Source organism: Dendropsophus ebraccatus, chromosome 7 (assembly GCF_027789765.1).
Source record: "Dendropsophus ebraccatus isolate aDenEbr1 chromosome 7, aDenEbr1.pat, whole genome shotgun sequence".
NCBI classification, from domain to species: Eukaryota; Metazoa; Chordata; class Amphibia; order Anura; family Hylidae; genus Dendropsophus; species Dendropsophus ebraccatus.
The window spans coordinates 147957244-148199807 of NC_091460.1; the positions used below are offsets into that span (position 1 = coordinate 147957244).

Here is a 242564-nt window from a genome sequence, read left to right on the forward strand (position 1 = left end):
AAGGGTTCATTTGCACTAAATTTCAGAGCTACAAAACCATTTCGCCAGTATTACTGAATTGTAAGGGTGGTTTCGTAATTGTTGAATCACACAATCTTCTTGCTGTGAAGCTGATTTACCCCTTGTCAAAACCATGCGGGTGGGGCCATTCCCATACTGCGGTGGGTGCGACGTGCGGCCGATCAGTCCCGGCAGCATGGCAGAACTATTGGTGTCCGCATGCAGTGACCCCAATGTAGGAACGTAGCCTTATATTGTGGATTGCTGCGGCTTTGCTGTGTGTTATTCGGCACTGCTCCTACATGTGAAACAAATGGAAAGGCTTTTGCTGGATGTGACAAAACCTCAATATCTTTGCATTAAATTATATATATATTATGCATTTAAGACACTTTTTTTTCCCCCTCCCATCAGTTCCCTAAAATGAGGCGTGGCTTAAGCTTGTCACTATGCACCAAAATCTGGCTCAGAATTACGGTGCACTTTAAAGGGTTTATGCAGCATTAGAAAAACGTGGCCGCTTTCTTCCATTGAAGTGAATGCCTCCGTTGCACGGCTCCCTGGTTATGTTCACCGCTGCCGGCTGTCATCTTCATCTGGAAACTGGTTACGTCACGGGTACCCAGGTCTTCCAGCTGTAATGTGACAGCCCAACTGGGCGATTATCTGCTCAGTCAGTCACTAGAGCTAGAAGAGGTGCAGGTCACCGGCGGCTGTGAACAGGACCCTGGAGTGGTGACCTTGTTAATATTGTTTATTAGTTTCCTGCACCCCCAGCCTGCTTGTATTTTTTAGTTTTCGTGGGTCTTCCTTTTTAACAGTCCTTTACATGTCACAGTTAATCATTAGACAGGGCAGCATGAACAATCCCTTTATCGTTTGTGTGGCCATGGAAACTGATAGCACAGATATTCTCCTATCCGTGCTGTCAGTTCACAGATCACACAAGCACCCCACACTCCGACTCTCCCGTCCTGGTCTCCGACCACTGCTAAATCTTCAGCGGTTCAGTGCAGAAAGCCGAGCAGGGAGGGGTGGGGGAGGGAGGAGGCATGCCTGTTTCCCTTTAAAATAAAATTTGACCTGGCTCTTATCTAATAAGTATTCAATAGGCTACAAAATAACATCAATGGCACATAGATACTGTAAACAGTGGAATGGGTGTTTTTTTTTTCTTTCTTAAACCTCTGACCCCATGATGAACACACATTCACTGCCAAGCAGCAGCTCTGGAGAATGAAATGTGGTTGTGGTACTAATTTCTAACAATATGACAAGGGAACTAATTAAAGTGAACCTCCGTAGTGTTACATCATCCCCAGCTCTCATCCAGTGTGTTCCCAGGTCTCTTCTCTATTCACTCATCGGCCATTGCTATAGCAGCCAGGGAAATATTCCCTCTTCACACAGTAGGAATGAGGCGATGCCACGGCTTTTTCAATTGATCAAAGTTCTGACTCCTGAAGTTTCCACTCGCTCTAAACTGTTTAAATTACTAATAATGGTGGAAGTTCTCTGTGAATTCCCGATATTACTGCTGATCATGTTCTCTTTCTGTGTATAATCCACCAGGGACCCCTCTCCGGGGCCGTCATTAAGCAGAGCCTGTATAGATTAGGCCAAACAGATTGTTTCCACTGGCGGAACTACCGCCGTAGCAGCCATAGCGGCTGCTACGGGGCCCCGCCGCATCAGGGGGCCCGTGACGCGGGTCCCGTGCTCCTCCTGACCCGGCGACTCCTTTCCCCAACCACAGGGAAAAGGAGTCACTGGGCCAGGAGGAGCACGGGACCGACCGACAGCGCTCCTGTCAGTCCCCCGTCTGATGCGCGGCTGCCGGGGGTGTCACGTCCTATCCCCGGCAGCGCGTATCATAGAGCTCTCTGTGTGCCGGAAGTCGCGGCTGCAGCACAAGCCCACAGAGAGCTCTATGATACGCGCGCTGCCGGGGATAGGACGCGACACCCCCGGCAGCCGCGCATCAGACGGGGGACTGACAGGAAAAAGGCTCGACGGGGGAGCGCGTTGTAAGGTGAGTTTTTTTGTTTTTTTTTAAACCTGCTTTCCGGGGGGGGGAGAAGGGGGCATCTATAAGGGGGATGGGGAGAGGGGGACATCTGTAAGGGGGATGGGGAGAGGGGGACATCTGTAAGGGGGATGGGGAGAGGGGGACATCTGTAAGGGGGATGGGGAGAGGGGGACATCTGTAAGGGAGGGGGAGAGGGGGACATCTATAAGGGAGGGGGAGAGGGGGACATCTATAAGGGAGGGGGAGAGGGGGACATCTATAAGGGAGGGGGAGAGGGGGACATCTATAAGGGAGGGGGGAGAGGGGGACATCTATAAGGGAGGGGGGGGGGAGAGGGGGGTCATCTATAAGGAAGGGGGGGAGAGGGGGACATCTATAAGGGGGATGGGGAGAGGGGGGCATCTATAAGGGAGGGAGAAGGGGGACATCTATAAGGGAGGGGGAGAGGGGGACATCTATAAGGAAGGGGGGGGGGAGAGGGGGTCATCTATAAGGAAGGGGGGGAGAAGAGGGCATCTATAAGGGAGGGGGGAGAGAGGGCCATCTATAAGGGAGGGGGGGAGAGGGGGACATCTATAAGGGAGGGGGGAGAGAGGGCCATCTATAAGAGAGGGGGGGAAAGGGGGACATCTATAAGGAAGGGGGGAGAGGGGGACATCTATAAGGAAGGGGGGGGAGAGGGGGACATCTATAAGGGAGGGGGGGAGAGGAGGGCATCTATAAGGAAGGGGGGAGAGGGGGACATCTATAAGGAAGGGGGGGAGAGGAGGGCATCTATAAGGAAGGGGGGGAGAGGAGGGCATCTATAAGGAAGGGGGGGAGAGGAGGGCATCTATAAGGAAGGGGGGGAGAGGAGGGCATCTATAAGGGGGATGGGGAGAAGAGGGCATCTATAAGGAAGGGGGGAGAGGGAGACATCTATAAGGAAGGGGGGAGAAGAGGGCATCTATAAGGGAGGGGGGAGAGGGGGACATCTATAAGGGAGGGGGGGAGAGGAGGGCATCTATAAGGAAGGGGGGGATAGGAGGGCATCTATAAGGAAGGGGGGGAGAGGGGGACATCTATAAGGGAGGGAGAAGGGGGCATCTATAAGGGAGGGGGGAGAGGAGGGCATCTATAAGGAAGGGGGGGGAGAGGTGGGCATCTATAAGGGAGGGAGAAGGGGGCATCTATAAGGTAGGGGGGAGAGGAGGGCATCTATAAGGGAGGGGGACATCTATAAGGAAGGGGGGGAGAGGGGGACATCTATAAGGAAGGGGGGGAGAGGGACATCTATAAGGGGGGGCAACATAGGGGGAGAGGGGGCCATCTATAAGGGGACAACATAGGGGAGAGGAGCACAACATAGGGGAGAGGGATATTATAAAGGGACAACATTGGGGGAGAGGGGAACATCTATAAAGGGACAATATAGGGGGAGAAGGGGCCATCTATAGGGGGGCAACATAGGGGACCATCTATTAGGGGACAACATGGGGGGCATCTATAAGGGGGACAGCATGGGGGGCTTCTATAAGGGGGACAGCATAAGGGGGCTATTTATAAGGAGGGGCGACAGAGAGGAGGGCCATATAATAAAATGGGATCACATAGAGTCAGCCTTCCCACTAAATGAGGGTGTAAAGGGGCCAATGCAGATGTGCAGTATAGAGAGATGAGGATGGGGCCAGTGTGAGGAGACTAATATGTTTTTCTGGCAGATTCTGTGGATTTGTGGCTCGGAGAAGGAGATGGAGAAGAAAATGAAAAGGGAAGAACTCCGATCAGAGAAGACGTCCCCTGTAAGTCACCTGATGTACTGTAATTTATATGGTGTACAGGACCTGTGTAGAGCTGAGTGTGTTGATGGCGTAGTGGTCGATCGAGAGGGGGCGGGCGGGGGGGGGGGGGCCCCAATCAAAAGTTTGCTATGGGGCCCAGCCATTTCTAGTTACGCCCCTGATTGTTTCCCTATGTCACCACCAGTTTTGGTGAAGGTGTGGCTGTAAAGACTCAAGTATAATCCCCATATATCGCTATGCGACCATAACGCACAATGTAAGATTAGGGAAAATTGGCTTCTTCGTTTTTTCAGAAAAAGTATGGTTTGCACACGATACAGAGCTCCAGAAGACATGCATAGCCAGGGTTAAGGCTGGGCTCCTCCACTGAGGAAAGGGGGGTGGGGCATGGACACTTTTTGCTTTTTTTTTTTTTTCCTTATTGTTGATTTGCTTGTATGTCACGGACTTTTTGCTCTCTGTGCTAAAAAAATATCAGCAGGGACGAGGAAAGGGTGACACACTAGCTGGATGGGGGGATCTGCCATGAGGAAATATACTGGCAGATTCTGGGAGCCTTGAGGGGGCAGGAACTTTTAGTCTGGACAGGGCCGACTGACTCAGTCACTGGGTGTGTAGTGCAATTGGGGGCGGGGGGTCACCACCATATCAACGTGCCCTTTCCTCTCCCCATCACACCCCCCTGCCAGAGCCACCTCGCTGCTGTCATTGAGAGTATCACAAGCAAAGTGCTGTAGTGCTGAATGTGATTGGTCTAGTTGTGGTGGTTGTAGGTGTTCAGAGGACCGCTCACAGAGCTGGAGAAAGGGAGCAGAACACACACAAGTCAGTGTCTACACTGGAGAACCTTCTAGACAATGTACAAGTGTAGAGAGAAAATAGAACTCGCACAGTGCGCTTCAAAGGCCGTAGAAACAAAACTAAGCAAAATTATTAATAAAGACCCAAGGAGAAAATGTTTACTTTGTTTTGCACCACAAAGCAAGAATTAAAAAAAAAAAAAAAAAAACTAAAACACTTTGATAAATTGACTTTTGCCTCATTCACACGTCCAGTGATTTTTAAGCACGGTGATTCAGATCCGCTAGCTAGCTCTGTGATCTGTGAAAAACATCCATAATTTGCAATAAATGTCGGTTTTCCCCACAGATCCGTTAAAATTGTACACAGCTTGTTATGATAGTTAACATCACATCAGGGTTTTTCATGGATTCCCGGATCTGTGGAATCTGTGAACAAGAAACGGATTCCACGGAATTTGCTGGGGGATCCGCGCTGTGATCAGGGTCCGCACTAGGACACCAGGATGCAAAAAGAAGCTTTTACTTTCACGAAGAGAAAGTTCTTTACTCTCTGCAGCTTCAGGTGACTGGGACACAATGCGGAGTGCCGACAGCTGAACTATAGTCAATAAAACTGACAATATAAAAGCTTGTTCAAACACGACTGTGAGGGTGTGCTCCGAAATGGAAGACGGCGAGAGATCTACCCCTCCCAGCGTATTCCGGATATCTGGATGGAGCTGAGAACATGATGAGTCCCCCTCCTCAGGAAACCGAATCCAATCCAAAGTCTATAAATAGGAGCCTGACCTGAAGGAGAAGCTGAAATACACAGAAGTCTGTACAAGTGTCTGATGGAAGGGCTGTGCCTAAGGGTCCATTTACACAGAAAGATTATCTGCCAAAGGTTTGAAGCCAAAGCCAGAAGCAGACTACAAACTGAGATCAGGTCATAAAGGAAAGCCTGAGATTTCTCCTCTTTTCAAAAACATTCCTGACTTTGGCGTCAGATCTTTGGCAGATAATCTTTCTGTGTAAATTAACCCTTAGATGTATAGGAAACAGGTAGAGGAGACTCTCTCTCTCTCTCTAGATATATATATGTATTTATTAATTTTTTTGGATTCCGCCACAGGTCTCTCTATCAGTCAGTAATAGACGGGTGGTGTTACGCTGCCGTCTCTTCATCAACCATAGGTCTTTGACTTGAAAATCTGGTTCCAACCTCCTAATCCAGAGGAAGCTGCTAATGTCCCTTAATCGCTGCCCCTAAGTCCTCGGTCGGATGCGTCCCCGTCCTGGCTGCCATTACTATCCTGCCCCTCAGTCTCCACTGACCTGGAATTACTATAGAGTGACCTGAAGTGTAGATATATACTGTATACCCTACAGATACCATAGATGTAGATGGCACCCACACCTCTATACTTCCATCTTACCATTTCTGTTGTTTTCCTACTGGCGGCCGATATTGCTGCATTTCCTATCATTATTTGCACGTGTCCTCTGTGAGGTTTGTGATTTATACGCTCGCTCTGGTAATTTTTCACCATTTTATGATTCACTAAATAGATTTGTTTAAGAATAACAAAGCTTCTCGCTGAGCGTCTGGGTGCAGAGCTGCGGACAGGTTTTCCTTTGTCCAACAAGAAGTAATTGTTTAAATTGAATAAACAAAGCAGCTTTCTGCTGCCACCTGTTGGAGGAAGCTTTCTCTACAAGTCGGGGTTTGACTCTGATAAGAAGCCTTTCTGGGGATTTATGCCAAGCCAGCCAGATCCCCAGCCATGCTCTCAGGCTTCTTATCATCCTGAAAGGAAAGATACATCCAAAAGGTGACATCCGAGAGCTGCTATACCTGTTCTTCTTCCCGGTCTGTATGTCTATTAGGTGATGTTGGGGGCACAGCATAAGAGATTTGAGATCAGTTTACTACTATATAATGCTTCAGAATACTGAGTACACTAAAGCAACATAGAAGCATTAGGAAGATCACATTTAAATAAATGGAGGTTAATACAGTTTATTGGAAAAAAATGGACAATAAAAAATGTTTCCATAAAGAGCAGTGTAAAAAAAACAACACATTCTGTAATTGTACATAGTTGCACACTGTTATATCTTACATACCTACATTAACATACACTGATATATCTTACATACATACACTAACATACACTGTTAAATCTTACATACATACACTAACATACACCGTTATATCTAACATACACATCTTACATACTTACACTAACATACACTGTTATATCTTACATACACTAACATACACATATCTTACATACCTACACTAACATACACTGTTATATCTTACATACATACACTTACATACACTTATATTTTAAATACGTACACTGGTATATCTTACATACTTACACTAACATACACTGTTATATCTTACATACATACATTTATATCTTACATAATACACTAACATACACTGTTATATGTTACATACACTAACATACACATATCTTACATACATACACTAACATACACATATCTTACATACATACACATATCTTGCATGCATACACTAAAATACTCTGTTATATCTTACATACATACATTAATATACACTGTTATATCTTACATACATACACTAATATACACTTATATCTTACATACATACACTGTTATATCTTACCAGGGGCGTAGCTAATGTCTCCTGGGCCCTGGTGCGAGAGGTCAACTTGGGCCCCCCCCCCCTTTCACGACCAACTGATGCTACTGGTAGGTGTATGTATGTGTGTATATATATAAATATATATATATATATATATATATATACCGCAAGCCAGATATTACCGATAACACCAGAATATAGGAAGAGAAAATATTATCACCATATATATATTACCGCCATATTCTTACTGAACAAATCCAGTATACTAAGACCAATAAAACACAGTACCAGATAACAATCAACAAATATTACCACCACATACTGACTAATACCAGCACATACTGACTAACCCCACCGCTGCTACTGACTAATACCACCACATACTAAAGCCCCTATTCCACGGGTCGTTTAAAGGAGCAATATCGTTCGTATTCGGCCGATATCGGCCGCTACGAACGATATTCGTCCTGTGGAATAGAGTGCAACGATCAGCCGACATCGTTCATGTCGGCTGATCGTTGCAGTCGCTTGTTTTTCAACATGTTGAAAAACAAGCGACTGATATAGCAACGATCTGCTGCTGGCGCTCCGTTGAATAGGAGCGTCGGCAGCAGATGCTGCTATATCCTATGGGCTGCCCGGACGATCAGAGATCCTCCGAGCAGCCCCTCCCGCACTCACCCGCTCGCTGCAGCCGCATTGAATAGCGGCGGCAGCGAGCGGGGAACGAGGAGCAAACGAGCGCTAATAGTGCTCGTTTGCTCCTCCAAACGACTCGTGGAATAGGGGCATAACACTAACACTGCTACTGACTAACACTACCACATACTGACTAACCCCACCGCAGCTACTGAATAAGGGCCCTATTCCACCGGACGATTATCGTTCAGATTATCGTTAAATCGTTCGAATCTAAACGATAATCGTTCGATTGAAATTCAGTTAACGACCGAACGAGAAATCGTTGATCGCTTTATAAGAACTGGACCAATTTTCATCGTTGCTCGTTCGCAAAAGGTTCGCAAATCGTTCGCATTGAATAAGGGCCCTATTCCACGGGACGATTATCGTTTGGATAATCGTTAACGATTAACGATCTCAAACGACCGCTATTGCGAAAGACCTGAAAACGTTCACTCATTTCCATGGAACGATAATCGTTACTTATGATCGTAATTGCGATCGTTTCTCTTCGCTATTTATTCGCTATTGCGTTCGTATCTATTGAGAACGACCGAACGATGTCTTATTCAATGCGAACGATTTGCGAACGAGCAACGATAAAAATAGGTCCAGGTCTTATTAAACGATCAACGATTTCTCGTTCGGTCGTTAATCGTTAACTGCATTTCAACCGAACGATTATCGTTCAGATTCGAACGATTTAACGATAATCTGAACGATAATCGTCCCGTGGAATAGGGCCCTAAGACATCGTTCAGTCGTTCGCAATAGATACGAACGCAATAGCGAATAAATAGCGAAGAAAAAACGATCGCAATTACGATCATAAGTAACGATTATCGTTCCATGGAAATGAGTGAACGTTTTCAGGTCTTTCGCAATAGCGGTCGTTTGAGATCGTTAATCGTTAACGATTATGCAAACGATAATCGTCCGGTGGAATAGGGCCCTTAGATCCATTGTACAAAGATCACTTTCACCTCATCCAGTCATATAGGGGTGGACGCAGCTCTACACAGGTTCTATACACCATATACATTACAGTGCAGTTATATCAGGTAACTCACAGGGGACGTCTTTTCAGAGTTCTTCCCTTTTCATTTTCTCCTTCTCCATCTGTCCTGGGCCATTATGAGAACTTCTCCGAGCCACGAATCCACAGAATCTGCTAGACAGACATATTAGTCTCCTCACACTGGCACCATCCTCATCTCTATACACACTGCACATCTGTATTGGCCCCTTTACACCCTCATTTAGTGGGTAGGCTGACACTATGTGACCCCCCTTATAGTTTATACATGGCCCTCACTGCATGTTGCCCCCCCTTATAGATGGCCCCCTCTCCCTCCACCCCTTATAGATGGCCCCCCTCCCTTATAGATGGCCCCCTCTCCTTTCACCCCTTATAGATTGCCCCCTCTCCCCACCCCTTATAGATGGTCCCCTCTCTTCCCGCATTATAGATGGCCCCCTCTTCCCCCATCCCTTATAGATGGTCCCCTTTCTCCCCCCATTATAGATGACCCCCTCTTCCGCCATCCCTTATAGATTGACCCCTCTCTCCCCCATCCCTTATAGATGGCCCCCTCTTCTCACCCCCCTTACAGATGGCCCCCTTTCTCCCCAATCCCTTACAGATTGCCCCCTCTCCCCCATCCCTTATAGATGGTCCCCTCTCTCCCCCATCCCTTATAGATGGCCCCCTCTTCCCCCCCTATAGATGCCTCCCTCTCCCCTGCCCCCTTATAGATGCCCCCCTCTCCCCCATTATAGATGGCCCCCTCTTCTCCCCCCCTTATAGATGCCCCCTCTCCCCCCATTATAGATGGCCCCCTCTTCTCCCTCCCCCCTTATAGATGCCCCCCTCTTCTCCCTCCCCCCTTATAGATGCTCCCCTCTCCCCCCCCCCTTATAGATGCCCCCCTCTTCTCCCTCCCCCCTTATAGATGCTCCCCTCTCCCCCCCCCCTTATAGATGCCCCCCTCTTCTCCCTCCCCCCTTATAGATGCCCCCCTCTCCCCCCCCTTATAGATGCCCCCCGCTCCTCTTTGCTAAGCAGAATTTTAAAAAAACAAACAAACACAAACTCACCTAGCAACCCGCTCCCCCGGCGATCTTCTTCAGGCTTGTCTGGGCCCCCGGCTGATGCGTGGCTGCCGGGGGTGTCCTGTCCTATCCCCGGCAGCGCCGCACATCAGTGAACTCCCTGCACGCCGGGGCTGGGACTTCCGGCACAGGAAGCATCTCTGACGTCTCAGCCGCGCATCAGCCGGGGCCCCGGACGAGCCGCTCTTGTGACCGCAAGCAAAACAATGCTTGCCGCAAGCGGTGACTTCTGCGACCGTGGTAGCTACGCCACTGTATCTTACATACAAACACTTACATACACTGTTATATCTTACATACATACACTTACATACACTGTTATATCTTACATACATACACTTACATACACTTATATTTTAAATACGTACACTGTTATATCTTACATACATATACTGTTATATCTTACATACATACATTTACATACACTATTATATCTTACATACATACACTAACACACACTGTTAGTGTATGTATGTAAGATATAACAGTGTATGTTAGTGTATGTATGTAAAATATAACAGTGTGTGTTAGTGTATCTTACATACATACACTAACATACACTGTTATGAGTGTATGTAAGTATATGTATGTAAGATATTACAGTGTATGTTAGTGTATGTATGTAAGATATAACAGTGTATGCATGTATGATATAAGTGTATGTAAGTATATGTATGTAAGATATATCTTACATGCATACACTGTTATATCTAACATACATACACTTACATACACTGTTATATCTTACATACATACACTAACATACACTGTTATGAGTGTATGTAAGTATATGTATGTAAGATATTACAGTGTATGTTAGTGTATGTATGTAAGATATAACAGTGTATGCATGTATGATATAAGTGTATGTAAGTATATGTATGTAAGATATATCTTACATGCATACACTGTTATATCTAACATACATACACTTACATACACTGTTATATCTTACATACATACACTAACATACACTGTTATATCTTACACTTATATACACTGTTATATCTTACATACATACACTTACACAGGGCCGCTTCTGCCATGAGGCGAGATGAGTTTATTGCTCAGGGCGGCAGCTTTGTGGTTGTTTGTAAGGGTGGCAGATTTTATGGAGTGGTCATAGATTATATTGTCTGCTATACACCTCTGACTTCATTGACCCCATGACCTACAGATGATAGCTGGACACAGACATAGAATGCAAGGAAGTCAGGACGGCAGACACTGTGCAGATATTGGTATATACTTCACATGTCACTACTCTACAAGTGATCACTGCCCCTGATGTACTGGAAACTTTGATACTTTTTCTGTCTTGTCCTCCCCAAAGATGGAAGGTAGAGCTGGGATAGAGTGACTTATGGTGGAGCAGGATTGTGTGTACAGTATTCACTTATTATTATAAGCTGCAGGTTTTGTGCACACACCTTACTTATGATTTTCAACAGGCGGGGGGGGGGGGGGGGGGGGGCTAATGAGTCAGTGTGGGCACAAGGGGGGGAGCCATTTCAGGTTTTGCTTCAGGAAGCAGAATACCAAGAATCAGCCCTTCATACATCTTACATGCATCTTACATACATACACTTACGTACACTTATATCTTACATACACTTATATCTTTCATACATACACTAACATACACTGTTATATCTTGCACACATACACTTACATACACTGTTTTATCTTACATACACTAACATACACTGTTATATCTTACATACATACACTTACATACACTTATATCTTACATACATACATTGTTATCTCATACATACACTGTTATATCTCACATACATACACTGTAATATGTTACATACATACACTGTTATATCATACATACACTGTTATATCTCACATACATACACTGCAATATGTTACATACATACACTGTTATATCATATATATATATGTATGTGAGATATAACAGTGTATGTATGTGAGATATAACAGTGTATGTATGATATAACAATGTATGTATGTATGTAAGATATAAGTGTATGTAAGTATATGTAAGATATAAGTGTAAGTGTATTTATGTAAGATATAACAGTGTATGTAAATGAGATATAACAGTGTATGTATGTGAGATATAACAGTGTATGTATGATATAACAGTGTATGTATGTAACATATTACAGTGTATGTATGTGAGATATAACAGTGTATGTATGATATAACAATGTATGTATGTAAGATATAACAGTGTATGTAAGTGTATGTATGTAACATATAACAGTGTATGTTAGTGTATGCATGTAAGATATAAGTGTATGTGTGTAAGATATAACTGTATGTAAGTGTATGTAGGTAAGATATAAGTGTAAGTGTATTTATGTAAGATATATCTTACATACATACACTGTTTGTAACGCCTGGAGTAGTGGATCCACTGGACCGTCACTAGCGATGGCACTAACCTCCCCAGGGAGCGGAGTCTAAGGGGCCGCTGGTTTTCACCAGAGCCCGCCGCAAGGCGGGATGGACTTGCTGCGGCAGGCGACCCCCAGGTCGCTACCCCTGGCTTGGTTGCTGGTGACGGCAGGCGAGGCGTGGCAGGAGCAGTAGGCAGGAGCAGTAGGCAGGAGATGGTGCTGCAGAGGTCAGTGGACGTAACCGCAGGTGACAGGCAATACACAGGAGCAAAGGTGATGCAGGGGAACAGGAACCAGGAACAAGGACTAGGGACAAGGTGGCGGATAGGAATCAGGAACAGGGACTAGGAACCAGGTAGCAGACGGGAATCAGGAACAACAGGGAGCTGGGCCAAACGCTATGGGAAGCAAGTAGAGGCTCCAACACCTGTAGTGGGGCAGGGCTGGAATAAATAGGGAGTGATTGGTGCAACTGGCCAATTAGGGCCGGACTGGCCCTTTAAACCTGAGACAGCCGGCGCGCGCGCGCCCTAGGAGGCGGGGACGTGCGCGCCGGCCGGCACAGACGGAGGCAGGAGCGGGACCAGGTAAGGCGCCCCCCGGGGCCGAACATGTAGCAGCGCCGGGTCCCTGCACAGGGACCCCGGCAGCTGCATGAGATGGAGGGAGGTCGCGGCGGCGGCCCGGAGCACGGGACGCCGCCGCGGCCGTGACACTGTTATATCCTACATACAGTACATGCACTTACATACACTGTTATATCTTACATACACTTGCATAGTTATATCTTACATACATACACTTACATGCACTGTTATATCTTACATACATACATTGTTATATCATACATACACTGTTATATCTTACATACATACACTTATATCTTACACTTACATAGTTATATCTTACATACATACACTTACATGCACTATTATATCTTACATACATACACTTACATGCACTATTATATCTTACATACATACACTGTGATATCTTACATGAACTTGTAACTGTCTTATTATATTGATGCCTACAACCTACTGTTGCTCTGTGGAAATTATCGTTTGGTTTATTATATGGATTGTTATAAATGATTTGAGTAGAGGATTATCCCTCCTGTGATTTATTCTATTTTTGCTCATTTATTGTAGTAGATCACACGGGACCTGTGTCCTACATGTTCTGCAGCTCATTGTGCTCATATACAGGACAGCGCTTTTAACTTTCTAGGTGAGCATTGTGTATATACGAGGACAGAGATCTATACTTGTATCAATATTGTTATTGGAACACAGTGCTTTCATTACGATCATTCTATATATTTGTTTTGTATTATAAAATATGCTAATTGTCTGACCTGTATGAGGAGTCCTGAGAGACGGTTATATAATGGTGCAGTGTTTGTTTCTGATTGCTGTATATATACATTCTATACATTACACACACTATACATTATACATATACACGCGCACACACACACACTATACATTATACATATATACACACTCTATACATTATACATATACACACACACTATACATTATACATATATACATAATATATATATATATACACACACACATTATACATATATATACACTACATTATACATATACACACACATTATACATATATACATATATACACACACTATACATTATACATATATACATTTTATATATATGTATATACACACACACATTATACATATATATACACTATACATTATACATATATACATATACACTATACATTATACATATATACATATACACTATACATTATACATATATAAACACTCTATACATTACACATATATACATTTATACATGAATATATACATCAGAGGTCCAGACCCCCGCTGCGCTCTGCACAGTAACTATGAGTGCTCGTACTGGGGGAGCAAAAAGCAGGGGGCTATATACTACTGGGGAGCACAGAGGGGGTCTATATACTACTGGGGGAGTGCACAGGGGGACTATATGGGAGGAGGAGCACACAGGGGGCTATATACTACTGGGGAGCACAAAGTGGGGGTCTATATACTACTGGGGTAGCGCACAAAGGGCTATATACTGCTGGAGGAGCGCTCAGGGGACTATATTCTACTGGGGGAGCGCATAGGGGGTTATATACTACTGGGGAGCACACAGTGGACTACGTACTACTGGAGGAGCGCATAGGGGGCTATATACTTTTGGGGGAGCGCACAGGTGGGCTATATACTACTAGGGGAGCACTCAGGGGACTATGTACTACTGGGGGAGTGCATAGGGGTCTATCTATTACTGGGGGAGCAACAAGGGGGCTATATACTACTGGGGGAGTGCACAGGGGGGCTATATACTACTGGGGGAGTGCACAGGAGTCTAAATACTACTAAGGGAGAAACAAGGGGGCTATATACTACTGGGGGAGCAACAAGGGGGCTATTATCTACTGGGGGCAGCACACGGGGGGCTATATACTACTGGGGGAGCGCACAGGGGGCTATATACTACTTGGGGAGCACATAGAGGGGCTATATACTACTGGGGACAGTCACCCCCTTTGTACCTAATTTCACAGGGCTGGTGAGTTTATATAATACTGGGGAGCAAAAAGTGGGGGTCTATATACTACTGGGGGAGCGCATAGGGGGGGTTATATACTACAGGGGGAGCACAGAGGGGACTAGGTACTACTGGGGGAGAGCATATGGGGCTATATACTACTGGGGGAGCACACAGGTGGGCTATATACTACTGGGGGAGCGCTCAGGGGACTATATACTACTGGGGGAGTGCCCAGGCGTCTATATACGACTGGAGGACAAACAAGGGGGCTATATACTACTGGGGGCAGCACACAGGGGGGCTATATACTACTGGGGGCAGCAGCACACAGGGGGGCTATATACTACTGGGGACAGCACACAGGGGGGCTATATACTACTGGGGGCAGCAGCACACAGGGGGGCTATATACTACTGGGGGAGCACAAAGAGGGGCTATATACTACTGGAGGCAGTCACCCCCTTTGTACCTAATTTCACAGGGCTGGTGAGAGAGAAAAAATGCCAGTTTTCCCGCTAATAAGCATCAATTCTGTATGTAAATAGTTCAACAACGTTTGTGAAAAGTTCAACAAAACACGTTTACAACTAATATTCAGCTGGGACCTTCGCCTGACAATAAACCCCGGAAAGTGGCCCCTCACTAAAAGTTGTTGAGTACCCCTGATATACATTACACATGTATACACTATAAATTATGCAGTGGTGCCTCGGATTACAAGTATAATACGTCCTGGGACTGCGCTTGTAATCCAAATCCACTCTTAAACCAAAGCAAATTTTCCCATAAGAAATCACTGATCTGCAGACAATTGGTTCCACCCCCCAAATATACTGATTATTATTCTGAATAACATGTAGGAGAGATGAAAAAATGAGAAGCAGCTGGATATGTAATATATAAGTTACTGTACAGTATAACAGCATGTGGTATATAATGTACAGTAACTGTATAACCCTGATAACACAGCAGCTGGATATGTGATATATAAGTTACTGTACAGTATAGCAGCATGTGGTATATAATGTATAGTAACTGTATAACCCTGATAACACTGCAGCTGGATATGTGATATATAAGTTACTGTACAGTATAGCAGCATGTGGTATATAATGTATAGTAACTGTATAACCCTGATAACACTGCAGCTGGATATGTGATATATAAGTTACTGTACAGAATAGCAGCATGTGGTATATAATGTATAGTAACTGTATAACCCTGATAACACAGCAGCTGCATATGTGATATATAAGTTACTGTACAGTATAGCAGCATGTGGTGTATAATGTATAGTAACTGTATAACCCTGATAACACTGCAGCAGCTGGATATGTGATATATAAGTTACTGTACAGTATAGCAGCATGTGGTGTATAATGTATAGTAACTGTATAACCCTGATAACACTGCAGCTGGATATGTGATATATGTTACTGTACAGTATAGCAGCATGTGGTGTATAATGTATAGTAACTGTATAACCCTGATAACACAGCAGCAGCTGGATATGTGATATATAAGTTACTGTACAGTATAGCAGCATGTGGTATATAATGTATAGTAACTGTATAACCCTGATAACACAGCAGCTGGATATGTGATATATAAGTTACTGTACAGTATAGCAGCATGTGGTATATAATGTATAGTAACTGTATAACCCTGATAACACAGCAGCAGCTGGATATGTGATATATAAGTTACTGTACAGTAAAGCAATCAGCATGTGGTATATACTGTATAGTAACTGTATAACCCTGATAACACAGCAGCTGGATATGTGATATATAAGTTACTGTACAGTATAGCAGCATGTGGTGTATAATGTACAGTAACTGTATAACCCTGATAACACAGCAGCTGGATATGTGATATATAAGTTACTGTACAGTATATCAGCATGTGGTGTATAATGTATAGTAACTGTATAACCCTGATAACACAGCAGCAGCTTGTAGATACAGGATGAAGCCGCAGATCCCCATAATGCAGTAGTGTAGTACAACAGGCTAGAATAGAGAAGCAGGGCTTCTTCCCTCCCCAAACCACTTGTACCTTCGGATAGCTGCTTTTAATCTAAGATCTGTCCTGGGGTCTGTTCCGTAGGTGATGCAGTTATTGTCTTTAAAAACAACTTTTAAACTTGCAGCCCTGTGTCAGTTTGGTGTGGCCTAGCATGTCTATGCCTTAATCGTGCACCAGCACTCCGTCCCTCCTCCCCGCCCTCTTCATTATTAGGAATGCTCCCAGGCAGGTTTTCTCCTATTCATCAGCTGTGTAAGCACGGCACATGGGCTGGATCGTTAAGGCACCTGTACAGTGTTCAGACAAGTGAGGAGTAGCCTGGGGGCATTCCTTATGGTGAAGAGGGCGGGGAGGAGGGACGGAGGGCTGGTGCAGACCTAGGGCATGGGTACTCTAGGCCACACCAATTTGTCACAGGGCTGCAAGTTTATCAGATTGTGGGTACAGAGTCACTTTAAATATAGGTGGGTGTCGGCCGGTGTAAGAGGTTTTAGAAGGTCTTGGGTCCCGAGGAGTTCTTCTATCTATGAAAATGCCACCTGAGGAGCAAGTGAACCAAACTGAGCCTGAAAGGCGGGGCGTAATCCCGAATAAGAGAGATGGGAGGATTGTGGAAGAGAGAACTTAGTGCGAAACTGTGGAGGCGATGTGAGGCCAGGGTTACACCACAGAAGACTTCGGGGAGATGGAAACAGCTGGGAGTACGATATGGGGAACCAAACATGTGCAACAGTACGAAGAGGGGTGAGAACTCTGGTAGAGGGTGGGGACCTGGGAAGCGGGTGTGTAACACTTTCATCACCTCTGCGTCACCTCTATCAATATCCAACCACAAGGAGCACAAACCAGTACAGAGGCTACATAGTAATGATAGAGATTGGGGGCAGCCGGAGCTCCTCAGTCAGTCCATCCCCTGAGATGAATGTGAGACATTACTGAGCACGCTCTGTGACCTGTGAAGTGGTCATTCCACAGGGAGCTGCTATTGTCTCCTCTATCTACTGGTGTCACATGGTGCTGCAATGCTGTACAGATCACTTTACTGCAGCCTCCTCTTATCACCACAGACACAACAGGAAGTCTCAGCTTAGTTTGAGCCCCAGTGGTGAGAATGAGAATTGCAAGATATCAGGATTATTTTATCATAATATAGATAAAAAAAGTGAAAACTAAAAAATTCTTTAAAAATATGTTTAACATATCATCATTTTCTGATGAGACATTCCCTTTAAATGTGGGTCACTGTTTACCGGTGTTCCCAGTAGTCAGACCCCCCACGACCTGCAAGTTATTCCCTATCCTAATGTAATTAATAAATAATCTACATGTTCCCCCAAATTGTAGCACTAAACATAGTCCAAATGTCAGTGATTGGCTGAGTGGGCTGTCACTCTTGTGTCTCATCCAATAACTGGCCGCGGTGCTGTCCCTTTTCTGTCAGTCAGTGATTGGCTGAGAGTGACAGCCACTAAGTCACTGACTCCCTGGGAAGGGACAGCACCGCGGCCGGTGATTGGCTGAGTGGGCTGTCATTATTGTCTCATCCAATCACTGGCCACGGTGCTTTCCCTCAGTAAGAAATTGTCTGAATGGGCTTGAGGCAGCTGAAGACATGGAAGAGGACACTGGGGGAGTGCGGACAGGTAAGTATGTTAGTTCTGTGAAGTTAGCAAATTTTTGCTGCAAAAAATTGCAAACATTGTAAACCAAATATTTAAAAGATTCGCTAATCCCTAATCAAGACCAACATGATTTATGCAGAAACCAAAACCGCTTTCCGTCAGGTCCCAGAAGGCATAAAGAATCAGGACGGGAGCGGGAGCCTCTCCCAGGTGGCAGCTCATTGATACGGATCCCGATGATCCGCTGAGGTGATACAATAACTTCTGTAAGTAACTAAACAGCTGCACAGCGGAAGGATATATGACCGATAATAATATGGACAGAACGGCCGGTCAGTACATTGCTGCTCATGATGTGCATTTATGGGGCGGTAAAAGAAGAGGCTAACAGGACGGCATGTACTGACGGGGTACAGACAGCAGGGGTACAGAGTGCAGCCAGGGTACAGAGTGCAGCCAGGGTACAGAGTGCAGGGGTACAGAGTGCAGGGGTACAGAGTGCAGGGGTACAGAGTGCAGCCAGGGTACAGAGTGCAGGGGTACAGAGTGCAGGGGTACAGAGTGCAGGGGTACAGAGTGCAGGGGTACAGAGTGCAGCCAGGGTACAGAGTGCAGCCAGGGTACAGAGTGCTGGAGTACAGACTCCCGGGGTACAGAGTGCAGGGGTACAGAGTGCAGCCAGGGTACAGAGTGCAGGGGTACAGAGTGCAGGGGTACAGAGTGCAGGGGCACAGACAATGGAGTACAGACAGCTGGAGTACAGACAATGGGGTACAGAGTGCAGGGGCACAGACAATGGAGTACAGACAGCTGGAGTACAGACAATGGGGTACAGAGTGCAGGGGCACAGACAATGGGGTACAGAGTGCAGGGGCACAGACAATGGGGTACAGAGTGCAGGGGCACAGACAATGGGGTACAGACAGCTGGAGTACAGACAATGGGGTACAGAGTGCAGGGGCACAGACAATGGGGTACAGAGTGCAGGGGCACAGACAATGGGGTACAGAGTGCAGGGGCACAGACAATGGGGTACAGACAGCTGGAGTACAGACAATGGGGTACCGACATCTCTCCACCAGGGGATCAGTGTAAAGGCCCTATTCCACCAACAGATCTGACGACAGATTATCTGCCAAAGATTTGAAGCCAAACCCAGGAGTGGATTTGAAAAGAGGAAAAATCTCAGTCTTTCCTTTATGACCTGTTCTCTGTTTATAGTCTGTTCCTGGGTTTGGCTTAAAATCTTTGGCAGATAATCTGTCGTCAGATCTGTTGGTGGAATAGGGCCTTAAGTTACAGCCTTACTGATCCCCGTCCATAATAATCGGTGAATACATCATCAGGTGATAAGAGAGATGACGTCTTTACCCTCCTGCAGAAGGTGATTATATCAGAGTCTCAGGTTTCCATGACTCATTATATGATGTAACTCAGACACCGACCTCATACACGTCCCTCCTCATCTGCCGACCTCATACACGTCCCTCCTCATCTGCCGACCTCATACACGTCCCTCCCCATCTGCCGACCTCATACACGTCCCTCCTCATCTGCCGACCTCATACACGTCCCTCCTCATCTGCCGACCTCATACACGTCCCTCCTCATCTGCCGACCTCATACACGTCCCTCCTCATCTGCCGACCTCATACACGTCCCTCCTCATCTGCCGACCTCATACACGTCCCTCCCCATCTGCCGACCTCATACACGTCCCTCCTCATCTGCCGACCTCATACACGTCCCTCCCCATCTGCCGACCTCATACACGTCCCTCCTCATCTGCCGACCTCATACACATCCCTCCTCATCTGCCGACCTCATACACATCCCTCCTCATCTGCCGACCTCATACACGTCCCTCCCCATCTGCCGACCTCATACACGTCCCTCCTCATCTGCCGACCTCATACACGTCCCTCCCCATCTGCCGACCTCATACACGTCCCTCCTCATCTGCCGACCTCATACACGTCCCTCCTCATCTGCCGACCTCATACACGTCCCTCCTCATCTGCCGGGACAGGGTGACGTCCTATTATTCTGATACAGATCTGTTACTCTGTAATTACTGTGACTTCTACATACCAGGACGTTATATATATATATATACTGCATACCGGGACGTGATATATATACTATATACCTGGACGTTATATACTACATACCGGAACGTTATATACTACATACCGGGACGTTATATATATATATATATATATATATACTACATACCAGAACGTTATATACTACATACCGGGACGTTATATACTACATAACAGGTTGTTATATATATACTACATAGCAGGATGTTATATCTATACCACATAACAGGACGTTATATATATACTACATAACAGGATGTTATATATACTACATACCGGGACGTTATATATATATATATATACAACATAGCAGGATGTTATATACCACATAACAGGACGTTATATATACTATATACCTGGACGTTATATACTACATACTGGGACATTATATACTACATACAGGCGCCCTCCTGATCATCAAATTATCAGAATTAGAAGGGAATCCTGTGGATTAGTCATAAATGTTAAATGCCTGGAAAACGGCTTTAAAGAGAGAGTTCAACCAAAAAAAAAAAATTCTTTCAAATGAACTGGTGGCAGAAAATTATATAGATTTGTAATTTACTTCTATTAAAAAATCTCCAGTCTTCCAGTACTTATCAGCTGCTGTACATCCTGCAGGAAGTGGTGTATTCTTCCCAGTCTGACACAGTGCTCTCTGCTGCCACCTCTGTCCATGTCAGGAACTGTCCAGAGCAGGAGAGGTTTTCTATGGGGATTTGCTGCTGCTCTGGACAGTTCCTGACATGGACAGAGGTGGCAGCAGAGAGCAGTGTGTCAGACTGGAGAGAATACACCACTTCCTGCAGGACATACAGCAGCTGAGAAGTACTGGAAGACTGGAGAGAATACACCACTTCCTGCAGGACATACAGCAGCTGATCAGTACTGGAAGACTGTAGATTTTTTGGCAATAGAAGTAAATTACAAATCTGTGGCACCAGTTGATTTGAAAGATTTTTTGGGGGGAACGACCTCTTTAAATTCTGATCTGTAGAGCTGTACCTACCTGTTTGGGGACACATTCTACTAACAAGGGGAATGGTAAATTTATTCCTACATTTCCAGGAGAAATAACTAAGGAGAGACACAACACAGAACTGTCAACAAAACTTGGCTATTGCTTTTTTTGTATAGAAAACCTATTTATTATAAGAGACGTCAGTGAAGTGCGGAGGCCCCCTTTAGTGTTTATGGCGTTTGGGTTGGATGAACATCCTAGGACCAAGTTACATAAACCAATACAATTATTTATGGGAATCCTCCTCACCTCCATTCATCTACAGAATCCTTTTTCCGTCCTGCAGCTTTGTCCCTTTTTCTGTTTGTACTGATAGTTGTTATTACTATCGGTGACTCATGTGGTGTGCGCTATCCTCATAGAGTCACTGACATCATGGCTCCCAGGTCGTTGGACTCTTTTATAACCCTCTAAATGAGGTAATTATGTTGAATGTAGAAATGATCTCAAAATGTCATATAAGCCATGGCTGTGCTCAAAGATCTTACTTAAAGGGGTACTCCGGCAAATTGAAAAAAATGGTGTCAGAAAGTTATACATATTTATAAATTACTTTTATTTAAAAATCTCAAGTCATCCAGTACTTATCAGCTGCAGTATGTCCTGCAGGAAGTGGTGTATTCTCTCCAGTCTGACACAGTGCTCTCTGCCGTCACCTCTGTCCATGTCAGGAACTGTCCAGAGCAGCAGCAAATCCCCATAGAAAACCTCTGCTGCTCTGGACAGTTCCTGACATGGACAGAGGTGGCCGCTGATATCTCCCTTTAGCCCACGGGGTGCTGAGGATGAGGGTTTGTCTCTTACCATCATCCTTGGAGCTGTTTTCATGTAATAATATCCATACGTTACTGATGCGTTTTGGTGCCTTGGGGACCACTGACCGGTTGGCCTGCCCCTCCTAATGAATATTCATCTGGCGCTCTGCAGTGACGTCACTCCGGCAGACTGGATGTATATGCATTAGAAGGGGCAGGCCAACCGGTCAGTGGTCCCCACGGCACCAAAACGCATCAGTAGCGTACGGATATTATTACACTATAATCTACATTAAAAAAGCTCCAAGGCTGAACGTAAGAGACATACCCTCATACCCTGCCTCCTGTGCCCCCATAAAAGGATGCTGCCTCCTGTGCCCCCATATAATAATGCTGCCTCCTGTGCCCCCATAAAATGATGCTGCCTCCTGTGCCCCCATATAATGATGCCGCCTCCTATTCCCCCATATAATGATGCCCCCTCCTATTCCCCCATATAATAATGCCGCCTCCTGTGCCCCCATATAATGCTGCCTCCTGTGCCCCCATATAATGCTGCCTCCTGTGCCCCCAAATAATAATGCTGCCTCCTGTGCCTCCATATAATAATGCTGCCTCCTGTGCCTCCATATAATAATGCTGCCTCCTGTGTCCCCAAATAATATTGCTGCTGCCTCCTGTGCCCCCATATAATGCTGCTGCCTCCTGTGCCCCCATATAATGCTGCTGCCTCCTGTGCCCCCATATAATGCTGCTGCCTCCTGTGCCCCCATATAATGCTGCTGCATCCTGTGCCCCCAAATAATAATGCTGCTGCCTCCTGTGCCCCCATATAATAATGCTGCCTCCTGTGCCCCCATATAAGGATGCTGCCTCCTGTGCCCCCATATAATGATGCCGCCTCCTATTCCCCCATATAATGATGCCCCCTCCTATTCCCCCATATAATAATGCCGCCTCCTGTGCCCCCATATAATGCTGCCTCCTGTGCCCCCATATAATGCTGCCTCCTGTGCCCCCAAATAATAATGCTGCCTCCTGTGCCCCCATATAATAATGCTGCCACCTGTGTCCCCAAATAATATTGCTGCTGCCTCCTGTGCCCCCATATAATGATGCTGCCTCCTGTGCCCCCAAATAATATTGCTGCTGCCTCCTGTGCCCCCATATAATATTGCTGCTGCCTCCTGTGCCCCCATATAATGATGCTGCCTCCTGTGCCCCCATATAATGATGCTGCCTCCTGTGCCCTCATATAATGATGCTGCCTCCTGTGCCCCCATATAATGATGCCGCCTCCTGTGCCCCCATATAATAATGCTGCCTCCTGTGCCCCCATGATGCTTCTGCCTCCTGTGCCCCCATATAATGATGCTGCCTCCTGTGCCCCCATATAATGATGCTGCCTCCTGTGCCCCCATATAATGATGCTGCCTCCTGTGCCCACATATAATGATGCCACCTCCTGTGCCCCCATATAATAATGCTGCCTCCTGTACCTCCATATATTGATGCTGCCTCCTGTGCCCCCATATAATGCTGCTGCCTCCTGTGCCCCCATATAATGATGCTGCCTACTGTGCCCCCATATAATGATTCTGCCTCCTGTGCCCCCATATAATGATGCCGCCTCCTGTGCCCCCATATAATAATGCTGCCTCCTGTGCCCCCATATGATGCTGCTGCCTCCTGTGCCCCCATATAATGATGCTGCCTCCTGTGCCCCCATATAATGCTGCTGCCTCCTGTGCCCCTATATAATGATGCTGCCTCCTGTGCCCCCATATAATGATGCCGCCTCCTATTTCCCCATATAATAATGACGCCTCCTGTGCCCCCATATAATGCTGCCTCCTGTGCCCCCAAATAATAATGCTGCCTCCTGTGCCCCCATATAATAATGCTGCCTCCTGTGTCCCCAAATAATATTGCTGCTGCCTCCTGTGCCCCCATATAATGATGCTGCCTCCTGTGCCCCCAAATAATATTGCTGCTGCCTCCTGTGGCCCCATATAATGATGCTGCCTCCTGTGCCCCCATATAAGGATGCTGCCTCCTGTGCCCCCAAATAATAATGCTGCCTCCTGTGCCCCCATATAATGATGCTGCCTCCTGTGCCCCCATATAATGCTGCTGCCTCCTGTGCCCCCATATAATGATGCCGCCTCCTGAGCCCCCAAATAATAATGCTGCTGCCTCCTGTGCCTCCATATAAGGATGCTGCCTCCTGTGCCCCCAAATAATAATGCTGCCTCCTGTGCCCCCATATAATGATGCTGCCTCCTGTGCCCCCATATAAGGATGCTGCCTCCTGTGCCCCCAAATAATAATGCTGCCTCCTGTGCCCCCATATAATAATGCTGCCTCCTGTGCCCCCATATAATAATGCTGCCTCCTGTGCCCCCAAATAATATTGCTGCTGCCTCCTGTGCCCCCATATAAGGATGCTGCCTCCTGTGCCCCCAAATAATAATGCTGCCTCCTGTGCCCCCATATAATAATGCTGCCTCCTGTGCCCCCAAATAATATTGCTGCTGCCTCCTGTACCCCCATATAATGATGCTGCCTCCTGTGCCCCTATATAAGGATGCTGCCTCCTGTGCCCCTATATAAGGATGCTGCCTCCTGTGCCCCCATATAATGATGCTGCCTCCTGTGCCCCCATATAATGATGCTGCCTCCTGTGCCCCAAAATAATAATGCTGCCTCCTGTGCCCCCATATAATATTGCTGCTGCCTCCTGTGCCCCCATATAATGATACTGCCTCCTGTGCCCCCATATAATGATGCTGCCTCCTGTTCCCCCATATAATGATGCTGCCTCCTGTGCCCCCAAATAATAATGCTGCCTCCTGTGCCCCCCAATAATATTGCTGCTGCCTCCTGTGCCCCCATATAATGATGCTGCCTCCTGTGCCCCCCAATAATATTGCTGCTGCCTCCTGTGCCCCCATATAATGATGCTGCCTCCTGTGCCCCTATATAAAGATGCTGCCTCCTGTGCCCCCATATAATGATGCTGCCTCCTGTGCCCCAAAATAATAATGCTGCCTCCTGTGCCCCCATAAAATAATGCTGCCTCCTGTGCCCCCAAATAATATTGCTGCTGCCTCCTGTGCCCCCATATAATGATACTGCCTCCTGTGCCCCCATATAATGATGCTGCCTCCTGTGCCCCCATATAATGATGCTGCCTCCTGTGCCCCCATATAATGATGCCGCCTCCTGTGCCCCCATATAATAATGCTGCCTCCTGTGCCTCCATATAATGATGCTGCCTCCTGTGCCTCCATATAATGATGCTGCCTCCTGTGCCCCCATATAATAATGCTGCTGCCTCCTGTGCCCCCATATAATAATGCTGCTGCCTCCTGTGCCCCCATATAATAATGCTGCCTCCTGTGCCTCCATATAATGCTGCTGACTCCTGTGCCCCCATATAATGCTGCTGCCTCCTGTGCCCCCATATAATGAAGCCGTCTCCTGTGCCCCCATATAATAATGTATTTCTTGTATTGAGCTTTTCCACTTCTGAGCTTTCGTGACTCTGGATGAGGCGAATTATTAATAAACCAATTATCAGAGAAATGACCCCGTTAGTTTCATCACTGCTGATAGAAGAGATGCCATGTGCACAGACGTCCATCCTCGGCCTTCACACCTGATCATTTCTTTTCTATTAATCTGAAGGCCGCAGCGCTGAGATTATATGATGTCGGGATTAGTCTGCGCACCCTCTGCTATCTACACTCTGCACAGATTAGCCTCAAATCCTATCAAGTGCCTGAAGTCTTTCACTCTAGTTGGCAGAAGCGTATCCTGCGGCATTGGGAGAATCTCTGAACTGCTCCATCTTCTGCGTTGTGCCACCAGGAGGGCAGCCTGCCCCCATGTGTCCTGCCCTCTCCTGCCCCCATGTGTCCTGCCCTCTCCTGCCCCCGGGTGTCCTGCCCTCTCCTGCCCCTTTGTGTCCTGCCCTCTCCTGCCCCCTTGTGTCCTGCCCTCTCCTGCCCCCATGTGTCCTGCCCTCTCCTGCCCCCTTGTGTCCTGCCCTCTCCTGCCCCCATGTGTCCTGCCCTCTCCTGCCCCCTTGTGTCCTGCCCTCTCCTGCCCCCATGTGTCCTGCCCTCTCCTGCCCCCTTGTGTCCTGCCCTCTCCTGCCCCCATGTGTCCTGCCCTCTCCTGCCCCCTTGTGTCCTGCCCTCTCCTGCCCCCTTGTGTCCTGCCCTCTCCTGCCCCCATGTGTCCTGCCCTCTCCTGCCCCCTTCTGTCCTGCCCTCTCCTGCCCCCATGTGTCCTGCCCCCATGTGTCCTGCCCTCTCCTGCCCTCGGGTGTCCTGCCCTCTCCTGCCCCCATGTGTCCTGCCCTATCCTGCCCCCATGTGTCCTGCCCTCTCCTGCCCCCTTGTGTCCTGCCCTCTCCTGCCCCCTTGTGTCCTGCCCTCTCCTGCCCCCTTGTGTCCTGCCCTCTCCTGCCCCCATGTGTCCTGCCCTCTCCTGCCCCCTTGTGTCCTGCCCTCTCCTGCCCCCATGTGTCCTGCCCTCTCCTGCCCCCTTGTGTCCTGCCCTCTCCTGCCCCCGGGTGTCCTGCCCTCTCCTGCCCCCGGGTGTCCTGCCCTCTCCTGCCCCCATGTGTCCTGCCCTCTCCTGCCCCCATGTGTCCTGCCCTCTCCTGCCCCTTTGTGTCCTGCCCTCTCCTGCCCCCATGTGTCCTGCCCTCTCCTGCCCCCTTGTGTCCTGCCCTCTCCTGCCCCCGGGTGTCCTGCCCTCTCCTGCCCCCATGTGTCCTGCCCTCTCCTGCCCCCATGTGTCCTGCACTCTCCTGCCCCCTTGTGTCCTGCCCTCTCCTGCCCCCGGGTGTCCTGCCCTCTCCTGCCCCCGGGTGTCCTGCCCTCTCCTGCCCCCATGTGTCCTGCCCTCTCCTGCCCCCATGTGTCCTACCCTCTCCTGCCCCTTTGTGTCCTGCCCTCTCCTGCCCCCATGTGTCCTGCCCTCTCCTGCCCCCTTGTGTCCTGCCCTCTCCTGCCCCCGGGTGTCCTGCCCTCTCCTGCCCCCGGGTGTCCTGCCCTCTCCTGCCCCCATGTGTCCTGCCCTCTCCTGCCCCCTTGTGTCCTGCCCTCTCCTGCCCCCGGGTGTCCTGCCCTCTCCTGCCCCTTGTGTCCTGCCCTCTCCTGCCCCCGGGTGTCCTGCCCTCTCCTGCCCCCGGGTGTCCTGCCCTCTCCTGCCCCCGGGTATCCTGCCCTCTCCTGCCCCCTTGTGTCCTGCCCTCTCCTGCCCCCGGGTTTCCTGCCCTCTCCTGCCCCCTTGTGTCCTGCCCTCTCCTGCGTCCTGCCCTCTCCTGCCCCCGGGTGTCCTGCCCTCTCCTGCCCCCTTGTGTCCTGCCCTCTCCTGCCCCCATGTGTCCTGCCCTCTCCTGCCCCCTTGTGTCCTGCCCTCTCCTGCCCCCATGTGTCCTGCCCTCTCCTGCCCCCTTGTGTCCTGCCCTCTCCTGCCCCCTTGTGTCCTGCCCTCTCCTGCCCCCTTGTGTCCTGCCCTCTCCTGCCCCCTTGTGTCCTGCCCTCTCCTGCCCTCTTGTGTCCTGCCCTCTCCTGCCCCCATGTGTCCCGCCCTCTCCTGCCCCCTTGTGTCCCGCCCTCTCCTGCCCTCTTGTGTCCTGCCCTCTCCTGCCCCCATGTGTCCTGCCCTCTCCTGCCCCCTTCTGTCCTGCCCTCTCCTGCCCCCGGGTGTCCTGCCCTCTCCTGCCCCCTTGTGTCCTGCCCTCTCCTGCCCCCTTGTGTCCTGCCCTCTCCTGCCCCCTTGTGTCCTGCCCTCTCCTGCCCCCTTGTGTCCTGCCCTCTCCTGCCCCCTTGTGTCCTGCCCTCTCCTGCCCCCTTGTGTCCTGCCCTCTCCTGCCCCCTTGTGTCCTGCCCTCTCCTGCCCCCGGGTGTCCTGCCCTCTCCTGCCCCCTTGTGTCCTGCCCTCTCCTGCCCCCGGGTGTCCTGCCCTCTCCTGCCCCCTTGTGTCCTGCCCTCTCCTGCCCCCATGTGTCCTGCCCTCTCCTGCGCCCGGGTGTCCTGCCCTCTCCGGCCCCCTTGTGTCCTGCCCTCTCCTGCCCCCGGGTGTCCTGCCCTCTCCTGCCCCCGGGTGCCCTGCCCTCTCCTGCCCCCGGGTGCCCTGCCCCCTTGTGTCCTGCCCTCTCCTGCCCCCTTGTGTCCTGCCCTCTCCTGCCCCCGGGTGTCCTGCCCTCTCCTGCCCCCTTGTGTCCTGCCCTCTCCTGCCCCCGGGTGTCCTGCCCTCTCCTGCCCCCTTGTGTCCTGCCCTCTCCTGCCCCCTTGTGTCCTGCCCTCTCCTGCCCCCTTGTGTCCTGCCCTCTCCTGCCCCCTTGTGTCCTGCCCTCTCCTGCCCCCTTGTGTCCTGCCCTCTCCTGCCCCCGGGTGTCCTGCCCTCTCCTGCCCCCTTGTGTCCTGCCCTCTCCTGCCCTCTCCTGCCCCCTTGTGTCCTGCCCTCTCCTGCCCCCATGTGTCCTGCCCTCTCCTGCCCCCTTCTGTCCTGCCCTCTCCTGCCCCCGGGTGTCCTGCCCTCTCCTGCCCCCTTGTGTCCTGCCCTCTCCTGCCCCCTTGTGTCCTGCCCTCTCCTGCCCCCTTGTGTCCTGCCCTCTCCTGCCCCCTTGTGTCCTGCCCTCTCCTGCCCCCTTGTGTCCTGCCCTCTCCTGCCCCCTTGTGTCCTGCCCCCCTTGTGTCCTGCCCTCTCCTGCCCCCCTTGTGTCCTGCCCTCTCCTGCCCCCTTGTGTCCTGCCCTCTCCTGCCCCCATGTGTCCTGCCCTCTCCTGCCCCCTTGTGTCCTGCCCTCTCCTGCCCCCTTGTGTCCTGCCCTCTCCTGCCCCCATGTGTCCTGCCCTCTCCTGCCCCCATGTGTCCTGCCCTCTCCTGCCCCCGGGTGTCCTGCCCTCTCCTGCCCCCATGTGTCCTGCCCTCTCCTGCCCCCGGGTGTCCTGCCCTCTCCTGCCCCCTTGTGTCCTGCCCTCTCCTGCCCCCTTGTGTCCTGCCCTCTCCTGCCCCCGGGTGTCCTGCCCTCTCCTGCCCCCTTGTGTCCTGCCCCCTTTTGTCCTGCCCTCTCCTGCCCCATGTGTCCTGCCCTCTCCTGCCCCCTTGTGTCCTGCCCTCTCCTGCCCCCTTGTGTCCTGCCCTTTCCTGCCCCCTTGTGTCCTGCCCTCTCCTGCCCCCGGGTGTCCTGCCTCCTTGTGTCCTGCCCTCTCCTGCCCCCTTGTGTCCTGCCCTCTCCTGCCCCCGGGTGTCCTGCCCTCTCCTGCCCCGGGTGTCCTGCCCTCTCCTGCCCCCGGGTGTCCTGCCCTCTCCTGCCCCCTTGTGTCCTGCCCTCTCCTGCCCCCGGGTGTCCTGCCCTCTCCTGCCCCCTTGTGTCCTGCCCTCTCCTGCCCCCTTGTGTCCTGCCCTCTCCTGCCCCCTTGTGTCCTGCCCTCTCCTGCCCCCTTGTGTCCTGCCCTCTCCTGCCCCCATGTGTCCTGCCCTCTCCTGCCCCCTTGTGTCCTGCCCTCTCCTGCCCCTGGGTGTCCTGCCCTCTCCTGCCCCCTTGTGTCCTGCCCTCTCCTGCCCCCTTGTGTCCTGCCCTCTCCTGCCCCCGGGTGTCCTGCCCTCTCCTGCCCCCTTGTGTCCTGCCCTCTCCTGCCCCCATGTGTCCTGCCCTCTCCTGCCCCCATGTGTCCTGCCCTCTCCTGCCCCCGGGTGTCCTGCCCTCTCCTGCCCCCGGGTGTCCTGCCCTCTCCTGCCCCCTTGTGTCCTGCCCTCTCCTGCCCCCTTGTGTCCTGCCCTCTCCTGCCCCCTTGTGTCCTGCCCTCTCCTGCCCCCTTGTGTCCTGCCCTCTCCTGCCCCCGGGTGTCCTGCCCTCTCCTGCCCCCTTGTGTCCTGCCCTCTCCTGCCCTCTCCTGCCCCCTTGTGTCCTGCCCTCTCCTGCCCCCATGTGTCCTGCCCTCTCCTGCCCCCTTCGTGTCCTGCCCTCTCCTGCCCCCGGGTGTCCTGCCCTCTCCTGCCCCCTTGTGTCCTGCCCTCTCCTGCCCCCTTGTGTCCTGCCCTCTCCTGCCCCCTTGTGTCCTGCCCTCTCCTGCCCCCTTGTGTCCTGCCCTCTCCTGCCCCCTTGTGTCCTGCCCTCTCCTGCCCCCTTGTGTCCTGCCCCCTTGTGTCCTGCCCTCTCCTGCCCCCTTGTGTCCTGCCCTCTCCTGCCCCCTTGTGTCCTGCCCTCTCCTGCCCCCATGTGTCCTGCCCTCTCCTGCCCTCTCCTGCCCCCTTGTGTCCTGCCCTCTCCTGCCCCCTTGTGTCCTGCCCTCTCCTGCCCCCATGTGTCCTGCCCTCTCCTGCCCCCATGTGTCCTGCCCTCTCCTGCCCCCGGGTGTCCTGCCCTCTCCTGCCCCCATGTGTCCTGCCCTCTCCTGCCCCCGGGTGTCCTGCCCTCTCCTGCCCCCTTGTGTCCTGCCCTCTCCTGCCCCCTTGTGTCCTGCCCTCTCCTGCCCCCGGGTGTCCTGCCCTCTCCTGCCCCCTTGTGTCCTGCCCCCTTGTGTCCTGCCCCCTTGTGTCCTGCCCCCTTGTGTCCTGCCCTCTCCTGCCCCCATGTGTCCTGCCCTCTCCTGCCCCCTTGTGTCCTGCCCTCTCCTGCCCCCTTGTGTCCTGCCCTTTCCTGCCCCCTTGTGTCCTGCCCTCTCCTGCCCCCGGGTGTCCTGCCCCCTTGTGTCCTGCCCTCTCCTGCCCCCTTGTGTCCTGCCCTCTCCTGCCCCCGGGTGTCCTGCCCTCTCCTGCCCCCGGGTGTCCTGCCCTCTCCTGCCCCCGGGTGTCCTGCCCTCTCCTGCCCCCTTGTGTCCTGCCCTCTCCTGCCCCCGGGTGTCCTGCCCTCTCCTGCCCCCCTTGTGTCCTGCCCTCTCCTGCCCCCTTGTGTCCTGCCCTCTCCTGCCCCCTTGTGTCCTGCCCTCTCCGGCCCCCTTGTGTCCTGCCCTCTCCTGCCCCCATGTGTCCTGCCCTCTCCTGCCCCCTTGTGTCCTGCCCTCTCCTGCCCCTGGGTGTCCTGCCCTCTCCTGCCCCCTTGTGTCCTGCCCTCTCCTGCCCCCTTGTGTCCTGCCCTCTCCTGCCCCCGGGTGTCCTGCCCTCTCCTGCCCCCTTGTGTCCTGCCCTCTCCTGCCCCCATGTGTCCTGCCCTCTCCTGCCCCCATGTGTCCTGCCCTCTCCTGCCCCCTTGTGTCCTGCCCTCTCCTGCCCCCGGGTGTCCTGCCCTCTCCTGCCCCCTTGTGTCCTGCCCTCTCCTGCCCCCTTGTGTCCTGCCCTCTCCTGCCCCCTTGTGTCCTGCCCTCTCCTGCCCCCTTGTGTCCTGCCCTCTCCTGCCTCCTTGTGTCCTGCCCTCTCCTGCCCCCGGGTGTCCTGCCCTCTCCTGCCCCCTTGTGTCCTGCCCTCTCCTGCCCCCATGTGTCCTGCCCTCTCCTGCCCCCTTGTGTCCTGCCCTCTCCTGCCCCCGGGTGTCCTGCCCTCTCCTGCCCCCTTGTGTCCTGCCCTCTCCTGCCCCCATGTGTCCTGCCCTCTCCTGCCCCCATGTGTCCTGCCCTCTCCTGCCCCCATGTGTCCTGCCCTCTCCTGCCCCCTTGTGTCCTGCCCTCTCCTGCCCCCGGGTGTCCTGCCCTCTCCTGCCCCCTTGTGTCCTGCCCTCTCCTGCCCCCGGGTGTCCTGCCCTCTCCTGCCCCCTTGTGTCCTGCCCTCTCCTGCCCCCGGGTGTCCTGCCCTCTCCTGCCCCCATGTGTCCTGCCCTCTCCTGCCCCCTTGTGTCCTGCCCTCTCCTGCCCCCATGTGTCCTGCCCTCTCCTGCCCCCCTTGTGTCCTGCCCTCTCCTGCCCCCTTGTGTCCTGCCCTCTCCTGCCCCCTTGTGTCCTGCCCTCTCCTGCCCCCATGTGTTCTGCCTTCTCCTGCCCCCTTGTGTCCTGCCCTCTCCTGCCCCCATGTGTCCTGCCTTCTCCTGCCCCCTTGTGTCCTGCCCTCTCCTGCCCCCTTGTGTCCTGCCCTCTCCTGCCCCCATGTGTCCTGCCCTCTCCTGCCCCCATGTGTTCTGCCTTCTCCTGCCCCCTTGTGTCCTGCCCTCTCCTGCCCCCATGTGTCCTGCCCTCTCCTGCCCCCTTGTGTCCTGCCCTCTCCTGCCCCCTTGTGTCCTGCCCTCTCCTGGCTCCTCTTGTCCTGATGCGGCCGGCTTCCCTGCAGGATAGCCGTGCATTAGACAGATGGCGGCCCCAGTGCTGCATATCATTTAGTTATAATGTTAGTGTTTGCTGCTCAGTGGACTGAAAATAGAGACGCACTTACTGAAGAAGAAGCTGTGAGAACGACGGCAGAAAGAGCTGGATTCTGGGTAAGGAGCTCTAATTGACAATGTAAAATATTAATTTGCTTACTAATGCTTGGCTTGTTCGCTGTCATGCTTGATGGGGCAGAGCACGTCCGTCGTAGTGCCGCAGCTGTGTGTGAGTGATCTGCAGCACTACATGACAGTCTGCTTTGTAGATACCTGATTTACTTGTACTCGCAGGGTTAATTCTAGGTTTTCTGCTGCCTGAAGTGAGAAAAAAATACCCCCCCCCCAAAGTAAGGAGGTCTTACATGCAGAAAATCACCATACATATTACCATGTTACATATTACCATGTTACATATTACCATCATACATATTACCATCATACATATTACCATCATACATATTACCATCATACATGTTACCGTCATACATATTACCATGTTACATATTACCATCATACATGTTACCATCATACATATTACCATCATACATATTACCATCATACATGTTACCATCATACATATTACCATGTTACATATTACCATCATACATATTACATCATACATATTACATCATACATGTTACCATCATACATATTACCATCATACATATTACCATCATACATATTACCATCATACATATTACCATCATACATATTACATCATACATGTTACCGTCATACATATTACCATGTTACATATTACCATCATACATATTACCATCATACATATTACCATATTACATATTACCATCATACATGTTACGTCATACATGTTACCGTCATACATATTACCATGTTACATATTACCATCATACATGTTACCATCATACATATTACCATCATACATATTACCATCATACATGTTACCATCATACATGTTACCATCATACATATTACCATCATACATATTACCATCATACATATTACCATCATACATGTTACCATCATACATATTACCATGTTACATATTACCATCATACATATTACCATCATACATATTACCATCATACATATTACCATGTTACATATTACCATCATACATGTTACGTCATACATGTTACCGTCATACATATTACCATGTTACATATTACCATCATACATGTTACCATCATACATATTACCATCATACATATTACCATCATACATGTTACCATCATACATGTTACCATCATACATATTACCATCATACATATTACCATCATACATGTTACCATCATAAATGTTACAATCATACATATTACCATCATACATATTACTATCATACTGCTCCATAACAAAGCCCACTATACTGAGATCAACATAATATAAACTCCAAATATTACCGCCACACAAGCACCGCATATCACCACCCTATAGTCTCTAAATATTACCACTACACAAGGGAAAAAAACCGCCACATCTTGAACATGCTACCCCTGCTAATAGAGACTCTGTATCCACCAAACCACTAGCACCGTCCGTTTGATGAGAGTAAATCCGGTTATACTGTGCCCACGGCCTTGGTCAGAGCAAACAATGATCTTTTAGGCTGGGTTCACACTACGTATATTTCAGTCAGTATTGTGGTCCTCATATTGCAACCAAAACCAAGAGTGGATTGAAAGCACAGAAAGGCTCTGTTCACACAATGGTGTAATTGAGTGGACGGCCGCCATATAATGGCAAATATTTGCTGTTATTTTAAAACAACGGCTGTTCTATTGAAATAATGGCCGTTATTTACTGTTATATGGCGGCCATCCACTCAGTTACAACATTGTGTGAACAGATCCTTTCTGTGTTTTTAATTCACTCCTGGTTTTGGTTGCAATATGAGGACCACAATACTGACTGAAATATACTGACTGAAATATACATAGTGTGAACCCAGCCTTAATCTGCAGTGCTGTGTCATACTGATGTGGCCTAGAGTGTCTGTGCCCCAGGTCTGCTACGCCTCTCCTATCTTCCTCCCCACCCTTCTCATCATTGGGAATGCCCCCGGACATAGCGACATAGCGACACAGGTGCAGTATAGACGAGCAATGAGCAGTGATCCTCCTTGGGTGCAATCCTAATGATGAGGATGATGCAGACCTGGGGCACAGACACTCTAGGCCACGCCAGTATGACACAGCACTGCAGATTATAGGATCTTTAGCTGTATTCCCTCCTTATAACACTGTTATCCTTTGGTCTATGGGGCTGTGTGAGGGGTCATTTTTTTGCCATGATCTGTACTTTCTATTGGTATCTTTCTTGCATAGATATGACTTTTTGATCACATATACATTAATTTAAAGTCCCACTGGTGGATTTCTAATAAAACTGCATCTAGAGATTGTCGGATTGGGATCAGCACCATTGCGACACTGAGGCCCATCCGGGTAAGATGAACAGATCACCTTTTAGCGATCGCATCACAGGGGGGCGACCTGTCTACTAGACCACTATGGAAGGCATTTCAATGCAGCTGTCAGTTTTGACAGCTGCATTTAATTGTATTAATTAGCAGCTGGGAGCGGCGGGATACAGAGCGGGGTAATGGCGTGACCCCTCTCTAAATCCCCCTAGCAGGCACATGCTGCACCGATACGGACATAACCAGTAAGGATTTACTCTTATCAAACGGATGGTACTAGCGGTTTAGTGGGGTGGGTGGATACAGAGTCATTTTAATGACTGAACAGTACCAGTACTGCTACTCAATAAACACCACTGTGGGGAGTCCAGCATTACCCCCACATAGTGATCAGGGTGCAGTTATATCGAGTGACTCACAGGTGACATCTTCTCAGAGTCATTCACTTTCGCTTATCTTCTTTGTTCGCTCCAGGCCATCATGAAGACTTCTTTCAGCCATGATTTGCCCCTGCAGCTTCTATTGGAACAAACATTTTAGGCTCCACACTTTTCCATCACCCTCCTCACCCTTATACAATATCCCATCCATAGTTTCCTTTCTCCATGCTGTAAACACCTCCCTTATGCCATGTCACTTAATGAGATCCCTTCTGCACCCCCAAACTATTATAATTCTCCTGCTGTCTCCTTATGTCCTCATAAACTCCCCTCCTGTGTCCTTATAAGCCCCCCTCCTATCTCCTCAAGTAGTCATAACCCACCATTTTGAGGGTCCCCATGTAGTCATAATCCCCCCTTCTGTCCTCATAATCCCCCTTCCTGTCCCACTGTTGTGTCCACATAACCCCCCTCCCGTGTGCCCCTGTAGTCCCCCTCCTGTATGCCCCTGTAGTCCCCCTCCTGTGTGCCCCTGTAGTCCCCCTCCTGTGTGCCCCTGTAGTCCCCCTCCTGTGTGCCCCTGTAGTCCTCCTCCTGTTTCTCCTGTAGTCCCCCTCCTGTGTGCCCCTGTAGTCCTCCTCCTGTGTGCCCCTGTAGTCCTCCTCCTGTGTGCCCCTGTAGTCCCCCTCCTGTGTGCCCCTGTAGTCCCCCTCCTGTGTGCCCCTGTAGTCCTCCTCCTGTGTGCCCCTGTAGTCCTCCTCCTGTTTCTCCTGTAGTCCCCCTCCTGTGTGCCCCTGTAGTCCCCCTCCTGTGTGCCCCTGTAGCCCCCCTCCTATGTGCCCCTGTAGTCCTCCTCCTGTTTCTCCTGTAGTCCCCCTCCTGTGTGCCCCTGTAGTCCCCCTCCTGTGTGCCCCTGTAGTCCCCCTCCTGTGTGCCCCTGTAGCCCCCCTCCTATGTGCCCCTGTAGCCCCCCTCCTATGTGCCCCTGTAGTCCCCCTCCTGTGTGCCCCTGTAGTCCCCCTCCTGTGTGCCCCTGTAGTCCTCCTCCTGTGTGCCCCTGTAGTCCTCCTCCTGTTTCTCCTGTAGTCCCCCTCCTGTGTGCCCCTGTAGTCCCCCTCCTGTGTGCCCCTGTAGTCCTCCTCCTGTGTGCCCCTGTAGTCCTCCTCCTGTGTGCCCCTGTAGTCCTCCTCCTGTGTGCCCCTGTAGTCCTCCTCCTGTGTGCCCCTGTAGTCCCCCTCCTGTGTGCCCCTGTAGTCCTCCTCCTGTGTGCCCCTGTAGTCCTCCTCCTGTTTCTCCTGTAGTCCCCCTCCTGTGTGCCCCTGTAGTCCCCCTCCTGTGTGCCCCTGTAGTCCCCCTCCTGTGTGCCCCTGTAGTCCCCCTCCTGTGTGCCCCTGTAGTCCTCCTCCTGTGTGCCCCTGTAGTCCCCCTCCTGTGTGCCCCTGTAGTCCTCCTCCTGTTTCTCCTGTAGTCCCCCTCCTGTGTGCCCCTGTAGTCCTCCTCCTGTGTGCCCCTGTAGTCCCCCTCCTGTGTGCCCCTGTAGTCCCCCTCCTGTGTGCCCCTGTAGTCCTCCTCCTGTGTGCCCCTGTAGTCCCCCTCCTGTGTGCCCCTGTAGTCCTCCTCCTGTGTGCCCCTGTAGTCCCCCTCCTGTGTGCCCCTGTAGTCCTCCTCCTGTGTGCCCCTGTAGTCCTCCTCCTGTGTGCCCCTGTAGTCCCCCTCCTGTGTGCCCCTGTAGTCCTCCTCCTGTGTGCCCCTGTAGTCCTCCTCCTGTGTGCCCCTGTAGTCCCCCTCCTGTGTGCCCCTGTAGTCCTCCTCCTGTGTGCCCCTGTAGTCCCCCTCCTGTGTGCCCCTGTAGTCCTACTCCTGTGTGCCCCTGTAGTCCCCCTCCTGTGTGCCCCTGTAGTCCCCCTCCTGTGTGCCCCTGTAGTCCTCCTCCTGTGTGCCCCTGTAGTCCCCCTCCTGTGTGCCCCTGTAGTCCCCCTCCTGTGTGCCCCTGTAGTCTCCCTCTACATTCCAAAGTCCTACACCTGCTACATGTTGTACAATGAGATTGCTTATTGTAAGATAGTTGATTCTGTAAGTGCATCATTCATTATTAGGATATTGCATTTTGCTATAAAGCTAATATTTATGGAGCAGCTCCAGAGTAAAATTGCATTAAGGTGATATATATATATATATATATATATATATATACAGGTATATATGCATTGGATATGGCAGCGTAGATCACATGTATTAGACTCTGTTTCCATGGCAATAGTTTCCGAGAGGAAGAAATCTCCATCTGCAGTTTCCGTGGAAACAATTCCCCACTGTGACAGGTGCCATAGAGGGAAATGAGGTGAATGGCAATGAGAATGGCGGCACGTCTGACGAGAAGCCGGAGCGGGATTGGATGTCACTAAGGCGGCCCTGCCATTCAGTGAGGTGGATTCTCAGGGAGGCCGAACAGTCAGCGACTAAGCACTGAATATGGAATGTTCCAATGTTCAATCACAGGAAAGTTTATGTCTCCTGATTTGTAGATGATCCAGACGGCAGAACATCCCACATGAGCGCTCCAGATCAGTCCCCTGTACTCTGGATCAGTCCCCTGTACTCTGGATCAGTCCCCTGTACTCTAGATCAGTCCCCTGTACTCCAGAAGAGACCCCTGTACTCCGGATCAGTCCCCTGTACTCCGGATCAGTCCCCTGTACTCCAGAAGAGACCCCTGTACTCCGGATCAGTCCCCTGTACTCCGGATCAGTCCCCTGTACTCTGGATCAGTCCCCTGTACTCTGGATCAGTCCCCTGTACTCTGGATCAGTCCCCTGTACTCCGGATCAGTCCCCTGTACTCCGGATCAGTCCCCTGTATTCGTTTCTGCATGTTATGATGGGGTGCTGGGACTGCTGGGGGGCTCCCATTATGCTGTATTATCTGTACTGTGCATGGGGTATATGGGCAGATATGGATGGAGGTCAGTGCAGGTTAGTGCTGGGGGGGTCGCACACCACTTATCTATCTATGATTGGGATTGATTGAAGTTATTTCCATCTATACTCGGCATTGATCTATTTCCAAGTAATTTGAGGATAAGATAATATTTTTCTTCTTCTTTGATATTTTATTTCTTTTCTTGAGACGATATTAATGTTACATGTAACCAACATGGGAGACCATTCCTCTGGTCACATATTAGGGTATTTTATGTCCGCCAGTCTCTGTACTTACTGTCACTTATAGCTCAGTATATGTGAAGCAGAAAGTTTGTGTTCTTGTATAGGAAATGAGGAAAAGTGCAGATCCAGTGAGATCTCCTAAATGCTGCGCTGGTGCATGTGGTGCATGTGGTGCTCTCCAGGCTGATGCTATCTTCCATATTGGTTTTATAGAATAATAAAGATACAGAATATAAAGTCACTTTGTGATAGGTCGGTGCTGTCATGTGACATTATCTACACCAGTGCTTCTCAAACTGTGAGGCGCCCCCTAGTGGTTGGTGAGGCCCAGCTGGGGAGCCAGTTTTCACAAAAGTGACTATGATCTGCACAATCCTTTTGCTGTTTGCAAAAATATTAATTTTAGCAACAATATTAACTTTTTTGTACTTGCTTTATTATTATATAGAGCTTGGGAGATGGGGGAGAGGTAGCTCTAGCATTATTTTCAGCTTTTAAATGGACTTTCGCACAGATGGTGAGGCCCCGACACCCTCTTGGTCAGTCTGGTGAGGCCCCGGCACCCTCTTGGTCAGTCTGGTGAGGCCCGGGCATCCTCTTGGTCAGTCTGGTGAGGCCCAGGCGCCCTCTTGGTCAGTCTGGTGAGGCCCCGGCACCCTCTTGGTCAGTCTGGTGAGGCCCGGGCATCCTCTTGGTCAGTCTGGTGAGGCCCCGACACCCTCTTGGTCAGTCTGGTGAGGCCCCGACACCCTCTTGGTCAGTCTGGTGAGGCCCCGGCACCCTCTTGGTCAGTCTGGTGAGGCCCGGGCATCCTCTTGGTCAGTCTGGTGAGGCCCCGGCACCCTCTTGGTCAGTCTGGTGAGGCCCCGGCTCCCTCTTGGTCAGTCTGGTGAGGCCCCGGTATCCTCTTGGTCAGTCTGGTGAGGCCCGGGCATCCTCTTGGTCAGTCTGGTGAGGCCCCGGCACCCTCTTGGTCAGTCTGGTGAGGCCCAGGCGCCCTCTTGGTCAGTCTGGTGAGGCCCCGGCGCCCTCTTGGTCAGTCTGGTGAGGCCCGGGCATCCTCTTGGTCAGTCTGGTGAGGCCCGGCACCCTCTTGGTCAGTCTGGTGAGGCCCCGGCACCCTCTTGGTCAGTCTGGTGAGGCCCCGGCCTCCTCTTGGTCAGTCTGGTGAGGCCCCGGCTCCCTCTTGGTCAGTCTGGTGAGGCCCCGGTATCCTCTTGGTCAGTCTGGTGAGGCCCGGGCATCCTCTTGGTCAGTCTGGTGAGGCCCAGGCACCCTCTTGGTCAGTCTGGTGAGGCCTGGGCATCCTCTTGGTCAGTCTGGTGAGGCCCGGGCATCCTCTTGGTCAGTCTGGTGAGGCCCAGGCATCCTCTTGGTCAGTCTGGTGAGGCCCAGGCATCCTCTTGGTCAGTCTGGTGAGGCCCGGGCACCCTCTTGGTCAGTCTGGTGAGGCCCCGGCACCCTCTTGGTCAGTCTGGTGAGGCCCGGCACCCTCTTGGTCAGTCTGGTGAGGCCCTGGCACCCTCTTGGTCAGTCTGGTGAGGCTCCGGCACCCTCTTGGTCAGTCTGGTGAGGCCCCGGCAACCTCTTGGTGAGTCTGGTGAGGCCCCGGCATCCTCTTGGTCAGTCTGGTGAGGCCCCGGCAACCTCTTGGTCAGTCTGGTGAGGCCCCGGCAACCTCTTGGTCAGTCTGGTGAGGCCCCGGCATCCTCTTGGTCAGTCTGGTGAGGCCCCGGCAACCTCTTGGTCAGTCTGGTGAGGCCCCGGCAACCTCTTGGTCAGTCTGGTGAGGCCCCGGCATCCTCTTGGTCAGTCTGGTGAGGCCCCGGCATCCTCTTGGTCAGTCTGGTGAGGCCCCGGCATCCTCTTGGTCAGTCTGGTGAGGCCCCGGCATCCTCTTGGTCAGTCTGGTGAGGCCCGGGCAACCTCTTGGTCAGTCTGGTGAGGCCCGGGCATTGCCTTGGTCAGTCTGGTGAGGCCCGGGCAACCTCTTGGTCAGTCTGGTGAGGCCTGGGCAACCTCTTGGTCAGTCTGGTGAGGCCCGGGCATTGCCTTGGTCTGTTGGGTGAGGCTCCAGTAGAAAAAGTTTGAGAAGCACTGATCTACACCAATAAACCCATTTAATAACATGTAGGTCCCAGACGGCGGCTCTGATATTAGGATCTCGGCACAGATCATCCGCAGAGCCGACGTTATATCGTTATTAGTGTATTATTATATATAACACTCAGACTCCTAAGTGTCCATACAATAAGTCACCCGCAGAGCTCAGCGTCCCAGGAGTCCGACACTGAGGCTGTGGCACTTAGTTATACATATATATACAGCATATATTCTTACCTGGGGCTGTAGATGTTTTTGGTTGGTTATTAGGTGTTAGTAAATATAAGTGTATACTAATATAATACATACACAATCATTATAGATAGTAAATATAAGTGTATACTAATATGATACATACACAATCATTATAGATAGTAAATATAAGTGTATACTAATATAATACATACACAATCATTATAGATAGTAAATATAAGTGTATACTAATATGATACATACACAATCATTATAGATAGTAAATATAAGTGTATACTAATATAATACATACACAATCATTATAGATAGTAAATATAAGTGTATACTAATATAATACATACACAATCATTATAGATAGTAAATATAAGTGTATACTAATATAATACATACACAATCATTATAGATAGTAAATATAAGTGTATACTAATATGATACATACACAATCATTATAGATAGTAAATATAAGTGTATACTAATATGATACATACACAATCATTATAGATAGTAAATATAAGTGTATACTAATATGATACATACACAATCATTATAGATAGTAAATATAAGTGTATACTAATATGATACATACACAATCATTATAGATAGTAAATATAAGTGTATACTAATATGATACATACGCAATCATTATCAGGATGCAATACCTTATTATTAGTGTCACAGTTTGTAGTTGTGTAAATCCTTTGCACACCTCTCCCACACATGGATTGATAATAGTGCAGATTCACCCGTACACATTGTTCAGGTCATTCGTCTAGAGACATACTGAATCATTAAAGGGGTTATCCGGGTAACAAAAACAATCTTCTGAACAATCCCCCTTCCCAATCCCACCCTAATATACCTGTATACCTATCCTGCACCTTTTCTTGTTTTTTTTTTCATTCTTATCCGCTCTGGATTTCTTAAATCCTCTACTCTGTGTCCACTCTGACCACATGCTGTTCTCTCTTCCCTCCTCCCTTTGTAGTCACAGGACATGTAATCTCCTCTCTGAGGGACGGATTAGCTGTCGATTGACTTGGAGATATCATCTGCATCATCTCTATGCACCTGTGCTGCTTTCATAGACTTACATGTGTCCCTGAGCCTAGGTTTCTGTAATATGAAACAGTATAGTTCTATCTCTGCTTTCTGTCAGTGAATGCAGCCGTATACTGCTATCTCTGCTTGCTGTCAGTGAATGCAGGCATATGTACCTGTCTCTGTGTCACAGCTCTATATATTGTACGTGTTATAGAAGTTCTTAGAGTCTGGATGGAACTTGAATGTTTTCATTCACAGTCGGCAAGCAGAGATCTAAACTTACACTACACCCCCCACCTCCGGTAAACAGATGCCCATTATGCAGCACATAGCTCCACCATGCGCGCGTCAGCTCTGCTACATCATCAGCTAGTATAGAATACATATTGAGGTGATGTGATGCAAAATCAGTGAAAAAAAACCAGTCCTGTGTTACTGTACAATAGTAATGACATCAGTGGGGAGGAAAGCTAAAGGGGAGTACACAAACCGCCCAATCAGGGAGATGCATGATGGGAAATGTGGTTACCTGGCTGGCGCCATCTTGGATATAGATCGGCTTTTAGGAAAACTTGTAACTCAGGAACGGCAGCAGCTAGAAAGACAAGAGACGGCTCGAAACACTCAGGGGGACTAGATGAATGAGAGTAATAACTCCTTTAAGAACTCCTACATACAGCACAGACTATATAGACCTACATGCCAGAGAAAGAGAACCTGTTTTCCTGCATTATACCAACAACCTGAAAAAATCAACATATACAAAGTAGTATTAGTTATACTTACAAGGTTTCCCTCTTCATTATTTAGAGGTTTTAGCTCCATACATTGGGTAATGGTTGTACAATGGCTGTACCTGGTTTAGCAGCTTGTCCTGTTAGCGTCTGTAATACCAACTACAACCACTAGTAAACATATAGGGGGAGATTTATCAAAGGGTGTAAAATTTAGACTGGTGCAAACTGCCCACAGCAACCAATCACAGCTTCTCTTTCCTTTCAGCACTGCCTAAAGCTGAGCTGTGATTGGTTGCTGTGGGCGCTGAGCTGTGATTGGCTGCTTTGGGCAGTTTGCACCAGTCTAAATTTTACACCCTTTGATAAATCTCCCCCATAGTCACTACTGAAGGGGCTGCGGCACTTGCATGAGGAGTGCCCGGAGGTGGATGGCACAGATCATCCTAAGGGCCAATGTTTAAGAGCAAGCGAGCTCTGACCTGTCACCGGTGAGGATCAGGGGGTCCGTGGGGAGCGGCTACAGACCATCTGGGTAGCCCACAGAAGATAGACGATAAAGACGGTGTGCTGGCCACCGCTCTGCACAATAGGAGCAGCAGACCGTCGTTATCGTGATTTTGGTTCATACAGAAAGGTAATGATCAGCCATGAATGTCGGCTGATCGTTGTCTTCTGCATGAGCTATTACAAGAGAATTATCGTCCGGAAGGTCGGTAATCGGCCAAGTACGGCCGATAATCGCTCATTGCTTTTTTGCAGCCAAATTGATAGATAAAATAACTAAGAATTAGAAACAACAACACAAACTGAAACTAGTTGTATAAACTACAGAAAGTATTCATAGGCGTAGTCCAAAAGAAACATCTTACATGCTGAATACCTACAGTATAAAAGTGGAATGGGTGATGAGACAAACAACCCCTACATCAGCACTCAGAGGCGAAGCAGCGCCCCCACCCCCCCTCACCTAGAGGAGCTGTGCAGATATATGGGCTATAAAGAGAGGATATATACACCTCCTCCACCGCAGCTCCAAGCTGGAGGGAACAACATGGACAGATGATTCCAACCAGAACCCACTGGGATCCCCAGATTTCCCCTCCAAATTTATATCTAACTACTTAAAGGGAAAGTACCGGCAGGTTAGCAGTATCTAACCTGCTGTTATATCGCTATAGAGCAGGGGTACTCAACAACTTTTAGTGAAGGTCCACTTACCGGGGTCTATTGTCAGGTGAAGGTCCGAGCTGAACATCAGTAGGAAACGGGTTTTGTTACTTTGTCACAAACGTTCAACTATTTATATACAGAATTGCTGCTTATTAGCGGGAAAATTGGCATTTTTTTCTCTCTCACCAAGCGTTTGATATAAGGTACAAAGGGAGTGACTGCCCTGGTAGTATATAGCCCCCCTGTTGCTCCCCCAGTAGTGTATAGCCCCCCCTGTGCGCTCTCCTTCAGTAGTATATAGCCCCCTGTTGCTCCCCCAGTAGTATATAGCCCTCCTGTGCGCTCTCCCCCTGTAGTATATAGCCCCCTGTGAGCTCCCCCCAGTAGTATATAGCCTCCCCGTGCGCTCTCCCCCCAGTAGTATATAGCCTCCTGTGAGCTCCCCCCAGTAGTATATAGCCCCCCTGTGCGCTCTCCCCCTGTAGTATATAGTCCCCTGTGCGCTGTCCCTCAGTAGTATATAGCCCCCTGTGAGCTCCCCCCAGTAGTATATAGCCCCCCTGTGCTCTCCCCCTGTAGTATATAGCCCCCTGTGAGCTCCCCCCAGTAGTATATAGCCCCGTGAGCTCCCCCCCAAGTAGTATATAGCCCCCCTGTGAGCTCCCCCCTGTAGTATATAGCCCCCTGTGAGCTCCCCCTGTAGGATATAGCCCCCCCATGCGCTGTCCCCCTGTAGTATATAGCCCCCTGTGAGCTCCCCCCAGTAGTATATAGCGCCCCTGTGCTCTCCCCCCAGTAGTATATATCCCCCCTTGTGCTTTCCCCCTGTAGTATATAGCCCCTGTGAGGTCCCCCCTGTAGTATATAACCCCCTGTGCGCTCCCCCCAGTAGTATATAGCCCCCTCAGTAGTATATAGCCCCCTGTGAGGTCCCCCCTGTAGTATATAACCCCCTGTGAGGTCCCCCCTGTAGTATATAGCCCCCTGTGCACTCCCCCCAGTAGTATATAGCCCCCTCAGTAGTATATAGCCCCCTGTGAGGTCCCCCCTGTAGTATATAGCCCCCTGTGCGCTCCCCCCAGTAGTATATAGCCCCCTCAGTAGTATATAGCCCCCTGTGAGGTCCCCCCTGTAGTATATAGTCCACCTGTGCACTCTCCCCTTGTAGATGCCCCCCAGACAGAAAAAAAAAATAACAAAAACAACTCACCTAGCACCTCGTTCCCCGCTGCGGCTGTCTTCTTCTCTTCCCGTCGGTCCGGCCCCCGGCTGATACGCGCTCTGTAGGGATGTCCTGGGGATTCCCCAGCAGAGCGCGCATCAGTGACCTCAGCGTACGCCGCCGGCCTGCACTTCCGGGAAGGACAGGCCGGCAGCGTACACTGAGGTCTGTGGTGCGCGCTCTGCTGGGGAATCCCCGGGACATCCCTACAGAGCGCGTATCAGCCGGGGGCCGGACCGACACTGCCCCCAGCCCCACAGGCGTACTGACATCTAAGGACAGTACACTATGGGGCGGGAGAAGTGCGGTGGGGAGCGGGACGGACCGGATCTGGGGCGGTTAGGAGGTCTGACCAGGGGTCCGGACAGCTGGCCTCCGCGGTCCGGGTTCGGACTGGGGTCCGCCAGTTGAGGACCCCTGCTATAGAGCATGAGGTGCTGAGGATGAAGGTCATTTTCGTACATTGACGCTCAGCGTTGTTTTGGGATATTTGTGGGTTATTTCATTTGCTAATAAGGCATTGGAGTGCACAGGGGACAGGACTAGAACCAACAGGACTTCAACCATCACGCATCACCATGGTTCCTATTGTGGAAGAAAAACATTACGGATCGGGAAACTAACGTTTTACATAAAAAATAATAAATAGTAACATTTTCCTGATACCCGTCCAATCAGTCGGTGGATCCTGGGGTCACCCGCAGCTCTTATTGACGCCATTCGTTACCTATCACTGGTGAAGAACACGGCAAATCCTCAGTGAAGTAAATGAAAACGCCGAAATCAGGGAAATCATGAAAAATCTGTGACAAAAAACAGAAGCTGAAAATACACAAATATAACTTATATGGGATTTCCTGTAATAATAATAACAATATGGATATAGTCATTGGCTGTATCCATGTTTTCCAGACATTAGGAGTAAGAAAGGAGGATGGTACCTGGCTGAATAATTCTATATGTGGCTCCCATGAGTCTGTAGTACAAACAAGAAATAGTGAAGGAGGAAGGACTATTGTGGTGAGCCCGGCATATTATACAATAAGCAGCTTTATTAGATGATCATAAAGTGCAGAGTACATAGAAAGTGCAATAGAGGTGTGATGGAGTTATTATAAAAGCTCAGGTGCTGGCGGGTGAGGTGACCCTGTTATACCCTACCTATACTAGCTGAGGGAGCGCTGGGTAAGGCGTCCCTCCGCCAGACGGCTTCTGGCCCTGCACTGATTCGTCATATACAGGTATGTAGGCTGTCAGGGAGTATATATGTCAGATCGATGGCTTTGGTGAAATAGGCAGCGACCGGTGTGCAGTAAGGGGAGTTAGGAGACTAGGATGGTGTCTCAGGTCAGTACACGGCAATAATGAGGAATATAACATTGGTATATGCTATGGTGTGAGCTCTCTACAATTCCTATGATATTAGGAGTGCGTAGCAAGTTTCCACTTCTTCCAGTTACTCCGACGTGTTTCCCCTCGGTGGTGTACAGAGGTTCATCAGGGGGGTATCCTGGAAGTGTTATGGTTTCGGTGGTCTGGAGGACCATCTATGTTGAATAGAGAAGAGGAAAGGAGGGGGGAGCTATAGTGTGCTCAGTAATGGGGCACCCCTTACATGTTTCCCAGACAACCTTAGAGCCACCACTAATCAGATACCGAAAGCTCCGGTTCGGATCGCTCATGTCTAATAATAATATAAAACATCCAGATGCTGCAAACAACAAAATCAGAGCAAGGAAACCCCCCGAGAGGAGAGGATGATTAATTTATGGTAATGATGATAGAAAGAATTTATTATTCATCACATTCTGCTCTATATAACAGAAGAGGACGGAGCCCGGATCATAGGAGCTTGCCATCTATTTGACAAGGAGATATACTAGACAAGACATGGGTGCCGATACTGATATACTAGACAAGGCATGGGTGCTGATACTGATATACTAGACAAGACATGGGTGCCGATACTGATATACTAGACAAGACATGGGTGCCGATACTGATATACTAGACAAGACATGGGTACTGATACTGATATACTAGACAAGACATGGGTGCCGATACTGATATACTAGACAAGACATGGGTGCTGATACTGATATACTAGACAAGACATGGGTACTGATACTGATATACTAGACAAGACATGGGTGCCGATACTGATATACTAGACAAGACATGGGTGCTGATACTGATATACTAGACAAGACATGGGTGCTGATACTGATATACTAGACAAGACATGGGTGCCGATACTGATATACTAGACAAGACATGGGTACTGATACTGATATACTAGACAAGACATGGGTGCCGATACTGATATACTAGACAAGGCATGGGTGCTGATACTGATATACTAGACAAGACATGGGTACTGATACTGATATACTAGACAAGACATGGGTGCTGATACTGATATATTATACATAGCGTGGGGGCTGATACTGATATATTATACATAGTATGGGTGCTGATACTGATATATTATACAAGACATGGGTGCTGATACTGATATATTATACATAGCATGGGGGCTGATACTGATATATTATACATAGCATGGGTGCTGATACTGATATATTATACATAGCATGGGTGCTGATACTGATATATTATACATAGAATGGGGGGCTGATACTGATATATTATACATATCATGGGTGCTGATACTGATATATTATACATAGCATGGGTGCTGATACTGATATATTATACTTAGCATGGGGGGCTGATACTGATATATTATACATAGCATGGGTGCTGATACTGATATATTATACATAGTATGGAGGCTGATACTGATATATTATACATAACATGGGGGCTGATACTGATATATTATAGATAGCATGGGGGTTGATACTGATATATTATACATAGCATGGAGGCTGATACTGATATATTATACATAGTATGGGGGCTGATACTGATATATTATACATAACATGGGGGCTGACACTGATATATTATAGATAGCATGGAGGCTGATACTGATATATTATACTTAGCATGGGGGGCTGATACTGATATATTATACATAGCATGGGTGCTGATACTGATATATTATACATAGAATGGGGGCTGATACTGATATATTATACATAGAATGGGGGCTGATACTGATATATTATACATAACATGGGGGCTGATACTGATATATTATACATAACATGGGGGCTGATACTGATATATTATACATAGCATGGAGGCTGATACTGATATATTATACATAACATGGAGGCTGATACTGATATATTATACATAACATGGGGGCTGATACTGATATATTATAGATAGCATGGGGGCTGATACTGATATATTATACATAACATGGGGGCTGATACTGATATATTATAGATAGCATGGGGGTTGATACTGATATATTATACAAGACATGGGTGCTGATACTGATATATTATACATAGCATGGGTGCTGATACTGATATATTATACATAGCATGGGGGCTGATACTGATATATTATACATAGCATGGGGGGCTGATACTGATATATTATACAAGACATGGGGGCTGATACTGATATATTATACAAGGCATGGGGGGCTGATACTGATATACCAGACACTCAAAGCAGCCTGATGATACTTATGTTATTCTGTGATGTAGCCTGCAGCTGGGAAGCTCTGATCAGGATTCTTCTCCCTGATGTCACCCTATGCAGCAGGAGGTGGTGAAGCACATTGCATCACATTATATGAGTGTGAGAGCCTGAGGCAGCAGCAGGGAGGTCACATCTGACAGATGCAGCAGAGCAAGGAAGAGGGAAAGTGAGCAGGAACCAGACTGCAGCCTCCACAGCACACAGGCAGAATATATAGATAGACAGCACATCCACAGACTATATATATATATACAGCACATCTATAATATATATATACAGCAATATATACACAGACACAGCTCATATAGAGCACATCCACAGACTATATATATATATATATATACAGCACATCTATACTATATATATACAGCAATATATACACAGACTACAGCTCATATAGAGCACATCCACAGACTATATATATATATATACAGCACATCTATACTATATATATACAGCAATATATACACAGACTACAGCTCATATAGAGCACATCCACAGACTATATATATATATATATATATATATATATACAGCACATCTATACTATATATATACAGCAATATATACACAGACACAGCTCATATAGAGCACATCCACAGACTATATATATATATATATATATATATATATATACAGCACATCTATACTATATATATACAGCAATATATACACAGACTACAGCTCATATAGAGCACATCCACAGACTATATATATATATATATATATATATATATATATATATATATACAGCACATCTATACTATATATATATACAGCAATATATACACAGACTACAGCTCATATAGAGCACATCCACAGACTATATACTGTATATAGAGCACATCCACAGACTATATATATACATCAATATATACACAGACTCCAGCTTATATATATACTGCAATATATTCTATACAGAGACTCCAGCTCACTGTGTCTTTTTCCCCTGGAGCAGCCATTGGGTCCTTGTGTCTCCTAAATGTGAGTAATGACTGTTCTCTTCTCCTTTTCTATATGACTTTCTGATGGACAATAGGTCCTTGTGATATGTGTCTGTAGTAGTAGTGGAGACAGGTTCTGATCCCCTGGATATATCTGTTACATCTTGGTGCTGTGTCTTGTGCATTGTCCTTGGTCAGTAGGTTTATTTCTCAAGGTGACTTGACCCTGTGTGTTTGACCTTGGGGTCTGATTGTTTCATCGCTTACTGATCCTTTTTCGGCAGTTTCTATGGGTTCTTTGGCTTTGCAGTCTAGACATCCATGGGCGACTTGCCTGGCGTAACCTTCAGCGTTTGCTGTACTGCAGATGACTTTTATCCACCGGTAACATCCAGACAGCGCTGAGGAGTGTCGCAGAGTTTCAGTGTAGTAAAATAGTATATAGCATTGTATATACACCAGTCAGCCATAACAATAAAACCATGTGAAGTGAATAACATAGTTTATCCCATGACAATGGCGCCTGTCTGAGGGTAGGAATAAAAGAACCTCTAGAAGCTGATGGGAGTGACTGTGCGAGGGGTCAGATTGTGATGGCTGGATAACTGGGTCACAACAATTATACAATGGCAGGTGACGTGGAGTGTTCCTGGTATCCAGTGGGTAGTGTCTGCCAAATGGTGACAGTACCATGGGCACCATCATTAATGCGGATAAGGAGTATAGACTAACCTGTCCAATCTGATCCCACTGACTAACTATAGAAATTCTGGCTATGATACAAAGTGTCCATGCGGACCCCCTGTCCAAAGCCAAAACCTCTACAATTGGGACAGGAGGAAGGTGGGCGAGTCTGAGGAATCACATCCTCTTTTATAACCTGCGGATGGCTGACCTATCTGGGGAGAGATGACACCGGGATGCACTGTCCTGTGGGATGCTGTGTTGTTAGGAAGCCATGGGTTACTTTCATGTGCAGCACCTACCTAAACATTGATGTGGTCCGGGGAGCTGGTACTGGTGTTGGGCCTGCTGGTGGGTTCTGGTGTTTCGGAGGCTACTTGTCATGGTTGCCCTGGTAACGTCTATCCTGGTTGCCCTGGTAACGTCTATCATTTTAATAAACTTCTGATGTGTCGCTATATCAGGAGTTTGTTAGAAGGATAGGTGCACTTTAGAAGGGTTCTCCAGCACTACAAAAACATGGCCGCTTTCTTCCAGAGACAGCACTGCCCTTGTCTCCAGGTCAGGTGCGGTTTGCAATTAAGCTCCATTCACTTCAATAGAACTGAGTTACAAAACCTGCACCCAACCTGGAGACAAGAGTGGTGCTGTCTCTGGAAGAAAGTGGACATGTTTTTGTAGTGCTGGATCCCTTTAAAGTGACTGTACCACCAGGCCAGGCTGAAGCACTGGAGGTGGCCGACCCACCCCCAGTGGGAAGAAACCCCAGCCCCTTCATGACGTGACTCCATTAGAATCAATGGAACCCTATCATAGAGGGGCGGAGTTTCCTCCCACTAAGGGGGGGTCGGCCGTCTCCAGTGCTTGGTCTTACAGGGGTCAGCTCCTCTTGTTTCAGGATACTGTCCTGCACTTTTTCGAGAGGTTCCAGGCATGGCCTACTGTTATCCTAGGTGGCTTCTCTCCGCTATGTTGAAGCTATAGCTGCATAACTGTAATGGTTGCTTGTTTACAGAAAGTCTTTTTAAAAGTTATCTTCTCACCTCCCACCAGGTTAACTCCTCTACAGGGGCTATCTATAAACCCTCCTGTAAGTGGTGGGGCTGAGTGTGGGTAAGAGAGAAGCTACATAGGGTAGGAAAGAAGGAAAGAGCAGCTGTGACTGGTCAGCACACAACACACCACACAAAACGGTTAACCCATCACACATATAGGAGTGTAGGAGACATAAAAAAACAGTAGTGACATCTAGTGGGGAACATACAACGCTACATCTCCCACTTTGTTTAAACTGATTGAAAGACTTATTGGGGTGCATATACAACACCTGTGGTGGGACCCAACATCGGCAATTACTGCGACTTTTTATTTCCTTCCTTTTCTCTGTTTCCAGATAAGCTGCAGTGTCTCGATGTAACAGGCCATAGTATACACCAGACTATACCCGGGGTTCAAATGGCCTAGGCTAGATTATACATGGTGTGAAGTAAAACTGGCTCAGTTGCCTCTAGCAACCAATCAGATTCCACCTTTCATTTTCCAAAGAGTCTGTGAGGGATGAAAGGTGGAATCTGATTGGTTGCCGGGGGCGACTGAGCCAGTTTCACTTTACACCATGTTTGATAAATCTTCCCCATAGGAGACATTTATCATTGTGTTTGCACATTTTTTTTCCAGCTAATAAGGAGATTTTGTGACTTCATCAATATCTGTGCAAGATTTATTAAGGGTCTTGCGCTATTTTATGTCAGTTTCCACCATTTGCACCTTTTTCAGTGTTTTCAGTGCAAATTCTAGTTTTTTTGCACACAAACCTCCCTTAGCGTAGCTTTGTAGCCAAGCTGTTTTAGGCTTGGTTCATACTGTGTTTTTGCAGTCTTTTTTTTCCCATCTGTTTTTTTGCAAAATAGATGAAAAAAACGGAAGCGTTTGTGTGCCTCCATTTTGATCAGTTTTTCCATTAACTTCCATAACAAAAAACGAATAAAAAAACGGATAAAAATACATCCGTTTTTTTAGTATACACAAAAAAATGTGGTTGACCACGTTTTTGTGTACACTAAAAAAGGATGTGTTTTGATCCATTTTTTAAGCCTTTTTTTGTTTGCAAAAAAAGGATGAAAAAAACAAACTGCAAAAAATACAATATGACCCCAGCTTTAGGCATAACTAAAATCTTACACTCATCCATTTAATCTGCCCACACCCGGCCCCTCTGCCCACATCCGGCCCCTCTGCCCATATCCGGCCCCTCTGCCCATATCCGGCCCCTCTGCCCATATCCGGCCCCTCTGCCCACATCCGGCCTCTCGGCTCACATCCCACCCCTCTGCCCACACCCGGCCTCTCTGTTCCCATCCGGCCCCTCTGCCCACATCCGGCCTCTGGGCTCACATCCAGACCCTCTACCCACACCCGGCCCCTCTGCTCACACATGGCCCCTCTGCTCACACCCGGCCCTCTATGCCCACATCCGGACCCTCTGCTCACACCCGGCCTCTTGGCTCACATCCGGCGCCTCTGCCCACATCCAGCTTCCCTTGTCACATCCAGCCCCTCTGCCCACATCCGGCCCCTCTGGCTCCTCTTCCCAAATCTGGCCCCTCTGGTTCCTCTTCCCACATCCGGCCCCTCTTCCTACATCCGGCCCCTCTGCCCACATCCGGCCCCTCTTCCCACATCCGGCCCCTCTGCCCACATCTGGCCCATCTTCCCACATCCGGCCCCTCTGCTCACACCTAGCCCCTCTGCCCACATCCGGCCCCTCTGCCCACATCCGGCCTCTCGGCTCACACCCGGCCCCTCTGCCCAAATCCAGCCCCTCTGGTTCCTCTTCCCACATCCGGCCCCTCTTCCCACATCTGGCCCATCTTCCCACATCCGGCCCCTCTGCTCACACCCGGCCCCTCTGCTCACACCCGGCCCCTCTGCCCACACCCGGCCCCTCTGCTCACACCAGGCCCCTCTGCCCACACCCTGCCCTCCTGGTCCTCCCGCCAGCTTCATTGAATTCTCTGCAGAGAACATGTGCCTAGATATCGGCCGCAGGGATCTCATGCCCTTAATGTGAGTATACAGCCTGTATACTGTGATGTACAGCCATGGCCAAAAGTTTTGAGAATGATACAAATAGTAATTTTTACAAAGTCTACAGCTTCAGTCTTTAAAATGGCAATTTGCATCATATACTCCAGAATGTTATACAGAGGGATCAGCTTATCAGCAATTACTTGCAAAGTCAATATTTGCCTAGAAAATGAACTTTATCTCCCAAAACACATTTCACCATCATTGCAGCCCGGTCTTACAAGGAGCAGCTAACATTGTTTCAGTGATCGCTCCAGTAACACAGGTGTGGGTGTTGGTGAGGACAGGGCTGGAGATCAATCTGTCATGTGTGAGACACTGAAGGGGTTAATCCTGGATGGTCGCTATGTTTCGCCTGGGTTCAGCTATTACACCTACTAGGACTGAGGGAAGTTCATGTCTCACTATCTGAGACATGGAAAAACCAGGGATGTGATGGGATCTCCAGCAGAGGTAGTTGCTGGGGATGTATTGATAAAGTGTGTTTGGGCCTGGTTTTTAGGGATGGGTGGCAGGCTTGGTAGTGGGGCAGGAATGGATGGCAGGCTTGGTAGTGGGGCTATCCATTCCACTTCCTCCACTCCAGATATTGTTTGGCGTCGGGCAGCACAGGTGCTCGGGCTGGATCATCAGCAGCTCCATATAGTGTTGCAGAGCCATGGACAGAGTGAGGCCGGGGGCAGCTGAGAGTGCTGGAAGGCAGCAGCCTCAGGAGAAGCCGTATACCTGACCAAGGTAAATACTGGACTGTATACAATGTGTTATGTTCGTGCGACTGCAGCTAGTGGTCGCGTATAGACAGGGCCGTCTTCTGTTTAGTTAGTGCTGGACAAGCAGAGTTTATTTTGTGTTCTGCCTAAAGCCGAGGCTGGTTATTTGTTTTCTTGTATTGGAGAATAAACGCAGGCAAAGCCGGGACTTGGACTTCATTCGTTTGAGCCTGTTGACTGCTGTTCACACTGCAATCCTGCACTCTACTGAGTAAATCCTCCCACATATGGTGTCGGAGCGGGCAGTGAAAAAAAAACGCAGTCTTAAAGAGAGACACACTATAAAGACTCATTTTGTGACCTGTGTATGTCCTGGGTGAAAGCTGCAGGTGAACTGCATAAAAAGACTACTGCAATGGAGGACCTGGTCAAATGATCCAAGCCAATCTGCAGCAAAAAGAAACTAATCTCCAACAGCGAGAGGAGACTAAAGCAATCATTCAGGCCCTGCAGCAGCAGCAGCAAATACAGGCCCAGGCTAATGTACAACAGCAGGAGACGAATCGCCTACTGATGGAACAAGTGGCTGCACTGAGAGATGCAATAACTGCACAGCGGACTGCAACTGCTGAGGGGCAAAACACAAATCTGCAAGGGGCCCGAGGAGTGCAACCGTCCGTAAGGGCCACAGTGCAAGCTGCGCTGCAAAAGATGACTCCTACAGATGACGTAGAAGCATATCTCACCATCTATGAGAGAGTTGCTGAGCGTGAAAGGCTACCCATGAACCAGTGGGCAGATGTCGTGGCACCTTTCCCCACAGGCGAATCACAAAAGGCCTACTATGACCTGAATGAGCTGGACTCTCGGGACTACACAAAGCTAAAGGCCGAGATCCTTGCTCGGCTGGGGGTAACCATGCAGGTGCGTGCAGGCCGAGTGCACGCCTGGACTTTCTCAGAAAGCCTACCCCCACGGTCCCAGATGCATGACCTGATCCACCTAGTGACAAAGTGTACTCTAGCCCAGGTGGTCGAGAGGGTTGTCCTGGATAAGTTCAACCGTTCCTTGCCGCCTAGGATACAGCGATGGGTTGGACAAGCCGGCCCTACTGATGCAGACCAGCTGGTGAACTTAGTGGAGAGGTATCGTGCCACAGAGGAGCTGCTACAGACCTCTGCTACGCCCGAGCCCCTAGGGGCCACTCCGCTATACAGATGTTCTGAGGGTGCAGGAATCGGGGCAGCTGTAGGATATAGTGGTCACGGTGTAGGCACGAGGGTGATACAGCTGGAAGCCGGGCTCCTGACAATGCGGGAATACTGGGCGTGCGATTCCTCGTTGTCCTTAGTCAGGGCACCAATTATCACACCAATGCCAAGGGTTAGAAACAACGGTAGTTGTATATTTATTGTAACGATGGTAACTAGTAGTAACAGTCTCTCCGGATGCAACTGGGAATAAGGCAGAGTAATGGGTGATGCTGCAATAGGCTGTGAGAGTAGCGTGCTGAATGATGGGAGTAGTAGTGATACTGAAGCGGAGATGCTGGGTGGAATGAGACTTGAATGAAATACTTGCTGTTGATGATTAGAGAAGATGATGATGAGAGGAACTGAAGAATGACTGAAGAATCGACACCCAGATGAGAATCTTGAGACTTGAGACAGGAACACAGCCAGTGGACTGGAGCAGCAGAGCACACGCAGGCCTCTCTCTTTTGCAGGGAGAGAGAGGACTAACAGACAACCTATTCCCTTGATGGTAGGGAATAGACTGAGGTAGCACAGGAAGTCACATGGTAACCCCAGCCAAAAGCTCGATGACCATTGGTGTTACCATGGAAGCAGGGCAAAGTCACGTGACATCCAGCCATTGCATCATCACACCATTAGGCATATACAGAGGAATATACATGAGGAGTACCATTCTTGAACACTAGGAGGCGACATAATACCTTTTGACACTGATACCTGAATACACATGCAATAAATGACTGAAATGGCAGACCTGAATACTGAGAAGAGGGACACAATACACGCAGTTTGCAGTGGACCATAGCTTTCCAGAACAGAACTGTCTATAATGAAAGTGTGAGCATAAGAAGGGCTGTTCTGGGACACTGCACCTCTACCAGCCGGAGCAGTGCCAAGGAGACCAAGTCGGCCAAAGGAACTGGTAAGACTGCTCCATTTACTGCTGGTGGGAGTCGAGTTGTAAAGGGAGGTGGCTCAGAGGGTGAGTCTGCGGTTGGGCCACAACATGGGTCTCGAGACCAAGGCCGCATACAATGTTGGCGGTGCCATGACTGGGGTCACATAGCCGCTCACTGTCCCCTTACCACCGAGCCCATGGACTGCACCGCCTCCAGACGTGTCTCCCTATATGCGCACCCCGTTCTGGCCGCAGAGACTCTAACAGAGACTGAGCCACAGATGTGCACAGTGTGCATTGGGGGATATCCCGTCCCGGCTCTGCTGGACTCTGGAAGTCTTGTGACACTAGTGCATGGAACTTTGGTCAATTTGGGGGCCTACAGTGGAAGGAACTTTCCGTTATTTTGGGACCTGTGGAGGGGAAGGGACACATGGTCTGCTGAAAATATTAATGTTGATGGTAATAATGTGTGTCAGCGAGTAACCCCCGAACCATATGACCCAGATAATGAGGTACCAGCTGTAGGGGTGACCCCAAGTGGAGATGACAGTCTTCCCCTAGCTGTACTGGCTGGTGACACTCAGAATGAGGAGGAAGTTCTGGACATGCCAGAACTAGAGGTATAACGTGACAATTTTGGGACCGCTCAACTTAGTGATCCCACATTGCTAAGGGCCCGGGAAAATGTAAAAATGATAAATGGTGTATCTCAAGTCCCAGGGGCAAATAAGGAATACCCTTACATGGCTACTAACAATGACCTACTGTACAGAGTAGATAAGGTAAGAGGGGAGGAGATGGAACAGCTAGTTGTACCCCAACCATATCGCCGTGTAGTCTTAGAGCTGGCTCATAAACATGTGCTAGGTGGTCACCTGGGGTGTGAAAAGACCAGAGAACGGGTCTTGCAAAGGTTCTATTGGCCCGGTGTACATGAGGATGTTAAAAGATACTGTGGCTCATGTCCTGTGTGTGAGCTAACTGCCCCCATGTCTCATTTTAGGAGCCCTTTGGTACCCCTACCGATTATAGAAGTACCTTTTGACAGGATCGCTATGGATCTAGTGGGCCCAGTAGTGAAGTCTGCTAGGGGGCATCAGTATATATTGGTTGTGTTAGACTATGCCACACGGTATCCTGAGGCTGTACCCTTGCGAAACACCTCCTCGAAACGTATTGCCAGGGAGCTCTTCCATATGTTTTCCCGTACAGGCATACCCAAGGAGATCCTCACGGACCAGGGGACGCCATTTATGTCAAAGATCATGAAGGAGATGTGTAAGCTACTAAAAATTAAGCATCTGCGTACATCAGTGTATCATCCCCAGACTGATGGCCTGGTGGAAAGATTTAACAAAACCTTGAAGGGCATGTTAAAAAGGGTGGTCAGCAAGGATGGGAAGGACTGGGATTGTTTGTTACCATATTTGATGTTTGCAATCCGTGAGGTACCACAGTCTTCCACAGGGTTTTCTCCATTCGAACTAGTGTATGGCAGGCACCCACGCGGCCTTCTTGACATCGCCAAAGAAACCTGGGAAAATGAACACACCCCCTACAAAAGTGTCATAGAGCACATTACCCTGATGCAGGACAGAATAGCAGCGGTCATGCCCATAGTGAAGGAACACTTAGAGAAGGCACAAGAGGCACAGAGTCGGGTCTATAACAGGGCAGCTAAAGTCAGGACCTTTAACCCGGGTGACAGAGTGTTGGTATTGGTACCCACTGTAGAAAGTAAGTTTCTGGCTAAGTGGCAAGGGCCCTATGAGGTAATTGAGAGAGTGGGGGAGGTTAATTACAAAGTGTACCAGCCTGGCAGGAGAAAGCCTGAGCAGATATACCATGTGAACTTGCTCAAACCCTGGAAAGATAGAGAATCTCTTTCAGCTGTGGGTGTGCTAAATAGTGGTGTTTCAGTAAAGTCTGGGGTGAACACCCCTAGTGAGAAGGAACCCGAGGTGCGTATCTCAGAGACCCTGTCTAAGGTGCAAATGCAGGAAACAAAAGAGTTTGTGCTTAGAAACAGTGATGTGTTTTCGGAAGTCCCTGGGCGTACGTCAGTAATCAAACACGACATTGTCACTGAGCCACAGGTACGGGTCCATTTGAAACCGTACAGGGTACCCGAGGCTCGTAGACAAGCCATATCAGAGGAGGTCCGAAAGATGTTGGACCTTGGGGTTATTGAAGAGTCAAAGAGTGATTGGTCAAGTCCCATTGTCCTGATTCCTAAACCAGATGGGACACTGAGGTTCTGCAATGACTTCAGAAAGCTGAATGAGGTCTCAAAGTTTGACTCTTACCCGATGCCACAGGTTGATGAACTGATAGAGAGACTGGGACATGCTAGGTTTTTCTCTACATTAGACTTGACTAAATGGTATTGGCAGGTACCACTCACTGACAGTGCCAAAGAGAAGACTGCTTTTGTTACCCCTGATGGTCTTTTTCAGTATGTCTGTCTTCCCTTTGGGCTACATGGGGCTCCTGCCACTTTCCAAAGATTGATGGATGTCTTGAAACCTCACCGTAGATATGCGTCCGCATATCTAGACGACATCATTATTTTTAGTGATGATTGGGAAAGTCACTTGGCAAAGGTACAGGCTGTAATTGATTCTCTCAGGGCTGCAGGGTTGACGGCCAACCCTAAAAAGTGTGCGTTGGGTTTGGAGGAGGCACGTTACCTAGGGTACATTATAGGAAGAGGTGTCATAAAGCCCCAAGTTAATAAAGTAGAGGCCATCCAAACCTGGCCCCAGCCAGTCACTAAGAAGCAGGTGAGAGCTTTTTTAGGTATTGTGGGCTACTACCGCAGATTCATCCCTAACTTTGCCACCATTGCAGCTCCCCTAACAGATCTAACCAAGGGAAGTAGATCCATTATGGTAAAGTGGAGTGAAGAGGCTGAGCGGGCGTTCCAAAAGTTGAAGTCCGTCCTCTGCAGAGAACCAGTCCTAATTACTCCCGACTTCACCAAAATGTTTGTGGTACAGACAGATGCTTCCGATGTGGGTTTAGGGGCTGTCCTGTCCCAAGAGGTTGGGGGTGAGGAGCACCCAGTCACCTATCTTGGTAGGAAGCTTACACCCGCAGAGAGAAATTACAGCATCGTTGAACGTGAGTGTCTGGCGATAAAATGGGCGCTAGAGTCCTTGAGATATTACCTGCTGGGTCGACACTTCAGGTTGGTAACAGACCATTCCCCTCTCACCTGGATGAGCCAGACTAAAGAGAGAAATGCACGGGTAACAAGGTGGTTTCTCACACTGCAGAACTTTAAGTTTACCGTAGAGCACAGGGCTGGTAAACTACAAGGGAATGCTGATGCCTTGTCTAGAACCCACTGTTTGTTGGCTAAAGGTGTTCGCCCCAAACAGGTTCGAACAGAGGGGGAGGGTATGTGAGACACTGAAGGGGTTAATCCTGGATGGTCGCTATGTTTCGCCTGTGTTCAGCTATTACACCTACTAGGACTGAGGGAAGTTCATGTCTCACTATCTGAGACATGAAAAAACCAGGATGTAAGGGGATCTCCAGCAGAGGTAGTTGCTGGGGATGTATTGATAAAGTGTGTTTGGGCCGGGTTTTTAGGGATGGGTGGCAGGCTTGGTAGTGGGGCAGGAATGGCTGGCAGGCTTGGTAGTGGGGCAGGAATGGATGGCAGGCTTGGTAGTGGGGCAGGAATGGATGGCAGGCTTGGTAGTGGGACTGTCCATTCCACTTCCTCCACTCCAGATATTGTTTGGCGTCGGGCAGCACAGGTGCTCGGGCTGGATCATCAGCAGCTCCATATAGTGTTGCAGAGCCATGGACAGAGTGAGGCCGGGGGCAGCTGAGAGTGCGGGAGGCTGCAGCCTCAGGAGAAGCCGTATACCTGACCAAGGTAAATACTGGACTGTATACAATGTGTTATGTTCGTGCGACTGCAGCGAGTCGTAGCGTATAGACAGGGACGTCTTCTGTTTAGTTAGTGCTGGACAAGCAGAGGTTAGTCTGTGTTCTGCCTAAAGCCAAGGCTGTTTGTTTGTTTTCTTGTATTGGATAATAAACGCAGGCAAAGCCTGTACTTGGACTTCATTCATTTGAGCCTGTTGACTGCTGTTCACACTGCAATCCTGCACTCTACTGAGTAAATCCTCCCACATATGATTAAGTAAGAATGACACCACTGGACACTATAAAAGGAGGCTGGTGCTTGGCATCATTGTTTCTCTTCTGTTACCATGGTTATCTCTAAAGAAACACGTGCAGTCATCATTGCACTGCACAAAAATGGTCTCACAGGCAAGAGTATCGCAGCTAGAAAGATTGCACCTCAGTCACCAATCTATCGCATCATCAAGAACTTTAAGGAGAGAGGTTCCATTGTTGCCAAAAAGGCTCCAGGGCGCCCAAGAAAGACCAGCAAGCGCCAGGACCGTCTCTTAAAAGTGTTTGAGCTGCGGGATGGGGCTACCAGCAGTGCAGAGCTTGCTCAGGAATGGCAGCAGGCAGGTGTGAGGGCATCTGCACTGTGCACTGTGAGACTGCGGAGACTCCTGGAGCAAGGCCTGGTCTCATGGAGGGCAGCAAAGAAGCCCCTAAAAAACATCAGGGACAGACTGATATTCTGCAAAAGCTCCAGGGAGTGGACTGCTGAGGACTGGGGGAAAGGTCCAGGGAGAGGACTGCTGAGGACTGGGGGAAAGGTCCAGGGAGGACTGCTGAGGACTGGGGGAAAGGTCCAGGGAGGGGACTGCTGAGGACTGGGGGAAAGGTCCAGGGAGTGGACTGCTGAAGACTGGGGGAAAGGTCCAGGGAGTGGACTGCTGAGGACTGGGGGAAAGGTCCAGGGAGTGGACTGCTGAGGACTGGGGGAAAGGTCCAGGGAGGGGACTGCTGAGGACTGGGGGAAAGGTCCAGGGAGCGGACTGCTGAGGACTGGGGGAAAGTCATTGTCTCTGATGAATCCCCTTTCCGATTGTTTGGGACATCTGGAAAACAGCTTATTGGGAGAAGACGAGGTGAGCACTACCATCAGTAACCGGCATCCTGAAACCATTCATGTGTGGGGGAGCTGCTCAGCCAAGGGAATCGGCTCTCACAGTCTCACAGCCTCAAAACACGGCCATGAATAAAGAATGGGACCAGAATGTCCTCCAAGAGCAACTTCTCCCAACCATCCAAGAGCAGTTTGGCCACCAACAATGCCTTTTCCAGCATGATGGAGCGCCTTGCCATAAAGCAAAGCTGATAACTAAATGGCTCAGGGAACAAAACATAGAGATTTGGGTCCATGGCCCGGAAACTCCCCAGATCTTAATCCCATTGAGAACTTGTGGTCAATCATCAAGAGACGGGTGGACAAACAAAAACCAACAAATTCTGACACAGTGCAAACAATGATTGTGCAAGAAGGGACGACTATCAGTCAGGATTTGGTCCAGAAGTTGTGTGAGAGCAGCCGGGGAGAATTGCAGAGGTCCTGAAGAAGAAGGCAAAACACTGCAAATATTATAGACTTGCTGCAGTAACTCATCTACCTGTCAGTATAATCTTCTGTTACTCAGAATATGATTGTAATTATATTTCTGTATGTGATAAAAACATCTGACAAACACACAGAAAAACCAGAGGGCAGAGGATCATGGGAAATAGAAGATTTGTGTCATTCCCAGAACGTTTGGCCATGACTGTAAGTATATACCATGTCATCCCCCCTGCCACACAAATAAAGACTGGGCAGAGGACTGGAACCATTGTGAGGGAATTGGCAAGGAATAAAAAACATGAGCAGAGGTCCTTTTGTTATTTTAACCCTTTAATGTTATAATTTATACTTAAATGGGAAAGTTATATAGATTTGTTATTTACTTCAATTTAAATACCTCAAGTCTTCCAGTACTTATCAGCTGCTGTATGTCCTGCAGGAAGTGGTGTATTCTCTCCAGTCTGACACAGTGCTCTCTGCTGCCCCCTCTGTCCATGTCAGGAACTGTCCAGAGCAGCAGCAAATCCCCATAGAAAACCTCTCCTGCTCTGGACAGTTCCTGACATGGACAGAGGGGGCAGCAGAGAGCACTGTGTCAGACTGGAGAGAATACACCACTTCCTGCAGGACATACAGCAGCTGATAAGTACTGGAAGACTTGAGGTATTTAAATTGAAGTAAATAACAAATCTATATAACTTTCTGACATCAGTTGATTTGAAAGAAAAAACATTTTGGTGAACAACCCCTTTAAGACACAGGATTGTGCAGCAGATATTTGTGACTAATAATGTGCACAGGTATCAGTATAACAGCAGGTGGATGAGTGGTGAATATATATTACAAGTGGTTTCAGCATCATTATTATTATCGTCCACCAGGGGGCAGTAGGTGCAAATACGACTATTACTCAGGACTCACAGACAGTATGGCAGGGCTATGCTTCAGCTGTTTCTTTTCATTTATTTATTATGTTCTTTATGTTTTGAGAAACCACCGAATGATACTTTGCAGTATAGATACAGAGGGGGGGGGGGGGCAGAGTACGCGGAATGGATATAGGGGGGCAGAGTACGCGGCATAGATATGGGGGGGCAGAGTATGTGGTATGGATATAGGGGGGCAGAGTACGCGGCATAGATATGGGGGGGCAGAGTATGTGGTATGGATATAGGGGGGCAGAGTACGCGGCATAGATATGGGGGGGCAGAGAATGTGGTATGGATATAGGGGGCAGAGTATGCGGTATGGATATAGGGGGGCAGAGTATGTGGTATGGATATAGGGGGGCAGAGTATGTGGTATGGATATAGGGGGGCAGAGTATGCGGTATGGATATAGGGGGGCAGAGTATGTGGTATGGATATAGGGGGGCAGAGTACGCAGCATAGATATGGGGGGGCAGAGTATGTGGTATGAATATAGGGGGGCAGAGTATGTGGTATGGATATAGGGGGGCAGAGTATGCGGTATGAATATAGGGGGGCAGAGTATGTGGCATAGATATGGGGGGTCAGAGAATGTGGTATGGATATAGGGGGGCAGAGTACGCGGCATAGATATGGGGGGGCAGAGAATGTGGTATGGATATAGGGGGGCAGAGTACGCGGAATGGATATAGGGGGGCAGAGTATGCGGTATGGATATAGGGGGGCAGAGTATGTGGTATGGATATAGGGGGGCAGAGTATGCGGTATGGATATAGGGGGGCAGAGTATGTGGTATGGATATAGGGGGGCAGAGTATGTGGCATAGATATGGGGGGCAGAGTACGCGGTATGGATATAGGGGGGCAGAGTACGCGGCATAGATATGGGGGGGGCAGAGTATGTGGTAGGGATATAGGGGGGCAGAGTATGCGGTATGGATATAGGGGGGCAGAGTATGCGGTATGGATATAGGGGGGCAGAGTACGCGGTATGGATATAGGGGGGCAGAGTACGTGGTATGGATATAGGGGGGCAGAGTATGTGGTATGGATATAGGGGGGGCAGAGTATGTGGTATGTATATAGGGGGGCAGAGTACGCGGTATGGATATAGGGGGGCAGAGTATGCGGTATGGATATAGGGGGGCAGAGTATGCGGTATGGATATAGGGGGCAGAGTACGCGGTATGGATATAGGGGGGCAGAGTATGTGGTAGGGATATAGGGGGGGCAGAGTATGTGGTATGTATATAGGGGGGCAGAGTATATGGTATGTATATAGGTGGGCAGAGTATGTGGTATGTATATAGGGGGGCAGAGTACGCGGTATGGATATAGGGGGGGCAGAGTATATGGTATGGATATAGGGGGGGCAGAGTATGTGGTATGGATATAGGGGGGCAGAGTATGTGGTATGTATATAGGGGGGCAGAGTATGTGGCATAGATATGGGGGGCAGAGTACGCGGTATGGATATGGGGGGCAGAGTACGCGGCATAGATATGGGGGGGGCAGAGTATGTGGTAGGGATATAGGGGGGCAGAGTATGCGGTATGGATATAGGGGGGCAGAGTATGCGGTATGGATATAGGGGGGCAGAGTACGCGGTATGGATATAGGGGGGCAGAGTACGTGGTATGGATATAGGGGGGCAGAGTATGTGGTATGGATATAGGGGGGGCAGAGTATGTGGTATGTATATAGGGGGGCAGAGTACGCGGTATGGATATAGGGGGGCAGAGTATGCGGTATGGATATAGGGGGCAGAGTATGCGGTATGGATATAGGGGGGCAGAGTATGCGGTATGGATATAGGGGGGCAGAGTACACGGTATGGATATAGGGGGCAGAGTACGCGGTATGGATATAGGGGGGCAGAGTATGTGGTAGGGATATAGGGGGGGCAGAGTATGTGGTATGTATATAGGGGGGCAGAGTACGCGGTATGGATATAGGGGGGCAGAGTATATGGTATGTATATAGGGGGGCAGAGTATGTGGTATGGATATAGGGGGGCAGAGTATGTGGTATGGATATAGGGGGGCAGAGTACGCGGAATGGATATAGGGGGGCAGAGTATGTGGTATGGATATAGGGGGGCAGAGTACGCGGAATGGATATAGGGGGGCAGAGAATGTGGTTGCACCTGGACCCATAAAGAATTGCCACGTAAACTATTGTTTGAGTCATGAGTTATGGATGGATATAGGTATAGTGCAGGGATAATATATATATATATATATATATATATATATATATATATATATATATATATATATATATATATATATATATAGAGAGAGAGAGGAGAGAGAAGAGTGAAGCAGATTCGGGTAGCATTGTCCGAAACAAATCTGATCGGCAATAATAAAATAGGGTAATATAAAATAGGAGCGCTTCTTTAATGTTTGACGGTAGTGAGGAGTAAGGGCCGTATTACATAGTGCGAAAAATCGTTATATCGCTCGAATTTAAACGATAATCGTTCTGTGTAATTGCAGGCAACAATCGAAAAATCGTTCGTATGTCGTTGATTTAGATCTGAACCTAAAATCATTGTTAATCGTTCGCTGTAATTCCACGTTCGTTCGCTCAAGTTCCACGTTTGTTCACTAATCGTTCAGTGTAATTGCACATTGTCCATTGTTTTGCTGCGATCAGATGGCGTAAACGATCATAGTAACGAACGCAGTAACGACCATTGTTCTGTGTAATACGGTGAACAATTTCAGGTTAACGATAAACAATCTCGTTTGCGATCGTTTATCGTTAGTTGTTAATCGTTAAAAATCACTATGTAATAGGACCCTATAACTGGAGAGCTAAGAGATATACCGTACGTCTTTAGACTTAAAGGTGAAGTCTGAAATCAGGGGCTCCTTAGTGGCCGGTGACATATTAATTGAAAGGATTCAGGATTACTAAACGTCATCTAAGGGCCCTATTCTACGGGACGATTATCGTTCAGATAATCGTTAAATCGTTTGGAACGAAGCGATAATCGTTCGGTTGAATAGCAGTTAACGATTCAACGACGAACGAGAAATCGTTGATCATTTAATGAGACCTGGACCTATTTTTATCGTTGCTCGTTCGCAAATTGTTCACATGGAATACGACAAGACAACCGCAAGAACGATCATAAGTAGCGATCATCGTTCCGTGTAAATGGATGAACGATTTCAGGCCGTTCACAATAGCTGTCATTTGACATCGTTTATCGTTAACGATTATGCAAAACAATAATCGTCCCATGAAATAGGGCCCTAAGTATCACCCATTACTGTGAGGGGAGAATCTGTCCATATGGGATTACAGGTCATATCAGATGATGATGATGTATGCGCTCAGCCAAAGGCTCCATTATGGGCACCGATCTACAAGGAAGAAGAGCACACGGCCGCCTGGTGCCATTAGCTTAGAGTCCAAACAAGTCCAAAGTGGCTGGGCACTACCCGGGCAGGGGGTGTGGAGCATACAGCCTCAATTACTTCGAGTACAAAGTCCTCAAAAACAGTAAAAGTAGGGCTGTAAGGAGGATGAGTGAGGCTGTAAGGAGGATGAGAGGCCGTAAGGAGGATGAGTGAGGCCGTAAGGAGGATGAGTGAGGCTGTAAGGAGGATGAGTGAGGCTGTAAGGAGGATGAGAGGCCGTAAGGAGGATGAGAGGCCGTAAGGAGGATGAGAGGCCGTAAGGAGGATGAGTGAGGCCGTAAGGAGGATGAGTGAGGCCGTAAGGAGGATGAGTGAGGCTGTAAGGAGGATGAGTGAGGCTGTAAGGAGGATGAGTGAGGCTGTAAGGAGGATGAGTGAGGCCGTAAGGAGGATGAGTGAGGCCGTAAGGAGGATGAGTGAGGCCGTAAGGAGGATGAGTGAGGCCGTAAGGAGGATGAGAGGCCGTAAGGAGGATGAGTGAGGCCGTAAGGAGGATGAGTGAGGCCGTAAGGAGGATGAGTGAGGCTGTAAGGAGGATGAGTGAGGCTGTAAGGAGGATGAGTGAGGCCGTAAGGAGGATGAGTGAGGCCGTAAGGAGGATGAGAGGCCGTAAGGAGGATGAATGAGGCCGTAAGGAGGATGAGTGAGGCCGTAAGGAGAATGAGTGAGGCCGTAAGGAGGATGAGTGAGGCCGTAAGGAGGATGAGTGAGGCCGTAAGGAGGATGAGTGAGGCTGTAAGGAGGATGAGTGAGGCTGTAAGGAGGATGAGTGAGGCCGTAAGGAGGATGAGTGAGGCCGTAAGGAGGATGAGTGAGGCCGTAAGGAGGATGAATGAGGCCGTAAGGAGGATGAGTGAGGCCGTAAGGAGGATGAGTGAGGCCGTAAGGAGGATGAGTGAGGCCGTAAGGAGGATGAGTGAGGCTGTAAGGAGGATGAGTGAGGCCGTAAGGAGGATGAGTGAGGCCGTAAGGAGGATGAGTGAGGCCGTAAGGAGGATGAGTGAGGCCGTAAGGAGGATGAGTGAGGCCGTAAGGAGGATGAATGAGGCCGTAAGGAGGATGAGAGGCCGTAAGGAGGATGAGTGAGGCTGTAAGGAGGATGAGTGAGGCTGTAAGGAGGTTGAGTGAGGCTGTAAGGAGGATGAGTGTGGCCTTAAGGAGGATGAGTGAGGCTGTAAGGAGGATGAGTGAGGCTGTAAGGAGGTTGAGTGAGGCTGTAAGGAGGATGAGTGTGGCCTTAAGGAGGATGAGTGAGGCCGTAAGGAGGATGAGTGAGGCCGTAAGGAGTCTGAGTGAGGCCGTAAGGAGTCTGAGTGAGGCCGTAAGGAGTCTGAGTGAGGCCGTAAGGAGGATGGGTGAGGCCGTAAGGAGGATGAGTGAGGCCGTAAGGAGGATGAGTGAGGCCGTAAGGAGGATGAGTGAGGCTGTAAGGAGGATGAGTGAGGCCGTAAGGAGTCTTGAGTGAGGCCGTAAGGAGTCTGAGTGAGGCCGTAAGGAGTCTGAGTGAGGCCGTAAGGAGTCTGAGTGAGGCCGTAAGGAGGATGAGTGAGGCCGTAAGGAGGATGAGTGAGGCCGTAAGGAGGATGAGAGGCCGTAAGGAGGATGAGTGAGGCCGTAAGGAGGATGAGTGAGGCCGTAAGGAGGATGAGTGAGGCCGTAAGGAGGATGAGTGAGGCCGTAAGAAGGATGAGTGAGGCTGTAAGGAGGATGAGAGGCCGTAAGGAGGATGAGTGAGGCCGTAAGGAGGATGAGTGAGGCCGTAAGGAGGATGAGTGAGGCCGTAAGGAGGATGAGTGAGGCCGTAAGGAGGATGAGTGAGGCCGTAAGGAGGATGAGTGAGGCCGTAAGAAGGATGAGTGAGGCTGTAAGGAGGATGAGAGGCCGTAAGGAGGATGAGTGAGGCTGTAAGGAGGATGAGTGAGGCCGTAAGGAGGATGAGTGAGGCCGTAAGGAGGACGAGTGAGGCTGTAAGAAGGACGAGTGAGGCCGTAAAGAGGATGAGTGAGGCCGTAAGGAGGATGAGTGAGGCCGTAAGAAGGATGAGTGAGGCCGTAAGGAGGATGAGAGGCCGTAAGGAGGATGAGTGAGGCCGTAAGGAGGATCATTGAGCAGATGGGGGTCGGTGCTGTTCACCCTGAGGCTCTGTCTGCCTCCGTCTGACTGCAATGCTGAGACATCAGGGACTTGGATAAGACATTTGCTGCGAGAAACGGAGACAAAAGCAACAGAGAAATGGAATGAGCCTAAAGAATTAGGTCAGTGGGATTTAAGATGGAGCAAATGTCATAAATTTACAGCACTCGGCAGCCAGATACACTACAGAAGGAAATGCTTTCCTGTATTAATTATTTACCTATGTATATAGTGCTTAAAGGGATTCTGCCACCTCCAAAACACTCCCGAAACTTATGTTTACAGTCGATAGATTTAAGAAAGATGATTCTGTATCTGCAGTTATTATCTATGTTCTTGTATTCCCTGCTATCAGCCACAAATGAAGGTGTCTAAGTCGTCCTCTCCATTATATTCCGGACCTCAGTCGTCCTCTCCATTATATTCCGGAGCTCAGTCGTCCTCTCCATTATATTCCGGAGCTCAGTCGTCCTCTCCATTATATTCCGGAGCTCAGTCGCCCTCTCCATTATATTCTGGAGCTCAGTCGTCCTCTCCATTATATTCCGGAGCTCAGTCGTCCTCTCCATTATATTCTGGAGCCGAGTCGTCCTCTCCATTATATTCCGGAGCTCAGTCATCCTCTCCATTATATTCCGGAGCTCAGTCGTCCTCTCCATTATATTCTGGAGCTCAGTCGTCCTCTCCATTATATTCCGGAGCCGAGTCGTCCTCTCCATTATATTCTGGAGCCGAGTCGTCCTCTCCATTATATTCCGGAGCTCAGTCGTCCTCTCCATTATATTCCGGAGCTCAGTCGTCCTCTCCATTATATTACGGAACTCAGTCGCCCTCTCCATTATATTCTGGAGCTCAGTCGTCCTCTCCATTATATTCTGGAGCTCAGTCGCCCTCTCCATTATATTCTGGAGCCGAGTCGTCCTCTCCATTATATTCCGGAGCTCAGTCGTCCTCTCCATTATATTCTGAACCTCAGTCGTCCTCTCCATTATATTCCGGAGCTCAGTCATCCTCTCCATTATATTCCGGAGCTCAGTCGTCCTCTCCATTATATTCCGGAGCTCAGTCATCCTCTCCATTATATTCCGGAGCTCAGTCGTCCTCTCCATTATATTCCGAGCTGAGTAGTCCTCTCCATTATATTCCGGAGCTCAGTCGTCCTCTCCATTATATTCCGGAGCTCAGTCGTCCTCTCCATTATATTCCGGAGCTCAGTCGTCCTCTCCATTATATTCTGGAGCTCAGTCGTCCTCTCCATTATATTCCGGAGCCGAGTCGTCCTCTCCATTATATTCTGGAGCCGAGTCGTCCTCTCCATTATATTCCGGAGCTCAGTCGTCCTCTCCATTATATTCCGGAGCTCAGTCGTCCTCTCCATTATATTACGGAACTCAGTCGCCCTCTCCATTATATTCTGGAGCTCAGTCGTCCTCTCCATTATATTCTGGAGCTCAGTCGCCCTCTCCATTATATTCTGGAGCCGAGTCGTCCTCTCCATTATATTCCGGAGCTCAGTCGTCCTCTCCATTATATTCTGAACCTCAGTCGTCCTCTCCATTATATTCCGGAGCTCAGTCATCCTCTCCATTATATTCCGGAGCTCAGTCGTCCTCTCCATTATATTCCGGAGCTCAGTCATCCTCTCCATTATATTCCGGAGCTCAGTCGTCCTCTCCATTATATTCCGAGCTGAGTAGTCCTCTCCATTATATTCCGGAGCTCAGTCGTCCTCTCCATTATATTCCGGAGCTCAGTCGTCCTCTCCATTATATTCCGGAGCTCAGTCGTCCTCTCCATTATATTCTGAACCTCAGTCGTCTTCTCCATTATATTCTGGAGCTCAGTCGCCCTCTCCATTATATTCTGGAGCTCAGTCGTCCTCTCCATTATATTCTGGACCTCAGTCGTCCTCTCCATTATATTCCGGAGCTCAGTTGTCCTCTCTATTATATTCTGGACCTCAGTCGTCCTCTCCATTATATTCCGGAGCTCAGTCGTCCTCTCCATTATATTTCGGACCTCAGTCGTCCTCTCCATTATATTCCGGACCTCAGTAGTCCTCTCCATTATATTCCGGACCTCAGTCGTCCTCTCCATTATATTCCGGAGCTCAGTCGTCCTCTCCATTATATTCCAGAGCTCAGTCGTCTTCTCCATTATATTCCGGAGCTCAGTCGTCCTCTCCATTATATTCCGGACCTCAGTCGTCCTCTCCATTATATTCCGGACCTCAGTAGTCCTCTCCATTATATTCCGGACCTCAGTAGTCCTCTCCATTATATTCCGGAGCTCAATCGTCCTCTCCATTATATTCCGGACCTCAGTCGTCCTCTCCATTATATTCCGGACCTCAGTCGTCCTCTCCATTATATTCCGGACCTCAGTAGTCCTCTCCATTATATTCCGGACCTCAGTAGTCCTCTCTATGCTACTGCTGCAGCCGCGGCTGGTATAGGCTCCGCCAGCTGCACGGTAGATCTATACTCTGCTGCAGGGAACCATATCTGTATATCTGGGCTGCCACCCTCCACCATCTTTGCCTCTGTTTTATTTTACCAATATCTTCTCTATCAGCTGTCAGCGACATAATAAGGAAAGTATACTTTGCTGCAACGTCACGGCCCGGCTGATGGACTGGACGTTCAGCCAGTCAGTGACTGCAGTGTTCCCCAGCCTATTAGCGGGGCTGTGATATTGCAGCAACAGGAGTTGCAGGAGGCCAGCGGCTGTCATAGATGGGTAAGGCAGCATTGGGGGGGCATGGGGATGGGTAAGTATACTATATTCTTTATCAGGTTTCTGCGCCCTCCTACCTGCCTGTCTCTACATATTTGTGTGACTTTTCCTTAATGTAAAGGTAATTTGCAAAGCTCTTTCTTGAAATGCTATAAATTCTGTTTCTATATAAACTATATAATCCTGAGAGTGTCCCGGGTGGCAGTATAATGGACTTCTGCCAATCCCTCACTGCCAGACCCAGGGCTTTCAGGTTTTTAGTGTTATACTGTCATCATTTGTCCTATTCCTGTGTAATTTTCTCTCTGGAGTTCCCCTTTAACATCATGTAACATACACACATATATATATATATATATATATATATATATATATATATACTACATATTTTATTGGAACATATTTAGATACCTAAAGGGGTTTTGTAGTGATAAGTTATTGATGGCTTATGTTCGATCAATATGAGATCGATAACGTCCGATACCGGGCAGCGTCCGACACCGGCAGCTGTTCAGCAGAGCTATGCCACCAGTGCACACTGAGGAGAGGCCATCAAGTTTTTGTGGATCACCCCTGTACATTTTCAGTGAGAAATATTAAAATAAAGCAGAAAGTGTTGGTGATAATGACAGCCTCAATAGCGACTGTAGTGGCGGCCATTCCTGGCTGTTATCCAGCATCTGGTATGAAGAGGCCAATAGACCTAAAGGTCGCTGTGCACTTACGTTGGCTGAACCCACCCCCACTCAGTTACTGAAGGTCTCTGGCCGCCATAAAGAGAACCCAGCGCTGAAAAAAGACTCTACAGTAATACAAGAGCCTTATGTGCCAGTGCATAGGTGTAAATGTATGTTATTATTTTTATCACCTCTGTGAGGCGCTATAGCAGTTACATAGTAACATAGTAAATAAGGCTGAAAGACGACACGAATCCATCAGCTTCAACTTGTCACATGCCAGCGCTTTTTCAAAGAGTCGTCGCATCACAGCCCTGCCGAATGCTCCCAGCATCCTCTGTGCTTCCTCTCTGTATCTCTCACTGGTAATAGTGTCCCTGTAGCCTATACCCGGGCCTGCAGAGACATTCATTAGCAGTTCCCCCTGCCACAGCGTTCCATCCTCTTCTGCCGCAGCGTTCCATCCTCTTCTGCCGCAGCGTTCCATCCTCTTCTGCCGCAGCGTTCCATCCTATTCTGCCGCAGCGTTCCATCCTCTTCTGCCGCAGCGTTCCGTCCTCTTCTGCCGCAGCGTTCCGTCCTCTTCTGCCGCAGCGTTCCGTCCTCTTCTGCCGCAGCGTTCCATCCTCTTCTGCCGCAGCGTTCCATTCTCTTCTGCTGCAGCGTTCCATTCTCTTCTGCCGCAGCGTTCCATTCTCTTCTGCCGCAGCGTTCCATCCTCTTCTGCCGCAGTGTTCCATCCTCTTCTGCCGCAGTGTTCCATTCTCTTCTGCCGCAGCGTTCCATTCTCTTCTGCCGCAGCGTTCCATTCTCTTCTGCCGCAGCGTTCCGTCCTCTTCTCCTTTTCAGCTGCCCCTGAAACGTAACAATCCAAAGTACTGACCCTGCTGCTTAGTGCAGATCCAAAGCCTCACAGTCACAGGAGAACATACCCATAGAAATACATGGGAGAATGTTCTGGAGATCAGATTTTACCTCACAAAGATGATGTCAGTCTCTGACCACACCCCCTCCTCGCGCACACACACACACACACACCAGACCACACCCCATCCCTCCTCACACATACACCTTACCCCATCCCATCCCTCCTCATACACCTGACCACGCCCCCCCTCCTCACACACACACACACACACAGACCCCTCCTCACACACACAGACCCCTCCTCTCCCACACACACACACAGACCCCTCCTCACACACACAGACCCCTCCTCTCCCACACACACACACACAGACCCCTCCTCACACACACACACATACACAGACCCCTCCTCACACACACAGACCCCTCCTCTCCCACACACACACACACACACACACAGACCCCTCCTCACACACACACACACACAGACCCCTCCTCTCCCACACACACACACACACACAGACCCCTCCTCACACACACACACACACACACACACACACAGACCCCTCCTCACACACACACACACACAGACCCCTCCTCTCCCACACACACACACACACACAGACCCCTCCTCACACACACACACATACACAGACCCCTCCTCTCCCACACACACACACACAGACCCCTCCTCACACACACACACACACACACACACAGACCCCTCCTCTCCCACACACACATACACAGACCCCTCCTCACACACACAGACCCCTCCTCTCCCACACACACATACACAGACCCCTCCTCACACACACAGACCCCTCCTCTCCCACACACACACACACACACACAGACCCCTCCTCACACACACACACATACACAGACCCCTCCTCTCCCCCACACACACACACACAGACCCCTCCTCACACACACACACACACACAGACCCCTCCTCTCCCACACACACACACACACACAGACCCCTCCTCACACACACACACCCCTCCTCCCACACACACACACACACAGACCCCTCCTCACACACACACACACACACACAGACCCCTCCTCACACACACACACACAGACCCCTCCCCCCCACACACACAGACCCCTCCTCACACTCACACACTATTGGTAGTTGGGCAGGTCTAGTTACCACACTGACACCTTATACTCGGGCAGCACCGGCTGTATTTTCTGGTATAATATAAAGCTGCCCGCGCCTCTATGTACTATGTTGCTTAGCGGCGGCCAAACATATAAAATATAGGATAATGGAAAGCAATGTCGCCTCCTCATTGCCACAAGTATTAGTGTACGGATTTATCCAGAAGAGATAGACGCAAACAGAATACGCTGGAGAACATGGTAGACGGAGGATGAAGCGGAAGACGGTGTATACGGGGAAACGTCCTGCCGCAGGATCTCAGCCGCTAGAAAGTAATTACTGAGCTCCTCTCCAGTATATGGCGGCACACGCCTGGTGTATGGCCGTCCTCCAACCTTCATACAAATCCTTGTCTCCAGTCAGGTCCTCCATGGCGGCTGCACTTGTTCCTACACCTCGCGCTGCCGGCTGAGGTTCCCTACTGTGGCGACACATTCTGATCCTTCTTCAGGACTAATACACGTCCAGGCCGGCGGTGCGACTGATCCTGCCTGCTGAAGGTGCCGCATCTCACTCATCTCGCTGATCAGCACTTGTCGGTGCCGCACAGATCTGCAGATTACGACTGGACATGAGCGATTATCTGGACGTGTAATAACAACCAATGATCGAATGATGAAGGAAAAATCGTTAATCGTCTTTCAACTCGTCAAAGAATTATTGTTGTTCCAATCTTCAATAACAGCAATGACCTAATGATTGTAAAGTGTCGTAACGCGGATGGCTTTGGGCAATGACCTGAATCAGAATGAGAAAATAACAGGAGAGAGATACAGCGAGCGCTAACACGCCCGACACCGCGCCAATAATGCAAAGGAAAACATGACAGAAAGCTCCACCACTCTCATCTTACTAAAGAATTAAAGGGGTTCTCCAGCATTAGAAAAGCATGGCCGCTTCCTTCTAGATACAACATGACTCTGGTTTCCAGGTCAGGTGCGGTTTGCAATTAAGATCCATTCACTTCAATGGAACGGAGTGACAAAATCTTCAGCCAACCTGGAGACAAGAGTGGTGCTGTCTCTGGAAGAAGTGCTGGAGAACCCCTTTAAATGAGATAAGCATCTGAAATACCCCTACACCCTAAATGTCTACTGTAACATGGAAAAACCTCTGTGAGCCCCATGCGGACTGAGAGAACAAATAAACCCGTCCTCACCTATCACATGACCCCAGTATGTATTCTATACTAGCAGATGATGTAGCAGAGCTGAGGCGCGCGCACGATGTAGCAGAGCTGGCACACTCATGGTGGAGCAGAGCTAGCGCACGCCTGGTGTAGCTATGTGCTGCATAATAAGCATCTGTTTACCAGGGGTGGGGGTGTAGTGTAGGTTTAGATCTCTGCTTGCTGACTGTGAAAGAAAACATTCTGGTTCCATCCAGACTCTAAGAACTTAGCACTTACAATATACAGAGCTGTGACACAGAGACAGGTACATATGCCTGCATTCTCTCACAGCAAGCAGAGATGGAACTATACAGCTGCATTCACTGACAGCAAACAGATATAACTATACCTTTTCATATTACAGGGACCTAGGCTCAGGGACACATGTAAGTCTATGAAAGCAGCACAGGTGCATGGAGATGATGCAGATGATGTCTCCTGAGGGTCGTGTTACCAAGTCAATAGACAGCTAACCCCACCCCAGAGAGGAGACCACATGTCTGAGACTACAAAAGGAGGGGAGAAGAGTGAGCTGAGCGTGGTCAGAGTGGACCCAGAGTAGAGGATTTTACACATCCGGAGCGGATAAGAATGAGAAAAAACAGAGAAAGGTGCAGGATAAAGCCCCTATTACACGGGTCATCAGAGGAGCAAACGAGCGCTCTCAGGGCTGGTTTGCTCCTCGTTCCCCGCTCGCTGCCGCCGCTATTCAGTGCAGCTGCAGCGAGCGGGTGAGTGCGGGAGGGGCGGCGGGGAGCTGCGGGGGGGCTGCCCGGGTGATCGCTGATCGTCCGGCCAGCCCATAGGATACAGCAGCGCCTGCTGCCGACGCTCCTATTCAACGGACCCGCCGCAGCAGATCGCTGCTATATCAGTCGCTTGTTTTTCAACATGTTGAAAAACAAGTGACTGCAACGATCAGCCGACATGAACGATGTCGGCTGATCGGTGCACTCTATTACACGGGATGATTATTGTCCGTAGGGGCCGATATCGTCCGATTCTATAGAGTTGTCTGCGGCCGTGGAGCTACTTTTCCCATAGAGCGTTGCTTGTATATGAGGGCAGAGTCTGATACACGGCCGTGTACGGCAGCAAACCGGCCAATCAGCTCGCTGTATCATTCCTGTGTCCATTATAATGCATTGTTATTGGCTCATGTTTACACAGAGAGATAACGGCCGAAAACAATGATGTCAACGGCTGCAGAAATGGTCAAGCCCTTTACAGTGGCCGATTTTCTGGTAGTGAACGTCCCTGGGGCACTCATGTACATCTCCATACACCACCGCATGAGTGTTAGTGAGAGTCAGTTATTCAGAAATCCCATCAAGTGGTGATCAGAGTGATTGATACTGGTGATTCCTACTGTATGGAGATTACATTGCACCAGTAATTGTGAACAGTCCACACTACACGCTATCTTGTATGTATGTATAATGTATATGTATGTGTGTATGTGTGTATGTATGTATAATGTATATGTATGTGTGTATGTATGTATAATGTATATGTGTGTGTGTATGTATAATGTATATGTATAATGTATATGTATGTATGTGTGTGTGTATGTATTATATGTATTAGTGATGTTTTGGGGTCATTTCCCTGCACTGAGCCCCCACAGATCTATGTATTCTTAGGCTGGGGGGCAGGGGAGAGGCTGAGGGTTGGGGAGAGGCTGGGGGTGGGCAGACGCTGGGGGGGGGGGGGGGAGAGGCCGGAGGGGGGGCAGGGGAGAGGCTGGGGGGGCAGGGGGAGAGGCGGAGCGGCCAGGAGCAGGATGGGCAGGCAGGCTGGTTCCCTCCCCCCATGCAGCGCCGGGGTCCGGGGTGCGGGGCAGGTGTTGAGCTTCCGGCACACACAGTCTGACAGAGGCCGGAAGCTCCCAGCTGCAGCCCCGCGGTCCCGGATCTTCTCTCCTGCTCGGCGGCGCTCACGTGATGTGACGTCATCACCTAGCAGGAGAGAAGATCCGGGACCGCGGGGCTGCAGCTGGGAGCTTCCGGCCTCTGTCAGACTGTGTGTGCCGGAAGCTCAACACCTGCCCTGCACCCCGGACCTGCTCCCGGCCGCTCCGTCCCCCCCCCCCCCCCGCAGGGCGCCGCCCTAGGCACCGGACCACGGGTGCCTAGTGGCAAATACGGCCCTGTATGTATGTATATGTATGTGTTTATAATGTATATATGTATAATGTATATGTGGATGTGTGTGTGTATGTATAATGTATATATGTGTGTGTGTGTGTATGTATAATGTATATATGTGTGTGTGTATGTATAATGTATATATATATGTGTGTGTGTGTATGTATAATGTATATATATATATATGTGTGTGTGTATGTATAATGTATATATATGTGTGTGTATGTATAATGTATATGTGGATGTGTGTGTATGTATAATGTATATATGTGTGTGTGTATGTATAATGTGTATATGTGTGTGTGTGTATGTATAATGTATATATGTGTGTGTGTGTGTATGTATAATGTATATATGTGTGTGTGTATATGTATAATGTATATATGTGTGTGTGTATGTATAATGTATATATATATGTGTGTGTGTATGTATAATGTATGTATGTGTGCATGTATAATGTATATGTGGATGTGTGTGTATGTATAATGTATATGTGGATGTGTGTGTATGTATAATGTATATATGTGTGTGTGTATGTATAATGTATATATGTGTGTGTGTATGTATAATGTGTATATATGTGTGTGTGTATGTATAATGTGTATATATATGTGTGTGTGTATGTATAATGTGTATATGTGTGTGTGTATGTATAACGTATATATGTGTGTGTGTATGTATAATGTATATATGTGTGTGTGTATGTATAATGTATATATGTGTGTATGTATAATGTATATATGTGTGTGTGTGTATGTATAATGTATATATATGTGTGTGTGTATGTATAATGTATATGTGGATGTGTGTGTATGTATAATGTATATATGTATGTGTGTGTATGTATAATGTATATATGTGTGTGTGTATGTATAATGTATATATGTGTGTATGTATAATGTATATATGTGTGTATGTATAATGTATATATGTGTGTATGTATAATGTATATATGTGTGTATGTATAATGTATATATGTGTGTATGTATAATGTATGTATATATGTATGTGTGTATGTATAATGTATATATGTGTGTATGTATAATGTATATATGTGTGTATGTATAATGTATAACGTATGTTCTTTTTTCTCTGTATTTTGTCGCTTACTTTAGGATTTTATAAACATTTGAGAGTCGGGAAGTTTTGTCTTTTGCAGCCGCACAGCTTATCTGACTACTTTATAACAATGATTGTCAGCTCTTTCATGTCTCGGAGCGTTTCCTGTCTGCACATTTACACACTGACACACTTATGTCTGACTTATGTACTGACACATTGTATGTCCCAAAGGACAAATGGGAAGTTGTATGCGGATGAAAACATTAGGGAAAGACTAGGCCTGAAAGCAGCCACGGCATACCCCCCCATCCCCCCGCGCCCCAATACCTCCCCCCCAATACGCCCCCATCCCCCCACACCCCAATACCCCCCATCCCCCCGCACCCCAATACCTCCCCCCCAATACGCCCCATCCCCCTGCGCCCCAATACGCCCCCATCCCCCTGCGCCCCAATACGCCCCCATCCCCCCACGCCCCAATACCCCCCCATCCCCCCACGCCCCAATACCCCCCATCCCCCTGCACCCCAATACCTCCCCCCCAATACGCCCCAATCCCCCCGCACCCCAATACCCCCCACGCCCCAATACCCGCCATCCCCCCAATACCCCCATCCCCCCGCACCTCAATACCCCCCATCCCTCTGCACCCCAATACCCCCCATCCCCTTATGCCCCAATACCTCCCCCCCGCACCCCAATACCCTCCATCCCCCCAATACCCCCCATCCCCTCGCACCCCAATACCCCCCATCCCCCCAATACCCCCATCCCCCCGCACCTCAATACCCCCCATCCCTCTGCACCCCAATACCCCCTATCCCCTTATGCCCCAATACCTCCCCCCCGCACCCCAATACCCCCCATCCCCCCAATACCCCCATCCTCCCGCACCCCAATACCCCCATCCCCCCGCGCCCCAATACCACCCATCCCCCCAATACCCCCCATCCCCCCGCACCCCAATACCCCCCCATCCCCCCGCAACCCCAATACCTCCCCCCCAATACCCCCCATCCCCCCAATACCCCCCCACACCCCAATACCCCCCCCATCATAAAACACAAAAGAAGGAACCACAAAAACACAGAATCATTTGGCTTTTTCGTTTACAGACAAGTCTAGGCCGCCATTATACAGACATCAACGTATCATGCTGACGTCCATGGCCGGTCCAGCGGTCAGAGATTACAGAGATTACAGCAATGACCGGCCACAGATAGGCCGTTCTCATGTAATAGCTGACAGGATCAGAATGGAGGGAAATATCCTAATTGTCACTGACTACCAATTATTTTATACTTGAGTGACAGGTGCGCTCCACAGGAAGGGGCTCAATGTACACTAGTGGTTTGTCGGCAGCCGCTGCCCCATAGTAAACATCTATTTGCTTTGTAACATTAAAAAGGAGCCTGTAAACCCCCCTATAAATTGCAGCCATAGTGCTCTAACAGCCGCTTATCTTTCCAAGAACAAAGGGTTCAGGCAGTGAAAATCCATCCCACCCGATCCTCATCTCTACCGACACCATCAGGAGACGCCCATACACCTTATACTGACAGCCAAACCTCTCAAACCATTTCCCTCTCAGGCAGTCAGTGACTGGGCCGTGTCCAATCGCCCAGCAGGGTATGTGGCGTTGCAGCTGGCAGAGTGTGGTGTGACCCCCCCCCCCCCCCGATGATGTTATATCGGAGGAGCGCCCGGTCACTGGCTAGATGGTTGAGTGTGACGCCACTCCAGTGGTGGTCGGCCAAGATACAGCCGGACCTTGAGATGTTACTTTGTGACGTCAGTGCCAGGTGGGCACACAGGTGGGATGGCGCGTCTGCTTTTAGTTTAGGAGGCCGGCTGTACCTTTTTCCCCTGTGGTCGGTGTCCTGCCGGGCTGCTACGGGTCCCTTGGGATTGTGTGATCACGGATGGCCGGAGTGGTGTAGGGACCCTCCCAGACTATCGGATCTGCCACCCACAGAAAGGGGAAAGGTCCCAAAGTTGTGTCATATACTGTGTCGGTGTAAGGCGAAGGATCACAGAGTCTCTTTATCATAAATAAGCCTGGTTTTACTATTAAAGTACGTGCTTGCGGCAGGTTATACAGTTGTGTCTTGACAATGTTTCTCTTGATAAAGCACTGGATAATACACTTAATACTTATAGACAAATACTTGACATTACAGCAACTAAATTTGTGATAGAAATGCGGTGAGGAGTAAAGTCGTGCTGACTGAGTTGTGCTGAGAGATACAAAGAATCAGAGTAGCAGAGAGGAGGATGTTGTGAGAGTCCCATCCCATGTAGTATTGTGCTCTGCCGGGAGGTTGGAGGATGTGGTAGAAGAATACTTAGAAAAAGAAGAAGAATAATACTTGTGCCCGTGTATTGACTTGTTAGTCTTTACACCACCTTTTGCCCACTAGATTTGGGGGACCTGTCCTAGAGGGTGACACAAGGCCCCAGACCTTGTTACCTGGGATGAGCGAAATGCTGAGGGTTCCCTGCCAACCGCGCTGCGAGATAGAGTTCCTAGGCTCACTGCAACTTTGCTCTATCTGGATCAGTTCCTAGCTTACTGCTGTCTGTGGATACTGTCCTGCTCTGTGACTCTCCTAGTCCACGGCGTGGGTTCAGGTTGTCTCTGGCTTGTCCTCTCCTGTAGGAGCTTAACGCTACATAGTGTTGTGTAGCATTGCTGAAAAGAAACTACTAGCTGTGTCCTGTCTTGCTTCCTACCCATACGGGGTTCTAGCTAAGACTGACCAGAGTTGGGGACCTGGCAGAGGGCCAGGGCCCAGAGAGGACCACTATAGGGAGCTATCTAGCTTGCATCCTTCCTCTACAATGTCCAACATGAAAGACCCATGCACTTTCTCCACCCAGGTGACCTCCTTCCTCAGGGCATCTAAAGTGCAGTGTGCAATAGAATAAGAAAGGAGCGAGATGATAGGAGAGAAGAAGAGCAGATTCCTATTGGTTCACAGATCCACGTGACATACAAATAAACAATAACCCTTTACACACTTCAGCTGTGCAGCATCTGAATACTCACATCTGTAATAGCGACATCTAGTGGCGAAACTTTATCACTACTGTCATCACCACTTCTATACAATAAGTACAGACTTTTCTGAAGGGTGTAACCAATAGTAAAACCCATAGTAGGACACCACAAGAGCTGCAGGTCAGCACCGGCCATCAGCTGGACCTGGGAGCCGCGCTGAGGGCAGGAGGACTGGTAAGTATAGCTTTTTCGTGCCCCCCCTCCCAGCTTGCTGATTTGGTGGGACTTCTCCCCCAGTCTCCAGTCTCATTCTGTACGTGACAATTACTCTGTAGAAGAATGGGGCTGTGCAGTTTTATAATCCGGCCCCGAGGAAAGCGGCCGACACTTGTGCTGGATGTTACCGATAGAAATGACTGGATACAATCACATCTGCATGAGATGGCTGAAGGATGGAACCTATGGAATTGATACCGTATATATATATATATATATATATATATATATATATATATATATATATCTGTATACAGCATCTGTGCAGTGATGTAAGAAGGCATGCTGCTCTGGACGCTCCATCTGAATACACTCTATGCTATACAGGGACTTTGCTGGTGTGCATGATGGGAGGATTTGGCAGCGTCCATAGATTGTGGTAACATAACCCCCCTCCATCCCGCTATCTCCTGTAACCGCGGTGTCTTCTGCTGATACAGCGCTGGGACGTGAATGTGCTGAGCTGATAAGTAACACAGCTACTGAGGGGGAAGCTGGCAGGTCGCACACGTTGGGTTATTGTGCTGTGTGATGAGATGGTGGTCAGGCTCCGGCATCTCGCATAGTCTCACACTAATATAAGGAAGGATCCCGAATGTGTAAGAGCTGAGAATGGGAAAGTATACGACAAGAAGAAACGTGCGCCAAATACCCAGAACAATGGCAAATGGCTGCGCTGCTGTTATATATAGGGGAGAACCACATGGCGGGAGCTGCAGGAGGGCTGGATGATGTGTGATGGCAGGCAGGAGGGCTGGATGATGTGTGATGGAGTAGTGTGATGGCAGGAGGGCTGGATGATGTGTGATGGCAGGAGGGCTGGATGATGTGTGATGGCAGGAGGGCTGGATGATGTGTGATGGAGTAGTGTGATGGCAGATGGCAGGAGGGCTGGATGATGTGTGATGGAGTAGTGTGATGGCAGGAGGGCTGGATGATGTGTGATGGCAGGCAGGAGGGCTGGATGATGTGTGATGGCAGGAGGGCTGGATGATGTGTGATGGAGTAGTGTGATGGCAGGAGGGCTGGATGATGTGTGATGGAGTAGTGTGATGGTAGGAGGGCTGGATGATGTGTGATGGAGTAGTGTGATGGCAGGAGGGCTGGATGATGTGTGATGGAGTAGTGTGATGGCAGGAGGGCTGGATGATGTGTGACACTCCCCCCCCCCCTGCTCCTCCTCCCCTCATGCTGCTGCTGCTGTGAGGATTGTGCTGAGGATCGGTTCCCTCTGCAGCAGATGATCAGTCACACATCACTCGGGATCAGAGATGAGAGGATGACACCATGGAGCAGCAGTGAGTATCCTCTGTCCTGCACACAATACACAATACACAATACACAATACACAATACACAATACACAACACACAATACACAACACACAATACACAATACACAATACACAACACACAATACACAACACACAATACACAATACACAACACACAATACACAACACACAACACACAATGGTTTCCTATACAGGGAGACGACTCCATTCATAGAGTTTCCCAGCAGCTGTTACTGGGTTACACTATTATACTGCTATACTATACTATATACTGCTATACTATACTATATACTCCTATACTATACTATATACTGCTATTCTATACTATATACTACTATACTATATTATATACTGCTATACTATATTATATACTGCTATACTATACTATATACTATTATACTGCTATACTATACTATATACTATTATACTGCTATACTATATACTATATACTGCTATACTATATTATATACTGCTATACTATACTATATACTATTATACTGCTATACTATATACTATATACTGCTATACTATATACTATATACTGCTATACTATATTATATACTGCTATACTATACTATATACTATTATACTGCTATACTATATTATATACTGCTATACTATACTATATACTATTATACTGCTATACTATATACTGCTATACTATATACTGCTGTACTATATACTGCTATACTATATTATATACTGCTATACTATACTATATACTATTATACTGCTATACTATATACTGCTATACTATATACTGCTGTACTATATACTGCTATACTATATTATATACTGCTATACTATACTATATACTATATACTGCTATACTATATTATATACTGCTATACTATACTATATACTATTATACTGCTATACTATATACTGCTATACTATATACTGCTGTACTATATACTGCTATACTATATTATATACTGCTATACTATACTATATACTATTATACTGCTATACTATACTATACACTATTACAGGGAATCTGAGGGCTATCTTATGTACGCGGCCGCTCTGAACACACTATAGCACTTGGTAGGTTGTTATGCGGTGCCATCTGGATTGTACTGCAGTATATAGCACTGGATATATCTCACCACCGGCCCGGCAGACCTGTCATTATAAGGAAATGTTGGTGACAACTATAACGGTTGTAGGACTGTCATTCATCTTCAGGACAAAACATACAAGATATGGGAACATCACAGCCCATATTTACTCCTGATTTTCAGTTTTTTAGGTTATTTTGTGTTTTCTATGGCAGCATTTGCATTATGTGAGTTGGAGGTGACTGTTTCTGTGATGGAATATTGATAATGACGTCCGTGTCCGTTTCCCTATAACTATATATCTCATACAGAACGTTGAATTTCCTCTCACATTTTGCACCTGTTCTGTCAGAGCTGAAGACGAGGAGATTTCAAGCCGAGAACTTTTCCTCCTCTTGGCTTCCTCGCCTGCTCCTCAGTCTGAACATGTCGCCCTCAATGTCGCCTTTGAGTTTTCCATGGTCCTAATTGAAAGGTCAGCGCTTTTTCATCCCCTTCAATGGTTTATTCATTCACTTGTGCAATGAAACTTTTTGGAAGAAATCCCTGGGAGAAATGTTGGGGGGATTGTGTCATGGATCTGGGGGCCCTAAAGTGACCGTCTCCCCCCAGAATGGGACCTTTGTATAATAAGATTTATGATGCGTGGACACAATAGATTCCTTGGGGGTGAGGAGTGGTGGCAAAGTCTCGGCTGTTTATGTTCAGACTATAAATATTTTCTCATAGATTTCTTATAGTTTGTAATAATTTAGCTTCTTCTGTACGAAACATATATAGGTGCCCGTGTGTTTGTTAGTGTGTGCTTGTGTGTGTTTGTGTGTGTTTGTGTGTGTGTGTGTAACCGGGATGGGAGGAGGCATCCAGCTCTCAGACATTCAGGGGCCAGGTAACACCTCTCTGGGCACCACACAATACTTCTCCATGTTCTGGAAGCACAGACAGATATATGACAGGTACCAGGTGTCCAGTTGTAGCGATTCCCTGCACTGACTGCCGCCAGTCTCCGGTACCGTATACAGTAATAACAGAAGTGCCTTTTACCTTCATGCATTCTGGTTGCTGCAGTAGAGATGATGGGTTTAGGTTTTTGGCCGTTTTTCCTCCTCTCTGTGACGGCCGCGTTCGCCAGGTTCCTAATCTGTACATATTATTCACGTGGAAACAATTCGGCATAACTCGTGGGAATTTCTGAAAAGAAACTCGATTCATCTGAGGGAAACACGAGAAAATCTCTTGTGTTACCGTCCCTGAATGACGCCAGTGTTCCGGCTGCAGCGCGTCGTGTTCTCAGCCACCGGCCTCTATACAAGATAATAGCCGCTCCTCTTTGGTTTTTTCTGACTTCTTATATTCTCCTTAGTTCATTCCCAGCTTGTTACTTCTCTTTATGACCACTAGTTGTAGCAATATGTATCCCCGGAGGTGCCGCATCTCCCTGAAGACGGAACGGGGGCGTTTGGCTAAAAGAAATGTCTATTCTATGAGCACCTGAAGGACGGGACTTACCGGCTCATAGTCACTAGTTATTACTTCTGGCTCGGAGGCTTCTAGAAATACCAGACGTTTTGGCTCGTACATTTCTCCATTTGTTTTACCAGGGAAACTCTGAAACTATTGGATTATAAAATATTAGAAATTGTATTTAGTGTTTTGTTTGAATAGTGATGATAGTGTCACTTATTACACCTTCATGTGGATTCCTCTACTAGGCTATTAGTGAGAAAATGTGCAATGTAAGCCTTTTGTATGTATAAGTGACTTTTATGTTATCACCCATTGTTTGTAGGATGCTCCCCCATCAGGAAGCTGTGTCCTTCTTCCATTTCCCGGGTGTTGTATTGTCTCCACTTCCCAGGTTCCTCACCCTGAAGACAACGCATCATTCTCCGCTATCTCAGGAAGCTTGGCTACAACTTGTCTCTGAGCCGTAGATATATATATATATATATATTGGGACATCTTTACATGTTTACAGCATGCTGCTCTGTAATGGAAGATGCCACAGAATAAGGAGCAGACAGGCAATGAGCAACCTCAGTGATGTGCAATAGTCTGCAGTCAGCTCTGGGAGGGGGGATGAATGGAGTCATGGAGTTTGCTGACCCAGTTTTAGTTTGTTAACCCAAAGTGTCCGATAACAAATGTAAATGTGGGTTTCTGTAATAGTTCTGTCCATACGCCCCGTCTATAGGAAGGTATTCAGATTGGATTGCTAGGACCCCATTGATGTCAGTGGACGTTGTATGTGATAAGGACGTGTCTAGAGGATATAACAAATACTTCTAGCACTTGTCTCTTATTTCTAATGGAAAACACAGAAGGCTGACTCGGCATGTTTCTCTTACACGGGGCCAGTATGTAAAACATGTAGTAAAACCTGTTGTGACCCTAAGGGCCCATCAGAAAGTGCCGATCAACCAGTTTCTACCAGTTTGGTTTATGATTTCTTTTGCATTGATTGAAAACTTTGGTTTTTTAGATGATTGCTGCAACAAGGAACACGGTATACATACTGGTCCCAATGGATTCCCTTTCATACTGCATATGTTCTACAAGAGGAGTTATTCTGGTGCTGCCATACTATATACTATATACTGTATACTGTGCCGTACGTCCCGTGTCTTCTGGCTGGGAATGTACAATGTATTAGGAGATCCCTACAACCCCAACAGTCATAGAACAACCCTGAGAGCTTCAGACTGTATAAGAGGTCAAAGGGCAATACAAGGGTTCAGGGAGGGTGACCCAAATAATCCACCCCTCTCCTTAAAGTGTCCCTGTCATGTAAATGTCACTTATCGGGAATCAATACCTATCAATAGTACAAGTGATTAACTCTTTCATAGGTTTTATTAAGCATAAGAGTTTCATACACAAAAATCTTTTTTCCTAACCCCCCCCCCCCTCACTGCAGAAGAAGCGGGATTTTTGTGTCCATTAAGGTCTATGGAGAGAGAAGGGGCCAAGGGGGATGAGTGAGCACGGAGAGGAGAAAAGGCAGCCCTGCACAGCACAACATCCTGCAATCTTCTCTCACCAAGCTCCCAGATAAGCACTGACCTTTCTGACCTGTGACTCCAGCGTTTTATGTGCCCAGTCAGTCTCCAAACTGCACAGCTGCTTCTCTGCTCTCCCTGCTCACTCATCCACCTCAGCCCCTCCCCCCTCCATAGGATATAATGGACTCTGCCTGATAATAAGCAGATAAGAAGTGAGGGGGGGGGAAGGAAACAGCTTTTTGAGTACAGAATGAGGCTTTTTTGACTAATAAATCCTATTACAGAGTTTCTTAAAATAACTTGTACTATTGATTTCTACAAAAAAAATGTAAATGACAGCGACACTTTAGGGCAGTAAATAGCATTGCTCTTTTTGTTTCTCAGGTAGAGAAATGTCACTCGCAGTCGCCATCCTGTGGTTGATCACATGTACAATCTCTGTGTCATTCACGGCCACAAGGAGAATGATATGAGAGTGCAGGAGCTGCCGCCATCTTGTGCTGTCCAGATGCGCCAAAGCATTAAAAGATTAAGCTGTATGAGATTTAAGGATAAATCATTGGGAAAAGCTGAGAGAATACTTGTGTCCACGCTGAGATTTTCTGTGACCTGGTGACCGTGCAGTCATTTCCAGAATCTTCCGAATACTCGGATTTTATGGGACATAACAGTGTTGTCTAGCGCCATTCTGAAACCCCCAAAATAAAGGGATACATTCAGGAAATGGACAACACATAGACACAAGTAGACTAAATTTGGTCCCTTAAAGGGGACCTGTACTTATCAGCTGCTGTATGCCCTGCAGGAAGTGGTGTATTCTTTCCAGTCTGATTTGGTGCTCCCATCTCTGTCCATGTAAGTAAATCCCCATAGCAATTCTCTGGTCTATAAACCTAAAGGGGGTTTCCAACTGCAAGGTAAATGCCTGAAAGATTCCAAAGCATCAGGACAGGAATCCGTTTGTTCTTAAAGTTCTATCAACCTAAATGGAGGCGGCCAATGCTCTACTGAATCTTGTAGAGCTTGTAACCTCTGTGAATAAATGAATGGGGTTTGGTTGGTTCTCTGGGACCCCTGCCTATCATTAAGAAACTCATGGGTAGAGATGAGCAAAGCAAATACGGCAAATAAAAATTTGCTGTGAATTGGGCCGTCAATTGGCTTTAGGCTATGTTCACACTATGTATATTTCAGTCAGTATATTTCAGTCAGTATTGTGGTCCTCATATTGCAACCAAAACCAGGAGTGGATTAAAAACACAGAAAGGATCTGTTCACATAATGTTGTAATTGAGTGGATGGCCGCCATTTAATGGCAAATATTTGCTGTTATTTTAGAACAACGGCTGTTATATTGAAATAATGGCCGTTATTTACTGTTATATGGCGGCCATCCACTCAATTTCACCATTGTGTGATCAGATCCTTTCTGTGTTTTTAATCCACTCCTGGTTTTGGTTGCTATGAGGACCACAATACTGACTAAAATATACGTAGTGTGAACCCAGCCTAAAGCAAATTGACGGCCCAATTCACAGTAAATGGCGGCAGCACATGCTGTCTGGAGCGTCACTGCGCAGGAGAAAGGGATTAACCATAATCTCTAGCGCCCGTCCAATCAGCTGCAGGCCCCTCTGTGATGTCAGCTCCTCCCCCTCTATGTAAGGAGGTTCAGTAACGGAGGCGGCCAGTCAGCTGTGTGTGTAGGAGAGGAGGGGATAGGTGAGGAGAGGATAGGTGAGGATAAGAGAGGAGAGGATAGGTGAGGAGGGGATAGGTGAGGAGAGGATAGGAGAGGAGGGGATAGGAGAGGATAGGAGAGGAGGGGATAGGTTAGGAGAGGAGAGGATAGGAGAGGAGGGAATAGGTGAGGAGAGGATAGGAGAGGAGGGGATAGGAGAGGATAGGAGAGGAGGGGATAGGTTAGGAGGGGATAGGAGAGGAGGGAATAGATGAGGAGAGGAGGGGATAGGAGAGGAGAGGATAGGAGGGGATAGGAGAGGAGGGGATAGGTGAGGAGAGGATAAGAGAGGAGAGGATAGGTGAGGAGAGGATAGGAGAGGAGGGGATAGGAGAGGATAGGAGAAGAGGGGATAGGTGAGGAGAGGATAGGAGAGGAGGGGATAGGTGAGGAGAGGATAGGAGAGGAGGGGATAGGAGAGGATAGGAGAGGAGGGGATAGGTTAGGAGGGGATAGGAGAGGAGGGAATAGATGAGGAGAGGAGGGGATAGGAGAGGAGGGGATAGGTGAGGAGAGGATAGGAGGGGATAGGAGGGGATAGGTGAGGAGAGGATAAGAGAGGAGAGGATAGGTGAGGAGAGGATAGGAGAGGAGGGGATAGGAGAGGATAGGAGAAGGGGATAGGTGAGGAGAGGATAGGAGAGGAGGGGATAGGTGAGGAGAGGATAGGTGGGGATAGGAGAGGAGGGGATAGGAGAGGAGAGGATAGGAGAAGAGGGGATAGGATAGGAGAGGAGGGGATAGGTGAGGAGAGGATAGGTGAGGAGGGGATAGGAGAGGATAGGAGAGGAGGGGATAGGAGAGGATAGGAGAAGAGGGGATAGGATAGGAGAGGAGGGGATAGGTGAGGAGAGGATAGGTGAGGAGAGGAGAGGAGGGGATAGGTGAGGATAGGAGAGGAGAGGGTAGGAGAGGAGGGGAGAGGATAGGATAGGAGAAGAGGGGATAGGTGAGGAGAGGATAGGAGAGGAGGGGATAGGAGAAGAGGGGATAGGTGAGGAGAAGATAGGTGAGGAGAGGATAGGATAGGAGAGGAGGGGATAGGTGAGGAGGGGATAGGTGAGGAGAGGATAGGAGAGGAGAGGAGGGCTGATTGTGGGGGATTGTTTGTTGGAGCTGCCAACCAAGTGTCCAGTTTACCAAGTAACTTGGGGCCTATAGGAATTCACTGGGACCAGAGAAGACACAGTCTATATTATTCACTCACTGGGTCCTGTAACCTCCTGTAACCTCCTATGCAGTAATAGCAATTTACAGGGATAAGTGACTGGAGCGCGCGCCCTACATAATCACTGCTCGCACTCCACTCCTAATGTGTTATACAAATTTGTTTCCATTAGTGAACTGAACGTTGTTTAAAGTAGGAGAATAATTTATTGGGGACTTTGTTTGGAGGGAGACTGGAAGTTTCCCTGGGGGTCACGGTCCTCTTAATCTGTCCAGGGCGGGCGCTCCATATGTTGCCCCATGGAAGTGGCGCTGTGATTTCGACCCAAACCCCGACCCGCCTTCTGCTGGCAGATGTTGCAGTTGATGGAATTGTCTCTTCAATCGCCTGTGCAGAAGAACTGTTACACCAATGAGCGCGGTTCTTCCGTGGTGGCGCACTGCTGGACTCCTCCTCATAGTCAGGGACAAACCTGTCCTCTCCTAACTCCTCTTCAGCAGTCATCCATTTTGAGCCCGTACTGCGGCTACAAGCTGCCCCTGCCTGGCTCCCCTCACTGCTCTCTCTTCTGTTATGGAATAGACCATTGGACCATACATACAGCCATGGCGCAGGACTCACAAAATAACTGCAAGGACCTCACAGGTGTCCATCTTGGGCGTTTATTCACACTAGGCTTAAAAATGAGCGACGCGTTTCGGTGTCGGACTGTGTCAGGTGATGTCAGTCAGGTGACGTCAGGGGAAGTGATGTCATGGGGCTGCCGCTGCTCTCAGAGGAGGCCTTGGTGTTTAGCAGTGAGGAGGTAAGTTGCTGACACATTACAACCAATCTAACACTCAGCATTTTTGTGATTTTCTTGCTATAGCCGATTTGACCTTTAGGAAGTGAGTCATGTGTATTGAGTCTGCCCATTTGGTTTCATTTTTGGAGTGTTCTATAGCCGTTTATACCCTTTTGACCTGATACTGGCTAACTGTGTCAGTCCTTCTAATCTGAGCCATAGTCCTTAGCAATGTTCATGTCTATGCCATACGGTCTGTTCAGTCCTGCATGATAGATTTTATCATTCATTTTATGTTGTTTCTTAGTTATATAGAGGATCTTTGTCTTTGTAATTAAGTAATTTATGTTATTGTATATAGGAGCTTGATAAAGGTGTCAGTCCGACACCGAAACGCGTCACTCATTTTTAAGCCTAGTGTGAATAAACACCCAAGATAGACACCTGTGAGGTCCTTGCAGTTATTTTGTGAGTCCTGCGCTGTGGCTGTATGTATGGTCCAATGGTCTATTCCAAACTGCATTTTCGTGCTTTGGCATCAGGACGGGTGCCGGGAGCAGAGAACCAGAGGCCAGGCAGCGGACTAACCCAACAAAAACGCCTACTAGTGTTGTGCCTATGATTTGCACAGCACCACCAGGTTAGTTTGGTCATCTTACTGTTGTTGTTTATGCTACACTATATTAGTGCCCCTCTTTGTCCATATATGTTGTTCGTCTGCCTTGCTCTCTTCTGTTATGTGATGGCTCAACATCCGATGCCTCCATGAAATGTTCAACATCTAACGTGTCTGGGTCCAGCCATTCTGATAAACTTGGGAGCAGATGCCGTGCAGATAACACCACAGTGCCAGGCATCTCTGTTGGACCCGCAGTTGCAGTCTTCTTGTGATGGAGGGTACTAGCATACTGTGGTCTTGTGATGGAGGGTACTAGCATACTGTGGTCCTCTTGTGATGGAGGATACTAGCATACTGTGGTCCTCTTGTGATGGGGGGTACTAGCATACTGTGGTCCTCTTGTGATGGAGGGTACTAGCATACTGTGGTCTTCTTGTGATGGAGGGTACTAGCATACTGTGGTCTTCTTGTGATGGGGGGTACTAGCATACTGTGGTCTTGTGATGGAGGGTACTAGCATACTGTGGTCTTCTTGTGATGGAGGGAACTAGCATTCTGTGGTCTTCTTGTGATGGGGGGTACTAGCATACTGTGGTCCTCTTGTGATGGCTTCAGACAGTGTTTCTTGTCTCACCAGTGGCAGTGCTTTCCTGCTGGTCAAGACGGAGGAGGCAAAGGGAGATGTGAGGGACCTACAACTTCCAAGCAAGGCTGCATACTCCTGACTGAGATGGGACAGCCGTAGTTGTTTATAGGCGTGGTGCCAATGTGATGGTGGCTGCAGCCGTAGTTTTTTATAGGCGTGGTGCCAATGTGATGGTGGCTGCAGCCGTAGTTGTTTATAGACGTGGTGCCAATGTGATGGTGGCTCCAGCCGTAGTTTTTTATAGGCGTGGTGCCAAAGTGATGGTGGCTTCAGCCGTAGTTGTTTATAGGCGTGGTGCCAATGTGATGGTGGCTGCAGCCGTAGTTTTTTATAGGCGTGGTGCCAATGTGATGGTGGCTGCAGCCGTAGTTTTTTATAGGCATGGTGCCAATGTGATGGTGGCTGCAGCCGTAGTTTTTTATAGGCGTGGTGCCAAAGTGATGGTGGCTCCAGCCGTAGTTGTTTATAGGTGTGGTGCCAATGTGATGGTGGCGTTCCTAGTGCTGCCGCATAGAATTTGTACCTGGGTTAGAACCCAAACCCGACCCACTTTATAATGACAGGTGGGAAATGTATTATCCAGCTCTTTGCCACCACCAAGACGGAAATACTGCCACAACTCTAATCGCAGTGGGGGTGTCTTTGTAGCCGGGCACTGTCTGACTGCTGCTACTGTCTTAGGGTGCCCGTACAGTGCTTGAGCCTTCCCAAACGCTTCTCTGCCAGTTAGCTGATGTTGGATCCTTTGGTGTACCGTGGGTCTTCCTGAACGCTAAAATGCCAACTAGCTGATGGTGTAGCCCTTGGTGTACCCCTTTGCCTCTGGAAACCAAAGTTGTTCTTGGGACCCGATGCTGGCTTGGTGGAACAAACACATCTCTGTGCCCTGATGAAGATGACGACACCACGTGGGGTCTGCAACATTATCATCATAGGTAGGGATGAAGGTTTCCTCTTCAGGGCTTTCTTCCTCTAGTCACATGACTTTCCATCACCTTTCTTTGTACAAAGATACCCCTACCCCGCTCTCTTGACTGTTTGTGGGCCTAGAAACCCCTGGAATTTCAACGCTGCCTTCCAGATGCTGACTGTCCTCCCATTCCTCCAAAAGAAGGTACCGTGGCTGAGGGTCCGGGGGGAGTTTCCTCGGCCACGTCTCTTGTCATGTCTTGGCCGCAATGAATCTTCGGGGACCATCAGTCAGAAAGCTTCGGACAAACCTAGAACAGTCGGGACATTTCCGTTGATTGCTGGCTCTGGGATTGACTACCGACTGCTGAGGAGCTGAAACTTTGAGGGATCGATTCCACAATAACAGTCTGGTTATTACTCGCCTGACCACTTACTGGGAGCTGAAACCTTCGTCCAATCCTGTTAGTATGGCCGCTACCACGACCCCATGTTCCACCACTTCCACCCCCATGACAGCCACCTCTCCTGCTACCACTGGCCATTCCCTGTAAAGGGACGGACTTCTTTAGACACTTGGACATAACACAAGGAGCGGTGAAAGGTTACTTGATGGGGGGTTGGAATGTGTGAAATGTTTTAATAGAAGGAATTCTGGTTTCTGCCGCTATCACGCCAATGTCCACTGCTGTCCTGGGAAAAAAATAAATATTACACTGCTGATCCATCAAGGTCCACTGCTGTCCATGGCGGAAATTGGATGATTGACTTTTGTTTTTAAATTGGGATTTTCCAATTTTTGACACTTTTACAAGAACCTGCTTTACATCTCGTCCCAGGACTGGAGCTTCTATAGTTTAGCCATTTTTTTGAAATTCTTAACAAGTTTGACCCAAAATTTGCGAAGCTCAAAGAACAAATTTCCGTCTGCTTCACTCATCTCTACTCATCGTTCAGGCAGCATGAATATGACAGGTTCCTAAACCTGCGATGCTCCCACCTATAGTTGTCAGGAAAACCACAAATCCAAACATTTCTTATTGCAGAACAGTAGTTTATATATTTATTTATTGTTACCCCTTTAATACCCAATAATTCTGTTCTCTGTATAGAAATCACAATGTAAGAGCTGGGGAGTTTTGCTATGGATGAAAAGTTAAATTTTCTGCCGTCTTTCACCTCCTGGTGGATATACTGTATACTTCCCATTCTCCTGGGGGATATATACTACCCATCCTCCTGGGGGATATACTGTATACTTCCTATTCTCCTGGGGATATACTGTATACTTCCCATCCTCCTGGGGGATATATGCTGTATACTTCCCATCCTCCTGCGGGATATACTGTATACTTCCCATCCTCCTGGGGGATATACTGTATACTTCCCATTCTCCTGGTGGATATACTGTATACTACCCATCCTCCTGGGGGATATACTGTATACTTCCCATCCTCCTGGTGGATATACTGTATACTTCCCATCCTCCTGGGGGATATATACTACCCATCCTCCTGGTGGATATACTGTATACTTCCCATTCTCCTGGGGATATACTGTATACTTCCCATCCTCCTGGGGGATATACTGTATACTTCCTATTCTCCTGGGGATATACTGTATACTTCCCATCCTCCTGGTGGATATACTGTATACTTCCCATCCTCCTGGGGGATATACTGTATACTTCCCATCCTCCTGGGGGATATATGCTGTATACTTCCCATCCTCCTGGTGGATATACTGTATACTTCCCATCCTCCTGGTGGATATACTGTATACTTCCCATCCTCCTGGGGGATATACTGTATACTTCCCATCCTCCTGGGGGATATACTGTATACTTCCCATCCTCCTGGTGGATATACTGTATACTTCCTATTCTCCTGGTGGATATACTGTATACTTCCCATCCTCCTGGTGGATATACTGTATACTTCCCATTCTCTCCTCCACATGTTTCCACTTTCTCTGGAGAAGATTGGATAACAGTAACTATAAACCAGTGATGTAATACGGCTGTAATCTGCCCGGGGAGAAGTACACAGGAAATCCTTCTGCTTCTCCCTCAGAAACCGGCGCTGAACATGTTAAGTGTGAAGGTAGGAGGGAGTGTGTCAGCTATTTATAATATGTCAGCGGTTCCTGAGCTCAGCGCCTCTTGTCACTGGATGGAGTAAGTGCCTGATCCCCGGTGACCGGGAGAGACACAGGCCGGACTGTTGTTATACGCGTCACCATCGTGCGGGGACGTAAACAAGACCCTGTCTGGGGGGGCAGCTGGTGGGCTCTTCCTGGACTGTGCTCCCCCTGTACTGCGCTGTGCACCTCCTGGACTGTGCTCCCCCTGGATGGTTGGTGCCCCCCCTGCACTGTGCTCCCCCCATACTGTGCTGTGCACCTCCTGGACTGTGCTCCCCCTGGACTGTGCTCCCCCTGGACTGTGCTCCCCCCGTACTGTGCTGTGCACCTCCTGGACTGTGCTCCCCCTGGATGGTTGGTGCCCCCCCTGCACTGTGCTGTGCACCTCCTGGACTGTGCTCCCCCCGTACTGTGCTGTGCTCCCCCTGGACTGTGCTCCCCCTGGATGGTTGGTGCCCCCCCTGCACTGTGCTCCCCCCATACTGTGCTGTGCACCTCCTGGACTGAGCTCCCCCCCCCCTCCTGTGCTCCCCCTGGATGGTGCCCCCCCCCCCTTCACTGTGCTCCACCTGCACTGTGCTCCCCCTGGATGGTGCCCCCCCCCCTGCACTGTGCTCCACCTGCACTGTGCTCCCCCTGGATGGTGCCCCCCCCCCTTCACTGTGCTCCACCTGCACTGTGCTCCCCCTGGATGGTGCCCCCCCCCCTGCACTGTGCTCCACCTGCACTGTGCTCCCCCTGGATGGTGCCCCCCCCCCTGCACTGTGCTCTGCCTGCACTGTGCTCCCCCTGGATGGTGCCCCCCCCCTGCACTGTGCTCCGCCTGCACTGTGCTCCCCCTGGATGGTGCCCCCCCCTGCACTGTGCTCCAGGTAAGCCTCGCCCTATAGACGCCCAGCATTGATTGTTGTTTTCTGTCTTGTTTAGTGGGTTATTGAGCTGAGGATAGTCGTCGGCTGTCACACTGTATTCTTCATAGTTATACTTGTGATCTTCCCAGTGGGCTGCGGTGCTGTACTAGGGGGCTATGTATACATGGAGTCACTATAAGGGACGCAGAAACAGCGATGTAACGTTTCCTGTTACATTGGAGCCGGCCGTGATGTGAGTCTGGAATAAGGATCAGGAAGCGAGGCCGACGGCTGCAGGACAGGGACCGTTCTCTGGTATCGGCCACAGAGATGTTGGTTTATGGCCGCTGTACTATTATGTAGCTTCTGTCTTACAGTTATATATCACTATGTCATATGTCGCTTTTCCTGGAGATTCCTGTTAGATCAGTTTAGATAATCCAAATACTACTATAATACTAATACTATAATACGCACAAGCCAAGAAGACAGAAATGGCTGCACATCGCACCCATGGCTGACACGAAAGCTTATTCAGCTACATTTAAAACCAACATCAGAAGTTAGTATATAATTTGGCCAAACCATATTGCCTCATGTACCACGTGCAGGTCTTCTGATACACGAGTCCCTAACCAAAAAAAAAAAATCACCGTGCCGGTCAGCGACCGCAATCCCCGCAAAATGTGCACAAGCAGAGAAGGGGGGCCACGGAATGGCCCTGCAACCCCATTGTCACAGGACCGTGGCCCCCCTTCTCTGCTTGCGCACGTTTTGCGGGCATTGTGGTCGCTGACCGGCACAGTGATGTTTTTTGGTTAGGGACTCATGTGTATCAGAAGACCTGCACGTGGTACATGAGGCAATATGGTTTGGCCAAATTATATACTAACTTCTGATGTTGGTTTTAAATGTAGCTGAATAAGCTTTCGTGTCAGCCATGGGTGCGATGTGCAGCCATTTCTGTCTTTTTGGCTTGTGCTAATACTATAATACTACTATAATACTAATACTATAATCCTAATACTCTAATACTACTCTAATACTAATACTACTATAATACTAATACTCTAATACAGTGATTTTCAACCTTTTTTGAGCCGCGCCACACTTTTTATACATAAAAAATCCCGGGGCACACCACCAACCAAAATGGCACAAAATGACACTAAAACAGGACATATTATACATATAGTTAATAATATAGATTCTAAATGTATTTATACTCAGTGTGAAACCTGGGCCTGTTTTATTCTCCCCCCTGTGCTTCTCTCCTGTGCTTCTCTCCACCATACTACTCCTCCCTACTTCTCCCCCCTGCTTCTCTCCTATCCTTCTCTCCACCATACTACTCCTCCCTACTTCTCTCCTGTGCTTCTCTCCACCATACTTCTCCCCCCTGCTTCTCTCCACCATGCTTCTCTCCACCATACTTCTCTCCACCATACTTCTCTCCTGTGCTTCTCTCCACCATACTTCTCTCCCCCTGCTTCTCTCCACCATACTTCTCCCCCCTGCTTCTCTCCTCCATGCTTCTCTCTACCGTACTTCTCTCCCCCCCTGCTTCTCTCCACCATACTTCTCTCCACCATACTTCTCTCCACCATACTTCTCCCCCCTACTTCTCTCCTGTGCTTCTCTCCCCCATGCTTCTCTCCCTCTGCTTCTCTTCTGTGCTTCTCTCCTCCATGCTTCTCTCTACCGTACTTCTCTCCCTCCTGCTTCTCTCCACCAAACTTCTCTCCGCTGTTTCTCTCCCCATCCCCAGGTTTCTCTCCCCCATGCTTCTCTCCCCCCGTTTCTCCCCCATCCCCAGGTTTCTCCCCCCCCCCCCTTCCTCTTCACCTCCTCTGAGATGGTCGCTGCTGCTGTCCGCCTCACCTACTGGCTGCCCGTAGGGCCCGGACGCCGCAGCGCACCACGCTCCCGGTCTCCGCTGATTGGATAGGAGGAGCACGTCCGGGCGCTACAGGCGGCCAGTAGGTGAGGCGTACAGCAGCAGTGGGGCGATCTGCAGGGGCACCATAGTTTGGGGAACTTTCCCCGCGGCACACCCGACCATGTGTCGCGGCACACTGGTTGAAAATCACTGCTCTAATACTACTATAATACTAATACTCTAAGACTACTATGATACTATAACACTACATAATAAAGATATTCACATCAGTAGACTGGCACTGATGCGGGGATAACAGTGTCGGGTCCTTTTTTCGTCCCAGGGCACGGTTCCTGCGCAGGGCGACAGTCTATTCTGGGGCACGAGCCCGGCCTGACGCCTCCCTGCCCAGCGCCAGTCTTCTGATATACAAATCTTACCGTATATATACTGAAAGGTAGAAAATAATAGAAAATAATGGAGGATGTTATAAAATAACGGTGATTATTTGCTATTAAATGTATGACGGCCATCACTCAGTGTGTGAGCATAGTCCACTCCTGGTTTTGGTTACATCCTATGTGTGAGCATAGTCCTCTCCTGGTTTTGGTTGCATTCTGTGTGTGAGCATAGTCCACTCCTGGTTTTGGTTGCATCCTGTGTGGGAGCATAGTCCTCTCCTGGTTTTGGTTGCATTCTGTGTGGGAGCATAGTCCTCTCCTGGTTTTGGTTGCATCCTGTGTGGGAGCATAGTCCTCTCCTGGTTTTGGTTGCATCCTGTGTGGGAGCATAGTCCTCTCCTGGTTTTGGTTGCATCCTGTGTGGGAGCATAGTCCTCTCCTGGTTTTGGTTGCATTCTGTGTGTGAGCATAGTCCTCTCCTGGTTTTGGTTGCATCCTGTGTGGGAGCATAGTCCTCTCCTGGGTTTGGTTGCATCCTGTGTGGGAGCATAGTCCTCTCCTGGTTTTGGTTGCATCCTGTGTGGGAGCATAGTCCACTCCTGGTTTTGGTTGCATCCTGTGTGGGAGCATAGTCCTCTCCTGGTTTTGGTTGCATTCTGTGTGTGAGCATAGTCCTCTCCTGGTTTTGGTTGCATCCTGTGTGGGAGCATAGTCCTCTCCTGGGTTTGGTTGCATCCTGTGTGGGAGCATAGTCCTCTCCTGGGTTTGGTTGCATCCTGTGTGGGAGCATAGTCCTCTCCTGGTTTTGGTTGCATCCTGTGTGGGAGCATAGTCCTCTCCTGGGTTTGGTTGCATTCTGTGTGGGAGCATAGTCCACTCCTGGTTTTGGTTGCATTCTGTGTGGGAGCATAGTCCACTCCTGGTCTTGGTTGCATCCTGTGTGGGAGCATAGCCTTGGGCTGTATAAAAGACATGAGCTTTGAGGCTCCTGACTGATCTCTATATCAGCTGCTTCATTTCTATGGGAATCCGGCGTGTACACAGCACCTGCTGCAGACTGTGATGACTTAGAAATGTTGCTGCCAGATGCAGAAGCGCATGGGTTAGCCTTACCTATAGGAGTTTAGGACCCTTCTCATATGGATCTAGAATGTTTGGGTGCATGAGGGTCATTGTCTGCAGGGGCAGGAGCTGCGCTCGCTTCATAGAACATGAGGACCGGCTGCAATCCCGCTGATGTCCATCATTAACCCTTTCAATGCTGCAATTGTGGCATTTAAATGTCAGTGACAGGAGCTGCGCTTCTGTCACTGTCCAACTGGGACCCCCACAGTGTATTTGCCAGGGGTCTCCTACCTTCTTTTGTGCAGTCAGATAGGTGATCACTGCATAGGCACAGGCAGGCTGTATGTAATGATCACAGATAACACTGATCAGTGCTATGGCCACAGGCAGGCTGTATGTAATGATCACAGATAACACTGATCAGTGCTATGGCCACAGGCAGGCTGTATGTAATGATCACAGATAACACTGATCAGTGCTATGCTATGGCCACAGGCAGGCTGTATGTAATGATCACAGATAACACTGATCACTGCTATGGTCACAGGCAGGCTGTATGTAATGATCACAGATAACACTGATCAGTGCTATGGCTACAGGCAGGCTGTATGTAATGATCACAGATAACACTGATCAGTGCTATGGCCACAGTCAGGCTGTATGTAATGATCACAGATAACACTGATCAGTGCTATGGCCACAGGCTGTATGTAATGATCACAGATAACACTGATCAGTGCTATGGCCACAGGCAGGCTGTATGTAATGATCACAGATAACACTGATCAGTGCTATGGCCACAGGCAGGCTGTATGTTATGATCACAGATAACACTGATCAGTGCTATGGCCACAGGCAGGCTGTATGTAATGATCACAGATAACACTGATTAGTGCTATGGCCACAGGCAGGCTGTATGTAATGATCACAGATAACACTGATCAGTGCTATGGCCACAGGCAGGCTGTATGTAATGATCACAGATAACACTGATCAGTGCTATGGCCACAGGCAGGCTGTATGTTATGATCACAGATAACACTGATCAGTGCTATGGCCACAGACAGGCTGTATGTAATGATCACAGATAACACTGATTGGTGCTATGCTATGGCCACAGGCAGGCTGTATGTAATGATCACAGATAACACTGATCTATGCTATAGCCACAGGCAGGCTGTATGTAATGATCACAGATAACACTGATCAGTGCTATGGCCACAGGCAGGCTCTATGTAATGATCACAGATATCACTGATCAGTGCTATGGCCACAGGCCGGCTGTATGTAATGATCACAGATAACACTGATCAGTGCTATGGCCACAGGCAGGCTGTATGTAATGATCACAGATAACACTGATCAGTGCTATGGCCACAGGCAGGCTGTATGTAATGATCACAGATAATACTGATCAGTGCTATGCTATGGCCACAGGCAGGCTGTATGTAATGATCACAGATAACACTGATCTATGCTATAGCCACAGGCAGGCTGTATGTAATGATCACAGATAACACTGATCAGTGCTATGGCCACAGGCAGGCTCTATGTAATGATCACAGATATCACTGATCAGTGCTATGGCCACAGGCCGGCTGTATGTAATGATCACAGATAACACTGATCAGTGCTATGGCCACAGGCAGGCTGTATGTAATCACAGATAACACTGATCCCTGCTATGGCCACAGGCAGGCTGTATGTAATGATCACAGATAACACTGATCAGTGCTATGGCTACAGGCAGGCTGTATGTAATGATCACAGATAACACTGATCAGTGCTATGGTCACAGGCAGGCTGTATGTAATGATCACAGATAACACTGATCAGTGCTATGGCCACAGGCAGGCTGTATGTAATGATCACAGATAACACTGATCAGTGCTATGGCCACAGGCAGGCTGTATGTAATGATCCCAGATAACACTGATCAGTGCGATGGCCACAGGCAGGCTGTATGTAATGATCACAGATAACACTGATCAGTGCTATGGCCACAGGCAGGCTGTATGTAATGATCACAGATAACACTGATCAGTGCTATGGCCACAGGCAGGCTGTATGTAATGATCACAGATAACACTGATCAGTGCTATGGCCACAGGCAGGCTGTATGTAATGATCACAGATAACACTGATCAGTGCTATGGCCACAGGCAGGCTGTATGTAATGATCACAGATAACACTGATCAGTGCGATGCTAGCTGACTGTAGAGCAAAAAAATGATCCCCCATAGCGCTGCGGCTCTTAGAGGGAGAGGAGGGAAAAGCAAAAACGCTAAATTCAGAATTTTCGTCCAATCGTCAAATCTCCTCCAATCGTTGTGTTTCCAGCCGCCCGGGGTTCTCCGACCATCGTTATACCGCAATGTAATAAACTTCTGTATATTCTGGAACATTAGAGACCAGAACCGTCTCCCTAAATATTGTAAAGATGGGGGAGGTGCGACTCTGTGGAAGGTCGAAAGGGCCGAAAGTAATTCAGCAGTCGGCCGTCTCACACTGAGTACATGGGACGTTCTCGTGCTGGATTTCTCTCAGGGTTTTGTATGTTGGTCGTCCGTCGCTCATCTCTGCGGAGGCTACGTGTGAGCCGATCTCTGGCTGGCAGGGTTTATGAGCGGCCGTTCCACCCATCCTCGTAACGTTTTATTGTCGGGTAAATGAGACAGGTTTATTATGCAGACGGCTGCAGCGGCCGTGCTCATTGATGGGAAGGACGTAATGATATTCACGACCTGCTGATCGCATCTGTGTCACTAACCACATAAATATCAATTTCATCCATTATCTGTCACTTTACGGCCAATCACCTTTCACGGCCCATTACTGTTCTTATTATCCCATTTGACCTTTTTTTGTATTTACTGATTGAACTAGAAAATGGGTCAAATTCTCCATGAAAAAAACCTTGGACATAAATTAAAGGCGATAAATATTATTAGTAAAACATAGAAACAGCGCCACATCTGTCTGCAGGATGTCTGTGGAATAGCAGTCCAGCCGCAGTCACTATACTAGAGCTGAGATCTCTGATACAACGGACAGGTGGATCCTCATGTATAGAAACCGGCTCCGTCCGGCTTATACTGAACTATTTATCAGCAGGTCCGAGAAATAACCGTATTGGTGCAGAATCCGCAGCCGTGCCCAGGTCCGTACAGCCGTGCCCAGGGCCGTGCAGCCGTGCCCAGGTCCGTACAGCCGTGCCCAGGTCCGTACAGCCGTGCCCAGGTCCGTACAGTCGTGCCCAGGTCCGTACAGCCGTGCCCAGGTCCCTACAGCCGTGCCCAGGTCCGTACAGCCGTGTCCAGGTCCGTACAGCCGCGCCCAGGTCCGTACAGCCGCGCCCAGGTCCGTACAGCCGCGCCCAGGTCCGTACAGCCGCGCCCAGGTCCGTACAGCCGTGCCCAGGTCCGTACAGTGATGCCCTGGTCCGTACTGCCCAGGTCCGTACAGCGGTGCCCAGGTCCGTACAGCCGTGCCCAGGTCCGTACAGCCGTGCCCAGGTCCGTACAGCCGTGCCCAGGTCCGTACAGCTGTGTCCAGGTCCGTACAGCCGTGCCCAGGTCCATGCAGCCGTGTCCAGGTCTGTACAGCGGTGCCCAGGTCCGTACAGCGGTGCCCAGGTCCGTACAGCCGCGCCCAGGTCCGTACAGCCGCGCCCAGGTCCGTACAGCCGTGTCCAGGTCCTTACAGCCACGTCCAGGTCCGTACAGTGGTGCCCAGGTCCATACAGTGGTGCCCTGGTCCGTACTGCCCAGGTCCGTACAGCGGTGCCCAGGTCCGTACAGCCGTGCCCAGGTCCGTACAGCCGTGCCCAGGTCCGTACAGCAGTGCCCAGGTCCGTACAGTGGTGCCCAGGTCCGTACAGTGGTGCCCAGGTCCGTACAGTGGTGCCCAGGTCCGTACAGCTGTGCCCAGGTCCGTACAGTGGTGCCCAGGTCCGTACAGCCGTGCCCAGGTCCGTACAGTGGTGCCCAGGTCCGTACAGTGGTGCCCAGGTCCGTACAGCCGTGCCCAGGTCCGTACAGTGGTGCCCAGGTCCGTACAGCCGTGCCCAGGTCCGTACAGTGGTGCGTCCCTACATCATCAGTGGAGGATTTCCATCCAAATGGTGATAAATGTAAGAGTTTGCACTTACACTTATATTATAGTAAGATACGACGCCCCACACAGGCCGGCCATCAGTGATTCCGGAGCCAGAGATCGCCAGGCCAATGCCGATTTTACTGAGGACGTCAAAGGCTTGGCCAGTAGTAGCCTTGGCGATGTGGCAAATTTCCATGCCGAGAAAAAAAAAACGTCCATGGGATGCGGGTGTTTTTTTGCAGACACTGCAGAACTTCAGCAAAACATCTTCTGTAGCATCTGTAAGAATGATGGGCTCGGCAATTCTAGCTGGGATCATCCGTCCTTCTTTCCACTTTTACATATTTGCAAAAATATAGACGATACTACGGAGAATTTTTGCTGATTGCGGACAGAAAATTGCGGACTCAAAATATGGTCCATAAAAATATATTATAGGGTCTATAATCCTCCTGAACCAAAATTAAAGTGACTGTCCCACCAGGCCCAGGCTGAAGCGCTTGAAGCGGCCGACCCACCCCCAGTGGGAAGAAACCCCCGCCCCTCCATGACGTGACTCCATTAGAATCAATGGAACCCTATCATAGAGGGGCGGGGGTTTCCTCCCACTGAGGGTGGGTCGGCCGCCTCCAGCGCTTCTGCCTGGGCCTGGTGGGACAGTCACTTTAAAGTGTAAATTAAAGTGTAAAAATAAAACTTAAAGAAATAAATAATACAAGCGATTATAAGAATATCTGTAATAAGTTTTATTAAGCAAAAATTTCCTTCTGTCCTCAGAAAGCTGTTTTCCTACCCCCCCCCCCTCACTTCTTGTCTGTTGCATTATCTCTGATCATTATGGTCTATGGAGGGGGGAGGGGTTGAAAGAGCACAGAGAGGAGGCAAACAGCCTTTGTGTCCTATCCAGTACAGCATCCTGCAATCTTATCTCTCCAAGCTCCCAGATAAGCACTGACCTTTCTGGCCTGGGAATCCAACGTTTTTTGTGCCCAGTCTCCAAACTGCAAGGGCTGGTTCTCTCCTCTCCCTGCTCACTCATTCCCCTCAGCCCCTTCCCCTTCCATAGGATATAATGGACACAGCAGAACCTTCACTTTGCTCCTCTGTAATGAAAACGACTTTGCCTGATAATGAGCAGATAAAAAGTGGGGAGGGGGGGCCTGATAGGCCCTGATAGCTGTCTGTCATGTTTACAGCTGTTGTCTAGGTTCTCAACCACTTCTCTGTGTTATCAGTGGTGGCAGGGCTAATGACTCCCTCACTGCCCAGATGCCTTGTCTACAGTAATCTGTCTACAAACTGACAGCTCCCAGTCATTGAAGCTGTCAGGACGGAATCTGGCATAGCAGAGCTGAGCAGAACAGCAGAGTGCAGAGCAGAGGCGCACAGCGCTCCTGGCCAGAGCAGCCAATGACTGTGAGGTGACTGCCCTCCACCCAAAGCAGGGGGTGAAAGCAGGCCAGGAGCATGAAGAGAAGTAAGTCTGGCAGCTGAGAATACCCCTTTAATGGGATTTGTACAAATGGTATAAAACCCAGCTAGCTGCACTATGTAACCTGCCGAGTTATTTGTCAGATGGACACCTCAAAACATGGCAGATCGAAAACTAGTGGAATCTGTTAATAGATCCATATGAGCAGGAAAGAAATCAAGCACATGTTCCAGAAGGCTCAAACCTGATACGGCCAGACACAGTAATAGTCCAGTGATTGTATAATAATCAGGTCTATTGGTTGTGTGACACCCGGCATCATGATACGGCCAGACACAGTAATAGACCAGTGATTGTATAATAATCAGGTCTATTGGTTGTGTGACACCCGGCATCATGATACGGCCAGACACAGTAATAGTCCAGTGATTGTATAATAATCAGGTTTGTTAGTTGGGTGACACCCGGCATCATGATACGGCCAGACCCAGTAATAGTCCAGTGATTGTATAATAATCAGGTCTGTTAGTTGGGTGACACCTGGCATCATAATACGGACGGACACAGTAATAGTCCAGTGATTGTATAATAATCAGGTCTGTTAGTTGTGTGACACCCAGCATCATGATACGGCCAGACACAGTAATAGTCCAGTGATTGCATAATAATCAGGTCTGTTAGTTGTGTGACACCCGGCATCATGATACGGCCAGACACAGTAATAGTCCAGTGATTGTATAATAATCAGGTCTGTTAGTTGGGTGACACCCGGCATCATGATACGGCCAGACACAGTAATAGTCCAGTGATTGTATAATAATCAGGTCTATTGGTTGTGTGACACCCGGCATCATGATACGGCCAGACACAGTAAAAGTCCAGTGATTGTATAATAATCAGGTCTGTTAGTTGGGTGACACCCGGCATCATGATACGGCCAGACACAATAATAGTCCAGTGATTGTATAATAATCAGGTCTGTTAGTTGGGTGACACCTGGCATCATAATACAGACGGACACAGTAATAGTCCAGTGATTGTATAATAATCAGGTCTGTTAGTTGTGTGACACCCAGCATCATGATACGGCCAGACACAGTAATAGTCCAGTGATTGCATAATAATCAGGTCTGTTAGTTGTGTGACACCCGGCATCATGATACGGCCAGACACAGTAATAGTCCAGTGATTGTATAATAATCAGGTCTGTTAGTTGTGTGACACCCGGCATCATGATACGGCCAGACACAGTAATAGTCCAGTGATTGTATAATAATCAGGTCTATTGGTTGTGTGACACCCGGCATCATGATACGGCCAGACACAGTAATAGTCCAGTGATTGTATAATAATCAGGTCTATTGGTTGTGTGACACCCGGCATCATGATACGGCCAGACACAGTAAAAGTCCAGTGATTGTATAATAATCAGGTCTGTTAGTTGTGTGACACCCGGCATCATGATACGGCCAGACACAATAATAGTCCAGTGATTGTATAATAATCAAGTCTGTTAGTTGGGTGACACCTGGCATCATAATGAATTCCTTGCGGTGTTTGCAGATGAATAATGTGCCGATCATCCGTCTTATACTTATCTTCTGGATACAAACCAAATCAGTGTCATAAATACTGGAAGAAGAACGTCCATAAATAATTCAGCATCTCACAGTGTGAGTCTCTGCCGGCCGGGGATCTGGCCAGGATTTTGTTTGCTGCTGATTGACCTAATTCCTCTGATTGGCGGTTGTCAGGCAGCGCGTGGCGTTTTATTATCCTGCTTCCTGCGCAGCTTCTAGTCTGACCCCAGTCTCACGTCCGCTGCTCTCCGTGTATATTACAGCTGCTATGGATAAGATTGTACGTGGAGGCGCACAGAGGTTCTTCCCATATGAACTCCACCACCTGACAAATTATGGAACCGTTCCCTTATGTTTGTTCACACAGTTTTATTGTTAAAGGGATTCTCCAGCACAACAATAACACGGCCACTTTCCCCCTACTGTTGTCTCCAGGTTGGGTCGGGTTTTGAAACTCAGTTCCATTGAAGTAAATGGAGTTTAATTGCAAAATGCACCTGAACTGGAGACAAGAGAGGGGGAAAAGTGGCCGTGTTTTTGTAGCGCTGGATAACCCCTTTAAGACTCTTATTCTTAGATTAATAATGTTGTTGAGGTTTTTGTTGGTTGTTTTTCGGGGGGGGGGGGGGGGGGGGGGACTTTAGAACAGTGAAATCTGGGGCCCACAAACCATCTGTTTTAGATTGGAGCATTTTCTGGGATGTTTGTCACCCCAAAATATACGTATGTTCCAAATTATTTGCCATAACATGGAACATGGCCGTATATTGGCACATCGGGGACCCACAAGAAGAATCTGACTCTTCATTTTACGGCCGTTACCGTTGTGTGTGGGACGGAAGAGACATTCCCCGTTATGTAAAGTGAGGTTATAATATATTTTCTCAGAAGTAAGAAGAACTTTTTCCATTGAAAGCTACAGTAGGTGATAGAAGGCCGTAATCTTATAAGAGCTCTGTGCTCCCCACCTTATAGCTAGCTTCACACAATGTCGTTTTTTGGCCGTTCAACAGCCGTCTTTTTGGATGTCCGTCATTTTGAGGTCAAATAACGTTCGTTATTTTGAAATCGGAGACGTCATTGCTAAATAACAGATGTTATTTGACCTCAAAACGATGGTAATCTAAAAAGAGGCTGTTGAACGGCCAAAAAACGAGCTTGTGTGAAGTTAGCCTATGTCTGTGTAATAATTCACCAGTAATTGCCAGCCATGAAATTCATTACCTCAGTCTCTTACATGAAATAGGAAGCAACTTGTAGGGAAAGTCCCCAGAATAATATGTGTATATGATGTGTGTGAACATGCAGCGTGCCGGAGTGTGGAAGAGAGTGAGAGGAGAGGATGATGATGGTGGTTGTAGTTGTATGGGGTGTAGGTGGTTAGGCCTCTCCTGTGTGTAGCGCTGAGCTCCTGAGTGAAGGAATGAGGAGAGGATGGTGGTGGTGGTTGTAGTTGTATGGGGTGTAGGTGGTTAGGCCTCTCCTGTATGTAGTGCTGAGCTCCTGAGTGAGGGGATGAGGAGAGGATGATGATGGTGGTTGTAGTAGTAGTATAGGGTGTAGGTGGTTAGGCTTCTCCTGTGTGTAGCGCTGAGCTCCTGAGTGAGGGGATGAGGAGAGGATGATGATGATGGTGGTTGTAGTTGTATGGGGTGTAGGTGGTTAGGCCTCTCCTGTATGTAGTGCTGAGCTCCTGAGTGAGGGGATGAGGAGAGGATGATGATGATGGTGGTTGTAGTTGTATGGGGTGTAGGTAGCTAGGCCTCTCCTGTGTGCAGCGCTGAGCTCCTGAGTGAGGGGATGAGGAGAGGATGATGATGGTGGTTGTAGTAGTAGTATAGGGTGTAGGTGGTTAGGCTTCTCCTGTGTGTAGCGCTGAGCTCCTGAGTGAGGGGATGCACATAGGGCTGCAGAGTGAGTGTAATGCTGTACCTGCTGGGTCTTGTGGTGCACTGCAGCCTTACTGACTGACTTGTCGCGGTCTCAGGTGGGCAAGAGGGTTTCCACAGGTGCAGGTTACTCTCTGGCGCTTCCCTGTACTCTCCCTCTTTTCTGGGGGCCACTGCAGAGGTTTTTAGGGGGGCTGCACCTGTGTGTTAGGTGGTTAGTGGTGGGGACCTGTAGTTCCCCCGGGATCAACCCCAAGTACTGCTGTCCGGTACAATGGCCCTGGATGGTGGTGATGTGGTGCAGATAACCAGGACAACAGGGAGACAAAGAGGGAGGCAGGGGAACAATAACTCCTTTACTGATAACCGTGCAGGCTCTTGTACAGTCCAGTTACTTACAGTTCTCAATACTAACGGCCGTGAATGGGTTACTGTGCCCGTGGAAAGACTGGTGGTGTATGGAGAGATGATGGTGGTGTATGGAGAGATGATGGTGGTGTGTGGGGGGATGGTGGTGGTGTGTGGGGAGAGATGATGGTGTGTGGAGAGGTGATGGTGGTGTGTGGAGAGGTGATGGTGGTGTGTGGAGAGGTGATGGTGGTGTGTGGGGAGATGGTGGTGTGTGGAGAGATGGTGGTGGTGTGTGGAGAGAGATGATGGTGGTGTGTGGAGAGATGATGGTGTGTGGAGAGATGGTGGTGTGTGGAGAGAGATGATGGTGGTGTGTGGAGAGATGATGGCGGTGTGTGGAGAGAGATGATGGTGGTGTGTGGAGAGATGATGGTGTGTGGAGAGATGGTGGTGGTGTGTGTGGAGATGGTGTGTGGAGAGATGGTGGTGGTGTGTGGAGAGTCTGGTGGTGGTGTGTGGAGAGATGGTGGTGTGTGGAGGGATGATGGCGGTGTGTGGAGAGTCTGGTGGTGGTGTGTGGAGAGATGATGGTGTGTGGAGAGATGGTGGTGTGTGGAGAGATGGTGGTGTGGGGAGAGATGATGGTGGTGTGTGGAGAGATGGTGGTGTGGGGAGAGATGATGGTGGTGTGTGGAGAGGTGATGGTGGTGTGTGGAGAGATGGTGGTGGTGTGTGGAGGGATGATGGTGGTGTGTGGAGAGATGATGGTGGTGTGTGGAGAGATGATGGTGGTGTGTGGGGGGATGTGGTGGTGTATGGAGAGATGATGGTGTGTATGGAGAGATGATGGTGGTGTGTGGGGGGATGGTGGTGGTGTATGGAGAGATGATGGTGGTGTGTGGAGAAATGATGATGGTGTGTGGAGAGATGATGGTGGTGTGTGGGGAGATGATGGTGGTGTGTGGAGAGATGGTGGTGTGTGGAGGGATGGTGGTGTGTGGAGAGATGATGGTGTGTGTAGAGATGATGGTGGTGTGTGTAGAGATGATGGTGGTGTGTGGAGAGATGATGGCGGTGTGTGGAGAGAGATGATGGTGGTGTGTGGAGAGATGATGGTGGTGTGTGGAGGGATGATGGTGGTGTGTGGAGAGATGGTGGTGGTGTGTGTGGAGAGATGATGGTGGTGTGTGGAGAGATGGTGGTGGTGTATGGAGAGATGATGGTAGTTTATGGAGAGATGATGGTGGTGTGTGGAGAGATGGTGGTGGTGTATGGAGAGATGATGGTAGTTTATGGAGAGATGATGGTGGTGTGTGGGGGGATGGTGGTGGTGTATGGAGAGATGATGGTGGTGTGTGGGGGGATGGTGGTGGTGTATGGAGAGATGATGGTGGTGTGTGGAGAGATGGTGTGTGGAGAGATGATGGTGGTGTGTGGAGAGATGGTGGTGGTGTATGGAGAGATGATGGTGGTGTGTGGAGAGATGATGGCGGTGTGTGGAGAGATGATGGTGGTGTGTGGAGAGATGATGGTGGTGTGTGGAGAGATGATGGTATGTGGAGAAATGATGGTGGTGTGTGGAGAGATGGTGGTGGTGTGTGGAGAGATGGTGGTGTGTGTGGAGGGATGATGGCGGTGTGTGGAGAGATGATGGTGGTGTATGTGGAGAGATGATGGTGGTGTGTGTGGAGAGATGATGGTGGTGTGTGGAGAGATGGTGGTGGTGTGTGGAGAGATGGTGGTGGTGTGTGTGGAGAGATGATGGTGGTGTGTGGAGAGATGGTGTGTGGAGAGATGATGGTGGTGTGTGGAGAGATGATGGTGGTGTGTGGAGAGTCTGGTGGTGGTGTGTGGAGAGATGATGGTGTGTGGAGAGATGGTGGTGGTGTGTGGAGAGATGATGGTGGTGTGTGGAGAGATGGTGGTGTGTGGAGAGATGATGGTGTGTGGAGAGATGGTGGTGGTGTGTGGAGAGATGGTGGTGGTGTGTGGAGAGATGGTGGTGGTGTGTGGAGAGATGATGGTGGTGTATGGAGAGATGATGGTGGTGTGTGGAGAGATCATGGTCTGTGGAGAGGTGGCGGTGTGTGGGGAGATGATGGTGGTGTGTGGAGAGTCTGGAGGTGTGTGGAGGGATGATGGTGTGTGGAGAGATTATGCTGGTGTGTGGAGGGATGGTGGTGTGTGGAGAGATGGTGGTGTGTGGAGAGATGGTGGTGTGTGGAGAGATGATGGTGGTGTGTGGAGAGATGGTGGTGTGTGGAGAGATGGTGGTGTGTGGAGAGATGGTGGTGTGTGGAGAGATGGTGGTGTGTGGAGGGATGATGGTGTGTGGAGAGATGATGGTGTGTGGAGAGATGATGATGGTGTGTGGAGAGATAATGATGGTGTGTGGAGGGATGGTGGTGTGTGGAGAGATAGTGGTGGTGTGTGGAGGGATGATGTTGTGTGGATGGAAGATGGTGTGTGGAGAGATGATGATGGTGTGTGGAGGGATGGTGGTGTGTGGAGAGATGGTGGTGGTGTGTGGAGATGATGATGGTGTGTGGAGGGATAATGGTGTGTGGGGAGATGATGGTGGTGTGTGGGGAGATGGTGGTGGTGTGTGGAGAGATGGTGGTGGTGTGTGGAGAGATGGTGTGTGGAGAGATGATGGTGGTGTGTGGAGAGATGATGGTGGTGTGTGGAGAGATGGTGTGTGGAGAGATGATGGTAGTGTGTGGAGAGATGATGGTGGTGTGTGGAGAGATGATGGTGGTGTGTGGAGAGATGGTGTGTGGAGAGATGATGGTGGTGTGTGGAGAGATGATGGTGGTGTGTGGAGAGATGATGGTGGTGTGTGGAGAGATGGTGATGGTGTGTGGAGAGATGATGGTGGTGTGTGGAGAGATGGTGGTGGTGTGTGGAGAGTCTGGTGGTGTGTGGAGAGATGGTGATGGTGTGTGGAGAGATGATGGTGGTGTGTGGAGAGATGATGGTGGTGTGTGGAGAGATGGTGGTGGTGTGTGGAGAGATGATGGTGGTGTGTGGAGAGATGGTGGTGTGTGGAGAGATGATGGTGGTGTGTGGAGAGATGGTGGTGTGTGGAGAGATGATGGTGGTGTGTGGAGAGATGGTGATGGTGTGTGGAGAGATGATGGTGGTGTGTGGAGAGATGGTGTGTGGAGAGATGATGGTGGTGGTGTGTGGAGAGATGATGGTGTGTGGAGAGTCTGGTGGTGTATGGAGAGATGGTGGTGGTGTGTGGAGAGATGATGGTGGTGTGTGGAGAGATGGTGGTGGTGTGTGGGGAGATGGTGGTGGTGTGTGGAGAGTTGGTGGTGTGTAGAAAGACTGGTGGTGGTGTGTGGAGAGATGGTGGTGGTGTGTGGAGAGATGATGGTGGTGTGTGGAGAGATGGTGGGGGTGTGTGGGGAGATGGTGGTGGTGTGTGGAGAGTTGGTGGTGTGTAGAAAGACTGGTGGTGGTGTGTGGAGAGATGGTGTGTGGAGAGATGATGGTGGTGTGTGGAGAGATGGTGGTGGTGTGTGGAGAGATGGTGATGGTGTGTAGAGAGATGGTGGTGGTGTGTGGAGAGATGGTGGTGGTGTGTGGAGAGATGGTGTGTGGAGAGATGATGGTGGTGTGTGGAGAGATGATGGTGGTGTGTGGAGAGATGGTGGTGGTGTGTGGAGAGATGGTGGTGGTGTGTGGAGAGATGGTGGTGGTGTGTGGAGAGATGGTGGTGTGTGGAGAGTCTGGTGGTGTGTGGGGAGATGATGGTGTGTGGAGAGTCTGGTGGTGTGTAGAGAGACTGGTGGTGGTGTGTGGAGAGATGGTGGTGGTGTGTGGAGAGATGGTGTGTGGAGAGATGATGGTGGTGTGTGGCGAGATGGTGGTGGTGTGTTGAGAGATGATGGTGGTGTGTGGAGAGATGGTGGTGGTGTGTGGAGAGTCTGGTGGTGGTGTGTGGAGAGATGATGGTGGTGTGTGGCGAGATGGTGGTGGTGTGTGGAGAGATGATGGTGGTGTGTGGAGAGATGGTGGTGGTGTGTGGAGAGTCTGGTGGTGGTGTGTGGAGAGATGATGGTGGTGTGTGGAGAGATGGTGATGGTGTGTGGAGAGATGGTGATGGTGTGTGGAGAGTCTGGTGGTGGTGTGTGGAGAGTCTGGTGGTGGTGTGTGGAGAGATGATGGTGGTGTGTGGAGAGATGGTGGTGGTGTGTGGAGAGATGGTGGTGGTGTGTGGAGAGATGATGGTGGTGTGTGGAGAGTCTGGTGGTGTGTGGGGAGATGATGGTGGTGTGTGGAGAGATGATGGTGGTGTGTGGAGAGATGATGGTGGTGTGTGGAGAGATGATGGTGGTGTGTGGAGAGATGATGGTGTGTGGAGAGATGATGGTGGTGTGTGGAGAGATGATGGTGGTGTGTGGAGAGATGATGGTGGTGTGTGGAGAGATGATGGTGGTGTGTGGAGAGATGGTGGTGTGTGGAGAGATGATGGTGGTGTGTGGAGAGATGATGGTGGTGTGTGGAGAGATGGTGTGTGGAGAGATGATGGTGGTGTGTGGAGAGATGATGGTGGTGTGTGGAGAGATGATGGTGGTGTGTGGAGAGATGGTGATGGTGTGTGGAGAGATGATGGTGGTGTGTGGAGAGATGGTGGTGGTGTGTGGAGAGTCTGGTGGTGTGTGGAGAGATGGTGATGGTGTGTGGAGAGATGATGGTGGTGTGTGGAGAGATGATGGTGGTGTGTGGAGAGATGGTGGTGGTGTGTGGAGAGATGATGGTGGTGTGTGGAGAGATGGTGGTGTGTGGAGAGATGATGGTGGTGTGTGGAGAGATGGTGGTGTGTGGAGAGATGATGGTGGTGTGTGGAGAGATGGTGATGGTGTGTGGAGAGATGATGGTGGTGTGTGGAGAGATGATGGTGGTGTGTGGAGAGATGATGGTGGTGGTGTGTGGAGAGATGATGGTGTGTGGAGAGTCTGGTGGTGTATGGAGAGATGGTGGTGGTGTGTGGAGAGATGATGGTGGTGTGTGGAGAGATGGTGGTGGTGTGTGGGGAGATGGTGGTGGTGTGTGGAGAGTTGGTGGTGTGTAGAAAGACTGGTGGTGGTGTGTGGAGAGATGGTGGTGGTGTGTGGAGAGATGATGGTGGTGTGTGGAGAGATGGTGGTGGTGTGTGGGGAGATGGTGGTGGTGTGTGGAGAGTTGGTGGTGTGTAGAAAGACTGGTGGTGGTGTGTGGAGAGATGATGGTGGTGTGTGGAGAGATGGTGGTGGTGTGTGGAGAGATGGTGATGGTGTGTAGAGAGATGGTGGTGGTGTGTGGAGAGATGGTGGTGGTGTGTGGAGAGATGGTGTGTGGAGAGATGATGGTGGTGTGTGGAGAGATGATGGTGGTGTGTGGAGAGATGGTGGTGGTGTGTGGAGAGATGGTGGTGGTGTGTGGAGAGATGGTGGTGGTGTGTGGAGAGATGGTGGTGTGTGGAGAGTCTGGTGGTGTGTGGGGAGATGATGGTGTGTGGAGAGTCTGGTGGTGTGTAGAGAGACTGGTGGTGGTGTGTGGAGAGATGGTGGTGGTGTGTGGAGAGATGGTGTGTGGAGAGATGATGGTGGTGTGTGGCGAGATGGTGGTGGTGTGTTGAGAGATGATGGTGGTGTGTGGAGAGATGGTGGTGGTGTGTGGAGAGTCTGGTGGTGGTGTGTGGAGAGATGATGGTGGTGTGTGGCGAGATGGTGGTGGTGTGTGGAGAGATGATGGTGGTGTGTGGAGAGATGGTGGTGGTGTGTGGAGAGTCTGGTGGTGGTGTGTGGAGAGATGATGGTGGTGTGTGGAGAGATGGTGATGGTGTGTGGAGAGATGGTGATGGTGTGTGGAGAGTCTGGTGGTGGTGTGTGGAGAGTCTGGTGGTGGTGTGTGGAGAGATGATGGTGGTGTGTGGAGAGATGGTGGTGGTGTATGGAGAGATGGTGGTGGTGTGTGGAGAGATGATGGTGGTGTGTGGAGAGTCTGGTGGTGTGTGGAGAGATGGTGGTGTGTGGAGATGATGGTGGTGTGTGGAGAGATGATGGTGGTGTGTGGAGAGATGATGGTGGTGTGTGGAGAGATGATGGTGGTGTGTGGAGAGATGATGGTGTGTGGAGAGATGATGGTGGTGTGTGGAGAGATGATGGTGGTGTGTGGAGAGATGATGGTGGTGGTGTGTGGAGAGATGATGGTGGTGTGTGGAGAGATGATGATGGTGTGTGGAGAGATGATGGTGGTGTGTGGAGAGATGATGGTGGTGTGTGGAGAGTCTGGTGGTGGTGTGTGGAGAGATGATGGTGGTGTGTGGAGAGATGATGGTGGTGTATGGAGAGATGATGGTGGTGTGTGGAGAGATGGTGGTGGTGTGTGGAGAGTCTGGTGGTGTGTGGAGAGATGGTGGTGGTGTGTGGAGAGATGGTGATGGTGTGTGGAGAGTCTGGTGGTGGTGTGTGGAGAGATGGTGGTGGTGTGTGGAGAGTCTGGTGGTGTGTGGAGAGATGGTGGTGGTGTGTGGAGAGATGGTGATGGTGTGTGGAGAGATGGTGGTGGTGTGTGGAGAGATGATGGTGGTGTGTGGAGAGTCTGGTGGTGGTGTGTGGAGAGATGGTGGTGGTGTGTGGAGAGATGGTGTGTGGAGAGATGATGGTGGTGTGTGGAGAGATGGTGGAGGTGTGTGGAGAGATGATGGTGTGTGTAGAGATGATGGTGGTGTGTGGAGAGATGATGGTGGTGTATGGAGAGATGGTGGTGGTGTGTGGAGAGATGATGGTGGTGTGTGGAGAGATGATGGTGGTGTGTGGAGAGATGGTGGTGTGTGGAGAGATGATGGTGGTGTGTGGAGAGATGATGGTGGTGGAGGGATGGTGGTGGTGTGTGGAGAGATGATGGTGGTGGTGTGTGGAGAGATGATGGTGGTGTGTGGAGAGATGATGGTGGTGTGTGGAGAGATGATGGTGGTGTGTGGAGAGATGATGGTGGTGTGTGGAGAGATGATGGTGGTGTGTGGAGAGATGATGGTGGTGTGTGGAGAGATGATGGTGGTGTGTGGAGAGATGATGGTGGTGTGTGGAGAGATGGTGGTGGTGTGTGGAGAGATGATGGTGGTGTGTGGAGAGATGATCTGCCTCAGACCTTGGTCTGTCAGTACATTTGGGACGCTGGTTCTCTGTGATCCTGTGGACCTCTCCCCCAATGGTGCTTGAGTGTTTCCCCCCATGTCAGCTAGGGATACTTTCTGCCTAGTGCTTCTAGGCCGGAACTTTCGGGTCCTAATAAATCTAATCCCCCCCCCTCCCGGTTCCTGATCTGAGGACTCCCACTGACTATAGTTGTGCCGGCCTTTTCCTGACTATGGAAGAAGCACCGGACAGACCCCCCCCCGCAGTCTCTCTTTTGTCTCACCTCCAGCTGTTCTCTTGCTGTTCAGCTTATAATACACTTTTCCTTGTTCCCCTCTTTCAGCAGTTTTCCTCTCCTTGCTCTGTGGTGTTGTCTCCTTCACAGTTACCCATCTTGTCTCAGCTTATACTTAGCCTGTCTTATACTTAGACAGGTTACATAGGAACATGTTACCTTATGGAACATATAATAAACCACTTGTGGACAGGCGCCATCCTCAGCCCAGCCGGTATACTACAGGTACACACCCTAGATAAATACCTGAACCGATCCTATATTCCAGCAGCATATACACTAAGGGGGACATTTAAAAAACATTTAAAAAACGCCGGACTTATAAATGTCCCCGCATCTCCGGCGCTACGGAGATTTATGTAGAGGCGGACTGCCTCTACATAAATCCCGTGCGCGTCGGTGCGCACAGCCGAAAACCTACGCCACCTGAAAAGTGGAGTAGGTTTTCGGCGTATCTTTTAGTTGAAAAAAATGATAAATCGCGCAAACTCTGAGTCCGCTCCCCCCGTTCCGACCCCCCCGGCGTACCCAGCTTAAAGTGCCGATATGCGAATATTTTATTCGCAAATCGGCCATTTGTGTATAAAATCATTCGCATATCGGCACTTTACGCCGAAATTAAACAGTACGCCGGATGATACATGTCCCCCTAAAGTGCATAAATACACTATAAAAGTCCGGCTGGAATCACACCTGTCAGGATTTGTGCCGAAACCAGAAGAGGATCCAACAGGACAGAGAAGCTCACGTCCTCTTCGTATATTCTCCATCCTATTGGAATCCACTTCTGGTTTTGGCACAAAAAACACAGAAAGGCTATGCTCACACGCTGCTGAGTGGATGGCCGCCATTTAATGGCAAATAACAGCTGTTGTTTTAAAATAGTAGCAATTATTTGCCATTAAATGACGGCCATCCACTCAATTTCAGCAGTGTGTGAACAGAGCCGCCCTGTGTTTTCAAGCCACTCCTGATTTTGGTTGCAAAATACTGACCAAAAATACTGTGTGTGGGAGCATGGCCTCAGGCTTAGTTCACACAACGTAAAAATAAGGGTAAAATACGGCTTGAAATAATGATCATGTTCTTTATTTCAGGCTGTATTTTGCTCTTATTTTTATGTTGTGTGAACATGGCCTTTTTTATTGGTGTTTTTCCAGGATTTTAAGGCAGTGTGAAGCAGGTGAATTTATGTTACTGGTGCGCTGCTGCTCCTCTACTTCTTCATTGACCTCGGCAGAGTTTAAGCACCATTACGGCCTCCGCACCCAGATAGTTCTGAACAGTGTTTTGCTTTTAGAGATTGCCCTGGTATAGGGGACACTGCCGGACATCGCCCTGGTATAGGGGACACTGCCGGACATCGCCCTGGTATAGGGGACACTGCCGGACATCGCCCTGGTATAGGGGACACTGCCGGACATCGCCCTGGTATAGGGGACACTGCCGGACATCGCCCTGGTATAGGGGACACTGCCGGACATCGCCCTGGTATAGGGGACACTGCCAAACATCGCCCTGGTATAGGGGACACTGTCGGACATCGTCCTGGTATTGGGGACATTGCCGGACATCGCCCTGGTATTGGGGACACTGCCGGACATCGCCCTGGTATAGGGGACATTGCCGGACATCGCCCTGGTATAGGGGACACTGCCGGACATCGCCCTGGTATAGGGGACACAGCCGGACATCGCCCTGGTATTGGGGACACTGCCGGACATCGCCCTGGTATAGGGGACACTGCCAGACATCGCCCTGGTATAGGGGACACTGCCAGACATCGCCCTGGTATAGGGGACATCGCCCTGGTATAGGGGACATGGCCCTGGAATAGGGGACATTGCCGGACATCGCCCTGGTATAGGGGACACTGCCGGACATCGCCCTGGTATAGGAGACACTGCCGGATATCGCCCTGGTATAGGGGACATCGCCCTGGTATAGGGGGCACTGACAGACATCGCCCTGGTATAGGGGACATCGCCCCGGTATAGGGGGCACTGACAGACATCGCCCTGGTATAGGGGGCACTGACAGACATCGCCCTGGTATAGGGGGCACTGACAGACATCGCCCTGGTATAGGGGACATCACCCCTGTATATGACGTGACATCTATCTGCTGCTGCCGGATGGTTTCAGTCTTTCTCAGCCTCTTTCTGTCGCACACAGCTTCTACACATCCGCCTGTATTCCTCGGTGTGAACCTGTGTGGTTATTGTTCCCTGACTCAGCTGGTTGTGTTAATGGTGTGATAGCCCCTCCTGCCCCTCCTCACCGCCCCTCCTGCCCCTCCTCACCGCCCCTCCTCACCAGCCCCCTCATCTCTCACTCAGCTGATTGATGCTGGAAGGGTGGGAAACAAGAGCGGATCTCACTGCTGCATCCCTATCCCACAATGCTTTGCATAGGCTGCTGCAGTCTTTCACTAGCAGCTTCCGAAGGTAAAAGATGAACTGACTGGGGCTGATCGGGGACTCCCATGTAATCGGTGACCCAGAACGCATTTTTATTTCCCTCGGATGACGACACATCTGCTGTCTTGTGGCCGCTGTGTTTTCCTTCGACGTCACGGCAGCCTCCGTCATTAGTGCAGCCTCCCTGGTGACTGCAGCCTCCTCTATGGAGATGGCTTGGATTCTGTGATTCGCTTTCCTCTCCCATCTCGGCATCTGGGAATATTGTGGAGCCGCCTCAGTTATGCTGAATCCCCTGGGATTTTCTCCACCTTCTATCTGCGACAGGATTGCTGCTCCGGCTGCTCGCTGACTCTCGTTATTTCTCCACGACGATGGGTAGGTGGTGGTGGTGGTGGCGGTGGTGGCTGCTGTTCGGGTGACATTGCAGTTTTCCAGGATAATGGGGATTGTGCAGGTGCACCTGTCTGTCTGATACAGCTGCGAGCAGATAGGAGGGGAGGATGGAGAAGCCTTGAGCGCTGCCATGTCTCATGGAATAGATGGATATACTCTTCTATATGCTCTATAGGGATATTTTATTATTAAGTCAGGCAAACACAAAGCCGCTTCCCCGGCAGAGACTGCCACCCCTCCCTGGTGTAATTGCCTGTGTTGAATGTGACTGCACAGGGTTGGATGGAAGCCGCTTACAATGGCTGGAGATGAATGGAGATGGCAGCCCCCTGACCTTGGGAGCCTGGGTGGGAGGCAGCTGGCAGGGCAGAGATGACAGCCTCCTGGCAGCTCCCTGCATTCCCTGGGAAGCCGCTGGAATTTCTCTGGATTTACCATTTCTTTGTATTACGTCATATTTTTATTGATGTTGCATTAATAATGATTAATGGGATTTGTAAATCAGTAGCCGGGATCCTGGTGCAGATATCTGCGTGTGCGGCCGTCAGTATCACCGGACTGTGCGACAGCTTATTGTTTCCCCTCCTATATTTCCTTTCATCATTGTGTCAGTCTGCGCCTTGTTTTGCATCGGGGTTTAGGCCCTCCTGGTGCTGGGGATGGCACGGTACCCCCTGTATGCCATAATGTCCATACAGTAAGTGGTGGCGTGTCCCATCTGATGCCATAATGTCCATACAGTAAGTGGTGGCGTGTCCCATCTGATGCCATAATGTCCATACAGTAAGTGGCGGCGTGTCCCATCTGATGCCATAATGTCCATACAGTAAGTGGCGGCGTGTCCCATCTGATGCCATAATGTCCATACAGTAAGTGGCGGCGTGTCCCATCTGATGCCATAATGTCCATACAGTAAGTGGCGCCGTGTCCCATCTGATGCCATAATGTTTATACAGTAAGTGGCGGCGAGTGCCATCTGATGCCATAATGTCCATACAGTAAGTGGCGGCGTGTCCCATCTGATGCCATAATGTCCATACAGTAAGTGGTGGCATGTCCCATCTGATGCCATAATGTCCATACAGTAAGTGGCGGCGTGTCCCATCTGATGCCATAATGTCCATACAGTAAGTGGTGGCGTGTCCCATCTGATGCCATAATGTCCATACAGTAAGTGGTGGCGTGTCCCATCTGATGCCATAATGTCCATACAGTAAGTGGCGGCGAGTCCCATCTGATGCCATAATGTCCATACAGTAAGTGGCGGCGAGTCCCATCTGATGCCATAATGTCCATACAGTAAGTGGCGGCGAGTCCCATCTGATGCCATAATGTCCATACAGTAAGTGGTGGCGTGTCCCATCTGATGCCATAATGTCCATACAGTAAGTGGCGGCGTGTCCCATCTGATGCCATAATGTCCATACAGTAAGTGGTGGCGTGTCCCATCTGATGCCATAATGTCCATACAGTAAGTGGCGGCGTGTCCCATCTGATGCCATAATGTCCATACAGTAAGTGGCGGCGAGTCCCATCTGATGCCATAATGTCCATACAGTAAGTGGCGCCGTGTCCCATCTGATGCCATAATGTCCATACAGTAAGTGGCGGCGTGTCCCATCTGATGCCATAATGTCCATACAGTAAGTGGCGGCGTGTCCCATCTGATGTCATAATGTCCATACAGTAAGTGGCGGCGTGTCCCATCTGATGTCATAATGTCCATACAGTAAGTGGCGGCGAGTCCCATCTGATGCCATAATGTCCATACAGTAAGTGGCGGCGTGTCCCATCTGATGCCATAATGTCCATACAGTAAGTGGTGGCGTGTCCCATCTGATGTCATAATGTCCATACAGTAAGTGGCGGCGTGTCCCATCTGATGTCATAATGTCCATACAGTAAGTGGCGGCGTGTCCCATCTGATGCCATAATGTCCATACAGTAAGTGGCGGCGAGTCCCATCTGATGCCATAATGTCCATACAGTAAGTGGCGGCGTGTCCCATCTGATGCCATAATGTCCATACAGTAAGTGGTGGCGTGTCCCATCTGATGCCATAATGTCCATACAGTAAGTGGCGGCGTGTCCCATCTGATGTCATAATGTCCATACAGTAAGTGGCGGCGTGTCCCATCTGATGCCATAATGTCCATACAGTAAGTGGCGGCGTGTCCCATCTGATGTCATGGATGGGGATTTTCTTCTACCTAAGCGTTTCATGCATATTGCACTCATTGCAGCATTGTACAGAGGCGCCCCGCAGTTCTCTAGCACGGAGTTGCAGGGCTCCTTCGTATGTATAAAGCCTTCGGCCAGTTTCACATGTTCTCCTGCCATATTATGGCCACATCTCCCTTCCCAGCCACAAGTTTAATGACGTGGACTGACAGCATCCTAGGGATCCACAGTGCCAGTCTGGGGGCCCATACATATTAGAGCCGTATTGTTGTGTCCAGACCAAAGAGTTGATGACCTAAAGTGACAGCTGTCCGTTTGGGTCATCAGACAGGTGTTTTATGTGTTTGTTGGAACGTACGGTGGTAGCGTAGAAGCAATAATGCAGCCATATTACGCCCATGTGAAGCCGGCCTTGGGGTCCATTATCCCTCGGGAGCCATAATACAATCACAAATCTAGGGGAAATCTGCGTTAGAAGGCAGCAGCCAATGAGCGGGTGGCAGAGATAATGAAGCGATTTGCTTATTACTGTAAATTCCCTCATCCCTCCCTGTACTATGTGAAAGCTGAGCTGTGATTGGTTGCTATTTGCTATGTGTCCGATCTTTGTCTCGGACAGAGCGATAAATCTGGGCCAGTGGGTCCGGCCTGGAGTAACACCACCATTATTTTTCCTTTTCTTTATTGGCAGAAGATCCGAGAGAGAATAAAATATATAAGAAACTACAGCAACACTTGGTGACCCAAGTTTTAGGCCTCAGTTTAGTTCTGATGTATAATAAATGTATAGTTGTTATATGAAGCCGTGTGCGCGGACGTCTTACAGAATGCTCGGTGTGGATATTCAGATCTGAGTACAGTATAACACGTGAGCAAGAGTGTAAGATCTGCGTTCATCATGTATTGTGTTCTTAGGGTCCTTCTACAAGGTCCAATATTCGGCCGATCAGCGCTCGGTCAGCGCTCGCTTGCAGAACCTTTAAACAAGGCGCTATTGATTGCACGTCTGACATTGTTATCGGCCGCGCATCTCCTCCTGTTTAGACAGATGACGGTGACTTTTACGGCCGCTCATCAGCTGATCTCTGACCCCTTTTTTTTTACTGGCCAGTTATAGAGGGAATGAGCTTTTCTAGGAACAATCGATAGACATAATCGACCTGTGTAAGATCCGCCGTGTACGCAGAGGTTCGGCAGCTCCTCATGCTTTCTGGAAGAGGATGGAACATCCAGTGCGTCTCTGTTATATTGAAGCTTTACAGGCAGAAGCGCTTTAGCTCTGGGTTTTGGAGGATCTCCCCCCACCTCAGCTCATGTCTATAGCGCCCCCACTTTTCTCTTGAGGGGCGTTTGTCCTAATTCAGAAACACAATTACTTAACTACAAAGGGATTGAGGCTGATGTCCCTGAGCTTTGTTTCTATCCAGCTTTAGGCTGCGTTCACACTACGTATATTTCAGTCAGTATATTTCAGTCAGTATTGCAACCAAAAACAGGAGTTAATTAAAAACACAGAAAGGCTCTGTCCACATAATGATGAAACTGAGTGGATGGCCGCCATATAACAGTAAATAACGGCCATTATTTCAATAAAACGGCCGTTGTTCTAAAATAACAGCAAATATTTGCCATTAAATGGCGGCCATCCACTCAATTACAACATTGTGTGAACAGATCCTTTCTGTGTTTTTAATCCACTCCTGGTTTTGGTTGCAATATGAGGACCACAATACTGACTGAAATATAAATATACTGACTAAAATATATACTGACTGAAATATACGTAGTGTGAACGCAGCCCCAGGCTGCGTTCACACTACGTATATTTCAGTCAGTATATTTCAGTCCATATTGCAACCAAAACCAGGAGTGGATTAAAAACACAGAAAGGCTCTGTTCACACAATGTTGTAATTGAGTGGATGGCCGCCATATAATGGCAAATATTTGCTGTTATTTTAGAACAACGGCCGTTATATTGAAATAATGGCCGTTATATACTGTTATATGGCAGCCATCCACTCAATTTCATCATTATGTGGACAGATCCTTTCTGTGTTTTTAATCCACTCCTGGTTTTGGTTGCAATATGAGGACCACAATACTGACTGAAATATACGTAGTGTGAACCCAGCCTTATACTTACGGTTTGCATCCAGGTTTGTCGCTGTTTGTCAGAAATAAGAAACTGTTGTGATTCACCCTCCATGATTAATTCTTTCTTTGTGAAAATGGGAATGTTCAAACCTGGCCTCGTCCGGGCCGCAATCTAATATATTCTAGACCAATTTCTGGTGCAAACTAAAGTGGCTCCTAGATGGTACAGGCACGTATAGTGATGGATGCACCAAGGCACACGAGAAAGACGTGTATAACCGGACGCACGGCTAATTAAATCAACAAGATTAGAATCATCTTGGCAAAAAGCAGCGGAACAAAGAAAACCGCACTTAGGGCGCCTTCACACGTACCGCTCCACAACGGATTTCACGCTGCGAGTTATACAGCAAAGAGTTAATCTGTACCGTCAGCCACGGCCACTTAACTCAGCATCTGCCGGGATAACAAGTGAGAACATTACCTGTCCATGCTCCCGTCTGCTTCTCCGGTTTCCAGGTAACTGCCGTCCCGCTCAGCCAATCGGTGGGTGCGGTGGGACATCAGTGACCCGGGGGCCGGAGAAGCAGGCAGGAGCGCAGACAGGTAATGGCTTGTTATCCCGGCAGACGTTAAGTGTCCGTGACAACATTCATGTAGCGGAATGGAAATCTGCTATGAGAATGTAGAGCCCATTGGCTGTAACAGTATTAAGTATCGCTACGGATATAGCTGTGGATCTCGCAGCATGAAATCCGCTGCAATACTGTATGTGTGAAGGCACCCTAAGGGCCCTATTACACGGCCCAATATTGATGAGGAAGCAAGCGCCGACCCAGCAGATCTGTGCTCGATTTCTCCTTGTTCCCCGCCCACTGTCGGCGATATTACATGCACGGACATGGAGCGTGGACGTGTATAAACCGGCCACATGAGCTGCCCCCGGCATGTGTAACAGATGGGTCTGGACTAGATCTCTTCTCCGCCATGCAGTCAGTCTCTGGCAGAGCCGTGTATTATCCGGGGGTGGACACCAGCAAAAGCCATTTGTGCTTCCGCTGCATTTCTCTTCTGCCGAGCAGTTTGTCTGGAATTCACCGGAATATTCCTGATACTCTGACAGGTTATCACTTAGTGCCGGGAGGAGGATTCAGCTATGTACGTCTTACTTTTAGGCTATGTTCACACAGTGTGTACTTTATCACAAGATTGGCTGTTGTTGCTGATTTAAACAACAGGTTTTCTTGTAATAAAAAAATAAACCGCATTGAAATCAATGCAAACAGCAGCCATATTGTACTGTATTGAACAATGGCCGTTGTTGTATACGGCTGTGGACATAATTGACAGTTCGCACATACTGTTACTAATGGTGGTAAGGATAGTGTCACCGCACATTTGTGTGACCAAAGATTTTCTGAATGAGAACCTGTGCAACAAATGTCAGATGTCATGATGAGAGAGGAGGCGGTGTTCCCCTTAAACATCTGCTCTTCCATTCTTCTACTTTCCCTGCTCGATAGCGATCGTTTCATCAGTGATGGCCGCTGGTATGGGCCGAGACTATCAATCCATAGAGAAGGGGAGCTCACCATTGCTCTCAATGAGGCGTGAACACTATCCCCTCTGAGAACTGCTGAGCTGACGGTCTAGGCCTTGGTTAGTAGTAAATCGAGTAAACGAAATCAATGGTACAAATAACTGGTGAATGTGGGAGAAAGGAATAAAAAGCAGATGAATCACCAGAACCATGATGACTGATGGTTGTTATGTGCACCAAATTGTCGGCATTGTGTACCATGTGGTGCTTGTGGATCAGCAGATTATATATATATATAATATATAATATGTATATATATATAGTTACAAACACAGACTTTCTTCTCCCATCAGAGTTTGGTAGAGAGGGAGCGATGGTATCCAGAGCCGCTTTGTAGACGCTATCCCTCTGCTCTTCTGACCCCTCTCTGCTGCTTGTATCACATCACAAGAGCCAGTAAGAAGTCCTGGATGGTGGACTTAAAGTGTATCTCTCATGTAAATGTCATTTTTCAGAAGTATCAATAGCACAAGCGAAATTCTGTAATAGGTTTTATTAATTATCATTATTCCTTCTGTACTCAAAGCTGTTTTTCTAATACTCCCCCCCCCCCTCCCCTTATCTGTGTCCATTATGGTCTATGGAGAGGGGAGGGGTCGAGGGAGCACGGAGAGGAGAAAAGTCAGCCCTGCACAGCACTGCATCCTGCAATCTTCTCTCATGAAGATCCCAGATAAGTTCTGAGCTTTCTGACCTGTGAATCCAGCATCTTATGTACCCAGAGAGTCTCCAAACTGTACAACTGCTTCTCTTCTCTCCCTGCTCACTCATCCCCCCCTTGGCCCCTCCATAGGTTATAACTCAGCAAACCTCTCTTCACTTTGCTCCTCTGTAATGAAGACGACTTTGCCTGATAATGAGCAGATAAGAAGAGAGGGGGGGGGGGGGGGGTCTGGGAAATAGCTTTGTGAGTACAAAAAAAGGATTTCCTGTGTAATAAAACCTATTACAGGGTTTCTTATGTCAGATTACACTCTAAATAGGTTATCATGTATTTTTGTTATGCCAGAAATAATAATAAAGTAGGTTGCTAGAATAAAAAACACCCTTTTCATTTTCTTCTGTAATTTCTTATGGTATCTGCCTCTGACGCGGCTCATAAATGGTTAGCGGTATTGGGGTAGCTGCACAGGTGACCTAAGAAGGGATTAACAAGCTAAGAAGAAGATTGTGATATCTGGTGGAATTATGTGTAGGAATGACTCCAGTTCTGAGAGGAGGAAGAATATCCCCTCAATCTGCTGAACGTAAGACGATTTTCGCTTTTCATTTACTGATTTAATCCTCCATATTGTGGATGTGAGCGGAGGAGTTAGACTAGAGTGATCGGACTCCATAGACTCCAGATCTACCAGGACTAAACAGCCGCCATGACGCCTCTCCTTCTCTAATGAATAAAGCCCCCTGCGTCCCCCGAGTCACCGAATACAGATTTCTGCTTTTATTATCTCTTAGACGTTTTATGTTTCTTTCCTGAAGATGTTCAGAGCAGGGAAGCAGAGAATTGTGGGTGACTGAGGATTTCCAGAAGTTTCTTCTTTACGAGCTTCCGTATTTGTTTCCTTTCTATTTGTGCAGTTACAGTAAATCTAGCGGCCATATTGATCACTTATAGACGGGAGGAGGAGGAGGAGGAGATGCGGCCTCCATCACTGATGTCTGCAATCTGCTGCACACACAAGGACGGAAGCGTCTTTGTTCTTTAATACCTGGTTATCTAACATTTCCATGTAGCGTTGTTGGCAGTCGATACAGGACGGGATTTGGGTGAGATTGCAGGGCGGTTTTATTTTCTGGTTACCGTGGCGCCCAGTTTTTCTCCTATTATACTTTCTATTGGACTTTGCTCATGTGATGAATTTATCCATTACAACAATTATTACAGATTTAGAAGAGAATCTGTAACCAACATGAACTGAACCCTGGTACTTCTGCCCTGGATGTGACCGGCCGCGGCTTCCATCCATTCGATGGGGATTGTTATCACATCATCAGTTCACATTCTAGGTTAAAAAAAAAAAGTTCTGTGCCAGATATAAACTTTGGTGGAGATTCCCTTCTGAGTAGGATGACACCTGAACATACATAAGGCCTTTACACAGAGAGATTATTGAAGCCAAAGCCAGGAAGAGACTATAAACACAGAACAGCTCATGAAGGAAAGACTGAGATTTCTCCTCTTTTCACAACCATTCCTGGCTTTGGCTCCAATGATCCCCTAAGAGGCAGGAGCTCTGTGACTGTGGGTGCCAGTAATGGACCCTCCGAGTGACACAATAATGACCCCCATCGGGTCTCATTGGCAGAATCTATTTGAAATGGGTGATCCCCCTTTTGTAGAGTTAAAGACTGTAATTTTAGGAGATTTGTTCATCCATTATGGCCGACAATAGCCGCTTCTGTCCTAGAGGCATCTACAGTCGGAGACCTGGATCCATGATGTTACCAGCCGGCAGTCTGTAGACGGGTCTGGCGGGATAGAAGAAACCTCTGAGATTATAGGACTAATGTCCACAGGGAACAATGATAAATAAGGAGCCAGTAACTATGGTTATAACGCCGCCTCGTCCGCCGTGTAGACGTCTGCTGTTCTCAGTGTCGGTGGATCTGTCCGTCTTATCGTCCTGTCCGCACTCCAGTCACTGGGTAGTCGCTGCAGAACGGCCGCACAGTCTCCTCTTTCTATGTCACTGCATGGCTGGTATACACGGGGCGGGAGATTGTGCTGAAATGGTTTGGTGTTGGAGCGGTGTGACAGATGAAAGCTACGCACCTCCACATCACCTCTCACTATCGCCATCTATCACCTCTCACTATCACTCAGCAGGGTCAGGGATGGGCGGGGGAGGGAGGTGGTGTTACAGCAGGGGAGGGGATGGGAGAGAGGAGGTAATACAGCAGGGTCAGGGATGGGAGAGAGGAGGTAATACAGCAGGGTCAGGGATGGGAGGGGGAGGGAGGTGGTGTTACAGCAGGGTCAGGGATGGGAGTAGTGAGTTGTTGAAGGGGTACTCCAGCGAAAATCTTTTTCTTTCAAATCAACTGATATCAGAAAGTTATATAGATTTGTAATTTACTTCTATTAAAAAATCTCAAGTCTTCCCATACTTTTTAGCTGCTGTATGTCCTGCAGGAAATGTTGTATTATTTTCAGTCTGACACAGTGCTCTCTGCTGACATCTCTGGCCGAGACAGGAACTCTGTCTCAGTTTTCTATGAATCCCCATAGAAAACCTCTCCTGCTCTGGACAAAAAGATTTTCACTGGACAATCCCTTTAAAGCTTGCTGCACTTCAGGGATTCGGGAAAGCCTCTTTGACTCTTTGTACTGTAGAATAAAGGCATCTTTCTACATTCTGGAAGTGCAGGTGAATATATGGAAGGTGCCAGGTGTCTCCCGGACCTACCGCTATATAACTGTCAGCAGTCTGGAATATGAATTGCAGCTGACAGATTCCCTTTAAGTATGTCTGTATTTTTGGGTCACATTACAGGGCGACCTTTGTTATGAGGGGAATTATTTCTTCATGGAATCTGCTATTTAGATGACAATGTACATTTGTGTTCTTCACATCTGTGTTTTTCAAGGGATTTTCCATGGAAATAACTTTTGATCTTTGGGAGTGAGTTTGGCTGCAGACTAATTCTGTGGGATGTGACCCGGGACACTCAGCAAATGTAAATGACAATGGCTGCCACCGGCCACGGCTCTGTATTCCTCATCAGTAACAAGATAGGATGCAGCTTTCCCAGGAATTATACATGTATAACGTATCAGTCAGTTGTATATAAGGATGAGAGGAGGCGTCTTACCGTATTGTGAATTCTCCAAAGTTATGTGGCATGAAAATGAAGGAACGGCCAAATGGAAAGATTGACGACTTTAGATGTAGACACCTGATAGGCAGAGATCCGGGTTATGTGTTTGTACCCCAGTATCTTGTTGGTCTTTGGATGTAGTTCCGGTTGCTGATACGCAGAGATCCGGATTACCTTGTTGGTCTTTCGGTCGCTGTTCACCTTACAGAGGGTCACGATGTCAGTGCTGAATATGCTGGAAAACACCCCCCCCCCCCCCCCCACGTATATGTCACCTGTGGAAGAGAAATACTGTAGTATGAAACGTCTGACGCATCTGATACCCATGGGCTATAATGATATCAATTCAACAGATACGGGAATTACTACGGGACACATCCAATACCTGTCTGTCTGTGACTGACTAGACGTACTCCTGTGGCCGCTGACTAATAGACCCCTGTAGAGAGGGGGTCCCCTTCAGTAGCCACACATCCCATGCTTGCCTATTATATAGCAGCCTCCCCTCAGAGGTAATATATCTCCCTATGTTATAGATGTAATTATATCACCGTTTTTCTTGCTCTGTAGTATTTGCTGTACAGCGATAACCTGCCCATGTGTGATGCAAATAAGCAGAACGGCCATAAATAACCCCGCTGTGATTAGTTACCTCAGAGGCCGCGCTTATTTTGCATTTGTGTCGATTTGCATTATGACTATGTCCTGAGTTACTGTTTATAGCCCGAGAGGCCGGCGGCAGCGTATACCGTATTCCTGTATCACAGACAGGTCAGGCCACTGAGCCATCATACATCAGTCATGGTGCGTTACTATCTATGATGGGGGATGATGGAAGCTCCGTACCTCCGCAGAGCGGCTCTTTCTGCACCTCCTACACTTTGTGGTATCTGCCTATAGACATATCGTACGCCATAAACTTCTCACATTTCTAATAGACAGCTGAATAGATTCAGGGCCACTGCGTTTAAAGGGATCATCCAGTGCTTCAAAAACATGGCCGCTTTCTTGCAGAGACAGCACCGCTCTTGTCTCCAGGTCAGGTGCGGTCTGCAATTAAGCTCTATTCACTTCAATGGAACAGAGTTACAGAACCTGCAGCCAAACTGGAGACAAGAGCGGCCATGCTTTTGTAGCATCAGAGAACCCCTTTAATGCTGAATTAGATAGCTGTGATTTAGTTATGACACCAGAGTGTATACTGGAGGATAGTTTGCTAATCCTGTGCTATAAGTTCCTGTTTTTATACGCCCACCTTTATTATCCATACACCCAGTGACATGTTGTCCAAATGATTTTTTTTGTAACCTGGTGTTTCTCTCTCCCGTAGTGTGCAAGGTGGAAGGGAAGGTAACCCACATGTCAGTGGTCTAGGATGGCCAGTGAAGGCTCCAATATCCCCAGCCCTGTGGTGCGCCAGATCGACAAGCAGTTCCTAATCTGCAGTATATGCCTCGACCGATACAAAAACCCCAAAGTCCTTCCTTGCCTTCACACGTTTTGTGAGCGGTGAGTTACCTACTAGTTGTTCTCTTTTTTTAAGCTGTTTCATATAGTGTATATAAGGTTTATAGTGGAGATGGATCATGTTGCACCGGTAATAGAATTTATCGCACCCATAAACGTTACATATACGCAGCAGCCACAACCTTCTCTTTATGGGGTTAAAGATTTCTAGTCGAAAGGTCGTGTAAAAAACGAGATGGAAGAAACAATTTGTTATGATAGATATCAGAAACAGGACCTGAGATGGCCGAACATTTATTAACTGTTGTCCTAACGCTCCTTCTCCCGAACTTTCCATACAAGACGGGCTGCATCCATATTCTCCTGGACCCCCCATAGCTGTATCCATATTCTCCTGGACCCCCTATAGCTGTATCCATATTCTCCTGGACCCCCTATGGCTGTATCCATGTTCTCCTGGACTCCCTATGGCTGTATCCATGTTCTCCTGGACTCCCTATGGCTGTATCCATGTTCTCCTGGACTCCCTATGGCTGTATCCATGTTCTCCGGGACTCCCTATGGCTGTATCCATGTTCTCCGGGACTCCCTATGGCTGTATCCATGTTCTCCGGGACTCCCTATGGCTGTATCCATGTTCTCCAGGACTCCCTATGGCTGTATCCATGTTCTCCAGGACTCCCTATGGCTGTATCCATGTTCTCCTGGACCCCCTATGGCTGCTCCATGTTCTCCGGGACTCCCTATGGCTGTATCCATGTTCTCCGGGACTCCCTATGGCTGCTCCATGTTCTCCGGGACTCCCTATGGCTGTATCCATGTTCTCCGGGACTCCCTATGGCTGCTCCATGTTCTCCAGGACTCCCTATGGCTGCTCCATGTTCTCCGGGACTCCCTATGGCTGTATCCATGTTCTCCGGGACTCCCTATGGCTGCTCCATGTTCTCCAGGACTTCCTATGGCTGCTCCATGTTCTCCAGGACTCCCTATGGCTGCATCCATGTTCTCCAGGACTCTCTATGGCTGCATCCATGTTCTCCAGGACTCTCTATGGCTGTATCCATGTTCTCCTGGACCCCCTATGGCTGTATCCATGTTCTCCAGGACTCCCCAGGGCTGTGTCCATGTTCTCCTGGACCCCCTATGGCTGTATCCATGTTCTCCAGGACCCCCTATGGCTGTATCCATGTTCTTCAGGACTCCCTATGGCTGTATCCGACTTCTTCAGACACCGGTATTTAAATGTAGAATAATCAGACTTGAGCAGGCCCAAGTTGTGCTCATCTCTACTGACGTTCATGTATTCTTGATGGAAAAGGGAGAGGTGAGCCACAGCCGGACTGCTCTGGCACTATTTTACTTCCCTGAGAACAAAAGGGCAGGGAGGTAAAAATATCTAGCATAGCTGACATCAACTGTTGGTGGAGATCCCACAGGCTGCAATACTTCTACCAATGTCAGCTGATCCTACAGGAATACGCAAAAGAAGAGCCGGTGGAGCCTCATCAAAGAGTCTCAAAACTCCATTACACTGAATACGTCCCAGTTACCGCTGTCTGGGTAGCATAAATCCCCCATTTAAAAATAAAAACTTTATTAGCACTGTCATGTTTGCTTTTGTGGTTTTACTATGGCTAATCTTAAAGGGGTTTTTAAATCTCCACAATCTAAAGGTGCAAGCCATTGGATATAGTGCCAATATTTAAATAATACGTAATTTTTTAGGACAAACCTAGAAGTCTCTTCCTTTTAGTGCAGTAAATGCCCCCAGTGAATAGCAAAATGTCATTGGTTTAAGTTACTCAGGTTTATAAAAAGACGGCTGCTTTCCTTCTGAAACAGCACCACCCCTGTCCTCAGGCCGTGTGTGGTATTACAGCTCGGCTCTATTCACTTTAATGGAATAAAGCTACAAGACCACACTGAAACTGAGGACGGATATGGTGCTGTTTCTGGAAGAAAGCAGCTATGTTTTTCTAATCCCATATAAGCCCTTTGAATGTAGTCATTCCACAATCTGTGGCCAGGGTGAAGGAGAACCTGTCTGTGTTTCCTGGCGGGGAGAAAAGCATACGGCTGGAACCACACCGCCATTTCTTCATCATAAGTCTATGACCTCGCCAGGATTCTCTGCAGCCTTACATTATCGGCTCCATGTGGGTTGTAGTTTTGGCCTCTCGAAAAGCATGAGAGAAAACGGTAATATGTCATTGAGCGATGAGCAGCGACTCTGCAGAAATACGTAACTCAATGACCGTTTTACCCATATTTCTGTAATCCACCATTATCTTGTATCACTTATACGTTTCTTCTGAATGTCGTTATCCCTGGTTTATTATTAAAGGGAACCTCGGCCCTCCAGCTGCTGCAAAACTACAACTCCCATCATGCCTGGAGAGGCGAAGCTTCAGCTGGAGAGCCAAGGTTCCCGACCCCCGTTATAAACTCTTAATGATGATAACGTAAACGATGAAACTACTGAGAGATGTGATGTGCCTGTATGTGGCCGGACTGTGGACAATGTGTGACCGTCTGCCATCCTCTCTGCCATTCCAGGTGTTTGCAGAATTACATTCCCGCTCACAGCCTGACCCTCTCCTGCCCCGTCTGCCGCCAGACCTCCATCCTGCCTGAGAAGGGGGTCTCTGCACTACAGAACAACTTCTTCATCACTAACCTGATGGACGTGCTGCAGCGGAGTCCAGATAATGGGATAGAAGAGTCCTCCATCCTGGAGACCGTGAACGCTGCTGGAAAACCTTTGTCGTGCCCCAATCATGATGGAAATGTAAGAACTGTGGGACTGCTGGAGGCTGCCATGTATTGGCTATACTAATGATTATACACGTTATGCTATCATTGTGGGTGCTGACGGTCTGGAGGAGGCCCGGACTATGAGCCCAGAGGACGGCCGACCAGTAAGGTGCAGCTGTCTGTCCCAGAATACTTATAAGCAGGGTCCCTCCTGTACATCGGAAGGTCCAACCAACCAGTAAGAACAGATTATAGGAAACATAATTGATACTTATTGAAGCGGACAGGTCAGGAGAGCCGACCGATTCCCTCTAAAACGGTTTGTTCCAAATCTCAGCCATGTCACTACAGTAGGGAGAAGAGCAAACTCTACTGGAGCTCCCAGCATCGTAATGGGTAATGATGCTGGGAGTTCTGAGGTCCGTTCCGCAGTATACAGTCCGTGTGCTGAACGTGTGAATAGGACCTTAGTCTGGCGTTCAGACTGTTCAGCTCACAGAGGATTGTCTGTAAGGTTAGGGCTACACGCCGACCTTGGTCACATGACTATGCCCCACATGTTAGTGAACAGTGTTTTGTACTTGATAGATTTTTGGTCACAGATCACCAGTCGCAGGTGGCTTTGCTACCATAGACCCCAATGCAAGTTGCGTGTGACACGATTTGGCTATTTTGTAAAGAGACAAGTCACAACTTGTAATAAAATGAGGCGACAGCAGCAAGTTGCAGACACGTCACGCCAAGTGTATAAATTAGACTGGCTGTCATGCGGCTAAAGTCATCTTGTATCCTAAGGGTACGGCCCGACACAGGGCCGAGCAAGGAGCGTTCCTAGTCACCCTCCTGGCCGATCGATGGCTGGGCTATGCTGATAGACTTATTGTAGTAACTAGGTGTAGATAGTCACGCGGATGATGATGCTTCAGTAACTCTTCTCCTTCTATGTAAATGGATTGTATGAAGTGAAGCTTTGTTCTGTGTGACTGGACTCCTATCTATAGTGTCTGTGAATGGACAATGAGCAGAAGGAAGTGAAAGGAACGGATTTAATCGGATCACAAGTAATTTAGCTTGTCATGAGGACAATCCTGTTACTTGAACCCCCCTAATCCTTCTGACCTTTAATTAGAAACAAAATGCTAATTCCATAGTAGATGGTGATGGGAGGACTGGGGTCCTGGACTGGGACCAGCAGCGCTAGAAATGTGCTAGAACTGGGGAAAGCAACTGGTGCAACAACTATTCCTCGGGTTACAGACAGGGACTTATCCCGTCCTTTAAAGAAGCCTTAAACCTGATCTCATTTACGTATCTGCACATATAATATTTATAGCAGATTCTGCAGCGCTCGCACATCTGATGTTCTCTGATTTAGAAGAACTTGACAGATGTTAGCATTTCCTTTTATTGTCAGTGTAATATACTATTATACTGCTACAGGAACGATGGAACAATGCGTCAGACTTATACGTATCTTATAGGAGTCTGCTGTATCCATGTGAGCGGCGTCCCTCCTTATCCCTGCCAATGACTGACCTGAAACTAGGCAGCGGCGCTACTCTCAGGAGTCTGTTGGATTCTTTCCTTTAAGTCAAACTCTACATTTTGGGCTGTTTTGGTCACTAGAAGTACAGACCTATAGCTGTAATATTCTGTTAACAAATCCACTTTTCAGCTATGCTCACATACAGTATTTTGCAGGATGGCCGTCATTTAATGGCAAATAATTACCGATATTTCAAAACAGCATCAATTATTTGCCATTAAATGACAGCCATGACTAGATTGGACTTCTGTCTATGACTCCTATCTTTCAGCAGTGTGTGAGCATAGCCTTTCTGGATTTTCAGTCCACTCCTGGTTTTGGTTGCAAATATAGTGAGTGGGAACTTTCACCTTAGATCATACTTGGTAGAAATTTCAGATTACAGGAATAGATTTATTGCAGCAATACGGCAGGGATTATAGTACAATATATAATCGCTGTAGTCGGCACATTTGCTATTGTTCTGACCCCTGTGATATAAAACTTGTTTCTGTGCTGCAGGTGATGGAATTTTACTGCCAGTCATGTGAGACTGCGATGTGCCAAGACTGTACTGGCGGGGAGCATGCTGAGCACCCCACTGTGCCGCTCAAAGACGTGGTGGAGCAACATAAGGCAGCGCTGCAGGCTCAGCTGGATGCCGTCAAAAAGAGGTACGTCTTCCTTTCAGATGTGGCCAGCTTTCTGATGTACAGCTCTGCAGCCTGACGCCAATAATTGGACTTTGTGTCTTGGTTGTTTGCCATAAACAAATGTGTTTCTTACCAAATGCAATTACCGTTACATCGTGAAGAACGGGATCTAATGCACAACTTAACCCCTTCACCGACAGCGTCCTCAGGACCGTAGCTGTAAGATAGACATATACATGTTATAAATAAAGAACCATACCTGGACTGTATGAAATCCTCCTGGGCAGGAGCATAAAGGATCAGGAGTAGCTGCTGTTAATACATTCTTTGTTATACTTATTCTACAATTTTAAATAAGTAATTAAAAGTTTAGTTTTCAGTCAGGTCCTCAAGGGGGCACTACTGTCCGGGCATTGCCTGTGGGATTGGTACAAGCTGTATGAAATCCGGCTTTCTGCACCACAATATCTGTCTTCTGCATTGCAATCACTTTTGTTTTCCTGGATATATGTATGTGACGGACGTGTGTGTGTGTGACGGACGTGTGTGTGTGTGACGGACGTGTGTGATAGATCTATGTGTATTTTGTTCCAGATTACCAGAAATAGACTCAGCACTACACGTTGTATCTGAAATCATCAACCAGCTGGCTGCGCAGAAGTCCAGTATTGTCGATGAAATTCATTCAACCTTCGAGGACCTACAGAAAACGCTCAATGTTCGGAAGAGTGTTTTACTTATGGAACTGGAAGTGAACTATGGGCTAAAACATAAGGCAAGTAACTTATATCACTGAAACAATAAAGCTGCGTACATATGGCGGCACGTGTAGATAGGACGGGCTTAAAATCCGACACAATTGTGGTGATATAGTTCTCAGCTGTATAGATCTACTGTGCCGCTCCCCGAGGCCACCCGCTGCGGCAGTAATTTTACTTCAGGGAAAAAGGTGTACGAGGCCGGGAGAGGGGCGGCAACTAGTCATAATGGCGGGCACCTCCCATGACTAGTCACTGCTCTCTGCCTGCCAGCACGCAGTGCGCGGATGATTGACAGGCAGAGAGGCCACTAACCGGTGTCCCTGCCTGTCAGTCATCCCTGCAGAGAGCCATGACTAGTCACAAATGGCTCCCTGCCCAGATGACTAGTTGCCGCCCTTCTCCTGGCCTCCTGTGCTGGAATAGAACCTCTTTTCCCCCATGTAAAGCTACTTCCGCAGCCGGGTCTGGTGGCCTCGGGGAGCTGCACAGGAGATCTGTACTCTGCAGCTGGGAACCATATCACCACAATCGTGCCGATTGGTACCTTTTAAGCTTTATATACATTAGGAAAACACATAAAGTGCCTTATCTATCAGCGGCCAATAAGATATCACTTTATCCAATGGGTTTCTGTATGTCTAGGGAAGGGCCTTTCCTTCTGGTTAATAACTAACTCCCGCATTGTGTACTCTGACCTCAGGTCCTCCAGGCCCAGCTAGACACTTTAATAGAAGGACAGGATAGCATAAAGAGTTGCAGCACTTTCACAGCACAAGCACTTAACCATGGGACGGAGACGGAGGTCTTACTGGTGAAGAAACAGATGAGCGATAAGCTGAATGAACTGGCCGAGCAGGATTTCCCATTACATCCTCATGAGAACGACCAGTTGGACTTCATTGTGGAGACTGAAGGCTTGAAAAAGTCTATTCATAATCTAGGAACTATCCTGACCACCAATGCGGTGGCCTCTGAGACGGTGGCCACTGGTGAGGGGCTGAGGCAGAGCGTGGTGGGCCAGCCCATGTCTGTTACCATTACCACAAAGGACAAGGACGGAGAACTGTGCAAATCTGGGAGCGCCTACATCTCCGCCGAGCTCTTCACACCCGATGGGAGCGTCACCGACGGAGAAATCCTCGACAATAAGAACGGCACCTATGAATATCTGTATACAATCCCAAAGGAGGGAGACTTTACCCTGTCTCTGAGACTGTACGACCAGCATATCAAAGGGAGCCCCTTCAAACTGAAGGTGGTGAAATCTGCAGACGTGTCTCCCACAACAGAGGGGGTCAAGAGGAGAGTCAAATCTCCTGGCAGTGGACACGTCAAGCAGAAGGCCGTGAAGAGGCCGGCGAGTATGTACAGCACAGGAAAAAGGAAAGAAAACCCCATAGAGGATGATCTGATATTTCGAGTAGGTAAGTGACATCTGCGTTACTGCATTCACGGACAATGTACAATGGACAGATGTGTCTGGTGATGGGGTACATGGTGGGAACGCCCATTCCCTTCACCTCTTCGCCGAATATGCAGCCAGGAAATAAGAAACTAGTCGCTGCCGAGCGCAATAAACAGCTCCTCGATATAGACGTGTAAATGGTTATCATAGCGGGAAACGACGGCTTTGTTTGAGCTATTCTGTATCGTGTGACTATATGGCAACTCCGGGCTAAATAAGCTTAAGGCCATGATCACACGGTGTATAACAACGGCCGCTGTCTTACATGTTCATCCAGCCAACACTGCTTTATCAGCTGGATGAACATTATATTTAAATCACTGAAATCTGTCCGCCACACTACGGCCGACATGAGAGCCAGGCTGTGCGCGAACTGACTGGTATTTGCAGTCGCTGTTTCTGAGCAATGGCTGCAAATAACGGACATGACAATTATTTGTGTGGCCGTAGTGAACAGCTGTCGTTGTTGAATACACGGTGTGCACAACAGTCGCTGTTTGCATTGATTTCAATGCTGCTCATTATTTTATGAGAACAGCTGCTGTTTAATTTGCGAACAATGGCCGTTCTTGTCATAAAAAAAAATAGTGTGAACATAGCCGAAAGGGGTATTCTCATCTCTGCTAATATAGTTATATTTTAGGACTCATCAGGTTTAATGTCTGCAAATCTATTCATTTAGCAAATCTGCCTCCTCCTGTTATGGCTGCTGCTTCCCTCACGTTGTCGGCCGTTGTAGCTTTGGTGTACAATGTACTAATGTATTCTGTAGCTCCATATACATTATTATGCTGTTATATGCTCTGCTGACCTGGTGTATATATTGCATTCTGATGACCTTGTACACACGGATGCTGCTGAACGCTCTGATAATCTCTTCCTGATATAGATATATAGTATAGTAGTGCTGCTCACAGTAACACCCCTGTCATCTGCAGTGTCGTCTATGTACCTAATATGTGTCGCCAATGACTCCAGTACAGGGAAGTAGCTAGGGTTCATGGGGCCCCATAGCAAAAAATTGTATGGCCCCCCGTCCCCTACACACTAATAAAAAAAAAAAAAATATATATATATATAATATATATTACACACACACTCGTTGATGTGGCCAAAAAAGAAAAAATTCTCTTGTGGCCAGAGGCAGAATCCTATGGTTATATACATAGGCGCAGGGGCAGACTACCTTTTGCTTAACCTTTTATTTACTGCAGTGTGTAAGTAACCTGATGTTCTCTTACATGCTGCAACACAAAAAAGGGTTAATACAGAAGACAATTAGCTCTTTCCTTCCCTACTCCTGCACTGATAACCCCTGACCTCTGCAGGAACTCAGAGAACAGAGGTCAGAGGTTATCAGCGCAGTAAGGCAGAGAGCTAATTGTCTTCTGTATTAACCTTTTTTGTGTTGCAGCATGTAAGAGAACACTGGGTCACTTACACATTGCAGTAAATAAGGGGTTAAGCAAAAGGACACGGGAGGCTCTTATCTTCCCTGGACCCTCCCTCCACGGGCCCCACAGCAACCACCTTCCCTGCCTCTATGGTAGGTACGCCACTGCTCCAGTACATACTGTCTTATGTGTTTCTCTGCCGGCAGCACCGGAAAATTTCCATATTTTATTTAGACTCCTGATCTGGCACCCGGGATTTGTTTTGATGGAGTGAAGCAGCAGCTTCCGATTATCACATTTCCTATTAAATACATTACAATGTTGTTCTTGGACGTAGCTAACTACAGGGGATGAGCATTGCTTCTGCTACTGATGTTATCCTGGACGTGGCAGTAACTATAGCAGTACCTTACTCCCGTTGTTAGTGGTCTCTGGGCCTTGGATAGTGATGCCCCTGCTCCCGGACATGGCAGTAACTATAGCAGTACCTTACTCCTGTTAGTGGTCTCTGGGCCCTGGATAGTGATGCCCTGCTCCCGGACGTGGCAGTAACTATAGCAGTACCTTACTTCTGTTAGTGGTCTCTGGATAGTGATGCCCCTGCTCCCGGACGTGGCAGTAACTATAGCAGTACCTTACTCCTGTTAGTGGTCTCTGGGCCCTGGATAGTGATGCCCTGCTCCTGGATATGGCAGTAACTATAGCAGTACCTTACTGCTGTTAGTTTTCTATGGGCCCCAGTGATTACTAGCTATAGCCCTGCTCCTGGATATGGCAGTACCTATAGCAGTACCTTACTCCCGTTGTTGGTGGTCTCTGGGCCCCAGTGATTACTAGTGATGCCGCTGCTCCTGGACGTGTAGTGCTTTGTGTATTCCTTTCTCCAGCAGATCCCCCATGTGTTACGGATAGCCCTAACAGCCGTCCCTTCTCCGGTGTCTCCACCGATACATTTCCTGCTCTCCCTTTCTCTGTAATTATTTATATCCTGTTGTTGTGGTGTTAGGATATTTGCCGTCTTTCTACTGTAAAGGAATGGAGTACAGTAAGGGTTCTGATGCGCCTCATCACACTTTCCACAGCTATTTTTTTTATCACTTTTAGGTACAAAAGGAAGAAACAAAGGTGAATTTACTAATCTTCAAGGAGTAGCGGCGTCCACCAATGGAAAAATACTGATTGCGGACAGCAACAACCAATGTGTCCAGGTAAGCGTGGGTGGCATGGGTGGCGTCTCACACACACTAGACTTGTCCATAGCACCAAGAAAATATAGGATCGCAATTCAGAAACGTTTTGAAGGAACTTAAAGGGGTATTCCACTCAAACATAACTTTTAACATGTTGCTGTCCATGGTGAGACTAACAATTCATTCCATACTTATTTATTCAATCTTCTTCCCCCAGTTCTCAGCTGCTGCTTTCTGCTGAAGACACAAAAACCTGTCTGTGCTTTTCTCTCTGTCTCCCCTTCCTCCCCCCCTCACTTCTGAGACAGATGATGTTAACAAGTCCCTGGCAGGCTGTATCTGCAACATTGTAGCTTCTTTGTCACGCTGGGAGGGTTAATCACAGTGAGTTCATTAGCAACTTGACGTCAGATTAACCCTCCCAGCATTACAAAGAGGCTACAGTGTAAATTACAAGGAATTACACAGAAGCTACAATATCAAGAGAGTTGAATGCCCCTTTAAGGTCAGCTTGAGCTGGCACACCGCCTGGAGCTCCGGGTACTCTGTGTGTTCAAGAGAAACTAAAGCTGCTAATATAAAAGTGCTTTTAGTGTATTTGCTAGGACAGCTTCATACAGTTTATACACACACACACCGATCAGCCATTATCTGGTGTCACATAGTGGGATATATTAGGCAGTGAGATCTGTGTTGGACGCAGGAGAAATTCACAACCATAAGGATCTGATGGAAGTGACTGCTGTTTGTCACTTTCTTGGGGAAGAGACGACACTGGAATCCACTAGAGGAAGCAGAGAATGGAGCACAGGCAATAATCTGCTGGGAAATCTTAGGTCCTGGTATTCATGTGGATGTTACGTGGACACCACCACCTAATGGTTATACCAAGGCTGTGGGATTCCCTCTTTCAGCAGGATAGTGTCCCCTGCCACTTTGCAGAATTGTTCAGGGGTTGTTTGACTAAAGGGCCTTTTTACACAGAACGATTATCGTGAAAAAAATTGTTAAATCGTTTGAATGTAAGTGATCACTTTCTGGTGTGAAAGCGGCAACAATCAATCAAAGGACGAAAGTTTGTTGGTGCGCCGCTGATCGCATCTTTAGAGCCGACTGCAAAAACATTGTTAATCGTTCTGGGGTCTTTCTATGTAAATCTCTCATTATTCACAGTATATAGATAGGAAAGCAATTACAATCCAATTAATGACTTTTCATAGCGATTTATCTTCTCATATAAATCGTTTAAAAGAAAAAAAAAATCTCTGGTCATTCCCTAATCGAGCGCTTTAGCGGTTTATCTGTACATATAAAAGGACCCTAACAGTTCAATGGAGTCCAATGCACGGCGGCCTCCCCCCTCCATGTACAGGACTGAAAGAATCGCCTGCCACCATCTTGTTTGCAGGTACGAGACGCCTTCAGATATAGTCTGCTCCATACTTACACGGGTTGGGGATATCACATACACAGGAGTTGGCAGCATCCTTAGGATATTTTTGAGCCAAAATCAGAATCTAAAGAGGGAGGGGGGCTTATATTTATAAAGGGGAAAAAGAAAATCCTGAAAAAAAAAGAAAGTTATGAATGCTGAGATGAAGAGAGTAAAGAATAGAAAAAAGATTGTGGCTTATTATTAAAGCCAAAGAAAGACTGGGAACTAAGAGGTTAAGTGCGCTGTATTCGGTCTCTTCCCGCCTGTATATATTAGCTATGGCTGCACATCCTCCTGTAGTGATAGAAGGGAGAGAGCCGCCCCTGGTTCTCCCACATCCCGGCCTCCTCACCAGACTGTGGCCGATAATCGGATAAGACTGTATGAGAATACTATCGCTCGCTCGTCTTTCTATTGTTTCTATCCAGCTGCGGATTTGATGTATGATATCGCTGTGGATGCCGCTTCCCGACCTCAGGACATGGACTCACTTCACATTCTGATCTCAGCGTTGAGTGGAAATTTCCACTGTGTTCCTTTGGCTGCTGACACTAGGGGAATGTTGGGATTTCCATAAATCGTGTTAGTTCAGTATTTCCTGCAGATTGTAGCTTCAGGCTTTATATTCTCAGGGTTTCATTTTAGTGTCTGGTATATACCCTTATGTATCACCCAAACTCCGGTATATATCTTAATTTTTGGTTTTGGTTTATGCAAAGGGTGTGATGGGCATAGGGGAACACAGAGGGGTGTGGTCACACATAGAAAGGGCGTGGCCACACAGAGGGGGGGTGGCGACACATAGGGTGTGGCCATACAGAGGACGGTTGCCTGCGTGCGTTGCATTTACCACAATTTACACTTTCTCACCGGGGTAAATGATTGGGAAAATCCAGGCCAGCTTCAAGCTTCTACATAAATCCTGCAGCCACTGCGCTGGTGGGGGATTTTTAACATGGTCATAAGAGATGCCAGTCCTTATAAATCCCATGTGTATAATACAGGCAGCCACTACTACTTTAGGACCACTGGCACATCGCAGGGGAAATCATGGGGACTGGCTGCTTTCTGTAACCACTATGAGAGCTCAATATATAAAGGAAATATATAGTGTAAGAGAGTCAGGGGTTCTGGGAATTAAGTAAAAGCACAAGAAAGAAGAAAAAAAAAACACAATAATAATCACATACTAATAATTTTTAAATTACGGTGTCTGGAGCTAGGCTTAATACATATCCACTAACTAGGTTGTTTTATATCATCGTATATCCGAAGCCGTAACCGACACACAACACACACTGTTCCGTAATGTCCATCTGTGATTATACATTTTTATGTTTTTATTCTGAAGATCTGATGTCATGTCAATCATTTATTTTTATCGATATTGATTATATATAACATAAATGAAAAATAGCTAAAAGTAAGGTCCTATCTGTCAGATACAAGCCCATTATACCAGATCTATCAGGTTAGTCCCGGTCTTTGCTCTGTTATTTACAGTTAGGTAGTAACGCAAAAATCTGTAAATAAAAAAAAATTCTACAGATGCATGGCACATGGGGAAGTGACTGAACATAAGAATCCGTGTGCTATGAGATTTGTATTGTTATGTTAGCTCTGACTAAACGTTTTCCATTACTCGTATTCCAGATATTTTCCAATGACGGCCAATTCAAAAGCCGCTTTGGCATTCGAGGAAGATCGCCCGGACAGCTACAGAGACCAACAGGGGTAGCGGTGCACCCAAGTGGCGACATCATCATAGCGGACTATGACAATAAGTGGGTCAGCATATTCTCCAATGATGGCAAGTTCAAGGTAAATGGCTTTGTGGATGCATACACAACAGTCATATATAATGGTCGGAAGTTACAGGACCTCAAGAAACCAGTTTATCCAACAGGCAATTTTTAGTACTGCATCACACACTATAAGTAAAGTTTGTGCCCATCTTGCAGGGAAGAGATTTTTACCTTATATGTGAAAAAGTCCTTAAAGGTAAACGATCAGCAGATTTGTACGTATAAACCTGCAGCTGGACAGGTGGTGATTTCGGTGCTCGTCTACTTATTTTGCTCCTCGGCACGATTTTCCAGTAGTTTCCTAAAAAGAAAATATGCAGATGAACCCATTTGAGGCGCTGGGGGTGCTCCTCGGCCTGGTTGCCCCCCCCCCCCCCCCGGCTAGTACGTCCTCCTGCTAAGCAGTGACACCTCTCTCTTCTCCCCAGATCTGGAGAGAACAGAGAGACGTAACTACTTATGCATATATGTGAATGTAGGAGCCAGTGGGCGGGCAGGAGGGTGCACTGAAGGGCCGGGGAACACCCTCCAGTGCACCAAACTAGTTTATTTGCATATTTTATTTTTGATAAATTGGTGGGAAATGGCGCAGAGGAGCAAAATAAGGCAACCAGCATCGGAATCCCCAGCCGTCCAGCTACAGGTACCCATCAGCAGGTATGAGTAAGCTGGTGTTTCCTTATGGTACTTTTACACAGAGCGATAATTCGCCCGATAGCACGATTAACGATTTTGAATGAACAATGTTTTTTTTTTTTATAACGATCAGCGTTTAGACGGAACGATACATCGTACGGAAAATTTGCTATGCGATCGTTTTGCGATCGTTTAAGCCTCTCTCACACATAGGTAAAATCATTGAAAGACTGTTTATACTGAACGATCTGCGAATTTTTTGCGAACGATCAACAATGATTTGAGAACATGTTGAAAGATCAAAATGAACGATTTATCGCTCGTCGTTTGATCGTTCGCTGCGTTTACACGTACGATTATCGTTCGAATTCGATCGTTATCATGCAAATTCGAACGATAATGGTCCTTTTACAAGGAACGATTTATACTCATGGTTATGCCTTTACTTGACAGACAAAAATTGGATCAGGAAAATTGATGGGACCCAAAGGTGTATCGGTGGATCGCAATGGACATATAATTGTGGTGGACAACAAGGCATGTTGTGTGTTCATCTTCCAGCCCAATGGTAAAATAGTAACCAGGTTTGGAAGTCGAGGGAACGGGGACAAGCAGTTTGCAGGTACAGTTGGAGTAATATGTAGACAATCTTCTCATGGATATTTTGTACATTTATGCAAAGACTTTATGACTGACCATGATGTGTAAGATGGAAATCCAGGAGGTATTTCCAGTCTATGGTATGATATATTGTTAGGATATATCCTTCTCACCCGGCCTCTGGGACCCTGTGTGATTCGGGAAACTATAAGCTTCTGTGCTGGGGGAATCAATAAAGAAGCTTCTAGAGCTGCACTCCCTTTATTTGTAGAACGGTGGGGTCCACAACAGTTGGACCAATGATTCATGAATGTCATGAAATTCATGAAAATTTTTATTACAGTATTGTATTGCCCCCCAAAAGTTATACAAATCACCAATATACACTTATTATGGGAAATGCCCATAAAGTGTTTTTTTCCCTGCACTTACTACTGCATCAAGGCTTCACTTCCTGGATAACATGGTGATGTCACTTCCTGGATAACACGGTGATGTCACTTCCTGGATAACATGGTGATGTCACTTCTTGGATAACATGGTGATGTCACTTCCTTGATAACATGGTGATGTCACTTCCTGGATAACACGGTGATGTCACTTCCTGGATAACATGGTGATGTCACTTCTTGGATAACATGGTGATGTCACTTCTTGGATAACATGGTGATGTCACTTCCTTGATAACATGGTGATGTCACGACTCCCAGAGCTGTGCAGCTGTGGCTGCTGGAAAGGATGATGGCAGGGGGATGCTCAGTGTCCTTCTAGTGCCCTGTGTCCCCCTGCCATCATCCTCTCCAGCAGCCACAGCCCTCACAACTCAGGGAGTCGTGACATCACTGTGTTATCAAGGAAGTGACATCACCATGTTATCCAAGAAGTGACATCACCATGTTATCCAGGAAGTGACATCACCATGTTATCCAAGAAGTGACATCACCATGTTATCCAGGAAGTGACATCACCATGTTATCCAGGAAGTGAAGCCTTGATGCAGTAGTAAGTGCAGGGAAAAAAGCACTTTATGGGCATTTCTCGTAATAAGTGTATATTGGGGATTTGTATAACTTTTGGGGGGCAATATAATACTTTAATAAAAATTTTTACCGGACTTCTCCTTTAAATGGATAGAAAACAATATGATCCGGCAGAATTTTTGGCCACATTCACACTGCATTTGCAGAAAGGGCCTTTTGGCCTCTGGGAGTTTACTATCAATGTGGAATAGCTGACCGGGCTATTTCATAGTCACCCAACAATACAGTACATGCGTGTTTAGGTTTCTTTACCTTGGGAGCCGACTGACATGTCGCTATGTGCTTATCCAGTGGCTTCCTGCTGAGGTATGATGCTAGGAGCTCCCCCGTCCCTCTGACAGACACTGCAATGTAATAAGAACATTAGGTGTACCTCTGAGCGTTCGGATGTTCCTCACATCCTAATAGACTGTTCCTTTCATATGGTTATAGGTCTTTATTCTGCCGCTGTTTGCAAAATGTTAATTCTCTGTATAATTCTCCTTTTCTCTAGGACCCCACTTTGCTGCTGTGAATAGCAATAATGAAATTATAGTCACTGACTTCCATAACCATTCAGTTAAGGTACTGCAGCTTTACAATTACTAGAATATTCTGTGTATTATGTTTTACGTTCTGTCAGAATACAGACACAGAATCTTTGCTGAATCCTAACAGTATTCACAGATTATCTGTGTGCAATGTATGGATGTATATACAGTATACACACCATAAATAGAATGCTGCTCCTCAAATCATGTTCAGTAATTGGTCCACGTTGTCCATTTGTTTAGGCCATGGTCCAAGCTGTCCTTTTGTTTAGGCCATGGTCCACGCTGTCCATTTGTTTAGGCCATGGTCCAAGCTGTCCTTTTGTTTAGGCCATGGTCCACGCTGTCCTTTTGTTTAGGCCATGGTCCACGCTGTCCTTTGTTTAGGCCATGGTCCACGCTGTCCTTTTATTTAGGCCATTGTCCACGCTGTCCTTTTATTTAGGCCATGGTCCACGCTGTCCTTTGTTTAGGCCATGGTCCACACTGTCCTTTTATTTAGGCCATGGTCCACGCTGTCCTTTATTTAGGCCATGGTCCACGCTGTCCTTTATTTAGGCCATGGTCCACGCTGTCCTTTTTTACCAAAATATCGGCCACGATTTTAATTTAAATAACAGCTGTTGTTTTCAAGACTTCAATGATTTCCATTTAAGTCTATGGAAGCAAAGGCGGTTAGGGCCAGTTCAAACAGAGTAAAATTTGCGGAATTCCACCACCCTCCGTGTCATACAGGCAGTCTATGGGAGGGCTTGCGCCTCCTCTCTCCATGCGGAAGAATTGATGTGTCAATTCTTCCAAGCGGAGAGAGGAGGCGCATGAGCCTCCCATAGACTGCCATGGGCTGGCACGATTCCACTGCGGAATTCTGCCAGTTTTACTCCATGTAAACTGCCTGTTAGTTCACAAAATATATTAAACAAGAGCCGCTGTTTGCAGTTTGTGTCATTAATTTGCACCTGTTATTTTGTTAGTTACATGCATTTTTTTTCACCGTTCTTGCACCGTTTTTATACTAAAATCAAAACCTTTAATAAAAGCCACGGCCAAAAGGGTGTTAATAGTGGCCATCATTTAACCTAAACTGCAGTAATGTACAGATGGCCAACAAAGTATGCAAAAAAAAAAAAAAGAATACTGAAAACAACGGCCATGGTTTTGAGCATCAAATAACATATGGGATGGGATGTCAATTTCTGCCACACATCTAAAATATCCACAAAGGATATTTTCCCGTGGAGTGTCTCTTTGGCATATGCTGGGTCAGTTTACTGTATAGAAAAGTAAGGCTGGGTTCACACTACGTTTTTGCAATCCTTTTTTTCATCCAGTTTTTGCAAAAAAAAAAAAAAAAAAAAGTATGAAAAAAATGATGCCTTTGTGTGCATCTGTTTTGATCTGTTTTCCCATTGACTTCCATTATAAAAAAAAAAAACTGATCAAAACAGATCCGTTTTTTTTTTTTTTTACGTACATTAAAACGTAGTCGACTTCATTTTGTTCCGCTTTGATCCGTGTTTTTTTTTTTTTTTTTTTTAATGGAAGTGAATGGAAAAATGGATCAAAACCAATGCACACAAAGGCATCCGTTTTTTGCAAAAAACGGATGGAAAAAACTGATTGCAAAAACGTAGTGTGAATTTGCAGTTAATAAACAAGCTAAAAATCTTCGGATGACATCTCTGTAACAATCCTAACAAGTGGTAGTAGACCCTGATAAAACCTGTTGCTCACCATACTGATACACTATTACTTTTTAGACTCTTCATAAAGTTTAGACTCTTCATAAACAAATATAATTTACTGCTTTGTTATGTGGCCTCATGGGGATATTTTTTCTCACATCCATGTCCAGGTATTCAACCAAGATGGTGAGTTTATCTTGAAGTTTGGATCAAATGGAGAAGGCAATGGGCAGTTTAATGCACCAACTGGAGTAGCTGTGGATTCCAATGGGAATATAATAGTCGCTGACTGGGGAAACAGCAGAATCCAAGTAAGAGCCGAGTAATGTCATGTGTTCCAGTAACCTACAGCTAGTTACAATTACAGCGATACAATCCATCCAACCATTACTTATACATAACAGTTATAGAATCTATATAATGTATAATACCTGTAGACCTCTGGCCAGGACACATGACGTCCACCGCCATATTTCCAAGACCTGAGGATGGAACCTGCTACATTACATGACCTTAGTAGACTTTCTGGAGTTTAATCACAATCGCAACCTCCATTATTTTTTATACAATCCCTAGGTTCCGAATCCACAAAGTATTACTACATAAAGGCTTCTGTTTGTAGGTTAATATTCTATTTGTACAAGAATTGACCTTTGTGACCATAGATGAGGCTTCACTTACATTTATATAATTTTTCCATAGCTATCTATATTATGTTACTCTCCTAGTAAATATTATTTTTGTGTGTACTTTAGGTTTTCGATGGGAGTGGATCATTTTTGTCTTACATTAACACCTCTGCTGACCCCCTGTACGGTCCCCAGGGACTGGCTCTCACCTCAGACGGCCATGTTGTTGTAGCAGACTCTGGAAACCATTGTTTTAAAGTTTACCGGTACTTACAGTAACTGGAGAGCGGCCATGTTTGTGGGACTTACTGCACTCAATAAGAGCCAATGGAACTTCTAGCAAGATGGATGGAAGTGATTTCCGGATGACTTTCCCTTATTTAATCTCCTCCATGTGATCATGTTTACGTCTTGGCGATGGCTCATGTCTGTGTCAGATTGCTTCATCGCTACACACTGAACTTTCCATTGTAAGATAGGATTATGCCATTAACGTGTTACTGGAACCTTTACAGCCACTCATCTTGTGCACTTCGGACTTTGACCTCTTAGAACTCACGGACCTGGCGCTCCTTTGTGGAGCTCCTGGGTTCTAGAATCAGTTGTTGTCAGACATTATTTGCCCAGCACTGAACTCCAGAAGTCTTCTAGCTCGGTGTATCCTGGTAGGTATTGTATTTAAGCATAGGAAACAACATAAATGTAACATAGTAAATGTACACGTGTATTCAGACACTTTACAAACTCCTGTCCCATTTGTAATAATTGAAGCCTTATCTCGGCGGCCATTTGCAGGTTCTGTGCACTTCTATTTATCTCGTGGTACATTGATGAGGGGTGATGATGTGTTTAGTCTTTCATTTCATGCACATTTTTCCATTTTTATACAAAATAGAAAAACTACTAAACTAAAAAGTTGAAATGAATGTTGGTTGTGAATCCCATGAGGGGTGACGAGCGATGGAGCTATATGCCTTATTGACAGACACCCATAGATACCAAACTTATCCCCTGCGGAAACATTGCATGCCTCTATCCCAGCATAAGACTTATCGGAGTCTTCTATTCAAGTTAGTGGAAACTAAAATGGCAACGTGAAGCCTTGGATGGGATTTATAGCCATAAGCGTGTGGGCCTGTACTAATATAATACATGGCATTAACTACAGATCAGGCAATGAGTGATTGTATAGAAGATTTGCTTTTCTTACCATTTGCTAAAAAAGAAAAAAATAGAAAAACAAAACTTTCCGATTATGTTCACCCAGCGATAATGAGGGCTCTGACTGCTGTGACTGAGGTTGGGTTCACATGCAGTATGGTAACGGTGTAAATCGCTGTGGTTTAGGCTGCATTTACATGTCCGTGGATTTGCGGGCCTTACATGCAATACATGCAATGGATTCTTTCCCACCCGGCATGATGTATCAGTATCATGCCGGGAAATGAGTCGCTGCAACACTGTAGTGACACAGCCGCGCAGCTCTGTCATTTACAGTGCTGTGGCTATTCAAAGACTTTCCCCGCTGCCAGCATTCTATTGATACATCATGCCGGTGGGGAAATAATCCATTGCATGTATTGCATGCAATGTTGGCAATTACACAGTCATGTAAATGCAGCCATAGTGATGTGGTTATTGGTCGTGCAGTTGTCACTTTTAAAGAGCTTATCTCGGCTTAGGAAAGACACAGCTATATTCTTGTAAAAACAGCGCCACCCCTGTCTCTGGGTTGTGTGTGGTATTACAATTCAGCTCCATTCACTGCAATGAAACTGAGCTGCAATACCACACACAACCAAGATGGGCGCTGTTTCTGGAAGAAAGTGGCCATGATTTCCAACACTTAGATAATCCCTTTAAAAACATGTGCACCTAAAAGCCTTATGTGCATGTGATCCCAGCCTTGTGGCTCGCAGAGTGATTGTTAAGTCTTATAATACACTGAAGTAGTGAAGCAAGTAAAACGGTCCAGAGTTTTCATAATCCAATAGTGGACGGTACTGACATTTTAAACATCTGTATTTCTCAATTGAAAATTAAAATGTTGATCTAGAATATGTAAAAGCCTCTTTACTAGCACGGCATGTGTATTCCAGACCATCCTATGCACTTACTTACACCTTCCTGACAGAAAACACAAGGGAACTGACAAGGGCTATGCTCACATGGGGCATCAGACAAAAAATAAGACGCTGATTAAAAAGAATCGGCAAAGGAAATTCACATTTTACTAAAAACTTAGTAAATTTTTTTCACATTTTGTTTTGTTATAATACGTGAATTTTTAAATGGTCAAAAAATGCATGCGGCATGTACACCGCTGCATACATTGCCCATTGAAATACATGCGATGAGTGTGGTGGGAGCATTTCAGGTGTATTTCTGTGTACAGTACTTATGTATTCTGCTCACAAATACTGTCCATATCAGAAGTCATCCTGCGAGCATAGCCTCTCTCTCTCTCTCTCTCTCTCTCTCTCTCTCTCTCTCTCTCTCTCTCTCTCTATCTCTCTATCTCTATCTCTCCTCTTCCCCCCCCCCCCCCCCCAGAGCTGTCCGGGATCATCATTTTTCTGCAATTTTACAAGTTTCCTGGAATTAAACGGCATGAGATGGGCAGCTTATTGGGGTTAGATGGAGGTTTATGGAGGATTACATCATCGTCATCCTTTCCGCTCAGACCCTGCGTCCTAGATCCTAAATCATCCCTGATTCCTTCCCTAAGGTTTTACACCATACCATGGTAGAATAACCAGAAGCTGCGAGTACAGGTGCCGGTCACTTTACCGCTGTGTAAAGAATTCCAAGAAATGCGTCTAGCACAGTGTATGTGCTGCAGCGGTGTGACCAGGATGTGTTCTAATAAAGGGGAAACTATCCGCAGGTTAGAAGTAACTGGCTGATATCTCGCTATAGTATATGGGGTGCTGAGGATGAAGGTATTCTTACCCGCCCATCCACCTCTCCTAAACAATATCAGCGGCTGCCAGGGCGGATCGGGGAACAATTTATCTTAGGATTCAACTCCTAACATCACAGAGACTGACGTCAGTCAGTAGCGGGGAGGATCCTAGACGTTTGGCCGGAGTGAGGAGCAGCCCACAGTTATGGACATGCTGTCTGTGGATGGAGACCCCGGGGCGGCTGTCTGTGGATGGAGACCTCGGGGCGGCTGTCTGTGGATGGAGACCCCGGGGCGGCTGTCTGTGGATGGAGACCCCGGGGCGGCTGTCTGTGGATGGATACCCCGGGGCGGCTGTCTGTGGATGGAGACCCCGGGGCGGCTGTCTGTGGATGGAGACCCCGGGGCGGCTGTCTGTGGATCATCCTCTCCAGCAGCCACAGCCCGCACAGCTCTAGGAGTCGTGACATCACTATGTTATCCAGGAAGTGACATCACCATGTTATCCAGGAAGTGACATCACCATGTTATCCAGGAAGTGACATCACCGTGTTATCCAGAAAGTGATATCACCGTGTTATCCAGGAAGTGACAGCACCATGTTATGCAGAAAGTGACATCACCGTGTTATCCAGAAAGTGATATCACCGTGTTATCCAGGAAGTGACATCACCGTGTTATCCAGGAAGTGAAGCCCTGATGCAGTACTAAGTGCAGGGAAAAAGCACTTTATAAGCATTTTGCGTAATAAGTGTATATTGGGGATTTGTTTAACTTTTGGGGGGGCAATACAATATTTTAATAACAATTTTCGCCAGACTTCTCCCTTAACCCCTTTAAGTCTGATCCTGATTTGGTGATGAATATATCAGAATATATTCTTTACACATTACTAGATTCCTTCTATCCACAGAACCATGCCAGCTTCTTATAACAGTGCCATCCTAGTCCTGCACACACACCTGTATATACGGTTGGTATAACAGTGCCATCCTAGTCCTGCACACACACCTGTATATACGGTTGGTATAACAGTGCCATCCTAGTCCTGCACACACACCTGTATATATGGTTGGTATAACAGTGCCATCCTTGTCCTGCACACACCCCTGTATATACGGTTGGTATAACAGTGCCATCCTTGTCCTGCACACACACCTGTATATACGGTTGGTATAACAGTGCCATCCTAGTCCTGCACACACACCTGTATATACGGTTGGTATAACAGTGCCATCCTAGTCCTGCACACACACCTGTATATACGGTTGTTTTTCATAGCTGTATACTTACTGTATTTCTTACGGCTCAGATTTGTATAGGATGATGAGAGTGCCGCTCCCTAACACAATCGCTCCAATTCCTGTAATAGAAAACAACCGGTCAATAAATATTTGGATTGTACCTACAAATTTCTGTCCCGTGTGTTTCATATGACGACTGTAAACGTTTCCGTGTCAGCAAAGCTTCAGAGAGATCCCGACTGTACAAACTCACAGCTTTTATTTCCCTCCACAATCTTGTGTCAATAGTTTTTATTTAAAGGGGTTGTTCACCAAAAATCCTTTTCTTTCAAATCAACTGGTTGTATCGATTTGTAATTTTCTTCTATCTAAAAATCTTGTCTTCCAGTACTTATAAGCTGCTGTATGTGCTACAGGAAGTGGTGTATTCTCTCCAGTCTGACACATCTGTCCATGTCAGGAACTGGGGGTGACACTAGGAGGACTGGGGGGGGGGGGGTGACACAAGAGCTTACACACTAGGAGGACTGGGGGGGGGCACAAGAGCTTACACACTAGGAGGACTGGGGGGGACACAAGAGCTTACACACTAGGAGGACTGGGGAGGACACAAGAGCTTACACACTAGGAGGACTGGGGAGGACACAAGAGCTTACACACTAGGAGGACTGGGGAGGACACAAGAGCTTACACACTAGGAGGACTGGGGAGGACACAAGAGCTTACACACTAGGAGGACTGGGGGAACACAAGAGCTTACACACTAGGAGGACTGGGGGAACACAAGAGCTTACACACTAGGAGGACTGGGGAGGACACAAGAGCTTACACACTAGGAGGACTGGGGGAACACAAGAGCTTACACACTAGGAGGACTGGGGAGGACACAAGAGCTTACACACTAGGAGGACTGGGGGACACAAGAGCTTACACACTAGGAGGACTGGGGGGGGACACAAGAGCTTTCACACTAGGAGGATTGGGGGGGGGGACACAAGAGCTTCCATACTAGGAGGACTGGGGGTGACACGAGCTTACATACTAGGAGGACTGGGGGGGAAACAAGAGCTTACACACTAGGAGGACTGGGGGGACACAGGAGCTTACACACTAGGAGGACTGGGGGAACACAAGAGCTTACACACTAGGAGGACTGGGGGAACACAAGAGCTTACACACTAGGAGGACTGGGGGGGACACAAGAGCTTACACACTAGGAGGACTGGGGAGGACACAAGAGCTTACACACTAGGAGGACTGGGGGAACACAAGAGCTTACACACTAGGAGGACTGGGGAGGACACAAGAGCTTACACACTAGGAGGACTGGGGGACACAAGAGCTTACACACTAGGAGGACTGGGGGGTGACATGAAAGCTTACACACTAGGAGGACTGGGGGAACACAAGAGCTTTCACGCTAGGAGGACTGTGGGACACAAGCTTACACACTAGGAGGTTGGGGGGACACAAGAGCTTACACACTAGGAGGACTGGGGGGGACTCAAGATCTTACACACTAGGAGGACTGGGGACACACAAGCTTACACACTAGAAGGTCTGGGGGAAAATGAGCTTACACACTAAGACAGGCATGTCCAAAGTCCGTCCGGAGGGCCATTTGCGGCCCGCGTTCCGAACTTTTACGGCCCCCCCAGGTATCCAGCTTGCTATTATCTGCCTGTGTTATAAAGCATATAGCATGTAGCATGTAAAATGGTCGGCCCTCGCACATGTTCACTTCATCAAATTTGGCACTCTTCGAAAAAAGTTTGGACATGCCTGCACTAAGAGGACTAGGGGGGACACAAGAGCTTACACACTAGGAGGACTGGGGAGACACAAGAGCTTACACACTAGGAGGACTGAGGGGCCACAAGAGCTTACACACTAGGAGGACTGGGGGGACACAGGAGCTTACACACTAGGAGGACTGGGGGGGACACAGGAGCTTACAGACTAGGAGGACTGGGGTTGACACAAGAGCTTACACGCTAGGAGGACTGGGGGGACACGAGCTTGCACACTAGGAGGACTGTATATATATATATATATATATATATATATATATATATATATATATATATATACACACTCACCGGCCACTTTATTAGGTACACCATGGTAGTAACGTGTGGTCTTCTGCTGCTGTAGCCCATCTGCCTCTGAGTTGGAGGTACTGTGCGTTCAGAGATGCTCTTCGGCCTACCTTGGTTGTAACGGTTGGCTATTTGAGTCACTGTTGCCTTTCTATCAGCTGGAACCAGTCTGCCCATTCTCCTCTGACCTCTGGCATCAACAAGGCATTTCCGCCCACAGAACTGCCGCTCACTGGATGGTTTTTTCTTTTTCGGACCATTCTCTGTAAACCCTAGAGATGGTTGTGCGTGAAAATCCCAGTAGATCAGCAGTTTCTGAAATACTCAGACCAGCCCTTCTGGCACCAACAACCATGCCACGTTCAAAGGCACCAAATCACCTTTCTTCCCCAAACTGATGCTCGGTTTGAACTGCAGGAGATTGTCTTGACCATGTCTACATGCCTAAATGCACTGAGTTGCCGCCATGTGATTGGCTGATTAGAAATTAAGTGGTAATGTGCAGTTGGACAGGTGTACCTAATAAAGTGGCCGGTGAGTGTATATATATATGTATATATATAAATATATATCATGAGTTGTATGAGTTAAAGGGGTTATCCAGCGCTACAAAAACATAGCCACTTTCTTCCAGAAAAAGCACCACTCTTGTCTCCAGCTTGGGTGGGGTTTTGCTGCTCAGTTACATTGAAGTGAATGGAGCTCAATTGCAAACCGCACCTAAACTGGAGACAAGAGTCGTGTTGTCTCTGAAAGAAAGTGGCCGTGTTCTTGTAGCACTGGAGAACCCCTTTAACTTGATCACAATAATGTGTTCAACTCAACTTTCTAATTGACTTCACATGGCTCCCTGACACAATTGTGTCAGGTATCAAGTTAACCCTGGCTACATCTGTATATACATTGCTCAAAAAATAAAGGGAACACTTGAACAACACAATATAACGCCAAGTAAATGAGAATTCTGTGAGATCAGACTGTCCACTCAGGAAGCCGCACTGACTGACACTCACTGTCACCTGCAGTCAGCGAGACCCCCCTCAATAATGGAGGGCTCTGCAGGTGGGGAGCACACACCACTTCTCACTACCTAGGCTTTCTGGCTGATGTATTGGTCACTTTTAAATGTTGCTGGTGCTTTCACACTCGTGGTAACACTCTACAGCCCACACAAGTGGCTCAGGTAGTGCAGCTCCTCCAGGATGGCACATCAATGTCAGCTGTGACAAAAAGCTTTGCTGTGTCTGTCAGCGTAGTGTCCAGAGGCTGGAGGCCCTACCAGAAGACAAATTGACAATTCCACCACTCCAAACCCTGGGTAAAACAATGGGTGCAGGTCCAGGTAGGCAGAATGATGTATAAAATGCAAGTATTTATTAAAAACAGAACGCGTTTCGAAGTCGTGCTGACTGCTTTTTCAAGTGTCACTTCTTCAGAAAGAAGTCAGCATGACTTCGAAACGCATTGTATTTTTAATAAATACTTGCATTTAGCATTTAATACTTGCGATTTGTAGCAACCTGTTCGGTTCCTGGGAGTGGCTGCGGTTCTAATACATGCTAATACTGAGTGTTGTGCCTTGCATTTGCACACCAATATCAGGTGAGAGTCTCCAATATACTCTCCTGTGTTTCCTCACTTATTGCAGACATCACACCATGGAGTGCTGTTCACATTTGTATCTACCAGGAGACATGGAGGAGGCGGTAGTGTCCAGAGGCTGGAGGAGCTACCAGGAGACAGGCCAGTACACCAGGAGACGTGGAGGAGGCCGTAGGAGGGACATAACCCAGCAGCAGGACCGCTACCTCAGCCACCTTATCAGGAGCATGCCCGGGCCTTGTAGGGAGGTCATACAGACACCTCATCAGGAGCATGCCCGGGCCTTGTAGGGAGGTCATACAGACACCTCATCAGGAGCATGCCCGGGCCTTGTAGAGAGGTCATATAGCCACCTCATCAGGAGCATGCCCGGGCCTTGTAGGGAGGTCATACAGACACCTCATCAGGAGCATGCCCGGGCCTTGTAGGGAGGTCATATACCTCATCAGGGGCATGCCTGGGCCTTGTAGGGAGGTCATACACCTCATCAGGAGCATGCCCGGGCCTTGTAGGGAGGTCATACAGCCACCTCATCAGGAGCATGCCTGGGCCTTGTAGGGAGGTCATACAGACACCTCATCAGGAGCATGCCCGGGCCTTGTAGGGAGGTCATACAGACACCTCATCAGGAGCATACCCGGGTCTTGTAGGGAGGTCATACAGACACCTCATCAGGAGCATGCCCGGGCCTTGTAGGGAGGTCATATACCTCATCAGGGGCATGCCTGGGCCTTGTAGGGAGGTCATACACCTCATCAGGAGCATGCCTGGGCCTTGTAGGGAGGTCATACAGCCACCTCATCAGGAGCATGCCCGGGCCTTGTAGGGAGGTCATACACCTCATCAGGAGCATGCCCAGGCCTTGTAGGGAGGTCATACAGCCACCTCATCAGGAGCATGCCCGGGCCTTGTAGGGAGGTCATACAGACACCTCATCAGGAGCATGCCCGGGCCTTGTAGGGAGGTCATACAGACACCTCATCGGAAGCATGCCCGGGCCTTGTAGGGAGGTCATACAGACACCTCATCGGAAGCATGCCCGGGCCTTGTAGGGAGGTCATACAGACACCTCATCAGGAGCATGCCCGGGCCTTGTAGGGAGGTCATACAGACACCTCATCAGGAGCATGCCCGGGCCTTGTAGGGAGGTCATACAGACACCTCATCGGAAGCATGCCCGGGCCTTGTAGGGAGGTCATACAGACACCTCATCAGGAGCATGCCCGGGCCTTGTAGGGAGGTCATACAGACACCTCATCAGGAGCATACCCGGGCCTTGTAGGGAGGTCATACAGACACCTCATCAGGAGCATGCCAAGGCCTTGTAGGGAGGTCATACAGACACCTCATCAGGAGCATGCCCGAGCATTGTAGGGAGGTCATACAGACACCTCATCAGGAGCATGCCCGGGCCTTGTAGGGAGGTCAGACACCTCATCAGGAGCATGCCTGGGCCTTGTAGGGAGGTCATACAGACACCTCATCAGGAGCATGCCCGGGCCTTGTAGGGAGGTCATACACCACATGAGGAGCATGCTCGGGCCTTGTAGGGAGGTCATACAGCCACCTCATCAGGAGCATGCCCGGGCCTTGTAGGGAGGTCATACAGCCACCTCATCGGAAACATGCCCGGGCCTTGTAGGGAGGTCATACAGACACCTCATCAGGAGCATGCCCGGGCCTTGTAGGGAGGTCATACAGACACCTCATCAGGACCATGCCCAGGCCTTGTAAGGAGGTCATACACCTCATCAGGAGCATGCCCAGGCCTTGTAGGGAGGTCATACAGCCACCTCATCAGGAGCATGCCCGGGCCTTATAGGGAGGTCATACACCTCATCAGGAGCATGCCCGGGCCTTGTAGGGAGGTCACACAGACACCTCATCAGGAGCATGCCCGGGCCTTGTAGGGAGGTCATACAGACACCTCATCAGGAGCATGCCCGGGCCTTGTAGGGAGGTCATACAGCCACCTCATCAGGAGCATGCCCGGGCCTTGTAGGGAGGTCAGACAGCTGCCTCATCAGGAGCATGCCCGGGCCTTGTAGGAATGTCATACACCTCATCAGGAGCATGCCCGGGCCTTGTAGGGAGGTCATACACCTCATCAGGAGCATGCCCGGGCCTTGTAGGGAGGTCATACAGCCACCTCATCAGGAGCATGCCCGGGCCTTGTAGGGAGGTCATACACGTCATCAGGAGCATGCCTGGGCCTTGTAGGGAGGTCATACACCTCATCAGGAGCATGCCCGGGCCTTGTAGGGAGGTCATACAGACACCTCATCAGGAGCATGCCCAGGCCTTGTAGGGAGGTCATACAGACACCACATCAGGAGCATGCCCGGGCCTTGTAGGGAGGTCATACACCTCATCAGGAGCATGCCCGGGCCTTGTAGGGAGGTCATACAGCCACCCAATCCGAAGCATGCCTGGGCCTTGTAGGGAGGTCATACAGCTACCTCATCAGGAGCATGCCCGGGCCTTGTAGGGAGGTCATACACCTCATCAGGAGCATGCCCGGGCCTTGTAGGGAGGTCATACACCTCATCAGAAGCATGCCCGGGCCTTGTAGGGAAGTAATACAGACACCTCATCAGGAGCATGCCCGGGCCTTGTAGGGAGGTCATACAGCCACCTCATCAGGAGCATGCCCGGGCCTTGTAGGGAGGTCATACAGACACCTCATCAGGAGCATGCCCGGGCCTTGTAGGGAGGTCATACAGCCACCTCATCAGGAGCATGCCCGGGCCTTGTAGGGAGGTCATACACCTCATCAGGAGCATGCCCGGGCCTTGTAGGGAGGTCATACACCTCATCAGGAGCATGCCCGGGCCTTGTAGGGAGGTCATACACCTCATCAGGAGCATGCCCGGGCCTTGTAGGGAGGTCATACAGACACCTCATCAGGAGCATGCCCGGGCCTTGTAGGGAGGTCATACAGCCACCTCATCAGGAGCATGCCAGGGCCTTGTAGGGAGGTCATACACCTCATCAGGAGCATGCCCGGGCCTTGTAGGGAGGTCATAAAGCCACCTCATCAGGAGCATGCCAGGGCCTTGTAGGGAGGTCATACACCTCATCAGGAGCATGCCCGGGCCTTGTAGGGAGGTCATACAGCCACCTCATCAGGAGCATGCCCGGGCCTTGTAGGGAGGTCATACAGACACCTCATCAGGAGCATGCTCAGGCCTTGTAGGGAAGTCATACAGACACCTCATCAGGAGCATGCCTGAGCCTTGTAGGGAGGTCATACAGCCACCTCATCAGGAGAATGCCCGGGCCTTGTACAGAGGTCATACAGACACCTCATCAGGAGAATGCCCGGGCCATGTAGGGAGGTCATACAGCCACCTCAGCAGGAGCATGCCCGGGCCTTGTAGGGAGGTCATACACCTCATCAGGAGCATGCCCGGGCCTTGTAGGGAGGTCATACAGCCACCCAATCCGAAGCATGCCCGGGCCTTGTAGGGAGGTCATACAACTACCTCATCAGGAGCATGCCAGGGCCTTGTAGGGAGGTCATACACCTCATCAGAAGCATGCCCGGGCCTTGTAGGGAAGTAATACAGACACCTCATCAGGAGCATGCTCGGGCCTTGTAGGGAGGTCATACAGCCACCTCATCAGGAGCATGCCCGGGCCTTGTAGGGAGGTCATACAGACACCTCATCAGGAGCATGCCCGGGCCTTGTAGGGAGGTCATACAGCCACCTCATCAGGAGCATGCCCGGGCCTTGTAGGGAGGTCATACACCTCATCAGAAGCATGCCCGGGCCTTGTAGGGAAGTAATACAGACACCTCATCAGGAGCATGCCCGGGCCTTGTAGGGAGGTCATACAGCCACCTCATCAGGAGCATGCCCGGGCCTTGTAGGGAGGTCATACAGACACCTCATCAGGAGCATGCCCGGGCCGTGTAGGGAGGTCATACAGCCACCTCATCAGGAGCATGCCCGGGCCTTGTAGGGAGGTCATACACCTCATCAGGAGCATGCCCAGGCCTTGTAGGGAGGTCATACACCTCATCAGGAGCATGCCCGGGCCTTGTAGGGAGGTCATACAGACACCTCATCAGGAGCATGCCCGGGCCTTGTAGGGAGGTCACACAGCCACCTTATCAGGAGCATGCCCAGGCCTTGTAGGGAGGTCACACAGACACCTCATCAGGAGCATGCCCGGGCCTTGTAGGGAGGTCATACAGACACCTCATCAGGAGCATGCCCGGGCCTTGTAGGGAGGTCATACAGCCACCTCCTCAGGAGCATGCCAGGGCCTTGTAGGGAGGTCATACACCTCATCAGGAGCATGCCCGGGCCTTGTAGGGAGGTCATAAAGCCACCTCATCAGGAGCATGCCCGGGCCTTGTAGGGAGGTCATACACCTCATCAGGAGCATGCCCGGGCCTTGTAGGGAGGTCATACAGACACCTTATCAGGAGCATGCCCAGTGCATTGTAGGAAAGTCATACAGCCACCTCATCAGGAGCATGCCCGGGCCTTGTAGGGAGGTCATAAAGCCACCTCATCAGGAGCATGCCAGGGCCTTGTAGGGAGGTCATACACCTCATCAGGAGCATGCCCGGGCCTTGTAGGGAGGTCATACAGCCACCTCATCAGGAGCATGCCCGGGCCTTGTAGGGAGGTCATACAGCCACCTCATCAGGAGCATGCCCGGGCCTTGTAGGGAGGTCATATACCTCATCAGGAGCATGCCTGGGCCTTGTAGGCAGGTCATACAGACACCTCATCAGGAGCATGCTCGGGCCTTGTAGGGAAGTCATACAGACACCTCATCAGGAGCATGCCTGAGCCTTGTAGGGAGGTCATACAGCCACCTCATCAGGAGCATGCCCGGGCCTTGTACAGAGGTCATACAGACACCTCATCAGGAGAATGCCCGGGCCATGTAGGGAGGTCATACAGCCACCTCAGCAGGAGCATGCCCGGGCCTTGTAGGGAGGTCATACACCTCATCAGGAGCATGTCCGGGCCTTGTAGGGAGGTCATACAGCCACCCAATCCGAAGCATGCTCGGGCCTTGTAGGGAGGTCATACAGCTACCTCATCAGGAGCATGCCAGGGCCTTGTAGGGAAGTAATACAGACACCTCATCAGGAGCATGCCCGGGCCTTGTAGGGAGGTCATACAGCCACCTCATCAGGAGCATGCCCGGGCCTTGTAGGGAGGTCATACAGCCACCTCATCAGGAGCATGCCCGGGCCTTGTAGGGAGGTCATACACCTCATCAGGAGCATGCCCGGGCCTTGTAGGGAGGTCATACACCTCGTCAGGAGCATGCCCGGGCCTTGTAGGGAGGTCATACAGACACCTCATCAGGAGCATGCCCGGGCCTTGTAGGGAGGTCATACACCTCATCAGGAGAATGCCCGGGCCTTGTAGGGAGGTCACACAGACACCTCATCATGAGCATGCCCGGGCCTTGTAGGGAGGTCATACAGACACCTCATCAGGAGCATGCCCGGGCCTTGTAGGGAGGTCATACAGCCACCTCATCAGGAGCATGCCAGGGCCTTGTAGGAAGGTCATACACCTCATCGGGAGCATGCCCGGGCCTTGTAGGGAGGTCATACAGACACCTTATCAGGAGCATGCCCAATGCATTGTAGGGAGGTCATACAGCCACCTCATCAGGAGCATGCCCGGGCCTTGTAGGGAGGTCATACAGCCACCTCATCAGGAGCATGCCAGGGCCTTGTAGGGAGGTTATACACCTCATCAGGAGCATGCTCGGGCCTTGTAGGGAGGTCATAAAGCCACCTCATCAGGAGCATGCCAGGGCCTTGTAGGGAGGTCATACACCTCATCAGGAGCATGCCCGACCTTGTAGGGAGGTCATACAGCCACCTCATCAGGAGCATGCCCGGGCCTTGTAGGGAGGTCATATACCTCATCAAGAGCATGCCTGGGCCTTGTAGGGAGGTCATACAGCCACCTCATCAGGAGCATGCCCGGGCCTTGTAGGGAGGTCATACAGCCACCCAATCCGAAGCATGCCTGGGCCTTGTAGGGAGGTCATAAAGCCACCTCATCAGGAGCATGCCCGGGCCTTGTAGGGAGGTCATATACCTCATCAGGAGCATGCCTGGGCCTTGTAGGGAGGTTATACAGACACCTCATCAGGAGCATGCTCGGGCCTTGTAGGGAAGTCATACAGACACCTCATCAGGAGCATGCCTGAGCCTTGTAGGGAGGTCATACAGACACCTCATCAGGAGCATGCCCGGGCCTTGTAGGGAGGTCATACACCTCATCAGGAGCATGCCCGGGCCTTGTAGGGAGGTCATACAGCCACCTCATCAGGAGCATGCCAGGGCCTTGTAGGGAGGTCATACACCTCATCAGGAGCATGCCCGGGCCTTGTAGGGAGGTCATACAGCCACCTCATCAGGAGCATGCCAGGGCCTTGTAGGGAGGTCATACACCTCATCAGGAGCATGCCCGGGCCTTGTAGGGAGGTCATAAAGCCACCTCATCAGGAGCATGCCAGGGCCTTGTAGGGAGGTCATACACCTCATCAGGAGCATGCCCGGGCCTTGTAGGGAGGTCATACAGCCACCTCATCAGGAGCATGCCCGGGCCTTGTAGGGAGGTCATATACCTCATCAGGAGCATCCCCGGGCCTTGTAGGGAGGTCATACAGACACCTCATCAGGAGCATGCTCGGGCCTTGTAGGGAAGTCATACAGACACCTCATCAGGAGCATGCCTGAGCCTTGTAGGGAGGTCATACAGCCACCTCATCAGGAGCATGCCCGGGCCTTGTACAGAGGTCATACAGACACCTCATCAGGAGAATGCCCGGGCCATGTAGGGAGGTCATACAGCCACCTCAGCAGGAGCATGCCCGGGCCTTGTAGGGAGGTCATACACCTCATCAGGAGCATGCCCGGGCCTTGTAGGGAGGTCATACAGCCACCCAATCCGAAGCATGCCTGGGCCTTGTAGGAAGGTCATACAGCTACCTCATCAGGAGCATGCCAGGGCCTTGTAGGGAGGTCATACACCTCATCAGGAGCATGCCCGGGCCTTGTAGGGAGGTCATACACCTCATCAGAAGCATGCCCGGGCCTTGTAGGGAAGTAATACAAACACCTCATCAGGAGCATGCCCGGGCCTTGTAGGGAGGTCATACAGCCACCTCATCAGGAGCATGCCCGGGCCTTGTAGGGACGTCATACAGACACCTCATCAGGAGCATGCCCGGGCCTTGTAGGGAGGTCATACAGCCACCTCATCAGGAGCATGCCCGGGCCTTGTAGGGAGGTCATACACCTCATCAGGAGCATGCCCGGGCCTTGTAGGGAGGTCATACACCTCATCAGGAGCATGCCCGGGCCTTGTAGGGAGGTCATACAGACACCTTATCAGGAGCATGCCCAGTGCATTGTAGGGAGGTCATACAGCCACCTCATCAGGAGCATGCCCGGGCCTTGTAGGGAGGTCACACAGCCACCTTATCAGGAGCATGCCCAGGCCTTGTAGGGAGGTCACACAGACACCTCATCAGGAGCATGCCCGGGCCTTGTAGGGAGGTCATACAGACACCTCATCAGGAGCATGCCCGGGCCTTGTAGGGAGGTCATACAGCCACCTCATCAGGAGCATGCCTGGGCCTTGTAGGGAGGTCATACACCTCATCAGGAGCATGTCCGGGCCTTGTAGGGAGGTCATAAAGCCACCTCATCAGGAGCATGCCAGGGCCTTGTAGGGAGGTCATACACCTCATCAGGAGCATGCCCGAGCCTTGTAGGGAGGTCATACAGCCACCTCATCAGGAGCATGCCCGGGCCTTGTAGGGAGGTCATATACCTCATCAGGAGCATGCCTGGGCCTTGTAGGGAGGTTATACAGACACCTCATCAGGAGCATGCTCGGGCCTTGTAGGGAAGTCATACAGACACCTCATCAGGAGCATGCCTGAGCCTTGTAGGGAGGTCATACAGACACCTCATCAGGAGCATGCCCGGGTCTTGTAGGGAGGTCATACACCTCATCAGGAGTATGCCCGGGCCTTGTAGGGAGGTCATACAGACACCTTATCAGGAGCATGCCCAGTGCATTGTAGGGAGGTCATACAGACACCTCATCAGGAGCATGCCCGGGCCTTGTAGGGAGGTCATACAGCCACCTCATCAGGAGCATGCCAGGGCCTTGTAGGGAGGTCATACACCTCCTCAGGAGCATTCCTGGGCCTTGTAGGGAGGTCATAAAGCCACCTCATCAGGAGCATGCCAGGGCCTTGTAGGGAGGTCATACACCTCATCAGGAGCATGCCCGGGCCTTGTAGGGAGGTCATACAGCCACCTCATCAGGAGCATGCCCGGGCCTTGTAGGGAGGTCATACACCTCATCAGGAGCATGCCCGGGCCTTGTAGGGAGGTCATACAGACACCTCATCAGGAGCATGCTCGGGCCTTGTAGGGAAGTCATACAGACACCTCATCAGGAGCATGCCCGGGCCTTGTAGGGAGGTCATACACCTCATCAGGAGCATGCCCGGGCCTTGTAGGGAGGTAATACAGACACCTTATCAGGAGCATGCCCAGTGCATTGTAGGGAGGTCATACAGCCACCTCATCAGGAGCATGCCAGGGCCTTGTAGGGAGGTCATACACCTCATCAGGAGCATGCCCGGGCCTTGTAGGGAGGTCATAAAGCCACCTCATCAGGAGCATGCCAGGGCCTTGTAGGGAGGTCATACACCTGATCAGGAGCATGCCCGGGCCTTGTAGGGAGGTCATACAGCCATTACATTACAGCAAAGTTGGATCGGCCTGGAGGGGATATTCAATGAGACTATTTAATTTAATCACATCTAGGAGGGATATATGTATATATATATATATATATATATATATATATATATATATATTTATATATATATATATAGGAGGGGTCATCTGAGTGGTCCCTGCATGTTTTTCAGCAGCGTATGTGTATATATGATATATATGTCATATACCGCTGAGCCCAGTACACAATGGATTTCGCCATAGACATCTCCAGTGATGGTGGACCCCCAGGAGTCTGATGTCACATAGGAACATGCTGCATTTGGAGATTCTAGGAGCATTTTTGAGTTCCGGCTATGTTTACACCAATGTCATGTACTGTTACAATGGCCGCCATGACAGTGATGAGTTACAGGGCGCTGATAGCTCCCAGCATGGTTTCTGTCTTCTGCACATGAGGGATATGCTGCAGAAGTATGGTGGATGGAGCTGTGAGGTACTTTGAGAGGAGGGATATGCTGCAGCAGTATGGTGGATAGAGCCGTGAGGTACTTGGACAGGAGGGATATGCTACAGCAGTATGGTGGATAGAGCAGTGATGTACTTAGGAGGAATATGCTGCAGCAGTATGGTGGATAGAGCCGTGAGGTACTTAGGAGGGATATGCTACAGCAGTATGGTGGATAGAGCTGTGAGGTACTTGGACAGGAGGAATATGCTGCAGCAGTATGGTGGATAGAGCCGTGAGGTACTTAGGAGGGATATGCTGCAGCAGTATGGTGGATAGAGCCGTGAGGTACTTAGGAGGGATATGCTGCAGCAGTATGGTGGATAAAGCCGTGAGGTACATGATAGGAGGGATATGCTGCAGCAGTATGGTGGATAGAGCCGTGAGGTACATGACAGGAGGGAAATGCTGCAGCAGTATGGTGGATAGAGCTGTGAGGTACTTGGAAAGAAGGGATATGCTGCAGCAGTATGGTGGATAGAGCCGTGATGTACTTGGACAGGAGGGATATGCTGCAGCAGTATGGTGGATAGAGCCTTGAAGTACTTAGGAGGGATATGCTGCAGCAGTATGGTGGATAGAGCCGTGAGGTACTTAGGAGGGATATGCTGCAGCAGTATGGTGGATAGAGCCATGAGGAACTTAGGAGGGATATGCTGCAGCAGTATGGTGGATAGAGCCATGAGGTACTTAGGAGGGATATGCTGCAGCAGTATGGTGGATAGAGCCGTGAGGTACTTGGACAGGAGGAATATGCTGCAGCAGTATGGTGGATAGAGCCGTGAGGTACTTAGGAGGAATATGCTGCAGAAGAATGGTGGATAGAGCTGTGAGGTACTTAGGAGGGATATACTGCAGCAGTATGGTGGATTGAGCCGTGAGGTACATGAACAGGAGGGATATGCTGCAGCAGTATGGTGGATAGAGCTATGAGGTACTTAGGAGGGATATGCTGCAGCAGTATGGTGGATAGAGCCGTGAGGTGCTTAGGAGGGATATGCTGCAGCAGTATGGTGGATAGAGCCGTGAGGTACATCACAGGAAGGATATGCTGCAGCAGTATGGTGGATAGAGCCCTGAGGTACTTGGAAAGGAGGGATATGCTGCAGCAGTATGGTGGATAGAGCCGTGAGGTACATGACAGGAGGGATATGCTGCAGCAGTATGGTGGATAGAGCCGTGAGGTACTTAGGAGGGATATGCTGCAGCAGTATGGTGGATAGAGCCGTGAGGTACTGAGGAGGAATATTCTGCAGCAGTATGGTGGATAGAGCCGTGAGGTACTTGGACAGGAGGGATATGCTGTAGCAGTATGGTGGATAGAGCCGTGAGGTACTTAGGAGGGATATGCTGCAGCAGTATGGTGGATAGAGCTGTGAGGTACTTGGACAGGAGGAATATGCTGCAGCAGTATGGTGGATAGAGCCGTGAGGTACTTAGGAGGAATATGCTGCAGAAGAATGGTGGATAGAGCTGTGAGGTACTTAGGAGGGCTATGCTGAAGCAGTATGGTGGATAGAGCCGTGAGGTACATGACAGGAGGGATATGCTGCAGCAGTATGGTGGATAGAGCCGTGAGGTGCTTAGGAGGGATATGCTGCAGCAGTATGATGGATAGAGCCGTGAGGTACTTGGACAGGAGGGATATGCTGCAGCAGTATGGTGGATAGAGCCGTGAGGTACTTGGACAGGAGGGATATGCTGCAGCAGTATGGAGGATAGAGCTGTGAGGTACATGACAGGAGGGATATGCTGCAGCAGTATGGTGGATAGAGCTGTGAGGTACTTGCACAGGAGGGATATGCTGCAGCTGTATGGTGGATAGAGCCGTGAGGTACTTAGGAGGGATATGCTACAGCACTATGGTGGATAGAGCCGTGAGGTACTTAGGAGGGATATGCTGTAGCAGTATGGTGGATAGAGCCGTGAAGTACTTAGGAGGGATATGCTGCAGCAGTATGGTGGATAGAGCCGTGAGGTACTTGGACAGGAGGGATATGCTGCAGCAGTATGGTGGATAGAGCTGTGAGGTACTTAGGAGGGATATGCTGCAGCAGTATGGTGGATAGAGCCGTACGTTACTTAGGAGGGATATGCTGCAGCAGTATGGTGGATAGAGCCGTGAGGTACATGACAGGAGGGATATGCTGCAGCAGTATGGTGGATAGAGCCCTGAGGTACATGACAGGAGGGATATGCTGCAGCAGTATGGTGGATAGAGCCGTGAGGTACTCTGACAGGAGGGATATGCTGCAGCAGTATGGTGGATAGAGCCGTGAGGTACTTGGACAGGAGGAATATGCTGCAGCAGTATGGTGGATAGAGCTATAAGGTACATGACAGGAGGGATATGCTGCAGCAGTATGGTGGATAGAGCTGTGAGGTACTTAGGAGGGATATGCTGCAGAAGTATGGTGGATAGAGCCGTGAGGTACTTGGACAGGAGGGATATGCTGCAGCAGTATGGTGGATAGAGCCGTGAGGTACTTGGACAGGAGGGATATGCTGCAGCAGTATGGTGGATAGAGCCGTGAGGTACTTAGGAGGGATATGCTGCAGCAGTATGGTGGATAGAGCCGTGAAGTACTTAGGAGGGATATGCTGCAGCTGTATGGTGAATACAGCCGTGAGGTACATGACAGGAGTAATATGCTGCAGCTGTATGGTGGATACAGCCGTGAGGTACATGACAGGAGGGATATGCTGCAGCAGTATGGTGGATAGAGCCGTGAGGTACTTAGGAGGGATATGCTGCAGCAGTATGGTGGATAGAGCCGTGAGGTACATGACAGGAGTAATATGCTGCAGCTGTATGGTGGATACAGCCGTGAGGTACATGACAGGAGGGATATGCTGCAGCAGTATGGTGGATAGAGCCGTGAGGTACATGACAGGAGTAATATGCTGCAGCTGTATGGTGGATACAGCCGTGAGGTACATGACAGGAGGGATATGCTGCAGCAGTATGGTGGATACAGCCGTGAGGTACATGACAGGAGGGATATGCTGCAGCAGTATGGTGGATAGAGCCGTGAGGTACATGACAGGAGTAATATGCTGCAGCTGTATGGTGGATACAGCCGTGAGGTACATGACAGGAGGGATATGCTGCAGCAGTATGGTGGATACAGCCGTGAGGTACATGACAGGAGGGATATGCTGCAGCAGTATGGTGGATATAGCAGTGAGGTACATGACAGGAGTAATATGCTGCAGCAGTATGGTGGATAGAGCCGTGAGGTACATGACAGGAGGAATATGCTGCAGCAGTACGGTGTTACACAACTACAACTCCTATCATGTCCGAGAAGATGAAGCTGTGGCTGTGCAGGCATGCTGGGAGTTGTAGTTCTGCCACAGCCGGCGGTTCCGGTCCCCGTCCCACCTTTATACACTTCCTCCTGGTTTCCCTCACAATGGAATCTCCCGCTCACCCTTCATATACTCCGAGGCGGCGTCACGTGGTACCTGTCATGTGACGGTGACGCCATCAGCTGTGTAATGAGCGCTGGACCAGCAGAATACGGGTGTATGTAGTGTAGTGGCGGCTGCTCTGTGTTCCGTGACTGCCGCCGCCGCTCCGCTAATAAAGTTGTTACAGGAAGACTGTTCGGTATCTTTCCGGCCATTCGGTGTGCGCGGCAGCATGGTGAGTGTAATAAGCGGCTCCACCACCAGGGGCAGTCTTTCCCGCGCTTATTCAGCTGGCAGCTCGTGAGGAAACAGTGGGCGGTGCTTTCATTTACCATTAGATCGTGATAACTGGTTGCTATGGGCTAGGCGGATAGACCTGTTCCCATAGCAACCTATGAGAGTGCCAGCTTCAGTACTCCCATATCAAACTATGCCACTGCCAGCCTAATGCCCCCCAGAGCAGTGCCAGCCTAATGCCCCCCAGAGCAGTGCCAGTCTAATGTACCTCATAACAGTGCCAGCCTAATGTACCTCATGACAGTGCCAGCCTAATGCCCCCCAGAGCAGTGCCAGTCTAATGTACCTCATAACAGTGCCAGCCTAATGCCCCCCAGAGCAGTGCCAGCCTAATGTACCCCATAACAGTGCCAGCCTAATGCCCCCCAGAGCAGTGCCAGTCTAATGTACCTCATAACAGTGCCAGCCTAATGCCCCCCATAGCAGTGCCAGTCTAATGTACCTCATAACAGTGCCAGCCTAATGCCCCCCATAGCAGTGCCAGTCTAATGTACCTCATAACAGTGCCAGCCTAATGCCCCCAGAGCAGTGCCAGCCTAATGCCCCGCAGAGCAGTGCCAGTCTAATGTACCTCAAAACAGTGCCAGCCTAATGTCCCCCAGAGCAGTGTCAGCCTAATGTCCCCCAGAGCAGTGCCAGCCTAATGTACCTCATAACAGTGCCAGCCTAATGTCCCCCAGAGCAGTGCCAGCCTAATGTCCCCCAGAGCAGTGCCAGTCTAATGTCCCCCAGAGCAGTGCCAGTCTAATGTACCTCAAAACAGTGCCAGTCTAATGCCCCCCAGAGCAGTGCCAGTCTAATGTACCTCATAACAGTGCCAGTCTAATGTACCTCAAAACAGTGCCAGTCTAATGCCCCCCAGAGCAGTGCCAGCCTAATGTACCCCAGAACAGTGCCAGCCTAATGCCCCCCCCCAGCAGTGCCAGCCTAATGTACCCCAGAGCAGTACCAGCCTAATGCCCCTTAGAGCAGTGCCAGCCTATTGCCCCCCAGAGCAGTGCCAGCCTATTGCCCCCCAGAGCAGTGCCAGCCTAATGCCCCCCCAGCAGTGCCAGCCTAATGTACCCCAGAGCAGTACCAGCCTAATGCCCCCCAGAGCAGTGCCAGCCTATTGCCCCCCAGAGCAGTGGCAGCCTAATGCCCCCCAGAGCAGTGCCAGCCTATTGCCCCCCAGAGCAGTGGCAGCCTAATGCCCCCCAGAGCAGTGGCAGCCTAATGCCCCCCAGAGCAGTGCCAGCCTATTGCCCCCCAGAGCAGTGGCAGCCTAATGCCCCCCAGAGCAGTACCAGCCTAATGCCCCCCAGAGCAGTGCCAGCCTATTGCCCCCCAGAGCAGTGCCAGCCTAATGTACCCCAGAGCAGTGCCAGTCTAATGTACCTCATAACAGTGGCAGCCTAATGTACCTCATAACAGTGCCAGTCTAATGCCCCCCAGACCAGTGCCAGCCTAATGTACCCCAGACCAGTGGCAGCCTAATGCCCCCCAGAGCAGTGGCAGCCTAATGCCCCCCAGAGCAGTGGCAGCCTAATGCCCCCCAGAGCAGTGGCAGCCTAATGCCCCCCAGAGCAGTGGCAGCCTAATGCCCCCCAGAGCAGTGCCAGCGTAATGTACCTCACAACAGTGCCAGCCTATTGCCCCCAGAGCAGTGCCAGCCTATTGCCCCCCAGAGCAGTGCCAGCCTATTGCCCCTTAGAGCAGTGCCAGCTTAATGTACCCCAGAGCAGTGCCAGCCTAATGCCCCCCAGAGCAGTGCCAGCCTAATGCCCCCCACAGCAGTGCCAGCCTATTGTACCGCACAGAACTGCCAGCCTAATGCCCCCCAGAGCAGTGCCAGCCTATTGTACCTCACAGCAGTGCCAGCCTAATGTACCTCACAGAAGTGCCAGCCTAATGCCCCCCAGAGCAGTGCCAGCCTAATGCACCCCAGAGCACTGCCAGCCTAATGTACCTCACAGCAGTGCCAGCCTAATGCCCCCCGAGCAGTGCCAGCCTAATGCCCCCAGAGCAGTGCCAGCCTAATGCCCCCAGAGCAGTGCCAGCCTAATGCCCCCCAGAGCAGTGCCAGCCTATTGTACCGCACAGCAGTGCCAGCCTAATGCCCCCCAGAGCAGTGCCAGCCTAATGCCCCCCAGAGCAGTGCCAGCCTAATGTCCCCCAGAGCAGTGCCAGCCTAATGTCCCCCAGAGCAGTGACAGCCTAATGCCCCCCAGAGCAGTGACAGCCTAATGCCCCCCAGAGCAGTGACAGCCTAATGCCCCCCAGAAGCAGTGCCAGCCTAATGCTCCCCAGAAGCAGTGCCAGCCTAATGCCCCCCAGAGCAGTGCCAGCCTAATGCCCCCCAGAGCAGTGCCAGTCTAATGTACCTCACAGCAGTGCCAGCCTAATGCCCCCCAGAGCAGTGCCAGCCTAATGTACCCAAGAGCAGTGCCAATCTAATGTACCTCACAGCAGTGTCAGCCTAATCCCCCCCAGAGCAGTGCCAGCCTAATGCCCCCAGAGCAGTGCCAGCCTAACGTACCTCTCAGCAGTTTCAGCTTAATGCCCCACAGAGCAGTGCCAGCCTAATGTGCCGCACAGCAGTGCCAGCCTAATGCCCCCCAGAGCAGTGCCAGCCTAATGTCCCACAGAGCAGTGCCAGCCTAATGTACCGCACAGCAGTGCCAGCCTAATGCACCCCAGAGCAGTGCCAGCCTAATGTCCCCCAGAGCAGTGATATCCTAATGCCCCCCAGAGCAGTGGCAGCCTAATGCCCCCCAGAGCAGTGGCAGCCTAATGCCCCCCAGAGCAGTGGCAGCCTAATGCCCCCCAGAGCAGTGGCAGCCTAATGCCCCCCAGAGCAGTGCCAGCCTAATGCACCCCAGAACAGTGCCAGCCTAATGTACCACACAGCAGTGCCAGCGTAATGCCCCCCAGAGCAGTTCCAGCTTAATGTACCTTATAACAGTGCCAGCCTAATTCCCACCAGAGCAGTGCCAGCCTAATGTACCTCACAGCAGTGCCAACGTAATGCCCCCCAGAGCAGTGCCAGCCTAATGTACCTCACAGCAGTGCCAGCCTAATGTACCTAACAGAAGTGCCAGCCTAATGCCCCCCAGAGCAGTGCCAGCCTAATGCCCCCAGAGCAGTGCCAGTCTAATGTACCCCAGAGCAGCGCCAGCCTAACGTACCTCACAGCAGTGCCAGCCTAATGTACCTCACAGAAGTGCCAGCCTATTGCCCCCCAGAGCAGTGCCGACCTAATGCCCCCAGAGCAGTGCCAGTTTAATGTACCACACAGCAGTACCAGCCTAATGCCCCCAGAGCAGTGCCAGTTTAATGTACCCCAGAGCAGTGCCAGCCTAATGTACCTCACAGCAGTGCCAGCCTAATGTACCTCACAGCAGTGCCAGCCTACTGTACCTTATAACAGTGCCAGCCTAATGCCCCCCAGAGCAGTGCCAGCCTAATGTACCTTATAACAGTGCCAGCCTAATGTACCTCACAGCAGTGCCAGCCTAATGCCCCCCAGAGCAGTGCCAGTCTAATGTACCCCAGAGCAGTGCCAGCCTAATGCCCCCAGAGCAGTGCCAGCCTAATGCACCCCAGAGCAGTGCCAGCCTAATGTACCTCACAGCAGTGTCAGCTTAATGCCCCCAGAGCAGTGCCAGTCTAATGCCCCCAGAGCAGTGCCAGTCTAATGCCCCCCGAGCAGTGCCAGTCTAATGCCCCCCCAGCAGTGCCAGCCTAATGCCCCCCAGAGCAGTGCCAGCCTAATGCCCCCAGAGCAGTGCCAGCCTAATGTACCTCACAGCAGTGTCAGCTTAATGCCCCCAGAGCAGTGCCAGTCTAATGCCCCCAGAGCAGTGCTAGTCTAATGCCCCCCGAGCAGTGCCAGTCTAATGCCCCCCGAGCAGTGCCAGCCTAATGCCCCCCAGCAGTGCCAGCCTAATGCCCCCCAGAGCAGTGCCAGCCTAATGTACCCCAGAGCAGTGACAGCCTAATGCCCCCCAGAGCAGTGACAGCCTAATGCCCCCCAGAGCAGTGACAGCCTAATGCGCCCCAGAGCAGTGCCAGCCTAATGTGCCCCAGAGCAGTGCCAGCCTAATGTCCCCCAGAGCAGTGCCAGCCTAATGCCCCCCAGAGCAGTGTCAGCCTATTGCCCCCCAGAGCAGTGTCAGCCTATTGCCCCCCAGAGCAGTGTCAGCCTATTGCCCCCCAGAGCAGTGCCAGCCTATTGCCCCCCAGAGCAGTGCCAGCCTATTGCCCCCCAGAGCAGTGACAGCCTAATGCCCCCCAGAGCAGTGGCAGCCTAATGTACCTCACAGCAGTGCCAGCCTAATGCACCCCAGAGCAGTGACAGCCTAATGCCCCCAGAGCAGTGACAGCCTAATGCCCCCCAGAGCAGTGACAGCCTAATGCCCCCCAGAGCAGTGGCAGCCTAATGTACCTCACAGCAGTGCCAGCCTAATGCCCCCTTACAACAAAAATTGCTGGTCTTCCACGTGAAAGCGTCACTGACCTTATAAAAAAAAAACCTTTTGACATGTCAGACGTCAGAGAGACATTATAGAGACACGTCAGAGAGACATCATAGAGAGACGTCATAGAGACATTATAGAGACACGTCAGAGAGACATCATGGACACATGTCAGAGAGACATCATAGAGAGACGTCATAGAGACATCATGGACACATGTCAGAGAGACATCATAGAGAGACGTCATAGAGACATCATGGACACATGTCAGAGAGACATCATAGAGAGACGTCATAGAGACATCATGGACACATGTCAGAGAGACATCATAGAGAGACGTCATAGAAACATCATGGACACATGTCATAGAGACACGTCAGAGAGACGTCATAGAGACATCACAGACACGTGTCATAGAGAGACGTCATAGAGACATCATAGAGAGACACATGAGAGACGTCATAGAGAGACATCATAGAGACATCATGGACACATGTCATAGAGACACGTCAGAGAGACATCATAGAGAGACGTCATAGAGACATCATGGACACATGTCATAGAGACACGTCAGAGAGACGTCATAGAGACATCACAGACACGTGTCATAGAGAGACGTCATAGAGACATCATAGAGAGACACGTTAGAGAGACGTCATAGAGAGACATCATAGAGACATCATGGACACATGTCATAGAGACACGTCAGAGAGACATCATAGAGAGACGTCATAGAGACATCATGGACACATGTCAGAGAGACATCATAGAGAGACACGTTAGAGAGACGTCATAGAGAGACATCATAGAGACATCATGGACACATGTCATAGAGACACGTCAGAGAGACATCATAGAGAGACGTCATAGAGACATCATGGACACATGTCAGAGAGACATCATAGAGACATCATAGACACATGTCATAGAGACATCATAGAGAGACACGTCAGAGAGACGTCATAGAGAGACGTCATAGAGACATCATAGACACATGTCAGAGAGACACGTCATAGAGACGTCATAGACACATGTCAAAATTCTTAATCGGTCCTGATTGGAGTGATCATTCCCGTAGTGATTGTGAGAACAAGTGTCTGTGTGAGGAGACGCCTCGTAGACTTTCATCCAACACCTCGTGTGACTGAGCTGGGAGACTGTGCTGCTTGTCACCGCTCCTTCTCCCAATTGGTGCAGGTCTACATGTCTCTGTGATAGATCTCTATGATGTCTCTATGACATGTCTCTGTGATAGATCTCTATGATGTCTCTATGACCTCTCTGTGATAGATCTCTATGATGTCTCTATGACCTCTCTGTGATAGATCTCTATGATGTCTCTATGACATGTCTCTGTGATAGATCTCTATGATGTCTCTATGACATGTCTCTGTGATAGATCTCTATGATGTATCTATGACATGTCTCTGTGATAGATCTCTATGATGTCTCTATGACCTCTCTGTGATAGATCTCTATGTGACACTAATAATGTGGCCTATGGAAGTCAATGGTAAAGTTGTCCATCAGTGCAGAGTGCAGGCGGGGTCGGAGCAGGGTCACACTCGCACCTCTTTGACCCTTATCTGTCTCCTTCCCCACTTCCAGTGCGCACAGTGTATAAAATAACAGACGTTATCTGCGCCTACGTCAGAGTAATGATCATGACAATTATTTTTTGACGTCTTTTGCAAACAGCGGACGTTATTTGTTAATTGGTTACGCACTGTTTTTTTTTTCTCACCGTCCTTTAGCTGTTTTTACGATTAAATTTAATGGACTTTTCAATTAAAGACAAAGGGCGATCAGTCCACCTGACCTAGAATAACGGCCCAACAGCCGTCACTGCACTGACCAACGGCCAAACACCGGAAAAAACGTTGTGGAAACATAGCCAAACATGTCCTCTTTTACTAATTTGTTTTTATTCAGTTTTTTTTATTATTTTATGTGTTGTACATTTTTCTAGGTGTTGCTATTATGCCTGTTTTTTTATTTTTTTGGACATTTAGTGACATGCTTTACAGCAAGACTCATGGACATAGATGACAATAGACATAGCCTGTCCCCTTGAAATAAATGTCAAACATTACTGAGCGTGTTCTGTGACCTTTGAGGAGGTCATTCCGCAGGGAGCTGCTATGGTTGTATAGCGGTACCAGCTACCTTCTGGTGTCGCCTTTGTGCAAAGTGATCTGCGACAATTACAGTTGCTGAAATCTGCAGCAAACCTGGTATTTGTGAAAGTGCCTTAAAGGAGAAGTCCGGCAAAATTTGTTATCCAGGAAGTGACATCTCCATGTTATCCAGGAAGGGACATCACTGTTATCCAGGAAGTGACATCACTATGTTATCCAGGAAGTGACCTCACCATGTTATCCAGGAAGGGACGTCGCCGTGTTATCCAGGAAGGGACGTCGCTGTGTTATCCAGGAAGTGACATCACTATGTTATCCAGGAAGGGACATCACTGTTATCCAGGAAGTGACATCACTATGTTATCCAGGAAGTGACATCACCGTGTTATCCAGGAAGTGACATCACCGTGTTATCCAGGAAGTGACATCACTATGTTATCCAGGAAGTGACATCACCGTGTTATCCAGGAAGTGACATCACCGTGTTATCCGGGAAGGGACATCACCATGTTATCCAGGAAGGGACGTCGCTGTGTTATCCAGGAAGTGACATCACTATGTTATCCAGGAAGTGACATCACCGTGTTATCCAGGAAGTGACATCACTATGTTATCCAGGAAGGGACATCACTGTTATCCAGGAAGTGACATCACTATGTTATCCAGGAAGTGACATCACCGTGTTATCCAGGAAGTGACATCACCATGTTATCCAGGAAGTGAAGCCTTGATGCAGTAGTAAGTGCAGGGAAAAAAGCACTTTATAAGCATTTCCCATAATAAGTGTATATTGGGGATCTGTATCACTGGGGCAATACAATACTTTAATACAAATTTTTGCCGGACTTCTCCTTTAAGCTTACAAATGGACTTGCCGGGCCAATGGGCCGGGAGAAGAAGTGCGGTCCTCTGGCAGCTCCGTAATCACATTTACCTGACCTGTCCTTTTAGACAGATTACTCGGCCCTGGGCGGCCACAATCAGGCTCGGTTTTGTCCGTCCTCGGCTGATCACTGTCACTTTTACACTGGCTGATCATCAGACAGATGGGCGTTCCTTGCAGAACTCCCGGCCAATAATCTGCCTGTGTAAAGGCCCTTATGGTGGTCTGGTACATCATGGTATAGATCAGTATACATCGTGTGACGTTTCTGCTAATAATACCTACGTTTTTCTTCCAGTCTAAGAAAAGAGGGCTCAGTGTGGATGAGAAGAGAACTAAGATGATGGAAATATTTTTTGAAACTGTAAGTGTTTCCGTAGTCTCTGTAAGAACTTTCAGGCCATGTTCATAGTTTGTTTGTTTTTTTTTACTTTTTTCAGCTGTTCTTGTATGAAAATTGTAATTTTTAAGTTAATACTGGAAAATGACTGTATGTACAAACGGACAATTTAGGATTGAGGTCAGTGGAACTCTCTTTTTTTATGCCCGGTTTTTGAGCTGTAAACGCAATGTGACAATATTCTGAAGAAATCTCCACCATGAGCTGCAGAAAAAAAACTGCAGAGATTATTTTATGTTCTCAGCAGGTCAGTTTATGTTTTTATAGATTTTCCCATTGACTTCAATGTGGACATGAAAATCAGCAGTTTTGCCTATTTTGCTGGATATATAAAGCACAATGTGTCACTGCATTAGAGGAGATCAATGACTGAGATATCACTTATTTGCTCACACTTTTGCACCTTCTTAAAGGGGAACTATCAGCAGGTTAGACCAATCTCTGATAGCCCCTTATAGCGTCGGGGATGCTGAGGAGGAGGGTATGTGTGTGTTACTTTCCTCCTCGGCACCAGCCCGTCCTGTTAGTTAGGATAAACTCCCCTCCGGAGCACTGTTCCTAAGGGTTCTCCAGAGTGGGGTTTACCCTGACTAACAGCATGGGACCTGTGCCGAGGAGGAAGGTAACACATAGGCCCTTCTTCTCAGTGTTATTGTGCTATTACTGACAGTGATGAATTCTCCTCCTACTGATTTATTTTAATTGTATATTCTGCATCAGATTGTTTGGTGCGGATTTTCCACTGTTGATCTCTGCGCTGCAGAAAATCTGCAGCATTTCCACTGTATTTGTGGCTGTACGCTAAGGGTGCTGTTCATTGTGTTTATCCTGATAGAGAGACGTATTCCAGCTGAAGGACCTGGAGAAAATTGCCCCAAAACAGAAGGGAATAAGTAAGTGAACGTCCAGCTGTCTTTTGACGGTTTCAGACCATTTCTTAATAATATGAATGAGAATATAAATAAATACACGTCCGTGCTTTATGTGCTATACGTCTGTTGCTAATAGAGGAATCATTTGTGCTAGCTTCCATGTCGGTGAAGGACGTCCTGCAGAGCCTGGTGGACGATGGAATGGTGGATTCAGAGCGCATCGGAACGTCCAATTATTTTTGGGCCTTTCCCAGCAAGGCTCTTCATGTTCGGAAACGAAAACTGGAGACTTTAGAAAGCCAGGTACTTCTGCATCCCTTCCCACATTAAAGTGACACTGCCCCCCCCCCCCCTTTTTGGATTCTGACCCCTACTCAGGTGTAAAGGGCAAATTTTGCAGTTTTCATACTTTATTTTATATCATACATCATGGTGTGTGTTCAAGTAAAAAGTGATTTTTTTTAAATCATCTGCAGATTGTGCTAGGTGGGTGGGGCTTCATGGCAACAACGCCACTTTGCCCCACCCACAGCATCACGTTGACCCCACCCCCTCAGTGACGTAATTGGCACACAGGCCCTGCCCCTCGACGCCCATTGGTATGGACCGACCTACAGGGGGTGGGGCATACACCTTTAGCCAAGCTTGTTGCAATGGTCGGCGAGGGGGTGGGGCCTATATGCCTATGACGTTATGGAAGGGACAACAGTGGTGCTGTGGGCGGGACTAAGTGGCGCTGTTGTCGTGAAGCCCTGCCCACTTAGCACAATCTGTAGATGTAAAAGATGACTTTTTACTTGAACAAGCACCATGACGTATGATATAAAATAAGGTATGAAAACTGCTAAATTTACCCTTTACACCTGTGTAGGAGTCAGAATCCAAAAAGGGGGGACAGGGTCACTTTAAATCTCTTTATACAAGTTCTCCTTTATAATCATCTTCATATTAATAATTTACAAACATTCTAAGTTATAAAGATGCCTCTGAGTGACTGTAGTGTCAGGTGTCTGGAAGTGGAAGACAAACCATAGTTTATATGTGATTTAGTGTTTTCCTGTTACATGACAGCGTACAGCCTTGCAGATGTTTACTAGCAGAGATGTGACACCGGCAATGCTGACATCAATGATAGTAGGCGTTTAGCTTCAGAGGCTTCCTGGTGACATTACCCACAGCAGTCCCCTCATATCCACCAGCAGACCACTAGAGGGCAGTCTATATCGTGCAGCTTTTCTCTCTTCAGCATCAGTATCTTAGCAGGAAGCCGGAGGAGCGAGCTAGCGGCGAGCGTTACCTTATATGGCCGCTTTCTTGCCGCTTATTTAAAGCTCCTCTGTGGATTTTCCCTCCCTTAGGAATAGTCATTCTGTGTTCTTACAAGGATGCTTGTAAACATGACCACCTTGACTCCTAGCAGAAAAGGGAGGCTTAGGCCATCATTTGGCATCACACACATCAGTGAAGAAGAAAACTTTACTGAAAATGTTCCTAGAATAAGTATTAAGTATTAAAGAAGCCTCCAGGCTAGAGAAGAGCAAAACAGTACGTTTGGTTTCATAAAAACCTGACCACTAGGCATGTGACTCCCATTGGCTGGAGAAGATTGATGCCGCCCTATGGCTGCCTGGAAAACAAGTATACGTATTGTTGCAAAAGTCATACCAGTAAATGTTCCTGCTTCTGATCCATTGTCCTCTGTAACTGCATCCCATGTTTAATAGTTTTTGCTCTTATGTGTGATAGGAGGTCAGGCTGCCTCATATAGAATACCTGGGGGGGGATTTAGACATGCCTCCCATCAGGTGCACAGGGCATACGTCAGCAAAAAGGCGCACGTAGGATACACTGTACATATCCTACACTGCGCATATCCTACACTGTACATATCCTACACTGCGCATATCCTACACTGCACATATCCTACACTGCATATATCCTACACTGCACATATCCCACTTTGCACATATCCTACGCTGCACATATCCTACGCTGCACGTATCCCACGCTGCACATATCCCGCGCTGCACGTATCCCGCGCTGCATGTATCCCGCGCTGCACGTATCCCGCGCTGCACGTATCCCGCGCTGCACGTATCCCGCGCTGCACATAATCCTACGCTGCACGTAATCCTACGCTGCACGTAATCCTACGCTGCACGTATCCCACACTGCACGTATTCTACGCTGCACGTAATCCTACGCTGCACATAATCCTACGCTGCACATAATTCTACGCTGCACGTATCCCGCGCTGCACGTATCCCGCACTGCACGTATCCCACACTGCATGTATCCTACGCTTCACATAATCCTACACTGCACGTATCCCACACTGCACGTATCCTACACTGCACGTATCCCACGCTGCACGTATCCCGCGCTGCACGTATCCCGCGCTGCACGTATCCCGCGCTGCACGTATCCCGCGCTGCACGTATCCCGCGCTGCACGTATCCCGCGCTGCACATAATCCTACGCTGCACGTAATCCCACACTGCACGTATCCCACACTGCACGTATTCTACGCTGCACGTAATCCTACGCTGCACATAATCCTACGCTGCACATAATTCTACGCTGCACGTATCCCGCACTGCACGTATCCCACACTGCACATAATCCTACGCTGCACATAATCCTACACTGCACGTATCCCACACTGCACGTATCCCACACTGCACGTATCCCACGCTGCACATAATCCTACGCTGCATATAATCCCACACTGCACATAATACATCTTCTTTGCACCAGTATCTTCCTGGATATTGTACAGTCTGACTCTCTGCCTGTTCCAGCAAGCCCTGTGGGATCCAGATGCAGCTTGGGTATTACATATAATTATATGTTTTATTGTAATATATTCATCTTCCTATTGACTGTCTGTTTGTGTAATCTATCCTCCCACAATGCCGTGCACATATCACCCTACTGTCTGAGTGGGACCTATAGTAGCTTCTTGGAGCTCATGAGTACAGGGCAGACACTGCATTGTACACCACTGCTGCTTAGATGTGCATTATATAGACGGTTATTTCAAAAAGTTCAAAGTAGGGATCATGTAGAATAGAAGCCTTTCCATGATGGCAGCGGTCACTGGTTTACAAAACACATTTTAGCTTGAATTTTGACAAGACGAGATACTGAGATGATGAGATGAGACTTCAGTAGAATAGAATGTACAGTAACGCTCTGGTGTAGAACAAAGGTGCTGCAGAGACGAGAGGGAGTATGATTGAAGCTCAGCGTTCAGGCTGTATGAAAGTCAGATGCCAGGTAACAGCAGCTTTATTTCTGAGCCAATATGATATTGAGAGCTTGGTGTCCCCGGGTCTCAGATTTGGCATCAGACAGAATAGTCAGCAGAAATAGTTGTCCCTCTGTTGTGACACTGCCCGCTCTATTGTTTCAGCTGTTCACGTCCTTTGGCCGCTCATGCGGTGCTGACAGATTGATGCTAGATTGTGTATTTTTAATTGCCGACTGTATATTTATATTTCACACAAGATTGTATTTATAAAAGCGAAAAAGAATGTAGAAATGTGCAGCATCCGAATGAACGTGCAGGCAGCAGCGCAGCAGCTTTCCTCCAGACCTATCACCACTGTGTGAGGAGCAGAACAGTTATATCCTAACCCTGCATCTTGGCCTTAAAGGGGGACTCCAGTGATTTATTTTTCTTTTAAATTAATTGGTGCAAGAGATTTGTAATTTAGTTCTATTTATCTATCTATTTATTATCTCTAGTCTTACAGTACTTATCAGCTGCTGTATGTCCTGCAGGAAGTGCTGTATTCTCTCCAGTGTGACACAGTGCTCTCTGCTGCCACCTCTGTCCATGTCAGGAACTGTACAGAGCAGCAGCAAATCCCCATAGAAAACATCTCCTACTCTCCAGACTGGAAAGAATACACCACTTCCTGCAAGACATACAGTAGCTTATAAGTACTGGATTAATGGAGATTTTTAAATAGAAGTAAATGACAAATCTCTGACACTTTCTGGCACCAGTTGATTGTAAAGAGCTTAAAGGTTCCCCAGCACTTGCTTGTTTCCTGACAGCCTGGGTTTGCTGCTTCAGCCATAGAACGCGATCTCATTGTAAAGTGTCACTGTCGTATCGCAAAACGCTAATAGCAGCATGGATGGCAGCAGCACTAGGTCCAGCATGGATGGCAGCCGCACTAGATCCATGGACGGCAGCCGCACTAGGTCCATGGATGGCAGCAGCACTAGGTCCATGGATGGCAGCCGCACTAGGTCCAGCATGGATGGCAGCCGAACTAGATCCATGGATGGCAGCCGCACTAGGTCCATGGATGGCAGCCGCACTAGGTCCATGGATGGCAGCCGCACTAGATCCATGGATGGCTGCCGCACTAGATCCATGGATGGCAGCCGCACTAGGTCCATGGATGGCAGCCGCACTAGGTCCATGGATGGCAGCCGCACTAGGTCCATGGATGGCAGCCGCACTAGATCCATGGATGGCAGCCGCACTAGGTCTATGGACGACAGCCGCACTAGGTCCAGCATGGATGGCAGCCGCACTAGGTCCATGGATGGCAGCCGCACTAGATCCATGGATGGCAGCCGCACTAGGTCCATGGATGGCAGCAGCACTAGATCCATGGACGGCAGCCACACTAGGTCCATGGATGGCAGCAGCACTAGGTCCAGCATGAATGGCAGCAGCACTAGGTCCATGGATGGCAGCCGCACTAGGTCCATGGATGGCAGCCGCACTAGGTCCATGGATGGCAGCCGCACTAGGTCCATGGATGGCAGCCGCACTAGGTCCATGGACGGCAGCCGCACTAGGTCCAGCATGGATGGCAGCAGCACTAGGTCCAGCATGGATGGCAGCAGCACTAGGTCCATGGATGGCAGCAGCACTAGGTCCAGCATGGATGGCAGCAGCACTAGGTCCAGCATGGATGGCAGCCGCACTAGGTCCATGGATGGCAGCCGCACTAGGTCCATGGATGGCAGCCGCACTAGGTCCATGGATGGCAGCCGCACTAGGTCCATGGATGGCAGCCGGACTAGGTCCATGGATGGCAGCCGCACTAGGTCTATGGATGGCAGCCGCACTAGGTCCATGACACTAGGTCCAGCATGGATGGCAGCTGCACTAGGTCCATGGATGGCAGCCGCACTAGGTCCATGACGGCAGCCGCACTAGGTCCATGGATGGCAGCCGCACTAGGTCCATGACGGCAGCAGCACTAGGTCCAGCATGGATGGCAGCCGGACTAGGTCTATGGATGGCAGCCGCACTAGGTCCAGCATGGACGGCAGCAGCACTAGGTCCAGCATGGATGGCAGCAGCACTAGGTCCAGAATGGATGGCAGCAGCACTAGGTCCATGGATGGCAGCAGCACTAGGTCCAGCATGGATGGCAGCCGCACTAGGTCCATGGATGGCAGCCGCACTAGGTCCATGGATGGCAGCAGCACTAGGTTTATGGATGGCAGCCGGACTAGGTCTATGAATGGCAGCCGCACTAGGTCTATGAATGGCAGCCGCACTAGGTCCATGTATGGCAGCCGCACTAGGTCCATGTATGGCAGCCGCACTAGGTCTATGGATGGCAGCCGCACTAGGTCCATGTATGGCAGCCGCACTAGGTCTATGGATGGCAGCCGCACTAGGTCTATGGATGGCAGCAGCACTAGGTCCATTGATGGCAGCCGCACTAGGTCCATGGATGGCAGCAGCACTAGGTCCATGGATGGCAGCCGCACTAGGTCCATGGATGGCAGCCGCACTAGGTCTTTGGATGGCAGCAGCACTAGGTCCATTGATGGCAGCCGCACTAGGTCCATGGATGGCAGCAGCACTAGGTCCATGGATGGCAGCCGCACTAGGTCCATGGATGGCAGCCGCACTAGGTCCATGGATGGCAGCCGCACTAGGTCCATGGATGGCAGCCGCACTAGGTCCATGGATGGCAGCCGCACTAGGTCCATGGATGGCAGCCGCACGAGGTCCATGGATGGCAGCAGCACTAGGTCTATGGATGGCAGCAGCACTAGGTCTATGGATGGCAGCCACACTAGGTCCAGCATGGATGGCAGCAGCACTAGGTCCAGCATGGATGGCAGCAGCACTAGGTCCATGGATGGCAGCCGCACTAGGTCCATGGATGGCAGCAGCACTAGGTCCATGGATGGCAGCAGCGCTAGGTCCATGGATGGCAGCCACACTAGGTCCAGCATGGATGGCAGCCACACAAGGTCCATGGATTGCAGCCGCACAAGGTCCATGGATGGCAGCCGCACGAAGTCCATGGATAGCAGCAGCACTAGGTCCATGGATGGCAGCCGCACGAGGTCCATGGATGGCAGCCGCACGAGGTCCAGCATGGATGGCAGCAGCACTAGGTCCATGGATGGCAGCAGCACTAGGTCCAGCATGGATGGCAGCAGCACTAGGTCCATGGATGGCAGCAGCTCTAGGTCCATGGATGGCAGCCGCACTAGGTCCATGGATGGCAGCCGCACTAGGTCCATGGATGGCAGCAGCACTAGGTCCATGGATGGCAGCAGCACTAGGTCCATGGATGGCAGCAGCACTAGGTCCATGGATGGCAGCAGCACTAGGTCCATGGATGGCAGCAGCACTAGGTCCAGCATGGATGGCAGCAGCACTAGGTCCATGGATGGCAGCAGCTCTAGGTCCAGCATGGATGGCAGCAGCACTAGGTCCAGCATGGATGGCAGCAGCACTAGGTCCATGGATGGCAGCAGCACTAGGTCCATGGATGGCAGCAGCACTAGGTCCATGGATGGCAGCAGCACTAGGTCCAGCATGGATGGCAGCAGCACTAGGTCCATGGATGGCAGCAGCTCTAGGTCCAGCATGGATGGCAGCAGCACTAGGTCCAGCATGGATGGCAGCAGCACTAGGTCCATGGATGGCAGCAGCACTAGGTCCATGGTTGGCAGCAGCACTAGGTCCATGGATGGCAGCCGCACTAGGTCCGTGGATGGCAGCCGCACTAGGTCCGTGGATGGCAGCCGCACTAGGTCCGTGGATGGCAGCAGCACTAGGTCCATGGATGGCAGCCGCACTAGGTCCATGGTTGGCAGCAGCACTAGGTCCATGGATGGCAGCCGCACTAGGTCCATGGATGGCAGCCGCACTAGGTCCATGGTTGGCAGCAGCACTAGGTCCATGGATTGTGACTTTACATTTCATAGCAATGACGTCTTCTTGACTGTCTGATTGGCAGATAGGATTATAGTCAGGGTGACTGATCTTTCTGTATTAGGGTCCTGGTAAGGATGCAAGCTGTATTATTTCTTCCCTGATGCACCCAGTTACTAGATTATTGGGGGGTAACATGTCGGGGTTACAAGGAGTAGTCCATTTGGGCGTGGTTTATCTTCTATTATTTCCCCACTAGGAGTTGTAGTGGATATAAATCTGCACTCTGACTAAATACTATTGTTACAGCTGTGGCACATGTGTGTGTATATGATTTTCTTATATACCAGTCCCACTGTGTCTTGTTAATAATCTCAGGATAGGGACAGACCAGGGTGAGGATAGGGATAGGCCTGGAGCATGGGGCTGATTCACTGATTAGGTAGGACTTTATTTATTGGTACTGATGGTACATTCACTTTAAGAGATGCTTGTACATATGTTTCGTTTTATATAATGTATGAGTGTAGACCGGGTTTTCTATGTGACACTGCCCCTTTAAATATTACTGGTCTCTTCTGTGAGGTGTGATTATAGATCAGAGCTCTCCACCTTTATATCCCGGTTAGTGGAGGTAATGTACAAATCTGTATAACTTTCTGACACCAGTTGTTTTGTTATGTATGTATAAAGGATAACCCCTATGTATACATAAAGGATAACCCCTATGTATCTATAAAGGATAACCCTTATGTATCTATAAAGGATAAGCCCCTATGTATATAAAAATGATAACCCCTATGTATATATAAAGGATAAGCCCCTATGTATGTATAAAGGATAAGCCCCTATGTATGTATAAAGGATAACCCCTTTGTATCTATGAAGGATAACCCTTATGTATATATAAAGGATAAGCCCCTATGTATCTATAAAGGATAACCCCGTGTGGCTGTGCCTCCCATTTTCCTTTCTTCATGGATGGGCTCCGTCCTGTTTATATTGGCTCCTCCAGTAAGGATACGTAACCTTTGCTGTGACATGTAATTAGCTGTGTATTAGTGTGACACCGCCATCACCTGCACTCCGGTCTATGAACGCTTCCTGTGAAGCTTTATGAAGCTAACAATACGGTGGAAAGTGAGGAGCCCCCCACGCATCCACAGCTCTGCAGTCGCATTATGCACAGGAAACGTCCTGACGTCTCCGGTTTTGTTTTTAACCATTTCCTTCAGTGAAGTGTTCAATAATTTAAGCGTTCTTAGACTGGTACCTACACATCACAGTGTACTATACTGTTGTCTGGTCAGGCCTAATGGGGCAGATATTCGGAGGCAGAGGTGGTGTCTGGAAGCTTTGTGTGAGGGTAACAGTAGCAGTAGTGTAGTCCCTGGTTCAGGACCCTGGTATTTATATTTCCTTGGCTTTACACCTCATGCACACATTCTTATTACCTGTTACAGGGCCTCATATGGATGTTTCCCGCCCGTGCTGGGACATTGGGGAAGGTGGTTTTATTTATTAAATACACAATTTGTCAGCTGCCGTAAAAGAAACCACTTGTGCACAACATTTACACGCTGCACCAGAATTGCCGCCTCTCCTCCTTGCATATTTAGTGCAACGCGTTTCATTCTTAGGGCCAATTCACACGGAATAAAACTGCTGGAATTCCACGGCGGTACTCTCTGCATCTCTCACTCACTCATCTCCTTACGTTTTGGCTGGACGTGGTGGATCCATAACCTCCCAGTCATCTCCTTACGTTAAGGCTGGACGTGGTGGATCCATAACCTCCCAGTCATCTCTTTACATTTTGGCTGGACGTGGTGGATCCATAACCTCCCAGTCATCTCTTTACATTTTGGCTGGACGTGGTGGATCCATAACCTCCCAGTCATCTCTTTACGTTAAGGCTGGACGTGGTGGATCCATAACCTCCCAGTCATCTCTTTACATTTTGGCTGGACGTGGTGGATCCATAACCTCCCAGTCATCTCTTTACGTTAAGCCTGGACGTGGTGGATCCATAACCTCCCAGTCATCTCTTTACATTTTGGCTGGACGTGGTGGATCCATAACCTCCCAGTCATCTCCTTACGTTTTGGCTGGACGTGGTGGATCCATAACCTCCCAGTCATCTCTTTACATTTTGGCTGGACGTGGTGGATCCATAACCTCCAGTCATCTCTTTACGTTAAGGCTGGACGTGGTGGATCCATAACCTCCCAGTCATCTCTTTACGTTAAGGCTGGACGTGGTGGATCCATAACCTCCCAGTCATCTCCTTACATTTTGGCTGGACGTGGTGGATCCATAACCTCCAGTCATCTCTTTACATTTTGGCTGGACGTGGTGGATCCATAACCTCCAGTCATCTCTTTACATTTTGGTTGCTCAGGTCTCAGGTCTCAACCATTCAATCTCGGGAGCAGAACTCGCGTCACTGATGAAACCCTGGCTCTAGGAGGGGTATTGTTACAGATGCTGAGCTTCTCCGGCTGTGTACTTTCCCATGTAAAGCTGTTGTATTCCCTGCTGTTTATGTGACCACAGGGAGATAGACAAGGACATGTCCAGGACGTCTTGCATTCCTCCATAGTCAGTGACAGGAAGAAACCTGGAGAGAGTCACATAAGTCAGAGATTTCCCTGCTGGTTTCCATCAAGCGTATGGTGTGCTGGTAGCATGGAGCAAGTCACCACACGTCTCCTATAGTAATGGCTGAGATGGATTCTACGTGGAGGAGCTGATGACCGACTCTCATAGCTTAAGGCCATTACTAACTAGGTGTAAGAGAATCATCAGCTTTCTCTGTATGGTGTGCTAAAGAGAATTACTGTAGAATGGGGGCTGATATTTGTATTTTTGGATGTTTTTTGTGCTTTTAACTTGTGTAAATAGCAAACATTTATAAGTGAGTGTGATAAATACATCCGAATGTCATGTAATCCTGTTCTATCACTGGCAAAAAGTGGACTTGAGCATGTGTGTGGAATATGTGATGTAACGAAGAGACCCATGCCAAATCTCATGCTAACATGACAGAACCGTAGAGCCGGCTCACTATGCAAGTGCAAGATGTGGCTTTGGCCTGTTACATCACAGCTGAGGGGGGGGCTCTGTCTTTGTCAGGAACGGCTGACACACTGCCAAAGATTAATACGATTGTTATTTCTGAGATCTGATGATAATTGGGTTTGTATATATACTGTGATTCATGAGAGTAGTACAGATAGATATATAGAAGGTAGCAGGTTTGTAAACGAGATTGTTTATTGTTAACCTGAAATTGTTCACCATATTACACAGAGCGATAATCGTTAGTTACTTCGATCGTTACTGCGATCGTTACTATTATCATTTATTCCTTCTGATCCCTGTAAAACAATGAACAATGTGCAATTACACTGAACGATTAGTGAATAAATGCGGAACTTGAGCGAACGAATGTGGAATTACAGCGAACGATTAACAATAATTTTAGGTTCAGATTAGGGATGGTCTGAACCGAGTTCGGTTCGGGTTCGTACGAACCTGAACCCTCGGTAATGGTTCCTGCTGTCTGCCCGCTCCGTGGAGAGGGTGGATACAGCCATAGCCATAGGCTGCATCCCAGTTTTCCAGGCGGTCCTCCCGCTGTATCCCCCCGCTCCACGGAGCGGGCAGACAGCGGGAATCTGGTGCCGAGGGTTCAGGTTCATACGAACCCGAACCGAACTCTGTTCAGACCATCCCTAATCTGAACCTAAAATTATTGTTAATCGTTCCCTGTAATTCCACATTTGTTCGCTCAAGTTCCGCATTTATTCACTCGGACCATCCCTAGTTCAGATCTAAATCAACGATCAACGACATATGAACGATTTTTCGATTGTTGCCTGCAATTGCACACAACGATTATCGTTTAAATTCGAACAGTATAACGATTTTTCCCGTGTAATACGACCTTTAGCCCACACGTCCTCCTGGAAATCCTTGGAGCTCGGACTGAACTGTTATGTGGCTGAAACCTGTATTATAGGAAAGTCCTCACCTGGTGTTATCCGTCACCGGTTATAGAGTTTCTGGATCTCAGTATATTATGTGTCTCTTATTTTTAGTTCTCGGAATCAAGTCAGAAGAAAAAGCAGCTGGATCAAAGTGTTCAGAAAGCTAAAGTGGGACGCCAGGATACGGTACTGATCTCCCTTTATATTTTATATCATGGTAACGTTACTTCAGTATTACCTGACCCAGACGGGTGGAGCTCATTGAATATATTGCAGTATGTGGCCCAATACACATATTTGGGGGGGGGGATTTACCAAACTGGTGTAAAGTAGAACTGGGACCAGTCGCCCCCAGAACCAGATTTCACCTTTCATTCTTTTCAGATTCCTTGGAAAATATAAGGTGGAATCTGATTGGTTGCTGGAGGAAACTGGGGCAACTCTATAATAAAACCCCATGACAGGACAGGAGGATAATAGAAATTTGATGTTTTCTCTAAAAGAATAAGCAAAAAGAAGGAAAAATAGAATTTAGCTAAACTAAGAAATACACAGAATTTGCTTGTTTTGAAACCTTCCACATTGTGCCTCACAAACATCTGCCCAGTCAGTCCTCAGAATCATTGTGTCTAAAACTATGTGACTGCTGTGAGACAGACCCTGCACCTCCAGTAATGTGACTGCAGCCTGTGAGACAGACCCCGCACCTCCAGTAATGTGACTGCAGCCTGTGAGACAGACCCTGCACCTCCAGTAATGTGACTGCAGTATATGAGACAGACCCTGCACCTCCAGTAATGTGACTGCAGCCTGTGAGACAGACCCTGCACCTCCAGTAATGTGACTGCAGCCTGTGAGACAGACCCTGCACCTCCAGTAATGTGACTGCAGCCTGTGAGACAGACCCTGCACCTCCAGTAATGTGACTGCAGCCTGTGAGACAGACCCGGCACCTCCAGTAATGTGACTGCAGCCTGTGAGACAGACTCTGCATCTCCAGTAATGTGACTGCAGCCTGTGAGACAGACCCTGCACCTCCAGTAATGTGACTGCAGCCTGTGAGACAGACCCTGCACCTCCAGTAATGTGACTGCAGCCTGTGAGACAGACTCTGCATCTCCAGTAATGTGACTGCAGCCTGTGAGACAGACCCTGCACCTCCAGTAATGTGACTGCAGCCTGTGAGACAGACCCTGCACCTTCAGTAATGTAACTGCAGTATATGAGACAGACCCTGCACCTCCAGTAATGTGACTGCAGCCTGTGAGACAAACCCTGCACCTTCAGTAATGTGACTGCAGCCTGTGAGACAGACCCTGCAGCTCCAGTAATGTGACTGCAGCCTGTGAGACAGACCCTGCACCTTCAGTAATGTAACTGCAGTATATGAGACAGACCCTGCACCTCCAGTAATGTGACCGCAGCCTGAGACAGACCCTGCACCTCCAGTAATGTGACTGCAGCCTGTGAGACAGACCCCGCACCTCCACTAATGTGACTGCAGCCTGTGAGACAGACCCTGCACCTCCACTAATGTGACTGCAGCCTGTGAGACAGACCCTGCACCTCCAGTAATATGACTGCAGCCTGTGAGACAGACCCTGCACCTCCAGTAATGTGACTGCAGTATATGAGACAGACCCTGCACCTCCAGTAATGTGACTGCAGCCTGTGAGACAGACCCTGCACCTCCAGTAATGTGACTGCAGCCCGTGAGACAGACCCTGCACCTCCAGTAATGTGACTGCAGCCTGTGAGACAGACCCTGCACCTCCAGTAATGTGACTGCAGCCTGTGAGACAGACCCTGCACCTCCAGTAATGTGACTGCAGCCTGTGAGACAGACCCTGCAGCTCCAGTAATGTGACTGCAGTATATGAGACAGACCCTGCACCTCCAGTAATGTGACTGCAGCCTGTGAGACAGACCCTGCACCTCCAGTAATGTGACTGCAGCCTGTGAGACAAACCCTGCACCTCCAGTAATGTGACTGCAGTATATGAGACAGACCCTGCACCTCCAGTAATGTGACTGCAGCCTGAGACAGACCCTGCACCTCCAGTAATGTGACTGCAGCCCGTGAGACAGACCCTGCACCTCCAGTAATGTGATTGCAGCCTGTGAGACAGACCCCGCACCTCCAGTAATGTGACCGCAGCCTGTGAGACAGACCCTGCAGCTCCAGTAATGTGACTGCAGCCTGTGAGACAGACCCTGCACCTTCAGTAATGTAACTGCAGTATATGAGACAGACCCTGCACCTCCAGTAATGTGACTGCAGCCTGTGAGACAGACCCCGCACCTCCAGTAATGTGACTGCAGCCTGTGAGACAGACCCCGCACCTCCAGTAATGTGACCGCAGCCTGTGAGACAGACCCTGCAGCTCCAGTAATGTGACTGCAGCCTGTGAGACAGACCCTGCACCTTCAGTAATGTAACTGCAGTATATGAGACAGACCCTGCACCTCCAGTAATGTGACTGCAGCCTGTGAGACAGACCCCGCACCTCCAGTAATGTGACTGCAGCCTGTGAGACAGACCCTGCAGCTCCAGTAATGTGACTGCAGCCTGTGAGACAGACCCTGCACCTTCAGTAATGTAACTGCAGTATATGAGACAGACCCTGCACCTCCAGTAATGTGACTGCAGCCTGTGAGACAGACCCTGCACCTCCAGTAATGTGACTGCAGTATATGAGACAGACCCTGCACCTCCAGTAATGTGACTGCAGCCTGTGAGACAGACCCTGCACCTCCAGTAATGTGACTGCAGCCCGTGAGACAGACCCTGCACCTCCAGTAATGTGACTGCAGCCTGTGAGACAGACCCCGCCCCTCCAGTAATGTGACTGCAGCCTGTGAGACAGACCCTGCACCTCCAGTAATGTGACTGCAGCCTGTGAGACAGACCCTGCAGCTCCAGTAATGTGACTGCAGTATATGAGACAGACCCTGCACCTCCAGTAATGTGACTGCAGCCTGTGAGACAAACCCTGCACCTCCAGTAATGTGACTGCAGCCTGTGAGACAGACCCTGCACCTCCAGTAATGTGACTGCAGTATATGAGACAGACCCTGCACCTCCAGTAATGTGACTGCAGCCTGAGACAGACCCTGCACCTCCAGTAATGTGACTGCAGCCCGTGAGACAGACCCTGCACCTCCAGTAATGTGATTGCAGCCTGTGAGACAGACCCCGCACCTCCAGTAATGTGACCGCAGCCTGTGAGACAGACCCTGCAGCTCCAGTAATGTGACTGCAGCCTGTGAGACAGACCCTGCACCTCCAGTAATGTGACTGCAGCCTGTGAGACAGACCCCGCACCTCCAGTAATGTGACCGCAGCCTGTGAGACAGACCCTGCAGCTCCAGTAATGTGACTGCAGCCTGTGAGACAGACCCTGCACCTTCAGTAATGTAACTGCAGTATATGAGACAGACCCTGCACCTCCAGTAATGTGACTGCAGCCTGTGAGACAGACCCCGCACCTCCAGTAATGTGACTGCAGCCTGTGAGACAGACCCCGCACTTCCAGTAATGTGACTGCAGCCTGTGAGACAGACCCTGCACCTCCAGTAATGTGACTGCAGCCTGTGAGACAGACCCTGCACCTCCAGTAATGTGACTGCAGTATATGAGACAGACCCTGCACCTCCAGTAATGTGACTGCAGTATATGAGACAGACCCTGCACCTCCAGTAATGTGACTGCAGCCTGTGAGACAGACCCTGCACCTCCAGTAATGTGACTGCAGTATAGAGCCTTTTCAGATTATACAGGTTTGTGTAGAGCAGATGATGTAATGGAATATAGCTGGAGTTTGTCTGAACATATAGATGGTTTTCTCTAAGGCTGCATTGTGTGACCATTTCCTCTGCACCTAGTTCATTACATATAGACACATAGCAGATCCGCCCAGTTCCTTTAAAACAACATCTTCTTCCTTGACATATTGTAAAAACAAGCAACAACACCGTCGTAAAAAAAACTCTCTTCAGCCCGGCACATTTCTGGCATGAAAATGTCTCTTAATCATGGTCAGCACAAAAACAGGCAGAAGGAAAGCCAAAGTAATGCAACTGAGGACATGCGGCGTCAGACATGCGGCGTCAGACATGCAGCGTCAGACATGCGGCGTCAGACATGCGGCGTCAGACATGCGGCGTCAGACATGCTGGGAGCACTCCGTGTACATGTCCCCTCAGGGGATCCTCATAGTCATAGTGTTAGCGGGGGCTTTTGGCTTTATATTTTAGGCTTTACTCCTGCTTGTAACCAAATACAAAACCTACAGCTGAAGGTGTATACGTGTGAGTGTACCCGTAAACTTTTTTTTTTTTGTAAATTGACCTAGACTTATTAGAATGCCTATATAATGTTCAGAAAGCTTTCAGCTGTGTCAGTACTGGAGCGCAGAGCTTTGTTTCAGAGCTCAGTGCATCATAGTGACTCTCCGACCGTTCAGTCCGTGGCATGCAGGCCGTATATACGGAACGTGTGTCTGTGCCCTTAGAAGTTACATTGCTGTACAGATCCTGATGTGGAGGTTACACTTAGTGCTAGACAAGCCCGAAGGACTGAGAGGTTACAAGAGAGATGACACACATAAAAGCATGGTTGTTTTTGAATGTGTGAGTAGAGATTTATACTTAGCAATATATACACACATACTTAACGGTGATGATCCTGCAGCGCCGCTCAAATCCCGCTGGCGCCCATGTGACCTTTTCACCGACTAGCCTGCAGCTAAGGAGGCAGGGAGTCAGGGTCTCCAATGCATCTCTATGGGGGGCCTGTAGAAAGAGCTGTGATGTCACTGCCAGCAGGATCAGAGTGGCGATCTATAGGCGCCAGCTTTCAGCCTGTGTCTAGTCAACACTCTTGGCCTATCAGCACACTCGGCGAGGATGAGTGATAGGCAGAAAGGCCTGTTACTGGCGCCTCTCCCGGTCAATCATCCGGCCAAGTGCGCTGACAGGTCGAGAGTGGTGACTAGAGAAAGGTTTAGGCGGCGTTAGGAGCGCTGCCCACCCCCATAGCTCTGATGTTATATGAGTGCGCCTAATGGTCTCACCGGCACAATGGAGCACACAGCTAACTGCACCCGAATGGCACTGGGGATGAAGGTGAGAGACACACTATAAGGGAGACATACTATAAGAGACATACTACAAGAGACACACTATAAGGGACATACTATAAGAGACACACTATAAGGGACACACTATAAGGGACATGCTATAAGAGACACACTATAAGGGACACACTATAAGGGACATGCTATAAGAGACACATACTATACTATAAGACACATACTATAAGACACATACTATAAGACACATACTATAAGGTAGTGATTTTCAACCAGTGTGCCGCGGCACACATATGGTCGGGTGTGCCGCGGGGAAGGATCCCCAAACTATGGTGCCCCTGTGTTTTGTTCCCCGGCAATGCGCAGCGATCAGTGGCGGATTATAATGTGGACAGTTGCGTGGTGCGCTGGCCGAGAAGTATGGTGGAGAGAAGCACAGGAGAGAAGCAGGGGGGAGAGAAGCATGGGGGAGAAGTATGGTGGAGAGAAGCAGGGGGGAGAGAAGTATGGTGGAGAGAAGCACAGGAGAGAAGCAGGGGGGAGAGAAGCACAAGAGAGAAGCATGGGGGAGAAGTATGGTGGAGAGAAGCAGGGGGGAGAGAAGTATGGTGGAGAGAAGCACAGGAGAGAAGCAGGGGGGAGAGAAGTATGGTGGAGAGAAGCACAGGAGAGAAGCAGGGGGGAGAGAAGTATGGTGGAGAGAAGCACAGGAGAGAAGCAGGGGGGAGAGAAGTATGGTGGAGAGAAGCACAGGGGGGGAGAAGAAAACAGGCCCAGGTTTCACAGTGAGTATAAATACATTTAGAGTCTATATTATTAACTATATGTATAATATGTACTGTTTTAGTGTCATTTTGGTTGGTGGTGTGCCCCGGGATTTTTTAAGTATAAAAAGTGTGGCGCGGCTCAACAAAAGGTTGAAAATCACTGCTATAAGAGACATATTATAAGGGACATCCTATAAGAGACACACTATAAGAGACACACTATAAGAGACACGCTATATGAGACACGCTATATGAGACACGCTATATGAGACACGCTATATGAGACACGCTATATGAGACACGCTATATGAGACACGCTATATGAGACACGCTATATGAGACACGCTATAAGAGACACATACTATAAGAGACACGCTATAAGGGACATACTATAAGAGACACACTATAAGAGACACACTATAAGAGACACGCTATAAGAGACACGCTATAAGAGACATGCTATAAGAGACACACTATAAGAGACACACTATAAGAGACACACTATAAGAGACACACTATAAGAGACATTACTATAAGAGACACGCTATAAAAGACACGCTATAAGAGACACGCTATAAGAGACATACTATAAGAGACACACTATAAGAGACATTACTATAAGAGACACACTATAAGAGACACACTATAAGAGACACACTATAAGAGACACACTATAAGAGACACGCTATAAGAGACACGCTATAAGAGACACGCTATAAGAGACACGCTATAAGAGACACGCTATAAGAGACACGCTATAAGAGACATGCTATAAGAGACACACTATAAGAGACACACTATAAGAGACATACTATAAGAGACACACTATAAGAGACATTACTATAAGAGACACGCTATAAAAGACACACTATGTGAGACATACTATAAGGGACATACTATAAGAGACACACTATGTGAGACATACTATAAGGGACATACTATAAGAGACATACTATAAGAGACATTACTATAAGAGACACACTATGTGAGACATACTATAAGGGACATACTATAAGAGACATACTATAAGAGACACACTATGTGAAACATACTATAAGAGACACACTATAAGAGACACACTATAAGAGACATACTATAAGAGACACACTATAAGAGACACACTGTAAGAGACACACTATAAGAGACACACTATAAGAGACACACTATAAGAGACACACTATAAGAGACACGCTATAAGAGACACGCTATAAGAGACACACTATAAGGGACATACTATAAGACACATACTATAAGACACATACTATAAGAGACACACTATAAGAGACACACTATAAGGGACATACTATAAGACACATACTATAAGAGACACACTATAAGAGACACACTATAAGAGACACACTATAAGAGACACACTATAAGAGACACACTATAAGAGACACGCTATAAGAGACACGCTATAAGAGACACGCTATAAGAGACACACTATAAGGGACATACTATAAGACACATACTATAAGACACACACTATAAGAGACACACTATAAGAGACACACTATAAGAGACACACTATAAGAGACACACTATAAGAGACACACTATAAGAGACACACTATAAGAGACACACACTATAAGAGACACACTATAAGAGACACACTATAAGAGACACACTATAAGAGACACACTATAAGAGACACACTATAAGAGACACACTATAAGAGACACACTATAAGAGACACACTATAAGAGACACACTATAAGAGACACACTATGTGAGACATACTATAAGGGACATACTATAAGAGACATACTATAAGGGACATACTATAAGAGACACACTATAAGAGACATTACTATAAGAGACACACTATGTGAGACACACTATAAGGGACATACTATAAGAGACACACTATAAGAGACACACTATAAGAGACATACTGTAAGAGACACACTATAAGGGACATACTATAAGACACATACTATAAGGGAGACACACTATAAGAGACACACTATGTGAAACATACTATAAGGGACACACTATAAGAGACACGCTATAAGAGACATACTATAAGGGACACACTATAAGAGACATCCCTTCCTCCTCTGTGTCTTCTGTGCATTAGGGACATAGCCGCAGGTTAGATTTGTCTGATTTGTTTATTTCTAAACTGATATCGTTCTGATCTCGTACAGGAGGAGCGGACACGGCTGGCGGAGGAACTCGCATCACTGAGACAACAAAGGGAGCAACTAACGGCAGAGCTGGAGAAGTACAAAGAATGTGATCCAGACGTTATCGATGAAATTCGTACGTTTTATTTACAGCATTCATCTCAATTTATTTAAAGGGGTTTTCCAGATTAGAAAACCAATGGTCTAATACTTTATGAGAGAATTCCTTGTGAAGTTGGGAAGTCCTGTGTCTCCTGTCCAGATTAATCATCAGTTTGCATTTGGCATCAGTCTGGATCTGTTTGCATTAGTCTGGATCCGTTTGTGTCAGTCTGGATCCGTTTGTGTCAGTCTGGATCCGTTTGCGACAGTCTGGATCCTTTTGCGACAGTCTGGATCGGTTTGCGACAGTCTGGATCGGTTTGCGACAGTCTGGATCCGTTTTCCACAGTCTGGATCCGTTTGCCACAGTCTGGATCCGTTTGTGAGAGTCTGGATCCGTTTTCCACAGTCTGGATCCGTTTGCCACAGTCTGGATCCGTTTTCCACAGTCTGGATCCGTTTTCCACAGTCTGGATCCGTTTGCCACAGTCTGGATCCGTTTTCCACAGTCTGGATCCGTTTGCGTCAGTCTGGATCCGTTTGCGACAGTCTGGATCCGTTTGCGACAGTCTGGATCCGTTTGCCACAGTCTGGATCCGTTTGCCACAGTCTGGATCCGTTTGCCACAGTCTGGATCCGTTTGCCACAGTCTGGATCCGTTTGCCACAGTCTGGATCCGTTTGCCACAGTCTGGATCCGTTTGCCACAGTCTGGATCCGTTTGCCACAGTCTGGATCCGTTTGCCACAGTCTGGATCCGTTTGCCACAGTCTGGATCCGTTTGCCACAGTCTGGATCCGTTTGCCACAGTCTGGATCCGTTTGCCACAGTCTGGATCCGTTTGCCACAGTCTGGATCCGTTTGCCACAGTCTGGATCCGTTTGCCACAGTCTGGATCCGTTTGCCACAGTCTGGATCCGTTTGCCACAGTCTGGATCCGTTTGCCACAGTCTGGATCCTTTTGCCACAGTCTGGATCCGTTTGCAGATAAGCTTTTTTCCGCCTGGTTTCTCTCTTCTTCTCGGTGAAAACAAACTGATAAAAACTAAGAAACAGAACAGAAGCACCTTCTGTTCAGATCCGTCCTCATTGACTGAAATGTAAAAGAAAAACAGAAGTGCACTTTCCGTTCGTCTTCCCTTTCTTTGCACGCATACATTTTATGTCTTTCCAAAAAAACAGAACACAGAACAGATTTGATGAAAACGGAGCACAACTCTGAGAAATGGAGCACAGTAAAAACCCATGGAAATGAATGGGGAGTACGAGGGATCCGCCAGGTTCAGTTTCTCTGTTATCAAAACAGAAAAGAGGAATAGATTGTGGCAGAGGGTGAAACGCTGGTGTGAACTAGGCCAGACTCCTGCATTTGCTTCACCTCTTGGTGACACGTCTGTCTATGCTTTAGGGGTCATCCTTGTCATAAGAACATTGGTGTCAGCTGCTAAGAACTCTTTTCCATATTGTGAGATTCTCTAGAAGTTCAGGATTTCCAAGTATAACATTTCTTAAAACCTCCTCCCTTCTCTGTTATTTCTACTAAAATCAGAAATTAAATAACCTTTAGATTCCCTTTAAGTTAATAAGGTCGAACTACAACACTAGGTGCTAGGTACTATGAGGTACTGGCTTATGAGGAAGGATAAAAGGCTCAGTGACCTTTGCTATGGGGACGGCTGTGTGGATCTGGATGTGCAAATAAATGTGATATTAGCCGGCAGCCCGAGCCGAGACGTCACCAGGTCTGAGTGTACACAGGTCTGAGATCCGACAGGTCTGAAACGTCCCACAAACACTTTGCCTCTTAGGATAGGATGGATGTACATAGCTGTATGGGTGTTAGAGATCACATTTATTTATATTGTAGATGAATTACAGGTAACTTTGCAGCTGGACCAATGATTTCTTTCAGGATTACGATGGTGTCTGTGTCCTTATATACTGCATTGTGCTGCAAGAAGACCCTGATTTTCTAAGGATGTTTTTGTTTTATTACTTTTAGGTAAAACAAACCAAGTAGCTAAAGAAGCGGTGAATAGGTGGACAGGTGAGTTATTCCTGTGTATTGTGGAGGGCGCCGGCCAGCACTGCTGTTAGGAACACGTTATATGCTGGGACCTATGCAGAGAATATATTGTATTATTCATCACTGTAGAACGATCCATCCCATGCCCCCCTTCCACTGTCCTGTTATCTGAGAGAAGAGACGTCATGGATGGGGCCAGTACGGGAGCCTCAGCTGTTCTGCTCCTATTTCTGAAGCTTCTACCCATCATGCAGTGTAGGCCTCAGGTGGTGCAGTATACTGAAGAATAAACACCTGCAGTAAATTCTATGTGATTTTCTTTATACTTGTAACCGGAAGTAGACTTTAAAGTGACCCTGTCCCCCCCTTTGTGCATTCTGACATCTCTACACAGGTGTAAAGGGTAAATTTAGAGTTTTTCATACCTTATTTCATATCATACATCATGGTGTTCATTCAAGTAAAAAGTGTCCTTTTATCAACTGCAGATTGTATTAAGTGGGCGTGGCCTCACAGCATTAGCGTCACTTAGCCCCGTCCCCTTGACGTCCATTGGTTGTTTGATGTAAAGGGGGTGGGGTCTAGACCTTTCGGCCAGCCTGTTCCAATGGGCGGCGAGGGGGCGGGGTCAATGGTGCCGTTGTGGGCGTGGCTAAGTGGCAGTAATGCCGCAAGGCCACGCCCACTTAATACAATCTGCAGTTGATAAAAGGACACTTTTTACTTGAACAAACACCATGACGTATGATATGAAATAAGGTATGAAAACTGCTAAATTGACCCTTTACACCTGTGTAGAGATGTCAGAATGCACAAAGGAGGTGACAGGGTCACTTTAAATTGTGTTAATATTACATGGCCCGACCCGTGGTGTAAATGAGCAGCTCGATAATCTTGTGGCCATTGCTATGTTGTTAGAGCAGCCCTGCTTCTATCACCTGTCTGCAGCACAGCTCTTATTACTCACAGATGTGGCCAACAGCAGATTATCTTTTCACAGGTTCAGGGTGCCTTCACACAGGACGACTCACAGTGGGAATCTCGCTGCGAGATCCGCTACGATGTAAGGTCCTGGCAGGTCCCTCTGACTACATACTCGCAGCGGTCTGAAAGATTGCAGCCGCCCCCTTAACCCCTTAATTGGCTGCCACTGCCTGTATACATTACCTTTATATATATATAAAGCTAGTGGGCACCACTAATAATCATGGAGTGCTAAACCAATACATATAAGTCAGTGATGGCTAACCTCGACACTCCAGCTGTCGCAAAACTACAACTCCCATCATGCCTGGGCAGCCAAAGCCATATCTTTGGTTGTTCAGGCATGATGGAAATTGTAGTTTTGCAACAGCTGGAGTGTCAAGGTTAGCCATCACTGATATAAGTAGTACATCATCCTCTCAAAAGAAAAAAAGCATATGCACAAAAAATGGTAGCACATCACGAAAATCTTTATTATAACACTGACATAGATACAAAAATACCACATAAATATATGAATGTACAGGAGGAGTAAAATGAGGGAGACAACACCCCAAATCCTGCTCTACATTCTAAAATGTCCCCATAAGTCCTGCTGGCGATCCAGACAGGACTAATCTACCACTCTGACTCTGGACCGTATGTACAATAACAGAAATCCAACATCTCTACCTAGACAGAGACCCACTAAAACAAAATATAACCACAAATAATGGAGCATAGGAAAAAAAAGGAAAATTGGAAAAATCGCGATATACAGTGCAACAGAATGAGAGTCAGATGGGATAAGGAATCACCCCACGCGTTCCGCCATCTAGCGGCTTCCTCAGGAATCACCCCAGCAGGACTTATGGTGACATTTTAGTGTTTTTAATGTAGAGCAGGATTTGGGGTGTTGACTCCCTCATTTTACTCCTCCTGTACATTCATATATTTATGTGGTATTTTTGTATCCATGTCAGTGTTATAATAAAGATTTTTGTGATGTGCTACCATTTTTTGTGCATATGCGTTTTTTCTTTTGAGAGGATGTATACATTACCTGTCTCCTTGCTGCACGGGGTCCCGGCTTCCTGCTTTGCCGCCCAGCCAATTAATGGCTGCAGCTGGGCAACTGCTGATTGGCTGGGTGGGTGAATTACTTACTCGCAGCAGTCTTTCAGACCGCTGCGAGTATGTAGTCACAGGGACCTGCCAGGACCTTACATCGTAGCGGATCTTGCTGCAAGATTTCCGCTGCGAGTTGTCCTGTGTGAAGGCACCCTTAGGGTATAAACACACACACCGTATACGCAGCGTATTTTCTGCTGCGATACGTAGCAGATTAGATCTAAATAACTGAACACGGCATCAAATCTGCTGCAGATCTGCTGCGTATACGCTGTGTGTGTTTGTACCCTTAAAGTAAGCGATCAGTCATTGAGCAAGTGTTTGTTCGCTTGTCAAAGGGCAATATCTGGGATATAGGGCCGTTACTCTTTATGGGTTTCCACCCACATCTATTCCTAATGCTTTAAAATCTTACTGACACAGCATCAGACAGACAGCAGGGTATTACATGGGCTGATGGGGGCCCGATAATAAATGTAAATGAGCGCCGATCTGCTAGATCTGCGCTCGTTTACTGGGCCTATTACACGGCCCGATAATCGTTTAACAAGGGCTGCAGGGACATCGTTACCCATGTCCTTGCAGCCCTTGTTTAAACTGCATACATACCTATCCAGGCTGCAGGGCTCCTCTTCCTTTGTGCTTCTCCCCGAGTCTGCGCGCTCCAACTTCACAGCGGCCTGTCTAAGCTAACAGGCCACTTAGCCAATCACTGGCTGCGGCGGTCCTGGCCTGTGATTGGCAGAGCGGCCTGTCAGCTGACACAAGCCGCTGTGAAGCTGGAGCGCGCGGACCCGGGGAGAAGCACAGAGGAAGAGGAGCCCTGCAGTCTGGATAGGTATGTATTCCTCTTTTCATATCGTCAGCTGCGCACCGCTATTACACGTAGCGATGCACAGTCGGCCGATACGGCTCTTTCTTGCTGAATCCACTTGTAGCTTTGGCTTTATCAGTGTGGCCCCAGCTAATGATGTTCTTCTTCCTGCTGTTTTGGTATTTAAATGTTGTAATCTGTCTGTGTCACAGTGTATCAGCTGTGCACATGGTGTGCGATCGCTCAGGTTAGTTATTAGCCGATCACTAGAGGAGCACTGTATGTCATGCAGGTAATATACCATGAAAGAGTTAAGCCCCTATTACACAGGGCGATATTGAGGAGCAAACAAGCACTGTCAGCGTTCATTTGCTCCTGGGTGATCGCTAGATCGTTCGGGAAGCCCATAGAGGATAGCCGCGGCCTGCTGCCTCCTATTCCATTCGTTGCTATCCCAGTCGTTAGTTTTTGAACATGTTTAAGGACAAACAACAGCAATGATCAGCCGACGATCTTTGTCTTCTATTACACAGGACGATTATTGTCCGTAACGGCTGATATCGGCCAGATACAGCGGATAATCGTTTAGTGTAATAGGACCTTTAGTTGCTGTGAGTTATAATAAAGCTATTAACAAGTACTTCTGTGTAGTAAACGTGGCAGACAACGATAAACTGGATCTTAACTCTTACTAGTCTGGTGTAAGCTTTTATGTGCTTGTTACAGATGACAGACAATGTGTTATACAGAACCTTGTTACCACCTTATAACAAGGCATTTATGGGTTGTCTCCCTCCCTCTGTACAACCACTGTGAGATATTATACTATTACTGATGAACACACCGCACAGCTCTGATTTCTGCAGCTGGCAGCTTTAAAGGGGTACTCCAGCGAAAATCTTTTTCTTTCAAATCAACTGATATCAGAAAGTTATATAGATTTGTAATTTACTTCTATTAAAAAATCTCAAGTCTTCCCATATTTATCAGCTGCTGTATGTCCTGCAGGAGGTGTTGTTTTATTTTCAGTCTGACACAGTGCTCTCTGCTGACATCTCTGGCTCAGACAGGAAATCTGTCTCGGTTTTCTATGAATCCCCATAGAAAACCTCTCCTGCTCTGGACAGTTCCAGTCTTGGCCAGAGATGTCAGCAGAGAGCACTGTGTCAGGCTGAAAATAAAACATTTCCTGCAGGACATACAGCAGCTGATAAGTATGGGAAGACTTGAGATTTTTTAATAGAAGTAAATTACAAATCAATATAACTTGATTTGTCGCTGGACAATCCTTTTAACTGAGCCATGACAGCTAAGGGTGGCCGTACACAAGAACGTTCAGCAGAGCCGAGCACTCCTGTGTGGAGCTTTTCATTGTGGGGCTGTATTGAGTGATCACTGTATTGTTCGCATGTCGATTTAAATATCTTACTATTTGATGCACCTCCCCTGTTTACACCAATATCGATGAATTCAGAAGCCGCACAGATGTAGTCGCTGACTCTTACACGGCTGATTATTGGCCAAATGAACGTTTTCTAGCAACTTTTCTTGTTGATGTAAATGGGGCTTTACTGATATACTGAACGATTTTACTATAAAGCAGCCAATAGAGAGGAGTGCAGCTGGTGCATGCTCGTGCCCACCGTTCCATAATCACCTGTAACGTTTCTTTGCAGATAACATATTCTCCGTCAAGTCTTGGGCTAAGAAGAAGTTTGGTTTTGAAGAAAGTAAGATTGACAAGACGTTTGGAATACCTGAAGAATTGGATTATATTGATTGAATCACCTTGAATGTTCTTGTTTGTATTTAGTAACTTGTGTTATGGTGGGGAGGGGGTTTCTATTATTATTCTATGTATCACAAATAAAAGCGCTCACCCTGTCTGGTAGAAGTATTAGCTGTAAGGGAATATTTCCATCTGGGAGTTTTCCTCCATCCTGAGGATGGTTAATAAATAGTTGATGACGGGAGGTTCAACCCGCAATCTCAAGAAAGGGGAACTCGCTCTTCTATTGGTGCGCCCCACCACTCCATGTACATAGGGAAGTTCAATATGTGATTATTGGTGCGCCCCACCACTCCATGTACATAGGGAAGTTCAATGTGTGATTATTGGTGCGCGCCACCACTCCATGTACATAGGGAAGTTCAATGTGTGATTATTGGTGCGCGCCACCACTCCATGTACATAGGGAAGTTCAATATGTGATTATTGGTGCGCGCCACCACTCCATGTACATAGGGAAGTTCAATATGTGATTATTGGTGCGCCCCACCACTCCATGTACATAGGGAAGTTCAATGGGATTATTGGTGCGCCCCACCACTCCATGCACATAGGGAAGTTCAATATGTGATTATTGGTGCGCGCCACCACTCCATGTACATAGGGAAGTTCAATGTGATTATTGGTGCCCCCCACCACTCCATGTACATAGGGAAGTTCAATATGTGATTATTGGTGCGCCCCACCACTCCATGTACATAGGGAAGTTCAATATGTGATTATTGGTGCGCCCCACCACTCCATGTACATAGGGAAGTTCAATATGTGATTATTGGTGCGCCCCACCACTCCATGCACATAGGGAAGTTCAATATGTGATTATTGGTGCGCCCCACCACTCCATGTACATAGGGAAGTTCAATATGTGATTATTGGTGCGTGCCACCACTCCATGTACATAGGGAAGTTCAATGTGATTATTGGTGCGCCCCACCACTCCATGTACATAGGGAAGTTCAATATGTGATTATTGGTGCGCCCCACCACTCCATGTACATAGGGAAGTTCAATGTGATTATTGGTGCGCGCCACCACTCCATGTACATAGGGAAGTTCAATATGTGATTATTGGTGCGCCCCACCACTCCCTGTACATAGGGAAGTTCAATATGTGATTATTGGTGCGCCCCACCACTCCATGCACATAGGGAAGTTCAATATGTGATTATTGGTGCGCCCCACCACTCCATGCACATAGGGAAGTTCAATATGTGATTATTGGTGCGCCCCACCACTCCATGTACATAGGGAAGTTCAATGTGATTATTGGTGCGCCCCACCACTCCATGCACATAGGGAAGTTCAATATGTGATTATTGGTGCGCGCCACCACTCCATGTACATAGGGAAGTTCAATATGTGATTATTGGTGCGCCCCACCACTCCATGTACATAGGGAAGTTCAATATGTGATTATTGGTGCGCCCCACCACTCCATGTACATAGGGAAGTTCAATATGTGATTATTGGTGCGTGCCACCACTCCATGTACATAGGGAAGTTCAATGTGATTATTGGTGCCCCCCACCACTCCATGTACATAGGGAAGTTCAATATGTGATTATTGGTGCGCCCCACCACTCCATGCACATAGGGAAGTTCAATATGTGATTATTGGTGCGCCCCACCACTCCATGTACATAGGGAAGTTCAATGTGATTATTGGTGCGCCCCACCACTCCATGTACATAGGGAAGTTCAATGTGATTATTGGTGCGCGCCACCACTCCATGTACATAGGGAAGTTCAATATGTGATTATTGGTGCGCCCCACCACTCCCTGTACATAGGGAAGTTCAATATGTGATTATTGGTGCGCCCCACCACTCCATGCACATAGGGAAGTTCAATATGTGATTATTGGTGCGCCCCACCACTCCCTGTACATAGGGAAGTTCAATATGTGATTATTGGTGCGCCCCACCACTCCATGTACATAGGGAAGTTCAATGTGATTATTGGTGCGCCCCACCACTCCATGCACATAGGGAAGTTCAATATGTGATTATTGGTGCGCGCCACCACTCCATGTACATAGGGAAGTTCAATATGTGATTATTGGTGCGCCCCACCACTCCCTGTACATAGGGAAGTTCAATATGTGATTATTGGTGCGCCCCACCACTCCATGTACATAGGGAAGTTCAATATGTGATTATTGGTGCGCGCCACCACTCCATGTACATAGGGAAGTTCAATATGTGATTATTGGTGCGCCCCACCACTCCATGCACATAGGGAAGTTCAATATGTGATTATTGGTGCGCCCCACCACTCCATGTACATAGGGAAGTTCAATGTGTGATTATTGGTGCGCGCCACCACTCCATGTACATAGGGAAGTTCAATGTGATTATTGGTGCGCGCCACCACTCCATGTACATAGGGAAGTTCAATGTGTGATTATTGGTGCGCCCCACCACTCCATGTACATAGGGAAGTTCAATATGTGATTATTGGTGCGCCCCACCACTCCATGCACATAGGGAAGTTCAATATGTGATTATTGGTGCGCCCCACCACTCCATGTACATAGGGAAGTTCAATATGTGATTATTGGTGCGCCCCACCACTCCCTGTACATAGGGAAGTTCAATATGTGATTATTGGTGCGCCCCACCACTCCATGTACATAGGGAAGTTCAATGTGATTATTGGTGCGCCCCACCACTCCATGTACATAGGGAAGTTCAATGTGATTATTGGTGCGCCCCACCACTCCATGCACATAGGGAAGTTCAATATGTGATTATTGGTGCGCGCCACCACTCCATGTACATAGGGAAGTTCAATGTGATTATTGGTGCGCCCCACCACTCCCTGTACATAGGGAAGTTCAATATGTGATTATTGGTGCGCCCCACCACTCCATGTACATAGGGAAGTTCAATATGTGATTATTGGTGCGCCCCACCACTCCATGTACATAGGGAAGTTCAATATGTGATTATTGGTGCGCCCCACCACTCCATGCACATAGGGAAGTTCAATATGTGATTATTGGTGCGCCCCACCACTCCATGCACATAGGGAAGTTCAATATGTGATTATTGGTGCGCCCCACCACTCCCTGTACATAGGGAAGTTCAATATGTGATTATTGGTGCGCCCCACCACTCCATGTACATAGGGAAGTTCAATATGTGATTATTGGTGCGCCCCACCACTCCATGCACATAGGGAAGTTCAATATGTGATTATTGGTGCGCCCCACCACTCCATGTACATAGGGAAGTTCAATGTGATTATTGGTGCGCCCCACCACTCCATGTACATAGGGAAGTTCAATGTGATTATTGGTGCGCCCCACCACTCCCTGTACATAGGGAAGTTCAATATGTGATTATTGGTGCGCCCCACCACTCCCTGTACATAGGGAAGTTCAATATGTGATTATTGGTGCGCCCCACCACTCCATGCACATAGGGAAGTTCAATATGTGATTATTGGTGCGCCCCACCACTCCCTGTACATAGGGAAGTTCAATATGTGATTATTGGTGCGCCCCACCACTCCATGCACATAGGGAAGTTCAATATGTGATTATTGGTGCGCCCCACCACTCCATGCACATAGGGAAGTTCAATATGTGATTATTGGTGCGCCCCACCACTCCATGTACATAGGGAAGTTCAATATGTGATTATTGGTGCGCGCCACCACTCCATGTACATAGGGAAGTTCAATGTGATTATTGGTGCGCCCCACCACTCCATGCACATAGGGAAGTTCAATATGTGATTATTGGTGCGCCCCACCACTCCATGCACATAGGGAAGTTCAATATGTGATTATTGGTGCGCCCCACCACTCCATGCACATAGAGAAGTTCAATATGATTATTGGTGCGCCCCACCACTCCATGTACATAGAGAAGTTCAATATGTGATTATTGGTGCGCCCCACCACTCCATGCACATAGGGAAGTTCAATATGTGATTATTGGTGCGCCCCACCACTCCATGTACATAGGGAAGTTTAATCTGTGATTTTTAGGGGTCATTGAGCCAATTAGCGGAGTCCAGACTGTAGCTCCCATACACTGTGTAAACACACAGTTAGGGCCCTATTCCACCGGACGATTATCGTTCAGATTATCGTTAAATCATTCGAATCTAAACGATAATCGTTCGGTTGAATAGCAGTTAACGATTAATGACCGAACGAGAAATCGTTGATCGCTTTATAAGACCTGGACCTCTTTTTATCGTTGCTCGTTCGCAAATCGTTTGCATTGAATAAGACATCATTCGGTCGTTCGCAGTAGATACGAACGCAATAGCGAAGAAAAAACGATTGCAAATACAATCATAAGTAACGTTTATCGTTTCATGGAAATGAGTGAACGTTTTCAGGTCTTTCGCAATAGCGGTCGTTTGAGATCCTTAATCGTTAACGATTATGCGAATGATAATCGTCCGGTGGAATAGGGCCCTAAGGGTACAAACGCACACACACCGTATACACACCGGATCTGCAGCAGATTTGATGGTGCAGATTTGATGCTGTGTTCAGTTATTTAGATCTAATCTGCTGCGTATCGCAGCAGAAAATACGCTGCGATACGGTGTGTGCGTTTATACGCTTAAGGTGATCCTACTCCCTGTATCTTTATTATTAAAGGCAGAAACATGGAGGGCATTATACAGCAGTATATAGCAGTGTAGGCTTTGAATCATGCACTGGGGTGAGACAACACTTTCTAGAGCTGTGTATCTCTGCATATAACTCCTCCTCCCCTCTCCATACACCTAAAGTCATTTAATTTAATTTGATTTTTTGCAGAAATCAATAGTACAAGTGATTTTAAGAAACTCTGTAACTCGGTTTTACTCTCTTGTACTCAAAACAGCTGTTTTTCAGCCCCCCCCCCCCTCACTTATCTGTTTATTATTTGGCAAAGCCGTCTACATTACAGAGAAGCAAAGTGAAGACTGGTTCTGCTGTGTCTATTATATCCTATGGAGGGTCTGAGGGGGATGAGTCAGCAGGGAGAGCAGCTGTGCAGTTTGGAGACTGTCTGGGCACATAAAACGCTGGATTCACAGGTCAGAAAGGTCAGTGCTTATCTGGGAGCTTGGTGAGAGAAGATTGCAGGATGATGTGCTGTGCAGCCCTGCTTTTCTCCTCTCTGTGCTCACTCATCCCCCTTGATCCCTCCCCATCTTAAGTGTGTGTGTGTGTGGGGGGGGGGGGGTAGGAAAACAGCTTTCTGAGTGCAGAAGGAAACTCTTTAGCTTCATAAAACCTATTATAGAGTTTCTTACAATTGTTTGTACTGTTAAAAAGTATTGATTTCTGTAAAATGACATTTACATGACTTGTATGCTTTACGGCCTTATTATATGTCACTATAATGAGAGGGGGAGGAGCGAGCACTGATCTCTCAGGTGAGCGCTCGCTTCCCCCTTGTTCCCTGCTCGCTGCCTTAGCTATTACAGGCACAGACAGTGAGCGGGGAGGAGCTGCCCATTGATGTCAGCCACGGTCTGCTGCCACCGCTCCTGTTACACGCAGCAGGCCGCCGCTGACATGATCGCCATCTTTCATCATGTGCATGTCATCATCTTTGTTATCGTTACTGATCATTACAGAGACTGTCCGTGTTAGGAGCCTCCCAGTGTTCTGCACGGTGTAATAGTCACAGTCAGGGGGGAGCTGGATGGGATTAGGGGAGCTTTGCATGAGCGTTCAGCAATTCCTCATGGAGCCTGATGTTTACCTCCAGCTATAAGACTCTGTCTGTGTGTCCTGCCTGTGTGTCCTGCCTGTGTGTCCTGCCTCTGTGTGTCCTGCCTGCCTGTGTACCCTGCCTCTGTGTCCTGTCTGTGTGTCCTGCCTGTGTATCCTCTCTGTGTATCCTGCCTGTGTGTCCTGCCTGTGTATCCTCTCTGTGTGTCCTGCCTGTGTATCCTCTCTGTGTGTCCTGCCTGTGTGTCCTGTCTGTGTATCCTGCCTGTGTGTCCTCTCTGTGTATCCTCTCTGTGTGTCCTCTATGTGTATCTTGTCTGTGTCCTCTCTGTGTGTCCTGTCTCTCTGTATCCTCTCTGTGTGTCCTGCCTGTGTATCCTGCCTGTGTGTCCTCTCTGTGTGTCCTGTCTCTCTGTATCCTCTCTGTGTATCCTGTCTGTGTGTCCTGCCTGTGTATCCTGTCTGTGTGTCCTCTCTCTGTATCCTGCCTGTGTATCCTCTCTGTGTGTCCTGTCTCTGTATCCTGTCTGTGTGTCCTCTCTCTGTATCCTGTCTGTGTGTCCTGCCTGTGTATCCTGCCTGTGTCCTGTCTGTGTACCCTGCCTCTGTGTCCTGTCTGTGTACCCTGCCTCTGTGTCCTGTCTGTGTACCCTGCCTCTGTGTCCTGTCTGTGTACCCTGCCTCTGTGTCCTGTCTGTGTACCCTGCCTCTGTGTCCTGTCTGCGTGTCCTCTGTGTACCCTCCCTCTGTGTCCTGTCTGTGTACCCTGCCTCTGTGTCCTGTCTGTGTATTCCGTCTGTGTACCCTGCCTGTGTCCTGTCTGTGTACCCTGCCTCTGTGTCCTGTCTGTGTACCCTGCCTGTGTCCTGTCTGTGTACCCTGCCTCTGTGTCCTGTCTGTGTACCCTGCCTCTGTGTCCTGTCTGTGTACCCTGCCTCTGTGTCCTGTCTGTGTATCCTGCCTCTGTGTCCTGTCTGTGTACCCTGCCTCTGTGTCCTGTCTGTGTACCCTGCCTCTGTGTCCTGTCTGTGTACCCTGCCTGTGTGTCCTGTCTGTGTACCCTGCCTCTGTGTCCTGTCTGTGTACCCTGCCTCTGTGTCCTGTCTGTGTACCCTGCCTCTGTGTCCTGTCTGTGTACCCTGCCTCTGTGTCCTGTCTGTGTACCCTGCCTCTGTGTCCTGTCTGTGTACCCTGCCTATCAGGGAAATGATCATTGAAGCCGATTGCTGAATCCTCCTGGGATGGAAAGACACAGTAGTCGCAGCACAGAGCTTCACACCATCGGGACTATAAGAAGGAAGGCTGATCCCAGTAATAGTGCATAGGCCGGCAACAGAGAAATACAGGTTAGGGCCATGGGGTGGACTAAGAACACGTACGGCTATGCTCACACACTGCGTAGTGGATGGCCGCCATTTACTGGCAAATAATTCCTGTTATTTTAAAACAACCGCTGTTTCAGCAATGTGTGAACAGAGCCTTATTGGGTTTTAATCCACTCCTGGTTTTGGTTGAAAAATATTGAGCAAAATCCTGTGTGTGAACATCACCTAAAGAGCAATAGGATGGTGAGAGTGGTGGTGTGGGATATCATAGAGTAAATGATGGGTGTAGGGGGACACCGGCTACATGATACATGTGGGGTCAGCCTCCTAATGAGGTGTCCGGCATCTCTGGGGTACACTGGCATTGAATGGTTTAAAGAGGATGTAGCACCAAGTACGTCCTCTTTAACCTGACACAGGCATAGAACGGCCCGGTTCCCCTGTACGGCAACGTTCTTTCCACGGTTACCGGATGGTGCTCAAGCACTGGAGGTAGGCCGGCCCGCCCCTAGTGGGAGGGAATTCCCTCCCCTCTAAGACGCTGCTCCTCTGATTCTAATGGAGCCGTGTCATAGAGGGGGGGGCGGGCCGGCCTACCTCCAATGCTTGAGCACCGGCCGATATGAGAGGGTAGCCTTGTGCGGTGTTCCTGGCACTGTCAGAATGGTGTGCGGTGTTCCTGGCACTGTCAGAGCGGTGTGTGGCGTTCCTGGCACTGTCAGAATGGTGTGTGGCGTTCCTTGCTCTGTCAGAATGGTGTGCGGTGTTCCTGGCACTGTCAGAGCGGTGTGCGGTGTTCCTGGCACTGTCAGAGCGGTGTGCGGTGTTCCTGGCACTGTCAGAGCGGTGTGTGGCGTTCCTGGCACTGTCAGAGCGGTGTGCGGTGTTCCTGGCACTGTCAGAGCGGTGTGCGGTGTTCCTGGCACTGTCAGAGCGGTGTGTGGCGTTCCTGGCACTGTCAGAGCGGCGTGTGGTGTTCCTGGCACTGTCAGAGCGGTGTGTGGCGTTCCTGGCACTGTCAGAGCGGCGTGTGGCGTTCCTTGCTCTGTCAGAATGGTGTGCAGTGTTCCTTGCTCTGTCAGAATGGTGTGTGGCGTTCCTGGCACTGTCAGAGCGGCGTGTGGCGTTCCTTGCTCTGTCAGAATGGTGTGCAGTGTTCCTTGCTCTGTCAGAATGGTGTGCGGTGTTCCTTGCTCTGTCAGAATGGTGTGCAGTGTTCCTTGCTCTGTCAGAATGGTGTGCGGTGTTCCTTGCTCTGTCAGAATGGTGTGTGGTGTTCCTGGCACTGTCAGAGCGGTGTGTGGCGCTCCCAGCCTAGTATGCTGGCTCCTTTATGGCCGTCATCGTCACGGTCCGTACAGCAGTGACATTACCTGCATCATCGGCCTAGTCACAGAGTTTGCCCCCACACACCATCGTTCCCCTTAGGCTCCTCCTTCTTGCCACCTCTGCAGTCGGCCCCCCTGACACTATGGAGTCGGCATTAGTTTTTACTATAATGACGATGTTATATGACAAACCTGAAAGAGCAGCGGGTTATTAGGGGACACAGCTAACACTACTGGTTACTGGGGGGCCGTGGCCTCTGTGTATTAAAGTAGTTTAAAGTTTATGGGGGCTACTGGTACTGTATTGGGGTACTCCCTTGGTATAGTTGTGGGGGCACTGTATGGGGGTAGCCTCCTGGTGTAGTTATAAGGGCACTGTATGGGGGTACCCTCCTGGTGTAGTTATTGGGGCACTGTATGGGGGTACCCTCCTGGTGTAGTTATTGGGGCACTGTATGGGGGTAGCCTCCTGGTGTAGTTATTGGGGCACTGTATGGGGGTAGCCTCCTGGTGTAGTTATAAGGGCACTGTATAGGGGTGCCCTCCTGGTGTAGTTATTGGGGCACTGTATGGGGGTACCCTTTTGGTGTAGTTGGGGGGCACTGTATGGCGGTACCCTCCTGGTGTAGTTATGGGGGTACCCTCCTGAGGTAGTTATGGGAGCTCTGTATAGGGGTGCCCTCCTGGTGTAGTGACGAGGGGATGTGATGCTCCGTGGCGGGGGCCCCATTGTTCGGGCTGTAGCTGCCGGTGGGGCCCCATTGTTCGGGCTGTAGCTGCCGGTGGGGCCCCATTGTTCGGGCTGTAGCTGCCGGTGGGGCCCCATTGTTCGGGCTGTAGCTGCCGGTGGGGCCCCATTGTTCGGGCTGTAGCTGCCGGTGGGGCCCCATTGTTCGGGCTGTAGCTGCCGGGGGCCCCATTGTTCGGGCTGTAGCTGCCGGGGGCCCCATTGTTCGGGCTGTAGGCACCGCGGCCTTTGTCTGGCAGTAGCAGCAGCGCCGCCCAGAGCCGTGACAGCCCCGGAGCTCCTCCCCCTCCCGCGCACACACACCTCGCCCCACGTGTGCACCGCCCGCTCCTCCGCCGCTGGTGACCCCGGAGCCCGAGCACTGAGCGGCTGCAGGAGGAGGAGGATGGCGGCGGCGCTGCTGCTGCTTCTCCCTCACCGGGGCGGCCGCTGCTGGAGCGCTACAGCCATCAACGTCCTGCTGGGGCTCCTGCACGTCCTGCTGCCCTGCTGCCGCCAAGGAGGGGGACAAGGTGAGGGGGGCCCGGGGGTGAGGGGGGGCCCGGGGGTGAGGAGGAGGAGGAGGATCCCGCTGTACAACCGGAGCAAACGGGCCTCAAACCAGGAGCTGAGAACTCACCGAGCCCGAGACTCCTGCTGTGTTACTGGGAGAGGGGGGGGGGCTGTACTGGGAGAGGGGGGGGGGGGCTGTACTGGGAGAGGGGGGGGGGCTGTACTGGGAGAGGGGGGGGGCTGTACTGGGAGAGGGGGGGGGGCTGTGCTGGGAGAGGGGGGGGGCTGTACTGGTGGCTGCACTGGGAGGGGGGGGCTGTACTGGTGGCTGCACTGGGAGAGGGGGGGGCTGTACTGGTGGCTGCACTGGGAGGGGGGGGGCTGTACTGGTGGCTGCACTGGGAGAGGGGGGGCTGTAGTGGTGGCAGGGGTGCTGTATAGGGGGGGCTGTACTGGGGGAGGGGGTGCTGTATAGGGGGGCTGTACTGTTGGCAGGGGTGCTGTACTGGGAGAGGGGGTGCTGTATAGGGGGGGGCTGTACGGGTGGCAGGGGTGCTGTATAGGGGGGCTGCTGTCACTGACTCTGGGGGGAGCACATGGGGCTCTTGTCTTCCCAGGCTGTAAATATTATTGTTGCTCCTGGTCACCATGTGTTTCCCCCATCACTCGTCTCCTGTCCGTTGCTTTCTCGGCCGTGACACTTACTGCCCCCAGATATCTGCCTGATATTTACCTCGGACGGTCTATAATGGACCCCGGTATTATAGATGCAGCCACGCTTTCCCCAGATTGTCTTATTATTCTCTGACAATCGGCTTCAGGTTGTCACTGCTGTCTGCGAGGGATTCCTTAGAGGGGAGTCTTTGTCTCCAGGCTCCTTAGTGTCATGTCTGTGTACGGCCGGCTTCCCCCAGCCTGATGGCTCCTGCTGTCGGTGCTCCGGCCGCCTGATGGCTCCTGCTGTCGGTGCTCCGGCCGCCTGATGGCTCCTGCTGTCTGCGCTCCGGCCGCCTGATGGCTCCTGCTGTCTGCGCTCCGGCCGCCTGATGGCTCCTGCTGTCGGTGCTCCGGCCGCCTGATGGCTCCTGCTGTCGGTGCTCCGGCCGCCTGATGGCTCCTGCTGTCGGTGCTCCGGCCGCCTGATGGCTCCTGCTGTCTGCGCTCCTGACGTCTGATGGCTCCTGCTGTCTGCGCTCCGGCCGCCTGATGGCTCCTGCTGTCTGCGCTCCGGCCGCCTGATGGCTCCTGCTGTCTGCGCTCCGGCCGCCTGATGGCTCCTGCTGTCTGCGCTCCGGCCGCCTGATGGCTCCTGCTGTCTGCGCTCCGGCCGCCTGATGGCTCCTGCTGTCTGCGCTCCGGCCGCCTGATGGCTCCTGCTGTCTGCGCTCCGGCCGCCTGATGGCTCCTGCTGTCTGCGCTCCGGCCGCCTGATGGCTCCTGCTGTCTGCGCTCCGGCCGCCTGATGGCTCCTGCTGTCGGCGCTCCTGACGTCTGATGGCTCCTGCTGTCTGCGCTCCGGCCGCCTGATGGCTCCTTCTGTCTGCGCTCCGGCCGCCTGATGGCTCCTGCTGTCTGCGCTCCGGCCGCCTGATGGCTCCTGCTGTCTGCGCTCCTGACGTCTGATGGCTCCTGCTGTCTGCGCTCCGGCCGCCTGATGGCTCCTGCTGTCTGCGCTCCGGCCGCCTGATGGCTCCTGCTGTCTGCGCTCCGGCCGCCTGATGGCTCCTGCTGTCTGCGCTCCGGCCGCCTGATGGCTCCTGCTGTCTGCGCTCCGGCCGCCTGATGGCTCCTGCTGTCTGCGCTCCGGCCGCCTGATGGCTCCTGCTGTCTGCGCTCCGGCCGCCTGATGGCTCCTGCTGTCTGCGCTCCGGCCGCCTGATGGCTCCTGCTGTCTGCGCTCCGGCCGCCTGATGGCTCCTGCTGTCTGCGCTCCGGCCGCCTGATGGCTCCTGCTGTCTGCGCTCCGGCCGCCTGATGGCTCCTGCTGTCTGCGCTCCGGCCGCCTGATGGCTCCTGCTGTCTGCGCTCCGGCCGCCTGATGGCTCCTGCTGTCTGCGCTCCGGCCGCCTGATGGCTCCTGCTGTCTGCGCTCCGGCCGCCTGATGGCTCCTGCTGTCTGCGCTCCGGCCGCCTGATGGCTCCTGCTGTCTGCGCTCCGGCCGCCTGATGGCTCCTGCTGTCTGCGCTCCGGCCGCCTGATGGCTCCTGCTGTCTGCGCTCCGGCCGCCTGATGGCTCCTGCTGTCTGCGCTCCGGCCGCCTGATGGCTCCTGCTGTCTGCGCTCCGGCCGCCTGATGGCTCCTGCTGTCTGCGCTCCGGCCGCCTGATGGCTCCTGCTGTCTGCGCTCCGGCCGCCTGATGGCTCCTGCTGTCTGCGCTCCGGCCGCCTGATGGCTCCTGCTGTCTGCGCTCCTGACGTCTGATGGCTCCTGCTGTCTGCGCTCCGGCCGCCTGATGGCTCCTGCTGTCTGCGCTCCTGACGTCTGATGGCTCCTGCTGTCTGCGCTCCGGCCGCCTGATGGCTCCTGCTGTCTGCGCTCCTGACGTCTGATGGCTCCTGCTGTCGGCGCTCCGGCCGCCTGATGGCTCCTGCTGTCTGCGCTCCGGCCGCCTGATGGCTCCTGCTGTCGGCGCTCCGGCCGCCTGATGGCTCCTGCTGTCTGCGCTCCGGCCGCCTGATGGCTCCTGCTGTCTGCGCTCCGGCCGCCTGATGGCTCCTGCTGTCTGCGCTCCGGCCGCCTGATGGCTCCTGCTGTCTGCGCTCCGGCCGTCTGATGGCTCCTGCTGTCTGCGCTCCGGCCGCCTGATGGCTCCTGCTGTCTGCGCTCCGGCCGCCTGATGGCTCCTGCTGTCTGCGCCCCGGCCGCCTGATGGCTCCTGCTGTCTGCGCTCCGGCCGCCTGATGGCTCCTGCTGTCTGCGCTCCGGCCGCCTGATGGCTCCTGCTGTCTGCGCCCCGGCCGCCCCTCTCGGGCTCCTGCTGTCGGCTCCTGACGCTCCCCTCGGGCTCCGATGCCGCCACTAATTTTGCTCCTTTTGTCTTTTGTGTCCTTTCTAGTGATTGAGCCGGTCCCCACCATGGTGGAGCTGTGGCAAGCGGAGGAGGCTGAGCTGATGCTGCCCGCGCAGGTGAGACCCAGGATGGACTCTGCACTTTACTTTCTGCTCTTAAATGATAAATGGAGACGACTTCTCTGTGACAGATGGCTGGTGTTGTTGTTGTTGTTGGTTTCCTCAGTCTATGTCCGTTGGATGTGATGGGATCATTCAGGAGGATGTTGCTGCTGCAGCTGTATGAGGTTCAGTCTGTGGATAACAGTGAGGTCTCTCTGTGCGGCTGCATCTTGTATGGCCGCGGTGTGACACCTGGCAGAGCTGCTGTTTGTTACTTTGTGTCAGTGTTCCCGGATGTGTGTACAGAGTTGCTATGTGACATTTGTGGCCGGCATTGTGTCCGTGTGATGATGCATTAGCTGCATTCTCCTCAGTGACCGGGATCACATGACACAATGAGCTGCGGCTGCGTCTCCTGTGCTGAACGACCGGGAAACCCGGCAAATATTATGGAGCAGGTTTCCTCCTTGTCGGTTATAACAGCGAGAGCTACCGGGGAAGAAGAACCCAATGCTCGGACGGAACATCTTTAGGGAGCGTCCCTCTATCCGGGCTCTTTGTTATTACGTCGCTCTCTGTTCTCAAATAAAAGGCCGTTTACACGGAACGATTATCGTTTAAATTTGCATGATAACGATCGAATTCAAACGATTATCGTACGCGTAAACGCAGCAAACGATCAAACGACGAGCGAGAAATCGTTCATTTTGATCTTACAACATGTTCTTAAATCGTCATTCGTCGTTCGCAAAAAAAAAACCGCAGATCGTTCCGTATTAACAGTGGTTCACTGATTTAACCTATGTGCCAGATAGGCTTAATCGATCGCAAAAAGATTTTTCCGTACGAGAAATCGTTCCGTCTAAATGTCTAAAAAAAAATTGTTACTTCGAAATCGTTAATCTTACGATCGGGCGAATTATTGCTCCGTGTAAACGCAGCATTAGGGGCCTATACCACGGAGCGATATTTGGCCGATTATCGCTCTGTGGAATAGAGACAATGATCAGCTGATGACCGTGTCTTCGGCTGATCGTTTATTTAGGGTCAAACCTTAAATCGGGCACCGACCGCGCATCGCTACGTTGAATAGGGGTGTGCGGCGACTGACGATTCCACAAGCACCATACATTACCTAACCATGTTGCAGGTCTTCTCCTTCTCCCGGTCCCGTGCGCAGTAGCAGCTTCGGTTCAGCCTGTCTGAGCTGACAGACCGCTCAGCCAATCACAGGCCAGGACTGCCGCGACCAGTGATTGGCTGAGCAGTCTGTCAGCTCAGACAGGCCGCACCGAAGCTGCTACTGCGCACGGGACCGGGAGAAGGAGCGCAGGAGAAGACCTGCAACATGGTTAGGTAATGTATGGTGTGAGCAAGGGCTGCAAGGATATCGGTAATGATGTCCCTGCAGCCCTCGCTAAACAATTATCGGGCCGTGGAATAGGCCCAGTAAACGAGCGCCCATCTAGTTATTGATTGGGCCCTGCTCGGCCCTCGGAATAGGACCCTTAGACGTATTATTGGACATATTGGGGGAGAATGATGAGACTTCTTACCGTGCCGTACGCCTGCTGTATCCCCTGCTAATTGGTGGAAGGGGGCGTGGCAAGGCAGGAAGGAGGTGTGGCTTCCCATGCTCCAGATTTACCTCGATTTACGCCCGCTCACAGGCGTAGATTTCTGTGCAACTGTACGGCAGGTTCGGCTGTAATCTGTAATTTTTTGTGAATCGGTAAATGTGGGACGTCGCTTGTTATAATGGCGGCCGGGAGAAGCTGCGTCTGTGACATCAGGATTGTGGATCCATATTGTGCAGATATTGTGGATGATATTGCGGACACTCCCATAGATGTCGATGGGACAATCTGCACCAAGGTTACAGGCCGTTCTTGGGCTTGTCCGTAATCTTTGCAGGACGGATTACAGGTGAATCGCAGATCTGTAAAATGACCCAATAGGGAGAGAGAGGTCCGTACTTGTCCGTAATTGTGGATCTGCAATTAGGCATAAAAATGCAGAACGTTTGAACAACACATAAATAACGGCCGTTGTTGTAAATAAAAATTGCATTGAGGTCTATGGACAATGGGCAAAAATAACTGACATGATTGTTATTTTGACGGACATAGTAAATGACGACCATTCCATACATTGTGTGAATTAACGGCCGTTGTTTGCATTGACTTCAGTGCAAATCTTTGGAGGATGAAAAGAACGTCAGTTTTTAGCTGCAGTGTTACTGATCTTCCTGTTGTGAACGTCCCTGTACAGTTTGTGGATCCCGGGTGCAGGGTCGGGTCTGTGGGCAGGTTGTGTTCCCACAGGGGTCCTGCTCCTCACTACTTGTCCCCTCCTCCCTTCCTTAGAGCCGGTAGGGAACCTCCAGTCCTCCAGCTGGTGAGAAACTACAACTCCCATCATGCCAAAGCTTTGTCTGTCCAGGCCTGATGGGAGTTGTGGGGGGGGGGGGGGGCCCATCTTTGCTGTTTTGGCATTTTTAAAGGAAGCCGCTTAATGAAAGGTCCTACCCGGTACCAGGGGTCTGTCCTGGACGTGGAGCCGCCGCCATCTCAGTAAGGTTGTGTTTTCTGTATATTATCGCCTAATTCTACATAGGAAGCAAAGCCTGTACGGAGCCATAATAAGACCATGTGCATTAAAGGAGAACTCCGGGATTTATGTTCTTTCAAACCATCTGGTGTCAGAGAGTTATATAGATTTGTAAATTACTTCTATTTAAAAATCTCCAGTCTTCCAGTACTTATCAGCTGCTGTGTGTCCTGCAGGAAGTGGTGTATTCTCTCCAGTGTGACACAGTGCTCTCTGCTGCCACCTCTGTCCATGTCAGGAACTGTCCAGAGCAGCAGCAAATCCCCATAGAAAACCTCTCCTGCTCTGGACAGTTCCTGACATGGACAGAGGTGGCAGCAGAGAGCACTGTGTCAGACTGGAGAGAATACACCGCTTCCGACATACAGCAGCTGATAAGTACTGGAAGACTGGAGGTTTTTAAATAGAAGTAAATTACAAATCTGTTTAACTTTCTGACACCAGTTGATTTGAAAGAAAGATAAACAGCTTGAGTTTCCCTTTAAGGCCCTCGTCTGGATTACCAGTAGTCTTCCCAGAATGCAATTTCCATACATTTTAAGGCCACAAATCGTGACCTGAAAACAGATCTGATGCTCTGTGCTGTCGGCTGTCACTGGACCCTTGTTTGGACTGATGGTACAGCCACAGAGGATGCCCCCCCCCCTCTGGGGGGGGGGGGGTGGGGGGGCTGTGATGCCACTTAATAGAACTGGGAATGTGACGTATTTCGCAGTTTTCTCTTTATACTGTAAAACATTGATTTTTGTTTTAAGCAAATAAGACTGTTTAATGGCGGCCGGAACAAGTCCTGTATTGTTAGTCGCCCGTAGACGTCAGCGTCTGTAATGAATGGCCGTAATACTATACGTCCGCTATACATTTGCCAACAGCTATTTAAAGTGAACTTTCCCTTGTGTGATTGTCCGCACCTCCTGTCCGTTGCGGATGGCGGCTGCAATTATTATGGTGTCCCACGTGTTCTCAGTGACATCTGATAGCGGATGCAACAAGTATACGGATAGGTGTGCGCGGGGGGAGTGTGCGGATAGGTGTGCGCGGGGGGAGTGTGCGGATAGGTGTGCGCGGGGGGAGTGTGCGGATAGGTGTGCGCGGGGGGAGTGTGCGGATAGGTGTGCGCGGGGGGAGTGTGCGGATAGGTGTGCGCGGGGGGAGTGTGCGGATAGGTGTGCGCGGGGGGAGTGTGCGGATAGGTGTGCGCGGGGGGAGTGTGCGGATAGGTGTGCGCGGGGGGAGTGTGCGGATAGGTGTGCGCGGGGGGAGTGTGCGGATAGGTGTGCGCGGGGGGAGTGTGCGGATAGGTGTGCAGCCCCACATCCGGTGCCTGTGTACGACTAAGGGCCGTTGTGTGACGTTCTTGTTTCTTAGACTTTCTGACAATCTGTAATAGAATTGCGCTTCTCTCGGGACTATAGTGGCCGTATACCCCTGGCCGTATACCCCTGGCCGTATACCCCTGGGATCCGCTGGTTTACGGCTCCTGCCTCCTCTCGTATACAGGTGCATTATAACCTGTGGGAGATGGGAATAATCTGCTCTCATAGACCCCTGGCGGCGGCTTTTTTCCTGTGAGAACAAAGGATCATGTACTTGCATTTGGTTGTTCTGCTTACAATATTAATAGGAGCCGGAATGGAGGAGCTAAAGCTTTGGCTGTCCAGGCATGATGGGAGTTGTAGTTTTGCAGCAGCTGGAGGGCCCGACGGTTCCCTGAAGAAGAGTAAAGCCCCTGAGGGGGGAAATGCCGACTAACAGGTTTGCACCGCCTGCAGGAATTGCATTTTTAGTCTAAATGGGTTTGTAGAAAATGAAGTTTAAAGGGCATTTACAGCCATGCACCCTGCCTGGCGGTATAGTATATATGACTGTATGTGGCAGTGTAGCATGTGTGATGGTATGTGGCTGTATAGCATATTTGATGGTACGTGGCGGTATAGCATATGTGATGGTATGTGGTGGTATAACATATGTGACGGTACGTGGCGGTATAGCATATGTGATGTATGTGGCTGTATAGCATATGTGGCAGTACGTGGCGGTATAGCTTATGTGACGCCTTCATGTGTGGGTGGCAGAGCCTGCAGCAGATGACTTGTCCTTGCTCGGCTGCCTGCGCTGGGAGGGGAACCCTGTGACTGCAGCCCCGGCCGTCTGGAGCCGCCACGCTGTGTCCGATAAGATTACGGCAGGGTGGAGTGGGACCTGTTCGCTATCTGGTTATGTGGATGTGATCGGCAGCAGCTTTTGTGCTGTCGCTTTCTGTCTCCAGCGTTGCTTCAGGTAGTCCTGAGCGGTCAGCTCTCCCCGGAGCGGATGTCCCTTTGTGCTATCGCTGTTGTTGTGTGCGGCAGCGTTCAGTGTGTGCGGTTAGAGGACTGGTTTCTTCCCGGGGGCTCTGGGGGGGGTCTGGTCCTATACTGGGTTATTTAACCCCTCGACCGCTATTCTCTGTAGACGGACACTTCCCAAGTCCGAGCTTTGTCGCTGCTTTACTGTGTGACGTAATATGGGATCACCGACTGATGCCGGAACATATATACTTCATGTCAGCCGGAGCTCCCGAAATACACGAGCAGCAGAAGCTTCAGCTCATACGGGTGATGGCGGCTAATCCCGGATTTGGGCTTTAGGCCGGTTAGCTAATTGCTAAGACACTTCTAATTGCCATAAGCTGAAATAATACCAAGGCCTAAAGGTACTGACGGCTCCCTGTGATGGAGGAGAAAGTACAGACCCTCAAGACGGGGAAGACAATGCAGAGACCCTCAAGACGGGGAAGACAATGCAGAGACCCTCAAGATGGGGGAGACCATGCAGAGACCCTCAAGATAGGGGGAGACCATGCAGGGACCCTCAAGATAGGGGGAGACAGTGCAGAGACCCTCAGGGGAGGGGGGGAGACAGTGCAGAGACCCTCAGGGGAGGGGGGGAGACAGTGCAGAGACCCTCAGGGGAGGGGGGGAGACAGTGCAGAGACCCTCAGGGGAGGGGGGGAGACAGTGCAGAGACCCTCAGGGGAGATGGGGGAGACAGTGCAGAGACCCTCAGGGGAGATGGGGGAGACAGTGCAGAGACCCTCAGGGGAGATGGGGGAGACAGTGCAGAGACCCTCAGGGGAGATGGGGGAGACAGTGCAGAGACCCTCAGGGGAGATGGGGGAGACAGTGCAGAGACCCTCAGGGGAGATGGGGGAGACAGTGCAGAGACCCTCAGGGGAGATGGGGGAGACAGTGCAGAGACCCTCAGGGGAGATGGGGGAGACAGTGCAGAGACCCTCAGGGGAGATGGGGGAGACAGTGCAGAGACCCTCAGGGGAGATGGGGGAGACAGTGCAGAGACCCTCAGGGGAGATGGGGGAGACAGTGCAGAGACCCTCAGGGGAGATGGGGGAGACAGTGCAGAGACCCTCAGGGGAGATGGGGGAGACAGTGCAGAGACCCTCAGGGGAGATGGGGGAGACAGTGCAGAGACCCTCAGGGGAGATGGGGGAGACAGTGCAGAGACCCTCAGGGGAGATGGGGGAGACAGTGCAGAGACCCTCAGGGGAGATGGGGGAGACAGTGCAGAGACCCTCAGGGGAGATGGGGGAGACAGTGCAGAGACCCTCAGGGGAGATGGGGGAGACAGTGCAGAGACCCTCAGGGGAGATGGGGGAGACAGTGCAGAGACCCTCAGGGGAGATGGGGGAGACAGTGCAGAGACCCTCAGGGGAGATGGGGGAGACAGTAATGCAGAGACCCTCAGGGGAGATGGGGGAGACAGTAATGCAGAGACCCTCAGGGGAGATGGGGGAGACAGTAATGCAGAGACCCTCAGGGGAGATGGGGGGAGACAGTAATGCAGAGACCCTCAAGATAGGGGGAGACAGTAATGCAGAGACCCTCGGGTCTTGAGGAGCAGTGTGTGACGGTGGCTCCTTTGTTCTCGGAGTGTCTGGCCACACGTTACCATTGACCAGTGTGTAACACCACATGCGGCAGTGTAGGCTTCTGCTTTTTTTGGTGAAAACATTTTTGTACAATCGATTTATCAAAGTGACAGTGGTTTGTGTGTGTTGGCGGCTGTCACCATCATCATCCTCACCATCATCAGTATCAGCGTGCCGATACAACTGTGCACGAGCTGTCACACAAAGGGAGAAGCACGCGGCCTGTGTTCCTTCCCATTGGGAGTAGAGGGAGGAGCGGCTCCCGAGTCTTTCACGTCCTCCCTAAATACCAGCACTGAGTTCGGCCTCGTTCATTGTCATTCTGTGCGGCTGCTGGGGGGGGGGACAAAAGGCTCCGAGCTTTGCTGGAATCTTGGTTATGGCTTCTGATAATCTTTGTAGCAGAACGAGCGGCTGCTGGGGAGTCGTATTACTGGCGTTAATTCTGCCGCTGATGTAGTTAAGTAACGAGGAGCGATGGGACAGGTTCCCTTTGTCTGGAGGTGAATGATCCCCATTGTCTGTGATCACTGTGTGTTATATATTTTATACAATGTAGAATGACTCCTATTCCGTGTGATTATTCCGTCACCATTTCCTTCTTGCCGGGAGATTTAGGAGCCACTCTACCTCCTAGTCGGTCATATTGTATTATAAAGCAGCGATCCATTGTCTAAGCCTGGACTCTTTTACACGGTCGCGCTGTCTGGACCTCCCATTGTTCTCCTAACCTGAACTTATCACCTCTCGTCCCTGCGCTGATCTTGGTTAAAGGGATTTTTCCATTGATTACAGAAATTCATATAAACTGTGAGCAGGATAAAGGAAAGCCTGATATATATATATATATATATATATATATATATATATATATATATATATATATATATAATAAATATTACACACACATACACACACCTGGTGAGGGTCTCGTACTGTAGCTGCGGGGAGGATGCGGTGTACATGGCACACGTGATGCCGCCGCCATCACATGAGGTAGATGCATTATGGGAGCCCTGAGGGCATTGATGGACTGGGGCGCATTGTACACAATATCTAGTTGGGGAGACTGGGAAAGTAGTGAATTTAGGGGGTGAGCAATGGAAAAGCGAAGCTGCGGGAGGGAGATCGGATGGGAGCCCATAGGCGATGGCGTCTGCCTCCTATTACGCGGAGCGACAGCCAGCAGATCGTCTTTATGGTTCAGAAATCTTTCAACCTGTTGACAAACAAGGATCAGCCGCCATTGTGCGTGTTAGCTGATCGCTGCCTTTTATCGGTAGCTATTAAACTGAATACGGCCGATAATTGCTCGGTGTCATAGGGCCGTTTTTCTTGTATCGTTCCCACATTTGGTACGGCGTATATAGAATCTGCGGTATTGTTGACCTTTCATCTGACCCCAGACGTAGGTCTCACTATGAGCAGCCGCTTCCTGTCGCTGTAGAAAGTCTTTGCGCTGTCAGTTTCCTATCGATTCTCTCTTTCACCTCCTTCCCTTTTTTTTCACCCGGCACATGAGATTATTACATAGAATTTGCTTTTACATAATTACCCACCCGGAGCGTTTCTGCACAGCGTCCTCTGCTACAAGACCAGAAACTTAGGGTCCATTTACACAGAAAGATTATCTGACAGATTATCTGCCAAAGATTTGAAGCCAAAGCCAGGAATGGACTATAAACAGAGATCAGGTCATAAAGGAAAGACTGAGATTTCTCCTCTTTTTAAATCCATCCCTGGCTTTGGCTTCAAATCTTTGGCAGATAATCTGTCAGATAATCTTTCTGTGTAAATGGACCCTAAGGGCAACTAATCCGGAGAAGAGGTGGGGAGCGGATCCCACCACCACTAATGTCACCGCTACCTGTGCGCTGTACACGAGGCAGGGGTCTGGGCGGCATTCCCTGGCACCCGCCGGTTATCATGGGTAGCAGGAAGCTTTTGCCCGGTAGCAGCTTTGCCGCCAGTCCGAGCGCTGCGTGATAATACTCACCCACCTGTGATGGAAGGAAATCGCAACGTTCTCTTCTAAACTTCCTGTGCAATAAAACAGCAGCTAGTAACACCGGGCAAGTGAGAATGAAGAAAAGAGGACGTCTGCGAGATGTGGAACACGGACTGTGTGAGATATATATATATATATATATATATATATATATCACATACATACATACATACATACATACATACATACATTATGGTTTGTACAGAAAAGTAGAAGTACTCTGAGCAACGTGCACAGTAAATCGGAAGCTCAAATCTTTGCTAAAACTTAGTGTATTCTTTCATTTAAATTTTTTTTTTTTTTTGCAGAACTCACAAGTACAAGGGATTTTAAGAAACTCTGTAATAGGTTTTATTAGGCAAAAAAGCCCCTGTTTGTCCCCCCCAGCCCTCACTACTTATCTGTGCATTACAGAGGAGCAAAGTGAGGATGAGTCCATTATAACCTATGCAGGTTGAGGGGGATGAGTAAACAGATAAGCAGCTGTACAGTTTGGAGACAGTCTGGCCACATAAAACGCTGGATCCACAGGTCTGAAAGGTCAGCGCTGTAAATGACAGGTACACTTACACAATAAATGCCTCAGTACGACTCCAATTATGGGAGAGATAAGTTGTGACAAGTAAAACATTGCACACACATCAGATGGTTAGTGAGATGTTTCACCGAGTCATCATCATCATCCTCATCATCATGTCACAACATTACATAAAGATTGTAGAACAGCACCTGCCCCATCCAGACAACGTCTCTGCTCCGGGGAAGCTCTTACAGCAAGATGCTAAACCACATATTGTGTCTGAGTGATGGTGCAGAAGTGCAGGTGGTGAGGGGGCCGCCGGCAGCTCAGACCTCTGACCAATACAAAACAGTTGTTGAATTGTAAATCAGGCAGAAAAGACCCAGGATTGTCGGGCGTTGAGAACCCAGATATTAACAGGGTTAATAGAAGAGGGGGGGGGGAGCACAATGGAGGATAGGGTCGCGTCTCAGCCGCTGGCGGTCAGGGCCGCATCCCGGCTGTAGCGGAGAGAGTCCCGGCTGTAGCGGAGAGAGTCCCGGCTGTAGCGGAGAGAGTCCCGGCTGTAGCGGAGAGAGTCCCGGCTGTAGCGGAGAGAGTCCCGTCTGTAGCGGAGAGAGTCCCGTCTGTAGCGGAGAGAGTCCCGTCTGTAGCGGAGAGAGTCCCGGCTGTAGCGGAGAGAGTCCCGGCTGTAGCGGAGAGAGTCCCGGCTGTAGCGGAGAGAGTCCCGGCTGTAGCGGAGAGAGTCCCGGCTGTAGCGGAGAGAGTCCCGGCTGTATACCCTGTTGCTGCCATAATGTTCTAAATTAGTTACACTTCTTTTTATACCTAAATGCTAAATCCTATAATACGGCTCTACGAGATCTGCGGACCATTGTGCGGTTATTTGCCGGAAAATCATTGTCCAGAATGCAACGTGTTACCGCAGACCCCTGAGAGGCGGCTATGTACTCACCCCTCCAGAAAGGCCTTTGCTGAAATAGCTGTCGGGGTCACCACATTGGGTTCTCTGTGGAGCATCACGTTAGGGCCCTATTCCATGGGACGATTATCGTTCAGATTATCGTTTAATTGTTCGAGTCTAAGCGATAATCATTCGGATGAATAGCAGTTAACGGCTAACGACCGAACGAGAAATCGTTTATCGTTTAATAAGACCTGGACCTATTTTTATCGTTGCTCGTTCGCAAATCGTTCGCAATAGCGAAGACAAGACGACTGCAAGAACGATCATAAGTAACGATTATCTTTCCATGTAAATGGGTGAACAATTTCAGGTCTTTCGCAATAGCGGTCGTTTGGATCGTTTATAGTTAATGATAATCGTCCCGTGGAATAGGGCCCCTATACCGTGTAGATATGGCGATGTCTGTAACACCTGCTGCGCGGCTGCTATATGTTCCTGTATAATTGACTCTCTTGGACCTTACGTACTTGCCATCTCTGGTCCCAGGTTAGGGTTGTCTTAGGGCCCTATTCCACAGGAACGATTATCTGCCCGATTCAGCCGATTATCGCTCGGTGGAATAGAGAGAACGATCAGCTGATCGTTCATTTAGGGCCAGACCTAAAATCATCGTTCCCCCACCGCACATAGCTACGGTGTAATAGCGGTGCGCGGCGAGCGACCGACGATTTGAGAAGCAGCATACATTACCTGTCAGGCCTTCTCCTCCGCTCTGTCTTCATCCCCGGGTCCCGCGGGCTCTGGCTTCAGAATGGCCGGTCAGCTGACGGAACGCTCAGCCAATCACAGGCCAGGACCACCGCGGCCTGTGATTGGCTGAGTGACCTGTCAGGCCATTTTGAAGCCAGAGCGCGCGGAAGATAGAGCGGAGGAGAAGACCTGACAGGTAATGTATGATGCTGCGAGGACATCGGTAATGATGTCCCTGCAGCCCTCGCTCAACGATCATCGGGCCGTGGAATAGGCCCAGTAAACGAGCTGCGATCTAGCAGATTGGCGCTCGTTTACATCGTTGATCGGGCCCTCCTCGGCCCGTGGAATAGGACTGTCTGTCAGTGCTTGTAGTGCTTACACGTCCCTGGTAGCCATTAGCGGCTCTGATTCATTCATATTAGGTGTGTGAGGATTTCATCCTGTCATTCTCGCGGTGAGTGTATACCCAGGACAGAGCCGCGTCCGCAGCCACATGATGGAACTATCTGACTGCTGGTCACATGATGAAGCTTCCCCAGTATTCCCTATGGCAGCAGCTGTGCTGGGATGAAACAGATGGCGCTGTCAGACTATTGATGGTGATTGTACAATATATATAAGCGCCCGCGGGAGTGGAGCTTCTTCTCTCTGATGCTGTCGGGGACATAGATAGCGGTGTTATATACTTACCTGTCACAAATGCCGCTTCCCGCGCCGCCTGCTGTCTGCCGCTGGTATCATCTATGTAACATGTAGAAAGTTTCCTCTAAGTTGCTGAGGATTTGCAGCATCTACAGATACGTTAGTCGGGTGCTGTGTAATATATTGTGTAGGGCCCTGTTACACAGAACGATTATCGGCCGTATTTGGCTGATATCAACTGTTACAGCCGATAATCATCCCGTGTAATAGAAGGCAACGATGTTGGCTTATGGTTGCAGGCCGCCGCTATCCTCTATGGGCTGCCCAGACCATCTAGCCATTCCTCCATGTTCTCACCTGCTCGCCGGGAAGCAGGAAATGAGGAGTAAATGAGCGCTGACCTCTGTCACCCGGTGTAATAGGGGCTTTAGTTATATGGAGGCCCCCCAGCCATGTGTCTTTTCTAGTAATGGTTGTGCCGAGCACTATGAGGACGTTCTTCCTATATATAGCGGTGTAGTCCTGCATTACCCTACAGTGTGACTATGCTGATATATGGCCGAGCACTATGAGGACGTTCTTCCTATATATAGCGGTGTAGTCCTGCATTACCCTACAGTGTGACTATGCTGATATATGGCCGAGCACTATGAGGACGTTCTTCCTATATATAGCGGTGTAGTCCTGCATTACCCTACAGTGTGACTATGCTGATATATGGCCGAGCACTATGAGGACGTTCTTCCTATATATAGTGGTGTAGTCCTGCATTACCCTACAGTGTGACTATGCTGATATATGGCCGAGCACTATGAGGACGTTCTTCCTATATATAGTGTAGTCCTGCATTACCCTACAGTGTGACTATGCTGATATATGGCCGAGCACTATGAGGACGTTCTTCCTATATATAGTGTAGTCCTGCATTACCCTACAGTGTGACTATGCTGATATATGGCCGAGCACTATGAGGACGTTCTTCCTATATATAGTGGTGTAGTCCTGCATTACACTACAGTGTGACTATGTGGATATATGGCCGAGCAGTATGAGGACGTTCTTCCTATATATAGTGGTGTAGTCCTGCATTACCCTACAGTGTGACTATGCTGATATATGGCCGAGCACTATGAGGACGTTCTTCCTATATATAGTGTAGTCCTGCATTACCCTACAGTGTGACTATGCTGATATATGGCCGAGCACTATGAGGACGTTCTTCCTATATATAGTGTAGTCCTGCATTACCCTACAGTGTGACTATGCTGATATATGGCCGAGCACTATGAGGACGTTCTTCCTATATATAGTGGTGTAGTCCTGCATTACACTACAGTGTGACTATGCGGATATATGGCCGAGCACTTTGAGGACGTTCTTCCTATATACAGCGGTGTAGTCCTCAGCTTCTATAGACCTGGCTTTGTGACTGTTTAGTCTCTTCTGGCCTGTAGTGTCTTTACTCTTCTATTTAATGGGTAAGGCTGGGTTCACACTAGGTTTTTGCAATCCGTTTTTTGCATGTGTGTGCATCCGTTTTGATCCGGTTTTCATTTAAAAAAAGGATCCGTCTTTTTTTTTTTTTTTTTTTTAATGTACACAAAAACGTAGTCGACCTCGTTTTTTTTGTCCGTTAAAAAAACGGATTCGTTTTGATCCGTTTTTTTTTTTTTTTTTTTTTTTAGAATGGAATTTAATAGAAAAATGAATCAAAACGGATGCACACACATGCAAAAAACGGATGAAAAAAACGTAGTGTGAACCCAGCCTAAGATGTATACCAGCAGGAAGCTTTATGGCTGCTCCATGGTGCGATAGGGAAACCATCAGCAGGTTAGAAGCATCTGACCCGCTTTGTCCCTGGAGCCCGGGGGGACAGAGAATGAATGGAAATTTCTAGAGGTGACGTTTCCATGATACTAGGAGCTTATTCTATGTGCATTGAAATGGCGCTGAAGATGAAGGTGAGAAAGGTATCGCCCTGAGATATTAGCTCTCTAATGGTGCGGGCAGCACGGTGGCTCAGTGGTTAGCCCTGTAGCCGTGCAGCGCTGGGGTCCTGGGTTCAAATCCCGCCAAGGGCAACATCTGCAAAGAGTTTGTATGTTCTCTCCGTGTTTGTGTGGGTTTCCTCCTGGCACTCCGGTTTCCTCCTAAAACATACAGGTAGGTGGATTTAGATTGTGAGCCCTAATGGGGACAGGGAGCAATAATTGGCTAAACTATGTAAAGTGCTGCGGAATCTGTGTGCGCTATACTAATAAAAGCATTATTATTATTATTATTACAGATCATTGAAGCCAAAGCCAGGAACAGACAATAAACAGGGATCAGGTCATAAAGGAAAGACTGAAATTACTGCTTTTCTCACATCCATTCCCGGCTTTGGCTTCGTTAATCTGTCCGTGTAAACAGATGTTTCTTTTTCTATCTTTCTGTCATTTTGTGTCTTACCTATTGTTGTTTTTGTGTATTTTTGTTAGACTGACGCGGATCAGCAGACGGGGGAGCAGACGCCGGAGCAGAAGTAAGTAGCTGTGTCTTTCCTATCATGATGCGGCAGTCATCTATCACTTCCATAGGAACCTGTAACCATCCTCTTAAGATCACGTCTCGTGTGACAGCCGTGTTCTCGTCCTGACTGTGTGATGGAGATTCTCTAGAGCGTTCGTGTTCGCCTAATACCATGTAAACCATAGATGTCCGAACCGTCCTCCAGCTGCTCCGATCGTGCCCGGACAGCGTTACAGCCAGCGCTCCATTCATCCTCCATGGAAAGGGGGGGGGGGATGCGCGTGAGAGGCCCGGGTGCTGGCAGGGGGCCGGAGTGTGCGCGTGAGAGGCCCGGCTGCTGGCAGGGGGCCGGAGTGTGCGCGTGAGAGGCCCGGCTGCTGGCAGGGGGCCGGAGTGTGCGCGTGAGAGGCCCGGGTGCTGGCAGGGGGCCGGAGTGTGCGCGTGAGAGGCCCGGGTGCTGGCAGGGGGCCGGAGTGTGCGCGTGAGAGGCCCGGGTGCTGGCAGGGGGCCGGAGTGTGCGCGTGAGAGGCCCGGGTGCTGGCAGGGGGCCGGAGTGTGCCCGTGAGAGGCCCGGGTGCTGGCAGGGGGCCGGAGTGTGCGCGTGAGAGGCCCGGGTGCTGGCAGGGGGCCGGAGTGTGCGCGTGAGAGGCCCGGGTGCTGGCAGGGGGCCGGAGTGTGCGCGTGAGAGGCCCGGGTGCTGGCAGGGGGTCGGAGTGTGCCCGTGAGAGGCCCGGGTGCTGGCAGGGGGCCGGAGTGTGCGCGTGAGAGGCCCGGGTGCTGGCAGGGGGCCGGAGTGTGCCCGTGAGAGGCCCGGGTGCTGGCAGGGGGCCGGAGTGTGCCCGTGAGAGGCCCGGGTGCTGGCAGGGGGCCGGAGTGTGCCCGTGAGAGGCCCGGGTGCTGGCAGGGGGCCGGAGTGTGCGCGTGAGAGGCCCGGGTGCTGGCAGGGGGCCGGAGTGTGCGCGTGAGAGGCCCGGGTGCTGGCAGGGGGCCGGAGTGTGCGCGTGAGAGGCCCGGGTGCTGGCAGGGGGCCGGAGTGTGCGCGTGAGAGGCCCGGGTGCTGGCAGGGGGCCGGAGTGTGCGCGTGAGAGGCCCGGGTGCTGGCAGGGGGCCGGAGTGTGCGCGTGAGAGGCCCGGGTGCTGGCCGTTACGGCCGATAATTGTCCAGTGGAATAGAAGGCAACAATCAGCCAACATCGTTCATGTCGGCTGATCATTGAAGTCGTATGTCTTTCAACATGTTGAAAGACAAACGACTTAAATAGCACCGATCTGCTGCCGCCACTCCGTGGTACAGGAGCAGCATCAGCAGACCGCCACTATACTCTATGGGCTGCCCGGACAATCAGCGATCACCCGGACTCACCCACTTGCTGCTGCCGTGTGGAATGGCGGCAGCAGTGAGGGGGAACGAGGGGCAAACCAGCGCTAATAGCTCCTGACTGTCGGGCCGTGGAATAGGGGCTGTAGACTTCTCTGATTGAATGCTCCAGGATCGGAGGATGTGCCGGTGACGTGGTCCATCCACTACCAACACCTGCTGACTGCCCGCTATAGCATTGTCTGTGTAGCTGCCAGTGTTACACCAGGGGGTGGGGGTGCAGTCTCAGAAAAGTGCTGGAAGCTTCTAATTGCCCAGTAATCGGCTGTTATTACCCTGGTGACGGGATAATAATAGTGGGGCACTGTGACACCCCGTCATTTATCTTTTATGTCCTCGTGCTTTGGCTTCTTTAGCTTACATTTCTCTTCATTTAAATTTTTGCTCCTTGTTCTTTAGACGACAGTTTTGCTGATCAGTATTATATTCCTGTAATTTATTAACTGTAAAGTCCGTATTAGGCGCGAACTGTAAGCCAGATCGGTGTTCCCTTACCAGACCTATTAGACGACTCAATAATAGTGCGACCAGGGCTTCTGAGACATCACTAATGATAGCAAGAGAGCCGGGCAATGTCAAGACCTCCTCTGTGCAGCTTCCCCCCCTGGAGTATAGGTCCCCTCTGTGCAGCCTCCCCCTGGAGTATAGGCCCCCTCTGTGCAGCCTCTCCCCCTGGAGTATAGGCCCCCTCTGTGCAGCCTCCCCCTGTAGTATAGGCCCCCTCTGTGCAGCCTCCCTCCTATAGTATAGGCCCCCTCTGTGCAGCCTCCCCCCTATAGTATAGGCCCCCTCTGTGCAGCCTCTCCCCCCTGGAGTATAGGCCCCCTCTGTGCAGCCTCCCCCTGTAGTATAGGCCCCCTCTGTGCAGCCTCCCTCCTATAGTATAGGCCCCCTCTGTGCAGCCTCTCCCCCCTGGAGTATAGGCCCCCTCTGTGCAGCCTCCCCCTGTAGTATAGGCCCCCTCTGTGCAGCCTCCCTCCTATAGTATAGGCCCCCTCTGTGCAGCCTCCCCCTGTAGTATAGGCCCCTCTGTGCAGCCTCCCTCCTATAGTATAGGCCCCCTCTGTGCAGCCTCCCCCTGTAGTATAGGCCCCTCTGTGCAGCCTCCCCCCTGTAGTATAGGGCCCCCTCTGTGCAGCCTCCCTCCTATAGTATAGGCCCCTCTGTGCAGCCTCCCTCCTGTAGTATAGGCCCCTCTGTGCAGCCTCCCACCTGTAGTATAGGGCCCCCTCTGTGCAGCCTCCCCCCTGTAGTATAGGCTCCCTCTGTGCAGCCTCCCTCCTATAGTATAGGCCCCCTCTGTGCAGCCTCCCCCCTGTAGTATAGGCCCCCTCTGTGCAACCTCCCCCTGTAGTATAGGCCCCCTCTGTGCAGCCTCCCCCTGTAGTATAGGCCCCCTCTGTGCAGCCTCCCCCCTGTAGTATAGGGCCCCCTCTGTGCAGCCTCCCCCTCTATTATAGGGCCCCCTCTGTGCAGCCTCCCCCCTGTAGTATAGGCTCCCTCTGTACAGCCTCCCCCCTGTAGTATAGGGCCCCCTCTGTGCAGCCTCCCCCCTGTAGTATAGGGCCCCCTCTGTGCAGCCTCCCCCCTGTAGTATAGGCCCCCTCTGTGCAACCTCCCCCTGTAGTTTAGGGCCCCCTCTGTGCAGCCTCCCCCCTGTAGTATAGGCCCCTCTGTGCAGCCTCCCTCCTGTAGTATAGGCCCCTCTGTGCAGCCTCCCCCCTGTAGTATAGGCCCCCTCTGTGCAACCTCCCCCTGTAGTATAGGCCCCCTCTGTGCAGCCTCCCCCCTGTAGTATAGGCCCCTCTGTGCAGCCTCCCTCCTGTAGTATAGGCCCCTCTGTGCAGCCTCCCCCCTGTAGTATAGGCCCCCTCTGTGCAACCTCCCCCCTGTAGTATAGCCCCCCTCTGTGCAGCCTCCCCCCTGTAGTATAGGCCCCTCTGTGCAGCCTCTCCCCCCTGGAGTATAGGCCCCCTCTGTGCAGCCTCCCCCCTGTAGTATAGGCCCCTCTGTGCAGCCTCCCTCCTGTAGTATAGGCCCCTCTGTGCAACCTCCCCCTGTAGTATAGGCCCCCTCTGTGCAGCCTCCCCCCTGTAGTATAGGGCCCCCTCTGTGCAGCCTCCCCCTGTAGTATAGGGCTCCCTCTGTGCAGCCTCCCCCCTGTAGTATAGGGCCCCCTCTGTGCAGCCTCCCCCCTGTAGTATAGGCTCCCTCTGTGCAGCCTCCCCCCTGTAGTATAGGGCCCCCTCTGTGCAGCATCCCCCCTGTAGTATAGGCTCCCTCTGTGCAGCCTCCCCCCTGTAGTATAGGGCCCCCTCTGTGCAGCCTCCCCCCTGTAGTTTAGGGCCCCCTCTGTGCAGCCTCCCCCCTGTAGTATAGGCACCCTCTGTGCAGCCTCCCCCCTGTAGTATAGGCCCCTCTGTGCAGCCTCCCTCCTGTAGTATAGGCCCCTCTGTGCAGCCTCCCTCCTGTAGTATAGGGCCCTCTGTGCAGCCTCCCCCCTGTTGTATACGGCCCCCTCTCTGCAGCCTCCCCCCTGTAGTATAGGGCCCCCTCTGTGCAGCCTCCCCCCTGTAGTATAGGGCCCCCTCTGTGCAGCCTCCCCCCTGTAGTATAGGGCCCCCTCTGTGCAGCCTCCCCCCTGTAGTATAGGGCCCCCTCTGTGCAGCCTCCCCCCTGTAGTATAGGCCCCCTCTGTGCAGCCTCCCCCCTGTAGTATAGGCTCCCTCCGCAGATAAAACTCCGCAGCCCTCAGGGTACGACCAACATGAGGATAGCCAAGGTAAGATGCAGATTATGTCAAATCCACAGCTAACGCATTTCCAGACTCTTCCCCAAGGATCATCTGCATCCATATACGAGGTCCCGGCTAATATATAACACACACACACATATATATGAGAGGAGGAATCTGATTGGTTGCCGGGGGTGACTGAGCCAGTGTCACTTTACACCATGTCTGATAAATCTTTATATTTCTGTCTCACATAAGTGATAACTTACCTGCCGGCATCAGATGATTGGTCTCAGGACAAGGACCTTTGCACATGCTCACTAGGATGGTTGTCTAGGTAACGGAAGGCTCTGCAGGTCCTGCCGTGCTGAAGCAAACTAGAGTCACATTTACCTCCATGTTGCTCAGTTTTCCTCTAGCCGCTTCCTCACACATATATACCGCTGGGACTAGCTCTATCGGGAGCGCCACGTTTGTCCCCGGTAACGGACAGGCACGGACGCGGATCTCCTCCCTGTGTGCTTATTAAGTAGTAGTGGGAACTGGGAACAAACCCTGAAAAGAGAAGGAAAGCGTCAAATATCTGGGGAAATATATAGAACTACACCTGTATGTGCTGTCAGATCTATTATATAATGAACAAATCCATAGTCCTCACCTCACAGTATATAACCAATATATATGGGACCCGTATACATCCGTATACATGTAATGTGCCATCTTATGGTCTCCATATAGAAAACCTCATACATAAAATGGATGAACACATATATAAGAATATGCTGTGATCGTACAATAATAAATAGGAAACTATCACATAAAGAATAGCCGCCACTATGTGCCGCCATCCTGAGTGACATCCTAAGAATTATTCTCAGCAGCGTCATTTAGTCGCCACAATCCGATGGGTTCGACCTTCTGCGATACGTCCGATGGGCAGGATGCCGTAATGATCAGATGGAGAGTTCTGAGACACAAGGAGACACCATATATAACATAACCATTGCTAATATTGGACGTATGGTTATTGACCCTGTGCGTAGGCCGTGTGGGCATCCTAATGGGCAGATCACATAACTAGCGGTACAGTTTCCCCTGTTACATTTGTGCGTAATATAGAGGCTACACGTACATCACCGCTTATTCTGGGGCCCATTGTATCCTGACCTTTACTACTTTCTCATTTTGCGGGGGGTCCGCAAAATGAGGGTCCGTGCTCCTTAATGTTCTCCCAGCTTTATCTGGTAGTTTGGGGTCATTCAGTGACATGTGCCAATGATCCGGCTGGCGTTTCTCTATGATCCGGCTGGCGTTTCTCTATGATCTGGCTGGCGTTTCTCTATGATCCTGGTGGCGTTTCTCTATGATCCTGGTGGCGTTTCTCTATGATCCGGCTGGCGTTTCTCTATGATCCGGCTGGCGTTTCTCTATGATCCGGCTGGCGTTTGTCTATGATCCTGGTGGCGTTTGTCTATGATCCTGGTGGCGTTTGTCTATGATCCTGGTGGCGTTTGTCTATGATCCTGGTGGCGTTTGTCTATGATCCGGCTGGCGTTTGTCTATGATCCGGCTGGCGTTTGTCTATGATCCGGCTGGCGTTTGTCTATGATCCGGCTGGCGTTTGTCTATGATCCGGCTGGCGCTTAAGTACGTCATCACTTTTACTTTGTTTCTTGAAGACTTTCATATTAGAACAATTTCTCCGAAGTCTCTTGAATTGTCTGAAGGCGACATTGATCTTTTTACGAAAAATGGCGGCAAGTATATGGCAGCACGTAGAGACCGGTACCTATAACACATATATATATTTATATATATATATATATATATATATATATATATATATATATATATATATATATATATATATATATCTCATTTTCTCCTTCTATCGGACAGTCATTTCCTGCTTATTAGCTGACTTTTTCCCTCTAGGGAGCTGTGTTCTTTAGAGGTTTTTTTTGCCAAACTATTCAGGGAGTAAGGATGGGCCATGTGGGTATGGATAGATCAGCTTATATTTAAGCGGCCTAGGGGGATGATCATTATTATTGTTGGCACATAGAAGTATACTGTATATACACATAGAAGTATACCGGGACGTGGGCTTCTGCCCGTATTGTTTACTTGTAGGAAATCCATCATCTGTCTTAGTCATGTAACTATCACACAGTGTATGTGTGTGTGTGTGTGTGTATGTATATGTGTGTATATATATATATACTAGAGAATGTACCCGGCACTGCCCGGGTATAAAGTGTCAGTGTGTTAATTAGATTTGTTCTAAGGTGCCCAGGAGGCCAAGCTAAAGGTATTGCTTCATCTGAGTTAATCAGTGGAATTAGTGTATACCTGTAGTGCATAGTTGGAGGGGTTCTGTATTCCCACAATGTATAGTTTTTAGGGGTCTCGCATATCTGTAGTGCATAGTTGGGGGGGCTCTATACCTATAGTGTATAGTTGGGGGGGTCCTGTATACCTGTAGTGTGTAGTTGGGGGGGGGGGCTGTATACCTGTAGTGTATAGTGGAGGGAGGTCCTATATACCTGCAGTGTATAGTTGGTGAAGGTCCTGTATACCTGTACTGTATAGTTCGGGGGTTCTGTATACCTGTAGTATATAGTTGGTGCTGTATACCTGTAATGTTTAGTTGGTGGAGGTCTTGTATACCTGTAGTATATAGTTCGGGGGTCCTGTATACCTGTAGTGCATAGTTTGAGGGTAATGTATAACTGTAGTATAGAGTTGGTGGAGGTCCTATATACCTGTAGTGTATAGTTTTGGGGTCCTGTATACCTGTAGTGTATAGTTTGGGGTCCTATATACCTGTATTATATAGTTGGAGTTCCTGTATACCTGTAGTGTATAGCTTTGGGGTCCTGTATACCTGTAGTATAGAGTTGGTGGGGGTGCTGTGTACCTGTATTATATAGTTGGTGGAGGTCCTGTATACCTGAAGTATATAGTTGGTGGAGGTCCTGTATACCTGTAGTGGTAGCACCTTGCAGAGGGGCAGTACCCTCCCGTTCAGACTTGCCAGAAAATCTGGTGTCTTTTCAAGGGGGGTATTGCGGTATTGGTCAGTTCTGGTATAGCGGTGTTATCCAGTCACAGTATGGCGGTATTAGTCAGGTCTGGTATGACAGTGTTATCCAGTCACTGTATGGCGCAATTGGTCAGGTCTGGTATGGCAGTGTTATCCAGTCACAGTATGGCAGTATTGGTCAGGTCTGGTATGGCAGTGTTATCCAGTCACAGTATGGCGGTATTGGTCAGGCCTGGTGTGGCGGTGTTAAATGTGACGTGTGGAGCTATTACCTACCTATCCTGATGCTAATTGGTGAGTGAGGATGGGGCATCTTCAGGTTTAGTGCTTAGGGCAGCAGCAGCTGGTAATACTGTCCTGTGTACATGTACTGTATAGATGGAGTAGGGGGCCCTGTATACATGTACTGTATAGATGGGGTAGGGGGTCCTGTATACATGTACTGTATAGATGGAGTAGGGGGTCTACCAGTTATTTCTGTGGATGTTGTGAGGCAGCTTCCCTAGCAACAACAACTCCCTGTGAAAATGAAAGTAGTAATCCTATTGGTTGCTAAGGCTTCCAACTGCCGTTTTCTCTGGGCAGCTGCAGCTAATTATATCTCCTGTGTTTGCAGTGAGGAGATTTTCCAGTTCATCTCTATGGGGCGCCACTCTTCCCCCTCCCCTCCTGTACATCTGGCGGGGACCCAATGTATCTGTGTGCCAAATTTGGGGTCAAACGGTTCAGGCGTTTGGAAGTCTATATGGGACAGACAGACAGACAGACTTTCATTTTTATGATATAGACTAGAGAATGTACCCGGCACTGCCCGGGTATAAAGTGTCAGTGTGTTAATTAGATTTGTTCTAAGGTGCCCAGGAGGCCAAGCTAAAGGTATTGTTTCATCTAAGTTATTCAATGGAATTAGTGTATACCTGTAGTGCATAGTTGGAGGGGTTCTGTATTCCCACAATGTTTTTAGGGGTCTTGCATATCTGTAGTGTATAGTTGGGGGGGGGGGCTGTATACCTATAGTGTATATTTGGGGGGGTCCTGTATACCTGTAGTGTGTAGTTGGGGGGGCTGTATACCTGTAGTGTATAGTTGAGGGAGGTCCTGTATACCTGCAGTGTACAGTTGGTGAAGGTCCTGTATACCTGTACTGTATAGTTCGGGGGTCCTGTATACCTGTAGTATATAGTTGGTGCTGTATACCTGTAATGTATAGTTGATGGAGGTCTTTTATACCTGTAGTATATAGTTCGGGGTTCCTGTATACCTGTAGTGCATAGTTTGAGGGTTATGTATAACTGTAGTATATATAGTTGGTGGAGTTCCTGTATACCTGTAGTATATAGCTTTGGGGTCCTGTATACCTGTAGTATAGAGTTGGTGAAGGTGCTGTATACCTGTAGTATAGAGTTGGTGTAGGTCCTGTATACCTGTAGTGTATAGTTTGGGGTCCTATATACCTGTAGTATATAGTTGGTGGATTTCCTGTATACCTGTAGTGTATAGTTTTGGGGTCCTGTATACCTGTAGTGTATAGTTTTGGGGTCCTGTATACCTGTAGTGTATAGTTTGGGGTCCTGTATACCTGTAGTATATAGTTGGTGGAGGTCCTGTATACCTGACGTATATAGTTGGTGGAGGTCCTGTATACCTGTAGTGTAAAGTTTGGGGTCCTGTATACCTGTAGTATATAGTTGGTGGAGGTCCCTTGCACCTGTAGTGTATAGTTTTGGGGTCCTGTATACCTTCAGGGTCGTATTTTCCATTAGGCACCCATGGTCTGGTGTGTAGGGTAGCACCTTGCAGAGGGGCAGTACCCTCCCGTTCAGACTTGTCAGAAAATCTGGTGTCTTTTCGAGGGGGGTATGGCGGTATTGGTCAGGTCTGGTATAGCGGTGTTATCCAGTCACAGTATGGCGGTATTGGTCAGGTCTGGTATGGCAGTGTTATTCAGTCACAGTGTGTCGGTATTGGTCAGGTCTGGTGTGGCAGTGTTATCCAGTCATAGTATGGCGGTATTGGTCAGGTCTGGTATGACAGTGTTATCCAGTTACAGTATGGCGGTATTGGTCAGGTCTGGTATAGCAGTTTTTTCCAGTCATAGTATGGTGGTATTGGTCAGGTCTGGTGTGGTGGTATCCAGTCACGGTATGGTTTTATTGGTCAGGTCTGGTATAGCGGTGTTATCCAGTCACAGTTTGGCGGTATTGGTCAGGTCTGGTATGGCAGTGTTATCCAGTCACAGTATGGCGGTATTGGTCAGGTGTGGTATGACAGTGTTATCCAGTCACAGTATGGTGGTATTGGTCAGGTCTGGTATAGCTGTGTTATCCAGCACAGTATGGAGGTATTGGTCATGTCTGGTGTGGCGGTGTTACCCAGTCACAGTTTGGTATACCTGTTATGCCCTGTATATACATGTACTGTATAGATGGAGTAGGGGGTCCTGTATATACATGTACTGTATAGATGGAGTAGGGGGTCCTGTATATACATGTACTGTATAGATGGAGTAGGGGGCCCTGTATACATGTACTGTATAGATGGAGTAGGGGTCCTGTATATACATGTACAGTATAGAAGGAGTAGGGGGTCCTGTATATACATGTACTGTATAGATGGAGTAGGGGGCCCTGTATACATGTACTGTATAGATGGAGTAGGGGGTCCTGTATATACATGTACTGTATAGATGGAGTAGGGGTCCTGTATATACATGTACAGTATAGAAGGAGTAGGGGGTCCTGTATATACATGTACTGTATAGATGGAGTAGGGGGCCCTGTATACATGTACTGTATAGATGGAGTAGGGGGTCCTGTATAGCTGGAGAGCTGCAGCTAATTATATCACCTGTGTTTGCAGTGAGGAGATTTTCCCATTCATCTCCATGGGGCACTCTTTCCCCTCCCCCTCCCCTCCTGTACATCTGGCGGGGACGGGACCTTCGCATTAACCTTCCCGGGCACCCAATGTATCTGTGGGCCAAATTTGGGGTCAAACGGTTCAGGCGTTTGGAAGTCTATTTGGGACGGACGGACAGACTTTCATTTTTATTATATACATATTACTGCACGCTGCCTATTAAAGTGGATGATTAGCAGAGGTGACTGTATCCTTATAGCCTTACAGGGGATGAAGGACAGAGACTTTCATATTACCCCAGCCCATGTCTTCCACTTCCCCGGACCTCCCTGTAGATGTGTGTGTGTGTGTGTGTATATGTATATATATATATATATATATATATATATATATATATACACACTCACACTCACACTCTCTCACACACACACACACACACACATACACTCTTTGACAGTGGGTCACAGTAAAGCAGCCCATTTGCAGCACATGTATTGGCAGGTGATGGGGTTTGTGTAGTTTTTTCCTCCTCCGTGCTGAGCTGCTGATAGTCACCATGTGGGTGTTCCTGCGCTGTGTATCCAGAATCAGCATTATCTCCTGCACACACCTGTATATTATTGGCAGGGAAAGGAAAGTGACATCATACATGCTGAAGTTTTCATAGAATATATTGTGGAGATTTTGCTTGTCCCCAAGTTATTTTAGCAGCTTGTTATACTTTGTATCAGTGAAGCCTATTGTATGATGTGACGGCTGTGAGCAGTCTAAAGTGACGGCTGTGTGCAGTCTAAAGTGACGGCTGTGAGCAGTCTAAAGTGACGGCTGTGAGCAGTCTAAAGTGACGGCTGTGAGCAGTCTAAAGTGACGGCTGTGAGCAGTCTAAAGTGACGGCTTTTAGGCAAAATACTTTTCTAGACAGGACAAGAATTTGGCAATCTGTTTCAATAATTTTTAAAGCAAAGATTTTAACAATGAAGATAAAAATAAGTTGCAAGAGTATGAAAATCAGGAATCTGCTGTCTACATAATGCAGGAGAATAAGTGCGCTGGATTACACTGATGAACATGCAGGAAAATAAGTGATAACAGGCAGGAAGATTGGGAACCACTTAAGGTTAAACATGTCATTTGCATAAAACAATGCTAAAATAGAACAATGTGAAGAAGCAAGGCTACACATCAGAGGCATCGGGGAGAGGTCCGAAAACAGCTCAATGTCCCCATACTGCTCAGACAACTTCGTACCTTCTCTCGATGACCGCAGTAATGCAGACTTCACATGCAAGTAGTGGATACGTGCTATGGTATCTCTAGGCATTGAGGGGGGAAGATGTTGGGGTTTAGGGATCCTCCTCGCCCAGTCCACAATAATTTCCCGATCAGATGTGTTCGGTAAGGAATGTTTAATTAGAGATTGAATGAAGGCCGGCAGCTCCGGTGTGGTAACCGACTCCGGAATGTTGCGGAGTTTAAGATTGTTCCTTCTACTGAAATCGTCTTGTTTAATAAGTTTGTCTCTCAATAAATGCATTTCCTCCTCCAACCGTTTACATGCGCATGCGTACGTGCGTTATGGGCCTCAATGGTTTCGCTCAGTTTAAGTTCAGCAAGCAGAGCCCTGTTCTCCACCACTCTCACGGGGGAAGACGGGGAAGAAAAGAGCCGGTCCAATCCCATCAATAGGGAATCTCTAAACGATGAGAGCCAGTCTCGGAGCAAGGGCACAGGCAATGGGGGCATACAGTCAGTGTCTATCAGTATCCCTCTTCACCTCCATCAGAATCGGGGAGGTCAGAACGTGCATCGTAGGATGAGATGGCGAAGAGGGATGGGGACACGAGTCAGGGGCTGAGGAGAAGAGTCGGTAACAGTCACTGTAGCATCCAATAGAGCAGTGCTTCTCAAACTTCTTGTTTTTGGGCCTCACCCAGCAATCCATGTTGATGCTCAGGCCTCACCAACAAACATATACAACTATGAAGCGCCAGATACCGCCATGTAGTGCACATAATATCCCAGAGCAGCTTAAAAACAACGCTAAAGTGCAGAAATAAATGTTGCTTCACCTTTAGTAAACCACCAACACATTGCAGAAAATACATGCTGCTCCAACTGCAGTAACCCATTACCACATACTGCTCCACCTGTATACCAGCCCCACAGTGCAGCATTTCTTTCTCCATAACACACACACGCTAGCATGACTCTACTCTTAACCTCCTCTTCCTGTGGTAGCTCTCTCCCCTCCTTACCCCATTTCTGTACATTTGGCATTCCTGGCACTGTCAGTGATGTGCAGTGTTCCTGGCACTGTCAAAGTAGTAGGTATTCTCATAATAGCTCCCATATAGTAGATAATACCTTCAATAGTGCCTTACAAATAGTTAATTCCCCCACTAGTGCCCCACAAACAGTTAATAACCCCACTAGTGACCTACAAATAGTTAATTCCCCCAATAATGACACATCAGTGTCCTACAAATAGTTAATTCCCCTGTAGTGCCCCGCAAACAGTTAAATCCCCCAGATTAGATATGTGGGTTGCCCATTTACCAACCAA

General features: G+C 49.2%; 3 protein-coding genes and 1 long non-coding RNA gene across 8 annotated transcripts in view; 3 read left to right on the forward strand and 1 right to left on the reverse strand.

Annotated features, from left to right (window-relative positions):
* The first annotated feature begins 82737 nt into the window (after positions 1-82737).
* Positions 82738-148617, forward strand: TRIM2 (tripartite motif containing 2). 3 transcript variants are annotated; one of them, XM_069978710.1, is made up of 12 exons: positions 82738-82755; positions 129635-129813; positions 132328-132559; positions 134573-134724; positions 135298-135478; positions 136165-136888; positions 139428-139531; positions 142602-142769; positions 143843-144011; positions 145523-145593; positions 147415-147555; positions 148000-148617. In XM_069978710.1, the coding sequence occupies exons 2-12, from the start codon at positions 129680-129682 to the stop codon at positions 148150-148152; spliced, it is 2229 nt and encodes a 742-aa protein (XP_069834811.1). In that variant the 5' UTR covers positions 82738-82755; positions 129635-129679; the 3' UTR covers positions 148153-148617. The 3 variants fall into 3 exon arrangements, with proteins under 3 accessions (XP_069834811.1, XP_069834810.1, XP_069834809.1); XM_069978709.1 differs by lacking the exon at positions 82738-82755 and adding an exon at positions 95642-95693; XM_069978708.1 differs by lacking the exon at positions 82738-82755 and adding an exon at positions 118267-118590.
* Positions 134460-168692, reverse strand: LOC138797910 (uncharacterized). Of its 3 annotated transcripts, none has more exons than XR_011364013.1 (4): positions 168452-168692; positions 152072-152141; positions 145282-145373; positions 134460-134920 (listed from the first exon to the last, which is right to left on the reverse strand). It is a non-coding gene; the product is annotated as an uncharacterized lncRNA (long non-coding RNA). The 3 variants fall into 3 exon arrangements; XR_011364014.1 differs by having other exon boundaries at positions 168418-168692; XR_011364015.1 differs by lacking the exon at positions 168452-168692 and adding an exon at positions 168369-168432.
* Positions 168438-203510, forward strand: MND1 (meiotic nuclear divisions 1). Its single transcript, XM_069978711.1, has 8 exons — positions 168438-168632; positions 176471-176536; positions 177408-177465; positions 177599-177747; positions 188704-188778; positions 196603-196717; positions 198685-198729; positions 203293-203510. Exons 1-8 carry the CDS (start codon positions 168630-168632, stop codon positions 203397-203399), a joined length of 618 nt encoding a protein of 205 aa, XP_069834812.1. The 5' UTR covers positions 168438-168629; the 3' UTR covers positions 203400-203510.
* A 9294-nt stretch (positions 203511-212804) lies between these two features.
* The window catches only part of TMEM131L (transmembrane 131 like), an 84503-nt gene continuing 54743 nt past the window's right edge, over positions 212805-242564 (forward strand). The window contains exons 1-3 of the mRNA XM_069978713.1: positions 212805-213009; positions 216047-216117; positions 229954-229997. Of these exons, the coding sequence (XP_069834814.1) occupies positions 212883-213009; positions 216047-216117; positions 229954-229997 (242 nt within the window). The 5' untranslated portion in view covers positions 212805-212882. The remainder of the gene's footprint in view (positions 213010-216046; positions 216118-229953; positions 229998-242564) is intronic.

What these genes read in the sequence shown, in the direction of transcription:
- TRIM2 (XM_069978710.1), top strand. Translation starts at nt 129,680, where the DNA reads ATGGCCAGTGAAGGCTCCAATATCCCCAGCCCTGTGGTGCGCCAGATC. An exon ending in GCCCCAATCATGATGGAAAT is followed by an intron (nt 132,560 to 134,572) that starts GTAAGAACTGTG and finishes TCTGTGCTGCAG; the next exon opens with GTGATGGAATTTTACTGCCA. An exon ending in CCAATGATGGCAAGTTCAAG is followed by an intron (nt 142,770 to 143,842) that starts GTAAATGGCTTT and finishes TTTACTTGACAG; the next exon opens with ACAAAAATTGGATCAGGAAA.
- MND1 (XM_069978711.1), top strand. An exon ending in TGGAAATATTTTTTGAAACT is followed by an intron (nt 176,537 to 177,407) that starts GTAAGTGTTTCC and finishes TTATCCTGATAG; the next exon opens with AGAGACGTATTCCAGCTGAA. An exon ending in TGGAGACTTTAGAAAGCCAG is followed by an intron (nt 177,748 to 188,703) that starts GTACTTCTGCAT and finishes TCTTATTTTTAG; the next exon opens with TTCTCGGAATCAAGTCAGAA.